This window comes from Hyla sarda, chromosome 1 (assembly GCF_029499605.1).
Source record: "Hyla sarda isolate aHylSar1 chromosome 1, aHylSar1.hap1, whole genome shotgun sequence".
NCBI classification, from domain to species: domain Eukaryota; kingdom Metazoa; phylum Chordata; class Amphibia; order Anura; family Hylidae; genus Hyla; species Hyla sarda.
The window spans coordinates 72,762,141-73,050,498 of NC_079189.1; the positions used below are offsets into that span (position 1 = coordinate 72,762,141).

A 288,358-nucleotide genomic window follows, 5' to 3' on the forward strand; every position below is an offset into this window, starting at 1 on the left:
GGATGCTTTTACCTTTCATTCTGATTCCGAGATATTTTTTTCGTGACATATTCTACTTTATGTTAGTGGTAAAATTTTGTCGATACTTGCATAATTTCTTGGCGAAAAATTCCAAAATTTGATGACAAAATTGAAAATTTCGAATTTTTTTTAACTTTGAAGCTCTCTGCTTATAAGGAAAATGAATATTCCAAATAAATTATATATTGATTCACATATACAATATGTCTACTTTATGTTTCCGTCATAAAGTTGACATGTTTTTACTTTTGAAAGACATCAGAGGGCTTCAAAGTATAGCAGCAATTTTCCGATTTTTCACAAAATTTTCAAAAGCGAAAATTTTCAGGCACTAGTTCTGTTTTGAAGTGGATTTGAAGGGCCTTCTTATTAGAAATACCCCACAAATGACCCCATTATAAGAACTGCACCCCTCAAAGTATTCAAAATGACATTCAAAAGGTTTGTTAACAGGTTTCACAGGAATAGCAGAAAATTGAAGGAGAAAATTCAAAATCTTCATTTTTTACACTCGAATGTTTTTGTAGACCCAGTTATTGAATTTTTACAAGGGGTAAAAGGAGAGAAAGCTTCCTAAAATGTGTAACCCAATTTCTCTCGAGTAAGAAAATACGTCATATGTGTATGTCATGTGTTCGGCGGGCACAGTAGAGGGCTCAAAAGGGAAGGAGCGACAGTGGGATTTTGGAGAGTGAGTTTTTCTGAAATGGTTTTTGGGGGGCATATCACATTTAGGAAGCTCCTATGGTGCCAGAACAGCAAAAAAAAAAAAACACATGGCATACTATTTTGGAAACTACACCCCTCAAGGCATGTAACAAGGGGTCCAGTGAGCCTTAACACCCCACAGGTGTTTGACGATTTTTCGTTAAAGTTGGATGTGAAAAAGAATTTTTTTTTTCACTAAAATGCTAGTTTTCCCTCAAATTTAGATTTTTTTTTACAAGGGATAATAGGACAAAATGACCCTCAACATTTGTAACCCCATCTCTTCTGTGTATGGAAATACCCCATGTTAGGATGTAAAATGCTCTGCGGGCAAACTACAATGCTCAGAAGAGTCACATTTAGCTTTTGAAAAGCAAAATTTGCTGAAATGGTTTTTGGGGGGCATGTCGCATTTAGGAAGCCTCTATGGTGCCAGGACAGCAAAAAAAAAAAAACTCACATGGCATACTATTTTTGAAAGTACACCCCTCAAGGCACGTAATAAGGGGTCCAGTGAGCCTTAACACCCCACAGGTGTTTGACGACTTTTCGTGAAAGTTGGATGTGTAAATGATTTTTTTTTCCACTAAAATGCTAGTTTTCCCTCAAAAAAATTTTTTTTACAAGGGGTAATAGGACAAAATGCCCCGCAAAATTTGAAACCCCATCTCTTCTGAGTATGGAAATACCCCATGTGTGGACGTCAAGTGCTCTGCTGGCGCACTACAATGCTCAGAAGAGGAGCGCCATTGAGCTTTTGGGAAAAAAAAAAATTGGAATGGAAGTCAGGGGCCATGTGTGTTTACAAAGCCCCCCGTGGTGCCAGAACAGTGGACCCCCCCCCCCACATGTGACCCTATTTTGGAAACTACACCCCTCACAGAATTTAATAAGGGGTGCAGTGAGTATTTACACCCCACTGGCGTTTGACAGATCTTTGGAACAGTGGGCTGTGCAAATGAAAAATTACATTTTTCATTTTCACGTACCACTGTTCCAAAAATCTGTCAGACACCTGTGGGGCGTAAATGATCACTGTACCCTTTATTACATTCCGTGAGGGGTGTAGTTTTCAAAATGGGGTCACATGTGGGTATTTATTTTTTTGCGTTTATGTCAGAACCTCTGTAAAATCGGCCACCTCTGTGCAAATCACCAATTTAGGCCTCAAATGTACATGGTGCACTCTCACTCCTGAGCCTTGTTGTGCGCCCGCAAAGCATTTTACGACCACATATGGGGTATTTCTGTACTCAGGAGAAATTGAGTTACAAATTTTGGGGGTCTTTTTTTCCTTTTAACGCTTGTGAAAATAAAAAGTATGGGGCAACACCAGCATGTTAGTGTAAAATGTTTTATTTTTTTACACTAACAAGCTGGTGTAGCCCCCAACTTTTCCTTTTCATAAGGGGTAAAAGGAAAAAAAGTCCCCCGAAATTTGTAGTGCAATTTCTCTTGAGTATGGAGATACCCCATACTGTTTCCTTAAAATACGACAGGGCTCTGAAGTGAGAGCGCAATGCGCATTTGAGAACTAAATTAGGGATTGCAAAGGGGTGGACATAGGGGTATTCTACACCAGTGATTCCCAAACAGGGTGCCTTCAGCTGTTGCTAAACTCCCAGCATGCCTGGACAGTCAGTGGCTGTCCAGAAATGCTGGGAGTTGTTGTTTTGCAACAGCTGGAGGCTTCGTTTTAGAAACACTGCCGTACAATACGTTTTTAATTTTTATTGGGGGGGACAGTGTAAGGGGGTGTATATGTTGTGTTTTACTCTTTATTATGTGTTAGTGTAGTGTAGTGTTTTTAGGGTACATTCGCACTGGCGGGTTACAGTGAGTTTCCCGCTAGGAGTTTGCGCTGCGGCAAAAAAATTGCCGCAGCCCAAACTTGAAGCAAGAAACTTACTGTAAACCTGCCCGGGTGAATGTACCCTGTACGTTCACCTGGGGGGGGGGGGGGGTGGGGGGGCTAACCTCCAGCTGTTTCAAAACTACAACTCCCAGCATGTACTGACAGACCGTGCATGCTGGGAATTATAGTTTTGCAACAGCTGGAGGCACACTGGTTGGAAAACCTTCAGTTAGGTTCTGTTATCTAACTCAGTATTTTCCAACCAGTGTGCCTCCAGCTGTTGCAAAACTACAACTCCCAGCATGTACTGATCACCAAAAGTCATGCTGGGAGATGTAGTTATGCAACAGCTGGAGGTACGCAACTACAACTCCCAGCATGCAGAGACAGCTGTTTGGGCATTCTGGGATTTGCAGTTTTGCAACATCTGGAGGGCTACAGTTTTAGAGACCACTGCATAGTGATCTCCAAACTGTAGTCCTTTAGCTGTTGCAAAACGACAAATCCCAGCATGCCCAAACAGCTGTCTGGGCATGCTGGGAGTTGTGGTTTTGCAACATCTGGAGAGCTACAGTTAGAGACCACTATCTAGTGGTCTCAGACTGTACCCTCCAGATGTCACTAGGCAACTCACCGGCTTCCATTGGATCCAGCCGCACGACGTCGCCGCCCGCTGATCTCCGTCGCCGCTAGCCGATCTCAGTCGCCCGTAGCCTCCGGATCGGTAAGTGGATCTTCGGCACTGGTCCCTGTCGGGTTTCCCCTTCCTGCCCCGCCTATTGTGGGTGGGCAGGACGGGGAAAACAAAAGTAAACCCCCCCGCCCCTGATCTGCTATTGGTGGTCGCGTCTAGACCACCAATAGCAGGGATAGGAGGGGTGACACCCCTGCCACCTCACTCCTATCCCTTCAGGGGGATTGTGGGTGTCATGGACACCCGTGATCCCCCTTCTATTCTGGGTCACCGGGTCACCATAGACCCGTAATGACCCTGAATCGCGCAAATCGCAAGTGTCAATTCACTTGTGATTTGCCGCGATCGCCGACATGGGGGGGTCTGATGACCCCCCTGGGCCTTTGCACGGGATGCCTGCTGAATGATTTCAGCAGGCATCCCGGTCCGATCCCCAACCGGTGCGCGGCGGGGGCTGGAATTGTCCATGGGTCCTTTAGTACCAGGGTGTCATGACGTACGCGTTATATATCAACTGGCTCCAGAAAGTTAAACAGATTTGTAAATTACTTCTATTAAAAAATCTTAATCCTTTCAGTACTTATGAGCTTCTGAAGTTAAGGTTGTTCTTTTCTGTCTAAATGCTCTCTGATGACACGTGTCTCGGGAACCGCCCAGTTTAGAAGAGGTTTGCTATGGGGATTTGCTTCTAAAATGGGCGGTTCCCGAGACACGTGTCATCAGAGAGCACTTAGACAGAAAAGAACAACCTTAGCTTAAGAAGCTCATAAGTACTGAAAGGATTAAGATTTTTTAATAGGAGTAATTTACAAATCTGTTTAACTTTCCCAGCCAGTTGATATACATTAAAAAAAAAGTTTTTTCCTGGATAACCCCTTTTAGGGGTTAAATGTTCTCTTTATATTTTTGAGCAGTGTAGATTAATACAAAAAGTGACCCATATACTTCCATGTATGGAAACATATATATATATATATATATATATATATATATATATATATATATATATATATATATATATTATCTATTAGGTAAGATCAATAGTCTCAGTTATCTTATATATAAAAAGAGAAGACCTGACTCACTGACTCATCAACGCCCAGCCTAAACCCTTGGACCTAGAAACCTGAATTTTTGCACAGGAATTGTTTTTAAGACGTAGACAAGGAATAAGAAAGGATTTTTTGAAATTCCACCCTTAAGGGGGTGAAAAAGGGTTATTGTTTTTTTTAAAGTCACATACAAGTCTATGGTAAATTTATGTTACTGCATAACTTCCAAACGGCTGGGGATTTTTTGATAATACTTGATCACGTATGTCCACTATTTTTCGATAATACTTGATCACATATGTCCACTTAAAAAATAGGATAGTTAATTTAACCCTTAACTACCCCCATTTGTGAGGGTCAGGGTTTTTGTTTAAAGTTCCATTTAAATCAATGGGAAATGTATGTTCCCACATTACTTCCGCACAGCTGGAGATATTTTAATACCTGGTACACATATTATCGGTCGGGATATGAGGTCGGGATAGGAGGTCGAGCTAGGGGGTCGAAATAGGAGGTAGAGATAGGAGGTCAAGATAGGAGGACAGGATATGAGGACGGGCTATGAGGACGGGATATGAGGACGGCATAGGAGGATAGGATAGGAGGTCAGGATAGGAGGTCGGGATAGGAGGTAGAGATAGGAGGACGGGATAGGAGGTCGGGATAGAAGGTCGGGTAGGAGGTCGGGATAGGAGGTTGAGATAGAAGGACGGGATGGTCGGGATAGGAGGTCGAGATAGGTCGGGATAGGAGGAAAGGATAGGAGGATGGGATAGGAGGACGGGATAGGAGGTCGAGATAGGAGGACGGGATAGGAGGTCGGGATAGGAGGTCGGGATAGGAGGACAGGATAGGAGGACAGGATAGGAGGTCGGGATAGGAGGTCGGGATAGGACGGGATAGGAGGACGGGATATGAGGTCAGAATAGAAGGTCTGGATAGGAGGTCGAGATAGGAGGACGGGATAGGAAGTCGGGATAGGAGGAAGGGATATGAGGACAGGATAGCAGGTCGGGATATTAGGACGGGATAGGAGGAAGGGATATGAGGACAGGATATGAAGACAGGATAGCAGGTCGGGATATTAGGACGGGATAGGATTTCGTGATGGGAGGTAGGGATAGGAGGACGGGATAGGAGGTCGAGATAGAAGGTCGAGATAGGAGGACGGGATAGGAGGACGGGATAGGAGTTCGGGATAGGAGGTCGAGATAGGAGGTCGAGATAGACGGTTGAGATAGGAGGACGGGATGGTCAGGATAGGAGGTCGAGATAGGAGGATGGGACAGGAGGTCGGGATAGGAGGTCTGGATACGAGGTTATAAAGACATAAAACAAAAGGATGTGCGCCGTAGTGTATTATCATCAGGTGAGAGGCACAACCGCACAATGTGAACTGTGCTCACCAGATGTAGTTGTACTCGATCCAAGTATAACAATGGATAAACTTGGTTAAAGGTTATGAAACCAAAGGTCTCTGCAGCCGCTCCAAGCTTACATAATCCACAATAGATAAACTTCTCCTCCAAATAACAGCAAGGTAAAATCAAGCGCTGAGACCAAGATAAAATTCAGGGTGTTTAATTACCCACAATGCAACGCGCTTCGCGGGAGTTCCGCTTCTTCAGGCATCAATGCCTGAAGAAACGGAACTCCCGCGATACGCGTTGCATTGTGGGTAATTAAACACACTGAATTTTATCTTGGTCTCAGCGCTAGATTTAACCTTGCTGTTATTTGGAGGAGAAGTATATCTATTGGGGATAGGAGGTTGGGATAGGAGGTCGGTATAGGAGGTCGGGATAGGAGGTAAAGATAGGAGGTCGAGATCGGAGGTCAAGATAGGAGGACGGGAAATGAGGTCGGGATAGGAGGTCGGGATAGGAGATCGGGATAGGAGATCGGGATAGGAGGTCGAGATAGGAGGTCAAGATAGGAGGACGGGATAGGAGGACGGGATATGAGGATGGGATATGAGGACTGTTGGCAGTATATAAGCAGGACGAGAAGGCGGGTTCCCCTGTGCGCAGACTCGGTAAAAGTCCTCAAAGGATGCCAATCTTCAATTCCATGAAAAAGCAGATGTAATGTTTCGGGTTGTTCGGATGCTCGTAGACTTTATCCAGAGCAGCCTCATTACTATAGGATCATAAAAAGTTAATCTATGTTACCCCAAATTTAACGCGAGCAAAGCCACGGGCAAAAGCTAGTAATTGTATAATTTCCAAAAATATGTAATAGACTGAGAGACGATACATGGCTACTTAGGTGCACAACATGCTTTCTCTTCTTCGTGGATCAAAGCTCGTTTTGTAACCTAATGAACATCTATAGGAATGTCGTAGGCGTTAAAGTCTATTGCAGGTTTATCTGTAACACATCGGACAGGACTTCTGTGATAAGTCTTACCACTCATTCAACAGGAGTCGTTGAGTTCATAACTTATTGTCAGAGATAAGTGTCTATTACACAAATCCATATGGAATTAGAGCAAAAGTTTCAACATGAAGAGAGACAGGTAGCCTTTTTGTTATCATATTAGGTCTCCAAGGTTTTTCTTACTATCAAACATTGGTTGTACAATATATATTCTAAAGTACAACAATTACATTGTCTCGTGCCATAAGTGAGGTAACATTTTTAGGTGCACCCTACAGATATTTATATATATGAACAAATCATCTTTAAACTGTGCCTGTTGTTTGCAAATATGTTTTATATCATGTAGATAAATAACATTAAATGTATATTTGTAATATACATGGGTTTAAAAATGTGTGTATATATATATATATATATATATATATATATATATATATATATGTGAAAAAATGCTGTCTTGTCCCTGCAGTTATTGTCTGTGACTCTGTGCAGAGACAAAAAACAGGAAAAGTGGGTGGGACAAGCAGGTCTCTGTACACTGGGGACAAGCAGGGCTCTGTGCTCTGAGGATAAGTAGGGCTCTGTACACTGGGGACAAGCAGGGCTTTGTACACTGAGGAGAAGCAGAGCTCTGTACACTGAGGACCAGCAGGGCTCTGTGCACTGCAGATATGCAGGGGTCTGTACACTGGAGACAAGCTGGGCTCTGTACACTGAGGACAACCAGAGCTCTGTACAGTGAGGACAGGCAGGGCTCTGTCCACTGAGGACAAGCAGGGCTCTGTACACAGAGGACAAGCAGGGCTCTGTGTACTGAGGATAAGCAGGGATCTGTACACTGAGGACAGGCAGGACTGTGTACACTGAGGACAAGCAGGGCTCTGTATGCTGAGGACAAGCCGGACTCTGTACATTAAGGACAAGCAGGGCTCTGAACACAAAGGACAAGCAGGGCTCTGTAAACTGAGGCCAAGCAGGGCTCTGTACACTGAGGACAAGCAGGGCTCTGTAAACTGAGGCAAGGAGGGCTATGTACACTGAGGACAAGCAGGGCTCTGTACACTTGTCCCATTGGGTTAATGTTAGAGATGAGCGAACTTTTCAAAAATTCGATTCGGCTGATTCGCCGAATTTTCCCGAAAAGTTTGTTTCGATCCGAATTTATTTACGGTTAATCGATGTTAAAAAAGGCTATTTCTAGCCTACATACAGCCTCTATAGAGGTATAGAACACTTTGCTGTGTCCTAAAACGCATATGGAGTGTGCTGGGGTAGTGAAATAATACTGTTGTTCAGAATAGCATGCAGATTACCAGCATCGCTCTTAGAATCACTGCCGCACAGCAGCACAATGACAGAGCCTGGTGGTGGCATCAGTGTCAGGAGACCATATAGTGACTGAATGACATAGCGTGGACATGTTGGCAGCAAGAGGAGACCATTTAGTGGCTGAATGGCACAGCGTGGTGTTGGCTGATGCACTAGTACACTACACACCAGTGCTTCACAATCCCCCCCAAAAAACAACACAATATATGAAATTTTTGACAAAGATTTCTCATTGGTAGCACCCGCTATCCAAAAATTAGAAATTTCCAGACCCAGGCCCCACCTCTGCGGCATCAGTAACCCATATATTGCTTGTAGGACACAGCCTGGAGTTGGCTGATGCACCAGTACACACCAGGGCTCTTCACAATCCCCCCTCCAAAATCAACACAATGAGAAATGTTTGTCAAAGATTTCTCATTGGTAGCACCCGCTATCCAAAAATTTTAAATTTCCAAAACCAGGCCCCACCCCTGTGGCCTCAGTATCCCATATATTGCCTGCATGACACAGCCTGGAGTTGGCTGATGCAAGAGTACACACGAGGGCTTCACAATTCCCCCCCCCCCAAAAACCAACACAATATATGACATTTTTGTCAAAGATTTCTCATTGGTAGCACCCGCTATCCAAAAATTTGACATTTCCAGACCCAGGCCCCACCTCTGCGGCATCAGGAACCCATATATTGCCTGAAGGACACAGCCTGGAGTTGGCTGATGCACCAGTACACACCCGAGCTTCACAATCCCCTCCAAAAAACAACATTTTAGAAATGTTTTAAAGAAATACCTTTGTGTAAGAACAAGCGCATATTCAACAGTTCACAAGACTCTATAATGCAGGACGGTGGACCACCCAAATACATTCTTCTCAAAAATAATAAACCACACAATGTTTGAAATTTTTTTACAAAAACGAATTCAATATGTGTGTAAGCGCATCTGTCTCCAAAAGATCAGATCACCAAAGGACTTTTTTCATCCAAAATGATGAAGCAGAGTTAGTCCCTGTCCGTATTTTTTTAAATTTTTTTTAATTTTCATTAAAAAATCACACGCAACAAGCGTTCCGTTGTGTAACGACTAGCATTCTGGAAAATTCAATTTTATTACTGATAAAATTATCAGTAAATAAAAAAAAAACACCAGCCAAGAGTGTTTAATTACCCCATACATTGCACCAGGAGCAGTCAAGAGTAGGCCTCAGCAGTACCCAAGAGGCTTTAATAACCCCCTACCTTTGCACGATCAATTGCGAGATCGAGCAATACCAGGTGTGTTATGCCCTCTGATTTCCGGGGCCGCAGGCACGCTCCACTAAACGGATTAGCGTGTCTCTATCTTTCATCGACCGGTGCTGGTAACCCGCTAACTCCCAGAAAGGTAAGCTGCCGCGAAGCAGGTGGTCTCCCCCGGGCTCCAGAATTTCCACTACTGCCACATCCCGCTGACTGCCAACCGTGCAGGGCAACCTGCAACTCTCTTCTCCCGATGATGAATCCCCTTCTCCTGAGATCGAGCAATAACAGGTGTGTTATGCCCTCAGATGTCCGGGGCCGCAGGCGCGCTCCACTGAACGGATTAGGGTGTGTCCATATTTTTTTGTAGCACCCGCAATCCAAAAATTTTAAATTCCCAGGCCCCACCTCTGCGGCATCAGGAACCCATTTATTGCCTGAAGGACAAAGCCTGGAGTTGGCTGATGCACAAGTACACACAGGGCTTCACAATCCGCCCCAAAATCAACAAAATTGTATACATTTTTTTTTTTAGTTTACAACTTTGTGTAAGCACAAGCGCATATCCAACATTTCAGAAGACTCTATAATGCAGGATGGTGGACCACCCAAAGACATTCTTCTCAAAAGTAATAAACCACACAATGTTTGAAATTTGGTTAAAAAAACATGTGTGTAAGTGCATCTGTCTCCAAAAAATCAGATGGCAAAAGGATTCTATTCGCCAAAAATGATTAAGCAGAGTTAATCCCTCTCCGTCTATTTATTTATTTTTTTCATTAAAAAATCACACGCAACAAGCGTTCCATTGTGTAACGGTTAGCATTCTGCAAAATTCTATTTTATTACTGATAAAATTACCAGTAAATTTAACAATAACACTACCCAAGAGTGTTTAATTACCCCATACATTGCACCAGGAGCAGTCAGGAGTAGGCCTCAGCAGTACCCAAGAGGCTTTAATAACCCCTTACCTTGCCCGATCAATTGCGAGATCGAGCAATAACAGGTGTGTTATGGCCTCAGATGTCCTGGGCCTCACTAGCGCTCCACTGAATGGATTAGCGCCTCTCTATCATTCAAGGACAGGTGCGTGTTGCACGCTGAAACCAGTTCGTGATAGGGATCTGTGATTGCAATTATTTAATCTTAAAACGAGGAATTACCAGTAAGTGAGGGTCATAAGCTGGCGTTTATTAAGTCCCTGCCCTTTGTACACACCGCCCGTCGCTGAGTTGGTTAGTGAGGTCCTCGGATCGCCCAGGCGGGGTAGGACAAGGCCCTGGCAGAGCGCCAAGAATTTAACGATCATTGTTGAAATTTGCATTAAGCGTGTATTTAGCTACAGCTAAACATCCAAAAATGTAAGGCCCAAGGCCAGAGGCACCATGGAGGCAAGTAGTTCCTGAAAGACACAGAATGAGTCTGGACGTGCATTTGCAGTACCCAAGAGGTTTTCATAACCCCTTACATTTAAAGATCAATGTTTACATTTGCATTAAGCATGTATTTAGCTACTGCTAAACTTAAAAAAATTATAGGCCCAAGGCCAGAAGCTTCGGTTTTCCCCATATTTGGAGCATAGTTGTCCCCCAGATTAGGCAGCATAGATGTCCCCCAGATTAGGACCATAGTTGTCCCCCCAGATTAGGCAGCATAGATGTCACCCAGATTAGGCAGCATAGATGTCCCCCAGAGTAGGCAGCATAGATGTCCCCCAGATTAGGAGCATACTTGTCCCCCAGGTTAGGCAGCATAGATGTCCCCCAGATTAGGCAGCATAGTTGTCCCTCAATCAGCACTGGCCGGTCAGAGCCAATTAAAGGGCCGTATGTGTCAAGCGGGCCATACAATCCCCAGGTCTGCCCCAGAGGGTTTCATAACCAACCACAATAGAGAAAATCTTGTTGTAGGAGCATGGTCAATCTACTCAGACCCATCTGTCATTGTTGGCTGGAAATCCTGGCTGATCCATCCCTGATTCAACTTGACAAACGTCAGTCTCTCCACATTTTTAGTGGACAGACGAGTTCGCCTTGGGGTGACTATGGCCCCGGCCGCACTAAACACCCGCTCTGATGGCACACTACTGGCTGGGCAGGACAGCTTTTCCAGGGCAAACTCCGCTAGTTGCGGCCATAAATCGAGTTTGGCTGCCCAGAAGTCCAGCGGATCTTCAACGGTTGTTGGCAGGGTCATGTCGAGGTAAGCCATCACCTGCTGGTTCAGGTCCTACTCCATGTCCACCTGCTGCTGATGAGTAGCTTCACTATGCGGCTGAAGGAAGCTACTCATCAGCGACTGTAGACTCAGGCTGCTGCTGATTGAGCCGGTACTGCTCCTGCTACCCCTCCCCAGCAGCCGTGGCAGTGGAAGGTGAGCGCAGAGGGCCCCCCGAGTCAGACCTGCGAGTGGATGGACCATGTGGCCGATAGGCATCGGCCAACCGACTACGTAGAAGCTCCCTGAAGTAGGTCAGTTTGTCCTCCCTCTCAGTGGGTGTAAAAAAGCCCCCATTCTGGGCCGGTAGCGAGGGTCTAATAAGGTGAAGATCCAGAAGTCATCGTGCTGATGAATTTTGACAATTCGGGGGTCACTACGCAAGCAACTCAGCATGCATCGTGCCATTTGTGACAGTGACTCACTGGGACTACCTGTCTCCATCTCCACTGCACACTGCCACGGTGTGTCTGGGTCCTCTGTCTCGCCTCCCTCGTAATAACCCTCCAGCTCCTCTGGCTGCTCCTGCTCCTCCTCTCCTGTCCAATGACCAGAAACACCGACCATCTCATCCACCGTAAACTGTGCTCCGCTCTGCCCCTCATCATCCTCCTCCAGTTCATCCCCCACAGGACTCATGTAGCCTTCTGATGTAGGCGCAACATCTCCATTGCCGTGACCAGCCATGTTTTCAATCATTTTTTGGAGTAAATGTAGGAGTGAAATTACGTCGTTCATGGCATAATTCGAGCGACTAACAAAAAATGTGGCTTCCTCAAAGGGCCTCAGCAAACGGCAGGTGTCACGTGTGAGCTGCCACTCGTTCACATTGAAGTTACACAGGGGAGTACTCCTATCTGCTTGTATCATCAAAAAATCCGTGATGGCTTTTCTTTGTTCGTATAGTCTGTCCAACATATCGAGGGTGGAATTCCAACGTGTGGCAACGTCACAAATGAGACTATGTTGTGGGATACCGTTCTGACGCTGCAGCTCAAGCAAAGTGTGCTTGGCGGTGTACGAGTGGCTGAAGTGCATGCACAGTTTCCTTGCCATTGTCAGGACGTCTTGCAAATGGGGTGAAGACTTGATGAACTTCTTGATAAGCAGATTCAACACGTGTGCCATGCAGGGCGAATGGTTCACACTTATTTGTCGCAGCGCGACCACAATGTTCTTCCCATTATAGGTCACCATGGTTCCCATTTCCAGATTTCGTGGAGTAAGCCATACTCGGATTTCTTTCCTAATGAACTTTAGCAGTTCCTCCCCTGTGTGACTCCATTCCCCAAGGCAAACCATGTGAAGGACAGCTTGACACCGCTGTGTCCTACACAAGTGGTACGATGAAGGGCCACCGAGATTTGGACGTGCAGTGGAGGCCAAGGACATGGGGGAGGAGCAGGAAGAGGCGCACACTGTAAAAGGACCAACTGCCTGGGTGCGAGAGCGTGGAGGAGGAAGCGGTGTGACCTGTCCAAGTTGCTGTTGTGGCTGTGCAGGAACAACATTTACCCAGTGGGCCGTAAAACACATGTATTATCCCTGCCCGTAGTAACAGCTCCACACGTCGGCGCTGCCGTGCATTTTTGAACACACCGACAGGCTCAAGGACTGGCGCACCTTCTCTTGTACAAACTTATGCAGGGCTGGTACTGCCTTCTTCGCAAAGAAATGACGGCTTGGGACTCTCCACCTTGGCTTGGAACAAGCCATCAATTCCCTGAAAGCTGCAGAGTCCACCAGTTGGAAAGGGAGGGACTGCAACACCAGCAACTTGGACAGGAGCACATTCAACTTCTGCGCCATTGGATGAGTGGGCGCATACTGTTGTCTCTTGGACATGGCTTAGCCGATCGATTGCTGGCGGAATGGCTGACAAAAAGCGGAAGAAGCAGGAGCGTCAGAAGGAGGGTTTGACACAATGCTCCCTTCGGCTGAGGTGGTGGAGCCTTGGCTGGATGACGGAGGGAGCGGATGGCCACTGGGTGATGCGGCAGGTTGGACCACTACATCAGAGCCACGGTTATCCCAGGCCGCTTTATGGTGGCGAATCATGTATTGACGTAGGGCCGTGGTGCCGAGATTGGGACCCTGGCCACACTTCATTTTCTGCCGACAGATTTTGCAAGTGACTACGCTAAGGTCCTCCGGATTCTTTATGAAAAACAACCACACCGCAGAGTAGCTGATTTTCCCACCCGCAGTCCGCACTATTTCACTGCTATTGGTGCCGTCTCCAGGAACCCCTGTTCCACTACCTCCCTGAATGGTAGCTTGCCGCGAAGCAGGCGGTCTCCCCCTGGCACGTTTGGCTCCTGAATTTCCACTACTGCCACCACCATGCTGATTGCCAACCGTGCTACCGCCTTGCTGCCTCATAGACAAAGAACAAATCTCTTCTACTGATGATGATGATGAAGCCCCGGCTTCTGCACCCGGCTCCCAATTGCTATCGGCTTCATCATCATATAAAGATGTGTGCACGTCACTGATGTCCTCCTCGTGTTCCACAACAGTGTCTGCCTCAGGACCCTGAACAATTGAAACACCGCCTCCCACGTCAAGCGACGCATGTCTCCTCACAATCTTGGCTGCCCATTAGCTGCTGAGTGTCCTCTTTTACATCGTCCTCACTAAATAGTGGAGCTGAACCCAAAGCATGAGAGACTTCTTTGGGAGAGTGAACAGCATAGGGCAAAGGCAATGGGATTACGGGGACTGCTCCCGGGCCATGCCAACTGAGGGTTGTGTCTGAGGAACCCACCGACTCTTGACTGGGGTTGTGAGATGTCGCTTGTGATGATGGGGATGAATGTGCAAACCAATTGATGAGGAGAGATGGGTCGACGACACGACCGCTGGGTGTTAACGGGAGCTCAGGCCTATTGCTGCGACTCCTGCTACCACTCGCCCCAAGTCTGCTGCCAACTTGCCTGACGTATGTAGGCCTCTGCCCCTTCTCTGTGCACGTCCTGGCACTTCCCTGCCTGACATACTTAGTTAGTTTATGAGGGTATAGAACAGCAGCATGCGATTACTTACGGCTGTCTTTTCAAAGTATATAGGCCCTAGACAGAATAACAGTTACTAAATAGTACACTCCTTTGTTGTATGTATGCCCTTTGCAATGATGAGCGCACTGGTATGCGTATTTCTACGCAGAAAAAAAACTTTTTTTTTTTTTTAAATACACCAGCAGGTGTATACTAATGTGTGGAATAGCACTGAATTTAGCACAGAGACAGAATAACAGGTAGTAAATAGTACACTACTTGGTTCTATGTATGCCCTTTGCAATGATGAGCGCACTGTTAAGCGTATTTATACGCAGAAAAAAACTATTTTTTTGTTGTATACACCAGCCGGTGTATACTAATGTGTGGAAAAACACTGAATTTAGCACAGAGACAGAAATACAGGTACTAAATAGTACACTACTTGGTTGTATGTAGGCCCTTTGCAATGATGAGCGCACTGTTAAGTGTATTTGTACGCAGGAAAAACTTTTTTTTTCTTTCATACACCGGCAGGTGTATAACGTGTGGTATAACACTGAATTTAGCACAGAGACAGAAAGAAAGGTGGTATATGGTACACTATTTGTTTGTATGTATTCCCTTTGCAATGATAATGCCACTGTTAAGCGTATTTGTACGCAGGAAAAATTTTTTTTTTTCTTTCATACACCGGCAGGTGTATAACGTGTGGTATAACACTGAATTTAGAGACAGAGTAACTGGTGAAAAATGGTAAAAAGGCACTAAAGTCTACACTAATATGACTTATTTCTGAACAGCAGCAGGACCCAACTGGGCAGCACCACAGAATTTTTTTTTTTTACAGGGATTAAACCCTAAATTGCACTCTGTCACACAATTGTGAGACTCAGATTTGTGGAGCAACAGAAAAACTCAATTGAGCTGAAAAAAGAGGAGATTAGATGCTCCATACAGGTAAAACAGCTGTGAGATCTATGACGCAGGTGACTGCTATGCAGCACCTCTATGCCTGCTATATGGAGTAAGGAGAATACGAGGTTTTGCTAGAATCGTTTTCGGTCAGAACTGCAGCAACACTGTGCCCTGTGTCTTTCCCTAATGCTGATGTCACCGCTGCATATATGCTGTATAACGCCGTTGTATGCGATCAGCACACAGACGTGCAGTCACTTCCTTTCCCCATCTCGTGCATAGGAGAAATGACCAGAGGGAAGATGGCCGCCGATTATATAGGGCTGTGACATCACAGGGGTCAGTGAACACTAATAGGCTGCATCTCACATGTAATTCAGGGTCAGCCCACCTACCTTCATTCCCTCACATGCCCCATGTACTCACATGTGGATCCGCCATCTTAAGTCTCCAATAGCCTGGAACGCTGTAAAATGGAGTTTAATGAAGCGATTCGCGCAATAGAATCGCGGCGATATTCATATTCGTTGCGAATTGAATTTTTCATGAAATTCGTAATGAATTTGGGTTCGTCAATTTCGATTCGCTCATCTCTAATTGTGATGCAGAAGTTTACCACAGTTAATTGAGTGCCTCAGTTGCCTGTTTTTCCTGCACCCATTACATATGTAGTTTTCTAATTGGCCACTAGAGCTATCACAGTAAGCTGGTGCACTCTGTTTTCTGTAGCTTACATTATAGCTTTGCTGTATAGACTGGAGGAGAATGAGCGGAGAGCTATAATGAAAGGTCTGATCTAGATAAGGTAGCAACATTATACACAGATATTACCAACTTCCCTGTCACTTTCTGGGCAAGGGTGCTGCAGTAAAGCACGTTCTGAAGTTTGTAATAATCTCTGAAATTTCTCAGTCAATTGAATCCTGTTCATTGCAGTTTCCGTACAGAGATGCTGTGCAGACAATACAGGATGGTAGTGTACATCTCTAAGGCTGGGTCCACACTACGTTTTGTCCCATACGGGAGCGCATACGGCAGGGGGGAGCTAAAAGCTCGCGCTCCCGTATGTTACCGTATGCGCTCCCGTATGTCATTCATTTCAATGAGCCGACCGGAGTGAAACGTTCGGTCCGGTCGGCTCATTTTTGCGCCGTATGCGCTTTTACAACCGGACCTAAAACTGTGGTCAACCACGGTTTTAGGTCCGGTTGTAAAAGCGCATACGGCGCAAAAATGAGCCGACCGGACCGAACGTTTCACTCCGGCCGGCTCATTGAAATGAATGACATACGGGAGCGCATACGGTAACATACGGGAGCGCGAGCTTTTAGCTCCCCCCTGCCGTATGCGCTCCCGTATGGGACAAAACGTAGTGTGGACCCAGCCTAATGTGGCTGCCCAAGGAACGTTTTAAAAATAATTATAACAAAAGACAGACAGATACAGGAAGAGAGTAAGTGTGTGGTGTAAGAATAACAAACAACCCACTATAGCACCCTCCCTAATAGTATTTAACCCATAAATGTGGCTCCAAAATTGAACATAAACAAAAAAAAGGAAAAGAAGCCCAAAGAGTCACTTGTACAAAGATAAAAATAAATAAATGTTATTGATATGCACTAAAATTAGATAAACACATTGTTTTCCTCTTTATGTGTGTATCTAATTTTAGTGCATATCAATACAATGTATTTATTTTTATCTTTGTACAAGTGACTCTTTGGGCTTATTTTGCTCTTTTTGTTTACGTTTTAAAAATAGCAATAGATAAAATAGTTTAAAAAAGGGCAAACGCATTATTTTGTTTTTATAGAATAAAACTAAAAATATGTTAAATACATTAAAGGGGTCATCAACTTTACAAAGACATAGTTGCTTTCTCCCAAAACAGTGGCACACTTGTCCTTAGGTTGTATGTCATATTACATCTTAGCTTCATTCACATCAAAGGAACTTAGCTGCACTACAACACACAAACTGAGGACAAGTGTGGTGCTGTTTCCAGAAAAAAGCAGCTATGTTTTCTTAATCCTGAATAAACCCTTAAAGGGGTACTCCGGCGCTTAGACATCTTATCCCCTATCCTATCCCTGCCGCTGGGGACCCCTGTGATCTTGCACGCCGCACCCCGATAAAATCAGTCCCCCTGTCAAGCCCCCTCCAATAGGCTTGCATTGAGGGCGCGGAGTGTGATGTCACATGGGGGCGGAGCCGTGACGTCACAATGCTCCGGCCCCGGGATCGACAGTAATCAGACCCAGAGCGAACACGCTCCGGGACTGATTTTATCTGGGTGTGGCGTGCAAGAACATGGGGGTCCCCAGCGGCGGGACCCCCGCGATCAGGCATCTTATCCCCTATTCTTTGAAGATGTGTAAGTGCCGGAGTACCCCTTTAAATACACAGATGAAATATACAGAACAATAAGCTTGAGCAACCAATGGCTTCACTTGAAAGCTATGTTATAAAGCAATAATAGCAGTCTGACTGACTATGTGTCATAATGAAGAGACTATGTATGCTATATAGAGATGTCGCTAATTGTTCGCCGGCGAACAGTTCCCGGCGAATTTAGCATGTTTGCGTTCACATCGCCGGGCGAACATATGTGAAGTTCGATCCGCCCCCTATACTTTAACATTGCAGTAAACTTTGACCCTGTGAGTCAGAGTCAGCAGACACATTACAGCCAATCAGCAGCAGTCCCTCCCTTCCAGACCCTCCTACCTCTTGCACGGACGCCATTTTAGCCTCATTCAGCATGCTGCAGGCTTAGGAAGTGGAGGGTCAGAGAAGCTGCTCCTGCTGTATAGGGAAAGCGATAGCTAGGTTGCTGCTAGGTGGTGTATTCAGGCTGAAAGATATCAGTCCTGGTTGGGAGGGAACCGCTGGTTAAAAGGGGTACTCCAGAATCAAACGTATGTTCCTTCAAGCAACTAACTACTACAGTATTCAAAGGGCTGAAAGATATCAGTCCGTGTGTCTTGCAACAGCTGGAGGCACCCTGGTTGGGAGGGAACCACTGGTTAAAAGGGGTACTCCCGTATAAAACTTAAGTTCCTTCAAGCAAATAACTACTACAGTATTCAAAGGGCTGAAATATATCAGTCCATGTGTTTTGAAACAGCTGGAGGCACCCTGGTTGGGGACCACTGCATAAAAGGGGAACTCCGCTGGCAAGCTTTTTTTCTTTAAATCAACTAACTACTACAGTATTCAAAGGGCTGAAATATATCAGTCCTTGTGTTTTGCAACAGCTGGAGGCACCCTGGTTGGGGACCACTGCTTAAAAGGGGAACTTCGCTGGCAAGCTTTTTTGCTCATTGTCACACTAGTGCAAATCACATTAGGTGTGACAGTTGTGCAAATAAAAAAAACTTTTTTGGCTGTTAAATAAAATCAGTCGTCACTGTCAGTTCACGTCACAGTTGCCATTTTTTTTTTTGCCTGCAGGGCAAATTGTGTCACCCTAGTGCAAATCACATTAGGTGTGACAGTTGTGCAAATAAAAAAGAAATAAATACCATTTTTGGCTGTTAAATAAAATCAGTCGTCACTGTCAATTCGCGTCATAGTTGCCATTTTTTTTTGCCTGCAGGGCAAATTGTGTCACCCTAGTGCAAATCACATTAGGTGTGACAGTTGTGCAAATTAAAAAAACAAAAATACCTTTTTTGGCTGTAAAATAAAATCAGTCGTCACTGTCAGTTCACGTCACAGTTGCCATTTTTTTTGCCTGCAGGGCAAATTGTGTCACCCTTGTGCAAATCACATTAGGTGTGACAGTTGTGCAAATAAAAAAAAAATACCTTTTTTGGCTGTTAAATAAAATAAGTTGTCACTGTCAGTTCACGTCACAGTTGTCATTTTTTTTGCCTGCAGGGCAAATTGTGTCACCCTAGTGCAAATCACATTAGGTGTGATAGTTGTGCAAATTAAAAAAAAAATACCTTTTTGGCTGTTAAATAAAATCAGTCGTCACTGTCAGTTCACGTCACAGTTGCAATTTTTTTTGCCTGCAGGGCAAATTGTGTCACCCTAGTGCAAATCACATTAGGTGTGACAGTTGTTCAAATAAAATAAAAAAAATACCTTTTTTGGCTGTTAAATAAAATCAGTCGTCACTGTCAGTTCACGTCACAGTTGCCAGTTTTTTTGCCTGCAGGGCAAATTGTGCCACCCTAGTGCAAATCACATTAGGTGTGACAGTTGTGCAAATTAAAAAAAAATACCTTTTTTGGCTGTTAAATAAAATCAGTCGTCACTGTCAGTTCACGTCACAGTTGCCAGTTTTTTTGCCTGCAGGGCAAATTGTGTCACCCTAGTGCAAATCACATTAGGTGTGATAGTTGTGCAAATTAAAAAACAAAAATACCTTTTTTGGCTGTTAAATAAAATCAGTCGTCACTGTCAGTTCACGTCACAATTGCAATTTTTTTTGCCTGCAGGGCAAATTGTGTCACCCTAGTGCAAATCACATTAGGTGTGACAGTTGTGCAAATTTGACCAAAAAAATGACAGGCAGAGGAAGGACACCCCGCAGGGGCCGTCGTGGTGCTGGGATTTCCTTTGGCCCTAGAATGGCCAGTGTCCAGAGGCCACGTACCCTGAACCCCCAAAGTTCTGAGGACTTAGTTGACTGGCTATCACATGACAATCAATCTACTACAGCTTCTGCTCGGAACATTGACGCACCGTCCTCCTCCTCTAGCTTAGCTTTGGGCACCTCTCATGCTACCACTTGCCCGCCTACCACCAACACTAGCACCACAGCAGCTTTACTTGATCCGTCAGAGGAGTTATTTACACATCAGTTTGAAGACATGAGTGATGCACAACCATTATTGCCAGAGGATGTAGTTAACAGGGATATGTCTCAGTCAGGCAGCATTACACACATGGACGTACGGTGTGATGATGATGTTGTACCTGCTGCTGCTTCCTTTCTTGAGGTGTCAGATAGCGGTGAAGGTGTTGATGATGACGATGTGTCCGTGGATGCCACGTGGGTGCCTGCTAGAAGAGAAGAAGAGGGGGAAAGTTCAGATGGGGAGAGAGAGAGGAGGAGGAGACAAGTTGGAAGCAGGGGGAGGTCGTTGCAAGGAGCTAGTGGCACAGTCAGACAGCATGTATCGGCACCCGGGGTCAGCCAGACGGGACGCCAATCAACGCATGCTGTTGCCACCACCAGAATGCCGTCATCGCAGAGCTCAGCAGTGTGGCATTTTTTTGTGTGTCTGCCTCTGACAACAGCGAGGCCATTTGCAACCTGTGCCAGAAGAAACTGAGTCGTGGGAAGTCCACCACCCACCTAGGCACAACTGCTTTGCGAAGGCACATGATGTCACATCACAAACGCCTATGGGATCAACACGTCAGTACAAGCAGCACACAAAGTCAAAGCCGCCATCCGCCTCCTGGTCCAGCATCTTCAGCCAGGTCAACCACTGCTGCCCTCCTTGCCCCCTCTCAACCATCCGCCTCTCCATCTCTCGCCTTGAGCAGTTCCTGCTCATCTTCCCACAGTCAGGTGTCTGTCAAGGAGATGTTTGAGCGCCAGAAGACAATGTCTCAAAGTCACCCCCTAGCCCGGCATCTGACAGCTGGCTTGTTGGAACTCCTAGCCCGCCAGCTTTTACCATACAAACTGGTGGAGTCTGAGGCCATTGGGACACCGCAGTGGAAGGTACCCGGCCGAAATTTTTTTGCACAAAAGGCAATCCCCAACCTTTACTCAATTGTGCAAAAGGAAATTATGGCATGTCTGGCACACAGTGTTGGGGCAAGGGTCCATCTGACCACTGATTCCTGGTCTGCAAAGCATGGTCAGGGCATATCACCTACACTGCGCATTGGGTAAACCTGGCGACGGCTGCCAAGCATGGAATGCGTGGCTCTTCAGAGGAGTTAGTGACACCGCCACGACTTACGGGCAGGCCTGCTGCTACCTCCTCTACTCCTCCTACTCCATCCTCTTCCATAACCTCCTTGGCCGAGTCCTCTTCCACTGCTGCATCTTGTTCCACATCACCGGCACCCCCCCAGCTCCCCAGGTGCTATTCCACATCCCAGATACGGCAGTGTCACGCTATCTTGGGGTTGACTTGCCTCAAAGCGGAGAGTCACTCCGCACCACCGTCCTGCATTATAGAGTCTTCTGGACTTTATGATAATTTAAACTTGAATTTTCAAGAGTACTAACCATTACACAAAGGAACGCTTGTTGCGTGTGATTTTTTAACTTAAATTTTCAAAAGTAAAATACAGAGAGGGAAGAACTCTGTTTCTTTATTTGATGAAAAATTTTATTTAGAAAATAATTTCTTTGTCTGATTCTCCGTCCTGCATTATAGAGTCTTCTAGACTCTTGGATATGTGCTTCTTCTTATATTTTAGCCATGTGTACATGCCTAATTTTTCTGGCCTCTGGTGTGGCACTTTTTCTGCTGCTGCAATTTTTCTGGCCGCTGCTTTCATCTTGATTTGATGAAAAATTTTATTTTGAAAAGGGTTTCTCTGTGATTTTCACCATCTGGCATCATAGAGTCTTCAACTTTTGGATATGCGCTTGTTCAGCCATGTGTACATGCCTAATTTTTCTGGCCTCTGGTGCTGCACTTTTTCTGCTGCTGTAATTTTTCTGGCTGCTGCTTTCATCTTGATTTGATGAAAAATTTTATTTGGAAAAGGATTTCCAAATAAAAATTTTCATCAAATCAAGATGCAAGCAGCGGCCAGAAAAATCGATAATTTGATAATATTTAGAAAATAATTTCTTTGTCTGTTTCTCCTTCCTGCATTATAGAGTCTTCTGGACTCTTGGATATGCGCTTGTTCTTATTTTTCAGCCATGTGTACCTGCCTAATTTTTCTGGCCTCTGGTGCTGCACTTTTTATGCTGCTGCAATTTTTCTGGGCGCTGCTACAGCTGCGGCTGCAACAATACCAAATTTTTGAGCCATGTGTACATGCCTAATTTTTCTGGTACTCTCTGCTGACATCTCTGTCCATTTTAGCAACCGTGCATATGTATGGTGTATGATGTATGGTAAGGGTAGCATGGTGGCTCAGAGGTTAGCACTGCTGACTTGCAGTGCTGGGGCTTAGGTTCAAATCCCACTATGTGCCGCCTCAAGGGGAGTTCTAACTATGTGCTGCCTAATATGGGGGAATCTTATGTGCTGCCTAAAGGGGAGCTCTAACTATGTGCTGCCTGACATGAGGGGAATCTATGTGCTGCCTAAAGGGGGGCTCTAACAATGTCCTGCTAAAATAGGGGGAATCTATGTGCTGCCTAAAGGGAGGCTCTAACTATGTGCTGCCTAATATTGGGGAATCTATGTGCTGTCTAAAGGGGGGGATCTAACTATGTGCTGCCTAAAGGGGGCTAAAGCATGTTATTCAAAACCATTTAGGAATGTTAGGTGATTTATGCCCTTTATGGATTAAAACCAGACTCTGCATTAACTATGTAATTTTCCATGGGAGTTTTGCCATGGATCCCCCTCCGGCACGCCACAGTCCAGGTGTTAGTCCCCTTGAAACAACTTTTAAATCACTACTGTGGGTTTTAAAATTCGCCTGCCCATTGAAGTCAATGGCGGTTCGCCCGATTCGCCGGTTCACAAACTTTTGCGGAAGTTCGCGTTCGCGGTTCGCGAACCAAAAATTTTATGTTCGCGACATCACTAATGCTATATAGGTAAAGTGAATCACAACATAAAAATTTACATAATTTATTGCAGTAACAAAATAACTTGCATTGAACCCTACAGGTCTGGATTAATCATAGTAAAAGTTATTCCTAGTCATAAATCCTACTAAAAAAAGATGCTCCACCCCAGGAAAAATGTTAATGAATATATGACCAAATTGCTACCTGTAGCCATGGGATAATTCTATTATTAACTTAACATAGATCCATAGTGTTAAATTTTTTATTAGTTTTTTTATGTTTTATTTAAACGTATCTTCTATCCTAAGGATAGGGGATAAGTGTCAGATTACAGAATTGTGGTGAACCAACGACTGGGACCCCCACGGCGATCTCCCGTACTACATCCCAGCTGTCCTCTTAAATGGAGCATTTTCACCACAGCGCAAAATCACAGGCCACATATCAACTGCAAAAAAGGTACAATTTAAGTAAAATCATTATTGACACTGCATGCTCTATACATGTCTATTGCTTTGGAATCCTCATAATAATTAAAGTGTAACACCCTCTCTTTGGGAAACTTTCTTTAACTCATCCAGACATTGCACAATATTCATTCTAATACAACACGGGGTAAAATGACCTGATTACATTGTCTTTTTTACAGGCTTTATGATGGGCGTGATAAGACTTCTTTATAATTATAGAGACATTTACCAGAACAGTCTAAAACCTGCTAAGCTGTGATGGCTCTTCCCTATATCTTAAACCTACAATAACGTTGTTAATGTGTAAGAGTAGGTAAACATTATATTCTCTCTTAGCTTAATGACACAGATGTTGTGACAGGTAACAGGCATGCACCACCCAGGAATCTTAAAGATCAAGTACATCCTCACTACTTGCATGGAAATTAAAGGGGTATTTCAGGAAAAAACTTTATTTTTATATATATATATATATATATATATATATATATATATATATATATATATCAACTGGCTCCAGAAAGTTAAACAGTACTTATGAGCTTCTGAAGTTAAGGTTGTTCTTTTCTGTCTAAATCCTTTCTGATGACACCTGTCTCGGGAAACGCCCAGTTTAGAAGAGGTTTGCTATGTGGATTTGCTTCTAAACTGGGCGTTTCCCGAGACAGGTGTCATTAGAGACGATTTAGACAGAAAAGAACAACCTTAACTTCAGAAGCTCATAAGTACTGAAAGGATTAAGATATTTTTTAATAGAAGTAATTTACAAATCTGTTTAACTTTCTGGAGCCAGTTGATATATATAAAAAACGTTGTTTTTTTTCCTGGAATACCCCTTTAAGGAGGTAAGTAGCAGTCAAGTGCTGCTAAGCAATCATTGGTAAAAAACATTTTTGGCCATGCACTCTTTGCAATGAAGTACCTCTCTCCTATCCAAGGTGAATAATTGCTTCAGTGTCTCAATGAGATGAGCTCTAGTAGGTAAAGTAGGGGACAGACATTCTCGAAGGAGCCCTAGCTTCGCAAGAGCGATTACGCAATGAGCTATATGGGGAGTCCACAGCAATTTTGTCAAGTTAGGTATGTAATCCCCGGATACTCTGGGTGCAGATGTGTAATGTCTGTCATGGTGGTGCAAATAATCGCAGCCAGACAGTTTTATGTACATAAAAACAAATCAATAAATTATCACAATAAAATAGCCACAGGGCCCTTATGGCTAACTTCAGGCTACACAATAAAACATTATAACACAATCTTACAAAAATAACTAAAATATAGGAATATATAGTGGGGATTACTGTTTCTATAGTATAAAGTGCATGATAGTGGCCTTCCAATAGCTTGAGAGGTCTTATATCACTTAGAATCAATAGGGCATTGATAGCCACTTATAGTCCTTGCGTATAAAATGGTCCTATTAAAATGTAGAGTCTTAAAACATGTTAGTTTTTTATGTCCAACCATGTTCTTTGTTACGTGGCAATACTGATACACAAATTCTTTCTCCGTCAAGATATTATTAGGTAGTAATATACTGCTCACTCCTCCACATGTATTAGAACAATACGTGAAAAGTCCAGCGGTGCAATGTACCTCTCCCCTATCCCACCGAAGGCTGAGGAAGTATTTGATCAAATACTTTCTCGCGCCCGAAGATACAGGGATCTTGGGGGAGATTTATCAAAACCTGTGCGGAGGAAGAGTGGTGCAGTTGCCCATAGCAACCAATCAGATTGCTTCTTTCATTTTCCACAGGCCTCTAAAGAGGCCTGTGGAAAATGAAAGAAGCAATCTGATTGGTTGCTATGGGCAACTGCACCACTCTTCCTCTGCACAGGTTTTGATAAATCTCCCCCCACTGTTACTATCCACTCCCGCTGTACTACAGAGGTCTGCGATTCACGAAACAGACGAGCATACAGCTCTCAGCATCTGCACGCATCCACAGCCAGACCAGCACATTGCCGGATCATCGCAGCCCGACACATCGGAGTTGTGCCGTCAACTCCAGGAGCTGCAGGAAACAGACCGCTACTACCCGGTCCTCCGTCTCCCGATGCGCAGCCTCGGTGGGATAGGTGAGAGGGGCATTGCGCTGTAGGACTTCTCACTCATTGTTCTAATAGGCTTGCCTTGAGGGGGCGCGACCATGACGTCACGAGGGGAAGAACTTTTATATTTTGTCCTGATACATATAACCATAGAATTCAAAGAGGGTGTACTTTCTTTTTCTTATGACATTAGTGCTGAAGCAGTAATGCATTGCATAGAAGGTGTTATCACTTGGGTCCACCCTCTGGGACCCCTGACAGTCCTGAAAATAAAGGGACTGCAGCAATGGTTTAGTACTGCTTATTCTTCTGATTTTCTCCTTGCACAGCAGAACTTCCTGCCACCCAGCTGTTCATTGAACTACAGTGGGCCCTATTGACTGGGAATGAGAAGAGGGACACCCACAAATCCTAAAATGATGGCATATACTGGAGATATGCTATCATTTTATATTGTAAATATCTCCTTAAAGGGGTACTCCGGTGGAAAACTTCTTTTTTTTAAATCAACTGGTGCCAGAAAGTTAAACTGATTTGTAAATGACTTCTATTTAAAAATCTTAATCCTTCCAGTAGTTATTAGCTGCTGAATACTACAGAGCAAATTCTTTACTTTTTGGAACACAATGCTCTCTGCTGAATCACGAGCACAGTGCTCTCTGCTGACACCTCTGTCCATTTTAGGAACTGTCCAGAGCAGCATATGTTTGCTATTGGGATTTTCTTCTACTCTGGACAGTTCTTAAAATTGACAGAGATGTCAGCAGAGAGCACTGTGGTCCAAAAAGAAAAGAATTTCCTCTGTAGTATTCAGAAGCTAATAAGTACTGGAAGGATTAAGATTTTTAAATTGAAGTAATTTACAAATCTGTTTAACTTTCTGGCACCAATTGATTTAAAAAAAAAAAAAGTTTTCCACCGGAGTACCCCTTTAACCCCTTAACCTCTTAAGGACCCAGGACGTATGGGTACGTCCTGGGTCCTGGTCCTGCGATATAACGCAGGGTCACACGGTGACCCCGCATCATATCGCGGCGGGCCCTGCGTCATAGTGAAGCCGGGACCCGCCTCTAATAGCGCGCGGCACTGATCGCTGTGCCGCGCGCTATTAACCCTTTAGCCACGCGCTCAAAGCTGAGCCGCACGGCTAAAAACGAAAGTGAAAGTTGCCGGTTAGCTCAGGGAGCTGTTCGGGATCGCCGGGGTATAATCGCGGCATCCCGAACAGCTGTAGCACAGGAGGAGGTCTTCTTACCTTCTCCTGCGCTGTCCGATCGCTGAATGAATGCTTCAAGTCTGAGATCCAGGCTTGACCATTCAATCGCCGAAAACACTGATTGATCCATTCCTATGGAGATGCATCAATCAGTGTAAAAGATCAGTAAATGCAATGTTATAGCCCCCCCCCCCCCCCTATAGGAGCTATAATATGGCATAAGAAAGTGTAAAAAAAATCATTAACCCTGTCAATTATCCCTTCCCCTAATAAAAGTTTGAATCACCCGGCATTTCCAAGAATAAACATTCTGAACATTATGTAAATAATAAAAATAAACATATGTGATATCGCCGCGTGCGGAAATGTCCGAATTATAAAAATATACCGCTTTTTAAACTGCTCGTTCAATGGCGTACGCGCAAAAAAAATCCAAAGTCCAAAATAGCGCATTTTTGATCACTTTTTATACCACAAAAAAGTGAATAAAAAGTGATCAAAAAGTCTGATCAGAACAAAAATGGTACTGCTAAAAACTTCAGATCACGGCGCAAAAAATTAGCACCCTGAACACAGAAAAATAAAAAAGTTATAGGGGTTAGAAGATGACCATTTTAAATGTATAAATTTTCCTGCATGTATTCATGATTTTTTTCTGAAGTGATACAAAATCAAACCTATATAAGTAGGGTATCATTTTAACCGTATGGACCTACAGAATAAAGAGAAGGTGTCATTTTTGCTGTAAAATGTACTACGTAGAAACGGAAGCCCCCAAAACTTACAAAATAGTGTTTTTTCATCAATTTTGTCGCACATTGATTTTTTTTCCCGTTTCACCGTAGATTTTTGGGTAAAATGACTAATGTCATTACAAAGTAGAATTAGTGAATTAGTACATTTTTAAGAGTTATGATTTTTTAAAGTTAAGGAGGAAAAATTGAAAATGAAAAAACGGAAAAAGCCCGGGTCCTTAAGGGGTTAAGGACACATGACGTACTGGAACGTTATGTGTCCGCTCCCGATCTATAACGCGGGGCCATGCCGCACGCTATTAACCCTTTAGACGCGGCGTTCAAAGTTGAACGCTGCGTCTAAAGTGAAAGTGAAACCATGACGGTTAGCTCAGTGGGCTGTTCGGGATCGCCGTGGCGAAATTGCGGCATCCCGAACAGCTTACAGGACAGCAGGAGGGCCCCTACCTGCCTCCTCGCTGTCTGATCGCCGAATGACAGCTCAGTGCCTGAGATCCAGGCATGAGCAGTCAAGCGGCAGAATCATCGATCACTGGTTTGTTATGAGAAACCAGTGATCAATGTGAAAGATCAGTGTGTGCAGTGTTATAGGTCCCTATGGGACCTATAACACTGCAAAAAAAAGTGAAAAAAAAAGTGAATAAAGATCATTTAACCCATCCCCTATTAAAAGTTTGAATCATCCCCCTTTTCCCATAAAAAAAAAAAACACAGTGTAAATAAAAATAGAAATAAACATATATGGTATCACCGCGTGCGGAAATGTCCGAATTATAAAAAATATATCGTTAATTATACCGCACGGTCAATGGCGTGCGCGCAAAAAAATTCCAAAGTCCAAAATAGTGCATTTTTGGTCACTTTTTATATCATGAATAAAGTCCTATCAATGCAAAAATGGTACCGTTAAAAACTTCAGATCACTGCGCAAAAAATGTGCCCTCATACCGCCCCATATGCGGAAAAATTTAAAAGTTATAGGGGTCAGAAGATGACAATTTTAAACGTATTAATTTTCCTGCATGGTTATACACCTCCCCTCCAGGTCTATCTGTATACTGCTGCTGTCTCAATGGGATCAGGATATATAAGTTATGATTTTTTCCAGAAGTACGACAAAATCAAACCTATATAAGTAGGGTATCATTTTAACCGTATGGACCTACAGAATAAATATCAGGTGTAATTTTTACCAAAAAATGTACTACGTAGAAACGGAAGCCCCCGAAATTTACAAAACTGCGTTTTTTTTTTTATTTTGTCTCACAATGATTTTTTTTTCACCGTAGTTTTTGGGCAAAATGACTGATGTTATTACAAAGTAGAATTGGTGGCGCAAAAAATAAGCAATCATATGGATTTTTACGTGCAAAATTGAAAGAGTTATGATTTTTTAAAGGCAAGGAGCAAAAAACAAAAACGGAAAAACCCCTGGTCCTTAAAACGTTTTTCTTTATATCAACTGGCTCCAGAAAGTTAAACTAATTTGTAAATTACTTCTATAAAAAAAATCTTAATCCTTTCAATAATTATCAGCTGCTGAAGTTGTGATGTTGTTTTCTGTCTGGCAACAGTGCTCTCTACTGACATCTCTGCTTGTCTTGGGAACTGCACAGCATAGAAGAGGTTTGCTATGGGGATTTACTTCTAAACTGGGCGTTTCCCAAGACATGTGTCAGAGAGCACTTAGACAGAAAAGAACAACTCAACTTCAGAAGCTCATAAGTACTGAAAGGACAAAGATTTTTTAATAGAAGTAATTTACAAATCTGTTTAACTTTCCAAAGCCAGTTGATATATAAAAAAAAAAGTTTTTTCCTGGATAACCCCTTTAAGGGGTTAAGATACAACTATAGCAAACAGGTATATAAATCAGAACACAGCATGTAATCCACACAGCAAACACTAGAACCAGTCATCCTGAAGTCAAACAATGCCAACTTGAATTGGTCGTCCAGGCAAATTAAAGAAATGGATCTCCATGGCCCAGCAGTGGCACACAAGCATAATGCGCAATACCATCCATCAGTAAGAGTGGTGTATAGTGGATGCCAGGAGAATACTACTTTCCAGAATCTTAAGCACATTGGGGGAGATTAATCAAAACCTGTCCAGAGGAAAAGTTGCCCATAGCAACCAATCAAATGGCTACTTTCATTTTGCAGAGGCCTTGTTATAAATGAAAGGGAGCTGATTGGTTGCTATGGGCAACTGGGCAACTTTCCTCTGCACAGGTTTTGATAAATCTCCCTCATTGTTTCCAATGAAGGGTAATGATATTTCACACAAGGCACGTTACTCCTCATTATAAACAGCACTTGGAAAAGGAAACTTCTCTGCCAAATTATGCTGACTAAGAATACGGGCGGGTGCATATTGCACATGCAATAACTTATTTGTAAAGGGACATTTAAAGCTAGATGTAATGGTCTGCTGACCAAACAAAAAAAAAAAAAAATTCCATATACAGTGATCCCTCAACTTACAATGGCCTCAACATACAATAGTTTCAACGTACAATGGCCTTTTTTGGACCATTGTAACTTGAAACCAGACCCAACATGCAATTCTACAGACAGTCCAGATCTGCAGAACGTGTCATTGGCTGGAAGAACCGACCAATCAGAATGGGCATTTCACTGGTAAAACACCTGTATTACTGAAGTGCATGCACTGACTGGTGTCTGGTAGCGCCCACTACAGTACAGGGAGGTACTACATGTTCTGTACTGCTCTTTACCTGTGCCAGGGTTAGCTGCTCCTTTGGACATCAGGTTGGGGCGGCTCCATTTTCCTTTTTTTAGGACATTGCGTGTTCTGTACAGGACCATGAAGAAGCTCCTGTCCCCTACATAGACCAGTGTTTCTCAAAGAGGGTGCCTCCAGCTGTTGCAAAACTACAACTCCCAGTGCATGCTGGTTGGGAAACACTGACATAGACAGTGATTTACAGCTCCCAGCAGATCTTTCTTACTTTTATATGTAGGGATTTGCTTTATCTGTATTAGTTATCTACTTATTTATCTTTAATCCTCACTTTTTTCCTATTTTTGATGACATTTTGGGGCTTTAGAACCAATTACCAGGTTTCCATAGAGTTATGGTTTCAACATACAATGGTTTCAACTTACAATGGTCGTCCTGGAACCAATTAATATCGTAACTTGAGGGACCACTGTATATGCATGTAAAAGTTTTAGTTTTTTAATTGTATCTTGCATCCAAGTTGGTAACCTATTACCCGCACCTCCACACAATCACCATAGTGTCATGAATTCCTATAGAGAATCATCTGGGTGCAGGGTTTTCTGCAGACGTATGTGTCCATTTAGGTACATTTTTTATGACAGGCTATCAAGTTTATACGTGAGGAGTAGCACAATTTCTGTCCATTATATAACTTGGCATGGCATATACATGGCATTTCTCAACAGTTTTGCCATCTGCTGTCTCCTATACATTAGACAACCGACCACCCAAATTTGCCAAAAAAGGAGGTTCCCTCACAGAAAAATGTATACAGAATGCTGTTTTAGTGTCAGCAAGCATGTACAGAACACAAATAACGATGAAAGAACCCAAAAGAATCACGTCTTTTATCAAGTCTTAAATTACTGATCCCAGAGGCATACCTTGTGCCCCCTGCACCCCTGGCAAGGTGCTGTATCGGCATATGGATATGTACACATATGGATTAAATACTGTAATGGTATAATACTCCCCCCCCCTAATTAAATACTATGACCCCCGCCCCCCTAAATTGATTAAATGCACTGACACTGCCCCCCCCCCCACACACATATGGATTAAACACTGTGCCCCCTTGCATGGATTAGATACTTTGCCCCCCATATGGATTTAATACTGTGCCCCCTATATAGTCTGGGGGGGGGGCACAGTATCTAATCCATATAGGGGAGCATAGTATCTCATTCTACTCCGTCTGGGGAGCAGAGTATCTAATTCATAAATAAGTGCACAATATCTAATCAATATGAGGGGGTAACAGAATATCTAATTCAAATAGAAGGGGCACAGTGTCTAATACATACATGGATCCATATGGAATAGATACTCTGCCCCCCCCCCCCCCCCCACACACACACACATATGGATTAAACACTGTGCCCCCTTGTATGGATTAGATACTTTGCCCCCCATATGGATTTAATACTGTGCCCCCTATATAGTCTGGGGGGGGGGGGGGGCACAGTATCTAATCCATATAGGGGAGCATAGTATCTCATTCTACTCCGTATGGGGAGCAGAGTATCTAATTCATAAATAAGTGCACAATATCTAATCAATATGAGGGGGTAACAGAATATCTAATTCAAATAGAAGGGGCACAGTGTCTAATACATACATGGATCCATATGGAATAGATACTCTGCCCACCCCACCCCCACTCACCCCCATATGGATTAAATACTGTGCCATGGCTGGACTGGGACCAAAAATAGGTCTGGGCATTTTAGAATAAGCAGACCATTTTTTTCTTGGGGGTCCATCTGCGGGGACCTCCATCAATTACCTTGGTTCAAGTGGCTCTCCAGCTGTTGCAAAGCTACAACTTCCCTCATGCTTAGAGAGCCACGGATTGGAGTACAGTTTCTCCTGAATAAAACCCTCCCACACACTGTACCCTTTGAGTATTACCTTGCCACACACTGGCACTGTACCCTGTGAATATAACCTGCCCCTCACTGTGCTGAATACCACCCCTGCACTGTTCTCCTCCAGACCCCTCTATCCTCCTCTAGGATTCTCTGTCACTCCAGACCCCAAGTCCTATCCACGCTCCCCTGCCCCCCTATCCTTGGTTTCCTTACCCCCCCATCCTCGGTCTCATCACCCCCCCCCCCCCATCCTTGGTCTCATCACCCCCCATCCTCGGTCTCCTCACACTTTGCCCCTATCTTCGGTCCCCTCACCCCCTTCCATCCTTGGTCTCCTCACAGCCCCCCCCCCCCATCCTTGGTCTCCTCACACCCCCCCCATCCCCATCCATAGTCTTCTCACAACCCACGCCCCCCCCCCCCCACAGTAGGCCTTGAGTGGGAAGAGATCAGATGGACTAGCCTTGCCTCCTGGTGCACATTAATGAGCTTTGGCACTGGTTTACCTTAAAGCAATTTTTGTAGGTAATAATGGCTGCATACAGTAAAACTCCCACTAACCCGTACATAAAAAATGTGAACGGAGTGGCAATTGTGGCAATTTTTCAGGATACAGAAATGGAGGAAAGTAGTAGAACCCCTACTACATAGAAATCAGTGGCAAAGCAAACACCAGTGGCAATGTTTCTATTACTTCCTACAAGCTCCTGTAACATTGCAAACGGGTTGTGAGACTGCAGAACCAGTTTTTTTCTTTAGCAGCTGCATTTCTGAATAATGTCTCCCTGTGCTCAGATGCCCCTAAGACTTTAGGTATGGCAGAGTAGGGAGATCCACCAATAATCGTGCAGGAAACACATATTTAATGTCGGAAGCAGAAATAAATGATTACACTTTAGGATTTTGCAGCATATAAAGGTTGTAGCACTTTCGGGATGAGTAAGTAACAACTCACCAACAAAGGTTACAGCAGGTAAGTGTTGTAGTACTTGAATGAAACGTGAGTAACATCTCACCAAGGTTAATGGCAGCAAATAAGGATTGTAGTACTTACAGAATTAGTGCCTTACAATTTGCCAAGGATAATTACAACTGGATGACTCAGAGAAACAACAACCATGTCAGGACCTCATTGTTACGCCGAGCGCTCCGGGCCCCCGCTCCTCCCCGGAGCGCTCGCTACACTCTCGTTACTGCAGCGCCCCGGTCGGATCCACTGACCGGGTGCGCTGCGATACTGCCTCCAGCCGGGATGCGATTCGCGATGCGGGTGGCGCCCGCTCGCGATGCGCACCCCGGCTCCCGTACCTGACTCGCTCTCCGTCGGTCCTGTCCCGGCGCGCGCGGCCCCGCTCCCTAGGGCACGCGCGCGCCGGGTCTCTGCGATTTAAAGGGCCACTGCGCCGCTGATTGGCGCAGTGGTTCTAATTAGTGTGTTCACCTGTGCACTCCATATATATACCTCACTTCCCCTGCACTCTCTCGCCGGATCTTGTTGCCCTTGTGCCTAGTGAAAGCGTTCCCTTGTGTGTTCCTAGCCTGTGTTCCAGACCTCCTGCCGTTGCCCCTGACTACGATCCTTGCTGCCTGCCCCGACCTTCTGCTACGTCCGACCTTGCTTCTGTCTACTCCCTTGTACCGCGCCTATCTTCAGCAGTCAGAGAGGTTGAGCCGTTGCTAGTGGATACGACCTGGTCTCTACCGCCGCAGCAAGACCATCCCGCTTTGCGGCGGGCTCTGGTGAATACCAGTAGTGACTTAGAACCGGTCCACTAGCACGGTCCACGCCAATCCCTCTCTGGCACAGAGGATCCACCTCCTGCCAGCCGGCATCGTGACACTCATATAACAGGACAGCACAATCCACAAAGCCACACAAGCAACCAAAAACAGTCCGTCCCCCCGACCCCCATCCTCAGTCTCCTCACACACCCCCATCCTCAGTCTCCTGTATCATCAGAAAATAACAGATTAGCTAAATCAGGTCTTAATTATAAATATATTTTGGGAAATGTTTCAATGTTTTATTTGTGACTTTCCATATAAAAATACTGAAGTATTACTATACTGGCTGACAATAGGCTGACACTTCCTGTTGCCTGCATCCTACATTACGTAATAGCATCCACAACGAGAGTCATCTCAATACAATAGTGTATGAGTACAGTAGTTAGTGATGACAAACAATACAACGTATGCGCAATCCGCAGGATAGGGGATAAGTGCTTGATTGCGGGGGGGGGGGGGGGGGGGTCCTAACGCTGGGACCCCCCATGATCTCCTGTATGGGGCCGTCCTAAATGGAGGGGGTGGCAATTCTAGGGCCCTGAGATTGATGGGGGTCCCAGAGGTCGGACCCCCGCAATCAGACACTTATCCCCTATCCTGTGGATAGGGGATAAGTTGTCTATGGCTGCAGTACTCGTATAACTGGTTCATAAAATCTTCTGTATGACAAACACTGCATTCCTTATCATGGAATTACTACAGGATTTAATCTTCCATAAAATTTTTTTTAGTTGTGCAAAAAGTTTAGCATGGGGACTATTAACTGATGGCACAAATACACTATTACAACCTTTTTTCTAATCCTATTGACAGGTCATTTAAATGCATTACTAACTCTCCAGGGGCGCAACAATGAACACAAAAGAAAGCTCCTCCTAAAATACAGAGATGTAGGTTGAAGATATGTGGCAAGTCAAGCTTTTGTAAATGCAGACACCAAAATAACCGAGTGGCAGTATATTTCTAGCTATCACTAGAATCATTACTTTACTACTGAAAATTTCCATATACACTTTTTACCATTGAAATAGCTCAAATCTGAAAATGATCAGCATTTCAAGCACCTAGCTGTAACCTGTGGCATATGGAAGGGGCTCCAGTGTTACAAAAAGCCAGATCGAAGGCAAATGTTTTAGCCACATAAAACCTCAGAAGTCAAATCAAGTCAGTACAGTAAGATTGTGCAATGCCTCCTGTTTGTTGACATGCTGGTTATCACCACTTAAGATGAACCCCCCCCCCCCCCCCCCAGGGAAACCTTAACTCCTTAAAGGGGTACTCCACCCCTAGACATCTCATCCCCTATCCAAAGGATAGGGGATCAGATGTCTGATCGCGGGGTCTTTTGGAAGACATCAGAGGGCTTCAAAGTTCAGCAGCAATTTTCAAATGTTTCAAGAAAAATTTTAAAATCTTAATTTTTCAGGGACCAGTTCAGTTTGAAGGGGATTTGAGGGACTTTCATGTTAGAAATACCCCATAAATGACCCCATTTTAGAAACTGCCCCCCCTCAAAGTACTCAAAATGACATTCATAAAGTTTGTTAATCCTTTAGGTGTTTCACAGGAATAGCAGCAAAGTAAAGGAGAAAATTCAAAATCTTCTTTTTTTTACACTTGCATGTTCTTGTATACCCTTTTTTGAATTTTTACAAGAGATAAAAAGAGAAAAAGCCCCCAAAATTTGTAAACCAATTTCTCTTGAGTAAGGAAATACCTCATATGTGTATGTAAAGTGTTCTGCTGGCGTACTACAAGGCTCAGAAGGGGAGGAGCGACAATGGTATTTTGGAGAGAGTGAATTTTACTGAAATGGTTTTTGGAGGACTTGTAGCATTTAGGAAGCCCATATGGTGCAAGAACAGCAAAAAAAAAAAAAAAAAAAAAAAAACACATGGCATATTATTTTGGAAACTACACCCCTCAAGGAAAAAGGGTTTAGTGAGCCGTAACACCCCACAGGTGTTTGACAAATTTTCGTTAAAGTTGGATGTGAAAATGAAATTTTTTTACCCACTAAAATCCATTAGGGGTGTAGTCTCCAAAATGGGGTCACATCTGGGTATTTATTTTTTTGCGTTTATGGCAGAACCGCTGTAAAATCGCCACCCCTGTGCAAATCACCAATTTAGGCCTCAAATGTACATAGTGCGCTCTCACTCCTGAGCCTTGTTGTGCATCTACAGAGCAATTTGCGTCCACATATGGGGTATTTCCGTACTTAAGAGAAATTCCGTTACAAATTTTGGGGGTCTTTTTTTTCCATTTACCTCTTGTGAAAATGAAAAGTATGGGGCAACACCAGCATGTTAGTGTAAAATAATACAGGCTGGTGTAGACCCCAACTTTTCCTTTATATATGGGGTAAAAGGAGAAAAAGCCCCCCAAATTTGTAACGCTATTGCTCCCGAGTACAGACATACCCCATATGTTTCGCAACATACAGTTAATACTGTTTCCTTGACAGGGCTCCAAAGTGAGAGAGCGTCATGTGCATTTGATGCCTAAATTAGGGATTTGCATAGGGGTGGACATAGGGGTATTCTACGCCAGTGATTCCCAAACAGGGTGCCTCCAGCTGTTGCTAAGCTCCTAGCATGTCTGGCCAGTCATTGGTTGTCCGGCAATGCTGGGAGTTGTTGTTTTGCAAAGGCTGGAGGCTCCGTTTTGGAAATACTGCCATACAAGACGTTTTTCATTTTTATTGGGGGAGGGGAGGGAAAGTGTAAGGGTGCGTATATGTAGTGTTTTACCCTTTATTTTGTGTTAGTGTAGTGTAATGTAGTGTTTTTAGGGTTCATTTTCCCCCGGCGGGGGTTTACGGTGAGTTTGAGCTGCGGCGGAAAATTTGCCGCAGCTCAAACTTGAAGCAGGAAGCTCACTGTAAACCCCCACACCACATGGGGTGAGGTGGGGGGGGAGGGACATACCTTCAGCTGTTGCAAAACTACAATTCCCAGCATGCACTGACAGACAGTGCATGCTGGGAGTAGTAGTTTTGCAACAGCTGGAGGTACACTGGTTGGAGAATCTTGAGTAAGATTCTGTTACCTAACTCAGTATTTTCCAACCAGTGTGCCTCCAGCTGTTGCAAAACTGCAACTCCCAGCATGTACTGATCGCCGAAGGGCATGCTGGGAGTTGTAGTTATGCAACAGCTGGAGGCACGCAACTACAACTCTCAGCATGCCGAGACAGCCATTTGCTGTTCATGCATGCTGGGAGTTATAGTTTTGCAAGATTTAGAGGGCCACGGTTTAGAGACCCCCGCACAGTGATCTCCAAACTGTACCCTAAATCTTGCAAAATTACAAATCCCAGAATGCCCAGACAGAAAACAGCTGTCAGGGCATGCTGGGAGTTGTAGTTTTGCAACATCTGGAGGGCTACAGTCTAGAGACCACTGTATAGGGGTCTCTAAACTGTGGCTCTCCAGATGTTGCTAGGCAACTTTACCGCACCAGGGAGCAGCACCTCATCACTGCCGTCGCATCAGGGAGAGGATCACCACCCGCCGCTTGCAGGACAGTTCCCCCGCTCTGCCCGGACTACCCTGGGTGGGCAGAGTGGGGGAACCAAACTTTGACCCTCCTCCCCCGATCTGCTATTGGTCAGTCGCTTCTGACCGATCAATAGCAGGGATAGGAGGGATGGTATCCCTGCCACCTCACTCCTATCCCTTCAGGGGGATCGAGACTGTCTTGAACAGCCCCGATCCTCCTTATTTTCCAGGTCACCGGGTCAACAGAGACCCGTATGACCCGGAATCGCTGCAGAACACCAGTCTGAATTGGTCTCAGGACCCCCCAGGCATTGGCAGGGGATGCCTGCTGAACGATTTCAGCAGGCATCCCATTCCATTCACTGCCTGGTTACCGGTGGTGAACGGAAATGCTGAGGGTGTACAGGTACGCCCTTGGTCCTTAAGTCCCAGGACGCGAGGGCTTACCTGTACGCCCTTGGTCCTGGTAGAGTTAAGGGGGTATTCCAGGGGGGAAAAAAATAAAAAAAAAAAATATATATATATATATATATATATATATATATATATATCAACTGGCTCCAGAAAGTTAAACAGATTTGTAAATTACTTCTATTAAAAAATCTTAATCCTTTCAGTACTTATGAGCTTCTGAAGTTAAGGTTGTTCTTTTCTGTCTAAGTGCTCTCTGATGACGCATGTCTCGGGAAACGCCCAGTTTAGAAGAGGTTTGCTATGGGGATTTGCTTCTAAACTGAGCATTTCCCGAGACACGTGTCATCAGAGAGCACTTAGACAGAAAAAAACAACCTTAACTTCAGAAGCTCATAAGTACTGAAAAGATTAAGATTTTTTAATAGAAGTAATTTACAAATCTGTTTAACTTTCTGGAGCCAGTTGATATATAAAAAAAGTTTTTTCCTGGATAACCCCTTTAAACTAAAGACCCCCCTAAAACTGTAACTTAAATAGGCTCCGTAGAGTTATTGTAACCAAATTAGTTAAAATCACAGCGTGACTCTAGAGTTACGCTGTGATTTTAATTAATTTGGTTACAATTACTCTACGGAGTCCAATAAAGTTACAGTTTTGGGGGGGGGTGTTTAGTTTAGGGTTCCCCTGAGGGGGTTCCCTTAGGTTCTTTTGCATATATTATTTACCCTGGGACCTCTGGGATGTTTTGTGTATTACATTAGTTATTGCTACTTGTCGCAAACTGAGAGGGATCGGATCCTTGAACTAAGAGGCCTTGGCTTATTTTTCTGGCAGATCGCGAGGTGTGTAGGCTAAGGTGTCAGCGCTGTTCAACATTGGGTGTCACAGTGGTTTGGAGACCAACAATAAACTGGGTTGACATCAATGGTGAACAGAGGCAAACCTCTGCATAAATAGGTCATCATATTAGAAGAAGGGCATGTTATGATCCATTCTGTATTGTGATTGAAATCGTATGTCACATACTAAGAATAATGCGTTGAACAGTGTCTACACAAACCATCATAAGGCAGTTGGACGACATTGGGCTACAAGTCAGACATCCAGCTTCAGGTGTTCTTTCTTCCTGTTCAGGCTATCATGGTGCAAAGAAAGATGGCAGTGGAGGCTGGAATGGAGGTTAAGCCTTTCAGTGATGAGTACTGTTTTGTCTCGGACGCAATGATAGCTGGAGGCCACAAGGGCAACACCATGACGAGGCCTTCACGAGGGAACATCATACCTTTCCTATTCCCAGGATAATGGTATGGGGTGACATAATGTACATAGTGTTGCAATTTCAGTGATAAAGATTGTAATATCAAAATTGTTTAGAATTCCCGTGTACATACTCCGTCTGGTGGTGTATACACAGAACTGTTCTTTCCTATAAGCAATGCGTCAAGAATATACCTTAATTTATATGTTCAAGGATCATACATAAATCTTGACCAACGTAAAGATATTGAAAAATAAATTAGAATTGTGAACGTATTTAGTCATTCTGTAGCCCATCTGTGCCAATTTCTATGAGATTTAGGGAAAAATTATCAAGTATGTTTCTTTTTAACACGCCTATCTATAGGCGGTTAGTGAAGCTGTCTGACATAAACACTTGGGATTTTATCGACCAAGATGCAACACGCAGCGAAACGCGTTCCATCTTGGTCAATAAAATCCTCTTTTATCCTCCATACCTTGTCGTGGTCGGTCAGCCACATTTAAGCCGGGTCCCTCCTTGAAGCCATCCTTGTCCATTGCATATACCAGTGATTGGAGGGCAGAAGACGACCTACTATTTGTATGCCATCATCATTGTTGTGTATGAAGCTACACAACCACCCAGAGTGAGCAGTCATTTGTTATCTACCTCACACTGGGGCTTAACAATATTATCCTATGGAGCACTTGTCTTTCTACTTCCAACATAAATACTTGGCCTCTGGCTTTTCACTAGTAGGGCTTGGGGGATCCAATCTAAAGGCTCTTATACACATTACAAAAAGTGGCTAAACTCACTGGTTTCAGGAGGACTGAAATGTGTGTGTATGTAGGGGGAGGGGGGTCTCCAAACTCTCCCGCTTGATGATGCCAAGTAAGAGAAGGATCCTACATGTTGGATTTTAACGCTTAAACCTTTCCTTCTTGTAAAGATAAGCCACCAGGGCCCTAGTAATGGCTTAGTCCTCCCTGAGACAAATGTTGATGTGTAAGGAGGGGTCTGTAAAGTTGCTGGCCTAACCAACACTGGGTCGAAAGCTCTTCCATGTGTATGGGTACCTACAGAAAAAGTTTTTTCAACTTGTGCCTTGCTGCCGCGAATGTCTAAAATGCATGTAAGGGAACTAGGAGGCTAAAGGTGTAAGATAGTAGAGTCAAGAATTTCCTATTTTGTATCTGCCCTGATGCTATATGTTCTCCAGCATGGCCTTAGTGACCCTCCAACTATTAATGTGTTACGCTGGCTGGCTCAAACCAGATCCAAGGACATGTTGTGTAGATAGTTGTTACAAAAGATACACTTGACGCTATGATCTTAAAATATATTGATTTCCTTTATCAAAAACCTGTGATGAGAGACTGAGCTGTGGATTCTCAGAACAGGCGGCTCAGGTTGCAACAGTTCCACCCTCATCTCCACATGGAAAGTCAGATGCACCTCCTCTCCAGCACAGTGCAGCTCTCCTATCAGTTTTTTATTATTGTGTAAGCCGGGCCCCTTTGTCATCAGCATGGGCATGATAACAGACTGAGCACCCACTCCCCTCCCTATCAGCTCCCAGATTGGAAAGTGCTGATTGTAAAGACTGTGGTCAGGGAGTCAGATAAGAAGGCAGTGCTAAGTCAGGAGGGGAGGGATGGCACTGTGTCACCTGGGTGTGTAGACACAGATATTACTCTGTATATAAGTGCTCAGAGCATCCTTCCTCTACACCTCTCCCTACCTGCCTCCTCTTCCACCAGAACATCAGGTGAGTCACATTCATATGGAGTTATTTCATTGTTAGTATCCTAAGTCACATCCACCATACTAGTAGTATACTTATACAGTCATTATTATTATTATTATTATTTATTGTACAGTAGCTTAGGCTGTTAAAATTATTAAGGTGCTCTTCAAACTTGCTGTAAAGTTGTGTATAACATTTCTGCTATATACTTTATGCATTTCCTATCTGTAACCTGTTGTAAAAGCATGTGTTAGAGCTGCAAGGTCTACTATACACTCTTCTGTGCTAAAACAGAATACCATGTGTGAATAAGACCTTGCGTAATGTTTTATTTAATGTGTTGTTTACTAATAAACTATACATAAAATGATAATGTTTATTATTATTATTAGTAGTAGTAGTAATAGCTATAGTAAATGTATTAGCTGTTGTAGTATTCTGTATTCTTCTGTTCCTTTTTATGCTGTATACAGATTTATCCTACAGTTAGGCTGGAGTCACACATGCTGTTTTATTAGTTTTATTAGCAATTTTAGATACAGCTGTATCAGAATAAGTATATGAAAACACACTGAAGACTGCCATTAAAACAGCGATTCCAGCCTTATGTGTTTTTATTTAGGTTTATATTTTCTTTTACCTGCATGTAGCAGAAGGCAATTTAAATTTTTCTCATACAATTCGGCTGGAGTCACACTTGAAGTTTTTGAAGTCAAGAACACACAGAAAGCGGTTTCAAAAGGAAGGAAATGTATACAGCAAAGACTTATCCAGTACTTGTTTTGTGTTCACTCCACTTCAAATGTGATTCCAGCCTTATGTATCTTTGTTTTTGTTTTTTTTGTTTAGATGACTTTTTTTCTTGCATGTCTACATGACTACATGTAGCAGGAAGGAACTTTCCTTTATGACATTTTTGATGCAGTTTTGGTGCAATTCTTTTTACAATGAGTAGTAATATAAGTAGCATATGTTGTGCCTAATGGCAAGCTTAGCTGTGGCACATTTCTATATACATAAAGGATACATATTCAATAAAGATAAACATTTAGATGTTTATATCAGAAGTTCTTATTTTCCATGCCAATCCAGCAAACCGTCTTATAATACCGTCCTCTTGTCCAAGAAAGTAGTCTCATATTCCACATTCCGGCTGCTCATCGGAGCACTTGACGAGAACACTGTTGATTTTGTTTACCTACAATGTGACTTCTGTTTGCTTACCGCATAGACTTGTGTTACTTTTATTATTGTACCACAACAGTGTATGCCCATAGTGTAGGTTAACCTGTAGCATATAAGGAATTGCTTCAAAGAAAAAAATAAATTAAAACTGTTAGCCTTAAAATATAGAATACAGTTGCTATTGTGTAATAGCATAATAGAAAATAGCTTTCACTAGAACGTTCCGTAGTGACACCTATACTCAAAGCAAAAGTAGAGCAATATTCCATATCAACCAATAAGGTTGCAACTTTGATGAAACCACTGGTGGTGCCCATTATTCTAAATCTAAAAGAAGCACCATTTTGTCTACATGCTTTTACATGTTGCATTATTGGAACTACAATATATAAAAGGGGTATTCCGGGCGAAAACATTTTATCCCCTATTCAAAGGATAGGGGATAAGATGTCTGATCACAGGGGGCCTGCTGCTGAGACCCCTCCGCCATCTCCCTGCAGCACCCGCATTCTATGTGGGTGCTGAATCTCCAGTAACGGAAACCTCCAGGTTTCCGGGACTGGGGACGTGACGTCACACCACGCCCCTTCCATTCATGTCTATGGGAGGGGGCGTTACGCCCCCTCCCATAGACATGAATGGAGGGGGCGGGACGTCACGTCCCCGGTCCCGGAAACCCGGAGGTTTCTGAAACTGGAGATTCAGCACCCACATAGAATGCGGGTGCTCCAGTGAGATCGCGGGGGGTCTCAGCAGTGGGCCCCCTGCGATCAGACATCTTATCCCCTATCCTTCGGATAGGGGCTAAAAAAAATTTGCCCGGAATACCCCTTTAATATGACCAAAAGTGTTACACATAAAATACAACCAGCAGTGGTTCAGATTTTCATTCATCCTATGAGCTGTTTAAAATATATTCATAGACTATGCGCTGGTATACGATGGGATAGAATTGTATTTAATCATTTAATAATTGCCTTCCAGTTGTCTACAGCTATAAACATGAAGGACAAGGTACATGGTAACCTATGGTGGAGGATATATATACGCAGGGTTATGCTTTTCACATTCTTTGGCTTTCTCCTGGGAGAATGGGCTTTATGATATTGCTGCATTTATTTGCATTGAATAAATATTTTAATAAATATTAGGTATTGTAAAAAAATGTATATATATTTGATATAGCTAAGTAATTGGTCACAGCTTATTATGTTAGGTGATGACGTTTTCTGCACACAAAAGTAGAATTAAAGTCCCATTTCATATACTTGTTTTGCCTATAGACTTCCATCAATTTGTTCCAAACAATAAGTAATAGTAAAAAATGAGAAAGCTTGGCCAAATCGGCACTCGCAGAGCTTTTCAGGGCCAAGCAGCACAAATCTGTATGGCTAATTTAAGATCATTGTTATTGGCTGCAAATCCCCTGTTTAGGCATCGAAACGTACAGATGATATTGATGATTTAATTGGCTGCTCAGAAAGATTCAATCAGCTGTTAAGCGCTTGCCTAGAGATCACTGGTCTATTTTACATGGGCCGATTATTGGAAATGACCAAAAACAAAAAAGTCCCTGGAGGTTACAGGGCAAAATAATCGATAACAACCTTTAAGGGGTTGCCCCCTCATGGGGAAAACCCTTACTAGAACCCCCCTTAAAAGATAACCTTTATCGGTTTACTTGTTAAAATATACCCCACACTTATTTAAAACTCCAGCGGTATGGATGGTTTGTATATAGTGGTAATGAACTTCCACTATACCAGGGATTATTGTGTGGTCCAGGTATAAACTGATTACTTTATTTTTAAAGGGGGTGCTATTGGGGGTGTAAAAATAAATGAAGTGGTACCAGCAGCTAAGGGGTGCTGAATTATAAGCACTCAGTAATCAGCTTATACCTGGACCACACAATAATCCCTGGTATAGTGGAAGTTCAATACCACTATATACAAACCATCCATACCGCTGGAGTTTTAAATAGGTGTGGGGTAAATTTTTACAAGTAAATCGATAAAGGTTATCTTTTAAGGGGGTTCTAGTAAGGGTTTTCCCCGCGAGGGGGCAACCCCTTAAAGGTTGTTGTTTATTATTAGAAATGGACCTTGTAAAAGGGCGTTTAGGCATGCTGAACCTTGGTCTCCAGAGAAGAGGGGTCTGAAAATGGTTTATAGCCCCAACAATAAAATAAATATGGACACTCGGCTAAACTGAGTATATATGTCTATGGAGACAAGGAAATTGTCAGCCAATAGGTATGCACTATAAATAAATATATATATATATATATATATATATATATATATATATATATATATATACTTTCTAATTCCCATGTGCCTTCTTTGCTTTGCCCTACCCTTAGTTGCACGCTCAGTATAGCTGTACATTACATATTTTTCTCTACTATGTATGCCAGCAAGGGAGATAGTGCAGCACATATATACTCTTAAAATATATAATAGAATTTTAACAACTTTGCTTTACAGGAAAAACATTCCCATGAGGCCAAGCCAATAGTTTACTGACAGATATCATATGTCTAGTAATAAGAGGAATCTTGGTATGATTGAAGTTCTAGATTATGCACTTTGGTCCTGACTGTTTCATATGGATGCCTTTATATTTTATTTCTACAAAGTTCCATGCATGTGCATAGGTTACTTAGTAGACAGTCCAGCCCTGGTATATTTACCTGTACCCTCATTTGAGTGGACTCTGTTGTTTGCATTATATCTATGACATAATGTCTCATCCTCCATACAAGTTCACGATTGTGTAAAATTGATTTATGTGTAATAAAGGTCATTATTCATAGCTTACCCAGCAGGTTAAGGAAGATAGTCTAGCTGGAGATTGCAGAGGTTGTAATTAAAACAATGGGAGGATAATGTTTGCATTCACTGATGTACAGTCTTTTGGCACAGTTTTTTGTGTGGTTCCTATGCTTACAATTGTATTTCACCTTGTAGCAGTTTACGCTTGGAGAGGCACATTAGTATAATGCAGACTTTATAGTTATTGTCAATATAAACTAGAGATGAGGGTCATGTATGTAACCAAGCATAGGTAGTGGCGTTCCATATGCTAACCATAGCTGCTTTCATGTGCAAATGTTTTTTTTACATTATAACTCGAAGCTGGTTAAGCGGCTCATAGACAATACAATAAAGTTGGTCAAACAGCCAATTTTGGAGATATTGACCAACCATGTAATGCGTCCACTGCTAGAGGAGTCTGATAGCAGATTTCTCCCCTCTCAATATTTTTGCTCGAACCAAGCGCGCATACAGGGATGGGGAGATATAGTTGCAGACCAGATAAATGTTCAGCTGACCAGTATGACCAGCTTTAAGGTGCCCATACATTTTTTCAAAAGTCATCTGAACCTGCCGACTTCTGGTCTACTGTCTAAAGTGCATGACAGCCTCCTAACTCTGCCCCCAAAAGATGATGTCATGGGAGACTTGGACACTTGGACATTCGGCTTTATCGGATGTGGATGGGTATTGGGAGATTGGAAAAGATAGCTGTCGGCCAAGGGAACAGCATTTAACAATGTATGACCACCTTTAGATGCTATAGACAGAATTGTTCCTATCCAATTTATGAAGAACAATTTCCTTTATCTGGGCCCCTTGAGTGCCCCCAAATGGTGCCTACCTGAATATAAGGGGGATTTATCAAAACCTGTTCAGAGTAAAAGTACACCAGTTGCCCATGGCAACAAATCACATTGCTTCTTTCATTTTTAAAAGAGCCTCTTAAAAATTGATGAAGCAACGTGATTGATTGCTATGGGCAACTGGTGTACTTTTCCTCTGCACAGATTTTGATAACTCTCCCCCAAAGTCCATTCTTTAAAAAGCCATTGGTTTAGGCTGTCAATCTGTAAATTAATCTTGGAGAACAATTTTCCAATCCAGCATTGACATCTCCGATCCATTGTCCTTATCTAGTCATGATCTTTTATGAGAAGAAAATCTATGGTTGTATTAAATAAATATCATAGCCTCATAGCCTCCAATTTCTTTACTTTGTCCCTTTGTCGGGATGGGTATATTGCACATGATTAGATGTTTGCTTTCTTTTACCTCTAAGCCTAACTACAGTCCTCACAAGCATTGTGGGTGCTTTCCTGCCATTAAAGGTGATGGGTCATCTCCTCATCTCCCACCTTATTGCTTAAGGATACTGAATGGTGAATGGGTTCTTTTGTAGAACATGGTGAAATGCTGGGACTAATCTGTGATGGAGACATATAATTGCAGGTGTCTTACTCATGTTCATGTTCTCTTTTCTCTTTGTTTGTAGACAATGGCTCCTTTCCCAGAATTTCAGAACCATATCCCAGAGGGTGTGGAAGATCTTCCAAAGTACTCCACTTCTACCCCTAATGGCAATGAAGATGCTCCCCCTGGTAAGCTTATCATTATCATATAATAATCACTTATTTTTTTAAATTAAACTCACCCATTGCATAATGTTTATGTGTTTTTCTTACCTTTACATTTTAGATATGATATTATAAAGTCCCAGAACTTCCTGTTACTTCATGTTTTTTTGCATTGCAGCATCATCTGGCTGTTATTTTCATTACGCAAGTTTGTCAGGCCCCAGAATTGTGTCACTCATAAGCCAATCACCTCTCTGTCCACTATTGTCAGTTGCCAAGTGTGCAGTTATGGGACAAATTATAATATGATCCCCTCAGGAAAAATCAAGGTGTCATTTAAAACTTAGCTTTTACTATAGCAGATTAAAATTCACCACAAATAATCAAACATGGATACCAAAAACAGAAACAAACTAGTGTAGATAAAACATAGAGCACAAATAGTCAATCCATATCTGTATGATCATCAGAAGCTCATATATTTCAGCCACATATCATGATCATCTCATACACTGGGGGTTAAAGAACTAATAATCACAAAAAAAATTCACTGTATCCCACAATACCATCACTGTATGCTGTAAATTCTCAAATGTCCATAGGTAATTACACAATTCTCCCAATCCCAACGTGTTTCTGCAAATGCTTGACACGCCTGCTTCCTCAGGGGAAACCCTCGGGAAACTGTATAAATGTAATCTAGCACAAATATAACCAGGGTTGAGAGTGTTATGATATTTCATGGACCCACAGTCCCATATCTGGTGTATACCCCACAGAGCATTTGTATGCATAAGAGATCATAGGTATAGCGTCCCCAAACTGGCTCCCAGAGGGCTGATATTACGTTCAAAGATGTTTCCAATGGATGATAATCTGTAAAAAATTAAAAGAAACACATATTCTTGCAGGCTTACCCCTCATTTGCACAGCTTGTTCTCGCGGGATAGCCCAATGTATATACTTACATTAGCCCTGGGGCCCTAAGTATGGATACTCCCTACAACAAAACACACCATAAACCAACTATGTTAGCTAACTCTCAGCATAAAAGCAGCTTAAATAGCAGTTTCAGAAGTTTTACTCACTGTTTAGTTCAAGATAACACGAACGCTGCAGTGGCAGAGTTCCCACAGAGTTGCTGGGATTGCGCGCCAGTGAGCACGCCAGTGTGTTAAAACTCATACGGCGCTTCCATATTCGCCCATAGCTATGCCCCCGATGATGCCCGATGGGGGCGGAGCCAAACCACAGAGTTTTCTCGCTCCGGCATTTAACTCTTTGGGGCGGCGGACGCTCTGAATGAAAGTAGACACAGAGGCATTTACTGAATTAAAGCCAGTGAAAACATGGGGATTGAGTACATTTACAAAGGAGTGAATTCAAATGCTATTACCAGTCCAGATTATACCTATTTAACCCATATGTGGTCCAATGTCGAATGTCAAATATATATATATAATTACTCCCCTGATTCTCTCCCCAATCAAAGGGCTGTCATATAGACATACTGTAAATGTCCTTACAATGTATCATAGTGTTTCCTATGGTGTACAAAAAAGTAAGTTTTTCCCTACCAGTGAGGAATCTTGGAATTAATAGGGTACAAAACATAAGAACCCTGTGCTGCAGAGGACAGTTTCTTAATAATGGATCCCTAGTCAGTAGTGTTGCTCACGAATATTCGCAATTCAAATATTCATATTCGCAAATTCACGAATATTATGAATTTCGCGATTAAAATTCGCTATTACGAATATTCGTCTTTTTTTCAAACTATTTTAGAGCTGTAGGGATCTCCTTCAACTTCAACATTGTAGGGATCTCCTTCAACTGATAAATGCAATGCTTGTATCATTTCATTAAAGACCCAGGGATGAGACTGTGAGGCGAAAGGCTTATGCTTGCGAATATTCGCATTGCGAATATTCGTGGAAATTCTGCCCTACTTATGCCTGTGAGCCAATGAGAGTTCTGCAAGCACAGTTGTCAGAGATTAGAAACATCCCTAGCAGTGTCCCTCGCGTGATGTTATAGCGCACATGTGCAGACGAGCGAAATTTCGCTATTAATTTCGCATTCGCAATAGCAAAATTTCTCAATTCAAAAAAACTTCACGAATATAACGAATATTCGAATTTCACGAGTATGGGACGAATATTTGTCCTCATATTCGCGAAATATCGCGAATTCGAATACGGCATATGCCGCTTATCACTACTAGTCAGGGACATGTATGCACATAGATTCCATCGACGTAGAAGCCCTCTATTCTTCTATACCGCATTACATAGGTCTAGAGGCAGTTTCACACTTTGTCAAGGGGTATTCATCATCAAGCCCACAACCAATTTGTCATCAAACTCCTCCGTTTTAAATGACACCTTGATTATAATTTTTCTGATGCTCAAAAAGGTGACCTTATCTGGCATGCGTATGGCCTAATAACCCTGTACACGCTGTTCATCAGTTATGGGACAATCAGACTTCTTGCAGGGTATTTATATTTAAAATGAATGCTAAAATAGTGCATCATGGGACCTAAATAAATTAAAGGAAAGAGATTTAAACATGTTTAAAGGGGTAGTCCACATGCAGTAAAAAGCAGAGGATCGGGGCAGGTAAGTATGACTTCTTTTTCATCCTGAGACAATTTAATTTTTTTTTCTAGGGATGGACAACCCCCTTTAAGCTTATACATTCAAGCTGTAAAGTCACAGATTTTTTACTGATGTCCAACAAACTAACCAGCAGTATAAAATGTAATGAATGGAATGTTCCTTTAAGATCGAATCCTTTAAATAGATGTAATAATTTCATTTCTATATTTTTTTATATAGAATATGGTGCAGAGTCAGTACCTCCATCTTACTCTACCCTGTCGCTATGCAAAGACAAAGATGAAGAAAAGGAAATTGACCCATGGGAGATGCCAGAACTGAAGAGCACTGGGCCAAAGTGGTCAGGTGCGTCTAATGTATAGTATACTGTATAATATATATATATATATATATATATATATATATATCAAATTTTTTTGCCTGTCTTAATATTTCATTTAAAAAAATTGTTTCACAGAAATGAACACAAAACAACGTATCCTCTCGGTTCTGAAGTCAATTGCAAGATTTGTCCTCTTGTTGGCGTTGTTATATTTCTTTGTTTGCTCCCTGGATGTGTTAAGCTCTGCCTTCCAACTGGTAGGAGGTAAGAAAATGTCTTCATACAGTCATTGGATGACTATTAAGACAACGAGCAATACTGATGAATACAAAGACATCATATTATTTTAGGTGTTAACTGTACATTAGGACATTAGATCTATTGGCTGTATTTGCTGCTAAGAGCTGCAGACACTGTTGGATAGATGTTTGGATATAAAAGATAACTGCACCGTTCCTGGAGTTGATGGTGGTGGCCAAACTTATAATCACCCCATTAACCCCCCCATGAAGAAGAGTACCAGGCTGTGGAAGTTAGGCAGCTCAGCCTCACCTCCTGGACACTTGGCAGAGAAATATAAAGGTGGTTTTATAAGATTGCCAACCACCATTAGCACCAGGAAAGCTACAGTTTGCCAACACAGCCGACATTACCTTTAAATAGTTTTGTTCTGATGTCAATAGTTCATAATGTATGTGAATATTATAAATATATATTATAAATGCCCCTTATTGTAGGATTATGCATGGTTATTTGACTTAAATGACTTGAATGAAATCAGCTGATTTGGATACATTGATTTCATTGGTTCTTGGAATTCGTAGGAACTTTAAACCATATTTTATTGAAGGATACACTTATTTCCTAGCATGCAAATAACTCAAAAGTTAGGAACACTATTTTATTTCAATATTATATTTATATGTTTTTAGTTATGGCTGAGTTCAAAAAGGGCTGTTTATTTGTAGTATATGTTGGCATACCAGCAGAAGGGTATGCCGATATATATTACACAAGGCCCATTCACTTTAATGGCCAAATGTAGTCTACTAATGACTATGCTCTCTCCCTTTCCTGAATATATAATTTTCAGGGACTCAAAAATGTTGGCTGCCACACTTCTTAAAATAAGAGTATATGTATACCACTGGTAGTACACTACTAATATACTACAGAAGTAGAGCCCTTATCTAATATGAACCTAGCCTAAGAGCAGAGTTCAACATGAGCATGTGTATTATAGTACGGTATGTACTCCCTTGGCTATAATTATTTATATACTTAACGTTATGTTACTTATTATATGAATTTTTTTGTATCTTCTGACATTTCTGAACTAACTTAAAATTAATTGATTACAGGAAAGGCAGCAGGAGATATTTTCAAGAACCACTCTGTACTGACCAATCCTGTTGCTGGACTGGTTATTGGAGTTCTGGTGACTGTCCTTGTCCAGAGCTCAAGTACATCATCATCTATTGTGGTCAGCATGGTGTCATCTGGACGTAAGTGTACCTTATACTATATACTGTAAAAATATTGCAGCCTTCTGCAATGTAAATATTTTTAGGTGCAAATTGGCCACAGTTCCATTTGCAAGAAAAACTAAATCCTTTAAAATGACTTGGATTTTTGCATCAATTACTAAAAAAAAAAGCTTAAAGAGGTACTCCTCTGCTCAGCGTTTGGAATAAACTGTTCCGAACGCTGGAGCTGGCGCCGGAAGCTGGTGACGTCATAGCCCTGCCCCTCAGGATGTCATGTCCCACCCCCTCAATGCAAGTCTATGGGAGGGGGTGTGACAGCCGCAGTGTGCATGCCCAAAGCTCCATTAATGAATGGAGCACTAAGCATGCGCACCGCTACGCCATTCAAACTTTTGGGCCCAGTTCCAGCAATTGGCCCCAGATCTTAGATCTCCTGCATATGACACTTATTGTCTATCCTGTGGGAATAAATTAATTTAACTCTGAAACCCCTTAATGGAGAAGTAATTGGCAGAGCAGGATTCACATGTCCTTTGCCCATTAAATGAAGGCACACAAAGCCTGGTTACTAACAAATATTGGAAATAATGGTTAGTGTGAACTGTGCCTAAATGCAAACAAATTTTAGACGATCTTACAAGATTACTAGATGTAACATCTTGGCATTGTTAGGTTGGAAGATGACACAACCTAAAATCTCCTAAATTATGATGTTTGCTCTTGTTCAGTGGCATATATATTGTGGTTGCCAACGGTGCAGTGCCATCAGCAAATCTAGAGCATAGAAGAATGGCAGTGCAGTAAGTGGGTATTGTTAATATGGACGTTTATAATGAATGTACTGAAAATCAAGAACAGCATTTGGGTTGTTCGGAAAATTGCAACATAATATTAATGTTGTTTGTCTGATTGTTTGTGTGTTGACAGTTCTTACGGTTAGGACAGCCATACCTATCATTATGGGAGCCAACATCGGCACATCAGTCACTAACACAATTGTGGCTCTGATGCAGTCTGGTGACCGGAATGAATTCAGAAGGTACAGTATTATTTATTATGTCAACTAAGAAAACGGGGAACCAGTGAAGCACATACAATTTTTTTTCCTGTTGTAGTTGAGATAGTTTTACCTGTTATGCACTTATATGTTAATTCAGCTCAATATCTTGAGTTTTTTAATAGTACATTTCCTTTGGAGAACTCATAGTTTGGATACAATTGACCATGGTATCAGACTGGGATGCCTAGGGCCCACCAGAAGAACTTACTCTGGCTGCCCACCCTAAACTTACATGCAAATATTACCGCTTTTCTCATTTTTAGATATTCAGGATGCAGCAAAAACATCACAAATTTGTGTAAACGTATAAAAATTCAAAGACATGTCTCTATGCTAATCAGGGGGGGGGGGGGGGGGCACTGAAGGAGACACATGTTCCCCTGTAGGCCAGTCTGAGTCTGACTTTAAAAAAATGTTTTTGTAGATTTCTGATTGAACCAGCGCACCCACCTCCTGATTTGCCGACTGGCACTTTACTCACTGATAATTGCCTATAAATCCAACAGAGGAAAAAATTGTGGGCCATGCTCCATCAGGAATGCTGTATTATATAGTATTTCTCCTAGGGAAAAATAATTATGTAAGATAATGCGGTATGGAGCACCATATAAATGCACATGAAGTGCCTACAGCTCCATAGGGCTGAGCAGTGACTCCATGTCACTCAAGACAGTGTCCATGACCATGACTCATCAACATAATAAATTTAAAGGGGTTAAACAGATTTATAAATTATTTCTATTAAAAAAAAACTTAACCCTTCCAGTACTTATCAGCTGCTGTATGCTACACAGGAAGTTATTTTCTTTTTAAATTTCCTTTCTGTCTGACCACAGTGCTCTCTGCTGACTCCTCTGTCTGCCTCAGGAACTGTCCAGATCAGGAGCATATCCCCATAGCAAACCTCTCCTGCTCTGGACAGTTCCTGACATGGACAGAGGTGTCAGCAGAGAGGACTGTGGTCAGACAGAAAAGAAATTCAAAACAAAAAGAGCTTCCTTTGGAGCAAACAAAGGAATTTTTAAGATTTTTAATAGAAGTAATTTACAAATCTGTTGGCACCAGTTGATATAGAAAAAATAGCTTTTCACCAGAGTACCCCTTTAAGTAAGAAACTTATGTCCAATGAGTGAAAGATAACATTTCTTCCTTACAGGGCATTCGCAGGAGCTACAGTCCATGACTTTTTCAACTGGCTGTCAGTGCTGATTCTGTTGCCGATTGAAATAGCGTCAGGGTATTTGTACCACCTCACCAACGTTATTGTCAAGTCTTTCAATATACAGTCTGGAGAGGATGCCCCAGATATGCTTAAAGTTATCACAGAGCCCCTCACTAAAGGAATTATTCAGGTATGTATATAAATCTGGTATCTGGGGATCATCTGGGGATCATCAGATAAACATAGAAGCATAAAATGTGTCAACAGACAAGAACCATTTGTCCCATCTAGTCTGCCCAATATTCTGTATACTACTAATAGTCCTTGTCCCTATCTTAAAGTCTTTCACTGTGTTTGCATTTACCACATCTACTGGAAGACTATTCCATACTTCCACTAACACGCTTGTTTCACTGAAGTTGTCTCATTCACTTGAAAGTATATCCCCACCATAAAGACATTTGCTACCAACAATTTAGTCTTAGAGTTGCCTGTCCATATTACCATATATACTCGAGTATAAGCCAAGTTTTTCAGCACGATTTTTCGTGCTGAAAACACCCGCCTCGGCTTATACTCGAGTGAACTCTCCATCGGTTGTCCGGGCATGCTGGGAGTTGTAGCTTTGAAACATCTGGAGGTCCGCAGGTTGAAGACCACTGAGGCCTTTGTCATCATCCAGACCCCCCCCCCCCTTTAGTTTGTACTCACCTCCCCTCGGTGGGAAGGAAGGGTGAGCTGGTCCGGGCCATCTGTGCTGCAGGGACCGTCCGGTGGGGAGGGATAGTCATTCCGGGCTGTCCATCTTCAACGGGGGGGCCTCTTCTTCTCGCTTCGGCCCCGGAATAGTGACATTGCCTTGACGACAACACACAAGGACGTTCATGCGCATTGACCCTGTGCGTCGTCGCCAGGGTCTGGGAGGATGACAGGGGGATGATGATAGGTGGTGATGATGAAGGGGGGGGGGGTGGGATCATGACAGGGGGATGATGACAGGCGGTGATGATGAAGGGGGGATGTGGGATGATGACAGGGGGATGATGACAGGCGGTGATGAGGAAGGGGGGTGTGGGATGATGACAGGGGGATGATGACAGGCGGTGATGATGAAGGGGGGTGTGGGATGATGACAGGGGGATGATGACAGGCGGTGATGATGAAGGGGGGATGATGACAGGGTAATGATGATGACAGGCGGTGATGATGAAGGGGGGATGATGACAGGGTGATAATGATGAGGGTGTTAGTTAAGGGGGTCTGGATGATGACAGGGGGGATGATGTATTTCACACCCTAGGCTTATAGTCGAGTCAATAAATTTTCCTGGGTTTTTGGGGTGAAATTAGTGGCCTCGGCTTATATTCGGGACGGCTTATAATCAAGTATATACGGTAGATAAAAATTGGCCAAAATGGCTGATCTGAACTATGTTACAAATTAAGTTTAAAAAAATCAGCAATTGATCATTAATCATTGGCCACTTTAGGCCTTTTTACCCCTTTTTAAATAGAAATGTGCTCCTTATCTTCCAGTTCAGCCTGGAATGTTAATGGAAGCATGATCTATTGTGATTTTTCCTGCCTTATGTGGCCAGCCGTACAGTGTACATGTCATTTAACACAAGTCAATATTTACATGTGTTTTTATAGGTACATCACATAAATGTGTATTTCTATTGCAGCTTGACAAGAATGTCATTCAGGGCATAGCCAATGGAGATCCAGCTGCTAGCAATAAGAGTCTGATCAAGAGAGAATGTGGATACAAGGTATAAAGACATTCTTGGATTGCAACATACAGCAAAGCATTCCACCTTTACTACTGGATTTGACAGGTTACAAAATAATGTGATCTACATTCAAGAACTCAAATCCTGAATATGGGTCTATTCGTATTCTGTAGTTTAGGGTGTCTATGATTTTATTATACATAGGTGAACCTGCAGTTTATGCTGTATTAGTGATATATTCTATCCTAGGAGCTTTGCTTCTACGGAAGAATATGGTGTCTCTTAACAGTGGCACATAAAGTTCCTATTGGGTCAGTAATACTTTATGAATCTGAGCTCATAACCTGTAATAAAATTCAGTTCCTGATGGTCCCCATCAATAGGTGACAATCATCTAGATGTACCCCATCAATAGGTGACAATCATCTAGATGTACCCCATCAATAGGTGACAATCATCTAGATGTACCCCATCAATAGGTGACAATCATCTAGATGTACCCCATCAATAGGTGACAATCATCTAGATGTACCCCATCAATAGGTGACAATCATCTAGATGTAAGATGTACCATCTACAAGTCATATAATACAATGTTACATCTACAATTCAGTATATTTTTTACCTTCTGTCATAATATATTGAACTGTATAATATATTGCTTCATCTAGTCTATGGGAGATATTTCCTGAACCATGAGGGAAAAAATAGCCAAGTAGAATTTTTTATTCAAGAAAATCTTATTTAATAAACGATATATTATCTATTTATCTATGTGTGTTCTTGCTTTTCTGCAGGAATGGATAAATGCTAGCGTTCCCGGTATAGAGAACTGTACCGACAACAGACTCTGCTGGACAGATGAGAATAATGTGACATGGACAGAGGTTTACGAGACTGTGAAAGTGACCTGTAAGTAATTCTGTCAATATAATTATGTTTGACTGCAGCAATTTTCCAATACATGTCTACTGCACTCTACAGTGTCCTTTATGTTCACAGACTATAGTGAATATCCAGGTTATGATAGTAAATCAATTTTAGTCAATACAACTTTGGATCATAAAAACAGACATGCACTTTTATTTTCATTTGCTCCAATAACAAAATAAAGAAACCTTGTAAATAGTCATGGTTATGTTAAACTATTATGTTACGTTCACAGCTTTGTGCCAACCCTTAGGCTAGGTTTCCACACAGGTTTTTGTTTGGCGTTTTTTGGGAAACTAGCACTGCAGTTTTTGAGCCAAAGTCAGAAGTGGATCCAGTAGGAAGGAGAAGTATAAATCCTTCTTTTATATTTCCAATTAAATATACTTCTGACTTTGGCTGAAAAACTGCAGAAAAACCTTTCCAAAAAAAACCTGAGTGGAAACATATCCCTAGAAATAGTCCATAGTTTAGACAATGTCAGTATAGCATCATGATAAACTAGAAGATGTTTGATAAAAAAAAAAAAAAAAATCCAATTTTGTCAATTGCTAATTATTACATACTGGAAATTCCTATAGTATATTTATTAAATTCCAAAGTATATAGGAACGTCCAATACAATATGGCTAGTTTGGTCTTTGTCGGCTACTTTTCTCAGAAAGTATACAGTGATCCCTCAACATACCAAATGAACCATCGTTAGTTGAAACCATCGTATGCTGAGGGATCCGTGCAATGATAAGTATAGGAAGTTATACTCACCTGTCCCCGCCACTCTGGACCATCACCGCTGCCCTGGATGTCGCCCTCCATCACTGTCGCCGCGTCCCCATGTGTCCTCGCCGCTCCGGACCGTCACTGCTGCCCGGGATCGTCGCTCTTCATCGTCATCATCACGTTGCTGTGCAAGCCGCTTCTATTGGATGATGGGACGGCGTGCGCAGTGACGTGATGATGACGAAGGAGAGTTATGGCCATGCAGGGGATCCCTAAGAGAATGGTCCGGAGTGCCGGGGACAAGTGAGTGATCATCACCGGAGCACATGGGGCACCTTAAACAGCTATCCTGCGGCAGCTGAAGCAGTCTGCGATGGCCCTGCCATACAACAGCATCGTATGTTGATGCTGCCTTCAACATGCAATGGCCTCTGAGAGGCCATTGTATGTTGAAATGATCATATGTCGGGGCCATCGTAGGTTGGGGGGTCACTGTATTCTCCTTCTGTGTTCTCTGACCTCCTTACTACCATATAATTCCCAGATCAAATAGCTTAGATAGAACATCCATCAGAGTTCTTCTTACTTTGAGAACACAAAATATTGGAAGCATCACAAGCCATTGTAGTAACTTCCTGTGTGTGTGTTCTCTTGCAGGCTCTCATATATTTGCATCCTCTAATCTCCCGGATCTAGCAGTGGGACTCATTTTGTTGGCGCTCTCATTGTTGGTGCTTTGTTTGTGTCTGATTTTGATTGTCAAGCTCCTAAACTCCATGCTGAAAGGGCAAGTGTCTGTTGTGATCAAGAAGGTCATCAATACCGGTAAATATCAGGGACACAACATTCATGATTTCTTCATAGAGATTAAAAAATTGTCCCGTCTGGTTTTGTGATTTTGACCTGTCCTCTCTTATTTTCCTACCCAAGACTTCCCCTTCCCATTCTCATGGTTGACTGGATACTTGGCAATGATTGTTGGTGCAGGAATGACATTCATTGTGCAGAGCAGCTCAGTCTTCACTTCTGCAATTACTCCCCTCATAGGTAAGGAGCACGTATGACTTTGGGATAACGTACCACATGGTTATATTGTTCCTGCTTTCTGTTAGAACTTGGCTCTTGTTTCTTGTAGGTATTGGAGTGATTAGTATAGAGCGTGCCTATCCCCTGACACTTGGGTCTAATATTGGAACCACTACAACTGCTCTGTTAGCAGCGCTGGCCAGTCCGGGGGACACCTTACAAAACTCTGTACAGGTATGTTTTAATGGCTACTTTATGTAAGCATTTCAGTGAAAAGTATGTGAAAGATTTTTTCATAATATACTTGAAAGGATATGATAAAGGATATGAAGCGCCTTATATCCATGTAGCAATACAGGCCCTGATTTATTATTGTAAACCCGACCTGTTTTGTTGCATTGCGCCAAAAAATTTTTCTGCAACAGAATTTGCACCAAAATTCAAAAACCCAACCAACTCTTTATTTAACTTAGAAAACCCAAAAAAGGGGTGTGTCAGACAGGAAAAGGGGGGCATAGTCTCAAAAAAAAGGGGCATCTTCCCAAAAAATTTTTGATCCCCAGAGAAAATGGGGTGGATTTAAGCTCTGGAAAACCCCCAGCTCAGAGCAGTTGTAAAAAAAAAAAATTTAATAAAACAGCTAAATGTAGGGAAAAGTGCAAAACGTAGGGAAACATTAGTTAATATCGTGTAAAAATACTTGTGGGGAAACAAAACCCACAAAGAAAACTACACTCCACTCTTAGTAAATCAGGGCCACTATCTCTCATTAAAAAAAAAAAGTGAAATAATGTCTAATTTAGCATGGTACGATTAGAGACTCAGAGGTCAGACCCCTGCCAAATATCAAGTGATGGTATATCCTAGTGATCCTACATCACTTAATTAACTCTTAAAAGAGTTTTCCAAGATAAAAAAAAAAGTTACAGCCTGCCAGGGGTGTAAAATACACTCACTTACCTTGCTATTTTGGCAGTTCCACTCAAGTGCACACCGTTGCGTTTGTTAACTTAACATGCCCTACTGGCGAGCTCTCCCAGCCCCTTTGATGACAAACTTAACCAAATGCAGCCTCGGTGGCTGCAATGTGTTCGAAATGATCAGGAGAACAGGGAGAGTGCATCACCTATTGATGTAAACAGAAGCACCAGGGTGACTGGAGTACCAGTGCTGGAATGGAAAAAAGTGACTGTAGTGTATTTTGTCATTTTACACTCTAATGCTGCAGCTTAGCGCTACTTCTGCAACCCTTGAGCATAGTGCAAAAACAAGAATTTTTTATCTTTATTTTATCTCCCTATTAGCTATCAGCCCATTTCTCTGAGCATGATATAGAGCTGACTAATTCCCTTTAACTATAGGCTCTTTACATGGGCCAACAGGGAAAAATAACAAGTGCCAATCTCTGTGATCACCACTCATCACGCAGTCAGGCCACATAAACAATTGCTGGATTGTTCAGCCCTTTAACTTCATCCTTGTTGACCACCCATTCCCTGATCGCTGACTATCTGAAACAGGCATTCCTAGAAACACTCATTTATCCATAAAAGGACCTTATAACCTTGAGGCTGGGTTCACACACAGTATTTTAATTTGTCTTTTTATCCAAAACCAAGAATGGGTCTAAAACAAAGCAAAAGGTGCAAATCTTTCCATCATAGTTTTCTCTGTATTGGTTCTACTGGTTTTGGCTAAACATACTGACCAGAATAATGTATGTGAACCCAGCATAAAGGTTCTCTAGAGTGTTTCAGTATTGATCCTCTTTAGCACTTACATGGATAAAGTGCCATCTGTAGATGCATTTAAAGTTGGCACATCTCATTTTGTGCTCTTGTATTAGGACTTACCCTATAACAGGGAAAGGCCTTTCTTATAAAATCTCCTGTAATATACAGCCATCATAAGCAAGAGTTGTTAGCATAAAGTATTTTTTCACTATATTATTAACATATTTTTTTTATATTTTGCAGATTGCACTTTGCCACTTTTTCTTCAACATATCAGGGATAATTATTTGGTATCCTATCCCATTCATGAGGATACCAATTAGATTAGCCAAAGGCTTGGGAGACAAGACAGCTAAATACCGATGGTTTGCAGTTGTCTATCTTATCTTGTGCTTCTTCTTGTTACCCTTGGCTGTCTTTGGCCTGTCCATTGCCGGTTGGCAGGTACTGGTGGGAGTCGCAGTCCCAATTGTGTTTGTAATTATTGTTGCAATCATTATCAGTGTTTTGCAAAAGAAATTCCCCAGAATATTACCAGATTTTCTAAAAACCTGGGACTTCCTGCCCAAATGGATGCACTCCCTAAAGCCTTGGGATGTCTGGATGTCCTCCCTCACTCTGTTTTGTGGCCGATACTGTTGCTGCTGTTGCAAAAAATGTAAATGCTGTAAGTGCTGCAAGGAAACGGAAGATGAAGAAGCATCAGTGGACAAGCCACAGGCTCTTGAGTGTCACGAAAATGTTGTTGATTTGACTGATGAGCTTCCATCTATTACTAACATAGATCAAGGAAAGACTACAAAACTGACCGCCTTGTAAGGCAAGTTAAGGTCATCTACTATAGAGACTTCACAAAATGGACCAAAATTTCTGCTCTTCAGTACTGTTCAAATGACTATAACATTTTTTGACTAAGTAGTAAAAAGATTTAAAATGACACATCTGTAGCTGAAATTATGAATTTGTCCATGAATTTCCAATCATTGGCAATATTGTAAGTGTAGAGTTATGATCTAAAGAGAGGTATTAAGTGCTGCTATAGACTATTAGGTGGATAGAATGAAAAAATACAGTTAAAGGGAACCTGTCATCACTTTTATGTTGCCTGAACCTCCAGTCATCAGGCCGGACCCAGGTGGCTTCTCTTCGCCCCACCAGCCTTGATTGTTGGTACCTCTTATTTTAAGTATAGGGTGAGGTCTATCAATCAGGGTTAGAAGTGCAGGCAGATGTCACCGGGGACCGCCCTGTTGACTCGTGGTTCAGCCAACATGAAAGTGATAGGTTCCCTTAAAGAAAAATATAAAGATTTTACATGAATGCATGTAAGTATAAAGATGTGAACTTTTAAATGGCAAATATAGTCTAATACAGTCTGTGCTCTGTACTGTGTACAAATTAATACAGATCTGTAGATGTTATTAAGCCAATGTATATAGTTAAAGAAAATGTATATTCTACTGTAAATAAATGTAACATTTTTACAATATTCTTAAACTTTTGACTATTGAGGCCAAGCCAGAAACCGTGTACACCCCTCACATTGTTCTGATATGCTGTGATATTTAACCCCTTAAGGACGCAGGACGTACTCAAACGGCCCCTTTTCCGAGTCCTTAAGGACTCAGGACGTTTGAGTACGTCCTGTCAAATCCCGGTCCCCCGCCGCTAGCCAGAGGGGAGCCGGTGCCCGATGCCTGCTGAAATTGTTCAGCAGGCATCGCGGCATATCGCCCAGGGGGATCATGATGACAATTCAGTCTAGCGATCTGCGGCAGATTCCGGGTCAATCGGGTCTCAAGTGACCCGGTGACCCAGAATTATAGGCTGTTCAGGGCCGTCTCTGACGGCCCCGAACAGCCAGAGCCAGCAGGGGTGAGGTGGCACTGGTGCCACCTCACGATCGCCCTGATTCGTCGGCCGGTTTACCGGCCGAACCAATCAGGGCACCTGCTGCGGGTGTCACTCCCGCAACCCGCTCTGCCCCTCTTCCGGAGCACGTGAGCGGGTGCGGGACGTGGACCCCAGGAGCTGGGGACCCTGATCCCCGGCATCAATGTTGGGATCGGGGCCCCAGGAGCGGCGGAGGTGAGTGACAGCCTCCTGCTGTTGCTTAGCAATAGCTCCCAGCATGCAAAAAGGGCATACTGGGAGCTGTAGTTATGCAACAGCAGGAGGCAGACCACCACAACTCCCAGCATTCCCTTATGGGCATGCTGGGACTTATAGTTTTGCAACAGCTGGAAGCACATTTTTTTCTATGGAAAAGTGTACCTTCAGCTGTTGTATAACTACAACTCCCAGCTTGCACAATCAGCTAAAGTGCATGCTGGGAGTTGTAGTGGTGCATCTGCCGGTTGCATAACTACAACTCTCAGCATGCCCGTTGGCTGTCGGTGACTGCTGAGAGTTGTAGTTTTGCAACAGCTGAAGGCACACTGGTTGTGAAACACTGAGTTAAGTAGCAAATCAGTGTGTCTCCAGCTGTTGCATAACTACAATCCCCAGCATCCCCAGCCAAAGTAGTATGCCTCCAGCTGTTGCATAACTACAAGACCCAGCATGCCCTTCCGCTGTCCGTACATGCTGGGGGTTGTAGCTTTTGCAACAGCTGAAGGCACACTGGTTGCAAAACACTGAGTTTGTTACCAAACTCGGTGTTTCACAACCAGTGTGCCTCTAGCTGTTGCAAAATTACAACTCCCAGCATGCACTGATAGACCGTACATGCTGGGAGTTGTAATTTTGCAACAGCTGGAGGTATTTCCCCTCCCCCCAATGTGAACGTACAGGGTACACTCACATGGGCGGAGGTTTACAGTAAATATCCGGCTGCAAGTTTGAGCTGCGGCAAATTTTCTGCCGCAGCTCAAACTGCCAGCGAAAAACTACTGTGAACCCCCGCCCGTGCGACTGTACCCTAAAAACACTACACTACACTAACACAAAATAAAATAAAAAGTAGATAACATTACATATACACATACCCCTACACAGCCCCCCTCCCCTCCCCAATAAAAATGAAAAACTTCTGGTACGCCACGGTTTCCAAAACGGAGCCTCCAGCTGTTGCAAAACAACAACTCCCAGTATTACCAGACAGCCACTGTCTGTCCAGGCATGCTGGGAGTTATACAACAGCTGGAGGCACCCTGTTTGGGAATCACTGGCGTAGAATACCCCTATGTCCACCCCTATGCAATCCCTAAATCAGGCCTCAAATGCGCATGGCGCTCTCACTTTGGAGCCCTGTCGTATTTCAAGGCAACAGTTTAGGGTCACATATGGGGTATCTCCGTACTCGGGAGAAATTGTGTTACAAATTTTGGGGGGTATTTTCTGCTTTTATCCTTTTTAAAAATGTAAAATTTTTGGGAAAAGAAGCATTTTAGGTAAAATTTTTTTTTTTTTTTACATATGCAAAAGTCGTGAAACACCTGTGGGGTATTAAGGTTCACTTTACCCCTTGTTACGTTCCCCGAGAGGTCTAGTTTCCAAAATAGTATGCCATGTGTTTTTTTTTTTTTTGCTGTCCAGGCACCATAGGGGCTTCATAAATGCGGTATGCCCCCAGAGCAAAATTTGCTTCCAAAAAGCCAAATATGACTCCTTCTCTTCTGAGACCTGTATTGCGCCAGCAGAGCACTTTTCACCCCCATATTGGGTGTTTTCTGAATCGGGAGAAATTGGGCTTCACTTTTGGGGGGTATTTTCTGCTATTACCCTTTTTAAAAATGTAATTTTTGGGGGAAAACAAGCATTTTAGGAAAAAAATATATATTTTTTTTACATATACAAAACCCGTGAAACCCCTGTGGGGTATTAAGGTTCACTTTACCCCTTGTTACGTTCCCCGAGGGGTCTAGTTTCCAAAATAGTATGCCATGTGTTTTTTTTAATGCTGTTCTGGCACCATAGGGACTTCCTAAATGCAGCATGCCCCCAGAGCAAAATTTGCTTTCAAAAAGCCAAATGTGACTCCTTCTCTTCTGAGACCTGTAGTGCGCCAGTAGAGGACTTTCACCCCCATATGGTCTGCTATTACCCTTTTTAAAAATGTAAAACTTTTGGGAAACCAAGCATTTCAGGAAAAAATTTTTTTTTTTTACATATGCAAAAGTCGTGAATCACTTGTGGGGTATTAAGGTTCACTTTACCCCTTGTTATGTTCCCCGAGGGGTCTAGTTTCCAAAATGGTATGCCATGTGTTTTTTTTTGCTGTTCTGGCACCATAGGGGCTTCCTAAAGGTGACATGCCCCCCAAAAACCATTTGTCGCTCCTTCCCTTCTGAGCCCTCTACTGCGCCCGCCGAACAATTAACATAGACATATGATGTATCTGCTTACTCGAGAAAAATTGGGTTTCAGATATAAGTAAAAATTTTCTCCTTTTTACCCCTTGCAAAAATTCAAAAATTGGGTCTACAAGAACATGCGAGTGTAAAAAATGAAGATTGGGAATTTTCACCTTCAATTTGCTGCTATTCCTGTGAAACACCTAAAGGGTTAAAAGCTGACTGAATGTCATTTTGAATACTTTGGGGGGTGGTGCAGTTTTTATAATGGGGTAATTTGTGGGGTATTTCTAATATGAAGACCCTTCAAATCCACTTCAAACCTGAACTGGTCCCTGAAAAAAAGCGAGTTTCAAAATTTTGTGAAAAATTGGAAAATTGCTGCTGAAATTTGAAGCCCTCTGGTGTCTTCCAAAAGTAAAAACTCATCAATTTTATGATGCAAACATAAAGTAGACATATTGGAAATGTGAATAAAAAAAAATTATTTGGAATATCCATTTTCCTTACAAGCAGAGAGCATCAAAGTTAGAAAAATGCAAAATTTTTAAATTTTTCTTAAAATTTTGGGATTTTTCACCAAGAAAGGATGCAAGTTACCACAAAATGTTACCACTATGTTAAAGTAGAATATGTCACGAAAAAACAATCTTGGAATCAGAATGATAAGTAAAAGCATTCCAGAGTTATTAATGTTTAAAGTGACAGTGGTCAGAATTGCAAAAAATGGCCGAGTCCTTAAGGTGAAAAAGAGCTCAGTCCTTAAGGGGTTAAATAAATATTCAGATTCAGACATGCTGTAATTCCTTGATTGTTTCAGTTTGTATTAAAGGGGGTTATCCAACATAAGGAGTTTTAGTAATTGGGTGTCATACAGTAATGGACATGCCAACCAAGAATCTGTGAAGAATTTCGGTACAACAGTTCCTTGTGCACAAACAGTCGCTTCCTCTGTCGCCACAGACATTTCAGCTCATAGTCACACTGGGCCCGGCCTAGACAGGTTGGTACCTTTTTCGCCAGAAGGTAATCCAACAGATCCCCCATGACTCCACTTTCGTCCTGAAGAGTCTTCCAGGTGTATAGGTCTTCTTGAACCTTTTCGGACCTGGGTTCCTGATGGCGGTCACAACATTTTGGTTCATGAACCATTGATATAATGGGGGCATTATTATCTGTGTAGACAGTAAATGGTGTGGCAGCCAAGTAATCTTTGAACTGTTCGGTCACTGCCCATACCAAAGTGAGAAGTTCTTATTTGAATGAGCTGTAGTTTGCATCGTTCTTCCCAGCTCCTCACAGTTTACGACTGGAATAGGCAACTACCCGCTCCTGTCCTTCCTGGACTTGGGACAGGACGGCTCCCAGACCCTCAAAACTGTCATCGGTATATAGCCGAAACAGCTGACTGTAGTATGGATATGCCAGGATGGGTGGTTCTGTCAGCAAATGTTGAAAAACTCAGAACGCTGTCTCTTGCTCTTTGGCCCATTCAACAGGTAATCTTCCATTGTAGTTCTACTTCGCCGTACCCCGTAAGAGAGCTGTGAGGGCTTCTGCAATCTGGGCAAAGTGGGGAATGAAGCGGCGGTAGTAGCCAGCAAATGCCAGGAAGCTCCTGACATCATTCACTGTGCGCGGGGTAGGCCAGTTCTTGACAACTTCCACCTTTTCAGGATTGGGCTGGACTCCCTCGGACCCCCTGACAACATGACCCAGGTAGTGTACCTGAGGTTTAAGCAAGTGACGCTTTGACGGCTTGATCTTCAGGCCATGCTTGATCAGAACTTGGAAGATGTCTGACAGATGACTGAGGTGCTCCTGGTAGGACTTGGAATACACAATGACATCGTCCAGGTGCAATAGGACCCTTTGAAAATTCAGATGGCCCAGGCATCTTTCCATCAAACGCTGGAATGTGGCAGGGGTATTACATAGCCCAAACGGCATACTTTTAAACTCGAACAGTCCAATGGGTGTCACGAAGGCGGTCTTCTCCTGATCTTTCACAGCCATGGGCACTTGCCAATATTCGCTGGTTAAGTCCAGGGTGGAGAAGTAAGCAGCAGACCCGAGGGCGACTCCTCGATCCTTGGCAGAGGATAAGCATCCTTATGTGTGAACTTTTTCAGCTTCCTGTAATCGACACAGAAGCGGATGTTTACGGCTTTTTTTTTTTTACCAGGACAAGCGGCGCCACCCAGGGACTCTGACTTTCTTGGATGACGTCTGCCTCTTTCATGTGGACCAGCATCTTCTTGACTGTCTGATACACGCCTGGGGCGACCGGGCGGTGTCTTTTCTTGATAGGAGGGATGTCGCCTGTGAGGATTCGGTGTTGGATCATGGACGCATGCCCGAAATCTGAGGGGTGTTTGCTAAAAGCTTCATGGTACCTTTTGGCGACATTGATGACTCCCTTGACTTGGTCCCTTGGGGTAGTATCGTCTCCAACTTGGAGTTGTGCCCACCAGGGATTGGGAGGACTTGGAATGGACCCTTTAGCCACTTGGGCTGCACACTGTCGGGCCACCATACATTCTGTTAAGATGTCCTAGACCCCTTATCTGTCACATTAGTTACAATCACTCCCTTCCTGCTAAGTACATGCTCCCCCCAACTGAATGGTTGGCTCCCAGTATCCATGTCTGGGGACTGGTTGCCCATTGCCAGCAACTACTCTGAAGTTAACATCCTCCGGTTCACACAATAAAACTAGCATCCCAATGCTGATAGAAAACATTCTTAGGTATAGCAGATACTTATGACCCTGTATCTATCAATGCATCCAATGGTACACCGTCTATAAAAAATTTTACATAGCGGCAGGAGGCGACATAAAGTGAGAGTCCTGACTGAGGTCTTTATGGGATTGGACCTGATGACTGTTTTACTGAGGGCCGGTCCGTGACCTCAGGGGAAAACACGTTTCAATCCCAGCACTGTGTTTACCAATGTCCTATAACATAGTAACATAGTTCATAAGGTTGAAAAAAGACCAAAGTCCATCAAGTTCAACCCATATACCTAATGAGTCCCTACTGAGTTGATCCAGAGGAAGGCAAAAAACCCTCATACTAGAGGTAAAATTCCTTCCGGACTCCAATATGGCAGTCAGAATAAATCCCTGTATCAACGTTCTATCCCTATAAATCTAAAATCCATAACCTGTAATGTTATTACTCTCCAAAAATTCATCCAGACCCCTTTTGAACTCTTTCACAGAGTTCACCATGACCACCTCCTCTGGCAGAGAATTCCACAATCTCACTGCTCTTACAGTAAAGAACCCCGTCTGTGCTGGTGTAGAAACCTTCTTTCCTCTAAACGTAGAGGATGCCCCCTTTTTAGAGATACAGTCCTGGGTATAAATAGATCATGGGAGAGATCTCTGTTCTGCCCCCTGATATAGTTATACAGAGTTATTAGGTCTTTTCACCCCCATATTGGGTGTTTTCTGAATCGGGAGAAATTGGGCTTCAAATTTTGGGGGGTATTTTCTGCTATTACCCTTTTTAAAAATGTAATTTTTGGGGGAAAACAAGCATTTTAGGAAAAAAATATATATTTTTTTTACATATCTGTTCTGCCCCCTGATATAGTTATACAGAGTTATTAGGTCTCCCCAAGCCTTCTTCTTTCTAAACTAAATAACCCTAATTCTGATAATCTTTCTGGGTACTGTAGTCCTCCCATTCCCCGTATTACTCTGGTTGCCCGTCTTTGAACCCTCTCCAGATCCACTATATCTTTCTTGTACACTAGTGCCCAGTACTGAACACAGTATTCCATGTGTGGTCTGACTAGTGATTTGTACAGTGGTAGAATTGTTTCCTTGTCGTGGGCATCTATGCCCCTATTGATGCACCCCATGATTTCATGTGCCTTGGCAGCAGCTGCCCGATACTGGTCACTACAGCTAAATTTACTATTAACTAAGAATCCTTTTCCTTGTCGGTTGTCCCAAGTGTTCTCCCATTTAATACATAATCCCAGCCCGGATTTTTCTTCCCCATGGGCATTACCTTACATTTATCAGTGTTGAACCTCATCTCCCACTTCCCAGCCCAATCCTCCAACCTATCCAGATCAATTTTTAACAGTGCACTGTCCTCCATAGTGTTTATTACAGTGGGTACAAAAGGGCCTTTAAGTCCCTGGGGGTCAACTAGGTAAAGGGTTGTGAGGGATGAAATTGCCGGGAGCAGGAGCAAGGGTAGGCGGTTCACGGTCAGGTGGAGCGGACCGGGTGGCAAGCTCCTTCACAGCCTTAGTCAGGCTGCGGTGAGTGGCAAAGCAGGAGACACAAGGGCGGGGGCTGGTGATGGTCGTGGTATAGGTCTGGCTACCGCCCCTAGTGGTTCTTGGACACATGGACAAGCTCCCTCTAACTCAGTCCCAGACTCAATAACTTGGATAGCCAGTCTCTTGAAAGCGGGGGAATGACATGTTGGGGCTTTGGACCGCTAACATTCTCAGCTGGGCTTTGACCCACTTATTATGAGCCCCATCAATACCTGATACAGTCCCTCAAAGGTCTGCTCTACAGTTGCCTTCTCGGAGGCTGGCCAGGTGATGACTTCCTCTAACGCTGGTCCTTGTAGTTGTCCTGTGAGCAATTGCTCCTGTTGATTAGGAGGGAAGACAAACAAACTCTGGATCCTTTCTTTGAAATCCCTCAGGGTGAAGGGGTCTCCATTGTAGGTAGGAGGACAGGGTTCCCCATGAATACCGATGCAGACGCTGGAACACCAGGGTTGTTGATGTGGACTGTAGGCAAAACTGGCAACATTCCAGACGCTGGGGCAGGTGATGATCCCTCTGCTGGAGATGGAGGGCCACTGTTGCCCGGTTAATCTGGAGAGCTGGGTTCTGACATCTGGTTGGATTTTGAGTGCACTGTCGCTTTAAGAAGAATAAGGTGCTTTTCCCTTTGAGAAAATTGGTGAAGTGCTGCAGCGGCTTGGAGTTGGCATTAGGTGCAGTATAGTTCCCCCACATCAGGTGCAGTATAGTTCCCCACATTAGATGCAGTATAGTTCCCCCACATTAGGTGCAGTATAGTTCCCCCACATTAGGTGCAGTATAGTTCCCCACATTAGGTGCAGAATAGTTCCCCCACATTAGGTGCAGTATAATTCCCCACATTAGGTGCAGTATAGTTCCCCACATTAGGTGCAGTATAGTTCCCCCACATTAGGTGCCATATAGTTCCCCACATTAGGTGCAGTATAGTTCCCCCACATTAGGTGCAGTATAGTTCTCCACATTAGGTTGGCAGTATAGTTCCCCACATTAGGTGCAGTATAGTTCCCCACATTAGGTAGTAGCAGGTTCCCCACATTAGGTAGTAGCAGGTTCCCCACATTAGGTAGTAGCAGGTTCCCCACATTAGGTAGAAGCAGGTTCCCTAAATTAGGTAGAAGCAGGTTCCCCACACACAGACAGACAGACACCCAGGAATGCACGCACACACACACACACACCCACACATACACACACAGACAGACACCCACACACACAGACAGACACCCACACACGCACACACACACATAGACACACTTACCTGTCCTGCGCTGACGTCCTCCTGTGCGGGTCTGTGGAGGTACGTCACATGCACGACGTCTCTCTTCAGACTCGGGCCGGCCAGCCAACCAGAGACACACAGGAGGGCGGGGTAAGTGAAACCTCCCTGTGTAATGAAGAAAACTGTGCCCTGAAGCGGAATGTGACCCTCCGCATAGGGACACAGTTGAGGGAGGGTAGTGGGAATGGAATGAGAGGGAGTGGCCTGCAAAGCAGAAAACTGTGTCCCTGTGCGGAGGGTCACAATCCACTACAGGGCACAGTTTTCTTCATTACACCGGCATTTAGCGCTGCTTGCCGGAAGCAGCGCTAAATGTCTGAAGAAGTTACCTGCCCGGTGCCCGGACTGCACGTCGGGCAATACAAATTACATATACCTGGTGCAAGCTGTGTCGGCCGCCCGGCGCCCCTGTTGCTATGGCGCCCTGTGCGGCCGCACAGCTCGCACACCCCTAAGGCCGGACCTGTTTGCAGGTACCGGGTAGTAATTTGTCTCGCGACCAGACTTGCGGACGCTAGTAGGTTAATGCTGATAGCTACTGGCACTGGAGAATTGATACTGGTGATCGTTGGTGTTTGCAGCGTTTGCGCTGCAGCGGGTGCTTGATAGAAGACAGATGAGCCAGGCGCAGCCGCCGGAACCTCTAATATGGCTGCGCCCAAGGAACTTCCTTTTTTGGTCCGGTCAGCAAAGTCTTCCCCTGTACAACACAGGGCGGCTCTTTGGTTCCTCCTCGCTGTGCTGAAGATGCGTCACCGCTGGGGACTGACGGGGAAGAGCTGCAATTAACCCTTTCAGGTACCGACTTTATACTCCACAATGGCAAACAACAGTCTTTCTTTCACCTCCCCCTCTATTTCACAAGTGCCGCAAGTAAAACACTTTTCATAGACAAGTTCCGTACACTTTCTGGCGCAAACTTTATTCGCATTGGCATGCGATTCTTTCAGAAAGTACTGGACACAGTTCAAATTAGGGGGGAGGACTTGTGGCATGAGGCACACACTCGTATCCTGTTCATGACACCAAAAGTTGTGGTATGGCCGGGTGTGAGGTGCAGGGCAGATGTAATTACCCTAGGGGCAGATGGCACTAACCCCTTGTGTTTGTGTCGCCAGGGCGTCATTTATCCTTAAACACCCGAAGGTATACTGCTGAATCCTGGTTCTAGGCACGAGGGCGATGAAGACACCGATGACAAGTTACGGACAACTGTAGCTATTCTGAGGGTAGACAGTCATTACATTATATGCAGTACAGCCAGGGCGCAAGGAGGAGACTAGTGAAACAGAGACCTCGCAGGTTTGCAGGGACTTCAAGCTGGACTGGAGAATTAAGTGCAGGCCACGCTGGGTAGATAGATGGCTTGACTTGACGGACTTGTGACTGACAGGACGGTGACTTTATCTTACTTGCACTTGCCTGGTGGCTGCAGGACTTGACTTGAGGCCTCCACTACTCTGGACACACGACCTCTGGACCTCAGCAGGAAGCAAGAGAGAAGCTAGCTCCACCCAGGGCTTATATGGGGGAAACAATCAGGGAGCCCATAGGTCACTCTGGGGGTCAGCTGGTCATTGGTACTTCCTGGGTAACAATCACATGGTACATTTTATTAAAGGTATAACACATCTTTTAATATCCAACATATATACAAATGGGGAAACAACTACAGGGGGCCATGGGACACTACTTGACAGGGCAGGAAAGGTGTATGTCAGAATGAGTGAGCAGCAAAACAGAGAGATCTTTGAGACAAAATCAAATGGTAGACACATAAAAAAAAGTGTGTAAAGAATCTCCATGACCTAGTGAGTAACATATATAGGCATATTTTTTTTCTGTGATATGGCAGGCACATTTTAATTCTCACTTTTTCCTTGTTGTGGTTGACATTTTGGGGGCTTCAAAATAAATTAGCAGTTTTTTCATAGAGTTATGGTATGAAGACATAGGATACATTCACACTACGTTTTAGCAATCCGGCTGCCAGATATTACAGGGAAATTTAAAAGCATCCCCCCGGACCCTCGCTGCATCCCATTCATTTGAATGAGCCGGCCAGAGTCATATAGTGGATCAGGTCGGCTCATTTTTTGATGTATCAGGTTTTGTTACTGGACCTGTGGTCTGTCGCGGCTTTTAGTCTGACAATGAAACTGACACTGCAAGATGAACCGACCGGAGTCACTACCTGATCGGCTCATTCAAATGAATGGGATGCGGTGAGGCCATTTTTTAAATTTCCCCGCTGTGGTGTGAATGTACCCAGGGCCGTTTTGAAGGAATTTGGGGGCCCCAAGCAAAATAGACATGGAGGCCCCCCCCCCCCCCCCACGCAAAGCCTACAGGAACCACAGCATAGCCATACAGTTTAAGTTTACCCACAATTTATATAAATAAAAAAGGAGATTAACATTGCAATTTCCATGCACATTAAATGCAATAGCAGTATTTGCACTGTGCAAATACTGCTGTTGCATTTAATGTGCATGAAATTTGAACATTTTCAAAAAATGAACATTTGCGAAAAACACCACTGTACCATGCAAATTGTGTGGTACAGTGGTGTTTTTTGCAAATGTTTAATGTATATTCGATACAATGTAGTACCCCCACATTAATCCCCTCCCCACAGTAGGCAGGTAGTACCCCTAGATTAACCCCCTCCCCCCAGCAGGCAGGTAGTACCCCCAGATTAACCCCCGTAGGCATGTAGCACCCCCACATTAACCCCCTCCCCCCAGTAGGCAGGTAGTACCCCCCGCACCCCAGGTGGGGGTTCATCTGGGGGTGCTACCTTCCTACTGGGGGGAAGAGGGGGTTAATCTGGGGGTACTACCTTCCTACAGGGTGGGGGAGTGGGGGTTAATCTGGGGGTACTACCTTCCTACTGGTTGGGAGGGGGTTAATCTGGGGGTTACTACCTATCTACTGGGGGGCCCCAGATTACCCCCTCCCCCCAGTAGGCAGGTAGTACCCCCAGATTAAACCCCCCCCAGTAGGCCACCAGTACCCCCAGATTAACCCCCCCCCCCAGTATGCAGGTAGTACCCCCTGTACCCCAGAGGGGGTTCATCTGGGGGTGTTACCTTCCTACTGGAGGGGAGGGGTTAGTCTGGGGGTACTACCTGACTACTGGGGGGCCCAGATTAACTCCCTCCTCACCCAGTAGGAAGGTAGTACCCCAGATTAACCCCCCCCCCAGTAGGCAGGTAGTACCCCCTGTACCCCAGAGAGGGTTCATCTGGGGGTGTTACCTTCCTACTGGAGGGGAGGGGTTAGTCTGGGGGTACTACCTGACTACTGGGGGGCCCATATTAACTCCCTCCTCACCCAGTAGGAAGGTAGTACCCCAGATTAACCCCCCCCCCAGTAGGCAGGTAGTACCCCCTGTACCACAGGAGGGGGTTCATCTGGGGGTGCTACCTTCCTACTGGGGGGGAGGGGGTTAATCTGGGGGTACTACCTGACTACTGGGGGGGGGCCCAGATTAACCCCCCTCCCCCCAGTAGGCAGGTAGTACCCCCAGATTAACCCCCTCCTCCCCCAGTAGGAAGGTAGTACCCCAGATTAATCCCCTTCCCCCCAATAGGCAGGTTGTACCCCAGACTAAACCCCTCCCCTCCCCCCAGACCCAGTAGGCAAGTAGTTAGGGGTACTCACCCCAGTCAGAGTCACTGAAATGTAACTGACGCCACACGACGCGCACAGTCACGTGACACGTCACATCACGCTCTACGGCCGGCGTTAGGATGCCCTGGGACTCAGCGTGACGTCATGTGACGCACGAACATATGAAGTCCGGACCAGAGGTGAGCTGGGGCGGGGCACAAAAGGAGCCGGAGGCAGCGACTTCAGTCTCTGCCTCCCGCTCCAGACAAGCTCTAGCACTGCTGGCCCGGCAGGCCGACAGGGCGAGCTGCCTGCTGAACGGGATAGGGAAGGAGGACAGGCAAACACAGGCTCTGCTTTGGGGCCCCGGGCCAGCTCGGGGCCCCAAGCAATTGCTTGGTTTGCCTGTCCTCTTCCGACGGGCCTGAATGTACCCTTACACTGTTTGTTCTGGAACCAATTAATATTGTAACTCGAGGGAATACTGTGCATGATCTTGGTACTGACGTGGATAAACTGCACATAGGAAAAATGTAATCTCTAATGGCTTGTTCCAAGTATAATAAATTTGTGGGAATAGAGTTTTACAATATGGATTCAAAGTTCACCTTCAGCTTCAGTCATACAGTTCACTGCGGACGTACAGCACCTGAGGTGATGGCTAATGTGTGACAAATACAGGCGGTGGTATGATCAATAGTTAAAGGACTGCTAGTAACTGGATTTAGCCTGTCTGTAAAATGCAGGAATTATTGTGTTGTCTTAAAGGGAAAGTGTTTTCTGAAAATTATAGTTTGAATCAAGTTTTTAAATGTAAACATATTTTTTAAAGAATTTTAAGAGTTTTTTTTAAATTTTCCATCTTAATATTTATATTTAAAAATTATCCTGAAAAATTGCATTTTCATTCTGACCACTAGGCCTAAAACTAAGCTGAGCTGAGACTTCCTATTGTATCTGTGATGATAAGAAGGAGGAGGCTAAAAAGTAACCTGTACACTATTACAGTAAAAATTGATACTAATAGATAGAGAAGACAATAGATGAAACTCACAGCTCAGCCTCCCACTCCCTGTAAAATGACAAAGAGGTCAAAGAGCATGCTTACAAACCTGTCCCATACAAAGAATAGATAGGATCTGGAGATGTTCATTGTGTTTATTTCTCTAAAGCTTGCTATAAAACATATAACTCAAATCTGCTATTTTTCAAAATTAGAAAAAAAAAAAGAACATGTCAGTATCTGTCTCGAATCAGTAAAAAAAAAAAAAAATGTGATACATTCCCTTTAAAGGGGTACTCCAATACTCCCCAAAGAATAGGGGATAAAATGTCTTTTCGCAGGGGTCCTGCCGACGGGGACCTCCACGATCTCCCTGCTGCATCCGGCATTCGTTTAGAGCATTTGGTGCAGCGCTGGAGGCTCGTGACGTCACGGCCCACTTGTGACTTCATGGCCATGCCCCGTCAATGCAAGTCTATGGGAGGGGGCGTGACAGCCATCACGTTCCCTCCCAAAGACTTGCATTGGGGGGGGGGGGCATTGCCATGACATCACGAGTGGGGCCTTGACCATGACGTCACCAGCCTCCGCCCTGCATTGCCAGTCATCCGGCAAAGAGTGAAGTTCACTCCATGCACCGGATGTCTGGGGTGCCGCAGCTGAGATCGCGGGGGGGTCCCTAGCGGCGGGACTCCTGCGATCAGACATCTTATCCCAATCCTTTGGATATGTGATAAGATGTCTAGGGGGGGAGTGCCCTTTTAAGGTGCCTGGGTATTCTGTTGTAAATGCTTTTAGTAGGATATAACTATAGGACGCCGACCGATTTGTAGAATGAGCCGGAAGAAGTGTGCGCTCAGTGTAGCCTCTCCGGGTTCAGCTCGCTCACATAGACACAGAGTGGGGGGGGGGGAAGAGCCCCCTCTGTGATCCTTCTAGTGATTGTCAGTGTCTAAACACTCAGACCTCAACCGATTTTCATGTCTCTAGGAAATGTGAACATTTATATAATGACAAGTACCCTTTGAACTATACAACTGTTTAAAACTGATTGTCCTAGAAAGCATCTAGGTATATAAAATAATAGTAACCTGATCTGTATCAACCAGTGCCAGGCTGCTGCTGCCAAGGCAAATATGATCATAGGGTGTAAAAAAAAAAATGACAAACATGATATTTTGAGTACCAGATTTAGTAGAGCAGTGGAGATTCAGTGGTGTTATTATTTAAAGTGAATATGTAACCTATTTTTTACTGAAACATGTTATTATTGTCATCTTCTTTTATGTTATGATTGTAATTTTTTTTTTATAACATTAGAAAAGGGCAACTAGCTGAGCAGTTTTAACAGCATTTAGTGATATGTTTTACAGCAAGCCCCATTGACATAGAGACAATGACCATCTCCAGAAACTATTCTTTCTATAGGGAAAATTTGTGAGCATGCTCTGTGACCTGTGTAGAGGTTTTTCTATAGGGAGGGAGTGTCTGAGCCCCTATTGCTATTTACAGGTGTCACCTTTCGTTGTAATTCTGAATTGAATTCTTTCCAAAATGTCAGTATTATTTTATAAAATAGATAAATCTTGAAAAATATGTTTAACATATAAACTTGATTTAACCCCTCAACGACCAGGGACGTAAATGTACGTCCTGGTTTGGCGGGACTTCCCTCACCAGGATGTATATTTATGTCCTGTGTATGACCGCGAGCATCAGAACGGTGCACGCGTCATACGCGGCAGGTCCCGGCTGCTAGCAGCAGCCGGGGACCCGCCCGTAATGTCCGACATCCGTGATCGCGCGGATGTCTGCCATTAACCCCTCAGATGCCGTGATCAATACAGATCACGGCATCTGCAGCATTGCGGTACTTTGAATGGATGATTGGATCGGCCGCAGCGCTGCCGCGGCGATCCGATCATCCAGCATGGTGGCCGGAGGTCCCCTCACCTGTCTCCAGCCACCTCCCAGGGTCTTCTGCTCTGGTCTGAGATCGAGCAGACCAGAGCAGAAGATCACTGATAGCACTGAACAATATTAGCAATCAAAGGATTGCTAAAGATAGTCCCTTATGGGGACATAAAAAGTTGAAAAAAAAAGTTGAAAAATGTAAAAAAAAAAAAAAGGAAAAAAAAAAAGTGAAAAATCCCCTCCCCCAATAAAAATTAAAATTGTCAGTTTTCCACATTTTACCCCCAAAAAGCGTAATTTTTTTTATAAACATATTTGGTATGGCCGCGTGTCTAAATGTCCGAACTATCAAAATATAATGTTAATGATCCCGTATGGTGAATGGCGTAAACTTAAAAAATAAAAAAAGGCCAAAAATGCTTCTTTTTTGTCACATTTTATTAAAAAAAATTTATAAAAAATGATCTAAAAGTTTTATATATGCAAATGTGGTATCTAAAAAAAAAGTACAGATGACGGCGCAAAAAATGAGCCCCCATACTGCCCTATATGCGGAAAAATTAAAAAGTAATAGGTGGTCAAAATAGGGCGATTTTAGATTACTGATTTTGTACAAAAAGTTTTAGATTTTTTTAAGCAGTACAAAAATATAAAAGTATCTAGCCATGGGTATCATTTTAATCGTATTGACCCACAGAATAAAGAACACATATTATCTTTACCATAAATTGTACAGTGTGAAAACGAAGCCCTCCAAAATGTGCAAAATTTTGGTTTCCATTTAAATTTCCTCCCTCTAAAATTCTGTTCATATATTTGATCATACAACAACATTTCCCAATATATGGTTACTGAAGTGGCTTCATAAATAGGAATTACTCCTTCTGTTTCCACCGCATTTATGCTACTAGCACATTCAAGGACACGGAAATTATTTTACTGACATCTAGTGGTGGAGCTTCAATAATCAAAAAACTAGGTGCTTTCTATTATTTTATGTATCTGCAGTCCTGTGGGATGGCTTGGTATCTGCATTTACATAAATTAATCAACTGGCCTAATTTGCATATGACTGAATTGGAACAACTAGCACAATGACATTATTTATAGGTGCGGGCAGTAGCATAGCATGGAAGGGAGACACAGTGGCAAATGCCTGGGGCACAACATTTTAGGGACACAGAGTATGATGATCAGATGTTCTGCCGGTCTTCTTAATATGGCAAGTATTGTGCCCCCTAACCTGGCCTAGTAAATGTAAAATTTCATTAAAAAGCATTTGTTATTTGACTCACTTATAACTTGTTATATCATATCCATAATATGTTTTGTGTGCACAATGATAACAACACAGTTTATAACACATTTAAAATTGTATGTGAACATGCTTTGTACAGATGAAAGGCCCGGAGGGCTTTGGGGCTGCAATTAGAGATGAGCGAATTTACAGTAAATTCGATTTGTCACAAACTTCTCGGCTCGGCAGTTGATGACTTATCCTGCATAAATTAGTTCAGCTTTCAGGTGCTCTGGTGGGCTGGAAAAGGTGGATACAGTCCTAGGAAAGAGTCTCCTAGGACTGTATCCGCCTTTTCCAGCCTACGGGAGCACCTGAAAACTAAACTCATTTATGCAGGATAAGCCATCAACTGCCGAGCCGAGAAGTTCGTGATGAATCGAATTTACTGTAAATTCGCTCATCTCTAGGAGCACTGTACATGGTATTCATGAGGGTACTGTGGGTGAGTTGGAAGCATTGGTTCATATGCTATAAGGTCCCCAGGATGACTCACAATTACCCAAAATTTCCCATATACCCCAAAACACTGTGCTCATTCTTTATTATTACATGTGGTTAACCCCTTAACGGCGAACACCGTAAATGTATGGCGCTGCGTTCCTTGATCACCATGTCTCCGGATGCGGTCAATTCTGACCAGTGAATCACGGCTTTTCTGGGCTGATCGGTTCTCTGGTGACCCGATAGCCCAGAAAATTGGGATGATCGGAGCTGTCAGAGACATAAACGCAAAAGAAAAATCACCCAAATGTGACCCCATTTTGGAAACTACACCCCTCACGGAATGTAACAAGGGGTACAGTGAGCCTTAAAGGGGTACTCCGGTGCTTAGACATCTTATTCCCTATCCAAAGGATAGGGGATAAGATGCCTGATCGCAGGAATCCCGCCGCTGGGGACCACCGTGATCTTGCACGCGGCACCCCGTTTGTAATCAGTCCCCAGAGCGTGTTCACTCCAGGTCCGATTACCGGCAACCACAGGGCCGACGGTGTGTGACATCACGCCTCCGCCCCCGTGTGATGTCAAGCTCTGCCCCTCAATGCAAGCCTACAGGAGGAGGCGTGATAGCTGTCATGCCCCCTCCCGTAGGCTTGTATTGAAGGGCGTATGTCACGATGCCGGCTGGCAGGTAGTGGACCCTCTGTGCCAGAGAGGGATTGGCGTGGACCGTGCTAGTGGACCGGTTCTAAGCCACTACTGGTTTTCACCAGAGCCCGCCGCAAAGCGGGATGGTCTTGCTGCGGCGGTAGTGACCAGGTCGTATCCACTAGCAACGGCTCACCTCTCTGGCTGCTGAAGATAGGCGCGGTACAAGGGAGTAGGCAGAAGCAAGGTCGGACGTAGCAGAAGGTCGGGGCAGGCAGCAAGGATCGTAGTCAGGGGCAACGGCAGAAGGTCTGGAAACACTGGCAAGGGACACACAAGGAACGCTTTCACTGGCACTAAGGCAACAAGATCCGGCAAGGGAGTGCAAGGGAAGTGAGGTAATATAGGGAGTGCACAGGTGATAACTCTAATTGGAACCACTGCGCCAATCAGCGGCGCAGTGGCCCTTTAAATCGCAGAGACCCGGCGCGCGCGCGCCCTAGGGAGCGGGGCCGCGCGCGCCGGGACAGAACAGACGGGGAGCGAGTCAGGTAGGAGAGCCGGGGTGCGCATCGCGAGCGGGCGCTACCCGCATCGCGAATCGCATCCCGGCTAGCAGCAGGATCGCAGCGCCCCGGGTCAGAGGACGTGACCGGGGCGCTGCAGCGGAGGAGGTGAAGCGAGCGCTCCGGGGAGGAGCGGGAACCCGGAGCGCTCGGCGTAACAGTACCCCCCCCCTTGGGTCTCCCCCTCTTCTTGGAGCCTGAGAACCTGAGGAGCAGACTTTTGTCAAGGATGTTGTCCTCAGGTTCCCAGGATCTCTCTTCAGGACCACAACCCTCCCAATCTACTAAAAAAAAATTTTTTCCTCTGACCTTTTTGGCAGCCAAAATCTCCTTGACCGAGAAGACGTCCGAGGAGCCGGAAACAGGAGTGGGAGGAACAGATTTGGGAGAAAAACGGTTGAGGATGAGTGGTTTGAGAAGAGAGACGTGAAAGGCATTAGGGATACGAAGAGAAGGAGGAAGAAGAAGTTTATAAGAGACAGGATTAATTTGACACAGAATTTTGAAAGGACCAAGATAGCGTGGTCCCAACTTGTAGCTAGGGACACGGAAGCGGACATATTTAGCGGAGAGCCATACCTTGTCTCCAGGGGAAAAAACGGGGGGAGCTCTTCTTTTCTTATCCGCGAACCTCTTCATGCGTGAAGAAGCCTGTAAGAGAGAATTTTGGGTCTCTCTCCATATAATGGAAAGGTCACGAGAAATTTCATCCACAGCGGGCAGACCAGAGGGCAAGGGGGTAGGGAGGGGGGGAAGAGGGTGACGGCCGTACACCACGAAAAATGGGGATTTGGAGGAAGATTCAGAGACCCTGAAGTTATACGAGAATTCGGCCCATGGAAGGAGATCTGCCCAGTCATCCTGGCGGGAGGAAACAAAATGTCGCAAATAATCACCCAGGATCTGGTTAATTCTTTCTACTTGTCCATTGGACTGGGGATGATATGCAGAGGAAAAATTTAATTTAATCTTGAGTTGTTTACAGAGAGCTCTCCAGAATTTAGACACGAATTGGACCCCTCTATCCGAGACAATCTGCGTAGGCAACCCGTGAAGACGAAAAATGTGTACAAAAAATTGTTTAGCCAACTGAGGCGCAGAAGGAAGACCAGGAAGAGGAATGAAATGTGCCATTTTGGAGAATCGATCAACGACCACCCAAATAACGGTGTTGCCACGGGAAGGGGGTAAATCAGTAATAAAATCCATACCAATCAGAGACCAAGGCTGTTCGGGGACAGGCAGAGGATGAAGAAAACCAGCGGGCTTCTGGCGAGGAGTCTTATCCCGGGCACAGATAGTGCAGGCTCGCACAAAGTCCCCAACATCCGTCTCCAGAGTTGGCCACCAATAGAAGCGGGAGATGAGTTGCACAGATTTCTTGATGCCCGCATGACCTGCGAGATGGGAGGAGTGACCCCATTTGAGGATTCCGAGGCGTTGGCGTGGAGAAACAAAGGTCTTTCCTGGAGGAGTCTGTCTGATGGAGGCAGGAGAAGTGGAGATCAGGCAGTCAGGTGGAATGATGTGTTGCGGAGGGAGATCAACTTCTGAGGCATCCGAGGAACGAGAGAGAGCATCGGCTCTAATGTTCTTATCGGCAGGACGAAAGTGAATCTCAAAATTAAATCGGGCAAAGAACAGAGACCACCGGGCCTGGCGAGGATTCAGCCGTTGGGCCGACTGGAGGTAGGAGAGGTTCTTGTGGTCGGTGTAGATAATAACAGGAAATCTTGATCCCTCCAGCAGATGCCTCCATTCCTCAAGTGCTAATTTAATGGCTAGAAGTTCTCGATCCCCGATGGAGTAGTTCCTCTCCGCTGGAGAGAAGGTCCTAGAGAAAAAACCACAAGTGACAGCATGCCCGGAAGGATTTTTTTGTAGAAGAACAGCTCCAGCTCCTACTGAGGAGGCATCAACCTCCAATAGGAAGGGTTTGGAAGGGTCAGGTCTGGAGAGCACGGGAGCCGAAGAAAAGGCAGACTTGAGTTGTTTAAAGGAGTCTTCTGCTTGAGGAGGCCAGGACTTGGGATCAGCATTTTTCTTGGTTAAAGCCACGATAGGAGCCACAATGGTAGAAAAATGTGGAATAAATTGCCTGTAATAATTGGCGAACCCCAAAAAGCGTTGGATAGCACGGAGTCCGGAGGGGCGTGGCCAATTTAAGACGGCAGAGAGTTTGTCTGGATCCATCTGTAGTCCCTGGCCAGAGACCAAATATCCTAGAAAAGGAAGAGATTGGCATTCAAACAGACATTTCTCAATTTTGGCATAGAGTTGGTTGTCACGAAGTCTCTGAAGAACCATACGGACATGCCGGCGGTGTTCCTCTAGATTGGCAGAAAAAATTAGGATATCGTCCAGATATACCACAACACAGGAGTATAATAGATCACGAAAAATTTCATTGACAAAGTCTTGGAAGACGGCAGGGGCATTGCACAGTCCAAAGGGCATGACCAGATACTCAAAGTGTCCATCTCTGGTGTTAAATGCCGTTTTCCACTCGTCCCCCTCTCTGATGCGGATGAGGTTATAGGCGCCTCTTAAGTCCAATTTAGTGAAGATGTGGGCACCTTGGAGGCGATCAAAGAGTTCAGAGATGAGGGGTAAGGGGTAGCGGTTCTTAACCGTGATTTTATTAAGACCGCGGTAGTCAATGCAGGGACGTAGGGAGCCATCTTTTTTGGAGACAAAGAAAAATCCGGCTCCGGCAGGAGAGGAGGATTTACGGATAAAGCCCCTTTTTAGATTCTCCTGGACGTATTCGGACATGGCAAGAGTCTCTGGGGCAGAGAGAGGATAAATTCTGCCCCGGGGTGGAGTAGTACCCGGGAGGAGGTCGATAGGGCAATCATAAGGCCTGTGAGGAGGTAGAGTCTCAGCTTGTTTTTTGCAGAAAACATCCGCGAAGTCCATATAGGCCTTGGGGAGACCGGTTACTGGAGGAACCACAGAGTTACGGCAAGGGTTACTGGGAACCGGTTTTAGACAGTTCTTGGAACAAGAGGACCCCCAACTCTTGATCTCCCCAGTGGACCAATCCAGGGTTGGGGAATGAAGTTGAAGCCAGGGAAGTCCAAGGAGAATCTCCGAGGTGCAATTGGGGAGGACCAAAAGTTCAATCCTCTCATGATGAGATCCGATGCTCATAAGAAGGGGCTCCGTGCGGAAACGTATGGTACAGTCCAATCTTTCATTATTTACACAATTGATGTAGAGGGGTCTGGCGAGACTGGTCACTGGGATGTTGAACCTGTTGACGAGAGAGGCCAAAATAAAATTTCCTGCAGAACCAGAGTCCAAGAAGGCCACTGTAGCGAAGGAGAAGGCAGAAGCAGACATCCGCACAGGCACAGTAAGACGTGGAGAAGCAGAGTAGACATCAAGGACTGTCTCACCTTTGTGCGGAGTCAGCGTACGTCTTTCCAGGCGGGGAGGACGGATAGGACAATCCCTCAGGAAGTGTTCGGTACTAGCACAGTACAGGCAGAGGTTCTCCATACGGCGTCGTGTCCTCTCTTGAGGTGTCAGGCGAGACCGGTCGACCTGCATAGCCTCCACGGCGGGAGGCACAGGAACAGATTGCAGGGGACCAGAGGAGAGAGGAGCCGAGGAGACGAAACGCCTCGTGCGAACAGAGTCCATATCTTGGCGGAGTTCCTGACGCCTTTCAGAAAAACGCATGTCAATGCGAGTGGCTAGGTGAATAAGTTCATGTAGATTAGCAGGAATTTCTCGTGCGGCCAGAACATCTTTAATGTTGCTGGATAGGCCTTTTTTGAAGGTCGCGCAGAGGGCCTCATTATTCCAGGACAATTCAGAAGCAAGTGTACGGAATTGTACGGCATACTCGCCAACGGAAGAATTACCCTGGACCAGGTTCAACAGGGCAGTCTCAGCAGAAGAGGCTCGGGCAGGTTCCTCAAAGACACTTCGGATTTCCGAGAAGAAGGAGTGTACTGAGGCAGTGACGGGGTCATTGCGGTCCCAGAGCGGTGTGGCCCATGACAGGGCTTTTCCGGACAGAAGACTGACTACGAAAGCCACCTTAGACCTTTCAGTGGGAAACAGGTCCGACATCATCTCCAGATGCAGGGAACATTGGGAAAGGAAGCCACGGCAAAACTTAGAGTCCCCATCAAACTTATCCGGCAAGGATAAGCGTATCCCAGGAGCGGCCACTCGCTGCGGAGGAGGTGCAGGAGCTGGCGGAGGAGATGACTGCTGAAGCTGTGGTAGCAACTGTTGTAGCATAACGGTCAGTTGAGACAGCTGTTGGCCTTGTTGCGCAATCTGTTGTGACTGCTGGGCGACCACCGTGGTGAGGTCAGCGACAACTGGCAGAGGAACTTCAGCGGGATCCATGGCCGGATCTACTGTCACGATGCCGGCTGGCAGGTAGTGGACCCTCTGTGCCAGAGAGGGATTGGCGTGGACCGTGCTAGTGGACCGGTTCTAAGCCACTACTGGTTTTCACCAGAGCCCGCCGCAAAGCGGGATGGTCTTGCTGCGGCGGTAGTGACCAGGTCGTATCCACTAGCAACGGCTCACCTCTCTGGCTGCTGAAGATAGGCGCGGTACAAGGGAGTAGGCAGAAGCAAGGTCGGACGTAGCAGAAGGTCGGGGCAGGCAGCAAGGATCGTAGTCAGGGGCAACGGCAGAAGGTCTGGAAACACTGGCAAGGGACACACAAGGAACGCTTTCACTGGCACTAAGGCAACAAGATCCGGCAAGGGAGTGCAAGGGAAGTGAGGTAATATAGGGAGTGCACAGGTGATAACTCTAATTGGAACCACTGCGCCAATCAGCGGCGCAGTGGCCCTTTAAATCGCAGAGACCCGGCGCGCGCGCGCCCTAGGGAGCGGGGCCGCGCGCGCCGGGACAGAACAGACGGGGAGCGAGTCAGGTAGGAGAGCCGGGGTGCGCATCGCGAGCGGGCGCTACCCGCATCGCGAATCGCATCCCGGCTAGCAGCAGGATCGCAGCGCCCCGGGTCAGAGGACGTGACCGGGGCGCTGCAGCGGAGGAGGTGAAGCGAGCGCTCCGGGGAGGAGCGGGAACCCGGAGCGCTCGGCGTAACAGCGTAGTGTGACATCCCACGGGGGCGGAGGCGTGATGTCACACGCCGTCGGCCCTGTGGTCGCCGGTAATCAGACCCGGAGCGAACGCGCTACGGGGACTGATTACAAACGGGGTGCCGCGTGTAAGATCACGGGGGTCCCCAGCGGTGGGACTCCTGCGATCAGGCATCTTATCCCCTATCCTTTGGATAGGGGATAAGATGTCTAAGCACCAGAGTATCCCTTTAACACCCCATAGGTGTTAGACAAATTTTCGTTAAAGTTGGACTTGAAGATAAAAAATCTGATTTTTTCACTAAAATGCTGGTGTTACCCCAAAGTTTTTATTTTCACAAGGGGTAATAGGAGAAAAAACTGTAACACCATTTTTTCTGAGTATGGAAATACCCCATATGTAGATGTAAAGTGCTCTGTGGGTGCACTACAGGGCTCAGAAGAGAAGGAGTGCCATTGGGATTTTTGAGAGAGAATTTGGCTGGAATTGTATGCCATGTGTGTTTACAAAGCCCCCATAGTGCCAGAACAGCGGAACCCCCTCACATGCGACCCCATTTTGGAAACTACACCCCTCATGTAATGTAATAAGAGGTACAGTGAGCATTTACACCCCACAGGTGTCTGACAGATTTTTGGAACAGTGGTCCGTGAAAATGAAAAATGTAATTTTTCATTTGCACAGCCCACTGTTCAAAAAAATCTGTCGAACACCAGTGGGGTATAAATGCTAAATGCACCCCTTCTTAAATTTTGTGAGGGGTGTAGATTCAAAAATAAGGTCACATGGGGGGGGTCCACTGTTCTGGTAGCACGGGGGGCTTTGGAAACACACAAGGCCCCCAACTTCTATTCCAACCAAATTCTCTTTCCAAAAGCCCAATGATGCTCCTTCTCTTCTGAGCATTGTAGTTCGCCCGCAGAGCACTTTACATCCACATGTGGGGTAATTCCATACTCAGAAGAAATTGTGTTATAAATTTTGGGGGGCTTTTTCTCCTATTACCCCTTGTAAAAATGAAAAATTTGGGATAACACTAGCATTTTAGTGAAAAAAATGAGAGAAATTAGAGAAAATTTGTCACCTGTGGGGTGTTAAGGCTCACTATACCCCTTGTTAGATTCCTTGAGGGGTGTAGCTTCCACAATAGAGTGCCATTTTTTTTCTCGCTGTTCTGGCACCATAGGGGCTTCCTAAATGAGACATGCCCCCCAACAACCATTTCAGCAAAATTCGCTCTCCAAAATCCCATTATCTCTCCTACCCTTCTGAGCCCTCTAGTGCACCCACAGAACACTTTACAATTTCCTTACTCGAGAGAAATGGGGTTGCAAATTTTGGGGGACATTTTTACCTATTACCCCTTGTGAAAATGAAAAATTTGGGGTTGCACCAGCATTTTTGTCCCCAAAAATTTTTTGGGGACTATAGTGAAAATTCGTCAAACACCTATGGAGTGTTACGGCTCACTTTACCCCTTGTTACTTGCCTTGAGGGGTGTAGTTTGCCAAATAGTGTGCCATGTAGTTTTTTGTTTTTTTTTGCTGTTCTGGCATCATGGAAGCTTCCTAAATGAGACATGCCCCCAAAAACCATTTCAGCAAAATTCGCTCTCCAAAATCCCATTGGCGCTCCTTCCCTTCTGAGCCCTCTACTGCGCCCGCCGAACACTTTACATCCACATAAGAGGTATTTCCTTACTTGAGAGAAATAGGGTTACAAATTTTGGGGGACAGTTTTACCTATTACCCCTTGTAAAATAAGAAAAAATGGGTTTACATGAACATGTTAGTGTAAAAAATAAAGATTTAGAATGTTCTCCTCCACTTTGCTGCTATTCCTGTGAAACACCTAAAGGGTTAACAAACTTTCTGAATGTCATTTTGAATACTTTAAGGGGTGCAGTTTTCATAATGGGGTCCATTATAGGGTATTTCTTACATAAAGATCCTCAAATTCACTTTGAAACTGAACTGGTCCCTGAAAAATTCCGATTTTGAAATTTTCATGAAAAAAAATTGCTAAACTAAAAAGCCCTATAATGTCTTCAAAAAGTAAAAACATGTCAACTTTATGATGCACACACAAACTAGACATATTGTACATGTGAATCAACATATCATTTATCAAAGTTTGAAAAATGCCAAATTTTTCATGAAATCTTAGATTTTTTCACCAGGAAATGATGCAAGTATCGACAAAAATTTACCACTAACATAAAGTAGAATATGTCACGAAAAAACTCAGAAACAAATTCATAAGTTAAAGCATCCCAGAGTCATTAATGCTTAAAGGGGTACTCCGCCCCTAGACATCTTATCCCCTATCCAAAGGATAGGGGAGAAGATGTCAGATCGCCGCGGTGCCGCTGCTGGGGAGTCCCGGGATCCCCGCTGCGGCACCACGCTATCATTACAGCACAGAGCGCGTTCGCTCTGTGCGTAATGATGGGCAATACATCATGGCTCCACCCCTCGTGACATCACGGCCCGTCCCCTTAATGCAAGTCTATGGCAGGGGGCGTGACGACCGCCGCGCGTCCTCCCATAGACTTGTATTGAAAGGGACGGGCTGTGATGTCACGAGGGGCAGAGCCGTGACGTAACGATGCTCCGGCCCCTGTATTGCGCGTCATTACATGCAGAATGGACTCGCTCTGTGCAGTAATGATAGCGCAGTGCAGCAGCGGGGATCCCGGGGCTCCCCAGCAGCAGCACCGCGGCGATCTGACATCTTATCCCCTATCCTTTGGATAGGGGATAAGATGTTTAGGGGCGGAGTACACCTTTAAAGTGACAGTGGTCAAAATTGCAAAAAACGGCTGCATTCTTAAGGGGTTATAATAAGTGCAATCTATCTCAGGTCTGACATGATACTCTTGTATTGCACTCAGCCACCTGGTCTTTATTAGTATTGTCTGATAGACACTTGTGTATGGAGTACACGCGTGTATAGGATCTGATAGATGCACTATATATTTAAAACCTAATTTTCTCTGCCCCCCTTTCATTGTTTAGCATTTCTATCAGAACATCCCTTAGGGGCACCTCACTGCTAAAGTGGTACTAGGGAGTGCATTTTTTGCCTGATAGGGGAAATGCCTTTGATGCCTAAAAGGGGAACTCCGGTGGAAACAAGTGGAATAAATGTTTTCAAATCAACTGGTGGCAAAAAAGTTAAACAGGTTTGTAAATTATTTCTATTTCAAAATCTGAAGCCTTCCAGTACTTACCAGCTGCTGTATACTACAGAAAATATTGTGCAGTTCTTTCCAGTCTGACCACAGTGCTCTCTGATGATACCTCTGTCTGTGTCAGGAACTGTCCAGAGCAGGGGGGGTTTGCTATGGGGATTTGCTCCTACTCTGGACAGTTCCTGACATGGTCAGAGGTGTCCGCAGAGAGCACTGTGGTCAGACTGGAGAGAACTTTACAAATGTCTCTGCAGTATCTCTGTAGCATACAGCAGCTGATAAGTACTGGAAGGGTTAAGATTTTTAATTGGAAGTAATTTTCAAATCTGTTTAACTTTTTGGTACCAGTTGATTTGAAAACACCCCCCCCCCCGGTACTTGAAAGGGGTACACCGGTACTTCTGACCACAGTGCTCTCTGCTGCTACCGTCCAGAATAGAAGCAAATCCCCATAACAAACCTATCATGCTCTGGACAGTTCCTGACACAGACAGAGGTTTCAGCGGAGAGCAATGTGGTCAGACTGGAAAGAACTACACAACTTCCTCAGAGTGCCCCTTAATGGACATACACGTTGTTATGTTAAACCTGAACAAAAAAGGCTGGCAGCTATAAATCAGAATGATTTTTCCAGTTTGTTGTTGACGATATTATGATCAATGTCAAATCTGGGGAGTTCCCTGCCTTGAGCTATTGCTGTCTATAAGTATGTTGATTTTTTGTTGATGGATTATGGTATGCAATACTTATTGATATTTCCTTTATTTCTTTTTAATTACATGTTATAGAAATAAGTTATGTAAACTGATTAAATAAGGATGTATATGATTAACCTGACATAGCAGCTAGAAATGCAGAAATGCAGAGGCCATAAACATTCAATATACCATCTATGTTAATTGATTTGCACTAATATACATGTTTGTTTTAACAAAACTTTACCAAATAATTTTAAAGGGAATTATACAGCAGGATGACCTGCACTAACCTGAATAAAATGTTGTTTACCTTGTCTAGCCATTCCTGAGATATGCTTATCGTTGCTAATATGTAAAAGTTTCCTCGTGTGCAATAGAGGGCTCTTCTGCAATGTTCTTCCCATCCCTCTTCATCAGTACGGTCCCTTAAAGTCCCTTAAAGTGGTATTCCAGCCTTAGACATCATATCCTCTATCCAAAGGATAGAGAATAAGATGTCTGATCGCAGGGGTCCTGCCGCTGGGACCCCCCGCGATCTCCGTGCAGCCCCCGACTTTCTGTTCCAGGCGCTGCTCCCAAGACGTGATGTCACTGTCACGCCCCCTCACCGTGACATCATGCCCCCTCGATTCATGCTCTTTCTTACTTTTATATGGAAGGACTTGCTTTATCTGTATTAGTTACCTACTTATTTTTCTTTAATTCTCACAGTTTTCCTATTTTTTGGATGACATTTTGGGGCTTCAGAACCAATTACCAGGTTTCCATAGAGTTATGGTCTCAACATACAATGGACATCCTGGAACCAATGAATAATGTAACTTGAGGGACCTCTGTATTCATAGTCTGTTCACTCTCATGTTATAGGGACGTGAGAGTCTATGCACCCGATGGGTGTAGTGAGTCATGAGAGTGAAGAGGTTATGAATACTGATGAAGGGCCAGGAGATATATGACCACAGGGAATGGGAAGAACATTGATGAAGTATTTGGAGCCCACCTTCATTGTGCACAAGGAGGCATTCAACATTTAGCAATGATAATGATATCTCGAGAATGGCTGAACCCATTTGGACTGTTTTAATCAGGATCATCTGCACAATAAACCTGTATAAATATACAGTTTTAGGTTAGTGTGGGTGATCCTGCTGTCATATTCTCTTAAAAACCCCAAGATCATCTGATATCAGCAAGGAAAGTTTCACCTGATACATAATATCAGTATGTGGTATGTAGTATACAGAAATCTTGAGCTGCTGCTGTTATCTAGCGCCACTCAGAGTTAGGGTCTATTCACACAGCGGAATTCCGCCGCAAATTAAAGCCCATAGACTTCTATGCAATTCCACACTCCCATTCACACTAATTATTATTATTATTTATTAGTTCGACCGCATGCAATGGGGCTACCTTGCACAAGTGCTTACTAAATTCGGCCTTGCGGAAACCTTTGGAAAGGCAGTTATGGCCCTGTATACTAATCCCTCAGCGAATGTTCGTATTTCTGGCACACTATCTGAGCCATTTCAAATCTATAATGGCACGAGATAAGGGTGACCCCTGTCCCCTTTAATATTCACTTTGGTTATGGAACCACTTGCCCAGAATGGGCCTCATTTACTAAGCTGAAACCGACAGGTTTTTGTCTGGTTATTTTGGCGCAGAGTGTCTGAGACATGTCTGCGCCAGTCTGCGCCAGTTTGCGCCTGAAAAATCTAACAAACCCGACATTGCACTGCGAAAAGCCGGAAAGGGACGTGGTCGGCCCAAAAAGGGACGTGGTTTCACAACCCGTCCGATTTACTATTGAATTCACAGAAAATCCTGTGGGTAAATGGCTGGAAATATCCACCTAGAAAAAGCTGGTCAGAAAATGTTCCCGACTTTTCCCAATAGTAAATAGAGAGGAATCCTGCAAGTCTGAAAACTACTTTTCCCACTAGTAAAAACCCAAAACTCTTGTAAATGAGGCCTAATATCCTTTCTTCCAATGAAGTCTCAGGGGTATTAAAGGAGTAGTCCGGCACGCACTTTTCTATTTTTATACCGTCCGGGCTGCAAAATAAAAGAAAACAAACTTTCTCTTACCTGCCAACGAGCCCCCGGAGCTCCGGTACACTCCGGTACAGGTGTTCGGTCCCCTGGCTGTATTCTTCTTACTTCCTGTTAGCCCGGCACATCACACGGAGCTTCAGCCTATCACCGGCCACAGCGATGTCCCGCCTCGGCCGGTGATAGGCTGAAGCTCCGTGTGACGTGCCGGGCCAACAGGAAGTAAGAAGAATACAGCCCGGGGACCGAACACCTGTACCGGAGTGTACCGGAGCTCCGGTACACTCCTTTAATCGGCTAATCGGCTCTAAAGAGCATTGCATCGGACTCTTACCGATGATATTATATTATCTCTTACTTCACCTAACTCATCCTTGTCCGGTGCATCTAGAATCCTTCAGAGGCCACTATAAAATTAACCCTTCCAAATCCCTTATTTTAAGCACTGGAATCCCATACGACCTCAAAAAACAACTTCAAAAAGCATACCCATACAAATGGACAGATGGCCAAATCCTGTATTTACATCACCCACGTCCAAATTAAGTTTGGTTAATTACTCTGCTTTAAACACCGTACTGTTACGAGACATCACTAAATATTCTAAATTTCCTGTTTCTTGGATTGGCCAAATTGCCATCACTAAAATGATAATATTGCCCAAAGTCCTTTTTTTTATTGTTTTCGCAATTTACCTATCCCTGCCCCTAAATATAGGATTTAAGCTTTACAACACCTCTTTATGCAGTTTATTTGGAAAACCAAAAGTCACCAAGATGTGTCTTAACTTTTTTCTTTTTTAATTCCTTTTGAATGTTTCTATGATTTATGTATGTAATATAAAATAATTCTTCAAAATAAAGAGTTAAAAAAAAATTAAAAATTATTATTTATTAGTTTTATTTTTCATATATAAAAAAACAAAAAACAGAACAAAATCAATAAATAATAATAAAACACACCCACCCACCCTGTTTGGAGAGGGGGGAAAAAAAAATATATAAGCATCACAAAGAATAACGAATATATTGAGGAAACATTGGCATATCTTAAGGGATGGGCACAACTGCATCTCTGAGTTTGAGAACCCACCCCTGATGTCGTATAGAAGGGGGTACAATCTTAAGGATAAGCTTGTCAAGAGTGACATAGCTTTAGTAAAATCTCAACAAACCTATTTTTCTGGGGCTAGCAAAGGCTCTTTCCCGTGTCGATCTTGCATTAACTGCTCATACATGCAGAAAGGCAACGAGTTTGTGCATCCCGAGACGGGCAAGATATACAAATTGAAACATTATATGACGTGTACAATGGATCATATAACATATGTTCTCTGGTGCCCCTGCCATCTTTTGTATGTAGGGGAAACTACTTTGGATGCAAAAACGAGGATTAATCAACATAGGTATACAATACGTAAGGGACGCACAGACTTACCAGTACCTAAACATTTCCTTGAAGCAGGACATTCCGAGAAGGAACTAAAGTTTATGTTGATAGACCACATCCCCAGACCCAAGAGGGGAGGCAATAGAACTGCTATTCTCAAAAAAGAGAGCTTTGGTGGATGTATGAACTTAAATCATTAAAGCCCAAAGGGTTGAATGTGGATTTCAAAATCACCCATGATATATGCAATACATGAACCCTGTTACATCGATTCTGTGTTATGCTGAGGCTTGATAATGGCTAGGTGAGCTAGCCGAAACGTCGCCATTTTCACGTTTGTGTGAATAAAGACCACCTTTTTTGCAACATATGGGAGTGCGGTTGCCGTTCGTTTTCTATGTGGAGGGATTCGGAACCAGGATCTATAGCAACTGGACGCACCCTATCACTGCTGCATTGAACCTAGGAGTGCTGCTCTCTTGGAGTTTTCTATATATATATATATATATATATATATATATATATATATATATATATAAATAATAATAAAGTTAATAAATAAATATAAATAAGTACATAAATAAAAATTAAAAAGAGGCTTGGTGATAATTATAATCTCTTAAGTCATTTGCAACCTTTCACGGCCGGTTTTAGACTAAGTGTGGCCCTGGGCAAAAATAAAAAATGGGGCCCCCAGATTGCGTAACCAAAGATCACTATGTTGCGCTTCCTGAATTGTGCTGCATCTCAGCTAATGTGAGTAAATGAGATTGCGTTGCAAACCCCAAATGGCTGTTGCTACAACATGAGAAACTTAATAATTCCATCCTGGATGAATTTGTGGCTGCGGTAATTTGGGAGTCACAACGTGACCCCATTTAGTGCAAATCAGCTCAGCTCCCCTCCCCCCCCCTTTGCAAGAATGAAGTGCATGGACAGCTGTGGAGCAACAGTGGGGTAGCCCTTGGAGGGTGTATGGTAGTGGTAGTATGGTATAGGTATATAAGGGGTTAATGTTAACCCTAGAGTTCGTGACGCCAGGCTGAGGGCTGGTATGCTGAATCAGTGTTCCGGCCTATCGCCGCCCTTCCCAGTAACGATAGGTGCATAAAATAACTGAAGGTCCACAAGGAGATTTGAACTTGAATAACTTTTACTGAAGTGCTTGCAATAACCACGGCACAGTAACAGTCTCATACAAACAGTCCTTAGGTTGCTTAGTGACTGGCAGTAGTTGCGGACCTTGAGCTAGACATAAAGTCTCTGAATTTAGGAAGAGATTTGCAGATCCATCCGGATTTAAGGGAGTTATTAGGTCCGGTGATGCTGCAGAGTGTTTGGAAAGTGATACACTCTATCATTAGATTGTTCAGCCGTTGCCGCAAGGCTCAGGCCTAACTCAATGCGATTACTACTGTACAGGTCTTGCTTGCTTGACAGCCCACGAGGTAAGAGAGAGAAACATTGCTGCCGCTCCCTTATATGGGCAGGGGGCGTGGCGAATCTGATTGATCCGAACGTTCGCCATTCACCATTACATGGTGTGATGGGATTGCTTACGTCACAGGGCCTCCAAAGGTCCTTAAGCTAAATACCATAGAGTTCACCTCGTCACATGACCCGTGGGTCCTGCAACGCTAATGGAAACAAGTAATTAACCATTTATTTACACATGTTATTCTATTTACATTAACCTATGAATAGATTAGAGATCTATACACTAGAATAGAGGCAACTAGGGGTAGACTGGCTAACAGGGATCCTAAGTCCTAGGGACTCTGGCTATGGGGACCCATAAATAAAGAAGTATCGTATAGAATGCGGTACTGGGACACCACAACAGCAACTTGTAAGGAAACATGTAGAGAAACCTAGCGCAAAAATTGAATCATAAAATGTATGGTCACAGGAAACCACAGGGTCACAGGAAACCAAAAGGTCACAGAAAGCCATACATTTTATGATGCCGTTTTAAGGGTTTAATAAACCACCTAAAGAGCAAGAACTGATTTGTGCTGGATTTCTCTACGTGACCTCATTTACTTACATTAGCTGAGAGTCAGCATGATTCATGGAGAACAACATGGCGACCTTTGACTGTGCGACCCATTTTTGCCATGTAGCCATAACCTAATACTGTCACCTTGTTCTTTATACAGTAATAATCCCCACACACATATAAACAGTGATCTTCTCAATGCTACCTATCAGTAATAGCGCCTACATACACTATAAGGCTATGTTCACACGACAGAATGTCCACACGGAGAATCTCTGTGCAGATATTCCACAAACTGTGGGGCATCGGCATAATGTGCCGGCTCTAGCACCGCACAGCAATTTACCGCCTCATAGACGGCTATGCATTCTGTGCTGTCTCCGCACAAAGAATAAATATGTTAATTCTTTGTGCAGACACAGAAAATGGAAATTCCACCGTGCACACAGTGTGGCAGAATCCTGTTGAATTCAACGGCCCACATATACTATAACAGTGATCTTCTCAGTGCTGTCTGTCAGTAATAGTGCCCACATACACTATAACAGTGATCTTCTCAATGCTGTCTGTCAGTAATATCGCCCACATATATTATAACAGTGATCTTCTCAGTGCTGCCTGTCAGTAATAGTGCCCACATATTCTATAACAGTGATCTTCTCAGTGCTGGCTGTCAGTAATAGTGCCCACATATACTATCACAGTGATCTTCTCAGTGCTGTCTGTCAGTAATAGCACCCACATATACTATCACAGTGATCTTCTTAGTGCTGCCTGTCAGTAATAGTGCCCACATATTCTATAACAGCGATCTTCTCAGTGCTGCCTGTCAGTAATAGTGCCTACATATTCTATAACAGTGATCTTCTCAGTGCTGCCTGTCAGTAATAGTGCCTACATATTCTATAACAGTGATCTTCTCAGAGCTGCCTGTCAGTAATAGTGCCTACATATTCTATAACAATGATCTTCTCAGTGCTGGCTGTCAGTAATTGTGCCCACATATACTATCACAGTGATCTTCTCAGTGCTGTCTGTCAGTAATAGCACCCACATATACTATCACAGTGATCTTCTTAGTGCTGCCTGTCAGTAATAGTGCCCACATATTCTATAACAGCGATCTTCTCAGTGCTGCCTGTCAGTAATAGTGCCTACATATTCTATAACAGTGATCTTCTCAGTGCTGCCTGTCAGTAATAGTGCCTACATATTCTATAACAGTTATCTTCTCAGAGCTGCCTGTCAGTAATAGTGCCTACATATTCTATAACAATGATCTTCTCAGTGCTGCCTGTCAGTAATAGTGCCTACATATTCTATAACAGTGATCTTCTCAGAGCTGCCTGTCAGTAATAGTGCCTACATATTCTATAACAATGATCTTCTCAGTGCTGCCTGTCAGTAATAGTGCCTACATATTCTATAACAATGATCTTCTCAGTGCTGTCTGTCAGTAATAGCACCCACATATACTATCACAGTGATCTTCTCAGTGCTGCCTGTCAGTAATAACACTCATTTTATTCTTCACACAGTAATAGTTTTCTTCTCAATGCCCACACTGTACAAATGCCCCTTTTGTGCCCCTTACTGTGTAATAATGCCCACCTTCATGCTCCTTACTGTGCTACAGATCACGGCCATCATGCAGCCCTGAATATGGAAAAATGAGAAAGTTACAGGGTCAGAATAGGGCAATTTGAAACAAACATATTTTGTTAAAAAGTCAAAGTTTTTGAAAAGCAGTTGAAGCGTGTAACATTGGGATCATTTACATCATATTGACCTACAGAATAAAGAGATCCTGTCAGTTTTACCATAAAGTGCACTGCATAAGCACTTAAATCCTCCAAAATTTGCCAAATTGCGATCTTCTTTTCAATTTCCCACAAAATAATATTATTTTGGTTGCGCCATACATTTTATGGTAAAATGAAAGGTGTCATTACAAAATACAATTGAGTGCCTAAAAACAAGCCCCATATGGGTCTGTGGATGGAAAAATATGAGTTATGGCAAAATCAGAATAAGCTGTGTCCTCAAGGGGTTAAAATCAAAGGGTTAAAATCCTAACTCACCCCCCCCCCCCTCTGTGCTATCAGTTTTTTAATTTCATCAGTCAAATTGTACCAAGACACAAATGTGGGAGTCTTATCTGACAACCATAATATCCAACATAATCGAATTAAGATGGCACTCACCAGGATCGATGCAAGAACGGTGACATTATTAACAGCAATGCATTTGACAGACAGACAGACAGCATCGGGATGAGGGATGCCAAGAGTGTGATAGCTATTTCGTGAGTGGTCTGAAGAAGTGCATCTAGCGCACAAAATAGCTATCACACTTTTGGCGTCCCTCATCACGATGATGTCTGTCTGCTGAATGCATTGTTGTTGTTAATAAAGTCACCGTTCTTGTACCGATCCTGGTGAGTGCCATAATCATTCTATTATGCTGGATATTATGGATGTTTTTTCTGATTGAGCACCCCGGAGGACTTGAACTTTTACAGGTGTCTGTCACAGATGTGTGGGATTTAAGTGTATGCATCACAGTGTTGCTGTGCCGAATGCTTTGTCTTTTGTGGTTTTATCTGACAACCAAATTCTCAAAATGATAATTTTGCACAAGTAAATACTTTAAAGAGTATATCATCTGAAGCCATACAAGGCGTGACATCATCTGAAGCCATACAAGGGAGAACTTCCTCCCTCACACTGCTATCCACAGCCCAGAGCAGTTTAGTGTGACATTAGCTATGATTGGATAAGGCTGCACACACCCCCCTCAGCACTCCAGACTGCATTTCCTAATTTTGGACTTCTGCCAGGTCAGCAGCAGTCCAAAGTCTGTGCAAGAGAGGCGGAAATGTGCTCTGGACAAATAGGGAGACACCAAGTGGCAGCTTTTTTAAACACAAATAAGAACTGTTTTTTTTTTTTTTTTTTAAACAAAGTACATTAGAAAGATTTTTTATTTATCATAAGGAGTGCAATAGCAAACATTTGTTTTAATGATAGTGCCCATTTAAGCAAAACACTATCATGCACTTTATCTATTTTCCCTCCAAGAATAGTTTGAGCAAATGAAAGCTCAATGGGGGAGATTTATCAAAACCTAGGTAGGGAAAGAGTGGTGCAGTTGCCCATAGCAACCAATCACATGGCTTCTTTCATTTTTAACAGGTCTTTTTAAAAATGAAAGAAGAAATCTGATTGATTGTTGTGGGCAACTGCACCACTCTTCCTCTACACAGGTTTTGATAAATCTCCCCCAATGTCTCTAGGAAAAAAAACTATTTCCTGTAGATATCATAAAATTTCTTTCCAAAATTTCCCGATTTCCTCACACTCCCATTTTATAAGCTCTACATCTGCATCTTCACATGGGCACCTCAGACAGTGAGCATGATCTCTGTATGCACATTTTTAAGATCCTTGGGGGAGTAATATAGTTTATGAATAAAATTGAACTAAATCCTAAAGTTTGAATTTACTGAGAAGGATTTTATATTTTTAATTATGTAATCCCATTCTATTTAATCTGACCAATTTCTTTCTCCCACTTCTTTCTGCAACTGACCTTCCTAGCTTTACCGGTTTCCTCCCTCAGAAAATCATCTTTATGTACCATGGCTTTCTTATTTCTTTGCCAGTTACCTCAAGTAGTGATCGATTTTGAGTGTGTAGATCAGCCCATTTTAACTATGTAAATCAAAACATATGAAATTCAGATAACCCATATTTCCTCTTAAGTTCAGTAAAGCAAATAAGTTTCCCCTCCCTATATAATTGTTGAATAGTTTTAATGTTACATGCTGTTCAAAATCCTTCCTGTCCAGTATAAAATTCTTTTAAATTTGAATTGTGCCAAATCGGTGTAAATGGTAAACCATTTTAAGCCGCACAAATGTGTTTAACTGTTGTCCATGTCTTATTTATCAATTCACCATACGTGAAGGAATTACAAAACTTTTTGGAAAGCTGACCAGCTTCCAAAATTAAAAAAAATATTTATTTAGTGATTTAATTTGTGTATTTCGAATACAGCACCCAATAATACGTGATTTCTCCTCTTGCCTAATCATGTCTAGTTATCTAGACAGAAAATATAATCTAAAATTGGGGGGGGCCAAACTCTCATCTTTATTGGCCAGTGAAAATATGAATACTTTAATCTTGCGCGTTTGTGCCCCCAAATAAATGTATTCAGTAACCCTTCAAATTTTCAAAACCAAGTGTAATCCATATAGGTGATGTGTTAATTATAAACAGAACCTGTGGTAGTATAACCATTTTAATAATTTATATTTTATCTATCTTTGTAAGAGGGATCTTCTCCCAGATCTCAATATTCCTTTTTACTTTTTTTTACCAAAGGAGCCAAATTACATTTCGTAAACTCCCTTGGGTTCTTAGATATGCTAATACCTAAGTATGATAAGGGTTCACCTCATTTTATTATTTGTAGAAAAATTTCAAAATGTATGTTATAAAAGGCATAAGGAATGACTTATTCCAATTTACTTCAAGGTCGGACAGTCTACCAAACTGATTTATTCTCACCATTAACTTAGGGAGTCCTACCTCAGGTTCTTTTAAGAATGCAGTCCTCCATGCAAGTTTTCCTTCATAAGTGCAATGTCATACAATTGACATGACATATGAAAAATATAATACAAGGTAAAACCCAAACTGGTATCAACCTAGTAAGGGTGAACCAATCCCCATACAAGATGACCAGAAACTCAGGTTTATAGAGGTGGGGAATTTCTAAACATGGTACACTCATCAATAACATCCATCTAACATATTAAGATAAAAGGAGATCCAAGAAAGGGAGATGAATCGCACTGCCACAAGAAGTATATATGGGAAAATTTATTGCACACAAAGGATCCATGCAACGCATTACGAAGCCATTCTGGCTTTTTCGTCAGGCGCCTGACGAAAAAGCCAGAACGGCTTTGAAACGCATTGCGTGGATCCTTTGTGTGCAATAAATTTACCCATATATACTTCTTGTGGCAGCGCGATTCATCTCCCTTTCTTGGATCTCCTTTTATCTACATTTGCGTCTGGACGCCGGGAGCCGCAGCAGCCGCAATTACAGGATTCCTGATCAAGCACATTGAGTGTTGTGCCTGCATTCGCACAACTTGCATAGGTGAGTGCGTTTTGATTGGGCTCTTCACTATCTCATCCATCAGGTTTCATCCAGGGGCGCGCACCCTGTTCTCTTTTGTATTATCTAACATATTAAGGCCCATCGTGGGGGGCACAAGAGTGGTATAGTGGTGTGCCATGCGCTCCCCTAATAGCAACCATCCATTTTCCTAGGTCCCTTAACTCTACTTACATTCTCATATTACAAGCAAACATTCCTCCATGTTCATCAATCCATGAACTGGTATCCAGTGTCACAGTCCTTATCTTCCGTTTCACCAAATACTTATGTAAATACTTGCATGTGTCTTCTCCTGGCATCTTCACAGCTTAGCAGTCCTTTCATCCCTGCCTTTGTGCATGAAGCTAGTCCATACAATGAGAGCAAACAGGGATCAGAGTCTCTCAACTATTTTCTTTGTATTGAAATATCCTGTGTATTTGTATTTCCAGAGGGTAACAAAGAACAGCTGTATGAGAATTTCTATCCCGTAAAATAACAAGAGGTGTGAGTGACTATGAATGTCCAATCAGTTCCTAATCTCAAAGTGAAAAAAATACTATTTAATCATATTATAGAATATATTTTTCTATCCTTAATCCTTAAAACCATACATCCAGACCCTCACCACCTCCTGCCACCTTAACTTTAAAAACATTTCTCAAATTCGCTCGTTCCTCCACTTCTACTCAACTAAACTATTGGTACATGCCCTTGTCACCTCACGCTTGCATTACTGCAACACCCTCCTCTGTGGCCTTTCATCAAACCCCTTCTAATCCATCCTTAACTACTACTGCCCGACTAATCCACCTTGCCTCTTGCTTCTCCTCTGCCTCTCCCCTGTGCCAATTGGTTTTCTGGTTGCCCATTGCCTAATGAATTCAGTTTAATCTGTTAACCATGACATTTGAGGCCATCCACAACCTGTCCCCTCCATCTCTGACCTGATCTGCTGATACCGCTTCTCCGGTTTTCTCAAGACCTGTGCTTTCACCTCATCTGCACCTCTCACAAATGTTTCCAAGACTTCTCCCGTCCTTCCCCCATACACTCACTACCCTACCAAGACCTTCAAAAGCAACCTGAAAACTATAACAACAACCTACAATAACCCTGCTACCATTGCACTGGGCATGGCAACTTTCCTAACTTTTCATAGAAGACCAGGTGTCCCCCTCACCTACTGTCTCCTTCCCTTCCCGGCAGGGCCCTCTACCGCTCCATATCAGTTTGCAATTTTATCTGTATCACGTTTATTGTACCTGCATATATGTAATGTATTTTAACTCCTTATGAAATGTAAAGTCCATTGGAACATAGGGCGCTATATAAATAAATAATAATTATAACCAATACTGTCATCTTTTTCTCTACTAGTTCTCAGCTTCCAGCCACATATTGAATCAATTGCCATCCATTCCACTGTTATTACCATAGTCAACATAGGTTTACGATGAGTTTATTTATACATCTACATCCATTAAAAAGATACTAATGTATGAACATGTCTTACTGTCCTCATTATAATGTCTATGTTAGATCCCAGGAGGTCCCATTATTTCACCTTAAACCATCAAATAATGGCCACGACAAGATTTAAAACCTGCTTTATTGTCAATTTGTCATATATATCTAGAAAATTGCCTGCAATTTTTCTTTGTCATTTTCCTCCTAAATTAAACGGAAATGCTCCTTCATATATTTAAATTCATAGAAATGATGAACTAGAAGCGCTGCACCTTACATTGTCCTCCAAGAGTTGATTCAGAAGGACATACAGTATATAACCTTGCCAATTACTTATCCATAAGGCCACTGAATGTACACATGGCATCTCTACAGTAAGGAAACACCCATATAAAATAAAAACAGTTTAGCAGATGGTGATTCAATTTTAGACACAAGCAGTGAGGGAATGGAATACATGTCACGCCATGTCACCAAGGTGGCGGCCATCTTGAATGTCATTATCTTAGATTAACCTTCAGATTTCAAAATTAAAGCAAGGTGTGGTACATCGTATTGTAGAGAATTTTACAATAAAAACATTGGTATCCTTAATATTAAAGTAACTTCATACATTCTCATATTAAAGCAGACCCCACTACCTACAGTGCAGTTGCCAACTTCTTACCAAATTCCAAAAAATAGAGCTTTCTTCATTCAACATTAACAGCAGACTACTAAGCAAGGTTGTTAGCTAAAGACGTGTTTCCTTCATGTTGTCACTTGAAGTACCCACCTCGTTACGGACATGTTGGGAGAGGCTATCTTGATTTGCAGTTCTCCAAAAGCAGATAAGTCATAGGCATCCAATTTTGTTGCCATATGTTCTCCTGAGTTGTTAAACTTAAAGGAGGTGTCGTTTAGCAAAATATTTGTTTTGGTGAAATTCTCTACCAGTTTTATCAATGGAATCAAAGATGGCAGCATTTAAGATGGTGAGACGACCTGACAGCACATCTTGTGTCACAAATTGGATCACATCTGCAAAACCATTCTCATTGTACCTTTGATACACTGTATTTTGGTCTGTATCAGTATTTGTAAGCTAAAACCAGCAGTGGCTTAAAATACAGATGACATTCTTTCCATTATTTTTTTTGCATTTTTTCCCACTTGTTCTTGTCCTGGATTTGGCTCACAAATGCTGACCAAAACTTTGCTTTATGACAATGGTCCTAGATGACAGGAAATCAGCACTATATGTCATCACTTTATGGCCATCCTTGTTCATTGTATGTCATCTGGTCAGGCCTAAGTTTCTGGTCTCTGAATGGGGTGGTACAAAACTGTTGCCAACAGAAGCTTCTGTTTGCTCAGGTCTCAGGTCAGTAGCATTGGGATTGTCTTCTGGGGGTGGAGAAGTATGTACATTGTGAACTCTTCTAGACTGTAGAAGATTATCTGCAAAAAAATAAAAAGTGAAATATATATAATCACACACATAATTATACTAAACCTTCTGGGAATATGTACAGGGCTATGGTTATTTATGTGTAGTAACAAAAAAAAGAGTCTAGAATTTCCTATTGCTGGTGCATTAAAAAAGCTGCTAAAGGGAGTGTTTACTGTCTACTTGATAGCTGAAAAATGGTAGTTCGGTGGGGTCTGACCATTGGGACCCCCCTAATCACGTAAAACAGTGGATCTTAATCCACAAAGTGAATGTGTCTGCGTTCACTGAGTCACAGAAGTCTACAGACTGCCAAAAGCAGGTGACGCCGGCACGTCGGGACGTCCAAATGGAGCATACACATTATCAGGGGGCTGGCTTGTCAGGGAAGACAAGAATTAGCTAAACCCCTGAGATCAGCTGTTGTCTTGAGCCGAACGGGATCGCGAGAAGGGCTCGAGACCACAGTCATCAATACCGCCGCGAATGCTTAAAGGGGTATTCCGGGCAAAAACATTTTATCCCCTATCCAAAGAATAGGGGATAAGATGTCTGATGGCGGAGGCCTGCTGCTGAGACCCCCCCGCAATCTCCCTGCAGCACCCGCATTCTATGCGGGTGCTGCATCTCCAGTTTCGGAAACCTCCGGGTTTCCGGGACTGGGGACGTGATGTCACGCCACGCCCCCTCCATTCATGTGTATGGGAGGGGGAGTGACGGCCATCACGCCCCCTCCCATAGACATGAATGGAGGGGGAGTGGCGTGACGTCCCGTCCCCAGTCCCGGAAACCCGAAACTGGAGATGCAGCACCTGCATAGAATGCGGGTGCTGCAGGGAGATTGCGGGGGGTCTCCGCAGCAGGCCCCCCGCGATCAGACATCTATTCTCCTATCCTTTGGATAGGGGATAAAAATGTTTTTGCCCAGAATACCCCTTTAACCTGGAGGGAACAGAGAAAGATGAAAAATGGACCATCAGTGGCAGACCCATTAATCAAGTAAATGCATAAACTCATGTAACTTTGGGCACATAGTTAAAAGTCAATAAATCCTGGTATACCCCTTTAAACAGTGTTCTCATGTTTTCTGGAAGGTTAATGTAAATGTGTTAGAGAAATACACACAGGACTTGTGCTGCAACCAGAAATATTAAAAAAATTATGTTTGATGTAATATCAAGTATACACAGTTCGTAGATAGCCAGCACGGCACTGCTTCCCCATTTAAGTATAGAACAGTGATGAAATGGCAGACTTGGACTAGGAATGCTGGAGGTGGTGCTCTGATTGACAATAGTGCATGGAGACGTTTCAAAGAAGCAGGAAAATAATCGGCAACTCACCGCAACCAGCTGAATAAATCTTCTTTTATTTCATACTCACAAATATGTTACATGGGAAGAGGGTAGTGGGGGGACACAGGATGGCGACCAAGCTCCGTTTCGCACGGTGATCGCGCTTCCTCCGGCCATGGCCGGAGGAAGCACGATCACAGTGTGAAACGGAGCTTGGTCGCCATCCTGTGTCCCCCCACTACCCTCTTCCCATGTAACATATTTGTGAGTATGAAATAAAAGAAGATTTATTCAGCTGGTTGCGGTGAGTTGCCGATTATTTTCCTGCTTCTTTGAAACGTAATATCAAGTATGGCTGCTGTCTATTGCTGTCCATTTACATGTCACCTGAGTGTTACCTTACATAAACCTAATCATTATATTTATGCACCTATAGAGGACAGGTGCAGGCAGCTGATTTGACTTAGAATACTATGATGGGTTCAGTATGACAGTGACCTCTTGCTTTATCCTTGTTATCTCTACTTCTTTCAAGCTGTCAGGGTGATCGCCGAATACTATGAAGATGTAGTTTGTCAGTCGTCAACACTGATAAAAGTGCAAACAAGACAGAGACTAAAATCCTGACAGAAGACGAATGTATCCATAGCAAATATTTATTTCTGTAATTCTGCATCTAGTGCTATCTAGGCCAAATGATGATGGGCTGGGAAAATAAGATGGATCATTTGCTTCAACGTACATCCCCAATCATTGCCCAGTGTAAACATGGCCAGCGATCACACAACAAATAACAAGGAATTTTTAAGTGGGCAAAAAAATGATTGTTTCTTGGCAGAACATATTGAAGCCGATTTACTAAGAGTGGAGTTTTCTTTGTGGGTTATGATTCCCGACAGGTATTTTCCCATGGTATTTACTAATGTTTCCCTACGTTTTGCACTTTTCCCTACAATTTGCTTTTCTTACAACTGCTCTGAGCTGTGGGGTTTTTCAGAGCTCAAATCCACCACTTATGTGGGCACATTAGTAAATATGTTGGGATTTTCAAAACTGTTGGGACCACGCCCTCTTTCTTCCAAGGCCATGCCCCCTTTTCCGCGTTTTCCTTGTAAAATGAAATGTTTTGGTTTTTTTTGGTCGCAAATTCTGTTGCACAAAACATGCAACACAATTTGGTGCAAAATCTGAGAAAAAAAGAGTCGGGGTCACGTTAGTTAATAACCCGCATTGTGTAAACAGTGAGTGTGCTGCCAACAATAATGTAAAGTGGTTTGTAAGAATCAATGTACAGAAGATCGTTTGTACAAACCTTTTATAATTATTTACTTGCTATGCTGTCGATAGGGGATAAGATGTCTGATCGCAGTTGTCCTGCCGCTGGGGACCCCCACTATCTCGGCTGCGGCACCCCAGATATACTGTGCATGGATGACTGGCGATGCAGGGCGGAGGCTCATGACGTCACCGTCACTCCCCGCTCGTGACATCACAGTCATGCCCCCTCAATGCAAATCTATGGGAGGGGGCCGTGACATTACCAATGGGGCGTGGCTGTGACACCATGAGCCTCTGCCGCTGCACCCGATGCTGTAAACGAATGCTGGGTGCAGCAGGGACCCCACAATCAGACATCTTATCCCTTATCCTCTGGATAGGGGATAAGATGTCTAGGGGTGGAGTTCCCCTTTAATGGCGGTCATTTTGCAAGAGTTAAAAAGGACTCAGTCTATGTATGACATACTGAATTTACTTTAGCAGTAGGACGTAAAAGGACAAGGTTAAAAGCTATTCGCCTATGAATTCCTACAGTGCTGTAAGGCAGAAGAGAAAGCCTTCATAGATCTGAAAGGACAGTGATGCCTAAGCAATCTGCTACCAATTACTTACTGGTTGGACACCAGTACCGTAGTGGCTGAAATTAGCATAGGGTGCAAGTCTAAGGGTATGTTCACACTGAGGGTTTGGAGAGGAATTTCAGCAAGTAATTCTGCTGGCTTATTCCTCTCCAATTCATTCAGCAGTGCCATACCCCATAGTCTGTAGTTAACTTTCCTCTTCTCAGTTCACACTGAGGAAATTCCGCTAGCGGAATTCTGTCACAGAATTCCGTTCCGCATGAAGAATGAACATGTTCTTTCTTCATGCGGAATTCGGCTCGTAACTCCATAGAAGTAAATGTAAAAAATGTTGGCAGTCTGCCACGCTTCCGCGCGGAATTTTCGTGTTATTGTGTGTCCTATCCCCTTTCATTTCAGTGCGAATTCCGCGCAAATTCCGCGCGGAAAAAAAACGGCATTTTGGAGCAGATTTTGTAAGCAAACATTCTGCTCACACCTTAACCAGTGTGAACATACCCTTAAGGCTGGGTTCACACTACGGAATTTCCAAGCAGAATTCTGTTCCACTCGGAAATTCCAGTTCAGCAGAGTATCATTGCTGGCAATGGGATTCCGTTGCACAGTGCACACTGCAAAGTTTTTCAGGCAGGCTTTCCGCTAGGAAAATACACTTGAAAAATTCTGCCAGAACATTCCATTTATCAAGGAAGATGTAGGTGGATGATTTCACATTCTCGATTGACCTTTAATTTGTGTGGTGGTAAAGTGTACATGCGCCATATTTATGAAATGGATGCATGATATGTGATAGATATGGTGCTAGGACACTTTTTTTTTTAAACTACCGTATTTTTCGCCGTATAAGACGCACTTTTTCTTGGGGGGAAAAAGTCGGTGCGTCTTATACGGCGAATACACCCCTATCGCGAGGTCCCTGCGGCCATTCACGGCTGGGACCCGCGGCTAATACAGGACATAACCGATCGCGGTGATGCCCTGTATTAACCCTTCAGACGCGGCGATCAAATCTGACCGCCGCGTCTGAAGGGAAAATGACACTAACCCGGCTGTTCAGTCGGGCTGTTCGGGACCGCCGCGATTTCACTGCGGCGGTCCCGAACAGCCCGACTGAATAGCCGGGTTAGTGCTTACAGGACACCGGGAGGGACCCTACCTGCCTCCTCAGTGTCTTCTCCGTTCAGGGATCCACTGTATGGGCGGCGCTCTCCTTCCTCGTCATCACAGAGAGCGAGGATACCCGGCCGGCAGCAGAGACGTTCCGGAGCGACGGGGACACGGCGACAGCGATGGAGCGACATCCAGGGCAGCGGTGACGGGTCCGGAGCGGCGGGGACACATGAGTATTACCTCCTCCTGCAGTGGTCTTCAATCTGCGGACCTCCAGATGTTGCAAAACTACAACTCCCAGCATGCCCGGACAGCCAACGGCTGTCCGGGCATGCTGGGAGTTGTAGTTTTGCAACATCTGGAGGTCCGCAGGTTGAAGACCACTAATGGGTTAAAAATCTTTATTTTTTTAGATTTTGCCCCTAAAAATTGGGTGCGTCTTATACGCCGGTGCGTCCTATAGGACGAAAAATACGGTACTCTTTGTGCAACTTTTTCAGCAACTTTTAACATGTTGCGTCAAAATGTCCACCGCCAGTTTTGTTAGCCGGGTAGGGAACATTTGTGACAAATTGAGGGCTGCCTGACAATTTGTGTTACAAATCGTACAAGATGAATTTATGACCGCTGCAAAAAGGTAAAGGGGTTATTAAGCTGGAGAAGGGTTAGAAGTATGTCATTGTGTAGTAAATAAAAAATAGACCTCTGCACACCTCCAATGGTCCCGTGGTGCCTCTGGTGTCCTGGTCCGGTCCTTGATGCGGTCTTCTTCCTGCTTGGGCACGACACATCACACTGCTACTTAGCTAATCACTGGCTTCAGCAATGTCCTGCCTCGGCCAGTGATTGGCTGAGCAGCAGTGTGGCATATCAGGCCCGGCCACCAGGACAAAGCCTGGGCCCAATGAATCACATTGCATTAGCTGAGCTGAGCCTGATGTGTTTGGCTCCAGAAGCTGAAAAATGATTGCAATGGGGACCAGAGCAGCACACCAGAGGCACTGCGGGAGTGATGGAGGCGAGTAGAGGTTTATTTTTTGTGTATACTACACATTGGCCATTCTCCTAACTGCCCCCCCCCCCTTTTTGCTGGATAACCCCTTTAAGCAGACTATGGCATAGCTACACAATTAAAAAAAAAAGCTTCTAAAGCGCAATTAAATGTCTCTAAATAGTGACTGTGACGAATCATGTCATAAACAATGTTTTTTAGATCTCTGATTATTTTTTGTTTACTTTCAGCGTCTCAAATGTTAGGCTGGGTTCACACCATATTTGTGTGTTTCATGGGATACGTTGGCAACTTTTTAAAATGGGATGCCGACATATACGTGCATTATAAGAAAAGAGAACGCTCCATAGCGGAAGACCGCCCTGGTGAGAGTAACAATTGTTTGAAGAAACCCTTACCACAGGCGGTTGTGTGAGCTCACACACAACAATGGTCAGCGTGAGTGAGTATAAGGCCCGGTCTGCAGCCTCCCAACCAAACCAGCAGTAGTAAGTGAAGACTTCCAGAGGACGGTGGGTTACCGCGGCGCTGACCAGTGATGAGTATCCCTGGTCAGCACCGTGGTAACCCACTGTCCTCTGGAAGTCTTCACCTACTAATATACGAGCATTGACAGACACAGGCCCCATAGACTTTAATAGACTAAATATAGTCACTCAGGTAATTTTCTGATCATATATGGGTTTTCACTTGGAACCTAAAGTGTGGTTTGCTGTGCTTTTGGGTCTGAATAAAATATGCATATGGAAAATGACCCAGATGTAGTCACTAGCTGGATGTTTAGGCCATTAAAGTCTATAGGGGGCCTGTCTGCCCATGCACATTTACATTCGCACCCCATTTTACCAGATTACCAACCTTTACATGCCACATAATCGGGTGCTCACACAACTGTACTGCTTCTTAAGGCATAGTTATCAGAGATGTCCCTTGTATCAAACCCTGCACCTTTGTGCTCAGGAAGGAAACAATGAAGGTCCCCATTCAATGACAGCAAACAGAGGACCACAAGGATTTGATACACAAACTATATTATTATCAAATAAGGTATGGCTAATCTGAGAACCGCTACCATACGGTCAGTATAAACACCAACACCGAAAAAAGGACCATACTGATAAATCGTGAAAACAAGGAACAAAGTCTTTATTGATATATATATCAAAATCTAAAAACATGTATTAAAAAACACATATGTAAAAAATGGGTACAATGGAAAATCTCACCTCCTTATCCAGAAAGCGTTTTCGCTGCAATGGCTTCGTCAAGGGGCGTGACGCCCCCTGACGAAGCCATTGCAGCGAAAACGCGTTCGGGGTAAGGAGGTGAGAGGCGCTCCTCATGTGCATGGGTCATGTATATTTTTTTATGCTGGTGATACATATTGTCATGGGTCATATATATTTTCTTATGGGGTTGTAAGATCCAGTGATGTTCCTGTACTTTTATGCTGGTGATATATACCGTTATATGCCATGCCTTATCACTATCTATGATCCATACCTAGCTTAGAAATATCCTTATATGGATTCTTTCTCCATTACTAGTTGATTGTTATTTTCCTTTTAGCGCCACCATCTTCTTCTCTTCTGCCTGATTTTCCATTGTACCCATTCTTTACATATGTGTTTTTTAATACATGTTTTTAGATTTTGTTATATATCAATAAAGACTTTGTTCCTTGTTTTCACTATTTATCAGTATGGTCCTTTTTTCGGTGTTGGCGACACAAACTATATTGTAAACTTTTCAATAGAAAATAAATAAGCCCTATGAAGTTTATAGTTTTCCCTGTTAAATGTGAAAAAAAAAACATTCTAGCTTAGGTTTCTTTCACACTGCTGTATGAACGCGGCAGTGCACGGCTGTCAGGGAAACGGAAAAATAGCGGGAGAAAATATCATCATGCAATGTCTTTTTCTCCCACTACTCCCGGTAAAAAACAAACAGCGCCCGACGGACTACATAACAGTAAATATGACCTGTCGGGCCCCATTGTTGCCCATTGAGCCCCGTCCTGATAACGGACGTTAAAAGGGTACTCCGGTGGTAATCATTTTTTTTTTTTAAATCAACTGGTGCCAGAAAGTTAAACAGATTTGTAAATGACTTCTATTAAAAAAATCTTTACCCTTCCAGTACTTTTTAGCAGCTGTATGCTGCAGAAGAAATTCTATACTTTTTGAATTTCTTTTTTGTCTTGTCCACAGTGCTCTCTGCTGACACATGTTAACCCTTGTCAGGAACTGTCCAGAAAAGCATAGGTTTGCGATGGGGATTTTCTCTTGCTCTGGACAGTTCCTTATACGGGCAGCAAGTGTCAGCAGAGAGCACTGTGGACAAGACAAAAAAGAAATTCAAAAAGTAGAATTTCCTCTGTAGCATACAGCTGCTAAAAAGTAGTGGAAGGGTAAAATTTTTTAATAGAAGTCATTTACAAATCTGTTTAACTTTCTGGCACCAGTTGATTTAAAGAAAAAAGTTTTCCACCGGCGTACCCCTTTAAAGGCATAAAAGAAAAAAAAAGAACCTAACGGCCGTTCCCTGACTGGACAGTGTGAAAGGGGCCGTAATCTGGTCTAAGTCTTTCATAATTCATCAAATTCATTCCTGAATCTTAGCAATTGCTTGTGCAATGAATATTATAGCTGGCTGGCCTAGGTTTAACTATTTCATAGGGCCTCACCTTGCAGAGTATATACGCACTGTAATAAAAAGGTAGCCAATATGACCGACACAAGTACACGAACCTGGAAAAGAAGAGTTGTACAGCTTGTAAAATAGCTTTTGCCAATTCTTAATAATTCATAATTATTTGAAATGACAGTAGTTCTAAACATTACCAGAGAGGAATTCAGTATGAAATGGCAAGCGTCAGTCAGCTGCAGGTAAAGCAGCACCAATGTGCAAGGATTAATGCTATCATCAATGCTTTCATTCTGACATCTGCAAAAAAATAAATAAATAGATTAGTTTATTGATTCACGTATTACCAATACCAAATTCAACAAGACAAAGCCAATCCTTAAAGGGGTGGATTTAAAGGGTACTCCGGTGAAAAACTTTTTTTTTATCAACTCGTGCCAGAAAGTTAAACAGATTTGTAAATTACTTCTATTAAAAAAATCTTAATCCTTCCTGTACTTATTAGCTGCTGAATACTACAGCGGAAATTATTTTCTTTTTGGAACACAGAGCTCTCTGCTGACATCACGAGCACAGTGCTCTCTGCTGACATCTCTGTCCATTTTATGAACTGTCCAGAACAGCATATGTTTGCAATGGGGATTTCTTTTTACCCTGGACAGTTCCTTTACCCTGGACAGATCTCATGATTGGTATTGTTTCTGTCTGAGTTAAGTAAAAGTAGAGGTTCATTGTTATTCATACATTAGTGTCTTTATTATTTCCACCACTGTGCATATGAGGCTATATTACTGTAGGGCAGTGGTTTCCAACCTGCGGACCTCCAGATGTTGCAAAACTACAAATCCCAGCATGCCCGGACAGCCGTTGGCTGTCCGGGCATGCTGGGAATTGTAGTTTTGCAACATCTGGAGGTCCGCAGGTTGGAGACCACTGCTGTAGGGGGTTGAGGGTGGGTTGCAGGTTTATTTGTCCTTCATCCTCCAGTTTATATATTTTGCATGTACTATTAGTAAGGGTGTGAAATATCTTTATTAGTGTTGCTCGCGAATATTCGCAACTCAAATTTTATTCACGAATATCGTATTTTCGTGAATTTGCGAATATATATAGCACTATATATTCGAAATTATGAATATTCGCTTTTTTTTTTCATAGTACTCATCACAATGATCATCCTTCTCTGCTTCCAGCTTGTGTAGTCTGTGTGAGACCGCCGAATATTCGCATATGCAAATACAGTGACCCCCCCCCCCCCGACATGCGATGGCCCCGACATATGATCAAATCGACATACGATGCTTTTATATGTCGGGGCCATCGCATTAACTGCTATCCGACAGCGCAAAATGCTTAAGCTGCTGTCGGATAGCAGTTTAAGCATCCCGGACAGGTTCACTTACCTATCCCCGCTGCACCGGGTCCACTTCGCGATCCTCCGGCGTCTTCTGCATCTTCTCCAGGGTCCGGGCCTCGCTTTCCGGCGTCGTTATTATGTCGCTGGGCACGGCGTCCCGGCACCGCAACGTAATAACGTCACCAGAAAGCGAGGCCCGGACAACGGAGAAGATGCGGAAGAAGCCGGAGGATTCCGAAGAAGATGCCGGAGCAGCGGCACAGCATCGGGAGCCCCTGGGACAGCATCGGGAGCGGTGAGGACGCGGTCCGGAGAGGCGGGGATAGGTGAGTATTAAATGCACTTTTTACATTGCACGAATCCCTCAGCATACGATGGATTCGACAAACAATGGGTCGTTTGGAACGAATTACCATCGTATGTTGAGGGACCACTGTATTCGCGAATATTGATCTCTCCCTTCTGCTGCTTCTATCAAGTAACACTGGTATACTTGCTATAAAGTTCATTAATTTTCACATATGCGAATTTTCGCATATGCGAAAAAAAAACGTGAATATTACGATTATGCTAATTTTGCGAATATATGACGAATATTTGTCCATATATTCGGGAAATATCGCGAATTTGAATATTGCCTATGCCGCTCAACACCAATCTTTATTGCTTTTCTTTTGTTTCATTTGTTCAGATTATTTTGAAGCAATTTTTTGTACCCTGATATATATATTTTAATGGTGCCCGTTTGTTTTTGTATACACTTGTTCGGTAGTTCCGTTCCAGGCTCTTTGGTAAGATGCTAGGCACCATGCCAGAAACCTGTCGGACCGCATGAAAGTCCATGTGGTCCCTCGGGTACTGTTTGTGTCCGTCTGTGGGTGTCTTATTTATTGTTCTGCTTCAATGATGGAACATAGTAAAAGAACATACAAAGCAAGTGTGAACCCAGCCGAATACTAAAACTAAGTTACAAAATAATAATAATGAGAATAAAAAACGAAAGCACTGGAAGTGGTGGTACATCACGTGCATCAGAACATATGGGAATTGCACCTTTCATAGAGTTGGATCGCCAGAGAATTGTTGTTAAGATGAACAGATGACTCAATATTAAGGAGCCTCAACAAATACTCCGGTATGGCGATTCCTTCTTGCGCCAGCTGAGCTAGATTGAAAAAACCCTAAAAAAGATATAAAGAACAATGTCAACAAGGAAGTGTCCGTGTACAAAACATACAAGATCAGGAAGGTGTGTGAAGATTGTGCAATATGCTATTGTGTAAATTTCCATAGATATTGCTGCCAAAAATAAATCAGACGTATTTGTTTACCTGAGATTCGCCTTGTATTGCTGCCCGTGTGTACATCGTCATTGAAAGTTCCAGGTCTTTCTGCTGATTTTTGCCACCATAATAATACATATCACCCATCTTCAATAAAGCTATAAAAGAGATATGCTATTACTATTACATATTATACCAACTGTACTGGTTTACATGTGTGTATAATGGATGCGTATATGTGTCAGTATTACAGGTGCAAGACCTCACCTGACCTGACCATTGGTTTGATGGCCTGAACTCAAGGCTGGTGCAAGGATTTTTGCCACCCTAGGCAAAAGCTAATTTTGCCGCCCCTTGACCCTGCCCATTAGTTCCGCCCTTTGACACACCCACACCTTACTACTGGTGTGACACACTGTAACAAACATCCTCCTCATGTCACCTTACTACTGTGGTGACACACTGTAACAAACCTCCTCCTCATATCATAACCTTACTACTGGGGTGACACACTGTAACAAACCTCCTCCTCATATCATAACCTTACTACTGGGGTGACACACTGTAACAAACCTTCTCCTCATGTAATTACCTTACTACTGGGGTGACACACTGTAACAAACCTACTCATGTAATTACCTTACTACTGGGTTGACACTGTAACAAACCTCCTCATATTGTAACCTTACTACTGGGGTGACACACTGTAACAAACCTCCTCATTTAACTACCTTACTACTGGGGTGGCACACTGTAACAAACCTACTCATGTAATTACCTTCCTACTGGGGTGACACACTGTAACAAACCTCCTTCCCATGTAATTACCTTACTACTGGGGTGACACTGTAACAAACCCCCTCCTCATGTAATCACCTTACTATTGTGGTGACACACTGTAACAAACCTCCTTGTCATGTAATTACCTTACTACTGGGGTGACACACTGTAACAAACCTCCTCCTCATATCATAACCTTACTACTGAGGTGACCCACTGTAAAAAACCTCCTCCTCATGTAATTTGCTTACTACTGGGGAGACACACTGTAAACAACCTTCTCATGTAATCTCCTTACTACTGGGGTGACACACTGTAACAAACCCACTCCTCATGTAATCACCTTACTACTGGGGTGACACAATGTAACAAACCTCCTTCTCATGTAATCACCTTACTACTGGGGTGACACAATGTAACAAACCTCCTCCTCATGTACTCTCCTTACTACTGGGGTGACACAATGTAACAAACCCACTCCTCATGTAATCACCTTACTACTGGGGTGACACACTGTAACAAACCTTCTCATGTAATTACCTTACTACTGGGGTGACACACTGTAACAAACCTCCTCCTTATGTAATTACCTTACTATTGGGGTGACACAGTGGTGCTGGCTGGGTGGGTGTTTCACATTCTAGCTGGCTACTAACTTCCTTGCAGCGTGCAGAGTGGAGCCCCGATCAAGAGGGTGCTCTAGGCGGCTGCCTATTTTGCCTATTGGCAGAACAGGCCCTGCCTGAACTAACACGTCTCAGTTCAGACCCGCACTCAGGCCAGGCCTTGTGGCCGTAATACGAACGACTATACACAGTCATAATACGCCCTGTTTGAAGGCCATAGGCTAGGCTTCCGCTTTTTTTTAAATGCCAACATAAAAAGGCCACAAATGCTGCACAGAGTTTTTATTTTATTTTCTTTTATGAAAAAACACTGCATCTAGAGGTTAGCCGCAACACCAAACCCACTAGGTGTTTTTCCCTTTGTCGTTTTTGCACACATCTTTGGTGTTTTCTCCGGTTTTGGGCTCAGTGGCAGTTTTCCAAAATGATAGCATGTTGAGACTATGGCATTTTTTATTTTATTTTATTTTTTGGACAAGATTTTGCTGCTTCTCTCCTATAGAAGTCTATGGGAGCAAAAAGCATAATAAATAAACACCATGTGGGTTTAGCATTGGCATTTTTCTGCCATCCCCCCCCACCACCACTTTCTTCTATTGAAATCCTTGAGTCACATGATAAAAGAATCACATGACTTGTCATGATAAAAAATGCAGGGTAACAAAATGCCCAAAAAAGCATCAGTATTTCTAGGCCAGATACTGCCGTGCCATGTGAAACCAGTATTATTTTGATCCTCAAAAGTAATTGAAAACAAAATACTTTGCTTTAAACAGTGTTTCCCAAACAGTGTGTCTCCAGCTGTTGCAAAACTACAACTCCCAGCATGCCCGGACAGCCTTTGGCTGTCCGGGCATGCTGGGAGTTATAGTTTTGCAACAGCTGGAGACACACTGTTTTGGGAAACACAATATCATGCCAATGACTTCATTGGATGATTAATACATAGCGCCATCTCCTGGCTAATAGACAGTGTTGCACTGCATGGCAAGAAAAAAATGTATTTTCTGTTACTGTTCCAGATAAAAAATATATACCATCGAGACGTACCATAACTAGAAGGATTGTGCTGATGTACAGACAAGTTATAATACCTCCAAATGCAAATATCTCCAAAGGAGGTTGTCGACAATGCCTAAAAAAAAACACAAAAACTATTTGTTACCTTATAAATTAAAGGAGAACACGTATATTTCTATCAAAGTTGACACAAAGAAATAATATTCTATTTTGTATTTAAAGTGGTACTCCGGTGGAAAACTTTTTTTTTTTTTTATCAACTGGTGCCAGAAATTTAAACAGATTTGTAAATTATTTCTATTAAAAAATCTTAATCCTTCCAGTACTTATTAGCTGCTGAATACTACAGAGGAAATTCTTTTCTTTTTGGAACACAGTGCTGAATCACGAGCAAAGAGCTCTCTGCTGACATCATGACCACAGTGCTCTCTGCTGACATCTCTGTCCATTTTAGGAACTGTCCAGAGCAGCATTTGTTTGCTATGGGGATTTTCTCCTACTCTGGATAGTTCGTAAAATGGACAGAGATGTCAGCAGAGAGCACTGTGCTCGTGATGTCAGCAGAGAGCTCTGTGTTCCAAAAAGAAAAGAATTTTCCTCTGTAGTATTCAGCAGCTAATAAGTACTGGAAGGATTAAGATTATTATTATTATTATTATTTTTTATTTTTTTTTAAAGAAGCAATTTACTAATCTGTTGAACTTTCTGGCACCAGTTGATTAAAAAACTAAATAAATAAATAAATAAAAAAATAAAAAATAAAATAAAAAAAGGTTTCCACCAGAGTACCCCTTCAAATGTTGTAAAGAAATAAACGTAACCACAAGCAGCATGAAACAGAGACAGGGTGCGGGATCACGACATACGAGGGGAATTTATCATGAAATTTAGACGGCTTTATTCGTCTAAATGTGTCGCATGAAAAGTCGCAGGCTGGTCCCGTGCGACTTTTCATGCGACATTTCGTTTAAACCGTTTCATTTTTATGACTACTAAATGATCTAATGGAGATCTCTTTGTGCAGTGGTCACTTATTTATCGTGTGCGACTTTTCTGCGAAATGTCGCAGAAAAGTAGTGCGGACCAGATTTAGGCCATATCACAGGGAAATTCTACCCTGTCCTATATGTCTCTATGCGACAATTGTACAGGGGAAACTCGAAAAATTAGAATATCGCGCAAAGTTCATTTATTTCAGTAATGCAACTTAAAAGGTGAAACTAATATATGAGAGCGACTCATTACATGTAAAGCGAGATAGTCCAAGCCGTGATTTGTCATAATTGTGATGATTATGGCAGAGGCTGGGTTCACACCACCTTTTTGCAGTACAGTTCACGTATACGTTTTCAATCTGAAAACCGCACGGAACCGTATGGAAAACCGTATACATTGACTCTCCATTGAAAACCGTATGCTAAAAGATGCATCAGGTTGTGTCTGTTTTGTGTCCTGTACGGTTTTGTCAGTTTTTTTCCCGTACCCAAAAAAGTAGTCTACCACGGTTTTTGGTCCGGGTGAAAAACTGTATTAAACTGTATACGTTTTTTTTTTTTTTAACATGGGAGTCAATGGGAACCGTACAGAACTGTATGTGCGTACGGTTCCATACGGTTTTCACCACACAGTTTTTGACTTTGTTTTGACAGTTTTTTTTCTTGGAATTTCAATCAAACAAGTGAAACTTTATTCAAAATGGAGGGAAAAGTTAACCCCTTCAGGACCAAGCCCATTTTGGCCTTAAGGACCGGAGCGTTTTTTGCACATCTGACCACTGTCATTTTAAACATTAATAACTCTGGAATGCTTTTAGTTATCATTCTGATTCCGAGACTGTTTTTTCGTGACATATTCTACTTTAACATAGTGGTAAATTTTTGTGGTAACTTGCATCCTTTCTTGGTGAAAAATCCGTAAATTTGATGAAAAATTTGAAAATTTTGCATTTTTCTAACTTTGAAGCTTTCTGCTTGTAAGGAAAATGGATATTACGAAAAAAAATGTTTTTGGTTCACATATACAATATGTCTACTTTATGTTGGCATCATAAAATTGACAAGTTTTTACTTTTGGAAGACACCAGAGGGCTTCAAAGTTCAGCAGCAATTTTCAAATTTTTCACAAAATTTTCAAACTCGATATTTTTCAGGAACCAGTTCAGGTTTGAAGTGGATTTGAAGGGTCTTCATATTAGAAATACCCCATAAATGACCCCATTATAAAAACTACACCCCCCAAAGTATTAAAAATGACATTCAGTCAACGATTTAACCCTTTAGGTGTTTCAAAGGAATAGCAGCAAAGTGAAGGAGAAAATTCAAAATCTTCATTTTTCACACTCACATGTTCTTGTAGACCCAATTTTTGAATTTTTAGGGGTAAAAGGAGAACATTTTTACTTGTATTTGTAGCCCAATTTCTCTCGAGTAAGGACATACCTCATATGTCTATGTAAAGTGTTCGGCGGGCGCAGTAGAGGGCTCAGAAGCGAAGGAGCGACAAGGGGATTTTGGAGAGTACATTTTTCTGAAATGGTTTTTGGGGGGCATGTTGCATTTAGGAAGCCCCTATGGTGCCAGAACAGCAAAAAAAAAAAAAACACATGGCATACCATTTTGGAAACTAGACCCCTTGGGGAATGTAACATGGGATAAAGTGAGCCTTTATACCCCACAGGTGTTTCACGACTTTTGCAAATGTAAAAAAAAAAAAAAAAAATTTTACCTAAAATGCTTGTTTTCCCAAAAATTTTTATTTTTTAAAAAGGGTAATAGCAGAAAATACCCCAAACAATTTGAAGCCCAATTTCTCCCGATTCAGAAAACATGCCATATGGGGGTGAAAAGTGCTCTGCTGGCGCACTACAGGTCTCAGAAGAGAAGGAGTCACATTTGGCTTTTTGAAAGCAAATTTTGCTCTGGGGGCATGCCGCATTTAGGAAGCCCCTATGGTGCCAGGACAGCAAAAAAAAAAACACATGACATACTATTTTGGAAACTAGACCCCTTGGGCAACGTAACAAGGGGTTAAGTGAACCTTTACACCCCACAGGTGTTTCACAACTTTTGCATATGTAAAAAATGTTTTAATTTTTTTTACCTAAAATGTTTGTTTTCCCAAAAATGTTACATTTTTAAAAAGGGTAAGACCCGATTGACCCGGAATCGCCGCAGATCGCTGGACTGAATTGTCCAGCGATCTGCAGCCATCGCCGACATGGGGGGGGGCATAATGACCCCCCTGGGCGATATGCCGGGATGCCTGCTGAAAGATTTCAGCAGACATACGGCTCCGGTCCCCAACCGGCTAGCGGTGGGGACCGGAATTCCCACGGGCGTATGGATACGCCCTCAGTCCTTAAGGACTCGCAATGTTCTGAAGAGGTTAAAAACGTATACGTTTTTTTCTTACAAAACGGATGCAACCAGACATAATTTTGCAAACCATACACGGTTTTTAACTGTATACGGGTTGACATTTGTACACGTTTTGATACAGCTTAGTCCTGTTTTGAGGAATCCGTTTTTCATCAAAAACCTGATACGGGAACTGTATTGCAAAAACGTTGTGTTAATGCAGCCTTACAGCTTATGAAAACCCCAAAGCCCCCACAATAACTATGATTTGGGGAGCCATGTCATCTGCTGGTGTTGGTCCAGGGTCAACGCATCCGTCTACCAGGAGATTTAGGAGCACTTCATGCTTCCTTTTCTTTTAAGTTGCATTAAAGGGGTACTCCCCTAGATAACAATTTTTTTTTTAAATCAACTGGTGCCAGAAAGTTAAACAGATTTGTAAATGACTTCTATTAAAAAAAATCTTAATCCTTCCAGTACTTATTAGCTGCTGAATACTACAGAAGAAATACTTTTATTTTTGGAACACAGAGCTCTCTGCTGTCTGCTCACGAGCACAGTGCTCTCTGCTGACATCTCTGTCCATTTTAAGAACTGTCCCGAGAAAATCCTCATAGCAAACATATGCTGCTCTGGTCAGTTCCTAAAATGGACAGAGATGTCAGCAGAGAGCACTGTGCTCGTGAGCAGACAGCAGAGAGCTCTGTGTTCCAAAAATAAATATATTAATAAATAAAGAATTTCCTCTGTAGTATTCAGCAGCTAATAACTACTGGAAGGATTAAAACATTTTAATTTAAGTAATTTACAAATCTGTTTAACTTCCTAGCACCAGTTGATTAAAAAAACAGTTTTCCACCGGAGTACCCCTTTAATAAGGCACAGGCTCTCCCAAGCAAGAGGAACTCTTTGTAATCAGTGTCCAATTTAGGCTAGGTTCACACAGACGTTGTGCTCTGCTAAAAGGAACTCCATTGTTGAACATGTTTAAGTTTTGGGAGTTTAGCGAAAAAAGAAAAAAAATGTCCTATTTTTTTCTCCGCTCAAATCCTCTATAATACCAGACACCTGATGGACCCCATTCAAGTCAATGGGATCCGCAGGGATCAAGCGGTGTCTGTTGTGCAAAGGGTTCGTTTGGCTTTCTTGTTTACTTACCCTGAGGATTTACTCCTCCGGCTTTCCTGATAATGTTCCAAACCCAGTAGCCAATTGTTAAAGCTGTAGTGTGTTCAGAACGTCATCAGGAGACCCAGGAGAGCACATCATCAGTACATTCTATTCTCTTAGTTTTAATACTTTTATATTATTGTACTGCTTAAAAAAAATCTCAAACTTTTTGTACAAAATCATGTTTAAAATCGCCCTATTTTGACCACCTATAACTTTTTCATTTTTCCATATATGGGGCGGTATGAGGGCTCATTTTTTGCACCATGATCTGTAATTTTTATCGATACTACATTTGCATATATGAAACTTTTAAATCACTTTTTATGAATTTTTTTTTTTTTTACAAAAAGCAGCAATTTTGGACTTTATTTTTATTTTTTACGTTTACGCCGTTCACCGTACGGGATCATTAACAATATATTTTGATAGTTCGGACATTTACGCACGCGGCGATACCAAATATGTTTATAAAAACAGAGCAGGATAGGTTTGCTATGGGGATTTGCTCCTGCTCTGGACAGTTCCTGACATGGACAGAGGTGTCAGCAGAGAGCACTGCGGTCAGACAGAAAAGAAATTCAAAAAGAAAAGAACTTGCTGTGGAGCATACAGCAGCTGATAAGTACTGGAAGAATTAAGATTTTTAAATAGAAGTTATTTAGAAATCTGTTCAACTTTTTGGCACCAGTTGATTTAAAAAAAAAAATGTTTTCCACCAGAGTACCCCTTTAATATAGGATGCTCTCTATGAACTCAGAATTCCCTTATGCAGTATATATATATATATATATATATATATATATATATATATATATATAAAATGTTGTTATTATAAATTGGATAACAGCTTATTTCTAGCTCCACTTTTAATACATTTATTTATCATGTGTTCGACATGTTCCATCGGATGCCACATTATGGAGGCAGGGCCCAAAGTAGACATTCTATGAAGAGGCATGAAGATGTAATTTCATGCTCTATGGTTGACAGTAGAGATGAGCGAACTTACAGTAAATTCGATTCGTCACGAACTTCTCGGCTCGGCGGTTGCTGCCTTTTCCTGCATAAATTAGTTCAGCTTTCAGGTTCTCCGGTGGGCTGGAAAAGGTGGATACAGTCCTAGGAGACTCTTTCCTAGGAATGTATCCACCTTTTCCAGCCCACCGGAGAACCGGAAAGCTGAACTAATTTATGCAGGAAAAGTCATCAACTGCCGAGCCGAGAAGTTCGTGACGAATCGAATTTACTGTAAGTTCGCTCATCTCTAGTTGACAGCCAAAGGTTGCTGGTAGTTGTAGTTTCCCAGCTAGAGAGGCACAAGTTGGAGGTCCCTGATCTACGCTGATGCTGCTCAGACTGCACGGAGTCATCTGTATAGTTATGGTTCTTCTAATTATTTTGCAGCTATGGTCCTGAGCTTGGAGGAACAATCTATATTACAAGGCTCCATAACCTACAAAATCTTTTTAATGTAGTTGCCCAGAATTAGCTGCTTTTGTTCACAAACAGTATCACACCTGTCCATGGGTTGTGTTTAGTATTGTAGCTCAGATTCCCTGATGAAAACAGGACTTAGCTGCAATACCACTCGCAACCACTGGTCGAATGTGGCACTGTTTCTAAAAGAAAGCAGCTATGTTCTTATTTTTAAACTTGGGATTATTCAGGTGTGATAGCAGAAGGATGCTTAGTCAGAAAAACAAAGATACATACTAAATGTTCTTCACAAAGGAATGCCACATTTGTCTGTGACATCTCCACTCCGGCTTCTGCAGTCAAGATGAAATTAAGAAAAGCCTCATATCTGCAAGAAATCAAGAGAAAGATAAGAACTTCGCAACATATCTGGTTTAAAGGGGTATTCAACTGGCTCCGGAAAGTTAAACAGATTTGTAAATTACTTCTATTAAAAAATCTTAATCCTTCCAATAGTTATTAGCTTCTGAAGTTGAGTTGTTTTCTGTCTAACTGTTCTCTGATGACTCACGTCCCGGGAGCTATGCAGTTCCTATGGGGATATTCTCCCATCATGCACAGCTCCCGGGACGTGACATCATCATTGAGCAGTTAGACAGAAAACTTCAGAAGCTAATAACTATTGGAAGGATTAAGATTTTTTTATAGAAGTAATTTACAAATCTGTTTAACTTTCCGGAGCCAGTTGATATATATAAAAAAAGGTTTTGCCTGGAATACCCCTTTAAGTTATAACCCTAGATTATTTATTTAAAGGAGTCATTGTCAATTCAAAATAACCCATTTGTATTTAATTTATTTAAAGGGGTACTCCGCTGCTCAGTGTTTGGAACAAACTGTTCCGAAGGCTGGAGGTGGGAGCTCGGGAAGTCATAGCCCCGCCCCCTTATTCCGTCACGCCCCACCTCCTCAATGCAAGTCTATGGGAGGGGGCGTGACGGCTGTCACACCCCCTCCCATAGACTAGCATTGAGGGGGCGGGGCATGACAGCATGATGGGGCGGGGCTATTACGTCACGAGCTCCCGGCCCCGGCTCCAGCGTTCGGAACAGTTTGTTCCAAACGCTGAACAGCGGAGTACCCCTTTAAACCTCTGCTCATCCTGGCATTAGGAGTAGAGATGAGCGAACTTACAGTAAATTCGAATTCGTCACGAACTTCTCGGCTCGGCAGTTAATGACTTTTCCTGCATAAATTAGTTCAGCCTTCAGGTGCTCTGGTGGGCTGGAAAAGGTGGATACATTCCTAGGAAAGAGTCTCCTAGGAATGTATCCACCTTTTCCAGCCCACCGGAGCACCGGAAAGCTGAACTAATTTATGCAGGAAAAGTCATCAACTGCCGAGCCAAGAAGTTCGTGACGAATCGAATTTACTGTAAGTTCGCTCATCTCTAGTTAGGAGTCTAGTGGGCAGCCATATTTTCAGGCGATTACGGAATAAACTCATCCTGCTCCATTCCTCCAGCTATATAACATGTTACCTATAGATAGTAAATCATGTTCAATATGACAGATGCCATTAACAAAAAACAAACAAGGAATGACATAGGAACAGAAGTTATGTTTCCCCCAAAAAACAGCACCTCTCTTCTTTATATACGATGTCTGGCATTAAATGTGAACCCCACTGAAGTGATTTATCTTCTTAAAACACGTTTCCAGCTTAATAAATGAATTGTACAGGGCAGGAGGATGTGTAATGGCATGAGGCACAGAATTAAAGGGGTATTCCAGGAAAAAACTTTTTTATATATATCAACTGGCTCCAGAAAGTTAAACAGATTTGTAAATTACTTCTATTAAAAAAAAATCTTAATCCTTTCAGTACTTATGAGCTGATGAAGTGGAGTTGTTCTTTTCTGTCTAAGTGCTCTCTGATGACACGTGTCTCGGGAACCGCCCAGTTTAGAAGCAAATCCCCATAGCAAACCTCTTCTACTCTGTGCAGTTCCCGAGACAAGCAGAGATGTCAGCAGAGAGCACTGTTGCCAGACAGAAAACAACAACTCAACTTCAGCAGCTGATAATTATTGAAAGGATTAAGATTTTTTTAATAGAAATAATTTACAAATCTGTTTCACTTTCTGGAGCCAGTTGATATAAAAAAAAAAGTTTTTTCCTGGAATACCCCTTTAAATTGATATGGTCGGCTGATCCTTGTGGTTCTAATCTCCTCACTAGAGAGAGCTTAGTTGTGTCACAGCATCCCAGAGGGGGATATATCCATGGTTGTCTCCCATGGGTTATGCCTTGAGAAATATACAATAAAAAGTCCTTGTTCTCTTTACAATGATCTGCTACACAGATTACAAAGTGCAGCTTGGCAGCTACTTATCCAAGTATTAAAGAGGTATTCCAGGAAAAAACTTTTTTTTTATATCAACTGGCTCCAGAAAGTTAAGCAGATTTGTAAATTACTTCTATTAAAAAAAATCTTAATCCTTTCAATAATTATCAGCTGCTGAAGTTGAGTTGTTATTTTCTGTCTGGCAACAGTGCTCTCTGCTGACATCTCTGCTTGTCTCGGGAACTGCAGAGAGTAGAAGAGGTTTGCTATGGGGATTTGCTTGTAAACTGGGCGGTTCCCGAGACAGATGTCATCAGAGAGCACTTAGACAGAAAAGAACAACTCAACTTCATCAGCTCATAAGTACTGAAAGGATTAAGATTTTTTAATAGAAGTAATTTACAAATCTGTTTAACTTTCTGGAGCCAGTTTAAATATATAAAAAAGTTTTTACCTGGAATACCCCTCCAAAAAGTGCAAAAACATAAAAAATACAGTTCAGAGCATTGAAATGCATCAAATACTTGACATTAGCATGGATGGGACAGGAATTATCAGAATCCCAGCCCCAGATAGCGCTCTGAGACACTAGAGATGGTAGAAAAAAAAAAAACTAAAAAAAAAATTAACCTCAATAAGCTGGCGATGTTACTATGTCGCTCCTGGCGGAAGTGTTCTGGTAAAGTCAGTGTAAACTGTGCACAGGAGACTGCAGCTGATCACTGGCCTTAGAGGTCAAGTGCTTGTGACCACAGAGGCCAGTGACCGGCTACAGCAGCGTCCTGTACAGTGCCGTCACCAGAGCGCTCCTACTGATGACTCTGGATAGGCAGCAGTGCTGGACCAGGTGGAAGGGTTACCATATTTTTTGTTTTCATTCATATTACCATCTACTTGCTCTGGCCAATTTTTTTTAGTAGCCAGAAAAGAACCATTTGGATTGCCCTCTGCCATGTGAACTGGCTTTGAGTGGGTTAAATAATTTTTTTTTTTTAAAATCCTATAATCTGACTTACAGAGCACCATCCAGATACGCATTTACAGCTTTCCGAATGATGAGTCCAATGTTTCCATTCTGTTCCGCAACAAACTTTGCTAACCTAACAAGAAATAAATTGTAAAGTTTCATATTAGACTGTTGTATCCAATGAATAAATTAATAATCTTTGACAATCTTTAGGGTAGGGTCACATGTTCTGTATTTTGCTGCCTACTTGCCGTTGCATATTTTCCTACCTGCTACGTATTTTCCCACTCATTGAAGTCAATGGGTAGGAAATTCAGCAGTAGAAAATCTGCAGCAAAATACGAACGTGTGAACGTACCCTTGTGATGCAATTATTACTGAATCAGGAAGGCTTAGGCTGGATATACTGTAAAAGGTCTGTTCCAGTTAGGCTTTGTTCAGACGGCAGAATTTCAGTACGAAATTCAACGGAAGAATTCAGTCGAAATTTACTGTGCATTCACTTCAATTGGATACCGTAGTCCCATTAACCCTTCCAGGACGAAGTGCATACAGGTACGCCCTTGCGTCCTGGTACTTAAGGACCGAGGGCGTGCCTGTACGCCCTGGTCTAGTTACCGAGGTTTATATCGTTCTCATGAGCGGAGAGCGTTCAAACTCAGTGGGTCCCGGTTGCTATGAGCAGCCAGGACCCACGGTTTATGCCGGGCAACCCCCGATCGGGCCTATGCCCAGCATTAACCCTTTAGACGCCGTGATCAAAGTTAATTGCAGCGTCTAAAGTGCAGGGTAAACGGTGCCGGTAGTTCAGAGATGCTGATCGGGACATACACGGCAAAATCGCGGTTCCCAATCAAGTCCATAACTGTGCGTTTAATACCATAAAAGTCATAAAAGATCAAAAAGTCCCATTAAAATAAAACTACAGATCATGGCGCAAAAAATTTGCCCCCATAGAGCCCCGTATATGGAAAAATAAAAAAGTTATAGGGGTCAGAAGATGACAATTTAAAATATGCTAATTTTGGTGCATGTAGTTATAATTTTTTTAAGTAGTAAAATAAAACCTATATAAATTAGGTATCCTTGTGACCGTATGGACCTACAGAATAAAGGTAAGGTGTCATTTTCACTGAAAATTGCTCTGTGTATTAACAGAAGCCCCCAAATTTCACCCCTCCCTCAAATATATATTTTTTGATTTTGCGGTAGATTTTGTAATTAAATGACTGATGTCATTACAGAGTACAATTGGTGATGCAAAAAACAAGCCCTCATATGAGTCTGTAGGTGCAAAATTGAAAGCGTTTTAAAAACCAAAAAATGGCCTGGTCCTTAAAGGGGCACTTCCGTGGAAAACTTTTTTTCTTTTAAATCAACTGGTGCCAGAAAGTTAAACAGATTTATAAATCACTTCTATGAAAAAATCTTAATCCTTCCAATACATTTTATGGGCTGTATACTACAGAGAAATCCAAAAAAGAAATGCATTTCCTCTGATGTCATGACCACAGTGCTCTCTGCTGACCTCTGCTGTCATTTTAGGAACTGTCCAGAGCAGGAGAAAATCCCCATGGCAAACATATGCTGCTCTGGACAGTTCCTAAAATGACAGCAGAGGTCAGCAGAGAGCACTGTGGTCATGACATCAGAGGAAATGTATTTCTTTTTTTCACGGGAGTACCCCTTTAAGGGGTTAACGCAGCAGAATTTCCGCGACGGGCATCCAGCTGAGAAAATGTTACTTTCCGCATTCCACCAAAATACAAGACCAGAATTCTGCGGCAGGATCCCATTGAAGTCAATGGGGCTTGAATTCCAGCAGAATTCTGTGTTCTAAGACCAAAGAAATTCTGCTGCAATTTTGCTTTGCTGAACAGAATTTGTGCAGAATTCCGCCTTGTGAGCATAGTCTTATACTGATGAATGTTTGCAACTAGATGTAAATATTCTCTGTTCGGTTTACTGATCGGGGTTACTCCAGCCTTCTTCTGGATCAACACTGCAGTATAATAGGATGAACTGGTTGGACGTATGCATCTTTGGAGTTTCAGACGATATTACTATGGTTGCTGACGATTCCTTTTAGAGATGAGTGAACTTACAGTAAATTTGATTCGTCACAAACTTCTCGGCTTGGCAGTTGATGACTTTTCCTGCATAAATTAGTTCAGCTTTCAGGTGCTCCCGTGGGCTGGAAAAGGTGGATACAGTCCTAGGAGACTCTTTCCTAGGACTGTATCCACCTTTTCCAGCCCACCGGAGCACCTGAAAGCTGAACACATTTATGCAGGAAAAGTCATCAACTGCCGAGCCGAGAAGTTTGTGACGAATCGAATTTACTGTAAGTTCGCTCATTTCTAATTCCTTTATATCATTGATTGCAGTGTTAAAGCAGTACATTAGAGATGACCGTACTTACAGTATTGCGGTACTTGGATCTCTCTGGACACCTTCCAATATTCCAGTGATTAAATATTGGGCCACATTGATCGAAGCTTCAATATGGCCGCCTTCAGAAGCTTTTAACATGAATTCATAGGCTTGAGTCTGAAAGAGAACACAAAGGAATTATTTTTGTATTTTGACTTGGGCTATAGGGTCAACATGAATGTACAGCTACTATCTAGAGACCTATCTGTTGAAAAACTACAACTCCCAGCATGCCCGGACAGCCAAAGGCTGTCCGGGCATGCTGGGAGTTGTAGTTTTGCAAACAGCTGGAGGCACCCTGATTGGGAAACACTGATCTAGAACGATGGACTATTTTCAGTCAAATATTTTCGTCTAGCACACTATTTTACAGTTTCTATAGACATAACAATTTACATTAAAAATGTCAATTTCTATGTGAATACATTGTATTTTGTATCTCACCCCAATTCTCAGTCACAATTCACAATTCTCTCACAAGCCTCTTTTGCAGTCTTTTTAATGGGACTGTCCAACCAAAATGTTGACTGTTGCAACTATACAGGGTCTGGTGTTAAAGGGGAACTCCACTGGAAAACATTATTTTTTTAAATCAACTGGTGCCAGAAAGTTAAACAGATTTGTAAATTACTTAAAAAATTCAAAAATCTTAATCCTTCCAGTACTTATCAGCTGCTGTTATGATCCACAGGAAGTTCTTTTCTTTTTGAATTTCCTTTCTGTCTGTGCTCTCAGCTGACACCACTGTCCATTTTAGGAACTGTCCAGAGCAGTATAGGTTTTCTATGGGGATTTGCTCCTACTCTGGACAGTTCCTATAATGGACAGAGGTGTCATCAGAGAGCACTGTGGTCAGGCAGAAAGGAAATTCAAAAAGAAAAGAACTTCCTGTGGATCAAACAGCAGCTCATAAGTACTGGAAGGATTACCATTCTTTTGTAGAAGTAATTTACAAATCTGAAAAAACTATGTAGGTGTGTGCAGCTCACAACTATTACGCACCGAGGTCAAACTGGGCAAGCAACTATACCTTAATTGCTATCGTTACACTTTTCCAACAGAATTCACACACCACTTTATACTTAGTACTGCTCTCTAGGCGAACCGATCCATTGAATCCATTTATGCTTTTTATTATTATCTATCAATGTGTTAAGGGGTGGGATTTGTGCCTATATAAAACAACTGATGATTTATGGCAACTATCATGACTACTGAGGAAAGGGTTACATTATACAACCCTGAAACGCGTCTAGTCGTTATCTACTGGCATAGTAGTACTTGAACTGTGCCTAAATTTTATGGCCAGTTACCTTTTATGAACTGTACCATCATTAGCGCTCTTACTCTGCTACCTACCCGGTTCAGCAGTTCAGATCCATTCCGGTGTAACCATCCTGGTGCAGCCATCCCGGCTCTGACGTCAGACGTCGGCACCACGAGGTGAACATCCAGTCCTCCAGTACATGGTCCTGTCTACCAACTAGCAAAGCGGTGAGGAACACCAACTCCAGCACACGCCAGCGCCAGCAGTCCCCGGACACCACTCCGATCTTCGGCGCCTGCCAGCGCCTCAGCCGACAGCGACTGCCACCACGCTCAGATCCTACTGGACCAGGCTCACAATTGGAAGCACCGCACAGAGAACTGTGCACACCACGGACACTCAGCCATTGCGGGAGCAATACTCATCGCCTGAGTTACCATTTACAGACCGGTAACAATTTCTAATATTACAGACTGTTTGCTACTGTATCTAAAAGGGACATATCTACCCTAAATATCTAGAAGAGCAACTCTTTAATATATATTTGTATGGTACAGATCTTACTCTGCTATTTTATTTTATTATCCTATGCCAAGTTTATAGTTTTAATTACTATTGCCTAAATACATTGTTAGGTTGCCTTTTAATATGTATGTTCTTCTCACAAGGGCCCTGTGAGAAGTGTCGATCTTATCTATATTTTATAATAAATGATAATTATTATTGAAGCACGATCCACGTATATCCATTTTTATTTACTCACCTAGAAGGTCCGGGCTACATTGTATTTTTTAATTTACAAATCTGTGTAACTTTCTGGCACCAGTTCATTTAAAAAAAAATATGTATGTTTTCCAGTGGAGTACCCCTTTAAGTTTACACTTTCCAGGACGCAAACGAAAATGGTAAATGTTTCGGCATACAGAAGTAATAGTAGAATTTAAATCTTTTTCTAATCTGAGTCTATGTAGAATAAAAGGTGTGAAGTCATACTTACTTCATTGGCACCAACCTCCCCGGGGTAGGTGCCGTATAGATGCATCACTCCAAGGTTAAATGCTGCATCTGCATTCCCCTTGTCATAGGCTTTGCTCCAATATTTCACAGCTCTGACATAGTCTTTCCGGAAATTATGGTAATACCAACCCAAGCCATTCAGAGCTTCAACTTGTCCCTGGGCGCAAGGAGAAAAACAATAAACTATTGTTAAAAAAAAAAAATAAAATAAAATATATATATATATATATATATATATATATATATAGATATAGATATATATATATATATATATATATATATATATATATATATACACACACACACACACTAGCTGAGTACCCGGCGTTGCCCGGTTTTTCCTTCCTAATCCTTGTTGGGGAGGAAAATAAACAAAGGAGGAAGCTTTTGACTTCATATGCAGTCCTCATATATTGTTGTCATATCCCGACCTCCTATCACGTCCTCATATATTGTTGTCATATCCCGACCTCCTATCACGTCCTCATATATTGTTGTCATATCCCGACCTCCTATCCCGTCTTCCTATCTCGACCTCCTGTCCCGAACTCCTATCCCGTCCTCGTATCCCGTCCTGCTATCCCGACCTCCTATCCCGTCCTCCTATCCCGTCCTCCTATCCCGTCCTGCTATCCCGACCTCCTATCCCGACCTCCTATCCCGACCTCCTATCCCGAGCTCCTATCCCGAGCTCCTATCCCGTCCTCCTATCCAGTCCTCCTTTCCCGTCCTCCTATCCCGTCCTCCTATCCCGTCCTCCTATCCCGTCCTCCTATCCCGTCCTCCTATCCCGACCTCCTATACCAACCTCCCATCCCGTCCTCCTATCCCGACTCTTAATATGTGTACCAGGTATTGAAATATCTCCAGCCGTACGGAAATTATATGGGAAAATACATTTCCCATTGATTTGCATGGGACTTTAAACAAAAACCCCGACCCTCACAAATGGGGGTAGTAAAGGGTTAAATTAACTATCCTATATTTTAAGTGGACATATAAGTAACATGTGACCAAGTATTATCGAAATATCTCCAGCCGTTTGGAAGTTATGCAGGAACATATATTTCCCATTGACTTGCATGGGACTTTAAATATAAACCATGCCCCTGGCAAATGGGGGTGAGTAAGGGTTAAATCACCTATCCTATGTTTGTTGTTGACATATAAGTAACATGTGTGCCAAGTTTCATGTTAATATCTTTGAAAGTTTTTGTGGAACATACATACATACACACACGTTGAGTTTTATATCAATACTAGCTGAGTACTAGTGTTGAGCGGCATAGGCCATATTCGAATTCGCGATATTTCGCAAATATATGGCCGAATATTCGTCATATATTCGCTAAATTCGCATATTCGTAATATCCGCGTTTTATTTGCGCATATGCGAAAATTCACACAAACAAAAATCCGCATATGCAAAAAATTCGCATATGCGAAAGTTAGCATAAACGAAAATTAGCAAATGCGAAAATTAACATAAGCTAATTTTCACATATGCGAAAATTCATACGCCAGTCTCACACAGTAGTATTTGAGCCTTCTTTACACCACACAAGCTGGAAGCAGACGGGTGATCACTGTGATGTGTACTGTGAAAAAAATATATATATATTCGTAATTGCGAATATATAGTGCTATATTCGCGAATATTCACGAATTTGCGAATATGCGATATTCGCGAATAAAATTTGCATTGCGAATATTCGCCAGCAACACTACTGAGTACCCGGCGTTGCCCGGTTTTTCCTTCCTAATCCTTGTTGGGGAGGAAAATATACAAAGGAGGAAGCTTTTGACTTCATATCCCGTCCTCATATATTGTCATATCCCAACCCCATATCCCGACCTCCTATCCCATCATCATATCCCATCCTCCTATCCCGTCCTCCTATCCCGTCCTCCTATCCCGTCCTCCTATCCTGTCCTCCTTACCCGTCCTCCTTACCCGTCCTCCTTACCCGTCCTCCTTACCCGTCCTCCTTACCCGTCCTCCTTACCCGTCCTCCTATCCCGTCCTCCTATCCCGTCCTCCTATCCCGTCCTCCTATCCCGTCCTCCTATCCCGTCCTCCTATCCCGTCCTCCTTTCCCATCCTCCTTTCCCGTCCTCCTTTCCCGTCCTCATATCTCGACCTCCTTTCCTGTCCTCCTTTCCCGTCCTCCTTTCCCGTCCATCTATCCCGTCCTCCTATCCAGTCCATCTATCCCGTCCTCCTATCCCGTCCTCCTATCCCGACCTCCTATCCCGTCCTCCTATCCCGACCTCCTATCCCGACCTCCTATCCCGTCCTCCTATCCTGACCCGTAATATGTGTACCAGTTATTGAAATATCTCCAGCCGTACGGAAGTTATATGGGAACATACATTTCCCATTGATTTGCATGGGACTTTAAACAAAAACCCTGAGTTTTCATGTTAATATCTTTAGCCGTTTGGACGTGATGCTGGAACATACACACATACATACACACATACATACATACACACACACACACACATACATACATACACACATACATACACACATACATACACACATACATACACACATACATACACACACACACACACACACACACACACACACATACATACACACATACATACATACATACACACACACACACACATACATACACACATACATACATACACACACACACGTTGAGTTTTAAATATATCAATATATATAAAACTCAACGTGTGTGTGTATGTATATATGTATATGTATGTGTGTATGTATGTGTGTATGTTCCAGCATCACGTCCAAACGGCTAAAGATATTAACATGAAACTTGGCACACATGTTACTTATATGTCAACAACAAACATAGGATAGGTGATTTAACTCTTACTCACCCCTATTTGCCAGGGGCGGGGTTTATGTTTAAAGTCCCATGCAAGTCAATGGGAAATATATGTTACTGCATAACTTCCAAACGGCTGGAGATATTTCGATAATACTTGGTCACATGTTACTTATATGTCCACTTAAAATATAGGATAGTTAATTTAACCCTTAACTACCCCCCATTTGTAAGGGTCGGGGTTTTTGTTTAAAGTCCCATGCAAATCAATGGGAAATGTATGTTCCCACATAACTTCCGTACGGCTGGAGATATTTCAATACATGGTGCACATATTACGGGTCGGGATAGGAGGTCGGGATAGGAGGTCGTGATAGGAGGTCGTGATAGGAGGACGTCATAGGAGGACGGGATAGAAGGACGGGAAAGGAGGACGGGAAAGGTGAACGGGAAAGGTGAACGGGAAAGGAGGTCGAGATATGAGGACGGGAAAGGAGGACGGGAAAGGAGGACGGGATAGGAGGACGGGATAGGAGGACGGGATAGGAGGACGGGAAAGGAGGACGGGATAGGAGGACGGGAAAGGAGGTCGAGATAGGAGGACGGGAAAGGAGGTCGAGATAGGAGGACGGGAAAGGAGGTCGAGATAGGAGGACGGGAAAGAAGGACCGGAAAGGAGGTCGAGATATGAGGACGGGAAAGGAGGACGGGATAGGAGGACGGGATAGAAGGACGGGATAGGAGGTCGGGATAGGATGTCGGGATAGGATGACGGGATAGGATGACGGGGTAGGAGGTCGGGATATGACAACAATATATGAGGACGGGATATGAAGTCAAAAGCTTCCTCCTTTGTTTATTTTCCTCCCCAACAAGGATTAGGAATGAAAAACCGCTTACCCCAGTTGGTAGGATAAACCTGATTAAAATAATAGTAACACCACAACTATTATACCTCTTGCAAAATACGCCTATTTGGTTGCCAACCGTATTGTTTAAGCGTATCGACTCCCAATTAAGGGAGTTGATTTGGAATGGCAGAAAGCCAAAACTAAAATTGTTAAACCTGCAACGTCCAAAGCACGAGGGGGTCTTGCTCTCTCAAATCCCTGGGCTTATTTCCTGGCTGCTCAATGCAAACATTTCGAATACTGGGATAGGTACAATCCCAATAGCAGTTCATTCTTGATTTTATCCAGGTTCTTGTCAACTAGGAATATATTAGGCTATCTGGAGAATGGAACTGGAATAAACACCAAACCCCTTCTCCCTACTATTTTTTTAATGGATAAGACCTGGTGTAAAGTCAAACAGATCTGTGAGATAGCAAAGATACATCAATATACCCCTTTATGGGGAAAGAGTAAACTTATGGAGTTGGGAAAATTACAGGCGTTTGATAAGTGGAAACAGGCAGGCGTGCTATGAGTATCAGATTTATATTATAAAGGTGTTGTAAAATCCTTTCAACAGCTTAGAGAGGACTTCCAGTTGCCTCAGGCTTTCCACTATCAATACCTTCAAATACAGTATGCATTACATGCCCAAAATAAACAGATACCCTTAGAAATTAAGACTGAGCCTATCCTAGATTTAATTGTGGGTAGAGATGGTGCCAACGGGGTGATATCAAAGATATATCAAAGTCTGATGGTACACACTCTTCAGGTGTATAGTGTCCCTGCTTTTTCTAAATGGCAAATAAGTTTAGGCTTGGATCAAGCCGCATGGAGATCGGTTTTGGATTCTGTAACTTTACAGTCGTTAGGAGAGGGCCCTCGGCTATCTCAGTTATATATCCTATATAGAGCCTATCAAACCCCCTACATGGTAGCTAAATATGGTGCAGGTTTAGATTCCAAATGTCCGCGTTGCCTTGCTAGTGACGCAGACATTAAGCATATGTTTTGGAATTGCCCCGTGATACAGAGTTATTGGAGGCTAATATTGGAACTTATTGAGCAAAAAACTAAAGTTAGATATAAAAATCTGTGTCTTGGGTTGTGTTGATATCTGTGGGCCAGGCCAATTTATGCAAATAATTCTAAGCAGATTGTTATTTAACGCTAGAGTTCTTATAGCTAGGAACTGGAAAGAAGCAAAAGCTCCAACTATAGAGGAATTCAGATTAAAAATGGAGAGAGTTATATCCTGGGATCGGGCAATTTATCTTAAGGGAGGATGTAGTGATCTGTTTTCTCAAATCTGGTCAGGCTGGCTTAATGATGCCTAATATCTGGGTTTTTTTTTGTTTTTTTTTTTCCGTGGCACTGGGTGGAAGGGGTGGGGGAGTGACGTATGGAGTGGGTATGTACATAGGTAACTATTAGACAGGCATCCTTGGGGTTCTATAATGTTAATGAGTAATATAAAGAGGTATAGGATAATAAATAGAACCCTAAATTGTATATGTGGGGTGAAAGTTTCCCCCTCCCCCCTTTTTTTGTATAACTGTTTGTAATTTTGTTTGTTCTGTTTTGTGATAAAAATAAAAAATGTTGTATTAAAAAAAAAAGGAAGGAAAAACCGAGTACTTAGCTAGTAGATATATAAAACTCAACGTGTGTGTGTATGTATGTGCCACAAAAACTTCCAAACGGCTAAAGATATTAAAATGAAACTTGGCACACATGTTACTTATATGTCAGCAACAAACATAGGATAGGTGATTTAACCCTTACTCACCCCCATTTGCCAGGGGCGGGGTTTCTGTTTAAAGTCCCATATAAGTCTATGGGAAATATATGTTACTGCATAACTTCCAAACGGCTGGAGATATTCCGATAATACTTGGTTACATGTTACTTATATGTCCACTTAAAATATAGGATAGTTAATTTAATCCTTAACTACCCCCATTTGTGAGGGTCGGGGTTTTTGTTTAACGTCCCATACAAATCAATGGGAAATGTATGTTCTCACATAACTTCTGTATGGCTGGAGATATTTCAATACCTGGTACACATATTACAGGTCGAGATATGAGGACGGGATGGTAGGTCGAGATAGGAGGTCGAGATAGGAGGTCAAGATAGGAGGTCAAGATAGGAGGACGGGATGGTCGGGATAGGAGGACGGGATATGAGGACGGGATAGGAGGTCGGGATAGGAGGTCGGGATAGGAGGTCGGGATAGGAGGTCGGGATAGGAGGTCGGGATAGGAGGTCGGGATAGGAGGACGGGATAGGAGGACGGGATAGGAGGTAGAGATAGGAGGACGGGATAGGAGAACTGGTAGGAGGTCAAGATAGGAGGTCGAGATAGGAGGACGGGATAGGAGGTCGAGATAGGAGGACGGGTTAGGAGGTCGGGATAGGAGATCGAGATAGGAGGACGGGATAGGAGGACGGGATAGGAGGACGAGATAGGAGGTGGAGATAGGAGGTGGAGATAGGAGGTGGAGATAGGAGGTGGAGATAGGAGGTGGAGATAGGAGGTGGAGATAGGAGGACGGGATAGGAGGACGGGAGAGGAGGTTGAGATATTAGGACGGGATAGGAGGTCGCGATAGGAGGACGGGATAGAAGGACGGGATAGGAGGACAGGATAGGAGGTCGGGATAGGAGGTCGAGATAGGAGGACGGGATAGGAGGTCGGGGTATGAGGACGGGATATGGGGTTGGGATATGACAACAATATATGGGGATGGGATATGAAGTCAAAAGCTTCTTCCTTTGTTGATTTTCCTCCCCAACAAGGATGAGGAAGGAAAAACCGGGCAACGCCGGGTACTCAGCTAGTATATAGATATACATATATAATGTAACTTTTCACTGCCACTTAGTCTAGCCCCGATTTCCTTCTATTCAGAACCAAGAATTTTACAAATGCCAACAACGAGGAAGAAATGGTCTTCCTTATTAAGTCTGAAACAATGCATTAATAGGTTATAGGTAAGAAACTAAAAGACAAACATTAGAAAAAACTAACATTGAGGGCTAAGCCTTAACCCTTTAGTGACCAAGCCAATTTGGGCTTTAAAGCGTTACTGTAGTTCGAAACATCTTTTGTTAATTTAATACTTCCCTAAAAACTAAGCATTTTCCTAAGTTACTTCATAAAAAATGTTATTGCTAAAGATGTGAAATAAATGTTTAAAAATATGGCCACTAGGGGTCTCTGTCTCTTTAATTTTGAAAACGAACCCTGGTATCTAGGGCTCTTTAGTCCTGACAACTACCAAGAAAAGGACCGAAATTTTTAAGGGAGGGGGAGTGGGGGTGTGGTTTTCTTCTCCGTGCGCTATTAACCCTTTAGATGCGGCTTTCAAAGTTGATCACCGCGTTTAAAGTGAATGTAAACTACTCGCGGCTAGCTCAGTGGGCTGTTCGGCACAGTCACGCCGAAATCATGACGTTCCGAATAGCTGGAGCAGACAAAAAGGACCCCTACCTTCCTCCTTTGTGTCCGATAGCCGAATGACTGCTCCGTGCCTGAGATCCAGGCATGGGAAGTCAAGCGGCAAAATCATTGATCAATGTTATCCTATGTGATAACAATGATCAATGTAAAAGATCAGTGTGTGCAGTGTTATAGCCCCTATGGGAAAAAAAAAGTGGGGAAAAAAAAGTTAACAAAGATCATTTAACCATTTAATCATTTTAAAAAAAAAAAACAGTGTAAATAAAAATAAACATATGTGATATTTCTGCGTGCGGAAATGTCTGAATCATAAAAATATATCATTAATTAAACCGCACGGTCAATGGCGTACACGCAAAAAAATTCCAAAGTCCAAATAGCGTATTTTTGGTCACTTTTTATATCATGAACAAATAAATAAAAAGCGATCGAAAAGTCCGATCAATACAAAAATGGTACCGCTAAAAACTTCAGATCACGGTGCAAAAAAATATGAGCCCTCTTAGTGCCCTGTATGCGGATGAAAAAAAAAGTTAAAGGGGTCAGAAGATGACAATTTTTAACGTATTAATTTTCGTGCATGTAGTTATGATTTTTTCCAGAAGTACGACAAAATTAATCCTATACAAGTAGGGTATCATTTTAATAGTATGGACCTACAGAATAAAGAGAAGGTATAATTTTTACTGAAAAATGTACTGCACAGAAACGGAAAACCCAAAAAATTACAAAATGGCGTTTTTCTTCAATTTTGTCGCAGAATTATTATTTTTTTCATTTCACCCTAGATTTTTGGGTAAAATGATTGATGTCATTACAAAGTAGAATTGGTGGCACAAAAAATAAGCCATCATATGGATTTTTGAGTGCCAAATTGAAAGAATTATTATTTTATAAAGGTAAGGAGGAAAAAAATGAAAATGCAAAAAGGAAAAACCCTGAGTCCTTAAGGGGTTAATGGCACAATTTTGGGGTTCATATAACTTTTTGAATAAATTTTATAAAAATTTTTTTTAGGTAGTCTTTATTTCTATTTACACCATTGACCATGCTCTCAAAATACCTACATAATTTTATTATCTTGGTCAATACCATTTCAGCAATGCTAAATATATACAGTATATATATATATTTATTTATGAACATTTTTACGTTTTTGCAGTTTGCCACAATAGAACACTCTCTATTAAAAAAGGGGCTCTATATCCTAAGACCCATATCCTTTTTTGTATTTTTTTTTTTTTACAAGACTGGATGAGGGCTTGTTTTTTGTGGAAAGATTTGTAATTTTTTATTAGTATAATTTTTGGGTACATATGACTTTTTAATTGCTATATTTTCTGTTTATTGGCAGACGGCTAACAAAATACTACCCTTTTACAGCGTTCACAATGAGGGGTAAATAACGATACATTTTTAGAGTTTGAGTGGTTTATGGTCATTTGGGTGTATAGGGTTTTTTTTTTTTCATTATTTTAAAAATTATTTCTACATGTACTGTATATCCTTTTGGGTTGGTTGAGTGGTGGAATCCTTTCGTATTATTTCAGGAGAAGTATCATGGGGAAAAATGTATCCCTTATACAAAGGATAGGGAATAAGTGTTGGATCGCAAGGGGTCTGACCACTGGGACCTGCCATGATCTCCTGTATGGGGCCCCGGCTCTCTCCAGGGGTGGTGTGTCACTGCCTTCGTGCAAAGTGGGGGACATGCCCCTCCATATATCACTATGTATTTCTGTATGGGGGAGCTGAAGATAGGCGAAAAGGCTATCATGCAGGGAGTGTGATGCACCACTCCTGGGGACCACCGTACAGGAGATTGTGGGGGGTTCCAGCAGTCGGACTCCCTGCGATCTTAAACTTATCCTTTGGATAGGGGATACGTTTTTTTCCCATGATATATCTCCTTTAATAACTGGTGCCACTAGGGGACTTTCCCAAGTCATCTAACGATCGCTTATATAATACACTGTACTACTTCAGCATTATGCTTACAGACAATAAATACAGCCATGTATACAGGCACTTACATGGTAGGCCTGGGGACTTCAGAAGACCCCTGGTTGACATAAAAAAAATCAGCATCCAGGAATCATGTTGCTCAGCTGTCGATGAGTTGACAGAGCCCCACAGTTCAGTTAAATTCTGTGGTCATGATTTAACTGTAGCATGGAAGGGGTTAAACTGCCAGAAACGGAGCCTGCACCATGTAAAAGACAATCTCCAATGCGGCCTATTGTAGGTACTCGTTGTGCTGCTGACAGACTTTGCTTATGTGCATCATGCCTCGAGGAACCCATACACAAAAGAAAAATGTATCTAAACCCACTCATCTTGGCGGTAGCGGCCAACTCTCAAATGTGTGTGGCGGCCGCCCAAATCCCCCCGACAGAGGAAGTTGGGGAGAGAAGAATCAGGCATACTGAATTTGAACTGCACAGTCCTTTTGTTCTCTGAGAACAATCACCGTTGATAATATATAAATGCTCAGCCAAGCCAAATGTTCATGTATGGAGGGATCGGCAGAGACAACTGCCATCCTGAGCAAACATAAGGCCGACAGGGATTTAAATGAACTGGTGCCAGAAAGTTACACAGATTTGTAAATTACTTTACAGATTTGTAAATGAAAAAAATCTTAATCCTTCCAGGACTTATCAGCTGCTGTATACTACAGAGGAAGTTGTGTAGTTCTTTCCAATCTGACCACAGTGCTCTCTGCTGCCACCTATGTCCATGTCAGGATCTGTCCATAGCAGAAGTAAATCCCTATAGTAACCCTCTCCTGCTCTGTAAAGTTCCTGACAAGGACAGAGGTGGCAGCAGAGAGCACTGTGGTCTGATTGTAAAAAAAATATCATACAGCAGCTGATAAGAACTTGAATATTTTTAAATAGACATCTTTTACAGTGATGTATAACTTTCTGGCACCAGTTTATTTAACATTTTTCCCCTGGAGTACCCCTCTAAAGGGGTAGTCCGGCCCTAATACATCTTATCCCCTATCCAAAGGATAGGGGATAAGATGTCTGATCGCGTGGGTCCCGCTTCTGGGGACCCCCGCGATCTGTCATTGTGCACCACCTTTTCGCCCCCTCAATGCAAGTCTAATGGAGATGTCCGCCACCAGACATCTTATCCCCTATCCTATTGGGGATAAGGGGATAAGATGTATTAGGGCCGGAGTACCCCTTTAAAGCTTTCTATCTTTCTATACACATTATGGGCAGGATTTATCAAAATAATAAATTTCCCTCTACAACTTTTTATCGTACAAAGAATAAAATTCTTTCTATTTGTCATTATCACCTTTGCGGCAGATTTCTTCATTAGTTTCAAGGCCAGTTTCTCGTTCTTAGGAACACCATCCCCCTAAAAAACAACAGGGAAACTTGAAAACACATTATTATTATTAAAACCAGTTTTTTAGTCTCACTGCTCTTAAAGAATCCCCATCTGTGATGATGGTGAAAACTGCCTTCCTTTAGACATAGAGGCCTAGATGGTTACAGGCCTAGAAATATAAAGATCACTAGAAGATCTCTGTACTGTCCATTATATACATGTACATTGTGGGAAAAAAAATTCCAAATTAAATAACCCCAAAGATTGATAACCTGTCCTGGTACTGTAATCCTCCCATTTCCTTCTGATCACGCTCCTCTGCACCCTCTACAGTCCAACCATAGACTTTCCCAAGATCCCTCAGTTGTGTCATATTGCCCGTGTCTGTGTTATCACCTTATAGAGCTTAGGATCATTGGTGGATTGACTACTCTGTAATCTTCAGAAGAAGAGGACCCATTACTGTGATACCCCACTAGTAACAGTCACCACCAAATCAGATATACCATTTAGAACCCCCTTTGTTTCCTAACCCATTTCTATGTTTTTTAGCCTAGTCCTAGACATTATTATTTTGGGCACCAATTGCCTTTGAAAAGTCAAGAACGATAACATCTAAAGCTTTATTCATGTACTTAACACTATGTAAGTAAGGCCAAAAAATATTACAGAATGGTAATAATGGCAAATCTTCAATCACCAGCCACATGTAGACTATGTAGACAAGGGATTCTTATGTACAGATGCAATCCTGTCTATGTCTATTGGGAGAAGCACCAAAAACACTGCAATTTTCTGATCGCTTTCTTCTGTATTTGACTATGGATTTTGACTAGCTGACCTTCCTGTTCAACCCATTTATAACTCAACCACAACTGATCTACCACTAAATGTATTAAAGGTGTACTCCGGTGGAAAACTTTATTTATTTATTTTAAATCAACTGGTGCCAGAAAGTTAAACAGATTAGTAAATTACTTCTATTAAAAAATCTTAATCCTTCCAGTACTTATTAGCTACTGAATACTACAGAGGAAATTATTTTCTTTTTAGAACACAGAGCTCTCTGCTGACATCACGAGCACAGTGCTCTCTGTTGACATCTCTGTCCATTTTAAGAACTGTCCAGAGTAGGAGAAAATCCCCATAGCAAACATATGCTGCTTTGGTCAGTTGCTAAAATGGACAGAGATGTCAGCAGAGAGCACTGTGCTCGTGATGTCAGCAGAAAGCTCTGTGTTCCATAAAGAAAAGAGTTTCCTCTGTAGTATTCAGCAGCTAATAAGTACTGGAAGGATTAAGATGTTTTAATAGAAGTAATTTACAAATCTGTTTACGGTAACTTTCTGGCACCAGTTGATTTAAAAAAATAAAAATAAATAAAATAGGTTTCCATCGGAGTACCCCTTTAACTCTACACACATTGGCCCTCATTTACTAAGAAAATCGGGTTGTAAGTCTATGTTGCTTTTTTACCCGACTGCTTTTTTCCCCTGGTATTTATTATTATGTCGCACGTGGGTTTTGTAGGTTTTGGTTTCCAACTCCTCTGAGCTGTCGGGAAAAAATCCACAACAATTCAACAAATTCGGGTTGGAAACTTTAATAAATACGTGGGAAAGCTCAGAAATGTCGGGTTACGCCCCTTTTTCGGGTTTGGGAGAATCCACATCGGGTCCGTCGGGAAAAAATGTCGCATAGTGTCGCAGACTGGCGCACGAGGTCTGCGACATGGCGCAGACAAAGATGCGCCAAAAAAACCCGACAAAAGAGGTCGGGTTTAGAATAGTAAATGAGGGCCATTGTGGATCATTAATCCCATTTTGGATTAAAAGCCTTCTACATGGTGCTCCTCCATCTCCTCTTCTTTTCTGGAATGTTTACTGACTAGATATAAGTCTGGGCCCCTTGTAATTCGGAAGACCCCCTCTTCATTTGACCTCAGACTGCCTTGTGACTTTACTGCGTTTGACCTCAGACACTAAATTCTCTGTTCAGACTAACTCTGTTTGTATGGATTTGATCCAGCATCCCCATAAATAAAGTAAAGGGAAAAGAGGGTGCTAGGATTCAAATGTGCAGTGCAATGTAGTTGTTTCTTTAGGTAACTCAGAACCAGGTTAGTTCCAGTAAGACACGATACCTTAAATAACAGGACAGCATAGTCATACATCAACACTGGTTCTTCATTCTCCAGGGCTCCTCGCTCATACCACTCCATGGCTGCTCTGGTGTTCTTGGTAACACCTTGCTGACCCCAAAAAAGCATCTGTGCCAGTCTGTGCTAAATGACAAAGCATAGGCACAATTACCTTCCCCTTTTACAGCTGGTAGAACGCTTAGGGTCTATTCACACGGCAGAATTTCCGCTTGCGGAAATTCAGAAGTGTGATGAATGGGAGTGCGGAATCCCATAGAAGTCTATGGGCTTTCATTTGAGGCGGAATTCCGCAAGCGGAAATTCTGCCATGTGAATAGACCCTTAGGCTAGGTTCACACTCCAGAATTTTTCCTGGCCGGGGATTCCAGGTGCGGTTGGAGATTTAGTCGGTGCTAGGACCCCACGTGCATTGCCATCCCCATAGATAGAAATGTATTCTAGGCAGATTCCACCAAAAGAATGAGCAAGATCAACAACAATGAGCAAGAGAACGTCTGCTGCTGAAATTCTATAGTGTGTATTGCTAAAAATGGGATCTGCTGCATCAGAATTTCAAAGTAGAATTCCACTCGGAAATTCAGTAGTGTAAACCTAGGCTTAGAGTATCTTTATAATGCCAAAAGCACATCAAAATCAGCATGGAATCCGCCATGTATATTTTTGGTACAGTTTTTGATGTTTTTTTGTTTTGTTTTCAGGGTAGCTTTAATTTAAAGGGGTAGTCCAGTCGTGAAAAACGTATCCCCTATCCTAAGGATAGGGGATAAGTTTGAGATTGTCTATGTAGCCACCTGCACCATCTGCAAGATACAGTATGTAGGTTGTTCTAGCAATTCTCTAAAAATGAGGTTTAGAAAACATGTCTCAGATGCTAAAAGCAATATCACAGGTATGTCGATGTTATCCCGTCACTTTAGGGAGACACATGGAGGAGATGTGACGGGTCTACGAGTATCTGGGGTAGAAAGGGTTACTTTGGGTCCGAGGGGGGGAGATCTTAGGAATAAACTTTATAACAGGGAGGCATATTGGATATTCCTCCTTGGTACGAGGCATCCCCTCGGTTTAAATAAAAGATTAGATTTAGCTCTCACTTGCCCTTAGACCCCAAATAGATAGTCATGTTTAAATGTATTATTAACATAACTAAGAATGATACATATACAAACTAATATCTAAAAATAAATAAACATAAAATAAAAAACAAAAAATATGATACTCAAGTTACTGTTCTTGCAGATGAGTGCTTTTACCTGGCTTTTCTCAATGCAAGTTATGAATCTATGATGTAAATGTTTACACTGTTTTTTAGAATAATTCTATTGTAACAACAAATGTTTTGGGCGCACCCAGGTGTGAACTTGTTCCAAAAAATTGGTGTTTCCCAACCCGATACTCCAGCGCCATGTCTTGTATGAGAACGATTTTATGATGTGTATGGTCATGTGACCGCTATCTTGTGTATTTTAAGACGTTCATTGGGGTTACTTGTTACCTACGAGTAAGCACTCCGGTGCGAAACGCGTCAGGCTTCTGTATACTGCGTTATGCTGAAATAAAGTTCTGAGTTTTTACCTGCATACTACAGTTCTGTGCCGGACTATCTTCTTTGCTGCTAATTGTGTGAGCCGGAGGCGGTACCGGCGTGTCCGCAGCACGGACTTAGGAGCAGCTGCGGGTGTGGTGAGCGGCAATCCATTGTTGTGCATATATATATATATACACACACACACACAGTCATGGCCGTAAATGTTGGCACCCCGGAAATTTTTCAAGAAAATTAAGTTTTTCTCACAGAAAAGGATTGCAGTAACATGTTCTGCTATACAGATGTTTATTCCCTCTGTGTGTATTGGAACTAAACCAAAAAAGGGAGGAAAAAAAGCAAATTGGACATAATGTCACCAAACTCCAAAAATGGGCTGAATAATATTATTGGCACCCTTTCAATTGTGAAAAAATAAGATTGTTTCAAGCATGTGGTGCTCTTTTAAACTCAACTGGGGCACGTAATAGGTGTGGGCAATATAAAAATCACACCTGAAAGCAGATAAAAAGGAGAGAAGTTCACTTAGTCTTTGCATTGTGTGTCTGTGTGTGCCACACTAAGCATGGACAACAGAAAGAGGAGAAGAGAACTGTCTGAGGACATGAGAACCAAAATTGTGGAAAAATATCAACAATCTCAAGGTTACAAGTCCATCTCCAGAGATCTAGATTTGCCTTTGTTCACAGTGTGCAACATGATCAAGAAGTTTGCAACCCATGGCACTGTAGCTAATCTCCCTCCGTGTGGACGGAAGAGAAAAATTTATGAAAGGTGTCAACGCAGGATAGTCCGGATGGTGGATAAGCAGCTCCAAACAAGTTCCAAAGATATTCAAGCTGTCCTGCAGGCTCAGGGAGCATCAGTGTCAGCGCGAACTATCCGTCAACATTTAAATGAAATGAAACGCTATGGCAGGAGACCCAGGAGGACCCCACTGCTGACACAAAGACATAAAAAAGCAAGACTACATTTTGCCAAAATGAACTTGAGTAAGCCAAAATCCTTCTAGGAAAACGTCTTATGGACAGATGAGACCAAGATAGAGCTTTTTGGTAAAACACATCATTCTACTGTTTACCGAAAATGGAATGAGGCTTACAAAGAAAAAACACAGTACCTACAGTGGAATATGGTGGAGGTTCAAGGATGTTTTGGGGTTGTTTTGCTGCCTCTGTTACTGGGTGCCTTGAATGTGTGCAAGGGATCCTGAAATCTGAGGATTACCAACGGATTTTGGGTCGCACTATACAGTCCATTGTCAGAAAGCTGGGTTTGCGTCCGAGATCTTGGGTCTTCCAGCAGGACAATGACCCCAAATATATGTCAAAAAGCACAAGAAATGGATGGCAATAAAGGGCTGGAGAGTTCTGAAGTGGCAGCAATGAGTCCAGATCTAAATCCCATTGAACACCTGTGGAGAAATCTTAAAATTGCTGTTGGAAAAAGGTGCCTTCCAATAAGAGAGACCGGGAGCAGTTTGCAAAGGAAGATTGGTCCAACATTCTGTCTGAGGGGTGTAAGAAGCTTATTGATTGTTATAGGAAGCGACTGATTTCAGTTATTTTTTCCAAAGGGTGTGTAACCAAATATTAAAGTTAGGGGTGCTAATAATTTTGTCCAGCCCATTTTTGGAGTTTGGTGTGACATTATGTCCAATTTGCTTTTTTTTTCTCCCTTTTTTGGTTTAGTTACAATACACACAAAGGGAATAAACCTGTGTATAGCAAAACATGTGTTACTGCAATCCTTTTATGTGAGAAATACTTCCTTTTGTAGAAAAATTTCAGGGGTGCCAACATTTACGGCCATGACTGTATACATATATTTCCCTGGGGTACCCCCTTAAAGGAAAACTTTAAGCCTGTTCACTCACACTAAACCCAATACACTGTTTTTTAGTGTGGGCGAACTGGAGTCCAACCAGGGGTCACTTACTTAAATATGTCCAGTAGGTCCTAAAATATGTCCCCCAGAATTATAGAAACATGTCCCCTCTGCTGAATTCCGTGGGGGTGCTTCACCGGCTCAATTTACATATTCATTATCTGTGACTCCACTTCACTAGGTCCTACTGGATATGTTTAAGTAAGTGACCCCTCATTGGACTCCAGTTCACCAACACTATAACCCAGTGTATTGGGTTTAGTGTGGGTGAAAAGGCTTTTCTTTACATGTTTACACATTTCGCTCTCAAAATGATTCTCTTTTTTGAAGTAACATATGATATTACCATACAATCGTTTCCTTTGTTATTTACATACAATGCTTGGGCTGCGTAACATCCATGTGTTGTTCCCTAGTAAACAGATATGTTGGCTGGCCCCACTATGACTTTAGAATAGAAAAGATCATCGTTGAGTGTAAAAGTCTATGTTACCTGGGCATACACGTCTCCTCTCTCTGCGTTCTGTTTAAGCCATAAAAATAGGTCATCATTTTCTCTAGTCTGCTCTTTTAATATGTCTTCATCCATTAATCTTATGGTTTCTACATATGCCTACAAGAAATGATATAGGAAAGTATTAGCCAAGACTTTAACATGGACTGACTGAGAAAAGTTTGTTTCTAAATTACACAGTACAGAGTGGTACATAGCTGTCATGCCCCCTCCCATAAACATCAATGGAGGAGGCATGGTATGATGTCACGAGCATGGAAGCCCCAGGCCAGGGACCATCCCGGGGGGTCCAAGCGACCAGACCCCTTGCAATCAGATATGTTATCCCCTATGCTTTAGATAAGGGATAACATGTCTAGGGGCGGCATACCCCTTTAAGGGCCCCAATATATTCAATAACCAGAAATAAAAAAAATACAATTATGTTAGCCATGGCTGTGTTATTTTTGCAAAAATGCCCCCCCCCCCCCAAAAAAAAAAAAAACACAAATGCTGCGAAGTGGTATTTTTTTTGTATGAAAAAAATGCAGCGCCCAGATATTAGATGAAAGCCAAAAAGGAATTATGAAGCGTCAAACTTGCTTGGCATCTTTTCCTTTGGCGTTTTTTTTCTCGTCTTCATGCTCAGAAACCAGAAGTTTTCGGGACTGGAGATGTAACATGCCACGCCCCCTTATGACATCACGTCACGCTTCCTCCATTCATGTAACGGCCATCACACCCCCTCCCATAGACATGAAGAGAGGGGGCGTGATGTTACGAGGGGGGCGTGACATTATGTCACATCTCCAGTCCCTCCAGTTTCTGAGCCTGGAGACACAGCTCAGCACATAATGCGGGTGCTGCAGGGAGATCGCGGAGGGGTCCCAGTGGCAGCCCCCCCCCCCCCCCCCCCGCGATCAGACATCTTACCCCCTATCTTTTGGATAGGGGATAAAATGTCTAAAGCCGGAATACCCCTTTAATATTAGTGCTGGATAATTTTATTCCTTACACTGAGGGAATGTTCCTGTGATTGATTTTTCTGTCTACAAAATCTGTTGTGGAATCTAAGACATTCCATAGAATGTTTGCTGTGGAATCTGTGTATATTCAGCTAAGGTTTTTACAGGGATTGGCGATAAAGGATCCGAATGGCATTCAGGCTACCTGATGGTAGAATGCATAGGTTCGATATCAAAGCAGTAACATGACGGAAAAAATCTGCACCCTACTTCACAGTGTGACCTATGGCACAGATGTCCATTGAAAACAATTGCAAGTGATATCCAAGTGTCTTGGAATCCACATGAATTTAATTTTTTTGGGGGGGGGGAAACAAGGTATCATCTGACATTAAACTTTGATAATCCAAAGCAACGCTTATAAATTCTTATGGGAAATTTAAACACATACTAGTCCTGCTGTGTCCATGCATCATCTCCTATGTCATGGACACACTTCCTTGATTGACAGTTGTAAATGCAGGGCTCATAGCTGTAGGAAAAATTCTCCCACTATCAGCTTGTGTATCGCTACTGTCAGTGAGGACAAGCTGGGAGCTGTAGTTTTGCTAATGCTAGGGGAGATGTGAGCAGACAGCATACTGAGGGAGGGGGCGGAGACCTGCACAGTGAGGCCACGCCCCCTCCATTTGAGAGGAATTCAATCTAGTGAGCTAAATTAAAAGTGTAATAAAAATTAATAAAGGTGCTAGACACATAAAAATTAGATGTACATGGTCAGGAGTAGGTACTGAGTGATATATTTAAAAAAAAAATTGTTGGATCTGATGGGTACGCTTTAAAGTATACCTGTCCATAAAAATGTAGTTTTTTTTAGTTTTTACATATCCTAGGGACATGTGTTGGGGTCTGAGTGTTTGGACCCAGACTGATCAATGAACAAGCAGAGAAAGAAGGGAGCTCTGTGCTATGAGACATAGACGTTTCCATAGACATACATTATGAGTCCGTCCGTCCGTGAGCATGGACTTCTTTCGCTTCTTCATCATGATTGGTCAGGATCTTAACACTCGGACCCCAACTGATCAAAAAATGTTCATGTCTTTTCATGGCAGTACCCACTTAATAAATGAATTCAGCAATAATTCTAAAACGTACTTGTGCGTTATGTGTTTTATTTTAACAGGTTCCCTAATATTGCATTTTGTATTGTATTTAGAGATGAGCGAACTTACAGTAAATTCGATTCGTCACAAACTTCTCGGCTCGGCAGTTGATGACTTATCCTGCATAAATTAGTTCAGCTTTCAGGTGCTCCGGTGGGCTGGAAAAGGTGGATACAGTCCTAGGAAAGAGTCTCCTAGGACTGTATCCACCTTTTCCAGCCCACCGGAGCACCGGAAGGCTGAATTAATTTATGCAGGAAAAGTTATAAACTGCCGAGCTGAGAAGTTCGTGACGAATCGAATTTACTGTAAGTTCGCTCATCTCTAATTGTATTATATATAGTAAAAAGATGCACAGATTACATATCATTTTAATTAAGAGAAATAAAGTTACGTGTTCTGCATTTCTTGCTAATCGATCCTTTGGAGTCTTTTTTGCAACGTTCATATAGTAAAAGAAGGCAACGTCTAGATCCAAACTATGATTGTCAATTCCTTGCAGGTGCTTATATCCAAGCTTCAGGATAGCAAGCCTATCATTTCCTTGTGCTCCAACCAGGTTGTAAAGCAGAGCCTAGAAACAAAGGGAGGTAAACAAAAAGAAGTGAAAGATCATCGAGTACATCCCAACTATGAATTGTTCATTCACACCACGGTTTATGTATACAGTGACCGTATACAGTTTTATATTATAAACTCCTTATAAGATTAGTAATGTACCCGGCAGTATCCGCCTGTCCAGATGGAGTGCTCAAGCTTGTGCAACCATGGACTCCTTCCCTTTCAATGTTGCTTTAGCTAATATACAGAGATGCAGCTGATAGCTATCCATATAAGGGATAACTACACCATCAGGAAGTTAAAATCTTGGCTTTTATTGTCGTTTACATGGCCAGATACAGCCCACGAGGTGACAGTCTGTTTTGTGCGGCTCCCCTCACTTCCTCAAGTGATTTGAGAAAGTGCAGGGAGCCGCACAAAACAGACTGTCGTCTCATGTGTTGTATCTGGGAATGTAAATTACAATAAATGCCAACATTTTATCCACCTGATGGTAGGTGCCATTATGTTAGAATCTATTTTGGATATTTATATTATAAAACTATTAAAAAAAAGCGTATTTCCATAGAAACTTTATTTAAAAAGTAAGTTTTGTACGGTTTGGCATATTTGTGGTTCAGTCAGTTTTTTTTGCCTAACAAAAACTGTGTCCTACCACTGTTTTGTCTACTGTTTCAAAGCTGTATCTTCACTTTATATAGTATTGTAGTCAATGAGAACAGAAAAAAAACAAATGTGTATACAGTTTCAGCTCATACGATTTTAGTACTCCTAAACTGTATGCATAAACTATGGTGTAAATGCACCTTTGATTCTTGATGAACTTAAATGATAGAAACTGTTAGGCCAGTTTCACATGAATATGATATGGATGCATTTTTGTCCATATATCACGGAAGGAATAACTACATACTGAAAGCATTATCGATCCCTATGAGCCTTTAAGATCAGGTGAGTAAAATCATACTTTGGGCATAAACACTTGTCTGAAACTGGCTGTACAAAAATTGTTCACTTGATGGTACCCACCTCAGCTGGATCAGCAGGCACACCAAGCCCAATTTCATACATTATACTGAGCAGGTAAGATGCTTTATGGTATCTGGTGCAGCTGGAATCCAACAAGTTAGGGACAGCATCTCTGAGGTGTAGAAAACTATATGACAAATTCTTCATAGTTTCCTCAAATAAATGTTTTCCAAACTGCAAAACTGGGTCATTAAAAAAATCTAAAAACAGAATAAATATATAAATAATAAATAAGAAAGTCTGATCTGACAATAAGCATGTATCATTTGCTTGCACACAAAATTACTTTAAAGGGGATATCCAACATAAGGGGACTATAGTAATTACCTGCCAGATAGTAATGGGCATGCTGAGGAAGGATCCATGCTTGTTTTGGGGCTAAATTACTTTGTTGTGAGTCCTCCATTCAGGGCCGGCCTTAGGTGCTCAGGCGCCCTGTGCAAGCTAACCTTGTGGATCCGAGCATTGGGCCCCCCGCTATCTCCTGCACAGGGTCCCAGCAGTCGGCTGGAAGGGGGGCATGCCGTACCCCGCACGGAGCGCCGGCCGACACGGCCCTCCATGTACCCCATAGAGATACATGGAGGGGGTGTGCCGGCTGTGGCTTCCTGCGGGGTACAGACGTCAGCTTCCAGCAAACTGCCGGGGCCTGTGAAGGAGATTGTGGGGGGGGGGGGGATGGGGGGTACTGAATATAATACTGCCACACACTGTACCCTAAAGAAAATACTGCTATACACTGTACCCACTAAATATAATACTGCCACACACTGTACCCTGAATATAATACTGCCACACACTGTACCCCCTGAATATAATTCTGACATATATGCATACACATCATATACACATATACACCCCCTCTTATCCTGTGTCCTCATCACCCCCAAAACCCCTGCCAAACCTCTCCTCATCACTACTATTACCCCCCCTTTCCTCATTACCCCCATAACCCCCCCTGCACCTCTCATCCACTCCATAACCCCCCTGCACCTCTCATCACCCCCATAACCCCCCTGCACCTCTCATTCCCCCCCTGCACCTCTCATCACCCCCATAACCCCCCCCCCGCACCTCTAATCACCCCCCGCACCTCTCATCACCCCCATAACCCCCCCCCCCCGCACCTCTCATCCCCCCCATATCCCCCCGCACCTCTCATCACCCCCATAACCCCCCCCCCCCGCACCTCTTATCACCCCCATCACCCCCCGCACCTCTCATCACCCCCATCACCCCCCCCCCCGCACCTCTCATCACTCCCCCATCACTCATCACCCCCCCACACCTCTCATCACCCTCCTAACCCCCCCTGCACCTCTTATCACCTCCACAACCAATGCGCCCCCCCCCCCGCAAGTTTACTTACCCTGCCGGGGATTGATGCATCGTCGTGAGGCGGCTGCTCCTGTCACTGCACGGGGGAGGATGAAGAAGATCGCGCAGGATGTAGGCAGGGACAGGTCAGGTGATTGGAGTAGACGTGCGTGCCTGCGCGGGGCACGTGACGTCTCTACTCCAATCAGCCCTTGGCCTGTACGGCCCTGCAGTGATTCTTAAGGGGCCCTAGAAGTAGAAGTAGAAATGTGCGGGCGGTGGCAGGCCCCCCGAACTATGAGACAAGCCAGTTAATAAAAAAATTTAAAAAAGCGAGCTGTGTCGGCCACCGGGTGCCCCAGTTGCTATGGCGCCCTGTGCGGCCGCACAGCTCGCACACCCCTAAGGCCGGCCCTGCCTCCATTACACTGCTTCATTCTTTTGGTGAAATGGCTATTTCTTTATGGAGTTCCTTCCTTTCATCTACAAGTCCCAGGTTCCCTTGTTTGTTAGTGTGAGGTACTTTTGTCCCTCCCACACCTTAGCCACCCCACCAATTGCAGCACAGCTGAGCTGCCTTGCATGCTGTTCTGTGTTTTAACTACAATTTTCTGCAGACCTTTGTCGAATGATCTCCCTCCCACACAGTGGTTGCTCCACCCACTGAAGGACAAACAGTCTGCCTTTCAACACCTGGGAAAAGCTGAGACAACACTCCTTTTCTATACTGCTAAAAATGAACATCCGGAGCAAAGATCACATAAGATTGCGAGACCAGCCATCAAACACAGGTACAGACACTATATTATGAACTACACACACTTTACAGCCCATGTAGCACAGTCAGTGAAGTAAAATAAAATCCTGGAATAGCCCTATAATGGCTTGTTGTTATTATTACATGCTTTATACAGATCATTTTGCTATTTAAAGTTGCTTCATCTGCCTGCAGTAACACACTTTTTGGCACTTCCCCCAGCTAAAAACATCCAAAGACCAATACAACAGTGCCCTTTAGGCTATGTTTATGTGACAGAATTTCCGTGCAGAATTCCGCAGAAGATTTCCTCAGCCAAAATTTAAAGCACATTGGGGGAGATTTATCAAAGGATTTAGACTGGTTTTTCCTGTCTAAATTTGTCGCACAGAAAGTCGCAGTCTAAATATGTGTGACTTTTCTGCAACTTTTGCTCTAGAGGATTTTTAGAACATGATGCATGCAAGTCTATTTTAGACAGAAATGCATAGGAAAATGCATTGGTGCTGAATTTATCAAGTGCGACTTTTGTGCGACAAGTCGCATCTGCCCAAAATACGCTGAAATGTCAGACCATGTTGGAGCAGGTCTAAATGCAGTTTAAGCTGTAGACCCTGAAGTCTGAGCACAGAATTTATCAAGGGCTGTGAGACCTTTGATAAATTAGGAACACAATAGACAGGAGACTACCACATACGCTGGTCTATAAGCATACCCAGAATAGACTAGATTAGTAAATGTCCCCCATGATGTTTAAGTGGTTTCGGCTGTCCAATTCCAACAGTGGAATTTTCGAGGCAGACTGACCTATTTTTAAAGTTTACAGTATTGCGTACGGATTTCCCATAGCACTCAGTGAGGATTTGAATTTTGGCAGAATTCTGTGTTGTGAGCACACAGAAATTCTGTTGATATTCCGCCAATATCTCAATGGAATTCCGTAATTCCATTCAGCAAGCTGTGCTAAACAGAATTTGTGTGGAATTGCGGATTTTCCACCATTTGAACATAGCCTAAATCTAAATTATTAAAACAGCAAATTATAATATGAACCTATGCAACAGGGTTTGTCATGCTGGGCCTTTAAACAACATGGCCGGCATTTATCATTGTAGGTGTAAGTGAAGCATTTATCATTGTAGGTGTAAGTGAAGCATTTATCATTGTAGGTGTAAGTGAAGCATTTATCATTGTAGGTGTAAGTGAAGCATTTTTCTACACTTTTTTTGTGTGCTGGTAATGTGTAGGACCACCACATTTATTGAATGGTCACAGAGCATTTGATACATTTTGTACAGGTACACATTTTCTGAAATTTCTCTCTTTACCTACACCATAAAGATAAGTTAAGTCTGGGCTGGTGTCGTTTTAGAGACTTTTCAGTGACTTTGCGCCTTTTTTGCGCCATTTCACAAAAAGGCACAGTTCACAAAACCCGTCCATATCTTGTGTATTGCCAAAATCAGTGGATTGCAACTCAAAATCAGCAGAAATGTGTAAACTAAAAGGTGAAAATAAACCCAGCTTGCGCCTTTTTTTGCGCCTTTTCTAGACACAAAAAACAGTCTAAAGACAATGATAAAGGTCATCCCATGTATGCTCTGCAGTGACTCAAGGGCTCCGGCTTCGGCTAGAAATCTTTGTCTTGCAAATGTATTAACAGAGCAGTCTTCTGTCCCATCACAAAAAATGAGTTTCTACTAACAAAACCTTGTACTGCTCCAGGCCATAAGTAATAACATGGAAAGAGGTTTATACATCAAACCTTTAGTCACTGTATAGTTGGGCTCAATGTGGCTTATCGTACAAAATTACTGGGAAAAATGCCAAAGGAATTAAATGCTGCAAACTACAGCCATAAGCAGCCACATAGAATGTGTGTGACCTTCACATATCCATTGTGGTGAGATATAAATCTTCTCCACCGACCTATCCTTATTCCTAATTATCACTATAAAATGATTTGTATTTAGTTTTATTTGATTTGTAGAAAGAGGTCCAGTCTATGAATAGTACCTGCTGCTGGCCAAATAGGGGCAGTAATGGCAGGTCTCCATTGGCATCATGTAAGCATGCTGCACTATTTTGTCTGGTACCTGAGATAGAACCACCCAATGCAGATGTGAACCCATCCTTAACTGGTAGAAATAGAACCACACTCTTTATACTGTTTCTTATACATTATGTCTGTCTTAGGGTAGGCCCATTACCTACAAGAAGCAGCAGAGCTCAAGATCATCCTTTAAATGGGCACTGTCAGATTCAAAAACTTTTTATATGTTGTACGTTTTGGCAAAACATTAACCTTTCTAATATACATCATCAAAAAAATGTATCTCCTGTTCATAAAAATCATGGCTTATAAAAAAAAAAAAAAAAGACCCCTAGGGGGCCCCGTGCCACCCAGAACATAATCCTGTCAGGCTGCAGTATCATATTTGTCCCAGCTGAATCACAGGCATGGACAGAGTCCAGGAAGGGAGGGCACTCCTCTGTGCTCACTTCTGTCTATCAGACTGCAGCATGAAAACAGAGAGGAGGGGATTACAAAGCAGCCTGCAGTGAGTGGATAAAAAGACCAGGAACTGCCCAGCAGACTCAGGGAGGAAGTGAACGATGAGTGAGGGCAGGTTTAGGGCTTACCTCGGACATACCCCTTCCTAAGCAGTAGATGTCAGAATGAGTAAACAGCAGAATAGAGGGGTTTGTGAGTTATATACAGAAGCTAGATACAAAAAAATACTAAAAGTAGCATATAGAAGCATCATCTTTTCTGTGATATGACAGACACTTTAAAGTGCACTGATAATTGATCATGTATGGACAAATGTGGTGTCATGAACTCATGAAATCCACCATATAGTTTTTCATACAGTAATATCTGCTACAGGACAGGGATGAGGCTAAGATATTAATGCAAACTTACCCCAGGAAATCCCATCACTGGTGTTCAGCAACCCAAACAAATTGTTGTATTTATTTTTATCCTCTCGTGTCCAAGGAACCATCCTACTAGTTGGTCTACCTTCATATTTTAGATACAAGTCTTTGTAATAATTCTGTGCTTGACCTGCAATGAATTACAATGGTTACAACTTTACAATGACAAGGTCCATTTGTTGTATACTATACCATAGATCAGCGTTTCCCAACCAGTGTGCTGCCAGCGGTTGCAAAACTACAATTCCCAGCATGCTGGAAGTTGTATTTTTTCAACAGCTGGAGACGCAATGGTTGGGAAACTGGGAAACAAAGCTATAGTTACTTATTGTCCTTCACATGCTGATAATGTGCTCAGTGGTCCAATCATTTTTATTTTTATTTTTTATAAGGATTTCTTATTTATGATATTTCTTAATATTTTACTCACATTTCTAGTTCCCTCGACAATAGATTGATCACTGAGCAGTGACATAGCCCCCCCCCTCCCCCGACCCCCTGCTGCTGCCCCCAGTGATCAGATTTAATCTGTCAGTAAGTGATCAATTCCCCTGCGGCGCCGCCACAGGGAGTGTACAGCATTACATGGTGCCCAATGAAATCACTGGGCTGTGTGGTTACACAGATCAGGATAGTGTAATGTTAGGGGCCTGGGCACGACCTTTCTCCTGGTGCTGGGGCCCGTTACATCACAGTGCCACTCAGCCTATTACCAGCCGAGATGGAACATCGCTGCAGCCAGGGCAGGTTGGCGCGTCGGGTGAGAAGAAAAACTAGGCCAAAGGACGGGAGACTGAATCCTGCAGCAACATGGGAGCAGCGAAAGGTAAGTCAAAAGTTTATTACTTTTATTCCGCCATCCCGGGCATATAGGAGAAATAAACATTGTTGCTGGATTTCCCCTTTAACTTGAAACACTCAAGCATATCAGAGCAATTCAAAGTGCCTGCACCAGTTTTATGCTACCCACAGTTTGGGCAGCATAAAGCTAATGACACGTGCCCTTTACATAAAAAATAGAAAAGATAAAGAAAACTGACTTCTGACTTCTAAATTAAAGGGGTACTCCGCCCCTGGCATCTTATCCCCTATCCAAAGGATAGGGGATAAGATGTTAGATCGCCACGGTCCCGCTGCTGGGGACCCCGGGGATCCCCGCTGCGGCACCGCGCGATCATTACTGCACAGAGCGAGTTCGCTCTGTGCGTAATGACGGGCGATTCAGGGGCCGGAGCAGCGTGATGTCATGGCTCCGCCCCTCATGACATCACGGCCCATCCCCTTAATGCAAGTCTATGGCAGGGGGCGTGCCGACCACCACGCCCCCTCTCATAGACTTATATTGATGGGGGCGGGCCGTGACTTCACGAGGGGCGGAGCCGTGACGTAACGATGCACCGGCCCCTGTATTGCCCGTCATTACGTGCAGAGCGATCTCGCTCTGTGCAGTAATGATAGCGGGGTGCCACAGCGGGGATCCCGGGGCTCCACAGCAGCGGGACCCCGGCGATCTGACAGGGATAAGATGTCTAGGGGCGGAGTACCCCTTTAAAACATGTATGCATTTTGCAATATAAAAAATATATCAGATTAGCAAAATGCTAACATAGGTGCCAAAAAAAAACAAATAGTATGAAAAATATTTCGGATCATGAAGGCTAAAAATAGGTCCTAGGGTGGATAAACTTGTACATAATATACTGCACATATAAAGAAGAGTACATATGTATATTATTAATTCCTTGTACTTACACTTAGTCTCCAGGTCATGTTTATCCTGTAGAATACTGGTATGTAGTCGCACTATCTGCCTGACGTGCATACATCTGCTATAGTAATCGTGTATCTGATGGTAAATCTTATCATCCGGTAAAGGGTTGGATATCTGCAATGATACAAGTATTACATATTTTCTTCTCAGTAACCCTCCCCAATGATATAAGTCTGCTCAGTAAGAAGTCAGTATCACCATATTGCCTACTTTTTCACAGTTTTACAACTATACTACAAATGCTTTCACTGTGAATTTACCGTTAATAGAGTTTGCTTTCTAAGTGAAGCAGTTCTTGAAACTATTTTAGGGAAATATTTTTAGAGCTGTTTTACTATTGCATTAGGATGCATAAGCTGTCACCTCTCCTGACATGTTTGTTTTGGTAGGTCTATAAAATAACAATTTTGCACCATCTTTTTTAAGAAATCTGGATTATGTTGTTCCTTTTCTGTGTGATTCCTCTTAGAAGAGTAGGGACAGATTAAGAAAGCTGGGTTACTTTTCAGTAGAATGTTTCCACACAGTCTATACATTGTCAGCATAGATTTGACAGTATAAAGCTATGGTTACACTTGCATTGTATGTTGAACACTAACTGTGCCCTAGGATCAAATTGAGATACAATGGGTTCTATTTTGATGGAAAGACTAGCATTACATGCAGCACTACTCGGAACTTCTGTTGTATCTGTCAGACTTGGGATGGAGCATCAGCTGCAAATGTGATCATCTAAAAAGCTTTAGAAAATGTAAAGCCTCATTCACATGGGGCATGGCGACACCCAATTGACAATCTAGTTATATATGTCCAGAAGGAATAAGAGAGAAAAAGCACTAGAGTACTATCTATGAGTGTTCCATTGAAGGGAGAGGTCAACTGATGGAACCCCCTCAATCTCCAGAATGGGACCCCGGCTGTAAGAGAGAGAGCGCATTCTGCAGTTGACTCGTGCCCCATTCATCTCTATACCTGGGTGCAGCACATGGACAGTTCTGGTGCTTCCATACAGATGAATGGAGCACAAGAATAAAAGTAGTTATTAAAACATCTTTAATGGACTGGGATAAGCGAAGAATCTATTTTACATTGATGATGCATCTGCGGCAAAAACAAGCTTTATAATGTAGAGGTGGCATATACAATGTCTGTATTCTGGGAAGGAAGAGAGAATGAAAGCAGCCACACAGCCTGTCCCAATGACAAAATACATAGAATTTAATAGGATAAAGAGCAAATCTGGTAAGCGAAATATATTAGGGAAATGCTAATAAGGTAATTTTTTACTATTAGTGGGGCATCATTGGTTTCACAAGCATTGACAGCTCTGTGTCCATTGTTACCAGCCAGGTTTAGTAGATCCTGCCAGCACAGCATCAATTACTGTCAGCATATGGCACATATAATATATTTATATATACCTGATCCATCTGAAGAGCCTTGAGCCGATAATACTTCACAGGTCCAAAGAAGCCATCGATTCCGACCACATACTTGCTGCCTCCGAGGGCCATGTATCCATTAGTATCATCGAAATAGATGTTCTCGTCCAAGCTTTAAAGAAAAGTGTAATGTCATCCATCCAATGAAAACACTTAATAGACATTAAATAAAAACAAAATGTGCAAGTTAAATAACGCTGCTCTCATACGTCTCTTTACAGATATAATACTCACAAGCTGCAAAGATGTGTTGACACTGTCAACCGTTTTTACAGGACTCATGATCATAGGGCTATGTTCACACTGGAATCTGTTTTCACATAATCCAGGATGAGTATGACGATTTATTACAGTCTGCCATCTCTCACTGACATATTATGGGGTCTGTCAGATTGATTTCTGAATACTGAACATTAAAATCCATATCTAAGCCTTGTCCATGATAACCTAGGACATCCAAAACATTCCTAGAAACTTCTATTTTGGGGTACATTTGCATATGTGAACAGAATTCAGCCTTTTTCAGAACTTTTTACAGTAAGCATAGCTATTTCCATCACAAACAATGGAAGATTCGACAGAACAGCCCCCAGTGGCATATGAAGTGTCCCTAAAGGCTGCCATACACATAAGATGGCTGTTGGCTGACAGCTATCTCTCCCTATTTCCCTGGCCAAAGTGTTTGCGTTCTCTCTAAGAACAAAAGGATCGGGCAGTTGAACCTTTTTTCTCCTAGATCATCTTCGGGAAGAATCAGAAGGCCTCTGTACTCATGAGACAACAACAAAAAAATCCAGGACTACCCCTGAGTGTAAAAGGGGTCTATTGGGTACTGTTGAGATGCCTCGTACAGCAGGTCATGCAACATATTACGGCTTCACGTATGAATGGAAGCCACAAAGCAGATGTGAACATATTATCAGGCCATAGCATTATCCAAGGAAGGGTTACTGAGCAGAGCTAGATTTGTACTGCCAGGGATAATGCCACACAACAGCCTTTTGTGTGCAATGTAAATAATAGTCGTGTTTGTCCTAGTAAGTACAGTGGAAGATTTAAGTAACCGTGACCAAACTGGGAAAAAGTGGTTTAGGGAGTTTTGCTATGCACTTTAACCCCTTAAGGACGCAGCCCTTTTTCACCTTAAGGACTGAGCCCTTTTTCGCAATTCTGACCACCGTCACTTTACGAATTAATAGCGCGAAAGCGCTTTTACCGAATATTCTGTTTCTGAGAATGTTTTTTCGTGACATATTCTACTTTATTTTGGTGGTAAATTTTCGGCATTAATTGCATCCTTTTTTGGTGAAAAATCCCAAAATTTCATGAACATTTTTAAAATTTAGCATTTTTCTAACTTTGAAGCTCTCTACTTGTAAGGAAAATGGATATTCCAAATAAATTATATTTTTCTTCACAAACACAATATGTCCACTTTATGTTGGCATCATAAAATGAACATTTTTTTATTGCTTTTTGAAAAAATTAGAGAGCTTCAAAGTAGAGCAGCAATTTTCAAAAATGTCATGAAAATTGCTAAATCTGAAGGGACAGATGTTACAGAACTACAACTCCCAGCATGCCTGGGCAGTCGAGGCATGCTGAGAGTTGTAGTTTGGCAACATCCGGAGGGCTACCGTTTGGGCACCACTGTAACAGTGGTCTCCAAACGGTGACCCTCCAGATGTTGCATAACTACAACTCCCAGGATGCCCAGAGAGCCTTTGGCTGTCTGGGCATGCTGGGAGTTGCAGTTTGGCCTTCCTAGTGGTTGCCACAGTAAAGATCGTTTTGCTTTCACTTTCAATTCCCCCCCCCCCCAACCCCCTGTCCTGCGCTGTCATTGGTCAGAACTCCGTTCTGCTAATGGCAGGGGATAGGAGGAGATCGCAGCTTTGCAACCTCACTCCTATCACTTAGGCTGATCGGGGCTGTTGCTGACAGCTCCGATCAGTCCTATTTTCCAGGTGATCGGGTCACCAGAGACCCGATCGGGCCGGAATTGGAGAAAATCGCATGTCTGAATTGAGGGGGGGGGGGGTCTCAGGACCCCCCTGGGCAATGTGCCGGGGTGCCTGCTGAATGATTTCAGCAGGCATCCGGCTCCGGTCCCCACCTTAAGGACTTGGAATGCAGGGCGTATCCATACGCCCTGTGTCCTGAAGAGGTTAAACCATGGTTTGGTACATATTTATGCTGACTGTGTTTTCTTTATTAAATTTTTTTGAAATATGTTTTGAAAAAATTTAGGACTATGGATGGAGTGATAAACTGAAGAAATACACCATGGGGCTCGCCACTAAGGCAGCATTTCTGAAAACATCTATGTGCAAACAGATAAAAGGCAGGTAGGAACAAAGGTAAGTATTCAACTGGTACATTTTTTCTATGCACAAGTTTTGATAAATGTTCCCCATTGTGTAAATCTAAGTACAACCTACCTTTGTACTATATTTCATCCTGTAGTTTTTTTCTATTTTTCATTTTGTATTTACATTCCTAATGCTTTTGTTGTGGCACACTGCTATTCTAAAAAAAAGGTAACTTTCAACATGCCCTAAAATGCACCATTCCACATGCATTTTGTAAATGGTAAAGATTCCAGAACATTTCATACTTAATTCTACTCAATGGGGGACACACAGTTCACAGGACACACATGTGTTATGATGCAGGTTTTATACTGTTTGTTTTACCTTTGTTAGCAGAATTTAAAAAATATATATTTTACTTACCTGTAAGATTGACTGTCATAACTTTCTAATTCTTGTCCAATAAAGGTGTTTAATATAATCTGCACAGAACAGAATATTCAGGAATAAATACATAATCCTAAATCATAATAATGATAATGACAGTGTGATGTCCCATTAAGGGATATAGTCCCGTACAGTACTTCCGCCCTGTCAAGTTTAGTCCCTCTGTGTCCTAAGGGCTCTCCTGCAGTGTCTCCTCCATAGTAATCTATATCTAATGTATAGTGTTGAGTGTGTTATTTATAAAGGACCTTTAAGGACCTTTGAATTAGTAACATGATAATGTGTTCACATGATGGGTTTGTTACCCAGAGTGCACCAGCTAACCAGGTGACCTGCAGCTTGACCTATAGTCTTCTGGCTCAGCCCCCCTTTATAAGGGGGCAGCCATTTCAATCTCTCTCTTCTACCACTCTTAGATCCTGAGGCACAGTAAAGACCAGATGTCTCAGAGCTAGTGTCCAGCACATCTGGAGGCCTCAAGCCTAACCAACAGCCACATGCCGGTAAGTCAACACATCTATGACTGCTGTCACTACCTACAGTCAAGTCTATTATAGTCAGCGTGGCTGTCCTAAAGTCTGTCAAAGTCACTACAATTCCCAGAAAGCTGCGAGGTCCTTCTGCGTTACCGGACTCCTCTCTATGGAATCCTGGCCTAGCTGTAAAGACTATTTCCATCTGTCTACCTCAGTAAAGCTACCATTAACCCTAACCTGGTCTTGGACTATTATTGCCCTGCCTAACCTTGGGATAGCGGTGCTACCATTCGGGTGGTTACCAGGAAAACCATGCCCTGGCATCAGGAACATTCAGGGGTTAATAACACCTTGCCCCTGGGCTACAACATCTACCCCATTCAACTTCACACCACGAGACACCACAACAGTATATTGAATTTACTATGTATAGTCAGAGATATTTATGCGTTATATTTTTCATACATTTTTAAAGAGAACTTGGAAGGTCCCCAGGGCCTCTCACAGTGGCAAAAGGAATTGAGAAGAAGAGTGCTCTGATGAGGAGAGTGCCATGTGCGAAGAAGAATATGCACAGTAGATTTCTGATGTCACCTTTTGTTAAGCTTTTTTTTTTCCTTTCCCACTGCAAGCACACCTCTTGTCTTATTAATTACAACCCTCATGTCAATTATCAGAAAGGAAGCCTCAGTAATAAAGACCCATATTGACTACATGTTCAGCTTCACATGGTCTGCACGTGTTCATGAGCCCTTCCTTTTTTTTATTTTTTTTTGGCTTTATGTTACTAAATGTTCTTTATACTAGCAGCAGACATATCATTGGGGCAAACTGTATACTTACAAGGTGTCCCAATAGGGGAGGGTGGCCTCTACCAACGGTCACCATGCACATTTGAAAATACTCAGTTGAAACCACCGATTTCAGCATGACGAGCCAACTGTCTAGTGTGTATGGGGGCCTCTCTTTTCCGACAGATGACATTGGATGAGACAAGGATCGGGCATGTTGAATTTCAATTGCCCCATCCTTTTGTTTGGCTGACAGCTATAGCATGTGTATGGCCACAAGCAGCGTACAAGTCTCTAATAAATTTCATGTAAAGGCCTGAGCTAATATACAGTGGGGATCAAAAGTTTGGGCACCCCAGGTAAAAATTTGTATTAATGTGAATACAGAAGCCAAGGAAAGAAGGAAAAATCTCCAAAAGGCATCAAATTACAGATTAGACATTCTTATAATATGTTAACAAAAGTTAGATTTTGTTTCCATCATTTACACTCAAAATAACAGAAAACAAAAAAAATGGCATCTGCAAAAGTTTAGGCACCCTGCAGAATTTATAGCATGCACTGCCCCCTTTGCAAAGCTGAGACCTGCCAGTTTCATGGATTGTTCTAAATCATCATCTGGGAAGACCAGGTGATGTCAATCTCAAAGGGTTTAAATGCCCAGACTCATCTGACCTTGCCCCAACAATCAGCACCATGGGTTCTTCTAAGCAGTTGTCTAGAAATCTGAAACTGAAAATAGTTGACGCTCACAAAGCTAGAGAAGGCTATAAGAAGATAGCAAAACGTTTTCAGATGTCAATATCCTCTGTTCGGAATGTAATTAAGAAATGGCAGTCATCAGGAACAGTGGAAGTTAAAGCAAGATCTGGAAGACCAAGAAAAATATCAGACAGAACAGATTGCAGGATTGTGAGAAAAAGAATTCAAAACCCACGTTTGACAGCACAATCCCTTCAGAAAGATCTGGCAGACACTGGAGTTGTGGTACACGATTCCACTATAAAGAGATACTTGTACAAATATGGTCTTCATGGAAGAGTCATGAGAAGAAAACCTCTTCTACGTCCTCACCACAAAAATCATCGTTTGAACTGTGCAAATGAACATATAGACAAGCCTGATGCATTTTGGAAAAAAGTTCTGTGAACCGATTTGGTTAAAATGGAACTTTTTGGCCGGAATGAGCAAAGGTACATTTGGAGAAGAAGGGGAACAGAATTTAATGAAAAGAACCTCTGTCCCACTGTTAAGCATGGGGTGGATCAATCATGCTTTGGGGTTGTATTGCAGCCAGTGGCACAGGGAACATCTCACGAGTAGAAGGAAAAATCGATTCAATAAAATGTAAGCAAATTTTGGATGCTAACTTGATGCCATCTGTGAAAAAGCTAAAGTTAAAGAGAGGATGGCTTCTACAAATGGATAATGATCCTAAACACACCTCGAAATCCACGGGGGATTACATCAAGAGGCGTAAACTGAAGGTTTAGCCATGGCCTTCACAATCTCCTGACCTTAACATAATTGAAAATATTATGGATAGACCTTAAAAGAGCAGTGTGTGACGGACAGCCCAGAAATCTCAAAGAACTAGAAGACTTTTGTAAGGAAGAATGGGCGAAGATACCTCAAACAGGAATTGAAAGACTCTTGGCTGGCTACAAAAAGTGTTTACAAGCTGTGATACTTGCCAAAGGAGGCAGTACAAGATATCAACTCTGCAGGGTGCCCAAACATTTGCAGACACCATTTTTTTTCTGCTATTTTGAAAGTGTAAATGATGGAAATAAAATCTAACTTTTGTTGACATATAAGAATGTCTAATCTGTAATTTGATGCCTTTTGGAGATTTTTTCCATCTTTCCTTGGCTTCTTTATGCACATTAATACAAATTTTTACCTGGGGTGCCCAAACTTTTGATCCCCACTGTATAGCATAGCCTTAACTTACTGATAATTGTGTTGGAAATATAAGGGAGGACACCAAGGAGACCATTCACTGTTCATTTTTTTTGTGTCCCTGCATTACATATTTATATATGAAAGTCAATTTCATTTGAGGAAATAAACACCTTATTTTACTTATGGTAATACCGTTCCAAACAATAGCTGTGTAATCCTGGTACCTGGCACTGCAGAGCAGACTTACCATTTTTCTTAAAATTGTAATGTCTAGCCGGACCCACTGATACAGTGGTAGATAGAACTGTGAAACCATTGCGATATCATCCCCTGCAGTGAGTTGCACCTGAACATGGACTTGGCCTGATAACAGAAACATGAAAATATTGACCATAAATAACTTGCAATGACTGTAAATTGTGTGGTAAATCAAGTGCAAGTGGTTTAGCAAAAATCATATATTTTGTTTTTAAAGTAATGTATTTATTAAAGTGTTTTCTATACAGGATAACCAAGTGTTAATTTCATTGTACAGGCTGTTATAGACATAGGGGGGCATTTACTAAAGGGTTTAGTCATTTTTTTCTGACTATTTTTGGCGCAAAATTGTCGCAATTGCGCCTACCCTATAAATTGTGCGACTTTCCCTAGCAAGAGCTAGAAAGTCAAATTTTTTTTTCCCGCTTAATTTACGCAAGTTTTCAGTTTTGACTTGCAGTGGTCAGGAATTTATTAACTGAGACAGTCGCAGTTGCGCAATAAACTGTCGCAACGGCCGTAAAAATTGACTAAATTTACTCCAGCTCCAACATGGAGCAGGAAAAGCTGCTGCCGCCCGGGCTCCGACATACTTTCTCCCCGCTACCCTCACTGCGCTACCGGGACACTGCAGTCACTACAGTGATTTACATCCCACCCCTCTCACCTGCCAGCGCCACACAACTCCCATCTGTCTGCTGTTGCAAGACTACAAGTCCCAGCATGGCCTTACAGTGAGGACACGCTGGGAGTTGTAGTCTTGGAGCAGCGGGAGCTGAGCGGCGCGGGCGGGAGACAAGGGGGGGGGGGGGGTAGCGGGGAGGCCGTATGAGGAGCCCGGGCGGGAGACAAGGGGGGTAGCGGGGAGACCGTATGAGGAGCCGGGGCGGCTGCACTGTAATGTCAGCCCGGGCTCCTGCCCTGAGAGCCATAGGCTTTGGCTGTCAGGGCATGCTGGGTGTTGTAGTTTTGCAACAGCTGGAGGGCCACAGTTTGCAGACCACTGGTGTGTGGTCTGTAAACTGTAGTCCTCCAGCTGTTGCAAAACTAAACAGCTGAAGGGGACCGGCGAAGAAGTTCACTTACCCTTCCGAGGCTCCAGCGACGATCGCTGACGGAGATCGTCGCGCGGCACTGTCGCGCGGCAGTGTCGTGCAGCGCTGGATCCTACGGAAGCCGGTAAGTTGCGCAAGCTTCCCAACCAGGGTGCCTCCAAATGTTGCAAGACTACAACTCCCAGCATGCCTGGACACCCTTTGGCTGTCCGGGCATGCTGGGAGTTGTAGTTTTGCAACAGCTGGAGGCACCCTTGCTGGGAAACACTGGCCTAAAACAGTGTTTCCCAACCAGGGTGCCTCCAGATGTTGCAAGACTACAACTCCCAGCATGCCTGGACAGCCATTGGCTGTCCGGGCATGCTGGGAGTTGTAGTTTTGCAACAGCTGGAGGCACCCTTGTTGGGAAACACTGGCCTAAAACAGTGTTTCCCAACCAGGGTGCCTCCAGATGTTGCAAGACTACAACTCCCAGCATGCCTGGACAGCCATTGGCTGTCCAGGCATGCTGGGAGTTGTAGTTTTGCAACAGCTGGAGGGCCACAGTTTGCAGACCCCTGGTTTGTGGTCTGTAAACTGTAGTCCTCCAGCTGTTGCAAAACTAAACAGCTGAAGGGGACCGGCGAAGAGGTTCACTTACCCTTCCGAGGCTCCAGCGACGATCGCTGTCGGAGATCGTCGCGCGGCACTGTCGCGCGGCACTGTCGCGCGGCACTGTCGCGCGGCACTGTCGCGCAGCGCTGGATCCTACGGAAGCCGGTAAGTTGCGCAGGCTTCCCAACCAGGGTGCCTCCAGTTGTTGCAAGACTACAACTCCCAGCATGCCTGGACAGCCTTTGACTGTCCAGGCATGCTGGGGCTTGTAGTTTTGCAACATCTGGAGGCACCTTGGTTGGGAAACACTGTTTTATTCCAGTGTTTCCCAGCCAGGTTGCCTCCAGATGTTGCAAAACTACAACTCCCAGCATGCCTAGACAGCCTTTGACTGTCCAGGCATGCTGGGACTTGTAGTTTTGCAACATCTGGAGGCACCCTGGTTGGGAAACACTGTTTTAGGCCAGTGTTTCCCAGCCAGGTTGCCTCCAGATGTTGCAAAACTACAACTCCCAGCATGCCTAGACAGCCTTTGACTGTCCAGGCATGCTGGGACTTGTAGTTTTGCAACATCTGGAGGCACCCTGGTTGGGAAACACTGTTTTAGGCCAGTGTTTCCCAGCCAGGTTGCCTCCAGATGTTGCAAAACTACAACTCCCAGCATGCCTAGACAGCCTTTGACTGTCCAGGCATGCTGGGACTTGTAGTTTTGCAACATCCGGAGGCACCTTGGTTGGGAAACACTGTTTTATTCCAGTGTTTCCCAGCCAGGTTGCCTCCAGATGTTGCAAAACTACAACTCCCAGCATGCCTAGACAGCCTTTGACTGTCCAGGCATGCTGGGACTTGTAGTTTTGCAACATCTGGAGGCACCCTGGTTGGGAAACACTGTTTTAGGCCAGTGTTTCCCAGCCAGGTTGCCTCCAGATGTTGCAAAACTACAACTCCCAGCATGCCTAGACAGCCTTTGACTGTCCAGGCATGCTGGGACTTGTAGTTTTGCAACATCTGGAGGCACCCTGGTTGGGAAACACTGTTTTAGGCCAGTGTTTCCCAGCCAGGTTGCCTCCAGATGTTGCAAAACTACAACTCCCAGCATGCCTAGACAGCCTTTGACTGTCCAGGCATGCTGGGGCTTGTAGTTTTGCAACATCTGGAGGCACCCTGGTTGGGAAACACTGGCCTAAAACAGTGTTTCCCAACCAGGGTGCCTCCAGATGTTGCAAAACTACAAGTCCCAGGTTGGGAAACACTGTGCCCGGCCTCCGCCCCACCTTACTGTAAGGGCATGCTGGGAGTTGTAGTCCTGCAGCTGGGGGCAGGGGACAAGCTTGTCACTTGCCCACACATCTCCTGCACCACACAACTACAAATCCCAGCATGTCCTTACTGTAAGGGCATGCTGGCAGTTGTAGTCGTGCGGGGCGGGAGATGTGTGAGCAGGTGATAATAAATGTACTAACCCATTTTTTTTGTTTTCTTCTCATTTCAGATCAGTGTATCCTGTGGACTCCTTCGGATTCGGTGGACTACTTCGATGACCAGCGTTTTTCTTTGTTTGATTTTAATAAAATGGTTAACGAGGGCTTGTGGGGGAGTGTTTTTTGTAATAAAAATTTTTTAAAACCTGTTGTGTTTTTTTCTTACTTTACTAGACAGGCTTAGTAGTGGAAGCTGTCTTATAGACAGAGTCCATTACTAACCTGGGCTTAGCGCTAGCCACAAAAACAGCTAGCGCTAACCCCCTATTATTACCCCGGTACCCAACGCCACAGGGGTGCCGGGAAGAGCCGGTACCAACAGGCCTGGAGCGTCAAAAATGGCGCTCCTGGGCCTAGGCGGTAACAGGCTGGCGTTATTTAGGCTGGGGAGGGCCAGTAACAATGGTCCTCGCCCACCCTGGGAACGTCAGGCTGTTACTGTTTGGTTGGTATTTGGCTGAGAATGAAAATAGGGGGGACCCTATGCGTTTTTTTTTTTTAAATAAATAATTAAATATATTAAAAAAACGCATAGGGTCCCCCTATTTTTATTCTCAACCAAATACCAACCAAACAGTAAGAGCCTGACGTTACCAGGGTGGGCGAGGACCATTGTTACTGGCCCTCCCCAACCTAAATAACGCCAGCCTGTTACCGCCTAGGCCCAGGAGCGCCATTTTTGACGCTCCGGGCCTGTTGGTACCGGCTCTTCCCGGCACCCCTGTGGTGTTGGGTACCGGGGTAATAATTGGGGGTTAGCGCTAGCTGTTTTTGTGGCTAACGCTAAGCCCGGTTTAGTAATGGACTCAGTCTATAAGACAGCTTCCACTACTAAGCCTGTCTAGTAAAGTAAAATAAAAATAAAACACAACAGGTTTTAAAAAAAATTTATTACAAAAAACACTCCCCCACAAGCCCTCGTTAACCATTTTATTAACATCAAGCAAAGAAAAACGCTGGTCATCGAAGTAGTCCACCGAATCCGAAGGAGTCCACAGGATACACAGATCTGTAGAAGAAGTAACCAAAAAAAAAAAAAGTGTAAGTACATTTAGGGAGAAAAAAACTGTGTTAAAAAAATGTAATAAACACACACACACACACACTAAACGCCGTTTACCACTTCTGAGCCATGACTACAATTTACAGTGATCCCTCAACTTACAATGGCCTCAACATACAATAGTTTCAACATACAATGGTCTTTTCTGGACCATCGTAAGTTGAAACCAGACTCAACATACAATGCTACAGACAGTCCAGATCTGTAAAACGTGTCAATGGCTGGAAGAACCAACCAATCAAAATGGGCATTCACTGGTAAAACCCCTGTATTACTGAAGTGTATGCACTGACTGGTATTACATGTTCTGTACACTTTACCTGTATCAGGGTTAGCTGCTCTTTTGGACACCAGGTGAGGGCAACTCCATTACTTGTTTTGGACATTGCCTGTACTGTACAGGACCCCTGAAGAAGCTCCTGTCCTCTACATAGACCAGTGTTTGCCAAGCAGGGTGGCCCCATTTTTTGCAAAACTACAACTCCCAGCATGCCCGGACAGCCTTTGGCTGTCCAGGCATGCTGGGAGTTATAGTTTTGCAACAGCTGGAGGCTCCCTGCTTGGGAAACACTGACATAGACAGTGATTTACAGCTCCCAGCAGATCTGTATTACTTTTATATGTAAGGATTTGCTTTATCTATATCAGTTATCTACTTATTTTTCTTTGTCACTTTTTCCTATTTTGGATGACATTTTGGTGCCTTTAGAACCAATTACCCTGTTTCCATAGAGTTATGGTCTCAACATACAATGGTTTCAACTTACAATGGTTTTCCTGGAACCAATTAATATTGTAACTTGAGGGACCACTGTAGTTATTGAATTATTTAGATGTGGTGAAAAAGCTAAAAAAAACTCAAAAACAAAAGATCCAGAAGGAAACCAGCAGCCAAACCTATTCAGACAGCAGGAAAAAGGAACAGACTATTTTTTCTACTACATGAAGTAAATTTCCCACTTTTGCCTATGTGTGCCAAATTTATTAATGCCGTGCAACAATTTAGTAGATTTGTCGCACATAGTCAAAAATGAAGTAGAAAAAAACAGGGTAAAAACCAGACTACATAGTAAAAGATTAGTAAATGCCCCCCATAGTGACTACGATTTTGTACAATTTTTCTTGTAGACCATTTTAATTTTTTTTTGGCTTGAATTTTTAGTCTTACAAAGAGACTTGATTTTGCAATCTTCTGATCTCTTAACCCCTTAAGGACCGGAGGTTTTTCCGTTTTTGCATTTTCGTTTTTTGCTCCTTGCCTTTAAAAAATCATAACTCTTTCAAATTTACACCTAAAAATCCATATGATGGCTTATTTTTTGCGCCACCAATTCTACTTTGTAATGACGTCAGTCATTTTGCCCAAAAATCTATGGTGAAGCGGGAAAAAAAATCATTGTGCGGCAAAATTGAAAAAAAAAACGCTGTTTTGTAACTTTTGGGGGCTTCCGTTTCTACGTAGTACATTTTTCGGTAAAAATGACACCTGATCTGTATTCTGTAGGTCTATACGATTAAAATGATACCCTACTTATATAGGTTTGATTTTGTCGGACTTCTGGAAAAAATCATAACTACATGCAGGAAAATTAATACGTTTAAAATTGTCATCTTCTGACCCCTATAACTTTTTATTTTTCCGTGTATGGGGCGGTATGAGGGCTCATTTTTTGCGCCGTGATCTGAAGTTTTTAACGGTACCACTTTTGCATTGATAGGACTTATTGATCACTTTTTATTCATTTTTAAATGATATAAAAAGTGACCAAAAATGCACTATTTTGGACTTTGGAATTTTTTTGCGCGCATGCCATTGACCGAGCGGTTTAATTAATGATATATTTTTATAATTCGGACATTTCCGCACGCGGTGATACCACATATGTTTATTTTTATTTACACTGTGTTTTTTTTTTTATTGGGAAAGGGGGGTGATTCAAACTTTTAATAGGGGAGGAGTTAAATGATATTTATTCACTTTTTTTTTTTCCCTTTTTTATTGCAGTGTTATAGGTCCCATAGGGACCTATAACACTGCACACACTGATCTTCTATGTTGATCACTGGTTTCTCATAAGAAACCAGTGATCGCGGGCGTCGGCCATTGCCGGCGGGTCCCTGGCTGCAATCAGCAGCCGGGATCAGCCGCGCATGACACAGGCATCGCTCCGATGCCCGCGGTTATGCTTAGGACGTAAATGTACGTCCTGGTGCGTTAAGTACCACCTCACCAGGACGTACATTTACGTCCTGCGTCCTTAAGTGGTTAAGGACCCAGGGCGTATCCATACGCCCTGCCGTTTTCCGGTCTCTGCCGCGCGCCGGGCAGAGATCGGAACCGGATGCCTGCTGAAATGCTTCAGCATGCATCCAGGGCAAATGCCGAGGGGGCCCTTGCGATCTGCGGGGATAACGGGCTGATCGGGTCTCTGGGACCCGACCGCCCGGTAATTTCGCATGATCCCGGCTGTCACAGACAGCCAGGACCATGCTGAAGTATAGGAGCGAGGTGGCAAGCCTGCCACCTCCTCCTATTCCCTGCGATCCGTCGGTTAGTTAACCGACCAATCGCAGGGGGGGGGGTTACTTCCTCCCGTCCTGCCCGGCCCCTGGAAGTCCGGAGAGGACAGGAGGAAGACCGGAGGACGCAGCAGGGGACGGGGGAGTGCTGGGGCCTGGGCCCGGTGCTTACCGAGTCGTCCCTGAAGACCAGAATCCCGGCGATGAAGACGGCGGCGACAGGTGAGTTGATCTTCAGCCGCGGTCGGGCCATTTACAGCAATGCACGTCGCTGTAAAGCGACATGCATTGCTGTAATGGGACCCTGTAAACTACAACTCCCAGCATGCCCAGACAGCCCTTGGCGTCTGGGCATGCTGGGAGTTGCAGTTTTGCAACATCTGGAGGTCCACAGTTTTGGGACCACTGTGCCCTTCCAGATGTTGCAAAACTACACATCCTCAGCATGCCCTTACTGTCCAGGCATGCTGGGAGTTGTAGTTCTGTAACATCTGGCCCTTCAGATGTTGCAGAACTACAACTCCCAGCATGCCTGGACAGTAAGGGCATACTGGGAGTTGTAGTTTTGCAACATCTGGAAGGGCACAGATTGGGAACCACTGTATTAGTGGTCTGCAAACTGTAGTCCTCCAGGTGTTGCAAAACTACAACTCCAAGCATGCTGGGAGTTGTAGTTCGGCAACATCTGGCTCTAAAGATGTTGCCGAACTACTACTTCCAGCATGCCTGAGAATGTTTGGGAGTAGCGGTTTTTCAACAACTGGAGGCAAACTGGTTGGGAAACATTGTCTGTTTCCTAACTCAGTGTTTCCCAACCCGTGTGCCTCCAGCTGTTGCAAAACTATAACTACCAGCATGCACTGATAGACTGTGCATGCTGGGAGTTGTAGTTTTGCAACAGCTGGAGGTCCACCCCCCCACCTGTGAATGTACAGGGTACATTCACATGGGCAGAGGCTTACAGTGAGTATCAGGCTGCAAGTTTGCGATGCAGCAAATTTTGCGCGGCAGCTCAAACTCGCAGCGGGAAACTGGCTGTAACCCCCCTCCCATGTGACTGTACCCTAAAAACACTACACTACACTACACTAACACAAAATAAAATAAAATGTAAAAAACACTACATATACACATACCCCTACACAGCCCCCCTCCCCAATAAAAATGAAAAACGTCTGGTACGCCACTGTTTCCAAAATGGAGCCTCCAGCTGTTGCAAAACAACAACTCCCAGTATTGCTGGACAGTCGTTGACTGTCCAGGCATGCTGGGAGTTTTGCAACAGCTGGAGGCACCCTGTTTGGGAATCACTAGCGTAGAATACCCCTATGTCCACCCCTATGCAAATCCCTAATTCAGGCCTCAAATGCGCATGGCGCTCTCACTTTGGAGCCCTGTCGTATTTCAAGGCAACAGTTTAGGGCCACATATGGGGTATCACCGTACTCGGGAGAAATTGCCTAACAAATTTTGGGGGGCTTTTTCTCCTTTCACCTCTTATGAAAAGGTGAAGTTGGGGTCTACACCAGCATGTTAGTGTAAAAAAATAAATTGTTTACACTAACACGCTGGTGTTGCCCTATACTTTTCATTTTGACAAGAGGTAAAAGGGAAAAAAGCCCCCCAAAATGTGTAATGCAATTTCTCCCGACTACGGAGATACCCCATATGTGGGCGCAAAGTGCTCTGGGGTCGCACAACAAGGCCGAGAAGGGAGAGAGCGCCATGTACATTTGAGGTGATTTGCCCAGGGGTGGCTGATTGTTACAGCGGTTTTGACAAACGCAAAAAAAAAAAAAAAAAACCACATGTGACCCCATTTCGCAAACTACACCCCTCACGGAATGTAATGAGGGGTGCAGTGATCTGACAGATCTTTGGAACAGTGGGCTGTGCAAATTAAAAATTTCGTACAGCCCACTGTTCCAAAGATCTGACAGACACCAGTGGGGGTAAATGCTCACTGTACCCCTTGTTACGTTCCTCAAGGGGTCTCGTTTCCAAAATGGTATGCCATGTGGTTTTTTTTTGCTTTTCTGGCCCCATAGGGGCTTCCTAAATGCGACATGCCCCCGAGCAAAATTTGCTCTCAAAAAGCCAAATATGACTCCTTCTCTTCTGAGCATTGTAGTTCGCCCGTAGTGCACTTCAGGTCAACTTATGGGGTACCTCCATACTAAGAAGAGATGGGGTTTCAAATTTTGGGGGTATTTTTTGCTATTAACCCTTGCAAAAATGTGAAATTTGGGGGGAAACACCCATTTTAGTGAATTTTTTTTTCTTTTTTACGTATGCAAAAGTCGTGAAACCCCTGTGGGGTATTAAGGCTCACTTTATTCCTTGTTACGTTCCTCAAGGGGTCTAGTTTCCAAAATGGTATGCCATGTGGGTTTTTTTTTGCTCTCCTGGCACCATAGGGGCTTCCTAAATGCGACATGCCCCCGAGCAAAATTTGCTCTCAAAAAGCCAAATATGACTCCTTCTCTTCTGAGCATTGTAGTTCGCCTGTAGTGCACTACAGGCCAACTTATGGGGTACCTTCATACTCAGAAGAGATGGGGTTACAAATTTTGGGGGGTATTTTCTGCTATTAACCCTTGCAAAAATGTGAAATTTGGGGGGAAACACACATTTTAGTGAAAATTTTATTTTTTTAAATATGCAAAAGTCGTGAAACACATGTGGGGTATTAAGGCTCACTTAATTCCTTGTTACGTTCCTCAAGGGGTCTTGTTTCCAAAATGGTATTGCATGTGTTTTTTTTTTGCTGCTCTGGCACCATAGGGGCTTCCTAAATGCAACATGCCCCCCAAAAACCAGTTCAGAAAAACGTACTCTCCAAAATCCCCTTGTCGCTCCTTCGCTTCTGAGCCCTCTACTGCGCCCTCCGAACACTTTACATAGACATATGAGGTATCTGCTTACTCGAGAGAAATTGGGCTACAAATATAAGTATACATTTTCTCCTTTTACCCCTCGTAAAAATTAAAAAATTGAGTTTACAAGAACATGCGAGTGTAAAAAATGAAGATTGTGAATTTTCTCCTTCACTTTCCTGCTATTCCTGTGAAACACCTAAAGGGTTAAAAGGCTGACCGAATATCATTTTGAACACTTTGGGGAGTGCAGTTTTTATAATGGGGTAATTTGTGGGGTATTTCTAAGATGAAGACAATCAGTCTAATTTTGGTAAACCAAAACAATGGATTGGTGTTAAATTTCAACAAATAATTGTTTTGGTTAAAGGGGTTATCCAGGAATTGGAAAATTGCTGCTGAACTTTGAAGCCCTATGTCTTCCAAAAGTAAAAACTTGTCAATTTTATGATGCAAACATAAAGTAGGCATATTGTATATGTGAAAAAAATAAAAATATTTTGAATATCCATTTTCCTTACAAGAAGAGAGCTTCAAAGTTAGAAAAATGCAAAATTTTAAAATTTTTCATAAAATTTTCTAATTTTTCACCAAGAAAGGATGCAAGTTACAATTTTTTTTTACCACTATGTTAAAGTAGAATATGTCCCGAAAAAACAATCTCGGGATCAGAATGATAACTAAAAGCATTCCAGAGTTATTAATGTTTAAAGTGACAGTGGTCAGATGTTCAAAAATGGCCGGGTCCTAAGTTGTAAAATGGCTGGGTCCTTAAGAGGTTAATATCTCCTGTCTAACTCAATATAATATATCTACCAATAGTGTTCTTTCAGGTTTACATACCTTTATTAGTCAGGAATACAAGTGGTGTTGCATACATTTTGTTTGTGTCCACGTGATGAAATATTCCACACTCTTTACTAGTACAATAATCTAGCAAATATATCCAGATAGAGATAGTAAACCTAAAACAGATACAACAAGGTTTAGTAAGACCGTCGGGCAGGTAAGGATATTTAAAAGTTGGAGGTGGAAGTGATGATGAGGGAAGAAAGAAGAAAACACAGGAAGTTGATGATAAGGCTATGTGAATGGGTTACTTGATGCTGATAGCTTTAGGCTGATGTTTGGCGACAACTACTGCATATCTATAGCATACTAACATAACACTTACTGAGGTAGCTATTGTGTGGCTGCAGTGGTGTAGACCACCTAATGGTACATTGGTGAAAAACAAAACAAGGTACTTGAGAAAACAAATGTGTTCTGTCAAAGAGATGATGGTAACTCACATGGGATAGTGCTTGACAAATTGTCGTCTCCTTATCTCTAGATCTCTGTTTGTAAATGGTTCAAAGATTTTGGTAAGACCACTGTGTTCATTACTTGATGCAAGTGGAAATGAAAGGACCGTGACTGCGCCTAAAAGGTTAACATTAACATCATGGATATCAAAGAGTAAAGGCACAATATAGGTTTCAAATGTAGAAAAAAAAAAAACAGTATATATACGGTATGTAGACTTGAAATTATTGAAGTTTTTATATTATATTTGAGCAAAGGCACCAATGCAAACAGAATACCGGTACAAAGATACACAATCCAGCTAGAATTGGGAGTTACACTGGCCTACAGAAGAACCCTCTGATGATATGGTCCATGGGCGTTAACACAACAGACAACCTACTTGCAGATCAGATGTTCAACTTGCTTAGTATTTTATGACTTTTTGGGGTTATTTGTAAGAGTTTATGATGCACTTTAAAGTAATCTCACTTGTTCTGGATACTTTACAATGGCCCTTTGGTATGTAAGGTCCAAAATGTTAAACAAGAACCATTTATCATGCAAGGGAGCTGAAACCCAATACGATTTCTTTCTCGGTAACTCTATAGACTTTTTTGCTCTGTAACTCTATAGACACTCTCAGAACTACAGCTCCTGCATGAAAGGCTTATGACTACGACAAGCTTCCATGCATAAGCCATATAGTAAGTGGATCCCAAGTAACAACTTATACAAGTGATGCATATATGAGCCTGAAGTTTAATCTAAGCCTGCCTGTTATAGTCTGATTCCTCATTTTTGTCTAATGTGTTTGGGCACCTTAAGGGCACTTTCCAAAAAATATGTCAGTCTGTCTCAGTTTTCCTCTGGATTACAAGTTAGACAGGTATTGTATATGTCTGGCAATCCAGCACTGTCCCAGATGGGTATGGATAAAAACACCAGATGCCAAAAGCTAGATCTTTCGCATGAGAAATCCCATCTATTGTCCCATGGGGCACAGTGTCACACCTTTGGACCATACTACATATTTATTTACATCTGGCGTGTATTTACTTTATCAAAAAGCCTACATGCAGTGTTTTTGATCCAGCATCTGCAGGCCAGATATGCCAGATGTATAGGAAGAAGGCCTTAAACACCAAAAGGGAAACTGATCCCACAACTGATCCTATTGTTCTCAATGAGATTGTTCATCGTATCCAATGCATCATTTTTCTCCTACAGCTTTTTCCTATCCAGCACAAAAAAATTCTAGTAAAAAAAAAAAAATGGTAAAGAAGACTGATGCATTTCGCATCAATTGTGGTTAGCTTTTGCATAAAAAAAACTCATGTGGATGACCTCATGTTGGTGTGAATAGAGCCTTTATTAGTTTTCAGATCAGTGAATGTTAAAAACAAATGTTTTTTTGTCTTCTTATAGAATGTGTAAACCCACAGAATATTGGGGGAGATTTATCAAAACCTGTGCAGAAGAAAACTTGCCCAGTTCCCAACAGCAACCAATCAGATTGTTTCTTTCATTTTGCAGAGGCCTTGTTAAAAACCAATGAAGCGATCTGATTGGTTGCTATGAGCAACTGGGCAACTTTTCCTCTGGACAGGTTTTGATAAATCTTCCCCACCGAGGGACATTTATCACTGTGTGTCTTTAGAAAGTGTGTTTTAAGTCGCTAAAAACATATTTATAATAATATGACATGGAGGTTGATAAATTTGGCGCACACAAGTAAAAAACCATGAATCACTTCAGAATAACATAGTATAATTCCTCCTCTGTTATTTTTTTGCAAATTTTTACCCCATTGTGTAAACAAAAGTGTGTCTTTTTTTTTTTTAAGTTGTCCACTGACAGTTTTGTAAGCCAGGTCTGGTCTGATGTAGATTTGCGACAAATTGAGGGCTATGCGACAAACTTGCAACTCTTTAAAAAAAAAACAAAAAAAAAAAAAAAACTTGCACTTCATAAATAAGCAGCCACTGCAAAACGAAAAACCAAGAGTGTGTACTAAAGTCATTTTAGTCAAAATCGCTTGCAACAGAGACATTTCTGCAACTTTTCTACACCAAAAAAGGCTCTAAACCTGTTGATAAATCCCCCATAGTTTTTGTTAGTTTAAAAATATGTTATTATTTACACAGCTTGTTTTAGGATTACACTTCTGTTTGATGAAACAAATTATAGTTATTGTACAGGCCAATAAGAATTAGTGCACAAGAAGTGGCTTGTTCGCACTGGACACATTAGTTGGGCGTTCTGAGAGGGAAACAGTTAAAAGGGGTACTCCACTGCCCCAGTGATTGGAACATTTTGTTCCGAACACTTGGAGCGGGTGGCCCGCTCCCATAGACTTCCATTCAGGGGGCGTGGCGTGACATCACAAGGAGTGTGGCCATGACATCACGACCCCCGCCGCCCGCACCCGCGTGGTTGAACAAGGATATGTAAACAGTTTTATCAGTTTTTGCTAACTTAACTGGAAGAAGCAATTAACAAACTGTGGTTAGAGGATTCTAGTCTGAACATTGATGGGATCTTGCTTACACTACTATTCGGAAATGAGTTAAAAATAGGTCTATTTTGTCAGTACACCCACCTTTTTATTTGATTATTCATGTTTTAAGAGGCTGTCCCACAAAAACTGTTAAATTACTGTTAGAACGTGCAAAACGTAAAACTTGACATTCTTAGTCGGAATAATTAAAAAAAAAAAAAATTAGCTGGTACATACTTGTTATGGTGCCCCTGGTTGTTAAAGGGGATAGGCCTCAAATATAAGAACTGTGTCGGGGATAGGCCTTCAATGTAAGAACTGTGTCGGGGATAGGCCTCAAATATAAGATCTGTGTCGGGGATAGTCCTCAAATATAAGATCTGTGTCAGGGACAGGCCTTAAATGTAAGATCTATGTCGGGATAGGCCTTAAATGTAAGATCTATGTTGGGGACAGGCCTAAAATGTGAGATTTCTGTCGGGGACAGACCTTAAGTGTAAGATCTATGTCGGGATAGGCCTTAAATGTAAGATCTGTGTCGAGAACAGGCCTAAAATGTAAGATCTATGTTGGGGACAGGCCTAAAATGTGAGATTTCTGTCGGGGACAGGCCTAAAATGTAAGATCTATGTCAGGATAGGCCTTAAATGTAAGATCTGTGTCGGGGACAGGCCTAAAATATAAGATTTATGTCAGGGACAGGCCTTAAATGTAAGATCTATGTCAGGGTAGGCCTTAAATGTAAGATCTGTGTCGGGGACAGGCCTAAGATGTAAGATCTGTGTTGGGGACAGGCCTAAAATGTAAGATCTATTTTGGGGATGGGTCTTAAATGTAAGATCCTTGTCGAGGATGGGCCTTAAATGTAAGATCTGTGTCGGAGACAGGCCTTAAATGTAAGATCTGTGCCGGAGACAGGCCTTAAATGTAAGATATTTTCTGGGGATAAGCCTTAAATGTAAGATATGTGTTGGGGACAGGCCTTAAATGTAAGATCCATGTCGGGGATACGGGTTAAATGTAAGATCTGTGTTGGAGACAAGCTTTAAAAGGGGTTCTCCGGGGCTTAGACATCTTATCCCCTATCCAAAGGATGCGTGACGTCACATGCCGTCGGCCCTGTGGTCGCCGGTAATCAGACCCGGAGCGAACACGCTCCAGGGACTGATTACAAACGGGGTGCCACGTGCAAGATCACGAGGGTCCCCAGCGGCGGGACTCCCGCGATCAGGCATCTTAGGGGATAAGATGTCTAAGCACCAGAGTACTCCTTTAAATATAAGATCTGAGTCGGGGATAGGCCTTAAATGTAAGATCCGTGTCGAGGTGCCTTCATTTTGAAATCAAACAGGTTCTGGTGTTTAGGTCCCAACCAGTCACACATTGATAGCCTGCACTAGGTACATGTAATTCCAAATGGGGCACTTGGAAAGTGCAACTACTTTCTGTAGACAGAATAAATCGACTGCAGATACCAGAATTTTCTATTTAATTGAACCCTTTTATTCCTTGAGGTCCCAGAGTTTGAACCCTCAAAGAATGTAATCTTGGTTAACTGTTGTAACATAATAAGAGGGAGTTTCCTTCTAAAAGTAGTAAATGATTGTTTAGCCAGCAACATTTCAGTCAATATTGGCCATTATAGATTTTTGTTTAAAGACTGGTTATACATGATCAATGACAAATGGGCAAAGGATGAACGATCTTTCTGGAAATGTTCTGGCAACATTCTGAGAATTTGCTTTCTTGAAAGATTATTAGTGAAAGAAAGATCTTTCCGGAACGAAAGATGTTTTGTCTGACTAACACAGCTGACTTCTTTCCAGACAATCAGTCTAATTTTGGTAAACCAAAACAATGGATTGGTGTTAAATTTCAACAAATAATTGTTTTGGTTAAAGGGGTTATCCAGGAATAGAAAAAAGGAGATAACATCTTTCAAAAACAGCTCCACGTCTGTACCCAGGTTGTATGTGGTATTACAGATTGGCTCCATTCACTTCAATGGAACTGAGCTGCAGAACCACACCAAATCTGGGGACAGGCAGGGAGTGTTTTTTAAAAAGAAATTAGCTCTGTTTTCTATTCCTGGATAACCCCTTTAAAATTGGCTATTTTCATCAACTTTAATCTAACTTTAGGAATGCTAACAGAGGTTTTCTACATGCACAACAAAATAGATGCAGAGTTACTCTTAGTTACCCCTAAGGCACCATACACAAAATTTTTGCCTAATGAATATTGGAGAGTGCATATCAACTGCCTGTTTCTTTAATTCTCAGAGAGGAGTATGGCATTGGCTTACCCCCTCTCTATACAGAACACATGAAAACTTGGCCAAGTGTTCATGTCTATGGGGGTATTAGGAGAAATTGCTGTCAGCTGAACAAACATTCAGCAGGCAGCTATCACATGTGTATGGTACCTTTACATATGTTGAGGATAGATGAAGGACCCCATGTACATAAGCCTGTCAACAGATCCAGTCAATATAAATCCAATATCTACAGACAGCTTAACAACGCATGCTTTCCTATCATTGAATGGATAGTTTTAGACAATGAAGACATTTTTTCTTAAATTAAACATTGAAAGTCTATGCACAATTGCAAATAATAGACTAATAACAAGCAATGTTTCTAATTTCAATAGATCTACCTGATTCCATAGGACACACAAATTTGTCTTTCAACTGCAAATGCTCATACAACCATGACGTGCACATGTGATGATCCTTGTAAGGTCTTTGGTGAGGAGGAGTAATGTCCAACACTGCGTATGTTTTAGCTGCTGCGTAGAACAATGTTTCATTGTGTCTGACTTCTGTTCCTACTTTCAGATTGTGTACAACCCAGGCTCTAACTACCGCATAGTATATATCTATAGAGTTCTTCATAAAGAAATCTTCCCTGTAGACTATGCTGCTTGGAAGCTTCAATTTGGCTGACCGTCTCCGTATCTGTTGGAGATGTCTTTCATTTTTCCAACGTTTTTTAAACACTACGATCCCCGTTCTAAATTCAGAGGAAGCCACTACATCTAGATGCACCGTGCAAGGACTGGTGCACAGATATTCCACAGAAATGTTTGCGTTGGCAAGTGTTTTTGGCAAATCCTCAATAGCTACATAGTCTTTGTTATTCAAGTATTGTTCGGGTTGTTTGGTTACAGATGCTGTCTCCTTCGTTGAGCATAATAGTGGAACCTGTAGAAAGAGGAAATCATTAATCTTTAGGACATTACTTTGAAGGATTTTCATGTAATATACAGCATTGGTGAACAGGATATACAGTGTTGTTCTATACGCATGTCACACCTTGGCAGAAAGTAGACTCTTGACAGAGTGAATTACTTGTAATGTATTCCATCAAAACTTTTACAGAAATTGTGATTTTGTATATTAAAAGGTGTTGTACATCATTAGTAAAACAAGTCTTTTTTCTTCCAAAAACAGCGCCTCACCAATCCAAAGGTTGTGTATGGTAATGCAGTTCAGTCTTATATACTTCAATAGTTCTGAGCTGCAAAACCAGACACATACGCTGGATAAGTGTTGGCATATGATGTATTACCAGTACTCACCTCCGCTGGGCCATTTGGGGAGATGTATCAAAACCTGTGAAAAGTGGAGCAGTTGTCTATAGCAGGGGTCCTCAAATTACGGCCCGCGGGCCACATGCGGCCCGCGGAGCGCATTTACCCGGCCCGCTGGGTGTTTTTGCCTTAGGACATCCCTGTGTTCCGAAAGATGCTTTCGGAACACAAGGATGCCTCTGTAAAGTCCCTGCGGCCCGCGTTTACTTTTAAAACGTGGGGACCGCCAGGAGTAGGCACACGCAGCGAAGTCACTGACGTACCATGCGTGCGCCCATGGCAACAGAGCGCGGAGCAGCGGAGAAGAAGAGAAGAAGCAAGGACGCGTGCGCTGGTAGTAGGTAAGTGTTTACCAGTGACGCGTCCCTTCGGTGTTCTGACCACCGATCCTCCGGTCCTGCTATGGCCGGATCAGTGGTCGGAACATTGAAATGGGGCAGTACACAGGCATACAGCCTCCAGCCATACTGTATCGCTGGAGGCTATATGCCTGTGGGGGAACTGCCAACATAATTTGGGGGACTATACTGCCAGCCTAATGTGAGGGAACTATACTGCCAACGTAATTTGGGGGACTATACTGCCAACGTAATTTGGGGGACTATACTGCCAGCCTAATGTGGGGGAACATACTGCCAGCCTAATGTGGGGGAACATACTGCACCTAATGTGGGGGAACATACTGCACCTAATGTGGGGGAACATACTGCCAGCCTAATGTGGGGGAACAATACTGCCAGCCTAATGTGGGGGAACTATACTGCACCTAATGTGGGGGAACATACTGCACCTAATGTGGGGGAACATACTGCACCTAATGTGGGGGAACATACTGCACCTAATGTGGGGGAACATACTGCACCTAATGTGGGGGAACATACTGCCAGCCTAATGTGGGGGAACATACTGCCAGCCTAATGTGGGGGAACATACTGCCAGCCTAATGTGGGGGAACATACTGCCAGCCTAATGTGGGGGACTATACTGCACCTAATGTGGGGGAACATACTGCACCTAATGTGGGGGACTATACTGCCAGCCTAATGTGGGGGGAACTATACTGTCAGCCTAATGTGGGGGACTATATTGCACCTAATGTGGGGGAACTATACTGCCAGCCTAATGTGGGGGACTATATTGCACCTAATGTGGGGGAACTATACTGCACATAATGTGGGGGACTATACTGCACCTAATGTAGGGGAACTATACTGCCAGCCTAATGTGGGGGACTATATTGCACCTAATGTGGGGGAACTATACTGCCAGCCTAATGTGGGGGACTATATTGCACCTAATGTGGGGGGACTATACTGCCAACGTAATGTGGGGGACTATATTGCACCTAATGTCGGGGAACATACTGCCAATGTAATGTGGGAGACTATATTGCACCTAATGGGGGGAACTATACTGCCAGCCTAATGTGGGGGACTATATTGCACCTAATGTGGGGGAACATGCTGCAAGCCTAATGTGGGGGACTATATTTCACCTAATGTGGGGGAACTATACTGCACCTAATGTGGGGGAACTACAACCTAACGTGGGTTAACTATACTGCACCAAATGTGGGGGGGGGAGGAACTACAACCTAATGTAGGGGAACTACTACCTAATGTGGGGGGAACTATACTGCCAACCTAATGTGGGGGAAGTATACTGCACCTAATGTGGGGGAACTGTACTGCACCTAATGTGGGGGAATTGTACGGCACCTAATGTGGGGGAACTGTACGGCCAACCCTAATGAGGGGGTACTGTACTGCCAACCCTAATGTGGGGGAACTACAACCTAATTTGGGGGATCTATACTGCCAACCTAATGTGGGGGGAACTGTGCTGTGTACTTAAAGTGGTAGTCCACTAATAAGATATATAAGTGTGCATAGGAATTTATTCATGTTTTGTTATCTATAGTCCGGCCCCTGGTCTAGAGTAACCAATGTTTCTTTTATTTTTAATTCTTTGCAATAAAAGAAGCAATCTGATTGATTGTTATTGCCAATTGTTTCCCCTTTTTATTTGCACAGGTTTTGATAAATCTCTCCCAAAGTCTCTACTCTGCCTCCCCTGATTTTCAGTTCCACCACACCTTATACATAGTGGCCATTTTTTTTTTCAAAACCACCCACCTATAAGACTGCTTTTCAATCAGATTTTGGGTGGTCATCTTAAAGAGGTTTCACTGTATAACCTTTGAAAATCAAGGCAGGCAGATGAGAAGTGTATAGACACTTTTTTTGGTCAATTTTGGTCAATTACTTCTGAAAAACTCTCAACTTTCTGTATAGATGTACACGTGTATACAAACACCGCTACTAGATGTATACACTGCCTCCAATAATTCACTAAGACCATATGACTCCCAGCAAAATAACACATTTTAGGCCTGTTTCGCACACAGCATTTTGCAGACACACATAGACAGCTTGGAACTTTTGTTGCCTTTTTTTGGGGGGGGGGGGGGGGGTAATTAGGAAATATTCTGGACCAGAGATTCAGAGGGCAGCCAGCGCCACTTTGACAGCGCAGACATTACCGTCAGCATAGACAGCAATGTATTCCACGCGGTATTTTGACAAAAGAATGACTGAGTTTTCAGTAGCAAAAAGCTCCACTGCTGAATTTCCATTGTGTGCACTGTGCAGCAGAATCTCAATGACAACAATGAATTTCAGAGCGGAATTTCAAAATTGAATTAGCCTTAGTAGGGGAGTGCCAGCAGTCATGACCCAGCAACTATACATTTAGCCCCTATTCTGTAGATGGGAGATAAATGTAACCCTTTACAGACAAGAGAGCCTCTCTAGCTTACATGATCCCACTTCACACATTGGACAGGTGTAAGTCATGACTACATTAATGAATATAAAACAAGTACAAGTCTATTGCAATTTTGCTACTTTAATGGTTTATTCCATACAATAATTCCACTACATGGCACAATGAAGATAAAGTCATATTTACGCCATGTTCATACTTAGATAAAGTCATACTTAGGCCATGCTTACACAGCAAAAAACTATTGTGGAATGTCTGCCCTGAAAATCCAGATGGACATTCCACCATTTGAATGTCCGGTTGAGCACTTGGACCGCTCAGAAATGTGCTGTCTCATAGATGGCAATGCATTTTAAAGCAGAATCCACAGAAAGAATATGTGGTGTCCCAGCACCAAGGGCTGTCCTGTGGGCCGTGGATTTCCTCGGGCATGCCTGTGGCACATGTGTTGGGCCCACTACACTGACTGTTCGTTCTATTTAATATGTTTGAGCACTTTATCATATATTGTATAATGTTTCCCATATGCACTGTAAAATATATTATTTGTGTGTTATACCTTTAAGAGCAGAGGAGCATTGCAATCCATGTGACCTTGCCTGCCCAAATGCAACCTCTAAATTCTATAGTATATTGGGGGAGATTTATCAAAACCTGTACAAAGGAAAAGTTGCCCAGTTGCCCATAGCAACCAATCAGATCGCTTCTTTCATTTTTAACAAGGCCTCTGCAAAATGAAAGAAGTGATCTGATTGGTTGCTAGGGGCAACTGGGCAACTTTTCCTCTGGACAGGTTCTGATAAATTTCCCCCATAGTGTAGTGGGGGAGGAGTTGCCCCAGTTCCTGTCAGAGCTCATGCTGAGCACAAGTGTGGTAAAGGAGTGAAGTTGTGTGGAGAAGCTCTGAGGTAACTCCAAGAACAAATCTCTTCTCAAATCCTATCCAGCCATTCTGCAACTGATTCCCCGTACAGTGGAAAGTCAAGCTCTGGCAGAGAAAGTTGGGGGACCTTGTCAGAACCCTAGCCGACCTGGAGAATCTTCAGTCTCATATCAAGTCAGTATTAATGAATTGGGTGAAAAGCCCTATAAGTCCCAGCAAGGCAACAGGGCACCCAAAGGGTTACACTGACTCCCCTCCATTCTGCCCCATACTGTCTGCATGTAATAACATCTACATCCTGCTCAGTAAAAGACAGTTATCCGTAACCTGACTTTGGTATGTTTCTTTACTCCCCATGTCTGCCCAGGAGAAGCTGTCTCCAACCTCGGACCGTGTATAGGCTAACGGTGCCCTGGCGTCACAAAGTGATCAGGGATTTCTTGCACCCCTGTGTCACCACAAATCGACTGCACTCATCTTAAAGCACCATTGAAGTTATTTTATCTGCAAGAAACTGTGCTAAACATGTTCTTGTTCATAAAGAATACTGCATAGCAAGCAATTTGGTTCATGACAATTTTGGTGTCTGTTTTTTTTTTTATCTGGTGTTTCTTTATTAGACTTTTCTATAGGATTTAAAAGAAAGAAGAAAAAAAAGAGAGTAAACCCCACTAAAAATGCTTACAATCAAAATACATGGTGGTGTTTTCTGCATCAAAAACTGTGGAAATGAATTCAGCAATATAGGGACTAGAATTGAGAGACATGAAACGAAATGTCCTGCATGGAATTATTATGACACGCAGATTTTATGGGCTTTGTCCCTGATTAAGTGAATCCTTTGAGTGTATTGTAGAGCTATTATGAAGAAGGTAGTAAATATGCAGTCTTTCATGGATTTCATGCAGAGGTCTAATTGAAGACTTGTAATAACAGGGATCTGCATTCTCATTGCTTGAAGGATTAGCAAGAAAGATCTGGGAAAATGTGTCCTGAACACAATCCGAGACTCAAATATTTGCTGGAACATCAAATGAGTTTATTGATATGATGTATAAATATATAACTATATATATATATATATATATATATATATATATATATATATATATACACACACACACACATATGTATCGGATGCAAAACCATTACATCATATTTCTTTTAAATTGATGAACCTAAAATATATCATAAAAAAAAAAAATGATGTAAGCTTTTCTGCTTACATGATCTATGGCACTGGTTTTTACCACCTGTTGTTCTATATCATCCAGCATGCTGGGAGTTGTAGTTTCACAACAGCTGGTGAAACTGAAGCTTATGTACTGTACTACTTACCTATGCCTTTAAGCAGTGTTTCTTAACCAGGATGCCTCCAGCTGTTGCAAAACTTCCAATCACAGCATGCCCGCACAGCCTTCGGTTATCTGGGCATGCTGGGAGTTGTAGTTTTGCAACAGCTGGAGGCCCCCTGATTAGGAAACACTATTTTAAAGGTCTTGGTGGAATGACAAAACATTCTGAGATCATCATTTATCATCCTAAAGTAGAATTCTGTTCAACTATTAATATATCAGACAATGATTTCCTACATTGTAGCAAAATATATTATGATGTGATATAATATAATGCCATATCCTCACATAACAGATATACATGTAATGCCAAGGTGTGCAGAATACCCAGTGATCAATGATCTCAACCACAGAACAGGGTGTTACATATGTAGGAAACATGAGTCATATAGACACTGAATACAATAAAAAAAAGAAAAAAAAAGACTAAAGTCAATGAGATAAAACAGCAGAGATCATTTACAGCTCTGTGAACGAGTGCAATGTGTTACTGGAGATACAGAAGGCTAGGCAATGGGCATTATATGCCAGCCCACATAGTGCCCACACAGTAATAAAGGATGATTAGAGGAATGTTAGAGCCTGGCAATTCTCACCATGCAGAGCAGCAGCAGAAAGGGGGCACCTGGCATGTGTCTTCTGCAGAGCATTCTTCTTCCCTGTCTTCTTCTTCTTCTTGTACTGCGGGGTGGGGCTGCCAGGTGGAAGCACAGGAAAACTTGTGTACATGGGCAGGTGCTGCACTGATCCTCCCCTCCGGACGTGCCCCCTCCCTCTCAGGTAATCTCTTTAGATCCACGTCTGTGTTAGTGATTTATTTTTAGAGCACTGTTATACGGTAGGAAGGAGATTTGGACACAGACATATTAGGCTGCACTCACATCACGATTTTGCAATACGGTTTTGTATCAGTCCTCACCCCCCCCCCCCAAAAAAAAAAACAGGAAACAAAAAACTGATAAAACTGTTTACAAAATTGGGTATTATAAAAACCGTTGACTACAGTTTTGAGCACGAAAAAATAAAGAGAACGTACCTGTACAAAAACTTACATAACCGGATACATCTAGTTCTGCATGTTTTTGTATGGGTGGTCAATGAATACAGTTTGCTATACAGTTGCATACCGTATAGCAAAAACGTGATTACTTCACAATAATGAACACAAAGGGGGAGATCTATCACTGTGTGTTTATCGAAACACGTTTTAAAAATTAACTTACCAGGCTCAAGTTACATGTGCGCATGCCTAATTTATCAAAAGTCGCATGCAGTGTATTAAATTTGGCGCACGTGCACATGAGTGGGATTTTTGCTTCTGAAAAGTTGTAAGCAAGTTTTGTATGGGTACGCTCACACTATGTTTCTGACCCCCCCCCCCCCCCGTTAATATACATATGCTGTTACCAGAAACAGCCGACCCCATTCACTTTTATAGCCGAACAGAGTTACCTAGCAATGCCTTATGGGATGTATGTGCTCTTTCAAAAGCACAACAGTAATCGTTATGAGTCCATTTAAAGGAAATTTGTCATCAGAATCACCCGCACTAAACCTGCTACACGGGCTTGTAGTGCGGGTGATCCTGAATAAAACGTTTCTTACCTCATTAAAAACTGTGCAGCGGTTCACCAGATATCTTCATTTTTAGTTATATGGTATTCCCAGGCTTGGGACTCAGTGGGAGGTCCGCAGCATCAGCACGGACTCACTTATGTCATTTTCGCCGGGCGGAGCGGCTGCCCGGCTCATGAATATTCATGGCTGCCTCATCGCAGTCTTCCTCCTGGTGTAGGTCACGTGGGTAGCGCCGCAGATGCGCCACGCGCCGTACACCCGGAAGCGCCATTCTCCTGCATATCTATCTATGCAGGAGAATGCCGCTTCCGGGTGTACGGCGCATGGTGCATGCGCAGCGCTACCCACGTGACCTACACCAGGAGGAAGACTGCGATGAGGCAGCCATGAATATTCATGAGCCGGGCAGCCGCTCCACGTGGTGAAAATGACGTAAGCGAGTCCGTGCTGGTGCTGCGGACCTCCCACTTAGTCCCAAGCCTGGGAATACCATATAACTAAAAATGAAGATATCTGGCGAACCGCTGCACAGTTTTTAATGAGGTAAGAAGCGTTTTAATCAGGATCACCCGCACTACAAGCCTGTGTAACAGGATTAGTGCGGGTGATTCTGATGACAGATTTTCTTTAAAATAGTGAATACGTCCTGTACGGAATCATTTGCTGCTTCTGTTAACAGGACACTATAGATCAGCGGACAGGAACAGAGGACTCAGTGGTCGTGAACAGAAAACACTATAGATCCGTGGTCGGGAACAGAGGATACTATAGATCAGTAGTCATGTACAGAACTCCAAAGATCTGAAATCAAGAACTAATAAACATAAAGTTCAAAACACCAGACAGGAAAACAGATAAGTCACCAGACTTTAGGAACCGACAGGAATATAGCATAATCCCCCAGAACATCCAGAGACACAAAGTCCCCATGGTCCTGAAACAGGGATCTATCGCTAATCAGGAATATTCGCATTCCCTATGCAAACCTCCAGTAGACACAAAGTGCCCATGGACAGGCAATAGGAATGCCAGATACATTTATAGAACACTGTTCACACTGAACACAAGACAGGAATAATCGCAATCCCTTCAGAACACCTCCAGTAGACTTGCAGCGGTAACAGGGATGCCAGATAGGACACTGTTCACACTGGACACACAAACTGGACACTCCACTCCATTAAAGGAGAAGCCATAATAATAAATCCAAATAGACTACTGGCTAGCGGCACCCTCCATCGTGTGGTCAGGATGCTGGCCCAGTAGGAAAACAGAAATATAAAACACAGAACTTCACATAAACAGATACAAGAAAAAACACAGTGTGAACAGGCACATAGCAGAAAGGATAAACAAATCCTAAAACCGACTAAACAAACACAGCTTAAAATCCACTAAGAGCATTCCACCTAACATGGCTAAAACCAAAAAATAGAAAGTGCATGCTAAAACAAAGATAGTAGATAAAACCTCAAATAAGAAGTGTTTCACCCAAAGCCTCCATTAGCAGCATGACAGTAGCAAGATGTAATGAAGTCAAAATGAAGTCAGGACAGACAACATAGCTGTGTGTGAACACAGACCAGGACAGACATGACAGGTTATTTATGAATAATGGTCTTGGCAAGATCATTTTTGTTGTTTGTCTAGATGCGGGTTTTTTTGGCGGTGTTCCGCCAAATTTATGAAATTGTCACAGTGGCCATGAAAAATTGCACGCAGATCCACATATCCACTCCCAGATCGTTTTCTACCGCCACTTTCAGATCATGTCTACCCTGCTTCTGAGGAGCTTGTCTGTCTGTGTGTTTGGCTTTATTTGTTTTAGTTAAAATTTTAAGGCAAATTAATGTCTAAAAAAAAGGTCTGCAAAGAGAGTCTCCCTCACAACATAGTAGTGTTTTACCTTGCCACAGGCCAGGAAAAAAAAATATTTTGTGATCGAGAGACGGAGGTTTTAGTTGAACAGATATGTATATATATATATATATATATATATATATATATATATATATATATATATATATATATATATATATACATATATTTTTACTTTCAGCTTTTTTAAATTTTGTTATCATCACTTGGGCTCATGAACTTTTACTTAGGCACATGAAATTGTGAAATGTTGGCCATCTTTGTTGGCAAGATATGCACAAAAATCAAAAACACGCAATTCATAAATTTGTGACCACTGCATCCATCACTTCAAAAAATGGTCTAGCAACACAAAAAGTTCAAATTGACTGATTTTACAACTTAAGGAAAAAAACACAAGAAAACCCACAAATAGCACACAAAAAACTGCAATGTGCAAAATGTAGACAAAAAAAGCACAAGAACACAATGATAAATAACCCCTTATATATCTGAGATAATGCTTGCTAATTGTTTTATTTATTATGTCTTATATGCTAGACACACTAAACATATGTTAAAGGGAATGTGTCATCTGACTATGACCTTTTGTTTAACCCCAGCCCATTTTCACCTTAAGGACCTGAGCATTATTTGCACATCTGGTCACTTTAAGCATTAATAACTCTGGGATGCTTTTACTTCTCATTCTGATTCTGAGATAGTTGTTTCATGACATATTCTACTTTATATTAGTGGTAAATATTCGTTGATACTTGCATCATTTCTTGGTGAAAAATTCCAAAATTTGATGAAAACTTTGAAAATTTAGCATTTTTTAAACTTAATAGTTTAAAAATTAAAGCATAACAGATCTACGCCATGAAAATTGACTATTAGAAACACCAGAAATAAGCGCACCCAACCATGCATAGGTACTGAAACAATACTTTATTAAGCAAATATACTCCAAATGACATACATTTAAAAACATATAAAAATATTCCAAAGTGATAAGATAATAGCAAAGGTAATGTAGGAACTAACTGACAAGGGGATAATATGCACTTAGCATACAGCCTAATAGGAGGTATAAATATACTCAATATACATCAAAATGGTTATGGGGACCATAGTGGTTATAGTGCATCAAAGGTAAGTAACGTGGCACAGTGCATGGAACATATAGACCTCACAGATCCAAAAGAAGGCTCAAAGTGTAAAGAAATATGCATCAACAGATCACAACATCATTATCACAATGGAGAGGAATAGACGTGCGAGCCTCCACCACCCAACGTTTTGCTCAAGGCGTTTCGCTCAACGTTTCGCATCATTTTTTTACTTTGAAACTTTCTGCTTATAAGGAAAATGGACATCCCAAATAAATTATTTATTTATTCACATATACAATATGTCTACTTTATGTTTGCATCATAAAGTTGACATGTTTTTACTTTTGGAAGACATCAGAGGGCTTCAAAGTTCAGCAGCAATTATCCAATTTTTCACAAAATTTTCAAAATTGGAATTTTTCAGGGACAGTTCAGTTTTGAAGTGGATTTGAAGGGCCTTCATATTAGAAATACCCAATAAATTACCCCATTATAAAAATTGCACCCCTCATAGTATTCAAAGTGACATTAAATAAGTGTGTTAACCCTTTAGGTGTTTCATAGGAATAGTAGCAAAGTGTTCTGGCATGTTCTTGTAGACCCAGTTTTTGAAATTTTACAAGGGGTATAAGGAGAGAAATCCCCCTAAAATTTGTAACCCAATTTCTCTTGAGTAAGGACATAGCTCATTTATGGATGTCAAGTGCTCTGCGTGTGCACTACAAGGCTCAGAAGGGACAATGGGATTTTGGAGAGTGAGTTTTTCTGAAATGGTTTTTGGGGGGCATGTCACATTTAGGAAGCCACTATGGTGCCAGAACAGCAAAAAAATAAAATAAAATTGCGTGGCATACTATTTTGGAAACTACACCCTCAAGGAACATAACAAGGGGTACAGTGAGCCTTTACACACCACAGGTGTTTGTCGACTTTTTGTTAAAGTTGGATGTGTAAATGAAATTTTTTTTTCACAAAAATGTTGTCTTTTCCCCAAATTTTTAATTTTTACAATGGTAATAGGAGAAAATGCCCCCCAAAATTTGTAACCCTATCTCTTCTGAGTATGAAAATACCCCATGTGTGGACGCCATGTGCACTGCGGGCATACTACAATGCTCAGAAGAGAAGGAGTCACATTTGGCTTTTAGAAAGCAAATTTTGCTGAAATGGTTTTTGGGGGACATGCCACATTTAGGAAGCCCCTATGGTGCCAGAACAGCAAAAAAAAGCCCCACATGGCACACTATTTGGAAAACAATACCCCTCAAAGAATGTAACAAGGGGTACAGTGAGCCTTAACACCCAACAGATGTTTGACAAATTTCCGCTAAAATTGGAAGTGAAAATGAAAAATTAGATTTTTTTGACTAAAATGCTGGTGTTACCCCAAATTTTTCATTTTTACAACGGGTAATAGGAGAAAATGCCTCCCAAAATTTCTTCTGAGTATGTAAATACCCCATACGTGGATGTAAAGTGCTCTGCGGGTGAACTACAATGCTCAGAAGAGAAGGAGCACCATTGGGCTTTTGGAGAGAGAATTTGTTTGGAATGGAAATCGGGGGCCATGTGCGTTTACAAAGCCCCCCATGGTGCCAGAACAGTGGACCCCCCCCCACATGTGACCCCATTTTGGAAACTACACCCCTCACGGAATGTAATAAGGGGTGCTGTGAGCATTTACATCCCACTGGCGTTTGACAGATCTTTGGAACAATGGGCTGTGCAAATGAAAAATGTATGCCCGCAGAGCATTTTACGTCCACATAAGGGGTATTTCCGTACTCATGAGAAATTGCGTTGAAAATTTTGGGGGTCATTTTTTCCTTTTACCTTTTGTGAAAATGAAAAGTATGGGGAAACACCAGCATGTTAGTGTAACAAATTCAAGTTTATTTACAATAACATGCTGGAGTAGACCCCAACTTTTCCATTTCATAAAGGGTGAAAGGAGAAAAAGCCTCCAAAATTTGTTAGGCAATTTCTCCCGAGTACGGAGATACCCCATATGTGGCCCTAAACTGTTGCCTTGAAATACGACAGGGCTCCGAAGTGAGAGAGCACCATGCGCATTTGAGGCCTAAATTAGGGATTTGCAAAAGGACGGACCAGGATGCAAGAATTAGACTTGCCTCCGATACCAAAATTAGCCTACGGCAGTGTTTCAGAAGCAGGGTGCCTCCAGCTGTTGCAAAACTCCCAGCATGCCTAGACATGCCTGCAACAGCTGGAGGCTCCGCTTTGGAAACAGCGCCGTACCAGACGTTTTTCATTCAAACTTGCAGTGAGAAACTCACTGTAAACCCCCGCCCATGTGAATGTACCCTGTACATTCACATGGGGGGGAGGGGGGGCAGGGCCTGACCGACCGACACACACTAACAGACACACACTACAGACAGATACACTTACAGACAGACTCACATGGCCGTCTGTGGTTTCTTCTTTCCTGTGGCCACCGGGACTGACATGTCATTTCTTTACTGTGACGTCCCCTGTCAGCCCTGGCTGCAGGCTCACTAATTTAAAGGCCGAGATGCTGCTTTAGAACAGTGAGCTGCAGCCAGAGCTGATGCAAGGATTTTTGCAACCCTAGGTGAAAACTCATTTTGCCCCAACCCTTGGGGGTCTGGATTTTGGTCTAAAAAATATTGCCATACCGTGACTAAATAACACCAAAATACCAGAACAGAACAATACCGCCATACCGTGATTGAATAGCACTACCATCCTAGAACAAAACAATACCCCATACCATGACTAAATAACACTGCCATACCAGAATAATACCACCATACCGTAACCAAATAAAAATGGCATACCAGAACAGAAACATACTGTGACTAATTAACACTGCCATACCAAAACAGAACAATATCGCCATACCGTGACTAAATAACAATGCCATACCAAAACACAACAATACTCCTATACCTTGACTAACACTGCAATAACACATACAGTGACTGAAGATGCAGGAGATATTTCTCACAACGTGTACGGTATGTAAATATATATATATATATATATATATATATATATATATATATATATATATCTCTACAGGGTGGGGCATTTATATGGATACACCTTAATAAAATGGGAATGGTTGGTGATATTAACTTCCTGTTTGTGGCACAATAGTATATGTGAGGGGGGGGGACTTTTCAAGATGGGTGGTGACCATGGCGGCCATTTTGAAGTCGGACATTTTGAATCCAACTTTTGTTTTTTCAATAGGAAGAGGGTCATGTGACACATCAAACTTATTGGGAATTTCACAAGAAAAACAATGATGTGCTTGGTTTTAACGTAACTTTATTCTTTCATGAGTTATTTAAAAATTTCTGACCACTTATGAAATGTGTTCAATGTGCTGCCCATTGTGTTGGATTGTCAATGGAACCCTCTTCTCCCACTCTTCACACACTGATAGCAACACCACAGGAGAAATGCTAGCACAGGCTTCCAGTATCCGTAGTTTCAGGTGCTGCACATCTCGTATCTTCACAGCAAAGACAATTGCCTTCAGATGACCCCAAAGATAAAAGTCTAAGGGGGTCTGATCGGGAGACCTTGGGGGCCAATCAATTGGCCCACGACGACCAATCCACTTTCCAGGAAACTGTTCATCTAGGAATGCTCGGACCTGACACCCATAATGTGGTGGTGCACCATCTTGTTGGAAAAACTCAGGGAACGTGCCAGCTTCAGTGCATAAAGAGGGAAACACATCATCATGTAGCAATTTTGCATACCCATTGGCCTACATGATGATGTGTTTCCCTATTTATGCACTGAAGCTGGCACGTCCCCTGAGTTTTTCCAGCAAGATGGTGCACCATCACATTATGGGTGTCAGGTCTCAGCATTCCTAGATGAACAGTTTCCTGGAAAGTGGATTGGTCGTCGTGGGCCAGTTGAATGGCCCCCAAGGTCTCCCGATCTGACCCCCTTAAACTTTTATCTTTGGGGTCCTCTGAAGGCAATTGTCTATGCTGTGAAGAGTGGGAGAAGAGAGTTGCATTGACAATCCAACACAATGGGCAGCACATTGAACACATTTTATAAGGGGTCAGAAACTTGTAAATAACTCATGAAAGAATAAAGTTATGTTAAAACCAAGCACATCATTGGTTTCCTTGTGAAATTCCCAATAAGTTTGATGTGTCCCATGACCCTCTTCCTATTGAAAAAACAAAAGTTGGATTCAATATGGTTGACTTTAAAATGGCCGCCATGGTTACCACACATGTTGAAAAGTTTCCCCCCTCACATGTACTAATGTGCCAGGAAGTTAATATTTATATGGCCCACCCTGTGTGTATATATATATATATATATATATATATATATATATACACACAGTGAATAGTGGAAGTATTCGGCCCCATTGAACTTTTTGACCTTTTGCCACATTTCAGGCTTCAAACATAAAGATATAAAACTGTAATTTTTTGTGAAGAAGAATTAACGACAAGTGGGACACAATCGTGAAGTGGAACGAAATGTATTGGATATTTCAAACTTTTTTAACAAATAAAAAACTGAAAAATTGTGCGTGCAAAATTATTCAGCCTCCTTAACCTGTTAAGGACCAAGGACGTACCAGTACGTCCTGAGTCCTTTCCCTTTCTATAATGCGGGGCCACGACATGGCCCCGCGTCATAGCGGGTCGGGCCCAGCCTCTAACAACGGCCGGGACCTGTGGCTAATAGCGCACGGCAATGATTGCGGTGCCACGAGCTATTAACCCTTTAGACGCAGCGTTCAAAGTTGAACGCCGCGTCTAAAGTGAAAGTAAAACATTGCTCAGGGAGCTGTTCAGGATCGCCGCGGCAAAATCGTGGCATCCCGAACAGCTGTAGGACACGAGGAGGGTCTCCTTCCTTGCCTCCTGTTGTCCGATCGCCGAATGACTGCTCAGTGCTTAAGATCCAGGCATGAGCAGGCAAGCGGCAGAATCATTGATCAGTTGTTTCCTATGAGAAGCCAGTGATCAATGTAAAAGATCAGTGTGTGCAGTGTTATAGCTCCTATGGGAGCTATAACACTGCCAAAAAAAGTGAAAAAAACCCTGTGTAAATAAAAATAAACATATGTGGTATTGCCACTTGCAGAAATGTCTGAATTATAAAAATATATTGTTAATTAAACCGCACGGTCAATGGCGTACGCGCCAACAAAAATTTATATCATGAAAAAATGAATAAAAAGCGATCAACAAGTCCGATCAATACAAAAAGGGTACCGCTAAAAACTTCAGATCACGGCGCAAAAAAATTAGTCCTTATTCTGCCCCATACGCGGTAAAATAAAAAAGTTATAGGGGTCAGAAAATTAAAATTTTTAACGTATATATTTTCCTGCATGTAGTTATGATTTTTTTCAGAAATACGACAAAATCAAATCTATATAAGTAGGGTATCATTTTAATCGTATGGACCTACAGAATAAAGAGAATGTGTCATTTTTACCGAAAAAATGTACAGGGTAGAAACAGAAGCCCCCAAAAGTTACAAAATGGCGGGGTTTCTTTTTCACTTTTGTCTCACAATGGTTTTTTTTTCCGTTTCGCCGTAGATTTTTGGGTAAAATGACTGATGTCATTACAAAGTAAAATTGGTGGCGCAAAAAATAAGCCATCATATGGATTTTTAGGTGCAAAATTGAAAGGGTTATGATTTTTTAAAGGTAAGGAGGAAAAACGAAAGTGCAAAAACGGAAAACCCCCTGGTCCTTAAGGGATTAAGTTAATACTTTGTAGCGCCACCTTTTGCTGCGATTACGGCTGTAAGTCGCTTGGGATATGTCTCTATCAGTTTTGCACATCGAAAGACTGAAATTTTTGCCCATTCCTCCTTGCAAAACAGCTGGAGCTCAGTGAGGTTGGATGGAGAGCGTTTGTGAACAGCAGTTTTCAGTTCTTTCAACAGATTCTCGATTGGATTCAGGTCTGGACTATGACTTGGCCATTCTAACACCAGGATGTTTATTTGTGAACCATTCCATTGTAGATTTTGCTTTATGTTTTGGATCATTGTCTTGTTGGAAGACAAATCTCCGTCAAATCTCAGGTCTTTTGCAGACTCCATCAGGTTTTCTTCCAGAATGGTCCTGTATTTGGCTCCATCCATCTTCCCATCAATTTTAACCATCTTCCCTGTCCCTGCTGAAGAAAAGCAGGCCCAAACCATGATGCTGCCACCACCATGTTTGACAGTGGGGATGGTGTGTTCAGGGTGATGAGCTGTGTTGCTTTTACGCCAAACATAACGTTTTGCATTGTTGCCAAAAAGTTTGATTTTGGTTTCATCTGACCCGAGCACCTTCTTCCACATGTTTGGTGTCTCCCAGGTGGCTTGTGGCAAACTTTAAACGACACTTTTTATGGATATCTTTAAGAAATGGCTTTCTTCTTACCACTCTTCCATAAAGGCCAGATTTGTGCAGTATACGACTGATTGTTGTCCTATGGACAGAGTCTCCCACCTCAGCTGTAGATCTCTGCAGTTCATCCAGAGTGATCATGGGCCTCTTGGCTGCATCTCTGATCAGTCTTCTCCTTGTATGAGCTAAAAGTTTAGAGGGACGGCCAGGTCTTCGTAGATTTGCAGTGGTCTGATACTCCTTCCATTTCAATATTATAGCTTGCTCCTACAGTGCTCCTTGGGATGTTAAAAGCTTGGGAAATCTTTTTGTATCCAAATCTGGCTTTAAACTTCTCCACAACAGTATCTCGGACCTGTCTGGTGTGTTCCTTGTTCTTCATGATGCTCTCTGCGCTTTAAACAGACCTCTGAGACTATCACAGTGCAGGTGCATTTATACGGAGATTTGATTACACACAGGTGGATTCTATTCATCATCATTAGTCATTTAGGTCAACATTGGAACATTCAGAGATCCTCACTGAACTTCTGGAGTTTGCTGCACTGAAAGTAAAGGGGCTGAATAATTTTGCACGCCCAATTTTTAAGTTTTTTATTTGTTAACAAAGTTTCAAATATCCCAAAAATGTTGTTCCGCTTCATGATTGTGTCCCACTTGTTGATTCTTCACAAAAAATTACAGTTTTATATCTTTATGTTTGAAGCCTGAAATATGGCAAAAGGTCGAAAAGTTCAAGGGGGACGAATACTTTCACTATGAACTGTATATACCATGCACATATCAGCGTTTCAGCGTTTCCCAACCAGGGTGCCTCCTTCTGTTGCAAAACTACAACTCCCAGCATGCCCAATTGCAGTTTTGCAACTGCTGGAGGTACCCTAGGAAACACTGGTATGTGTATATATATATATATATATATATATATATATATATTTACAAATATATTCCTCCCCCCAACCCCTCACATACAGGGCCGTTGACTTACAGGGAGCTGTCTTGCCTGGAGGAAGCCTTGCGTGCGGAAACACAATGGTGGGACGGAACTGTAGGGAGGTGGCGGGACAGTGTTTACTGTGCACCACTAAAATGGTGCAAGGAGGGGGTTTGGGGATTGTACACGGTATTAAGACTGTAGTGCGGGGGTGGGTGTGTGTGGGGGGGGGGAATGCCTGCACGCCGCTTACACTGTGGGACTGTGCGGGGGGATATTTGCTTACACTGTGGGACTGGGCAGGGACCACTGTGGTCACTGCTGGAGATAATGGAGCGCTCCGCGTCCCATGCTGCTGGAGATAATGGAGCGCTCCGTGTCTATGACAGAGTGAGTGGTGGGCGGGCCTGTGACCGCACTCCGGGAGTGGTGGGAGATGGGTCATTCCTAGTGTGGTGGTCCCCAAAGTCAGAGTAACTACGCTCAGGTAGGGTCCCCCAGGTGGGACAGCCCCTTGTCGTCTCTTCTCTACTCTAATTCTATAATGTTGATATATGTACATATTTCATAATAACATATATTTAATATAATGTATAGTACTTACCTTGTTTAGCGTCGCAGGACCTTCGGTCATGTGACCATGTTAATATCCTCTATGGTATGTTGGAGGACCTTTGGAGGTCCTTGGGTCACGTGTTACCCATGATCCTTTGAAATTGTGATTGACACAAGTATTGGACCAATTAGCACTAGTCCAGCCCCTGCCCATATAAGGGAGCTGTAGCCAATTATCGCTCACTTGGGTTGCTGCGCTAGTGGAATGCTGGACTAGCAGGATGGATCTGCGCAACTTGCAAAGACAAACTAGGCCTGAAAACCTACCGGCCTCAGCGGAACTTAAACCGTGAGTTCTAAACTACCCCCGCTAAAGCTAGCGTGACTACTGGACCGCAACTAAATCCCCTAAATCCAGTGGAACAGCGCCTAAAGACTCTAAACTGCTAAAGTCCCAACCTTTGTTAATCTCCAAAGAAAGCTTGCATGTGAGGCAACTGTTCCGGTTATGAAGCTTGCTTAAAATCTTCAGTAAAAGTTACAACTGTTTCATCAAACTCTCCGGTTGTGGACATTCCCTTATTATCTACCTCCCTATCGCTCTTGGGAAGGGTGGCGGTAGGACAAGCATTACACCCTTGCGTCAAGAATAGCAAGGGTTAACAAGCACCCTTTAGTCACCGCACAGCTACACTCCCCATACCCTACTCCCCCAGGCTATCACATAGCTTTTTGGCGTCCCACGAACAGGATACGGGTGTGTGCCTACAGCTGTTGCCAGTAAGTAAAGTGTACTCCCCCTTATGTAAAAGACTGTATTAATGTGTTTTACGAGGCACCATCCAAGAGTACGGAATTGTGTGAATGGTGCCGCATGCAGAGAGCACATGCGAATAGTAAGGGGGGAGGCAAAAATGTATTTGCTGCGACAATGTGAAAAGTGAGAAGTGAATGTATTCTACGATTCTCTGGTCCGGTCAGCGATGCAACCCGCTGCCGGAAAAGCGCGCAAAGAAAGACCGCACTGCGCCATGACCCGCCCCTGGGCGTGGCTACCAAGTAAATGTGTCGCAGCCGAAAGGGAACTTAAATTCACTGCTGTTGTTTCGGGAGGGACCGGAAGTCGGGGCTGCACCGATGATGTCCTTCCAGCCGGCCGCCATTTTGGAGAAACCCAATATAAAAGGAGCCCTGCACAGCTACCTCTTCAGTCTGCACAAAGGAGAGCCGGAAGGTACAGAAATGGCGGAGAGCAGCGTTCCATGTGGCGTGCGCACCAAAATGGCACCGGAACAAAAGAAAGTTGCGGTGGTCGCAGCCCAACTGTTCCACGATCTTGCCGATCATCTGCAGTGGTTATCACTGGATGAAGAGGGGGCCTGCAATCTTCCCCCTATGATGACGACGACTAGAGTTGAGCGAACTTTTCAAAAATTCGATTTGTCCGATTCGCCAAATTTTCCGGAAAAGTTTGTTTCGATCCAAATTTTTTCACGGCAAATCTATATTAAAAAAGGCTATTTCTAGCCTACATACAGCCTCTTTGCTGTGTTCTAAAACGCATATGGAGTGTGCTGGGTTAGTGAAATAATACTGTTATTCAGAATAACATGCAGATTACCGGCCTCGCTCTTAGAATCACTGCCGCACAGCAGCACAATGACAGAGCCTGGTGGTGGCATCAGTGTCAGGAGACCATATAGTGACTGAATGACACAGCGTGGAGGTGTTGGCAGCATGAGGAGACCATTTAGTGGCTGAATGGCACAGCGTTGAGGTGTTGGCAGCATGAGGACACCATATAGTGGCTGAATGACACAGCTTGGATGAGGCTGAAGCATGAGGACACCATACAGTGACTGAATGACACAGCTTGAATGAGGCTGAAGCATGAGGACACCATATAGTGGTTCAATGACACAGAATGGAGGTGTTGGCAGCATGAGGACACCATATAGTGGCTGAATGGCACAGTGTGGAGGTGTTGGCAGCATGAGGACACCATATAGTGGCTGAATTACACAGCTTGGATGAGGCTGAAGCATGAGGACACCATATAGTGGCAGAATGACACAGCATGGAGGTGTTGTCAGCATGAGGACACCATATAGTGGCTGAATGACACAGCTTGGATGAGGCTGAAGCATGAGGACACCATATAGTGGCTGAATGGCACAGTGTGGAGGTGTTGGCAGCATGAGGACACCATATAGTGGCAGAGTGACACAGCACGGAGGTGTTGTAAGCATGAGGACACCATATAGTGGCTGAATGGCACAGTGTGGAGGTGTTGGCAGCATGAGGAGACCATATAGTGGCTTAATGACACAGCATGGACATGTTGGAAGCATGAGGACACCATATAGTGGCTGAATGACACAGCATGGACATGTTGGCAGCATGAGGACACCATATAGTGGCTGAATGACACAGCATGGAGGTGTTGGCAGCATGAGGACACCATATAGTGGCAGAATGACACAGCATGGAGGTGTTGTCAGCATGAGGAGACCATATAGTGGCTTAATGACACAGCATGGACATGTTGGCAGCATGAGGACACCATATAGTGGCTGAATGACACAGCATGGACATGTCAGCATGAGGACACCATATAGTGGCTGAATGACACAGCTTGGATGAGGCTGAAGCATGAGGACACCATATAGTGGCTGAATGACACAGCATGAAGGTGTTGGCAGCATGAGGAGACCATATAGTGGATGAATGGCACAGCCCGGAGTTGCCAGCAGCATGAGTAGGCACTAGGCCTTCACAATCCCTAAGATTAAAAGATGAAGCGAAAGAAATTTAAACCGAAGATTTTGGATAGCGGGTGCTACCTATGAGAAAATTTGAAATTACCAGACCCAGGCCCCACAGCGGCATCAGTAACCCATATATTGCCTGAATGACACAGCCTGGAGTTGGCTGATGCACGAGTACACACCAGGGCTTCACAATCCCTCCCAAAAAACACGACAATTTTAGAAATGTTTTTAAAAGATTTTGGATAGCGGGTGCTACCTATGAGAAAATTTAAAATTACCAGACCCATGCCTCACAGCGGCATCAGTAACCCATATGTTGCCTGAATGACACAGCCTGGAGTTGGCTGATGCACAAGTTCACACCAGGGCTTCACAATCCCCCCAAAAATACACCACCATTTTAGAAATTTTTGAAAAAGATTTTGAATAGCGGGTGCTACCCATGAGAAAATTTGAAATTAACAGACCCAGGCCCAGCAGCGCCATAATTTTTTTATTTGAAATTTAAAACAACCTTTGCGTGTCCCGGACCCCAGCGTGTGGGTACGAAGGACCAAATCCAACAAGCCCCCACAGGGCTCATGTGGCCGTGAGATTTAGGCGAAATGCCTCCATCGCCCTGACCGGTCATTGTTTCCAAGACTTCTCGCCAAGGCAAACCATGTGAAGAACAGCGTGACACCGCCGTTACCTGCACACTTGGAAGGGCCACTGAGACTTGTCCGGGCAGTGGAGGCTTAAGACACAGAGGAGGATGTGGAGGCGGAGTAGCACACTGTCGCAGGACCAACGGGCTGACAGAGTGTAGCAGGAAGCAGCATTGAGTACACACCAGGGCTTCACAATCCCTCAAAAAAAACACAACAATTGTAGAAATTTATGAAGAAGACTTATGGATAGCGGGTGCTACCTATGAGAAAATTTGAAATTCCCAGACCCAGGCCCAGCAGCGCAATCAGTAAACCATATATTGCCTGAATGACACAGGCTGGAGTTGGCTGATGCATGAGTACGCACCAAAGCTTCACAATCCCTAATAAAAAAGACAAACAGTTTTGATGAAAAATTTTAACGAAAATTTAGGACAGCGAGTGCTCTCTATATATTACCAGAATGACGCAGCCTGGAGTTGGCTGCAGCATGAGGAGACCATTGAAATGTGTGATTTTTTTTTTTTAAATTTAAATCAAAATTTGTGTCCCGGACCCAGCCGTGTGGGTACAAAGGACCTAATCTCACAAGCACCCACAGGGCTAATGTGGCCGTAAGATGTAGGCGCAACGTCTCCATAGCCCTGACCGGCCATTTTTGGTTTCTGTACCTTTGTTTAAGAACAAGCGCATATCCAAGAGTCCAGAAGACTCTATAATGCAGGATGGTGGACCACCAAAAGACATTCTTCTATAAAATAATTTTTTATGAAATAAGGAAGCAGAGTTCATCCCTCTGCGTATTTTTTTTGAAAATTTTACTTAAAAAATCACACGCAACAATCGGTCAATGGTGTAATGGTTATTATTGTGGAAAATTCAAGTTTATTACTATGATAATTATCAGAAAATTTGAAAAAAACACTACCCAAGAGTGTTTAATAACCCGATACATTGCACCATAAATGTTGAAATTATAATTAAGCATGTATGTATGTATTTCAAAAATCCTAAAATTAAAGGCCCAAGCCCAGAAGCATCAGGGAGTCAAGTACTTCCTGAAAGACACAGGAGCAGTCAGGAGTAGGCATCAGAAGTACCCAAGAGGCTTTAATAACCCCTTACATTGCACGATCACTCGCGAGATCGAGCAATAACAGGTGTGTTATGCCCTCAGATGTCCGGGGCTGCACGCGCGCTACACTGAACGGACCAGTGTGTGTCTATCTTTCACCGACAGGTGCGGGTAATCCCCTTCGTGATAGGGATCAGGGATTGCAATTATTTGCCAGGAAAGAAGAATCACAACTAAGCGCCGGTCATAAGCTCGGGTTCATTAAGTCCCTGCCCTTTGTACACACCGCATGTCTCTACTACCGATTGGATGGTTTAGTGAGGTCCTCGGATCGGCCCTGGCGGGGTAGGAAAAAGGCCCTAGCAGAGAATTTAAAGATAATTGTTGAAATTAGCATTAAGCATGTATTAGCTACTGCTAAACTTCCAAAAATTTAAGGCCCAAGGCCTGAGGCATCAGGGAGGCAATTATTTCCTGAAAGACACAGAATGAGTCAGGAGCAGTCATTCGCAGTACCCAAGAGGGTTTCATAACCAACCCCTTACATTTAAAAGTCAATGTTGAAATTTGCATTAAGCATGTATTTAGCTACTGCTAAACATCCAAAAATTGAAGGCCCAAGGCCTGAGGGCAGGGAGGCAAGTAGTTCCTGAAAGCCACAGAATGAGTCAGGAGTAGGCAATCGCAGTACCCAAGAGGGTTTCATAACCCCTTACATTTAAAGATCAATGTTGACATTTGCATTAAGCATATATTTAGCTACTGCTAAACATCCAAAAATTAAAGGCCCAAGGCCAGAAGCATCAGTGAGGCAAGTAGTTCCTGAAAGACACAGGATGAGCCAGGAGCAGGCAATCGCAGTACCAAAGAGGGTTCCATAACCCTAATTGATAACCCAAGAGGGTTTCATAACCAACCATAATTGGGAAATGTTGGTGTAGCAGCTTGGTCAATCTACTCTGAGGCATCTGGCATTGGTGGCTGGAAATCCTGGCTGATCCATCCCTGATTCATCTTGACAAACGTCAGTCTCTCCACCTTTTTGGTGGACAGACGAGTTTGCCTTGGGGTGACTATGGCCCCGGCCGCACTAAACACCCGCTCTGATGGCACACTACTGGCCGAGCAGGACAGCTTTTCCAGGGCAACTACTGCTAGTTGTGGCCATAAATCAAGTTTGGCTGCCCATAAGTCCAGCGGATGTTCAATGGTTGTTGGCATGGCCATGTCAAGGTATGCCACCACCTGCTGGGTCAAGTCCTGCTCCATGTCTACCTGCTGCTGATGAGTTGCTTCACTATGAGAGTCAAAAAAGCTACTCATCAGCGACTGTAGACTCAGGCTGCTGCTGATTGAGCTGGTACTGCTCCTCCCACCCCTCTCCTCCCCAGCAGCCATGGCAGTGGAAGGTGAGCGCAGAGGGCCCCCCAAGTCAGACCTGCGAGTGGATGGACCATGTGGCCGATAGGCATCAGCCAACTGACTACATAGAATGTCTCTGTAGTAGGTCAGTTTTTCCTCCCTCTCAGTGGGTGTAAAAAAGGCCCCCATTTTGGGACGGTAGCGAGGGTCTAATAAGGTGGAGATCCAGAAGTCATCCCGCTGACGAATTTTGACAATTCGGGGGTCACTACGCAAGCAACTGAGCATGCATCGTGCCATTTGCTCCAGTGACTAGGAGGGACTACCTGCCTCCATCTCCACTGCATACTGCCACGGTGTGTCTGGGTCCTCTGTCTCAACTTCCTCATAACCCTCCAGCTCCTCTGGCTGCTCCTGCTCCTCCTGTCCTGTCCGAAGACTAGAAACCCCGGCCATCTCATCCAACCTAAACTGTGCTCCGCTCTGCCCCTCCTCATCCTCCTACTCCAGTTCAGCCCCCACAGGGCTCATGTAGCCTTGAGATATAGGCGCAATGTCTCCATTGCCGTGACCAGCCATGGTTTCAATCATTTGTTGTAGGAAATGTAGGAGTGGAATTACGTCGTTCATGACGTAATCCAGGCGACTCACAAATAATGTGGCTTCCTCAAAGGGCCTCAGCAAACTGCAGGTGTCCCGTATGAGCTGCCACTGGTTAACATTGAAGTTACACAGGGGAGTACTCCTATCTGCTTGGATCATTAAGAAATCGGTGATGGCTTTTCTTTGTTCGTATAGTCTGTCCAACATATGGAGGGTGGAATTCCAACGTGTGGCAACGTCACAAATAAGACTATGTTGTGGGATACCGTTCTGACGCTGCAGCTCAAGGAAGGTGTGCTTGGCGGTGTACGAGTGGCTGAAGTGCATGCACAGTTTCCTTGCCATTTTCAGGATGTTTTGCAAATGGGGTGAAGACTTGAGGAAGTGCTTGACAACCAGATTCAACACGTGTGCCATGCAGGGCGCATGTTTCACACTTCCTTGTCGCAGCACAGACACGATGTTCTTCTCGTTGCCTGTCACCATGGTTCCCATTTCCAGATTTTGTGGAGTAAGCCATACTCGGATTTCTTTACGAATGAACTTTAGCAGTTCCTCCCCTGTGTGACTCCGTTCGCCAAGGCAAACCATGTGAAGAACAGCTTGACACCGCGTGCCCTACACACATGGTACGATGAATGGCCACCGAGATTTGGACGTGCAGTGGAGGCCGAGGACACGGTGGAGCATGAGGAGGTGGCGTCGCACACTGTAACAGGACCAACTGCCTGGGAGCAAGAGCGTGGAGGAGGAAGTGGTGTGACCTGTCCAAGTTGCTGTTGTGGCTGTGCAGGAACAACATTTACCCAGTGAGCCGTAAAAGACAAGTATTGTCCCTGCCCGTAGTTACAGCTCCACATGTCGGCGCTGCCGTGCACTTTTGAACACACCGACAGGCTCAAGGACTGGCCCACCTTCTCTTGTACAAACTTATGCAGGGCTGGTACTGCATTCTTCGCAAAGAAATGACGGCTTGGGACTCTCCACCTCGGCTCGGCACAAGCCATCAATTCTCTGAAAGGTGCAGAGTCCACCACTTGAAAAGGGAGGGACTGCAACACCAGCAACTTGGACAGGAGCACATTCAACTTCTGCGCTGTTGGATGAGTGGGCGCATACTGTTGTCTTTTGGACATGGTTTCGCCGATGGACTGTTGGCGGAATGGCTGACTAAAAGCGGGAGAAGCAGGAGCGACAGAAGGAGGGTTTGACACACAGCTCTCTTCGGCTGAGGTGGTGGAGCCTTGGCTGGATGAAGGGGGGAGCGGATGGCCACTGGGTGATGCAGCAGGCTGGACCACTACCTCGGAGCCACGGTTCTCCCAGGCCGCTTTATGGTGGCGAAGCATGTGTTGACGCAGGGCCGTGGTACCAACATTGGGACCCTGGCCACACTTCACCTTCTGCCGACAGATCTTGCACGTGGCTACGTGAACCTCCTCCGGATGCCTTATGAAAAACTTCCACACCGCCGAGTAGCTGATTTTCCGACCCGCAGTCTGCACTAATTGACTGCTACTGGCGCCATCTCCAGGAACCCCTGTTCCACTACCTCCTGGAAAGGTAGGCTGCCGCGAAGCAGGTGGTCTCCCCCGGGCACGTTTGGCCCCCGAATTTCCACTACTGCCACCACGCTGACTGCCAACCGTGCTACCGCCTTGCTGCCTCAAGGGCAACCTGCAACTCTCTTCTCCTGATGATGATGAAGCCCCTTCTGCACCCGGCTCCCAATTGCAATCGGCTTCATCATCATCAACAGTTGTGTGCACGTCACTGATGTCCTCCTCAGGTTCCCCAACAATGTCTGCTTCAGGACCCTGAACACTTGCAACACCGCCTCCCACGTCACTCTCCGCATCACTACTTGGCTGCCTAGCAGAGCAAGCGGCGCATGTCTCCTCCCCTGCTTGGCTGTCCAGTAGCTGCTGACTGTCCTCTATTGGATCGTCCTCAGTAAATAGTGGAGCTGAACCCACAGCATAAGATACTTCTTTAGGAGAGGGAACAGCATAGGACAAAGGCAATGGGAGGACACGGACTGCTCCCGGGCCATGCCAACTGAGGGTTGTGTCTGAGGAACCCACCGACTGTTGACTGGGGGTGTCAGATGTCACTAGTGATGATGTGGATGAGCGTGTTAACCAATCAACGACGGCAGATGGGTTGCTGGTGGAGACACGACAGCTGGCTGATAACGGGACCTCAGGCCTCTCGCTGCGACTCCTGCTGCCACTCGCCCCAAGTCTGCTTCCAACTCTGCCTGTAGTATTTAGGCCTCTGCCACTCCTCTGTGCATGTCCTGGCACTTCTCTGCCTGACATACTTAGTGCGTTTATGAGGGTATTACAATACACTACACTACTCTTTAAACAGTATTTGTCTAGAACAGCAGCAGGTGATTACTTACGGCTGTCCTTGAACAGTATGTAAGCCCTTGACAGATTAACAGGTACTAAATGGTACAATACTTGGATGTACCTTTGCGGTATGCACTGATGAGGGCAGTAATATGCCTAACTATTAGCAGAAAAGACTCTGTATTTTTGTAAAACACCAGCCGGTGGATACTATTGTTTGGACTTTGACGGTTTGGAGCACCTTGACAGATTTACAGGTTCTAAATGGTACAATACTTGGATGTACCTATGCAGTATGCACTGATGAGGGCAGTAATATGCCTTACTATTAGCAGAAAAAACTCTGTATTTTTGTAAAACACCAGCCGGTGGATACTATTGTTTGGACTTTGACGGTTTGGAGCACCTTGACAGATTTACAGGTTCTAAATGGTACAATACTTGGATGTACCTATGCAGTATGCACTGATGAGGGCAGTAATATGCCTTACTATTAGCAGAAAAAACTCTGTATTTTTGTAAAACACCAGCCGGTGGATACTATTGTTTGGACTTTGACAGTATGGAGCACCTTGACAGCTTAACAGGTACTAAATGGTACAATACTTGGATGTACATATGCGGTATGCACTGATGAGGGCCTATTAGCAGAAAAAACTCTGTATTTTTGTAAAACACCAGCCGGTGGATACTATTGTTTAGACTTTGACGGTTTGGAGCATCTTGACAGCTACTAAATGGTACAATACTTGGATGTACCTATGCGGTATGCACTGATGAGGGCAGTAATATGCCTAACTATTAGCAGAAAAAACTCTGTATTTTTGTAATACACCAGCCGGTGGATACTATTGTTTGGACTTTGACGGTATGGAGCACCTTCACAGCTTAACAGGTACTAGATAGTACAATACTTGGATGTACGTATGCGGTATGCACTGATGAGGGCCTATTAGCAGAAAAAACTCTGTATTTTTGTAAAACACCAGCCGGTGGATACTATTGTTTGGACTTTGATGGTATGGAGCACCTTGACAGTTTAACAGGTACTAAATGGTACAATACTTGGATGTACCTATGCGGTATGCACTGATGAGGGCCTATTAGCAGAAAAAACTCTGTATTTTTGTAAAACACCAGCCGGTGGATACTGTTGTATGGACTTTGACGGTATGGAGCACCTTGACAGTTTAACAGGTACTAAATGGTACAATACTTGGATGTACGTATGCGGTATGCACTGATGAGGGCCTATTAGCAGAAAAAACTCAGTATTTTTGTAAAACACCAGCCGGTGGATTCTATTGTTTGGACTTTGATGGTATGGAGCACCTTGACAGTTTAACAGGTACTAAATGGTACAATACTTGGATGTACGTATGCGGTATGCACTGATGAGGGCCTATTAGCAGAAAAAACTCTGTATTTTTGTAAAACACCAGCCGGTGGATACTGTTGTATGGACTTTGACGGTATGGAGCACCTTGACAGCTTAACAGGTACTAAATGGTACAATACTTGGATGTAGGTATGTGGTATGCACTGATGAGGGCAGTAATATGCCTATTAGCAGAAAAAACTCTGTATTTTTGTAAAACACCAGCCGGTGGATACTATTGTTTGGACTTTGACGGTATGGAGCACCTTGACAGCTTAACCTCTTCAGGACACAGGGCGTATGGATACGCCCTGCATTCCGAGTCCTTAAGGATCGAGGGCGTATCCATACGCCCGTGGGAAATCCGGTCCCCACCGCTAGCTGGTTGGGGACCGGAGCCGGATGCCTGCTTGAAATCATTCAGCAGGCACCCCGGCACATCGCCCAGGGGGGTCCTGGCCCCCCCATGTCGGCGATCGGAGAAAATCGCATGTCAATTCAGACATGCGATTTTCTCCAATTCCGGGCTGATCGGATCTCTGGTGACCCGATCACCCGGAAAATAGGGCTGATCGGAGTTGTCAGCAACAGCCCCGATCAGCCTAAGGGATAGGAGTGAGGTCGCAGAGCTGCGATCTCCTCCTATCCCCTGCCATTAGTCAGAACAGAGTTCTAACCAATGGCAGCGCAGGACAGGGGGTTGCCATGGCAACCCCCCGTTCTGCCCGCCCCTGGATGTCGAGGGGATCTGGGAAGAAGATGGAGGCCGTACCTGCAGGAGAAGATGCCTGGGGACCCCGGATCTTCGCTGGAGCCTGCTGGATACTTGCTCAGGTAGGGAATCGACGGTGGGGGGGAGAAATGAAAGTGAAAGTAAAACGATCTTTACTGTGGCAACCACTAGGAAGGCCAAACTGCAACTCCCAGCATGCCAAGACAGCCAAAGGCTGTCTGGGCATGCTGGGAGTTGTAGTTTTGCAACATCTGGAGGGTCACAGTTTGGAGACCACTGTTACAGTGGTGCCCAATAGTGTTGAGCGGCATAGGCCATATTCGAATTCGCGAATATTCGCGAATATATGGACGAATATTCGTCATATATTCGCGAATATTCGCATATTCGTTATATTCTCGTTTTATTTTCGCATATGCGAACATTCGCATATGCGAAAATTAACATAAGTGAATATTGGCATTTACAAAATTAACAAACGCGAAAATTCGCATATGCGAAAAGTAGCATATGCAAATTTTCGTATATGCAAATTTTCGCACGCCAGTCTCACACAGTAGTATTACAGCCTTCTTTACACCACACAAGCTGGAAGCAGAGAGGGGTGATCACTGTGATGTGAACTGTGAAGAAAAAAAAAAAAAAAAAAAACGAATATTCGTAATTACGAATATATAGCGCTATATTCGCGAAATTCGCGAATTCGCGAATATGCGATATTCGCGAATAATATTCGAATTGCGAATATTCGAGAGCAACACTAGTGCCCAAACGGTAGCCCTCCAGATGTTGCCAAACTACAACTCTCAGCATGCCTCGACTGCCCAGGCATGCTGGGAGTTGTAGTTCTGTAACATCTGTCCCTTCAGATTTAGCAATTTTCATGACATTTTTGAAAATTGCTGCTCTACTTTGAAGCCCTCTAATTTTTAAATGCACTACAGTCCACTGAACAATCACGTATTTCTGAACAGCTGCAGGACCCAACAGTGCAGCATCACAAAAAAAAAAAAATCCAGGGATTAAACCCTAAATTGCACTTTGTCACACAATTCCGAGCAGCAGAAGTTTTGTGGAGCAAACAAAAATAAACTCAATTGGGCTGAACAATGAGGAGATAAGATGCTTCAGAAAGTTCAGGCAGCTTGGAGATCTGTATGAGGCAGCTGACAATTATCTGCTACTCTCTGCTGCAATGCTCAATAACGTGAATAGGAGGTTTAGCTATCAATGATCCTTCTCAGTGTAACAGCACAGCACTCTGCACTCTGCACTGCCTTTCCCTAATGCTGATGTGACTAGCAGTTGCAGTGTAACGCTGTGGTATGAGCTATTCACACACACGCAGTCCCGTCCTCTCCATCTGAGTGCATAGATTAAATGAAGAGAGGCAAGATGGCCACCGATTATATAGGGGCTGTGACATCACAGGGGTCAGTGAACACTGATAGGCTGCATCTCACATGTGATTCAGGGTCAGCCCGCCTACCTTCATTCCCACCGCTGTTTCCCGCCCTCCCATAATCCCCTGCCCCATGTACTCACATGTGGATCCGCCATCTTAGGTCTCCAATAGCCTGGGACGCTGTAAAATGGAGTTTAAAGGGAACCAATCATCAGATTTTACCCTATATAACGCTTGGCAAAGCGTTATATAGGGTAAAATCTTTATTTTCACCATTCCCGGGGGATGCTCCTGCCCCCAGGGATGGTGAAGATATGAAGTTATAAACTAGTCACCGCCGCCGCCGTAAGTAGTCACCTGGGCGGGGAGCTCTTCTCATCTACTCCCGTTCTTCGGCCGGCAGCGACGCCCCCTCCGCTTGATTGATGGGCCGCGTCATTGTTCCGCTCACTGAACAGACGGAGCAGAGTGATGATGCGGCCCATCAAGCGGAGGGGGCGTCGCTCCAGGCCGAAGAACGGGAGTAGATGAGAAGAGCTCCCCGCCCAGGTGACTACTTACGGCGGCGTCGACTAGTTTATAACTTCATATCTTCACCATCCCTGGGGGCAGGAACGTCCCCCGGGAATGGTGAAAATAAAAATTTTACCCTATATAACGCTTTGCCAAGCATTATATAGGGTAAAATCTGATGATTGGTTCCCTTTAATGAAGCGATTCGTGCGATAGAATCGCGGCGATATTCGTATTCATTGCGAATCGAATTTTTCATGAAATTCGTAACGAATTCGGGTTTGTCAACTTCGATTCGCTCATCTCTAACGACGACTGGCCGGATACCCCTCCAGGGGAAGTCGCTGAGAAATCTGGAGCACCCTCACCGGTGAGATTGTCCCCTCATCACCGGACATGGGGTTCGTGGGCGGAGATCCCAACTGAGGAATCCTCTGTAAGTACACCATCAGAGGCTGCCTTTTCTTTCTACACCAGCCCGAGCCAGAAATATCCCTGTCCACTTTGCACAGTGCACGACCATGCTCACCAAAATTGCCCCAATGGGGACGAACCTGATTTGATCCAGTACATGCACGATGTTCTTCAACCCCTGCCTGGGAAGCCTCTTTCACTGGTCCCTAAGGCACAGAGGGTAAGGGCTCGCCAGAGGCCGAAATAGTCGACTTGATGGAAAAGTTAAAAGCCCGACAGAGAGAACTTTATGCTCCTAAACATGTTCATCTGCCTCATGACGAGAGGATCCGCTATTAAGAAAACACCAAAGAGCTGGAGGCACTCTTCATCCGCATGTGGGATCATCCCCGAGAAGGGGAGAAGCCCTTGGAACGTCGTAGAGCAACCGTGGCCAAGATCGACAAGGTCAGAGTTTAAGGTACCCTCATTGATTGCCACACCGGCTATACCATCCTCGTAAACCGGCGAGCTGTACAGAGGTCATATCTCCACAAAAAGTTCCATTCCCTGGAGGTGGGTGAGATAGTGGAGTACACCCCCGTCCAGGGCCTGCGAGGAGAGTGGGCTGCTGCAGTCACCAGACCAGCTGCTCCAACTCAGCTTCCGTTCAAGTACTTTCCTTCTAATGATTGGGAAGCGGACCCCTTCCAGCTGAGGTCAAAATGGCCTGCTACTGATGCCTCCACCTATGAACCGGAGGAGGAATCACTACAGCAGCAGTCACTTCCTTCTACCTTCAGCAAAGTACCCAGGCCTACTACTATTAAGGAGCTTTGGCCTACCCAGCGGGTACCAACCAATGTACCTAGGCCTACTCCCGATGCGGAGGTTTGGCCTGCCCACCAGGTACCAACTAAAGTGCTGCAGCCCACTCCCGATGAGGAGGTGGGGCCGAATCAACCACCACCAACTGTTAGTCTCAATCCTACAGTGTCACACTCTATCCTTACTAATGTGGTGTGGGAGAGCCACATTAACTCTTTGCCTGCTCGTGATCCTGAGAGGGGCAGAGGCTCTAGACGAGGAGCAGGACGTCATCGCCAGAGTTTCGTCTGAACTGTGACACTATTCTTGTCTTAAAGTTTTTTTTGTCTTCACAGACTTTCTGCAACGTTTAAGAAATGTGCCTAGCAGGACTATGCTAAGACTGTTCAAGTTGAAACCGTAACCGTCAAGCTTTTGTGCCTGGTCTTTAGACCAAGAGACTCCTAGCGGTAGGAGATTCGTAAGTGTGTGCCCGGCTACTAGCTCTAGCCGTGAAATTTGGACTTTTAGTGCAGGTGGACTGCTGATCCTTGCACGTCTGTTTACATGTATATACCTCAATAGTAACGCGACATTCTTCGCAAAAAATTGCACTTATCAGGTGAATGCACCTGAACCCTGTTGGAGTGTTTTAATAAATATTTGTGCTAAGGTAACTCAATGTAAATGGTTATTGTACATGGAAAAATTAGCCTTGTACATGTGTACATAAAAAAAATTTAATAATAGGTGTTGTAGTAGTTGCTAGTAGGTGGCTTTCTCAGCTCCTCTGAGGATAACATTTTTGTCACCCATCACTAACACCGTCTCAAATGTCTACTCAGGGAAAACTACCCCTAAGATATCAAGACTGACCTCTCACATAGTACTACACACATAGTACCTCAAAATAATCACTTAAGTGTACTTACCTCACTTAAATTTAGTAGACCAAACAACAACAACAAAAAATATCTCACACTCAAGTAAATATTTTGGGAATTGTAGCTAATGTCATTTTCCAATTCCTGCCACTGTTATGTACACTAACTCTTCTCTCTCCTATATGTGCGAGATGCCCTGCCTGGACAGTAGGTGATCTTGCAAGCTAAAAATAATACACACAATAAAAAGGTAACCTAGGTAAGGTTTATCTGTTGTGTTCTAGTGATACGAGCGTGTAGCCAATGGACCCTAGTAGCCAGTTTATTGCTAGAAAGCCTCAGACAAGCCAGTAAAGTTCTCAGTGTACTAAACAGATAACTAAAATGGCAAAAATGTATAGTGAGATTCAAAATGTCTAAGCTTTAAAAATGTTAAGTAGGATGTATCTCATGTGAATACTATCATCCTGTTACTAAATTCATGAGCCTAACAATACTGTTCATGAGTTTACCCAAGCAAATGTATGTACCTCAGAAAAAGTTAAGTAGCTTTATAAGGTTATTAGCCGACCTTCACTTCATCCCTCTGTCTTAGCGGACAGACGTTGAGGCCGACTTATTTTAAGTAAGGGGGTTTGTGGTGTCCCGGTACCGTATTGCATAACATTCCTAGTGTGATGGTCCCCAAAGTCAGAGTAACTACGCTCAGGTAGGGTCCCCCAGGTGGGACAGCCCCTAGTCATCTCTTCTCTACTCTAATTCTATAATGTTGATATATGTATATATTTCATTATAACGTTTATTTAATATAATGTATAGCACTTACCTTGTTTAGCGTCGCAGGACCTTCGGTCATGTGACCATGTTAATATCCTCTATGGTATGTTGGAGGACCTTTGGAGGTCCTTGGGTCACGTGTTACCCATTATCCTTTGTAATGGTGATTGACACAAGTATTGGACCAATTAGCACTAGTCCAGCCCCTGCCCATATAAGGGAGATGTAGCCAATTATCTCTCTCTTGGGTTGCTGCTCTCTTGGATGCCGGACTAGCAGGACGGATCTGCGCAACTTGCAAAGACACGCTAGGCCTGAAAACCTACCGGCCTCAGCGGAACTTAAACTGTGAGTTCTAAACTACCCCCGTTAAAGCTAGCGTGACAACTGGACCGCAACTAAATCCCCTAAATCCTGTGGAACAGTGCATATTAACCTAAAGACTCTAAACTGCTAAAGTCCCAACCTTTGTCAATCTCCAAAGAAAGCTGGCATGTATAGCAACTGTTCCGGTTATGAAGCTTCCGTAAAATCTTCCGTTCAAGTTACAACTGTTTCAGCAAACTCTCTGGTTGTGGACATTCCATTATTATCTACCTCCCTATCGCTCTTGGGAAGGGTGGCGGTAGGACAAGCATTACTAAGGAGCCCCCACCCTGGTGTCACGAATAGCAAGGGTTAACAAGCACCCTTTAGACACCGCACAGCTACACTCCCCATACCCTACTTCCCTAGGCTATCACACACATTAATCCTTCCACCATCTTCCACCAGGTATCTAAAAATTAACCATTTGACGCCCATAGACTACCAAAAATCCTTACAATAAACTCTCCCCCTTACTGCCCTCACAGATGTCCTAGATCACCATAGATGCTGGCATTATTGCTTTACTAACGTGTTTCCCGCTGGTGAACTCAAGGAGTTGAACCTGTATACTACAGTTTACTTCAGTCTGACACTTGATGCAAAACATACCCCCTTACCTTTAAAAGAAGGATCTACTCAGGGCTCAAATCCCGGAGAAAAAAGTGTGGGAAGATTTTCACTCAAGGGCTGATCCTTCCTGCTAATGGAAACTGTGTTTCTGCTGTGGAAAAAGTGCCGGGACTCCGTTCCCATGCATTCCTGCAGGACTTGATCTACTACATTCCCTACTGCAGAATAGCAATGGGGTGTCCCGGTACAGGACCTGGTCCTGTCCCTGTCTAAAGTCCCCTCAGCCAGAGTCCCTTTATTCCCATAGGGCTCTCCTACAGGGCTTGCCCCTGTTCGCCTGATATAGATTATATATTGTTTAATATATAAAGATAATATTAATGTATAGGAGATATATATGTATAGGACCTTTCCCGGGTCACGTGATGTACAGTTGTAATGTACTATTGTTCAAGGATCTTCCAGGCTCATGTGATGTACCCAGAGTTCACTGGGTTTAGGACTTACAGGTTTGCGGACCAATGAGCTTTGTCCAGCCCCTTATTATATAAGCCACTAAATTCTCTCTCTCATCTCCTGGACACTAAAGAAGCACAAACATCTCAGCAGAAATCTCAATTCATCTAGGCCAAAGCCTAAGAACCTGCAGCCACTAAACCGTGAGTTACAAAGCTCAATCTATCAAATCCTGTGTGACTGCTACCAGCTAAAATATTATAATTAGTAGCACAGTGGCCTGCATCAAAGCTCATTGCTTCAAAGACCCAGCAAAACCTGTGAGGAGCCTGCATTCCGGTTATCTCTTAAGAGACTGTTATGTATGAAGACTGTTGCATAAAATCTTCAAGTAAAGCTCTTCAGTTTATTCATAAAGTCTGCTGTGGACATTCCGTTATTTTCCCAGCCGTTTCTGGGACGGTTGGCGGTAGGACCATTAACACTAAGCAAACCTCACCCTGGCGTCACAACATCTAAGGGTTAATACCACCAGACCCTGCACTTACAACACCGCAACACCGCAGACCCCACAACTCTCCTGGTTCACCACAGCAACATGCCTTCAAGTTAGTTAAGAAAGCAATACAGTGTTTAACAAATGTGGAATCTGCGCTTAAAACCCTGTTATGATGGTACTACCTGCCAGTTAGGTTGGCTTAGGCCTACCCAGGCCCCTGCACCTATGTTGGCACAGATGCGGTCTCGCTGGATCCCAGTATTCCTGCCTCCGTCCCCTCTGCTCCCATATGCCCGCACACTATGCATTCACATGGGCAAAGGGGGTTTCATGAATCTTCCCACGGTGGGTGGGCAAATGGAAGCAGAGGGGACGGAGGCAGGGATGCTGGCCGCAGGCTGTCTGGACATGCTGGGAGTTGTAGCTTGGCAACAGTTGGAGGGACGCTGGTTGGCAAACACTGGAATAGACCCTCAGGGAGTAATATATCAACTGGTGTGCACATGAAAAATTTGTGTGTGCAGTGTTTCTATTTTGCGCATTGATTTATAATCAACTTTTCTAGCTGTGTGCTTCAAGAGGGCGTGGTAAGGAGATGCATTGGTTGGTGTGCATTGAATTTTTGGTGTGCAGTAGGCCACTAACAGTCACTGCCAATCTCCTGTGCCCGCGCAATCATCATGACGTACCTGTATGCCATGGAGCCTTTATGCAAGGCAATCTATAATGTACAGGTACACCATGCTGTCTGACCCCAGATGGATCCACTTATGGCAGCTAGCATCGAAAATAATATTTAGGATATGTTCTAAATTTTTTGTTTATCTTCTGCATCTAGAAAACAAAACAAAGGAAAAACCCAGAGCAGGAGGATTACCTGCACAATGGACACCAACATAGCCTGACGTACCCCATTGACTTTAATGGTGTCCGCTGGTTTTCTTGCTTGGTTGTCCGCTGGGTTTCTGGCTTGGTTGCCAAACTACAACTCCCAAACTACAACTGTTTGGCAACAGTTGAAGGAATGCTGGTTGGAAAACACTGGAATAGACCCTCAGAGAGTAATATATGAACTGGCATGCACCTGCAAAATTTGAGTGCGCAGTGTTTTTATTTTGGGCATTGACTTATAATCAAATTTTGTGCTGTTTTTATGCTCTCTGCGCTGGTTTTGTAATTTTTCTTGCTGTGTGCTTCAAAAAGGCAAGGTAGGTGGATGCGTAGTTGATGTGCATTAAATATTTTTTGCGCAGTTGTATTCCAACGACTGGCTGGCACGGGGATGTGTGAACTTTTCACCCTTTTTTGCACTATTCAGGGGCTTTCTGTCATTTGCGCAAATGTATGAAGTGAGGCGCACAACAACTGGGAAAACCACACCTAACAGGTTTCGCATTGTGAAAAAATCTGCTGTAATAATAAATTTCCCCCATTATTCACATATTTTGACTCCCTTTTTTTTTTTACTTGAAAGCTAAATAGCAGGCATGAAGAGAGAGACGTTCTTTATGTTATGCCTTCAGGCTCCGTTCACATGGGCAGATTTTGTGCAGATTTCCTGCAATGTATTTGCTCCAGAAAAACCGCAACAGATTTTTCAACCATTACCTTTAGGCTACGTTTCCACACAGGTTTTTTTCCAGCGTTTTTTGGAAAACTGCCACTGCATTTTTTGAGCCAAAGTCAGAAGTGGAGTGAAAAGAAATAGGAACTATAAAGGAAGGACTTATACTTCTTCCTACTGGATCCATGTCTAACTTTGGCTCAACAGCTGCACTGGCAGTTTTCCAAAAAATGCCAGAAAAAAACCTGTGTGGAAATCTAGCCTAAGTGGGTCTGCTAGAAAAACTGCAAATCTGCGACTATTACAGTAAATATGCTACAGAAAATCCACACAAAATTCACCCATGGTTTATTCACATGTACAGTATCCTGCACATATATGCAGCAGCAGTAAATATGCGCAGCATAGTGTATGTGTGAATAGACCCTAAGGGTACGTTCACACTGTGGAATCTCCGCTCGCAGAATTCCGCAAGCAGAGATTCCATCTGGCGGCAGTAGGACCGCGTGGCACTGCACCGTCACCATTGACAGTTATGCAGTGCTCGCGGACTTCCACGCAAAGAATGAACATGTTCTTTCTTTGCACTGAACAATTTCAGTGGTGAATTGCCCACCACTGAAATTCCTCAGTGTGAACAGGTCTCACAGAAGACCCATTTAGACTGATGTTCACCGCTCGTAATTCCGATCGCAGAAGGAGGTGTCTTTTCTTTGCAGATGTTTGTCGCAGGGACTTTTTGTGCACATATCTTGCGACTTTTTGGGTAGAGCAAGTTTGAAAGTGCTCTAGTTTAGAAGACTTTGGGTTTGGACTTTTGCAGTTGATAACAATATATTAAGTGCGACTTTTGATCTCAGGTGCATTACGTTGGGGCACAGTGGTCCTCCTGGGCGCACAGCCATGTGAAGCCAGACCACACTTGGGAAAAAAATGACGTGCCACAGACATAAAAGCCTTCACTCAGGGAGGTTGCCATCATTCAAAGTGAAGATTTATTTTGCACTGCAGTTATCAAAAGCTGTGCGACTGACCAACCACCCAAAAAGAAAATGACGGAACAAAATAACTTATGTTATTATCATGCCGAGTTCCTGGCCCTGCTAATAGTATCCATTGGCATCCTGACGAAAATGGGATGCTGACGTATACTCACCCCATTTACAACTATGGCTGAACGGAGTCACCCCTAGTGACTAAGTTTGGGACATATCTGATATTTGAAGCGGACTCATAACTGGTGTATGACAGCATCCAGTTTTTGGCGGGATACAAATGGATACGGCCAATAGGGGAAGGAATGCAGTGTCATTGTACCCTCATTAACACTACTTTTCTGTAAGTTCCCCCTTTGTGTGCCGTCTCCATAGGCTGCATTCACATCACAATTTCTCCATTTGATTTCACACGATTTTTGTTCAGACCCAAACAAATCTGATTTCAGACCCGAACAAAAATCGTGTGAAATCGGATGCGGATCAAATCGGATGTGTGTAATGGATCCAATTTTTTTTATGGAGGTCAATGGATCCGACTTTATATCCGACTTTAAGTTATAAAATCGTGTACTCAAGTCGGATGGAGAAATCGTGATGTGAACATAGCCTTAGCAGATGCACACAATTTTAACCTGTTATGGACCCAGGATGTACCGACACGTCCTGAGTCCGCTCCCAATCTATACCGCGGGGCCACAGCGGGTCGTAGCGGGTTGGGCCCAGCCTCTAACAAAAGCCAGGACCTGTGGCTAATAGCGTGCGGCACTGATCGCGGTGCCGCCCAGCTATTAATCCTTTAGATGCGGCGTTGAATGCCGCGTCTAAAGTGAAAGTAAAACAATGCCGGTTAGCTCAGGGGGCTGTTCGGCATGTCCGCGGCTAAATCGCGGCATCCCAAACAGCTGAGACACAGCAGGAGGGTCCCTTACCCTGCCTCCTGGTGTCGGCGAATGACTGCTCAGTGCCTGAGATTCAGGCATGAGCAGCCAAGCGGCAGAATCATCGATGAGTGGTTTCCTATGAAAAACCAGTGGTCAATGTAAAAGATCAGTGTGCGCAGTGTTATAGTCCCCTATGGGAGCTATAACACTGCAAAAAAAAGTGGGAAAAAAAAAGTGAAAAAAGATCATTTAACCCCTTCCCTAATAAAAGTTTGAATCACCCCTCTTTTCCCATTTAAAAAAAAAAAGTGTAAATAAAAATAAACATATGTGGTATCGCCCCGTGCGGAAATGTCCGAATTATTAAAATATATCATTAATTAAACTGCACGGTCAATGGCGTACACGCAAAAAAATTCTAAAGTCCAAAATAGTGTATGTTTGGTCACTTTTTACATTATGAAAAAAATGACTAAAAAGCAATCAATAAGTCCGTTCAATACAAAAATGATACCGCTAAAAACTTCAGATCACGGTGCAAAAAATTAGCCCTCATACCGCTAGATACACGGAAAAATAAAAAAGTTATAGGGGTCAGAAGATGACAATTTTAAGTGTATAAATTTTCCTGCAAGTAGTTATGATTTTTTCCAGAAGTACGACAAAATCAAACCTATATAAGTAGGGGATCATTTTAACCGTATGGACCTACAGAATAAAGAGAAGGTGTCATTTTTACCGAAAAATATACTGTGTAGAAACCGAAGCCCCCAAATTAACAAACTGCCGTTTAAAAAATTTTTTTGTCTCACAATGATTTTTTTTCCCCATTTCGCTGTAGATTTTTGGGTAAAATGACTGATGTCATTACAAAGAAGAATTGGTGGCGCAAAAAATAAGCCATCATATGGATTTGTAGGTGCAAAATTGAAAGAGTTATGATTTTTTAAAGGTAAGGAGGAAAAACGAAAGTGCAAAAACGGAAAACCCTGGGTCCTTAAGGGGTTAAAGGATCCCCCCCCCCCAGTATGTATATGTCAGGTGGAGCAGCACTCCATACCAACCAATCAGCGTGCAGTTTTCACTTTACTAATATTTAAAAAATAAAATAAAAAAAAAGCCCTCTGAAAAAATGAGCAGCAGTACGCTTGGTTGCTATGGGCAACTGTCATTAAGTCAGGTGTATGGGCACGTGGTGAGCTCCTTTTCAACCATAACAAACATCCGTGTCCTGGCGTGAAATGACAGCGCAGAAGAACCAGCCAATTGGAAGACGCGTTAAAGCGCCGTCCAATCACAGTTATCGTTAGATTCACACAGTTTCCGGGTCCCAGATCACGTGGTATTTAGACCTTGCAGTGAGCGGCAATCATGGGCAAGAGCGGCAGGATGGTGCTGATATTTGGGGGGTTCATGGCAGCGGTGGTAGCCGCTCTGTACCCCATATACTACCGCCCGATGACGCACATAGACGAGTACAGTGAGTGGCAGCTGTGCAGTGCGGGGATCACGTGACCGCTGGGTTCTGTACCTGCGGGGACCTTGAGTGACTGGGAAGCGTCAGGGCTTCGGTCTGTGGAGTGCGAGCTCTGCTGCCAAGGCCTTAGAATTAGTAGATATCAGTTTACCATGTCCTTACCATGTACTGGTTATTATATATTACATTTCATATATATCAGAAATGTCTGCGTTATAGGGGGAAACAAAACAAAAATTGCAACTTTTTGGGTGTTTTGCACGTGTACTTTTATATTAAAAAATACATATTGTGGAATATTTATCAAAACTTGTGCAGAGGAATACATGACCAGTATCCTATGGCAACCAATCACATTGCTTCTTTCATTTTTGAAAGGGCCTCTCAAAAATGAAGGAAGTGATCTGATTGGTTGTTATGGGCAACTGGTCAACTTTTCCTCTACACAGGTTTTGATAAATCTCCCCCATTATCGTTATTCTGTAGATCCATATGATTACGACGATAAGCAGTTTATATAGGTTTGGTTTTATTTTACTACTGCTAACCTTAAAAATAGGGATTGACCGATATTGATGTTTTTTTGGGGCCGATACCGATAATCTGTGAACTTTAGGGCCGATAGCCGATAATTTATACCGGAATATCAGTATAAGTTATCAGCTACTTCTCCTTCCCCACCCCACCCACCAAAGCGCTTTAACCCCTTAGGGCCTATTTTCACCTTAAGGACGGCGTTTTTCCGTTTTTGCATCTTTATTTTTTCCTCATCACCTTCTAAAAATCATAACGCTTTCAATTTTGCACATAAAATTCCATAATACGCTATTTTGGAATTTTTTTGCGCGTACGCCATTGACCGTGCAATTTAATTAACGATATATTTTTACAGTTCGGACATTTCCGCACGCGGCGATACCACATATGTTTATTTTTTATTTTTTTTATGGGAAAAGGGGGTGATTCAAACTTTCCTTAGGAAGGGGTTAAATGACCTTTTTGTTAACTTTTTTTTTTTCACTTTGTTTTTGCAGTGTTATAGCTCCCATAGGGACCTATAGCACAGCACACACTGATCTCTTATGCTGATCCCTGCAAAGCCATAGCTTTGCACAGATCAGTCAGATAGGGGCTCGATTGCTCAAGCCTGTAGCTCAGGCTTGGAGTAATCAAACCCTGATCGGACGCCGCGGAGACAGGTAAGGAGACCTCCGCCTGCGTCCCAGGTGATCGGAACATCGCGATTTTATCGCGATGTCCCGATCAGCCCGACTGAGCTGCCGGGAATTGTTTACTTTCACACGCGGCGGTCAACTTTGACCGCCACGTCTGAAGGGTTAATAGCATGTGGCACAACGATCAGTGCTGCACGCTGTTAGCCCAGGGTCCCGGCTATGAAAAGCAGCCGGGACCGACCCGGTGTGATGCGGGGTCACGGCCGTTTTAAACACCGGTACCGGGCTCTGGGCCTACAGGTACGCCCTAAGTCCTTAAGGATCGGGGATGCAGGGCGTACGCCCTGCATCCCCAAGAGGTAAAATCAATGAACTGCAGCGGCTTTTGTGGGGCCAGAGACCGCTGCTGCTACCTGCTACTCTCCCCCCTGCCTGTCCTGGGGTCCTGAGTCCAACCACCGTCGCTGCCCAATTGCCTCCCCGATTTTATAATTGCCTGGCGTCCGCGCTATTCCTGGCTCCGGCGGCGTCCTGAGCTGTCACTGTGCGCACTGACGGTGACGTCGCGTTGAGGGCGTCACTCGTCATTGAGCAGCACACAGCAATTTTGCAGGACGCCACAGGAGCCAGAAGTAACGCGGACCCTGGGAACAGGTCATTATAAAACCGGGGATGGGGGAGGCAATGGTGCGGCGGCAGCGGTGGTCTCTGGCCGGGGCGGGGCATTATCGGCAAGGTAATTGCCGATACCGATAATGTCCAAAATCGTGAATATCGGCCGATAATATCGGCCAAACCGATAATCGGTCGATCCCTACTTAACACTTAAAGGTGTACTCCTCCAGTGGAAAACTTTTTTTTTTTTTTTTTTTTAAATCAATATGCCAAAAAGTTACAGATTTGTAAATTATTTCTATTAAAAAGTCTTAATCCTTCCATTACTACTTAGCTGCTTAATACTACAGAGGGAATTATTTTCTTTTTGGAATCTTTATCTGTCTGTCCACAGTGCTTTCTGTTGACACCTCTGTCCATTTTAGGAACTGTCCTGAGCTGCATATGTTTGCTATGGGGATTTTCTCCTGCTCTGGACAGTTCCTGACACGGACAGAGGTGTCAGCAGAGAGCACCAGAAAAAGAAATCCAAAAAGAAAATAATTTCCTATGTAATATACAGCAGCTTATAAGTACTGGAAGGATTAAGATTTGTTAATAAAAGTAATTTACAAATCTGTTTAACTTTCTGGCATCAGTTGATTTAAGAAAAAAAAAAAGTTTTCCACCTGAGTACCCCTTAAATTTTTATTCTTTGCACCTTAACCTCAGGATTCAGTCCATTTTGACCTTAACCCCTTAAGGACCAAGGACGTACCGGTACGTCCTTGGTCCTGCTCTTCTGATATAACGCGGGGTTGCACAGTAACCCCGCGTCATATCATGGCGGGCCCGGCGTCATAGTGAAGCCGGGACCCGCCTCTAATAGCGCGCAGCGCCGATCGCGGCGCCGCGCGCTATTAACCCTTTACCCGCGCGCTCAAAGCTGAGCCGCGCGGCTAAAAGTGAAAGTGAAAGTTCCCGGCTAGCTCAGTCGGGCTGTTCGGGATAGCTAATCGCGGCATCCCGAACAGCTGACAGGACAGCGGGAGGGCCCCTACCTGCCTCCTCGCTGTCCGATCGCCGAATGACTGCTCAGTGCCTGAGATCCAGGCATGAGCAGTCATCCGGCAGAATCGTTGATCACTGGTTTCTTATGAGAAACCAGTGATCAACATAGAAGATCAGTGTGTGCAGTGTTATAGGTCCCTATGGGACCTATAACACTGCAAAAAAAAAGTGAAAAAAAAAAAAGTGAATAAAGATCATTTAACTCCTCCCCTATTAAAAGTTTGAATCACCCCCCTTTTCCAATAAAAAAAAAACACAGTGTAGATAAAAATAAAAATAAACATATGTGGTATCACCGCGTGCGGAAATGTCTGAATTATAAAAATATATCATTAATTAAACCGCTCGGTCAATGGCGTGCGCGCAAAAAAATTCCAAAGTCCAAAATAGTGCATTTTTGGTCACTTTTTATATCATTTAAAAATGAATAAAAAGTGATCAATAAGTCCTATCAATGCAAAAATGGTACCGTTAAAAACTTCAGATCACGGCGCAAAAAATGAGCGCTCATACCGCCCCATACACGGAAAAATAAAAAAGTTATAGGGGTCAGAAGATGACAATTTTAAACGTATTAATTTTCCTGCATGTAGTTATGATTTTTTCCAGAAGTCCGACAAAATCAAACCTATATAAGGAGGGTATCATTTTAATCGTATGGACCTACAGAATACATATCAGGTGTCATTTTTTACCGAAAAATGTACTACGTAGAAACGGAAGCCCCCAAAAGTTACAAAACTGCGTTTTTTTTTCAATTTTGTCGCACAATGATTTTTTTTCCCGCTTCACCATAGATTTTTGGGCAAAATGACTGACGTCATTACAAAGTAGAATTGGTGGCGCAAAAAATAAGCCATCATATGGATTTTTAGGTGTAAATTTGAAAGATTTATGATTTTTTAAAGGCAAGGAGCAAAAAACGAAAATGCAAAAACGGAAAAACCTCCGGTCCTTAAGGGGTTAAGGACAAAGCCAGTTTCATTTTTGCATTTTTTCCCCCCTCCTTTCCTTCTAAAATTCTTCTTTTATTCAGCAGCCAGGAACCGCAGCTAATGCCGGACACTGACATTGCGGTGTCAAATGTGCTGGAAATACACTCCCAACAGCTGAGCAGAGCTGATCAGGATCATCACAGGGAAATCCCGATGTCCCGATCAGCTGAGAGGACGGTGGGAGGGCCCTTACCTGCCAACTCACCATCCGATGGGTTCTTCAAGGCTCCATTCAGCCTAAGCAGGCTGGAGTAATGGCGTACCGATAACACTGATCAATGCTAACATTGTATGAACAGTGTATGCAATCAAGTGTATAAGGACTAAAAAATAGTGATAAAAAAAAAGTGATTTAACCCTTTCCTTAACCTTCTTAGCGGTTATCCTGAGCGTGACTCTGGGTTCATTTTCCCTGCCAGGAGCGGTAACCCCGAGTCACGCTCGAGGTAGCATTGCAGAGTTGCCGGGGTACAATATATTGCAAAAGCAATCGAATCGTGATTTTTGCTTTTTGCGATACGGCCCCCCAGGAAAACATGCGATTATCTGCTCTGGTCGGCTCCCGTGGCGGGGGCCGGCCAGAGCAGGTAAAGACAAATCTAGATACTAAGTCAGTGTTTCCCAACCAGGGTGCCTCCAGCTGTTCAAAACTACAACTCTCAGCATGCCTGAACAGCCAAAGGCTGTCCGGGCATGCTGGGAGGAGTAGTTTCACAACAGCTGGAGGCACCCTGCTAGAAAAAACACTGAGCTAAGTGTAAAAGACTCACCTACTCCCGTTCCCTGCAGATGCCGTTCCCCTCCGTGCGGCCTGGGGTGTCCTCTCTTCATTATTCACTTTGTAGGACCTTTTCAGCCAATCACTGGCCGCAGTGGTGTCACATGTCAAGCCAGTGATTGGCTGAAGGGGAAAGGACTTGTTCGGCAGCAAATACACTAGGTTTGAAATCTGCCCGGCAAACCTAGTGTGTGTGTTGCTGCCGAATGAGAAGGGGGATGAATGTGACAAAGGGGGGGAGGGGACATGGAGGGAGGAAGAATGTGACAGGGTTGGGAAGAATGTGACAAGGGGGAAGAATGTTACAGGGGGGAATGTGACAAAGGGGAAGAATGTGACAAGGGGGGGGGGATGTGACAAGGGGGGGATGTGACAAGGGGGAAGAATGTGACATGGGGGGGATGTTACAGGGGGAATGGGACAAGGGGGGGGGGGGAATGTGACATGGAGGGGGAAGAATGTGACAAGGGGGATGTGAAATGGGCGGTGGGAATAAAATGGGTAGGTACAATACATAATGCCAAATTTCCATGCAAAAAATTGTACCACTTTTGGTACAAATTTCCTGACATAATCATAACGCCAGGGAGGTTAATAAATGAAAATATGTAAACAAAAATAATCATAAACGTGGTATTGCCACATGCGTAAATGTTCGCGCTATAAAAAATATAACATTAATTAAACAGCACAGTTAATGGCGAATGTGTAAAAAAAAAATAAAAAAAAATAAAAATAAATATATATAAAAAAAAACTAAAGTCCAGAATTGCGTATTTTTTTAATTTATAAAAAATTCAAAAAGTCCCATCAAAGCAAAAAATGGTAACGATAAAAACTACAGACCATGGCGCAAAAAAATGAGCCCTCATATAGTTCCATTTACGGAAAAATAAAAAAGTTATAGGGGTCAGAAGCGGACATTTTTTAAACATACGAATTTTCGTACAAAAAGTTAAAAATTTTTTTTTTAAAAGAAGTAAAACAAAATCAAACCTATATAAGTAGGGTATCATTTAATCATATAGACCTACAGAATAAATATAAGGTATAATTTTTCCCGAAAAGTGCACGGAGTATAATCGGAAGCCCTCAAAATTTACAAAATTGTGGTTTTTTTTTTTTACCATATTACGGTTTTAGGTCCGGTTACAAACCGGATACGGGTCAAAAATGAGCTGGCCGGAGTCACTGTCAAGTACCGTAAATGGATTTCAGCGCCTGTCCGGCTGGGGTACAGGAGCGCCTGGTTTTCCCCTCCTCCAGCTGGATGAGCAACCTTAGGCTGAAAACTAGGTGTGAATGCAGCCTTACTCACCAGCACCAGTCATTTTCACTTATAGATCCCATGATCAACTTTGATAGTGGGATCTAAAGGTTTTTATGGTGTACAGCGATCACCGAATTCAGGTATTAGTCGTGAATCTTGGCTGCTGTTAAATAGGTCATTTCGCATTAATACTTTTCCACCCATGGCGTAAATATGTCATATGGTGGGAATGGATTTAAAAAAAAAATAAACCCATGCTCATATGGTGTTTTTAGACCAAAAATGCTGTGGCCAGATATTACCTGTGAATCAATAGGAAAGTATATGATGTCATTCCTACTCTCTACTCTACTGACTTGTAATGAGGAAAAACGCACGGGATAAAATGTATATATCTCTTGATGTGTGTCTGGTCTGGGCCGCCAAAATTAAATTTCTGTTTGATATTCATCGCTATTTAATTGTGTATTTTTTTTTTTTTAATATTCAACTCTGCTATATTTTTAGTAGACATTGGGGCTGCACGATTTATCAACCCTAACCTCTCCACTTATGTGAGGGTGGAATTATTGTCAGACGTCCCATGCAAGTCTGTAGGACTTCTGGCACATGCAGAGATGACCCGGGAGTTTTAAAACTCCTGCTGACTGTCCAGCAGGCAGGTCCAGAAAATTAGTTAGTGTGGGGGGCTGGGCTATGAGGACCAGAGTGTCATTGTTGCTTTTCTCCCACAAGGTTTAGATAGGAATACTGGGCTGGCTGGGATTCCACTTGGCTTTTTTTCAGGAAAAGACCCACACAGAATTTTTTCTTTTGCCTTTTATAGGCTCAGGGCTAGTTTTCTAAAATCCCATGAGGGTATGGCGTTTTTTGAAGAAATCTTGGTGTTTTTCCTCCTTTTAGGGTACGTTCACACATGTAGTATTCTTCTGATTTTATTACCTATTGACTTCAATGGGTAGGAAAATCAGCAGCAAACGAGGCACATGCAAACATTTCTTTAGACTTCTGTGGCGGGGAAAGAACGCAATGTGGATTTCATTTGACATTTCTTCTGGACACCCTGTAATCCTATGCTCTAACATCCCTATGCCTTTTTTTTTTTTTCCTAGAGCAAGAACAAGCAGTTAACCGAGCAGGAGTCATTCAGGAAAATGTGCAGCCTCCAGGTATATACATATCACATAATGGAGTAGCTTTCCATATCTCCCAGGATAAGCAATGAGTGTCTAACTTTTGGGGGTCTGACCGCTGAGACACCCCCTCCCATATAATCTTCAGAATGGGGCCGCAGCTTTCCATATATAGTACTGTATTGTGTAAATCATCCCCAGCACAGTGCCAGCTTTGTCAGTACTTAGGGTAACCCTTTTCTTGCTGTCCTGCTGTGTTACATAGCACTAACCCAGTGTATCAGTAGCCCATTCGCCCTCCCACATACCTTCTATAGTTTTGTACTGTGTGAACTCATGAGCCCAGCACTTCACAAGCCTGTTCAGTGTACTTTCACCAGTACTGTGTCGTGTCATAGCAGAGAGGAGTATATGATAGTTTGGACTGTGCAGTGATTGGCTAGAGAAGTAAGAAGTTCCCAAATTTAGCAAACTTTTCTTAAATAATTTCAGGCCACAAATAAAATTTTGGGGGGTTTGTCATAGAATTTGTGCTAAAATGAAGGATGTCTTCACAATGTACAATTGGTCATGCACCAAACAATTCCTCCTATGGCTATTAGAATGAGAGGAGGTTAAATAAAAAATGCAAAAACTAAAATTTGCCTCATCCAAATGGGCTAAATATGTAGCTATTCATTTCTAATCCTTTCACTGGGCAGTCTAGAAGAAAAAAACATGGCCAGATGGTGCTGGCCAATCACCGCTCATATCACTGGCCGGAGGACAAAGCAGAGATGCGGAGCGCTGCAGAGTGGCGATCGCATCTCAGGAATATAAAGGATGATTGCAACGTGTGTCAAAAGTGACACCTGCTGTGATCTGTCACTTACTGCTGGTACTGCTGCTCCCAACATGGCACTAATGGACAGATCGCAGCAGGTGTCACTCCTGACATCTGTTGCAATCGTCCTTTATAATCTGTAGAAGCTGGCGGCATGACCGCACCTCTCTGCTCCCCTGCCCGGCACTATTCCGTTGTTATATGACGTTCTCTTCAAATCACAAATTCATATGCCGCTGAGAGCTGTGATTGGCTGGCACAATCCGGCCAATCACAACTCTTAGCGCCAATATGAATCTGATGTGAAGAGAACTTCATATCACAGCGGAGTACATTTCAGAGCAGGGATTGCAGAGAAGTGTGGTGTGCTGCCCACTTCTACAGATTATAAAGGACACCCTCTGTAATTTGTCTTAGTGCAGGTACTACAGCTCCCAGCATGGAACAGTCTGTTCCATGCTGGGAGTAGTAGTAGTACTTAAATGTCAAAAATTGAGAGAATAAAGTTAAAGTAGTAAAAATCACACACTTTATAAAACACATTATTAAAATACATTATTAAAGGGGTACTCCGGTGAAAACCTTTTTTTATTTTTAATCAACTGGTGGCATAAAGTTAAACATATTTGTAAATTACTTTGATTAAAAAATCTTAATCCTTCCATTACTTATTAGCTGCTGAATACTACAGAGGAAATTCTTTTCTTTTTGGAATGCTCTCTGATCACGACCACAGTTCTCTCTGCGGACGTTATTATAATAATATTAACGCTTTATTTATTGTTTTCCTTAGTGGGATTTGAACCAAGGTCCCCAGCACTGCAAGGCGGCAGTGCTAACCACTTAGCCACCATGCTGCCCTTAACATACATCTGCTATGCATCTGCTATGCATCTGCTATGCATGGTTGCTAAAATGGACAGAGATGTCAGCAGAGAGCACTGTGCTCATGATGTCATCAGTGTTCCAAAAAGAAAGGAATTTCCTCTGTAGCATTCAGCAGCTAATGGAAGGATTAAGATTTTTTTAATAGAAGTAATTTACAAATATGTTTAACTTTCTGCCACCAGTTGATTTAAAAGAAAAAAGGTTCTCACCGGAGTACCCCTTTAACCCCTTAAGGACCAATGCAAATAAACCTGTACGCCCCTGAAAGACCAGGCCTGTTTTTTCAAATCGGGGATGTCTGTCTTTATTAGAGAATAACTCTGGTAACGTTTTGCCAATCACGATAATTCTGACATTGTTTTTTTGTCACAAGTCGTCCTTCATGTACATAGTAAAAGTAAGCCAATATAATTTGTATTTCTTTTTACAATGCAAAAAATCATGAAATTTTTACAAAAAATTAGATTTTTTGCTATTTTAACACTAATTGGTTGCATATATTTATACTTACTGACCAAATAGTTTATGAAACTTATACTTTCAGATGTCTACTTTATTTTGACGTTATTTTTTAGTTTTTAATTAACATTTTAAATTAGTTAGAACCCTAACAATTTAACTTGAAATTTTGAAAATTTAAAAAGTACATATTTTTTATGTGCTATGCAAGGTTTGCAGAAATTAAAAGGTAGTAGAACATAGGAACACCCCCCCCCCCCCCCCCAATGACCCCATTTTAAAAACTAGACCCCTCAAGGTATTCGCTAGGGGGTACAGTGAGTATTTTAACACCATTGTTTTTTGGCAGGAATTATTACAAAGTCAGTGTTAAAAATTCGAAAATTGCAATTTTTCACAAATGCATCATTTGGGGGGCATATTTTTTGTACATCACTTCTGATATTGAAAGAAATGCACCCTATATTTTATTTAGCTGCTTGTCCCATGTTCGGAAATACCCCCGCTTTGGCCATATATGGTTCCTTGGCCGCGTGGTAGGACTCGGAAGGAGAGGAGCGCCATTTGGCTTTCAGGGCAAAACAGTTCCCCTCACAAGTGACCCCATTTATATACCGCACCCCTACAAGTTATTGGCTGGACCAGGGACCACTCTGATTGGTCCTTGGTTGGCTGGCAGTATAACACGTCTGTCTGTGACAGTTAAGGCTCCTGATGGATATATCCGCCATGTTGTGGGAATAAGCACCCGCTCATGGCGAATATATCCATTACTGCTGCGGCTGGGTAGCTCAGTGTGTCCGCTCATGACTGCTGGCGGAAAATCCGCCGCTATGAGTGGACGCACAAAGCTACCCAGCCGCAGCAGCGAGCTCATTACCGTGACTGCTGCATAATGTGTAGGATCACGTGGCGGACATCCGCAGCATATTACATCCTGCGGATGTCCGCCAATGCGATCCTACACATTATGCTTTTTTTTTTTTTTTTTTTTTTTTATTAGATTCATTTAATAAATGTATTTTTAATATATATATATATATATATATATATATATATATATATATATATATATATTTATTTTTACACTTTTATTACATTTTTATTTATTTTTACACTTTTATTTTTATTTATTTATTTTTACACTTTTTAATGCTTTGGAATACTTAGTATTCCAAAGCATTGCAGTTATATGCTGCCTGCCAGTTTTCACTAGCAGGCAGCATATTTCACTAGCAGGCAATACCCAGGGCAGACCTGGGGGTCTTTATAGGACCCCCGGCTGCACAGGTATGCAGCAGCACCCCACGATGCTCCGGGGTGCTGCAGGAGAGACAGAGGGAGCCCCCTCCCTCTGTCAGAACTCCTTACAGCGCGCAGTCACTTCTGACCGCGGCTGTAAGGGTTAAACTGCCGGTAGTGAAGTGGACTTCACTCCCGGCAGTGCGGCAGGCCCCGGCCAGCCGCGTATTACACGCAGCCCCCCGCGATCGCGATGCGGGGTGCTGCAGAGGAGACAGAGGGAGCTCCCTCCCTCTGTCATAACACTTACAGACCGCGGTCACTTCCGACCGCGGCTGTAAGGGTTAAAACTGCCGGGACCGAAGTTTACTTCGGTCCTGGCAGTGCAGCAGTGTCCCGGCTGTGTGTTACAGCCGAGTCCCTGCCGCGATCTCGTGGGTGCACTGGGCAGCACCCACGAGAAGAATGGACGAGTATAGACGTCCAGGTGCGGGAAAGGCCGCCAACCTGGACGTCTATACTCGTCCATGGTCTTTATCGGGTTAATACAAAGTTTTACAAAATTATTTAAAAAAATTGACAATTACATGGCCCTTTTATCCATTTTTAAAGGGGTTATTCAGGAAAAACTTATATATATATATAAGTTTTTCCTGAATAACCCCTTTAAAAATGGATAAAAGGGCCATGTAATTGTCAATTTTTTTTAAATAATTTTGTAAAACTTTGTATTAAAGGGGTACTCCGGTGAAAACCTTTTTTCTTTTAAATCAACTGGTGGCAGAAAGTTAAACATATTTGTAAATTACTTCTATTAAAAAAATCTTAATCCTTCCAGTACTTATGAGCTTTCTGTCTAAGTGCTCTCTGATGACACGTGTCTCGGGAACCGCCCAGTTTAGAAGAGGTTTGCTATGGGGTTTTGCTTTTAACCTCTTCAGGACATAGGGCGTATGGATACGCCCTGAATCCCGAGTCCTTAAGGACCGAGGGCGTATCCATACGCCCGTGGGAATTCCGGCCCCCACCGCTAGCCGGTTGGGGACCGGAGCCGGATGCCTGCTGAAATCGTTCAGCAGGCATCCCGGCATATCGCCCAGGGGGGTCATTATGCCCCCCCATGTCGGCGATCGCCGCAGATCGCTGGACAATTCAGTCCAGCGATCTGCGGCGATTCCGGGTCAATCGGGTCTCCAGTGACCCAGAATTACTGGCTGTTCGGGTCCGTCTCTGACGGCCCCGAACAGCCAGAGCCTGCAGGGGTGAGGTGGCACCGGTGCCACCTCACGATCGCCCTGATTCGTCTGCCGGATTACCGGCCGACCAATCAGGGCGCCTGCTGTGGGTGTCACTCCCGCGCCCGCTCCGCCCCTCTTCTGGAGGACGTGAGCGGGTGCGGGACGTGCACCCCGGGTGCTGGGGACCCCGATCCCCGGCGCCCCTGTTGGGATCGGGGCCCCAGGAGCAGCTGCGGCGGCGGGACTGACCTGCAGCGTCTGGATCGTTGGAGGTGAGTGACAGCCTCCTGCTGTTGCTTAGCAACAGCTCCCAGCATGCAAAAAGGGCATGCTGGGAGCTGTAGTTATGCAACAGCAGGAGGCAGACCACCACAACTCCCAGCATTCCCTTATGGGCATGCTGGGACTTATGGTTTTGCAACAGCTGGAGGCACATTCTTTCTATGGAAAAGTGTACCTTCAGCTGTTGTCTAACTACAACTCCCAGCTTGCACAAACAGCTAAAGTGCATGCTGGGAGTTGTAGTTGTGCATCTGCTGGTTGCATAACTACAACTCCCAGCATGCCCGTTGGCTGTCGGTGACTGCTGAGAGTTGTAGTTTTGCAACAGCTGAAGGCACACTGGTTGTGAAACTCAGAATTTTTTTTTACCTAACTCAGTGTTTCACGACCGGTGTGCCTCCAGCTGTTGCAAACTACAACTCTCAGCAGTCACCGTACACCATGCACCGTACATGCTGGGAGTTGTAGTTTTGCAACAGCTGGAGGCACACTGGTTGTGAAACACTGAGTTAGGTCACAAACTCAGTGATACATAACCAGTGTGCCTACAGTTGTTGCAAAACTGCAACTCTCAGAAGTCACCGACAGCCAACGGGCATGCTGGGAGTTGTAGTTATGCAACAGCTGGATGTCCCCCCCCCCCCCCCCCCCCCCCAATGTGAACGTACAGGGTACACTCACATGGGCGGAGGATTACAGTAAGTATCAGGCTGCAAATTTGAGCTGCCGCAAACTTTCTGCTGCAGCTCAAATTGCCAGCGAGAAACTACTGTGAACCCCCACCCGTGCGACTGTACCCTAAAAACACTACACTAACACAAAAAATAAAATAAAAAGTAAAAAACACTACGTATACACATACCCCTACACAGCCCCCCTCCCCTCCCCAATAAAAATGAAAAACGTCTGGTACGCCACTGTTTCCAGAACGGAGCCTCCAGCTGTTGCAAAACAACTCCCAGTATTGTCGGACAGCCGTTGACTGTCAAGGCATGCTGGGAGTTTTGCAACAGCTGGAGGCACCCTGTTTGGGAATCACTGGCGTAGAATACCCCTATGTCCACCCCTATGCAATCCCTAATTTAGGCCTCAAATGCGCATGGCGCTCTCACTTTGGAGCCCTGTCGTATTTCAAGGCAACAGTTTAGGGTCACATATGGGGTATCGCCGTACTCGGGAGAAATTGTGTTACAAATTTTGGGGGGTATTTTCTGCTTTTACCCTTTTTAAAAATGTAAAATTTTTGGGAAAACAAGCATTTTAGGTAAAAAAAAAAGTAGGGTTAGGGTTTACATATGCAAAAGTCGTGAAACAGCTGTGGGCTATTATGGTTCACTTAACCCCTTGTTACGTTCACCGAGGGGTCTAGTTTCCAAAATGGTATGCCATGTGGGGGTTTTTTTGCTATCCTGGCACCATAGGGGCTTCCTAAATGCGGCATGCCCCCAGAGAAAAATTTGCGTTCAAAAAGCCAAATGTGACTCCTTCTCTTCTGATACCTGTAGTGCGCCAGCAGAGCACTTTTCACCCCCATATGGGGTGTTTTCTGAATCGGGAGAAATTGGGCTTCAAATTTTTAGGGGTATTTTCTGCTATTACCCTTTTTAAAAATAAAAAAATTTTGGGAAAACAAGCATTTTAGGTAAAAATTTTTTTTTTTTTTTTACATTTGCAAAAGTCGTGAAACACCTGTGGAGTATTAAGGTTCACTTTATCCCATGTTACATTCCCCGAGGGGTCTAGTTTCCAAAATGGTATGCCATGTGTTTTTTTTTTTTGCTGTTCTGGCACCATAAGGGCTTCCTAAAGGTAACATGCCCCCCAAAAACCATTTCAGAAAAACATACTCTCCAAAATCCCCTTGTTGCTCCTTCCCTTCTGAGCCCTCTACTGCGCCCGCCGAACACTTTACATGGACATATGAGCTATGTCCTTACTCGAGAGAAATTGGGCTACAAATACAAGTAAAAATTTTGTCCTTTTACCCCTTGTAAAAATTCAAAAATTGGGTCTACAAGAACATGTGAGTGTAAAAAATGAAGATTGTGAATTTTCTCCTTCACTTTGCTGCTATTCGTGTGAAACACCTAAAGGGTTAAAACGCTGACTGAATGTCATTTTGAATACTTTGGGGGGTGTAGTTTTTATAATGGGGTCATTTATGGGGTATTTCTAATATGAAGACCCTTCAAATCCACTTCAAACCTGAACTGGTCCATGAAAAATACTGAGTTTGAAAATTTTGTGAAAAATCGGAAAATTGCTGCTGACCGTTGAAGCCCTCTGGTGTCTTCCAAAAGTAAAAACACGTCAATTTTATGATGCAAACATAAAGTAGACATATTGTATATGTGAACCAAAAAAAATGTATTCGTAATATCCATTTTCCTTACAAGCAGAGAGCTTCAAAGTTAGAAAAATGCTAAATTTTCTAATTTTTCATCAAATTTACGGATTTTTCACCAAGAAAGGATGCAAGTATCGACAAAAATTTACCACTATGTTAAAGTAGAATATGTCACGAAAAAACAATCTCTGAATCAGAATGATAACTAAAAGCATTCCAGAGTTATTAATGTTTAAAGTGACAGTGGTCAGATGTGCAAAAAACGCTCCGGTCCTTAAGGCCAAAATGGGCTCCGTCCTGAAGGGGTTAAACTGGGCGGTTCCCGAGACAAGTGTCATCAGAGAGCAAGACAGAAAAGAACAACTCAACTTCAGAAGCTCATAAGTAACTTTCTGGAGCCAGTTGATATTTAAAAAAAAGTTTTTTCCCGGATAACCCCTTTATATTAGCCGGCTACATTTTTATGTCCCTGCCCGCTCACATAAATTGGTCCCTGATCTAAAATTAATACAAATTTTGTTCAAAAAAATATGAATTTCGTTCCCCTAATTTTTTTTCATCCATACAGTTTTTTTGTTTGTTTTTTAACACCAGATTGTAAATAGATAATGAGTAATCTGTCCCCTTTGTTTTGTTTTATCCCTATTTTAGGTTTGAAGGTGTGGAGCGACCCTTTCTCTAAGAAGTAAAATTGAACTTAATCAAGTATTCCACCTGTAAGGAGCTGTTGCCTTCATGGATTTTGTACATATGTAATAAACTTTAGAATTTTTGGCTTATTTAATGAAACATTTGAATATAACAATGGGTCACCATAACTATTTTTTTCTTAAATAAATAAATAGTATGGGGAGATATATTACTGTGTGTTTTAGCCACACACATTTTTGAAACTAAGAGGCTCAAGTGACGTGTAATTTCTCAAAAGTCTTGTGTGTTGTGATAAATTTGGCGCACATGCATGGGATTTTTGCTTCTGTTAAGTTGTTGTAAGCAAGATTTGTACCTGCAAGGTTTGCCTGTATTGGTTTGCGACATTTGGAGCCCCCTGTGACAAAGTTTGGAACATTTTGGAGAAAATTTTCACATGAGAAATCACAACCATTGCAAAGTCGTTTAAGTAAGCAAGTTTGGCAAAAAAAAAAAACTATAGGACAAAAGTCTGAGTTGCAAAACCATTGATGCACCGCATTTCCACACTTTTTTTTTAATTTTTTTTTTACACACTAAAAAATCCTTAATAAATAGGCTATCCTCTGTATTGCAGACCTTTTCAATCCTTTACACCCCTGCACTTAGTTCAGTATAGGGACAGCTGCCATTTAAGGCGGATCATCCAAGTAGTCTGCACTGATGCCTATCCCCAAAGCTATAGCACAAGTTTTTATGTAATGTTCACACTGCTGCTGTGTTCCATTAAAGGGCACTCCGTCCCTCACTCCGGTGGAGAGATGGGAGTTGAGCAGAAAAAAAAAAATACTGCATGGCTGATCCTTTTTTTTTTTTTTTCTCGCTCAACTACTGATAGAGCCTAAAGTTTTTTTTTTGTTAAAAAAAAAAAAAAAAAAAGTACAGACATGGACAAAATTTTTGGTACCCCTTTCTTATAAAAGACAGAAAACCCCACAATGCATCCTGAAACTGACAAATGTAATAATGAATAAAAATTAACTGTTAAAAAAATGAGACATTTCCTTTTGAATTGTGGTTAACAGAATCATTTTGAAAAACAATATAATGAAACTGGCCTGGACAAAAATACTGGTACCTTTTTAAAATTATCCGTTTATTTACAGTTTTTTTTTTTTTATTGGGAAAAGGGGGGTGATTCATACTTTTATTAGGGAAGGGGTTAAATGATGTTTATTAACTTTTATTTTTTCACTTTTTTTTTTGCGATGTTATAGCTCCCATAGGGGTCTATAACACTGCACACACTGATCTTTTAAATTGACCAATGGTTTCTCATAGGAAACCATTGATCAATGATTCTGCCCCTTGACTGCTCATGCCTGGATCTCAGGCACTGAGCAGTCATTCGGAGATCGGACAGTGAGGAGGCAGGTAGGGAACCTCCTGCTGTCCTGTAAGCTGTTCGGGATGCCGCGATTTCATCATGGTGATCTCGAACAGCCCCCTGAGCTAACCGGCAATGGTTTACTTTCACTTTACTAGTGCCGCGTGCTATTAGCCACGAGTCCCGGACGTTGCTAGGTGCCGGGCTTGACCCGCTATGACACGTGGCCTCACGTTATAGACAGGGAGTGGGCTCTGTCCCCAACAGGAGAGATATATATACAACAACTGCAGGATATAGCTTTAAACTGTAACTCAGATGTTGGTCAGGTATCAGGATACCTGTTTAACCCCATAATGACCACGGATGTAAATGAACCTCCTGGTTTGGCGGTACTCAGCCCCTAGACATCTTATCCCTTATCCAAAGAATAAGATGTCTGATCGCTGGGGACACTCGCGATCTCGGCTGTGGCACCCCAGACATCTGGTGCATGGAGCGAACTTCGCTCTGTGCCTGATGACTGGCGATGTGGAGGCTCGTGATGTCATGGCCTCAATGCAAGTCTAGGGGAGGGGGCGTCACGGCTGTCATTCCCCCTTCCATAGATTTGCATTGAGGAGGCATGACCATGACGTCATGAGCCCCCGGCAATGCACCCGACGCTCTAAACGAATGTACAGCAGAGAGATCTCAGGGGTCCCCAGTGGTCGGACCCCCTTGATCAGACATCTTATCCCCTATACTCTGGATAGGGGATGAGATGACTAGGGGCATATACCCCTTTAAACAGGTATCCTGCTGCCTTACCAACATTGGAGTTATGCTTTAAGGGCCTTATAATCCCAGCTGTACAAAGGTGCTGTATGATGTTTACATACACTGTACACTGTGGACATAGACCTTCTATAGGATTCCTGGAGAGATACCCACATCAGGTGCATATGAATCTGTGTGTAAACAGCCAGCACCCCAAGATTTTCACTCCAGAACTACAAAAAATAAGATGTAACATACAATGGCTCTGATTTACTATTGGGTTCCTGACTGGTGTTTATCAGGTTGTGCACCAAAATGTGTCATGTAAACTAACAATGTTCGTAGTAGCAGAGTCCGTATTTACTCGGTCAGAATTGTCTGTTGTACTGCGCCAAGATTTAGCATGTCTGCTGTACACCAAAATTGTAAATACTGTAGGGGGGGTCAAAAGTTACTTCAGCACCGAATGCACCTACAGTGGGGTTCAAAAGTTTGGGCACCTCAGGTAAAAATTTGTATTAATGTGCATAAAGGAAAGATGGAAAAATCTCCAAAAGGCATCAGACTACAGATTACAGGTGTGTGCTCCAATTTTTCTTCTCTCCTGCACATTTGAAGATTACTGTGGTTGCTATATGTGAGCACTACGCTGTACCCTGCTTCACGTTTCATCCCCCCCCACCACCACCATATAGGCACCTATGTTGGCTATATCCACTTACCTTCCTTGCCTGCAGTGCCCAGTTGCTTCTTTTGTCAAGTTGTTTGTATAAAGCCTAAAGATATGTTTTGCCATAAGACGTGGCGAGTGCTTTCATTCATACCTTCCACATGTACTTTCTAAGTGGGGAAGGAAATTCAACTAAACAGAAACCCCAACAATAATAGTCTGGTCCCTTATTGTGTACTAACTTGTCATAAGAGGAAGAAAACAATGAGCTGCTTTGCATTTTCTTCTTCCCACAATTCCTAGTAGAATGCTAAAGGTTCTCCACACACCATGCTTTCTTCAAGGGGGAACCGATAACTTCTGACCTAATGGAGAGAAAAATACAAGTGCATTACTTGTAGCCTCCACTAGGTGACAGTATAATCTTGGTCTATGTTGGCTAAGTGGTTCATATCCTGTGTTTGAATACTAAACACTTTATACAGTTTTATCACTCTGCATTAACAAATGTATAAAAAAATAATTTTAAAAGAGCATTTTTCTTTAGTTTTAAAAAGCTGTTACACCATAACTGATCCAGTCCGAATTTACCCTAAATTTGGATGTAGAGGGCTGTAATGCATATAGGACATCCAGAGATCTATGGAACCAATCTTTGATCACTGCAATGTTTTATGGTGACCTTCCATCAGTTCAGGGAGTGAAAAGGGAAAAGAAGCAGCATTCACAGCTTTTAGCTTTCCTTTAGTTTCTTTTGACCTTGGAGTACTTCATATAATGGCAAAGTGTGGTGCACATAACATTATAAAGAGCTATTTTGTGGGTACAGACCAGCACTGCTGAAAGGGATTGTAAAAGATCTTTGCTAATTTATTGAAAAGGAAGAACTAAATTGTTGTATTGACATAAGTATTCAGACCCTTTACTCAGTACTTATTTGAAGCCCCTTTGGCAGTGATTACAGCCTCCAGTCTTTTGGGTATAATGCTACAAGGTTTGCACACCTGAATATGGGGATTCTCTGCCATTCTTTTCTGTCGATCCTCTCAAGCTCTGTCAGGTTTAATGGGGACCTTGGTGAAAGCCTTTTTCAGGTCTCTCCAAAGATATTCAAGTCGAGTTACTCAAGGACATTAACCCCTTAAGGACTCAGCCCATTTTGGCCTTAAGGACTCAGACAATTTAATTTTTACGTTTTCATTTTTTCCTCCTCGCCTTCTAAAAATCATAAGTCTTTTATATTTTCATCCACAGACTAGTATGAGGGCTTGTTTTTTGCGCGACCAGTTGTCCTTTGTAATGACTTCACTCATTATATCATAAAATGTATGGCGCAACCAAAAAACACTATTTTTGTGGGGAAATTAAAACGAAAAACGCAATTTTGCTAATTTTGGAAGGTTTCGTTACAATTTATGGTAAAAATGACTTGTGTTCTTTATTCTGGGTCAATACGATTAAAATGATACCCATTATTACATACTTTTATATTATTGTTGCGCTTAAAAAAAATCACAAACTTTTTAACCAAATTAGTACGTTTATAATCCCTTTTTATTTTTCCGTATAAGCGGCCGTATGGGGGCTCATTTTTTGCGCCATGATCTGTACTTTTTTTTTTATACCACATTTGCATATAAAAAACTTTTAATTAATTTTTTATTTTTTTTAAAATAAAATGTATTAAAAAAGTAGCAATTTTGGACTTTTTTTTTTCGTTCACGCCGTTCACCGTACGGGATCATTAACATTTTATTTTAATAGTTCGGACATTTACGCACGCGGCGATACCAAATATGTCTATAAAATTTATTTTTTACGCTTTTTGGGGGTAAAATAGGAAAAAACGGACGTTTTACTTTTTTATTGGGGGAGGGGATTTTTCACTTTTTTTTTACTTTTACATTTTTTGAAATTTTTTTTTACACTTCAATAGTCCCCATAGGGGACTGTTCATAGCAATACCATGATTGCTAATACTGATCTGTTCTATGTATAGGACATAGAACAGATCAGTGTTATCGGCGATCTTCTGCTCTGGTCTGCTTGATCACAGACCAGAGCAGGAGACGCCGGACGGAGGAAGGAGAGGGGACCTCCGTGCGGCGTTCTGAATGATCGGATCCCCGCAGCAGCGCTGCGGGCGATCCGATCATTCATTCAAATCGCGCACTGCCGCAGATGCCGGGATCTGTATAGATCCCGCCACCTGAGGGGTTAATGGCGGCCATTGCTGGCGGGTCCCTGGCTGCGATCAGCAGCCGGGATCAGCCGCGCATGACACGGGCATCGCTCCGATGCCCGCGGTTATGCACAGGACATAAATGTACGTCCTGTTGCGTTAAGTACCACCGCACCAGGACGTACATTTACGTCCTGCGTCCTTAAGGGGTTAAAGGGGTACTCCGGTGGAAAACTTTTTTTTTTTTTTTTTTTAATCAACGGGTGCCAGAGAGTTAAACAGATTTGTAAATCACTTCTATAAAAAAAATCGTAATCCTTCCACTACTTATTAGCTGCTGCTGAATACTATAGAGGAAATTCTTTTCTTTTTGGAACACAGTGCTCTCTGCTGACATCTCTGTCCATTTTAGGAACTGTCCAGCGCAGCATATGTTTTCTATGGGGATTTTCTCCTACTCTGGACAGTTCTTAAAATGGACAGAGGTGTCAGCAGAGAGCACTGTAGTCCTGATATGAGCACAGAGCTCTGTGTTCCAAAAAGAAAATAATTTCCTCTGTAGTATTCAACAGCTAATAAGAACTGGAAGGAATAAGATTTTTTAATAGAAGTCATTTACAAATCTGTTTAGCTTTCTGGCACCAGTTGATTTAAAAAAATATAAAAATTAAAAAGTTTTCCACCGGAGTACCCCTTAAGGACCCATGACGTACGTGTACGTCATGGAGAATTCTAGCCGCCGCCGCGCACCGGGTGGGGATCGGACCGAAATGCCTGCTGAAATCATTCAGCTGGCATCCCGTGCAAACGCCCAGGGAGGTCATCAGACCCCCCCCCCATGTTGGCGATTGCGGCAAATCGCAAGTGAATCCACACTTGCGATTACGGGTCTATAGTGACCCGGAATATAAGGGGGATTGCGGTTGTCTAAGACACCCATGATCCCCCTGAAGGCATAGGAGGGAGGTGGCAGGGGTGCCACCCTTCCTATCCCTGCTATTGGTGGTCTAGACGTGACCACCAATAGCAGATCGGGGGCGGGGGGGGGTTAACTTTCGTTTTCCCCGTCCTGCCCACCCACAATAGGCGGGGCAGGACGGGGAAACGACGGGGATCGGCGCCGAAGATCCACTTACCGATCCTGCGGGCGGCGATGACGTGCGGCTGGATCCGACGTGAGTTGCCTAGCAACATCTAGAGGGTACAGTTTGAGACCATTATACAGTGGTCTCTAACTGTAGCCCTCCAGATGTTGCAAAAATACAACTACAATTCCCAGCATAACCCTTTAGGTGTTTCACAGGAATAGCAGCAAAGTGAAGGAGAAAATTCAAAATCTTCATTTTTTACACTCACATGTTCTTGTAGACCCAGTTTTTGAATTTTGAAATACCTCATATGTGTATGTCAAGTGTTCGTCGGGCGCAGTAGAGGGCTCAGAAGTTAAGGAGCAACAATGGGATTTTGGAGAGTGAATTTTGCTGAAATGGTTTTTGGGGGGCATGTCACATTTAGGAAGCCCCTATGGTGCCAGAACAGCAGAAAACCCCACATGGCATACCATTTTGGAAACTAAACCCCTCAAGGCACGTAACAAGGGGTCCAGTGAGCCTTAACACCACCTCACAGGTGTTTTACGACTTTTTGTTAAAGTTGGATGTGTAAATGAAGAAAAAAAATTTTTTTTTACTAAAATACTGTTTTTTCCCTAAATTGCACATTTGGGATAATAGGAGAAAATGACCCCCAAAATTTATAACCCTATTTCTTCTGAGTATGGAAATACCCCATGTGTGGACGTCAAGTGCTCTGCTGGCGAACTACAATGCTCAGAAGAGAAGGAGCGCCATTGAGCTTTTGGAAAGAGAATTCGTTTGGAATGGAAGTCTGGGGCCATATGCATTTACAAAGCCCCCCGTGGTGCCAGAACAGTGGACCCCGCCCCACATGTGACCCCATTTTGGAAACTACACCCCTAACAGAATTTAATAAGGGGTGCAGTGAGTGTTTACACCACACTGGCGTGTGACATATCTTTGGAACAGTGGGCTGTGCAAATGAAAAATTAACATTTTCATTTTCACAGACCACTGTTCCAAAAATCTGTCAGACACCTGTGGGGTGTAAATGCTCACTGTACCCCTTATTACATTACGTGAGGGGTGTAGTTACCAAAATGGGGTCAAATGTGGGGGAAGTCCATTGTTCTGGCACGATGGGGGCTTTGTAAACACAAATTTTCTCTTCAAAATCCCAATGGCGCTCCTTCTCTTCTGAGCATTGTAGTGCGCCAGCAGAGCACTTTACATCCACATATGGGGTATGTTCTTACTGGGGTTACAAATTTTTTTTTTTTCCTTATACTGCTTATGAAAATATAAAGTATGGGGCAACACCAGCATGTTAGTGTAAAAAAATTTAAAAATTTACACTAACAGGCTGGTGTAGCCCCCAACTTTTCCTTTTCATAAGGGGTAAAAGGAGAAAAAGCCCCCCAAAATTTGTAGTGCAATTTCCCCCGAGTATGGAAATACCCCATATGTGGCAGTAAACTGTTTCCTTGAAATACGACAGGGCTCCGAAGTGAGAGAGCGCCATGCGCATTTGAGGACTAAATTAGGGATTGCATAGGGGTGGACATAGGGGTATTCTACGCCAGTGATTCCTAAACAGCTGTTGCTAAACTCCCAGCATGCCTGGACAGTCATTGGCTGTCCAGAAATGCTGGGAGTTGTTGTTTTACGCTGCCTATTCCTTGCTCACTATACACACAGGGCTTTCCTGCGGCAGCCCTATGTGTGTAGTGAGTTTTGGAGGTGGAGCCGTGCGTCACAGTCACGCCGGCACACGGCTCCGCCTCCAAAACTCACTGCACACCTAGGGCTGTCGCCGGAAAGCCCTGTATATATAGTGAGTAAGGAATATGCAGCGTATTTCTCGCTGCTGCCGTAAATTTTGAGCAGCATGAAATACGCTGCGTATACACCAGGTGGGAACGCACCCTTAAGTGGTAAAAACTGCTTTTACCTGTGTGATTCAGAGACAGTTTTTTCGAGACATATTGTACTTTATATTAGTGGTAAATTTTAGTTGATACATGAAGCGATTTTTGTGAATAACTCTAAAATATTGTGAAAATTTTGGAAAATTTTCATTTCTCTATGTTTGAAACTCTCTACTTGGAAGTGAAATAGTTATGCCAAATAAATTTAGTTATTAATTCACATCCACAACATGTCTACTTTATGTTGGCATAATTTGTTAAACATTCTTTTACTTTTTTACAACATTAGAAGGCTTATATTATTATGAGAATTTTTTTCAAATTTTCTACAAAAGTTCAAAATCAATTTTTTGGGGGGAACAATAAAATGTTGAATATACAAGTATGTGTGTGTGTATATATATATATATATATATATATATATATATATATATATATATAGCTTTATAGATAAATATATATATATAAAATATACATATATATACTCACACATATATATGTATATATAAGTGAATATATGTATCTATACGTGTATATATATTTTATTTTATCTCCACCTAGTGTCTAGTGCACAAAACATGCAGTAACAGGTTTAGGACACTAGGGGAAGCTGTTGTACAACTAAACAACTCCTTTACCAAAAAAGTGAAAGTGAAACTAAAGCATGCCGGCGGGCACAGCGTCGGCAGCTCGTGATGGCTAAGGGACACTGGGGGAAGGGGGACAGGTAAGGGATACTGGGGTCTCCTAGCAGAGCAGTGTATCCCCCTAGATCGCTGTGAGGGGGGGGGGGGGGGATGAAACCTCCCTAGGTCCCGAGGCAAGATGCATGGCTATCAGTGATAGCCACCATCTTACCAGGCGTGGCAGGATGCCACGAGTAGCGACCAGTATCTGCATGACGTACATGTACATAATAGGTCGGGAAGGGGTTAACTGCACCTGTTTGAACTGGTTACCTGTAGAAAAGACACCTGTTCACACACTATATCCAACAGACTCCAACCTCTCCACAATGGCCAAGACCAGAGAGCTGTGTAAGGACATTAGGGATAAAATTGTAGACCTGCACAAGGCTGGGATGGGCTACAGGACAATAGGCAAGCAGCTTGGTGAGAAGGCAACAACTTTTGACTTAATTATTAGAAAATGGAAGAAGTTCAAGATGACGGTCAATCTCCCTCGGTCGGGGGCTCCATGCAAGATCTCACCTCGTGGGGCATCAATGATCATGAGGAAGGTGAGGAATCAGCCCAGAACTACATGGCAGGACCTGGTCAATGACCTGAAGAGAGCTGGGACCACATCTCCAAGAAAACCATTAGTAACACACTACGCCATCATGGATTAAAATCCTGCACCGCACGCAAGGTCCCCCTTCTAAAGCCAGCACATGTCCAGGCCCATCTGAAAATCGGATGATCCAGAGGAGGAATGGGAGAAGGTCATGTGGTTTGATAAGAGAAATATAGAGCTACATGTATCATTATTTGTGTGTGGTAGAATCAGTTTACCCCCTTTTGCCAAATTCTAATTTATGCACAGATGCGCTAAATTTATCACTCATGCACAATGAGTTTAATAAATGACGGACAAATATAGTAATCTCCTCATACCTCCACTCTTTGAAAAATGGAATCAATGATTTAGAGCATCTTGCTACGTGCTGTCCAAGATGGCTTATATTATCGTAAAAAAAATATGGTCATTGCGCAATATTTTAGCGTGTAAATGAAATGTATGCAGTTAATAAATTTGTGCGTACTAAATATGTCACTCCAAGGTACCCCGAAACCTACACATCTGGATGAAATGCTCCACCAGAATGTACGCAAAAAAAGACGGAAAAAAACAGCTTGCGCAAAATTTTGCATAAAAATTTTAAGGGGTATTCCAGGCAAAACCTTTTTTTATATATATCAACTTGCTCCGGAAAGTTAAACAGATTTGTAAATTACTTCTATTAAAAAATCTTAATCCTTCCAATAGTTATTAGCTTCTGAAGTTTTCTGTCTAACTACTCAATGATGATGTCACGTCCCGGGAGCTGTGCATGATGGGAGAATATCCCCATAGGAACTGCAAAGCTGCCAGGACGTGAGTCATCAGAGAGCAGTTAGACAGAAAACAACAACTCAACTTCAGAAGCTAATAACTATTGGAAGTATTAAGATTTTTTAATAGAAGTAATTTACAAATCTGTTTAACTTTCCGGAGCCAGTTGATATATAAAAAAAAGTTTTGGCCTGGAATACCCCTTTAACCCCTTAACAGCCACGAACGTAAATGTACATCCTGGTGCAGAGGCGCACCAGGTTGTACATTTACGTCTTGTGCATGACTTTGAGCATCGGAACGATGCTCACATGATGCACTGCAGGCTGATAGCAGCCGGGAACCCACTGATAATGGTGGACATCATCGATCACACTGATGTCCACCATTAACCCCTCAGATGCCATGATCAATACAGATTACGGCATCTGCGGCAAAGCGCGTGTTTAAGTGGATGATCGGATCGCCCGTGGCACTCGAGTGTCATTGAGTTTTTTGTCACATTTTATTAAAAATAATAATAATAATAATAAAGAGTGATTTACAAGTTTCATGTACGCAAATGTGATATCAATAAAAAGTACAGATCACTGCTCAAAAAATTAGAAATAAAAAAGTTATAGGTGGTCAAAATAGGGCAATTTTAAACATACTGATTTTGTAAAAAAAAGTTTGATATTTTTTAAAAGCAGTACAATAATGGAAAAGTACATAAAGATGGATATCATTTAAATTGTATTGACCCATAGAATAAATAAAACGTAATTTTTACCATGAAGTGTACAGTGTGAAAACCAAACCCTCCAAAATTAGCAAAATTGTTTTCATTTAAATTTCCTCACAAAAAAAATGTTTTGGGTCCGCTGTACTTTTTATGGTAAAATGAGAGGTGTCATTACAAAGTACAATTGGTCACGCAAAAAACAAGCCCTCATATGGGTCACAAAAATAAAATTGGCCTGGTACTTAAGGTCAAAATGGGCTTGGTCCTTAAGAGGTTAATGGCAGACATCACTGCCATCCCTGATGGTTGCTATTACCGGCAGGTCCCAGGCTGCCGACAGCAGTCGGGACCTGCCGTGCATGATGCAATCACCGGTCTGGTGCTCGCATCATGTACATGACTCAAATGTGCGACATGGTGCGTTAAGTCCCACCGCACCATGATGTACATTTACGTCCATTGTCGTTAAGGGGTAAAAAAAAAAAAAAAAAAACTTCACATACATGGTATAGCCATGTGTGAAAATGTCTGAACGGTTGAAACACATTTTTTATGATCCTGAACGGTGTAAATGATAAAAAATAAGTCAAAAATTGCTGATTTTTGGTCATATCACAGCCCATAATAAAAAGAGATCAAAAAGTCAAATGTGCATAAAAGTGAAACTGATACAATCAGATCACTGTACAAAAAAGGGGCCTTATACCGAAAAAATAGAAAATTGATGGGGGATCAGATTAGAGCAATTTTAAACATACTTATTCTGTTAAAGGACATTTTCAGCAAAAGACAACTTATGCCCTATCCACAGGATAGGGGATAAGTGTCTGATCGCGGGGGGTCCGACCGCTGGGACCCCTCCGCAATCTCCTGCACTCTGCGGCGGCTCTCCCGTGCAGGAGGCATGCTGGCTGCAGCATGACGTCGCGGCTGACACGCCTCCTCCATGTATCTCTATAGGAGAGGCGGGGAGGCAGCGTTTGTGCCTCTCCGCCTCTCCCATAGAACCGTATGGGGAGGGGGCGTAGCTACGCGCATTAGGCGCTCACATACAGCGGCAATGCAGGGGCCCCGTTTGGGAGATCTTGGGTGGGTTCCAGTGGTTGGACACCCCCGTGATCAGACACTTAGTAGTACAATATTAAAAAAGCTGTGACCATGGGTATCATTTTAATAATATTGACTTACACAATTGAGAGAACATGTACATTTACCATAAAGTGCACTCCATAAAAACAAAATCCCTCCAAAAGTTGCAAAATTGCACTTTTCTTCTCAGTTTCCCCACAAAATAATAATTTTTTGGTTGCACCATATATTTTATGGTAAAATTAATAGTGTCATTACAAAGTACTATTGGTTGGGCAAAAATAAGCTCTCATTATGGGTCTGTGGATGGAAAAATAAAAGAGTTATGTCTCTTACAAGATGTGAAGGGAAAAAACAAAACCGTAAAAAAAGGAAACTTGCTTTGTCCTTAAGGGGTTAATTAACTCACACTAAATATGATGGCTTAAACTTCTCTTTAGTGCGGGTGTGTGATTTTAGCTGGTATTGATGATGTTACTACTCACAACAGTTTTCCAGGTTTGCGTTGGTCAGTCTGGAGCCCAGGCAACTCTGTCTGATGTTAACTTTTGAAAGGAACTGCTCACCGTCTCTCCGCAGTGTGTTAACCCTTTTGCAATGTATACACCTCCAGCCACGCCTCCATTTAAGAAACAGGCAAATGGGATGTGCAGCCATCAGGAAGAAAACGTGTCTGTCCATTCATGTACTCGAATGTGTCCTGTCTATCCGGTAATGGACGTTTCTTACTTGTTCCTCAATATCACATTATTATTATGATTCACCTAATATAAATGTATTTTACTATGAGAAAAGCTCCTAGATTTATTGAATTTTGAGTCCCACCTATGGTTGTTGCCTCTGCAGGACCTTACCAAATGGTTTTTTGGCCCTATACAGTGTGTGTAAAACAAAGCAGGAGAGCGCTCCATAGCGCATAACCACCAGCAGATAATCCACAGGGTGAGTGATAAGCTCTTGCCGTAGGTGATTGTGTGGACTCACACACAACAATGGTCAGCGTGGGTGAGAATGGAAGTCCCGTCTGCAGCCTTCTCCGACCAAATGAGCAATTTCATACAGCGACTTTGTGGGATAGGGCAGGATCCAAGTGGCGCTGACCAGGACAGGCCCAAGAGATGAGGTAGGAACGGTTTATTCAGGGCTCAAGTCCTGCAGGAACTCATGGGAAAGGAGTTCCTGCACTTTTTCCACAGCAGGAACGCAGTTCCCATTAGCAGGAGTCCTGCAGGACCAGCCCTTAAAGGGGTACTCTGCCCCTAGACATCTTATCCCCTATCCAAAAGATAAGGGGATAAGATGTCAAATCACGGAAGTTCTGCTGTTGGGGACTCCTGCAATCTCAGCTGCGGCACCCCAGACATCCGGTGCACAGAGCTAACATCGCTCCGTGCTGGATGACTGGTGATGCGGGGCAGAGGCTTGTGACATCACAGTAATGCCCCCTCAAAGCAAGTCTATGGCAGGGAGCGTGACAGCCATCACGCCCCCTCCCATAGACTTGGATTGTAGGGCCCTGAACGTAACGTCACGAGCCTCGGGTGCTGCACCCAATGCTCTAAACGAACGCCAGGTGCAGCAGGGAGAATGCGGGGGTCCCCAGTGGCAGATGTCTAGTACCCCTTTAAGTGGAAATCTTGGGTTAGTTCCCACACTTTTTTTCCCAGGACTTGACCCCTGGGTTTATTCAATATAATGACCTATACAATCTGTGGACTGGACATTCCTGTCGTGGAAATATTTTCTGGTTTGTCACATTGCCTTCATGGTGAGTGTAATGTTGTGCAGTGTGGTTTGTTGTTATTGGCTATTGGCAGAGCTGCAGATGTGTTGGTGGTCAGTGACATACAAGCCTCAGTATACAATGTTGTAGCCTGGATCACCATATTGTAACTTGGCCACTGTGGGAGTGCCTTTGATACAGTGGCTGTAGGTGTGACACCCGATACTGTATATGTGGGAGTGGCTACTGTAACCCCTCCCTCCTTGTTGTGTACATAAATAAAGCGAACACTGACCTCCCCAGAGGATTCTTTCTATACTGGAGGAGAAATCAGTTGCTGGATCACTGACTCTGTCTGTCTGTGTTTTTCCAACTATTGCGAATTCGCTATCCTGGCAGACACCACTGAGCCCGAATTATTACAAGTCTGGATATTCTACAACAATTCTCCACCCCTGCCTTAAAGGAAGAATTCAGGAATAGCTGATCCAATGTTGTTATACCTAGTGCAAAGTCTGAGTTTTCCCTGTAGTACTTTTTTAAGAGAATGACACCATGTTCATATGTTACACGCTGCGCTATAGCTGTAGATTTGCATGCAGTCACATGAACAGTAGCAGCCTGCGCATACATTTGTCCTGGCCCGAACTATGTAGGATTGCCAGTGTTGGCATGCCTCTATACCACACTACTTGATGCTATGAATTACCTTGCACTTTCTTGTTTACTTTCATTGGCAGGCTACATTTTACAGTTACGTCTATGAGTATTCTCTCGTGAGCGCCAGAGTCTTTTGGAGCCAAATGTCATTTTGGCAGCTGAATGCTCTTTCACAATCCAGGTTTGCTAAATCTCAGTGGAACCAGAGGAATGTTGTTTCTAGTTCAGAATATTTTCTTATCTTTCATTCATTGTTATGTTTTAAGGGAAAAAAATGTACTTTCCGAGCTGGATGAACTAATGAAATGCACACTTTCCTGCCCTTGCCATGTCACCTGCTCATTATTAGCTGTCTTTATAGGACACCATAATTTTTTTTTTATTCTTGCTTTGTACTTATTATGGTACAAAGGGATCATTCCCCATATATATATATATATATATATATATATATATATATATATATATATATATATATATGTATATTTATTTTTATATAAATGTTGCTCAGTTCTTCTTCTGCAGACTGCATGTTTTCCTATATAGTGCAGTCTGTCCTGTCCTGTTCATTGTAAACTCATCAGTAGAGCTAAGAGACAGCTTGGTCTCCAGCTCCTCTTTCCTGAACCAACTTTTAAGTTGATTTATGGCAATATACAATTGTAGGAGATAAAAAGACTCCTGCACTCACCGAAAGATAAAGGTCTCACAGCTCCAACTTGGATCATTCCATAGACGGTTTCATAGGCGGTTTCGCGCAGTTTCGCGCCGGCAGTCGCCTCTGAACACCCCCTGCCAGACCTGCCGTGACGGCAGGTCTGGCGGGGAGTGTTCAGAGGCGACTGCCGGTGGTTTCGCGCAGTATAATGTGCTTCTTCTGGCCTCCTAGGGAGGCCAGAAGAAGCACATCATACTGCGTGAAACCGCCGGCAGTCGCCTCTGAGCACCCCACGGCAGAGCTGCCGTTCGGTCCATGGAAAGATCCAAGTTGGAGCTGTGAGACCTTTATCTTTCGGTGAGTGCAGGAGTCTTTTAATCTCCTACTATTGTATATTTCCTAAAGTTGTATCCTTGGGATTTATCCTAGCACCTCCGAGAGTCTCAAGATTCTGATAGCCTGCATTATTGACCCGTGTCTTTCCAGCTGTGGTTCACTGGATCGTAGGTGGCAGTGCTGCTCCGTGCCTCTACTTGGGTTTAAGTTGATTTATGATCAGATGAAAGGTCAACTAGTATGTTGTCATAGCATGTCGCATGCAAATGATTATCTGTGACAAGTTTGCTCCCAGACGAGGATAAACTAGCGCTAGTAAACCTTCTTTGTCACTATGGGATTTCTGTCAGCAAAACTGAGGTGTAGAGTCTTGTGAATGTGATGGTCGCAACCATCTCAAGGGATTTGATCTGGGCTACTTGAATCACGATTTTCAATCTAGAGTAGCCTAATATTGGTGATGGCTGCAGACAATGGTTGTAGACAGGAAGAAACCATGGACGAAATGTTGCTGGTTCTGGGCACCCATCTGGCTTTCATTTGCAGAATGGACAAAAGAAGTCCGTAAAAGTCTTATTTATTGAGTGGATATCAGCTACAAACAATACAAGGAGTTTAGTGCAGAATTCTTCATGCTACACTTTTCAATAGCTGCAACCTCCCACTTTAATAGTAGCTATGTCTGTTAAAGCTCTTAGGGTCCGTTCACATCAAGATTTTGCTATATGGTTCCTGCATTGGAAACTGTATGAAGCACAGAATTGCATAAATTTTTTCAGTTTTTGATAGATAAGTTCTCCAAAGCAAAAACTGATTCAAAACAGTATGGCAAAATTGTGATGTGAATGCAGCCTTACACACGCAACATAACTGGCTTTTGTATAAAATCAGACACATACAGGAACAGTGTACGGCTGGGTTCACACTATATTTTTGCAAAAAATTTGTTGAAAAACGGATTTCTCAAAACCTGATGTATCAAAACATGTGTAAAAATTTTAACTCGTATACGGTTGAAAACCAGATTGAAACAAATTGAAACCGTATATGTTTTTAACTTTTCACTCCATCTATATATATATATATATATATATATATATATATATAGTATATATATATATATATATATATATACATATATAACTCAGTCTAAATATGTGGCACTTTTTTTGCGACTTTTGCTTTAGAGGATTTTTACAACATGATGCATTCTTGCCTATTTTAGACGGAAAAATGCATTGGTGCTGAATTTATCAAAAGCGACTTTTCAGCAACAAGTCGCATCGGCTGAAAATACGCTGAAATGCCAGACCATGTTGGAGCAGGTTTAAATACAGTCTAAAGCATAGATCACAAAGTCTATGCACAGAATATATCAAGAGCTGTGCAACTTCTGATAAATTTGGCGCACAATAGACCGGCCTTGCCCTCTGTAGTTTGGTCTATATTGATGCGGGACATACCGTATATACTCGAGTATAAGCCGACCCGAGTATAAGCCGAGACCCCTAATTTCAACCCAAAATCCCAGGAAAAGTTATTGACTCGAGTATAAGCCTAGGGTGGGAAATACCTCATCCCCCCCTGTCATCATCCAGACCCGTCATTAACATCCTCATCATCATCCCCTTGTCATCATCCCACACATCCCCCCTTCATCATCCTCTTATCATCCCACTCATCCCCCCTTCATCATCCCCTTATCATCCCACACATCCCCCCTTCATCATCCCCTTGTCATCATCCCACACATCCCCCCTTCATCATCCCCTTATCATCCCGCAAATCCCCCCTTCATCATCCCCTTATCATCCCACACATCCCCCCTTCATCATCCCCTTGTCATCATCCCACACATCCCCCCTTCATCATCCCCTTATCATCCCACACCCCCCCCTTCATCATCCCCACCCCCCTTCATCATCCCCACACCCCCCCTTCATCATCCTCTTCTCATCATTCGCCCTCAGTGGTCTTCAACCTGCGGACCTCCAGAGGTTTCAAAACTACAACTCCCAGCAAGCCCGGGCAGCCATCGGCTGTCCGGGCTTGCTGGGAGTTGTAGTTTTGAAACCTCCGCTCCGGAGGTCCGCAGGTTGAAGACCACTGCGGCCTTCAACATCATCCAGCCCCCTCTCACCCCCTTTAGTTCTGAGTACTCACCTCCGCTCGGCGCTGGTCCGGTCCTGCAGGGCTGTCCGGTGAGGAGGTGGTCCGGGCTGCTATCTTCACCGGGGGCGCCTCTTCTCCGCGCTTCCGGCCCGGAATAGAGGCGTTGCCTTGACAATGACGCAGAATTACGTTGGCAATGAACGCACCTCTGCGTCGTTGTCACGGCAACGTGACTATTCTGAGGCCGGGCCCGAAGCGCTTAGAAGAGGCCTCCCCGGTGAAGATAGCAGCCCGGAACACTATCCCACCGGACCACCTCCTCACCGGACAGTCCTGCAGGACCGGACCAGCGCCGAGCGGAGGTGAGTACTCAGAACTAAAGGGGGTGAGAGGGGGCTGGATGATGTTGAAGGCCGCAGTGGTCTTCAACCTGCGGACCTCCGGAGGTTTCAAAACTACAACTCCCAGCAAGCCCGGACAGCCGATGGCTGCCCGGGCTTGCTGGGAGTTGTAGTTTTGAAACCTCTGGAGGTCCGCAGGTTGAAGACCACTGCGGGTGGGGGAGTTCACTCGAGTATAAGCCGAGGGGGGTGTTTTCAGCACGAAAAATCGTGCTGAAAAACTCGGCCTATACTCGAGTATATACGGTAGACAACTTTGATAAATCTCCCCTGATGTATGTGTGTATGTGTGTGTGTATGTTCCAGCATCACGTCCAAACCACTAAAGATATTAACATGAAACTTGGCACACTTGTTACTTATATGTCAACAACAAACATAGGATAGGTAATTTAACCCTTCCCCACCCCCACTTGCCAGGGTCGGGATTTTATTTAAAGTCCCATACAAGTCTATGGAAAATTTGTGTTACTGCATATTTTCCAAACAGCTGGAGCTATTTTGATAATACTTGGTCACATGTTACTTATATGTCAAATAAAAATATATAATAGTTAAATTAACCCCTAACCTGCCCCCATATGTGAAGGATGGGGTTTTTGTTTTAAGTCCCATGCAAGTATATAGGACTTCTGGTGCCTTCCTCCACAAGTTCCGCTCTGCATTTCCTAGTGAATGTGTCAGTCCAGCTGGTAAGCCACACCCCATCATACAAAGACACACCCACCTTTTAAGCCACACCCCTTTTATTTTCAGCTTACAACATCTTTACCACAATGCAGCCCCATATGAGGACGGGATATGAGGATTAGAAATGAGGATTAGCTATGGGGACGGGATATGAGGTCGGGATATGGGGACGAGATATTAGGTCGGGATATGAGAACAAAATATGAGGACAGGATATGAGGTTGGAATATGAGGAGGGGATATGAGGTCAGGATTTTGGGACGGGATAGGAGGACAAAAGCTTCCTCCTTTGTTGCTTTTCCCCCACAAAGATAAGGTAGGAAAAAACGGGCAACACCGGGTACTCATCTAGTTATGAATAAAGTTTCACTTGTTTGACTGAAATTCCAAGAAACATTTTTTGGGTGTGCACTGCACATGTGTAAAGTCAAAAATCGTATGGTGCAAACCGGACCGAACCGTACACACATACGGTCCTGTACGGTTCCCATTGACTCCCATGTTAAAAAAAAATATACATGGTTTCTATACGTTTTTTTTACCCGGACCAAAAACATTGGTAGGCTACGGTTTTGGGTATGGGAAAAAACTGACAAAATCGTACAAGATGCAAAACGGACACAACCGAATACATCTTTCGGCATACGGTTTTCAATGGAGAGTAAATGTATACGGTTTTCAATAGGTTCCATACAGTTTTCAAATTTAAAACTTATACGGGAACTGTTTTGCAAAAACGTTGTGTGAACCCAGCCTACATTAGTCTATGGGCACTATATTAGAGATCTTCACATGAATATGAACTTAAACCTTTAACACAAGTGCATGAGCCCTCATATCTACAATGAGCCACAAGTGTTACCCAACCATCTGTAAGACTAATCTAATAGTACACAGGTAGCTGTTAGGGTATACCTAAGTATGCCCCACAACAAAGAATTTTGCCAAATGGTCAGACAGCCCTGGGGTCCTTAAAATGATCAGCTCATACAAGGTATGGACCCAATCCCTGTGAGGCAGCAAAAGTGTGCCCCTTATCCTCTCTCTTTTAATGCTTCTGCATTGATCATGGCATTCAAGATCAACAGTGTTCCACCTGTTGCCCTGCTCCAAATGGCTGGGGCACACTAGCAATGCCCGTATGATCAACATGACCAATATGATCTTTAAGATACGGCAGCTGCTTGCCGCTCATGATAAGCAAACTAGTCATTGGTCCTCAAGGGGTTTTTAATGGCAGTACTTTATGTATTTTTCTAATACAATTAATGAAGTGTTTCTTATTTCACATTGCTGATCCCTTTTTTCCATTGTATTTATTGCTGGTATGTATCACTGAAGCAAGACTACTTTATTCTTTGACAGATCCTAGGAGATTTTATGCTAATCCAAGTGACATAATATTTTCCACATATTTCATAGAAAAAAAGAACTTCTGAAAATTAAATGCATTCCACCAGCAAATCAGGAGAATTATCATCCAGAACTGTGAGGTTTAACCTTCAAGCTGCCAGCGAGGTACAAGTTCACACCACAATCATGGACAGGCTGGCATAATATAGGATCCTCTGATGGGCACGTCTGACTTTATCTGTGGCACAAGGTACAATAGAGGGTCCAAAAGATCCAGCAGAAGACAACTCCATTTCGTGCTGACTTCGAAGCCAGATGCTTATACTATCATCTATTTATGATTGGATGATTCTCAAATAATCAATACATATCATGTATTTATAATTTTATTTTGTTAGAAATTATCTTCTTTAAAGACTATGGAAACTTTGCAATTATTTTTTATTGTTGATTTGTTTCCTGATTTCCAAAAATTTCTTTCTGCATTGTCTTCATTAAAAGTTTTATACCATTCAGCTACTAAAAAGATAAATCCATCATAGTCTGACAAACCTTCTGCTCTCTCAGTATTAACATAACTAAAAGAGGCGAGTTGTGGAGCAACTTAGATAGTAAACAGAAGTAAGAGAAACCTTGGAGGACATCTCACACCGGCTGGAGAATGGAGAGTCTAAAGGTGGGAATCAAATAGGCATAGAGAGAAAAACTGAGAGAAGCCAAAGAAAGCAACATTTTTAATAAAGACCTATGAAGAAAATATTTTTGAACCATAAAAATTACAAACCAAGAATTTAATAAATTGCTTTTCAAAGGTGTCCATGGCCTTAAAAAAGAAGCATTCATGTCCAGAATGTAATAATAAAATCTGGATCACATATTTCTAGTTTAATTGTACCGCACGTTCTCTTTGACCATGGAGCTGGCTCGTTTCCTGTCAGGAATGCTGTTATTAAACAGATAACTATGTTGGCCGGCAGCGTCCATTCTTGTGTGATGGGCTCATGTTTGTTCCACATAAAAATGTAAATTTAAAGCACATGAAATAAACCTTGAATTTAGCTGTAAATATCTTAGGAAATGAATTCATCAGCGTGCAGTTCCGACAGGCCATGGAAAATGCCCTAGAGATTGTCTGATGATACGGGAGTCGGTCACTACTAGAGAAATGGGTCTGTAAGATGCACAGCTCAACCACCGTTAACATCAACATAAAAGACAACATACAATCAGCAAGAGATGGCTGTGTTCATTTTACTATATTTTCCTATATAAATGCCTATAAATAAATTTTCAATTCATAAACTGTAGTTAAATTACACATTTTGCTTGAGCTGTTTCAGAATCCATATCCTGTATATAACTAGCAGGAACCAAAGAAACATTCATTAAATTATTAGGTTACAACCCCCCAGAACTAGAGTTGACGTATAAAAAATGGGTGGGGTGCTCCTTTTCTTCTTCTTCAGTCTTGGGATAACTAAATCCCCATACCCCCAATAAGTGCTGTCATAACAAGGGAGCAATATTCCCACCTGGAAGGATTTGGTAAAGTGTGAGGGTTCATGACCATAAACATATACACACCTGCATAATGCAGGAATTCAGTGATCCCTCAACTTACAATGGCCTCAACATACAATAGTTTCAACATACAATGGTCTTTTCTGGACCATTGTAACTTGAAACCAGACTCAACATACAATGCTACAGACAGTCCAGATCTGTGAGACATGTCAATGGACGGAAGAACTGACCAATCAGAATGGACATTTTACTGGTAAAACCCCTGTATTCCGAAAGTGCATGCACTGACTGATGTCTGGTAGCACCCCCTACAGTACAGGGAGGTATTACATGTTCTGTACACTTTACCTGTGCCAGGGTTACCTGTTCCTTTGGACACCAGTTAAGGGCGACTCCATGTTACTTTTTTTTAGGACATTGCGTGTACTGTACAGGATCCTGAAGAAGCTCCTGTCCTCTACATAGACCAGTGTTTCCCAAGCCGGGTGCCCCCAGCTGTTGCAAAACTACAACTCCCAGCATGCCCGGACAGCCTTTGGCTGTCCGGGCATGCTGGGAGTTGTAGTTTAGCAACAGCTGGAGGCTCCCTGCTTGGGAAACGCTGACATAGACTGTGATTACAGCTCCCAGCAGATCTTTCTTACTTTTATATATAAGAACTTGCTTTATCTATATTAGTTATCTACTTATTTTTCTTTAATCCTCACTTTTTCCTATTTTTGGATGACATTTTGGTGCCTTTAGAACCAATTACCAGGTTTCCATAGAGTTCTGGTCTCAACATACAATGGTTTCAACATACAATGGTCGTCCTGGAGCCAATTAATATTGTAACTTGAGGGACCACTGTACAAACGCAAATAAATGAGAAAATAACTCGATTTACACATATGAGGATGAATTCCCCCATGTTTGTTTCTTCTGTAGGTGCTTGAACTAAATTTCCGCTCTCTTACACCATCTTGCCATAAAGCACAAAATGTAAATGCTGCTAAGCTCATTGCATAACTGTGCATGATACTTAGAACTGAATATCGGAAAAATGGAGCTGCATCCTTTATAAATATATATAATAAGAGTTTAATCAGCACAAAAGTTTGGATCTATTTTTGTAAAAAAAAAAAAAAAATGGTGTTTGAGGATTAACATTCATTTTGGGGAGTGAACGTTGTGGACAGCTGTAGGTCCCGAAGGTGCCCTGCTTGAAGTTCTGTGCTAGGGTATTTTTTCTAAATGGTCGCCATAAGTCCAGCTAAACACAAATACAGCTTTCTCTGAGCTTGTGAGTCCAGTGGGCGGTCCTATACAGTGATTGACAGCTATGTTTGTATGGTCATACAAGAAAAGATTTCAATCCACCTACTATAACATAACTTTAAAGAAAGACTAAAAGGGGGGAGATTTATCAAAACCTGTGCAGAGGAAAACTTGCCCAGTTGCCCATAGCAACCAATCAGATTGCTTCTTTCATTTTTCACAGGCCTTCATAAAAATGAAAGCAGCAAGCTGATTGGTTGCTATGGGCAACTGGGCAAGTTTTCCTCTGCACAGGTTTTGATAAATTCTTAGGATTATCTGTTACTAGTCCCATTAAACAAAAGTATAGCTAGCCACTTCCAAGCTCAAAATGGCTGCCCCCTTGGACAATAGATATCATTCAGCTTTACAGAAAATAGATAAGAGTGTGCCACATTTTTACTGCAATCCCCTTCCTGTCCATTTGAGGGTAGTATTAGCTACTTTTATGGCAAAATCCCATCCTCGGTATTCGTAAGTCATTTCTGTAAAACTGTAGAAACGATTATTGGCATTAACACCCCACAATTCCCCCAGGCAAGGCAAGCACATTTTACATTGCAAACCGCATAATAGTATCTTATTATTTACTGGTTAAATCAAGACAATGTTATTTCCAGCTCTGCCAGTTCTGCCCTAAATGTTTTTTCCTGGATTCCTACAGAAACTTGTGACTTTTATAAGAAATGTCTCTTGTACTTGGAACCTGACTTGCCATGGACAGTGATATATAAAGTCTGAAAATATGGAACCAAAATTAATTTTGCAGTAACTAATAAGTTCCATAGCTCCGAATGGAAAATTTAGAGTAACAAAATCCATGGGATGGTCATATACACAAAGATTTACTAAGCTCAGTACGCCAGAATAAATAGTTTGAAAAAAAAAATGAATAAATAAATAATATTATATTTAAAAACTTTTTGCACCTTCTTCTAAAAGGGGAGCGAACTGGAGAAAAAGGGATTAGGCTGAGTGGGAAGAGGCATGGCTTTAAATGCCAGTAAAATGATGCATAATATTGGCATAATGTCACGGATGGGATTTATGATTGATCATTTAGGGGATAGGGGATAAGATGTTAGATCGCGGGGGTCCCACAGCGGATCTCCGTGGCGATGGCCAGAACATGGAAGCTTGCAGCTTCCGCGTTCATGACATCATGCCACGCCCATACATAGCCGCCACGCCTCCTCGCATAGACGTGAATGGAGGAGGCGTGTCGGCTTGCATCGCCAGTCATCGGGCACGGAGCAGAGTTCACTCTGTGTGCCGAATGACGGGGTTCCGCAACAGAGATCGTGGGGGTCCCCAGCAGTGGGACCCCCGCAATCTAACAACTTATCCCTTATCCTTTGGATAGGGGATACAATGTTTTCAGCAGAGTACCCCTTTAAGTTCTACCACAAAAATAGACACACTCTGAGGCCACATAGGGGGTGGTTTGATTTTAAACTGAAATGGGTTATCCAGGGGAATGAGTTAACTTACTATTGTCCCCAACCTGCTCACTAAAATAATAAACACTTTAACGCTCCTTCCGCTGTTCCCTTGTAGCAACGGTATCAGGGCGCCCCGGCAATGGCCAGTGACACAGCTTTCCCCCGCACTACAGAGCATAGCGTCTGACAGGGAACTGACAGTGCTGCCCGCCAATCTCTGGCTGAGGTGGGACACTTCAAAAATATGGCACATCTTTAGACTACCTGGTCTTAATTTACACTAAAGCTGGGTTCACACCATCAGGTGCCTCCATCACTGATTCAGTCAAAATTACGGGATAAGATATAGCAGCATAAATTGCCGGATGACATTACGGAAAGTTAAAATCAAAGGGATCTTTTGGGAATCATTAATAAATCCCAACATCATACTCAACACTCTTTTGTGCACTCTTGAGAGCATTGAACAAGACCCCAGCTGATTGGACCATAAATATGCCTAAATAATGCCTAAATAATAAATAAATTACTGGATAAAATAGAGCAGCATACTGCACGATTTTATCTGGTAAATTGCTGGACGACATTACGGAAGGTTAAAGTCAAAGGGATCCTTCGGGAGCCATTGTGTAAACCAAAACATTAGTATTTAACAGAATGAGTAAATCTGCCATACTATGTTTACTATTCAGATTGCAACTACTCAACTTGTAGACTTGTTCTTATGGATAAAATTAGGTAATAAGAATGTAAAATTGTAAAGTGCTGCGGAATCTGGCACTATATAAATAAATATTATTATTACATCTAAAAGGAGGGGGGAAAATAATGAAGTAAATTAGAAAGGTTAATGTTTTGCCAAGATGTAGAACATATAAAAAGCCAAATGCCAGGAAATGTAATTTACCCCTACCACCCCTAACTCTGATTAAGCATCCCTAAACCCGAAACAGTCTCTGTGTCAGAGTCTCTGTGTTTTTTGTTCGTTTTACTGGATTATGGAATTTGAATAAAAATATTTTCCCCAAAAAATTGATGCCCTGCTTTCCCTCTACCCCTCCTCTCGGTACTAGAGAGCGCAAATGATTTTTTACTTGGACCTTGGATTATAGTCTACCAGATATATAGCCTATAAATATAACCTTCTAAACAATGAATATATCCTGACCACCTAGAATGATGTAAACATATATTATTGTTGTACATTCTGAATGAATACAATAAAATGCATTCAAGTTTTACAACACTAACAGCCTTATAGACCACCACATAGATTTTCCAACTTAGATTTTGGGAAAAATGTTGTAATAAAACAGCGACCATGTGGTCAGGACCCCCATGGCAGGTGAGTCTCTATGTAATAACTTGTAATATTAGAGCAGACATTGTATTCCACATCAGTTTGTAGTATTTGACTTGCACTGGAGGGGGGGGGGGGGGGTAGTCATTCCGGTTTAAGGATAAGTTTTTCAGTGTTTTAGGGTCTGGAATCCTTTAGAACACTGACAGTTTTACAGTTTGGCCTCGGCAGCTTCAGTCTCATAATGTGAATGTCAAGAAATAAACGTTCCTTCAGGATCACGGCAATGTCTTCATCCCTGCCAACACATGAATCAAAGCTTTTATGTCATTTACCCTCCCCCGAAGTGTTTTATTGACCCAGGTGACTTTTTTTTCCTTGAGAGATGGAGGGCTTGTGCTGCCTTCTTCTTAGTCATTCCTATATTACGGTACCCAACTTTAAATTGCACATTTTTATTAGGAACATTTTAAAATATGTTCCCTTAGCTAATGTCAAATATGTGAATACAGACAACCCACAGTGCAAAAACAACTGATCTGGGTTCTGAATAGTGAGTTATATAGAAATGTATAATAAAGCTTAAGTCTACTTGTAAAATCACTTTTCTTTAGTGTAATAAAATACATTTTTTTCCAGTCAGATCCTCCTTTTTGCCAGTGTGAAGGCCTCCTTTTACCCCATTGACTTCCTTTGCCATTGAAGAAACTATCCACTGTGTCTGGAGTCTAGCTTGGCAGGACATCTGAGATTGGCATTGTAAAGAGAGCCATATCTCAGCTTCTCTGCCATTCACTGTTTGTGCGATTCGATTGGCTATTGCATAATAGATGATAATAGGGTAAACAAGCCATGAGCAATACATTGGGCCTCATTTACCAAGAGTGTTGGGTTTTTACTAGTGTGAAATGTTGTTTCAGACTTGTAGGATTCCTCTCTATTTACTATGGGGATCACAGATTTACAAGTCAGAAACATTTTCTGACCAACTATATCTAGGTGGAAATTTCCAGCCATTTATTCACAGGATTTTCTGTGAATTCAATAGTAAATAGGTCGAGTTGTGAAACCACACCCCTTTTCGGGCCACTCCTGCCCCCTTTAAGGCAGAACATTCCCCTTTTCGGCTTTTCACATTGCAATGTTGGGTTTGTCAGATTTTCCTGGTGCAGACATGTCCCAGACACTATGCACCAAAATAACTTGGAATAACCTGACAATGACTGGTTTGGCGGTTTGTGCTTAGTAAGTGAGGGCTATTGGCTCCATAAGATGTCAGTCATAGGGAACTGGAGAAAGTACCCCTGGTTATCACACAATCTATTGGCTTAGGTATTGTTTACTGGAATGTGCATGTAATAGGCTGGCATAATGACACCTTGGACTGATTATAACACGTGATTGGTTGATGGATTGACATCTCAGCATTCAGGCCTTTCATAGGGTTTAAGGTAGCTAGCCACCTCCTGTGACATCACTAACAGAGGCTTTAAACAACTCATTTTTGCACAGCCATTAGCCCAGACCTCTGAGGAAGCTCTACAGGGTGAAACATGTCAGGAGAGCTAGTTGATTTGGTGTTTTAATCATTGTTGCTGGAGGGTGGCTTTGTTCATATCCCTCTGTCAATATAGGTGTTTTAATATTGCACTTCATATATTTTCTTTTCATTTTAATTTGTATATACCAATAAAAGTTATGTTTTAGTTGGGGGCTATAAGGAGGGTTTTTGCCCTTTGATTTTAGATTTTCATTTTAGATTTTAAGTGTTTGTACATGGTATATTTTATGTATATTTTAAGCATAACATGTTAGGATGGTATTATCATGTTTTGGTTTCGGCCACAGTTATTGATGGTGACCTGGAACCACTTTTATCCTGCATATATCACTGCAGTTGTAACTATTATTTGACATGTCTGATGAAGAGCCCGGTCTGGAGTGGAAACGCTCATATGTGTTTAGCATTGCATTATCTTTATAATATGGTCCCATTGTGTGTGCACTTTGGACTTTGAGAATTCCTTTCTTGTTTGGAGAAGCCCCTGTGGAGAAGCCCCAATTTTTTGCAATTTTGCCCAACAAATACTTCTAGTGATGGTGGATGTAATCATAAACCGGAGGGGTCCTGTGGCTACTGAGCAATATATGATTTAGATACGAGGCAAGGAGTTGTGCACTGAGCGCAACACAGTCCGGTAAGGGGCCATCTTACCGGCTAATTTTTTCCTATTTTCCTGGGGATTTTCACGAGGTGCGTACCACCCTGTTTGCTTTATTGTTGTTTTTTTGCCCTTTGGGCATTTATGATTTTGGAAATGTTATACCCTTGGCCCTGACATGGTCTGCTTTGTGGATTTGTTCTATTTTCCAAAGGCTTTCCCTTTGCCATTTTCTTTGAAAACTGACACTGAAGTTTTTGAGCCAAAGCTAGAAGAAAGGAGAAATGTATTACTTTTGAATACACCTCTGGCTTTGGCTACAAAACCGGAGTGGTAATTTTCCCCAAAACTGCCAAGGGAAAACCCAGATTTAGGGTGGTACCAAGACAGGCAGAAAGAAGTTGAAGCTGCTATAATATAAAACCAAATCCTATACTGGATCGGCACCTGCATCGGGTATGCAGGTGCCGATCCAGTATAGGATTTGGTTTTATATTATAGCAGCTTCAACTTATTTCATACCAATCACCCCAAAATGACAGTCCTGGTTCAGTCTGACAAGCTTATTTAAATGTCACACCATCCTTGTGTGGGTAGGAGCTAGGTAGGGAAATACAACATATACTTCATACTAAACAAAGACATTTTAATAGTACAGCAGGTTCATTTTCATTCTAGTGAAATGACTAAATTGATATGAACTGAGTAATACTGTGTGATGGAGACCCCTATACTTTACCAGGCCAGGGGGCATCAGCATATTATCATACTTCCAGTAGCGTCAGCACAATCGGGAACGGTCATATAATACCTACATTCTTGCACCGTAGCTTTGTAAGAGACACACTGCTACATGATCTTCCCCTTGACTCTTGCGTTTTGATCTAGTTTATTTTTATTGAAGATAAGAAAATTGCAGTTTTTGGTTTCCTGCCCAGGCACCACATGAGGTAGGCTAATGTCAATCTGTGTGTTATTTCTGGACGCAGCTTCTCAGTAGGAAATTCAAATGTGATTTTTCTTATAATGAATCTTCTACTATTTTACATTCAGGCCAGATTACACCCCTCTCAATGCCAAAATGGATGCAGTAGTCAGTGCGCCTTCCTTTGCCTCAGATTGCTCCATATGGCTGTACACAGAAGGCCAATGGGGAGATTTATCAATGTGTGTTGAGCTGCATACATTTTTAAAACTAACTTACGAGGCTCAAATTTGATAACATGTGTTGGATTTTTCTTTCTGTGAAGTTTTGTAAGTAAAAAGATTGCTAGTATCAGTTTGTGACATTTGGAGCCCTCTGTGACAAAATTTGTGACATTTGAAAAATGACAAATGACAAATTCACAACCACTGCAAAGTCAAAGGGCAAGATCGTTCAAGTAAGCAAAAATCACTTCAGGACAAAAGGTCTCACAAAAAGTTACAAAACCATTGATGTGCCAACTTTGTGTCTTTATTGTACTCCAAAAGACGTGTAAAATGCTTGATAAATTCTCCTCATTGTGTTCATATTACACTCCTGTAGGGTCTCTACGTGCTGGGCTGCAGGGTCCATTTACACAGCAATGCTCCCTCTTTAATAAGTAGCTATGACTAGCATATTAGCATATTAGATTGCACGGGACCTACACTCATTGACAATAAAAATAATACAAATTAGATTACTGCAAAACTAGGCAAGCAATTATGTCTCAGACAGCTATGTTAATGAGTACAGGTGTGGTCTGATTAGACAATTGGTCTTGCCACAAGACCAATTTCCTATAAAAACAAAAAGGATCTCAGAGGATACTTTTGGGTAGTGTACCACTTGGTTAGAGATTGATGACTGCTAGACATGCCTCTACATCACACCCAAAGACATTTTACTCAGTTGATTGATCAGGGGAATGCTTCAGAACAAAAACACAGGATCATCCGGGACTGGAGGGACTGACAACCAGGTCAATAGCAAGGAATTTCATTTGGACCAGCATGCAACATACGTTTCACAGCATGAACTGCTGCTTCATCAGGCATAACAGGTAGGGGACCAGGTACCATTAAAAAGTCAAAAGATTAACCCTTTCAAGGGAATCTGAATTTTTTACATACAATAGAGAAATATATCAAATAGAGTAAATACATAAAAAACATGTATAAAATATATATATAGATAAAGCATACATGAAAAAAATATATCTATACATCTGTACACAAGGGGCTACTATTATACAGTCACATATTTCTATATAGATACAAAAAGCGTGTATATCCATAAATATTCAAACGTATTAAAAGAGAATATAATTTTTATTTTTATTTGATATTTTCTATTGTCTCATTTAAGCCTTGAGGGAACAAAGTACCCAACTTATATATCCAGAATGATTCCCTATAGATTAATCTTTGATATCTATTAGTCCAATATATAGGGATCACCTCAATAATGATTAAATACAAGGACGCCATGTTGTTTGTTTCCTCTATTCCAACATAGATACTGAACTTAGTTTACAATCCATTCAGGATTATCTGCAATCTGCAAATTGACCCTTCTATGAACTGTAATTCAATCACTTTTCTTATTAGACTTAATACGATTTATTTTAGAGCATGTTTTTTCTTTTAATAGCACAGTTTTCGAACAGAGGCTGTGCCATGGGGACTCGTTTTGCCCACAGTTATGCAAATTGGTATATGGGGCGATTCCAGTCCCAGTATATGGCACAGCTCCGCTAGTTTCATGTAATATTTTTCAGGCGTTTTATAGATGATTTATTTATGATTTGGTTGGACATGTTACAAGAAACTGAAATCTTTGTTAAAAAGTTAAATCACAACAACTAGGGTTTAAGTACTATGCACTTTTCTTATTCATCTCTTGAGTTTTTGGATTTAACCCCTTAAGGACACATGACGTACTGGAACGTCATGTGTCCACTCCCGATCTATAACGCGGGGCCACGGCGTGGCCCCGCGTTATAGCGGTTCGGGCCCGGCCTCTAACAACGGCCGGGACCCGTGGCTAATAGCGCGCGGCATTGATCGCTGTGCCGCGCGCTATTAACCCTTTAGACGCGGCGTTCAAAGTTGAACGCCGCGTCTAAAGTGAAACCGAAAGCATGCCGGCTAGCTCAGTGGGCTGTTCGGGATAGCCGCGGTGAAATCGCGGCATCCCGAACAGCTGACAGGACAGCGGGAGGGCCCCTACCTGCCTCCTCGCTGTCCGATCGCCGAATGACTGCTCAGTGCCTGAGATCCAGGCATGAGCAGTCATGCGGCAGAATCATCGATCACTGGTTTCTTATGAGAAACCAGTGATCAATGTAAAAGATCAGTGTATGCAGTGTTATAGGTCCCTATGGGACCTATAACACTGCAAAAAAAAAGTGCAAAAAAAAAGTGAACAAACATCATTTAACCCCTTCCCTATTAAAAGTTTGAATCACCCCCCTTTTCCCATAAAAGAAAAAACACAGTGTAAATAAAAATAAAAATAAACATAAATGGTATCGCCGCGTGCGGAAATGTCCGAATTATAAAAATATATCGTTAATTAAACCGCACGGTCAATGGCGTGCGCGCAAAAAAATTCCAAAGTCCAAAATAGTGCATTTTTGGTCACTTTTTATATCATGAAAAAATGAATAAAAAGCGATCAATAAGTCCTATCAATGCAAAAATGGTACCGTTAAAAACTTCAGATCACGGCGCAAAAAATGAGCCCTCATACCGCCCCATACACGGAAAAATAAAAAAGTTATAGGGGTCAGAAGATGACAATTTTAAACGTATAAATTTTTCTGCATGAAGTTATGATTTTTTCCAGAAGTGCGACAAATTCAAACCTGTATAAGTAGGGTATCATTTTAATCGTATGGATCTACAGAATAAAGATAAGGGGTCATTTTTACCGAAAAATGTACTACGTAGAAACGGAAGCCCCCAAAAGTTACAAAATGGCGTTTTTTTTTTTCAATTTTGTCTCACAATGATTTTTTTTCCCGTTTCACCGTAGATTTTTGGGCACAATGACTGACGTCATTACAAAGTAGAATTGGTGGTGCAAAAAATAAGCCATCATATGGATTTTTAGGTGCAAAATTGAAAGAGTTATGATTTTTTAAAGGCAAGGAGCAAAAAACGAAAATGCAAAAACGGAAAAAACCCCGGTCCTTAAGGGGTTAAAGATTACTTAGTCTAATACAGGTCGCATATGCACTCACATAAACTCAAGAAATGAATCACAAAAGTGCATAGTGAAACTTAAATCCCAGTTGATTTGAACACAGGGCCGGACTGGGGATAAAAAAACAGCCCTGGAAATAACTCCATACCAGCCCCACATACATGACAGAAGCCTGGTAAATCAAATACCAGGCTTTCACTACACAGGTTCTAAGCACTGGGAAGCCAGGGGAAGCCTGGCATTTTATTTGTCAAGCTTCCATCCCGTCATGTTGCCGACTTGATGCTGTACCCTGCCAACTTTACAGTCTTGCAGCCATGGGTGTAACTAGTATCATATGGGCCCCAGGGAAGATTTTCCAACTTTACCCCCCTCAATACAATCTCGCCAAATGATAACAACACTAACACCCCCCACCCCAACCCATTGGTGCCATGCACAATAACAGCAAGTTCCTCATTATTCCCCAGCCAGTAATGTAAATTAGCTCCAGGTTAACCTTTCCCCCAGTAGGCAGGTAGTCCCGTCAGATTAGCCCCCCCCCCCCCAGTAGACAGGTCCCTTCTGGTCAGCACAGATGAAATACATGCACAGATGCACACTGCTAGTTTTGTGTTTTACCAGTAAGGTACCAATAATACCGCCACACCATTACAACTATTACCACCTGACTAATATCGCCATATTGTTTCTAAATAAAATTGACTATACAAAAGTCCAATATTCCCACATACGTTCACCAAATAGAGAAAGATACCAGCTGTACACAGGATCTGTATACCATATAAGTGATTATATACAGGACTATATAGAGGTAGATACCAGATATACACAGGATCTGTATACCATATAAGTGATTATATACAGGATTATATAGAGGTAGTTACCAGCTGTACACAGGATCTGTATACCATATAAGTGATTATATACAGGATTATATAGAGGTAGATACCAGCTGTACACAGGATCTGTATACCATATAAGTGATTATAGTTACATCTAGGGACTCACAGGTGACGTATAAAATTATTGGCACTCTTTCAAAATTGGGGAAAAATAAGATTGTCTCAAGCATGTGATGCTCCTTTAAACCCTTAACGACGCAGGACGTATATTTACGTCCTGCGCCAACTCCCGCGATATGAAGTGGGGTCGCGCCGCGATCCCGCATCATACCGCGTCGGTCCCGGCGCTCATCAACGGCCGGGACCCGTGACTAATACCACACATCGCCTATCTTCTAAAGTGAAAGTATCCCGGCTAGTCAGTCGGGCTGTTCGGGACCGCCGCGGTGAAATCGCGGCATCCCGAACAGCTTACAGGACACCAGGAGGGCCCTTACCTGCCTCCTCGGTGTCCGATCGACGAATGACTGCTCCGTGCCTGAGATCCAGGCAGGAGCAGTCAAGCGCCGATAACACTGATCACAGGCGTGTTAATACACGCCAGTGATGAGCATGAAAGATCAGTGTGTGCAGTGTTATAGGTCCCTATGGGACCTATAACAATGCAAAAAAAAGTAAAAAAAAAGCGTTCATAAAGGTCATTTAACCCCTTCCCTAATAAAAGTTTGAATCACCCCCCTTTTCCCATAAAAAAATAAAACTGTGTAAATAAAAAAAAAAATAAACATATGTGGTATCGCCACATGCGTAAATGTCCGAACTATAAAAATATATAATTAATTAAACCGCACGGTGAATGGCGTACGCACAAAAAAATTCCAAAGTCCAAAAAAGCATATTTTTGGTCACTTTTTATACCATAAAAAAATGAATAAAAAGTGATCAAAAAGTCTGATCAAAGTCCGAGGAAAAAATTAAAGTGCAAAAACTGAAAAACACTGAGTTCTTAAGGGGTTAAACTCACCTGGGGCAAGTAATAGGTGTGGGCAATATAAAAATCACACCTGAACGCAGATAAAAAGGGGTGAAGTTCACTTAGTATTTAAATTGTGTGTCTGTGTGTGCCACACTAAGCATGGAAAACAGAAAGAGGAGAAGAGAACTGTCTGAGGACTTGAGAACAAAATTGTGGAAAAATATCAACAATCTCAAGGTTAAAAGTCCATCCCCAGAGATCTAGATTTGCCTTTGTCCACAGTGCACAACATTATCAAGAAGTTTGCAACCAATGGCACTGTAGCTAATCTCCCTGGGCGTGGACGAAAGAGACGAAAAATTTATGAAAGGTGTCAACGCAGGATAGTCTGGATGGTGGATAAGCAGCCCCAAACAAGTTTCAAAGATATTCAAGCTGCCCTGCAGGCTCAGGGAGCATCAGTGTCAGTGCAAACTATCCTTCGACATTTAAATTAAATGAAACGCTATGGCAGGAGACCCAGGAGGACCCCACTGCTGACACAGAGACATAAAAAAGCAAGACTACATTTTCCAAAATAAACTTGAGTAAGCCAAAATCCTTCTGAGAAAACATCTTATGGACAGAAGAGATCAAGATAAAGCTTTTTGGTAAAACACATCATGCTACTGCTAACGAAAAATGGAATGAGGCCTACAAAGAAAAGAACACAGTACCTACAGTAAAATATGGTGGAGGTTCAATGTTATTTTAGGGTTGTTTTGCTGCCTCTGGCACTGGGTGCCTTGAATGTGTGCAAGGCATAATGAAATCTGAGGATTACCAATGGATTTTGGGTTGCACTGTACAGCCCAGTGTCAGAAAGCTGGGTTTGTGTCCGAGATCTTGGGTCTTTCAGCAGGACAATGACCCCAAAGATACGTCAAAAAGCACCCAGAAATGGATGGCAAAAAAGTGCTGGAGAGTTCTGAAGTGGCCAGCAATAAGTCCAGATCCAAATCCCATCGAACACCTGTGGAGAGATCTTAAAATTGTTGTTCGGAAAAGGCGCCTTCCAATAAGAGAGACCTGGAACAGTTTGCAAAGGAAGAGTGGTCCAACATTCCGGCTGAGAGGTGTAAGAAGCTTATTGATGGTTATAGGAAGCGACTGATTCCAGTTATTTTTTCCAAAGGGTTTGCAACCAAATATTAAGTTAAAGGGGTTCTCCGGTGCTTAGACATCTTATCCCCTATCCAAAGGATAGGGGATAAGATGCCTGATCGAGGGAATCCCGCCGCTGGGGACCCCCCGTGATCTTGCACGCAGCACCCCGTTTGTAATCAGTCCCCGGAGCGTGTTCGCTTCGGGACTAATTACCGGCGACTACAGGGCGGGCGGCGTGTGATGTCACGCCCCCGCCCCCGTGTGATGTCCGCCCCTCAATGCAAGCCTACGGGAGGGGGCGTGACAGCTATCATGCCCCCTCCCGTAGGCTTGCATTGAGGGGCGGAGCGTGACATCACACGGGGCGGGGGCGTGACGTCACACGCCGCCCGCCCTGTAGTCGCCGGTAATCAGTCCCGGAGCGTACACGCTCCGGGGACTGATTACAAACAGGGTGTTGCGTGCAAGATCACGGGGGGTCCCCAGCGGCGAGACTCCCTCAATCAGGCATCTTATCTCCTATCCTTTGGATAGGGGGATAAGATGTCTAAGCACCGTAGAACCCCTTTAAGGGTGACAATAATTTTGTCCAGACCCTTTTTGGAGTTTGGTGTGACATTACGTCCAATTTGCTTTTTTTCCTCCCTTTTTTTGTTTAGTTCCAATACACACAAAGGTTATAAACATGTGTACAGCAAAGCATGTGTTACTGCAATCCTATTCTGTGAGAAATACTTCATTTTCTAGAAAAATTTCAGGGGTGCCAACATTTACGGCCATGACTGTACCTCCTGGTGACTGCTTCAGTCTTGCCTTGCCTTGCTTTGGAAAGACACACTGCCCCAACTGCTGGGAGCCATCACATATGACAGTAAGTCACCCCTAGTAGTGAAGCAGGAACAACACTATACTGTACATGATAGAGGGTTTTCTGGGGCCAAGCAATTGATGAAATATTAGGTTACTTGCAATGTCAAATAGGACAAGTTCCTGAACATGGGGTAAGCAAAAGAAAACACTTGTTATTTGGGCCCTGTCCTGTATGTTTTTTTTTATTTTGTATTTACTCACTATACTTTTTACCATATGGGGATGCCAACAGATGGTACCACATAGGTCACCACCTTGCTAAGACAAAGTGAGTGCACAGATATTAAAATGTTAAAGGGGTACTCAGGGGAAAAATATTTTCTAATCAAATTGTGTCAGAAAATTAAACAGATTTGTAGACTGGAAAGAACTATGCAACATCCTGTGAAGCATACGGCAGCTGATAAGTACTAGAAGGATTAAGATCTTTAATAGAAGTAATTAACAAATTTGTTTAACTTTCTGGCACCAGTTGAAAACATTTGTTTTCTACAGGAGTACACCCATAAAGTTGATAGAAGATACACAAAAGCAGGTGTGAGTAGGAAGTAAGTATACGGCCAATTTTGCACACCACAATGGCGAGTTGAAGAATATACAATTGCGTTTGTAAAGAATCAGTTCTAGGAAATATTCACAGGGCAGCTTCTATATAAAACCACATCACAGTATCATGTGAAAACTTTATACATGCGACTTTCAACGCTGCAGTTTTCCTCATTGAGGTCAATGGGTTAAAAATGCTGCAAAATCACAATGAGCCCCGGAAACCACAGAGTTTTCAAATGCAAAATGCCAACAAAAAAATCACAGCAACAGATGGAGTATGAACTTGTTATATGGCTGACACACCTGATTGTATTGATTTCTATGTAAGAAACTGCCCAGTTATGCTGTAATTGTGGATGGGTTATTTCTGAGCACTTGTCTGGTTTAGAAAACCCATTTTCAAATATCCTATTAGGACCTTCAGAGTTAATATTAGGAAGATGGGTTTCTCATACAGGCCTCTGTGATTTAGTCAGAGCAATACAATGAGCATCCCTCTAAGCCCATTAATATAAATGGGAACAATTTTATACTTACTTGCTGCAAGGGGACAACATGCTTGCATCTGGGTTCACCTATATGAGTAGAAAATCGAAAGAACAACATCATGGTACCCCATGTAAATCCTGTCATTGTTGCACCATAGACCACATAGGGAAAACGCACAGCCCTGATAGATATGGTATGCTCCAGTATGAAAAAAATGCAACAAAATCAAACAATAATCACATAAATAATAATCTTTATTTATAAAGCACTTTATAGTTAGGGAAGTAAAGTGACAAACTATCAAAACAAGGGAAAATGAAAAAAAGGACAGAGAGGTCCCTGCCTATTGGAGTGGGAGAAGTGATGAAGTACATGGGGCAAGATCTATCAAAACCTGTGCAGACGAAAAGTTGACCAATCAGATTGCTTCTTTTCTTTTTCAGAGGCCTTGTTAAAAATGAAAGAAATTATCTGATTGGTTGCTATGGGCAACTGGTCAACTTTTTCCTCTCCATTTCCCCATGGTGCTTATTAGTCCAGCAGACTAGCCCCCATTTGGCCTATCTTTCACTGTGTGATTCCAGCGTCTACAGTGACCCCCCCCCCCGACCTACGATGGCCCCGACATACGATCATTTCAACATATGATGGCCTCTCAGAGGCCATTGCATGTTGAAGGCAGCATCAACATACGATGCTTTTGTATGTCGGGGCCATCACATAAACGGCTATCCGGCAGTGCAGACTGCATCAGCTGGGACATCCCAGGGACAGGACGGGGACACCCCGAGGACGCGGCGACAGCAATGGAGGGCGACATCCAGGGCAGCGGTGATGGTCCAAAGCGGCAGGGACAGGTGAGTATAACTTCCTATACTTATCATTGCACAGATCCCTCAACATACGATGGTTTCAACTAACGATGGTTCATTTGGAATGAATTACCATCGTATAAAAATACTGTGGGAAATTTATCAAAACCTGTGCAGAGGAAAAGTGGGGCAGTTGCCCATAGCAACCAATCAGATCGCTTCTTTCATTTCTCAGAGGCCTTTTTTTGAAAAATGGAGCAATTTGATTAGTTGCTATGGACAACTGTTCCACTTTCCCTCTGCACAAGTTTTGATAAATGTCCCCCCTTTAGCAGCTATGGTCTGCAAGGGTTTTCGAATATTGCTGCATCTCACACAGCTTTCCCTAGAAGGGATATATGGTTCCTGAAACCTGGAAGATACCTATTACATTGGTCCCTAAAGTTACAATACTAATTGGTTCCAGGACGACCATTGTATGTTGAAACCATTGTATGTTGAGACCATAACTCATTGAGGATAAAAAAAAAAAAAGTAGATAACTAATATAGACAAAGCAAATCCTTACATATAATAGTAAGAAATATCTGCTGGGAGCAGTAATCACTGTCTATGTAGAGAACAGGAACTTCTTCAGGGTCCTGTACAGTACACACAATTCCTAAAAAAGTTAAATGGAGCCGAACTGGTGGCCAAAGGAGCAGCTAACCCTGGCACCGGTATAGAGTAGTACAGAACATGTAGGGGGCGCTACCAGACAAGAATTCAGTGCATACGCTTCACTAATACAGGGGTTTTACCAGTGAGATGCTTATTCTTATTGGTCAGTTCTTCCAGTCATTGACACATTTCACAGATCTGGACTGTCCATAGCATTGTATGTTGAGTCTGGTTTCAAGTTACAATGGTCCAGAAAAGACCATTGTATGTGGAAACTATTGTATGTTGAGGCCATTGTAAGTTGAGGGATCACTGTATACATATATAGAGTTCCTAATTGCTAGCAGTACTAATGCAGGCCCTGACCACGACACTCCCACCTGTGGGCAAGACATACTTGTCTTTGTACTACTCACCTTGTTGCCACCACACATGCTTGACACCTTTTAAACCAAATCAATGAATCTTGGTCTCATCGGACCCCAGGTCATTGTTCCAGCAATCCATGTCTTTAGTCTGCTTGTCTTCAGCAAACTGCCTGTGGGCTTTCTTGTGCTTCATCTTTAGAAGAGGCTTCCAAACATATTATATATAACATAGTGTAACATAGTTTGTTAGGTTGAAAAAAAGACAAGAGTCTATCGAGTCCAACCTAAGATCCTGTAGTGATCCAGAGGAAGGCAAAACCCCGCCATGAGGCTGATGCCAATTGCCCCATGACAGAGGAAAAATGTATTCCCGACTCCAATATAGCGATTAGAATAAATCCCTGGATCAACAATCTATCCACATAGATCTAGTATTCATAACCTGTAATGTTATATTTTTCCAGAAAAACATCCAGGCCCCCCTTGAGCTTGTTTAGACATCACAACATCATGGGGCAGAGAGATCCACAGTCTCACTGCTCTTACAGTAAAGAATCTCTGTCTGTGATAATGGTGAAACCTTCTTTCCTCTAAACGTAGAGGATGCCCCCTTGTCATGGTTACTGGCCTAGGTATAAGAAGATCACTAGAAAGATCTCTGTACTGCCCATTCATATATTTGTACACTGTGATCAAATCGCCCCTAAGATGTCTCTTCTCCAAACTAAATAACCCAAAGCTTGATAACCTGTCTTGGTCCTGTAATCCTCCTATACCATTCATTACCTTGGTCACCCTCCTCTGCACCCTCTCAAGTTTAGCCATGTCCCGGGCCGGCCCTACCATGGGACCCGGTGGGACCATTGGTCTCAGGCGGTACTTTTCACAGGCGGCACTGTGCTGCCCCCTTTTTTATGTGCCTCCTAGGTTCATGGTAGGGCTGGCCCTGCCGCTGTGCTGCCGCTGCTCACTGTTCTAAAGCATGCAAGTGACGTCCCTCCTCAGACCCGTGCAGGAGGACGTCAGTGATGTCACTCGTCAGGCCGCCGATAAAAGAGAGGTGCTGCGCAGGCCAGGGAAGTGGGGGAGATTTATCAAAACCTGCCAAGAGGAAAAGTTGCTGAGTTGCCCATAGCAACCAATCAGATTGCTTCTTTCATTTTTGAAAAGGTCGCTGAGAAATGAAAGAAGCGCTCTGATTGGTTGCTGTGGGCAAATCAGCAACTTTTTTGATAAATCTCCCCTAGTGTGTGTCTATGTGTGTGTATATCTGTGTGTCAGGGATGAGATTATGCTACCTAATGTGGGTAATCTATGCTACCTAATGTGAGGAAACTATGCTACCTAATGCGGGGAAACTGCTACCTAATGTGGGGAATCTATGCTACCTAATGTGGGGAAACTACTACCTAATGTGGGGTATCTATGCTACCTAATGTGGGAAAACTATGCTACCTAATGTGGGGAATTTATGCTGCCTAATGTGGGGGAACTGCTCACCTAATGCTGCTGATTAATGTGAGCTGCAGTGCAATTTTATGCCATAGTATATTTACCGTATTTATCGGGGTATACCACGCACCGGCCTATAACACGCACCATCATTTTACCACGGATATTTGGGTAAAAAAAGTTTTTTACCCAAATATCCATGAAAAAATGAGGGTGCGTGTGTGCGCGTGTATACCCCGATATACCCCCAGGAAAGGCAAGGGGAGAGAGGCCGTCGCTGCCCGCTTCTCTCCCCCTGCCTTTCCTGGGGTCTAGAGCGCTGCTGTCGGCCCTTCTCACCCCCTGGTTATCGGCGCCGCTGCCCGTTCTGTCCCCCTGACTATTGGTGCCGGCGCCGATAGCCAGGGGGAGAGAAGCGGCGCCGACAGCCAGGGGGAGAGAAGGGGCAGCGGCACCCATTGCCGGCGCCGCTGCCCCGTTGCCTCCCCCCATCCCCGGTGGCATAATTACCTGAGTCCGGTCCGCGCTGCTCCAGGCCTCCGTCGTGCGTCCCCAGCGTCGTTGCTATGCACGGCGCGGCGCTCTGACGTCATGCGCCGCGCCGTTCAGCGCATAGCAATGACGCCGGGGACGCACGACGGAGGCCTGGAGCAGCGGAGCAGCGCGGACCGGACTCAGGTAATTATGCCACCGGGGATGGGGGAGGCAACGGGGCAGCGGCGCCGGCAATGGGTGCCGCTGCCCCTTCTCTCCCCCTGGCTGTCAGCGCCGCTTCTCTCTCCCTGGCTATCGGCGCCGGCACCGATAGTCAGGGGGACAGAACGGGCAGCGGCGCCGATAACCAGGGGGTGAAAAGGGCCGACAGCAGCGCTCTAGACCCCAGGAAAGGCAGGGGGAGAGAAGCGGGCAGCGACGGCCTCTCTCCCCCTGCCTTTCCTGTGGGTGTATCGGCGTATAACACGCACACAGACTTTAGGCTAAAAATTTTAGCCTAAAAAGTGCATGTTATACGCCGATAAATACGGTATTTTATATTTCCTTTAGGAGGGGGGGGGGGGGGGGGGGGATAGCATTTCACTCTTGGACCCAGGCAGCACATTGCTTGGGCCATCCCTGGCCATGTCCTTCTTTTATACAGGTGCCCAAAAGTGATCACAATACTCTATATGTGGTCTTAACCTTACATTTATATACATTAAACCTCATCTGCCATGTCTGTGCCCAAGCCTCCAATTCCCCAGATCCCTCTGTAATATTATGTTATCATCCTCTGTGGTGATCACCCTATCCAGTTTAGTGACATCAGCAAATATAGAAATCCTACTTTGTAATCCCTCTACAAGGTCACTAATAAATATTGAAAATAAGTGGACCCAGTACTGACCCCTGAGGTCCCCACTAATAAATGTCACCCAACCAGAGTAAGTTCCATTGATACTCACCCTCTGCTTCCTATCACTGAGCCACTTGCTAACCCATTTACATATATGTTCTAAACTTTCGTGTGACACAGTATAAAATGCCTTAGAAAAGTCCAGATATACAACATCCACAGCTTCACCCCGGTCCAATCTATAACTGACCTCCTCATAGACGCTGATCAGATTAGTCTGATAGGATCAATTTTGTATTAACCCATGTTGGTGCTGTGTGTTATTTTATATATTATTATACATATATACAGTATGTATGTGTATGTATATATATATATGTGTGTAATATATATATATATATATATATATATATATACTAAAACAAAGCAATGGTGCAGCACTCCAATTCCGGTAAAAAAAGATTTGTGTATTTATTCACCACATCTCAAAAATACAGCAACGTTTCAGCTCAACAATAGAGCCTTTCTCAAGCTTAGTGACAACTGCTAGGTAAGGGGTTTTTATACCCAATCAAGTGTATACAATCAACAAATAATTAAAACAATCCAAAGTGTATAATCCATAATCAATACAGTGCAGTACATTAAAAAAGTGCTCATTCAAAGTATCACAAAGAGTACTATTACAGTACATAAAGTGCTAGATGATTAAAAACGTATACATAGATAAAAATGCTTGAAACTCTAGACTCGTAGTTAATAACATAATTAATAATATGCAAAACATCTGTAGTAAACATGATTATACATCATAGTCGCATGGAAGAACTCACCCGCTCTGTATGTCTAATGGCGCTAACGGCTTGTGGTGTTCGGCTGTGCGCATGCGCAAACCTCCTGACGCGGCCGGCTCGTACTAACTCGCCGGACGCATGCGTCAGAAACCAAAACAAACGAGTCATGTGCCGAAGCACATGACTTGTATGTCAGCTGACCCGTTACCTCGGATACCTCCGACGCTGACAAGCTGTCACAGATGTCCGGAACGGGAAATTTATAATGGGTACATAAAATAACATGTGGTGGATGTGGCATTACAGGTATGAGGCATCACTAGTGCGTGATATTAACAAGATAATACTTGAATATAACTAATACTAAATAGTGCATTACAAGACACCTGTGCAAGATACTCAAAATTAAATACATAAAAATTCTGTGAAAATACATTATAGTGTTATTTTGTGTAATTATATAGAGATTCAATTAAATTCAGAAAGTACACCATCCATATAAAGGGTCATAAAGGAAGAGGACACCAAGGGATGGTCAGGGATCCTCTGGGTCAAAACTAATGAAAAAAAATATAATAAAAAAATAATAAATAAAGTAAATGTATAAAGAAATAAAATAAACAAATAAATATAGAAATAAATATAAACACCATCAACAAATTAATAATTAAACAAAAGTAAAGTAAAAAAAAGAAATAAATAATGAGATAAGGTACATGTTGTGGTCACATGATCTCCAGCTGAAGGCAAAGGGACTGGTGTGTGTGTCACTTAACTCCCTGGTTTGTAGGGTACTGGTTGAGCCACCTCATAAGAAGCCCCACCAACACCACCAGAAGTCTCTCCGGTGCAGAGGGAACAAAGGTCCCCTACCCCCAGAGCAACTCCACCTACAGCCAAAACGGGAGTGTGCCTGCTATTCCAGCAGCACCTGCTAGGACACATATAACACACCATCCCTCATGCATGCCAACCTGTTCTAGGGTAGACCACCGAAATATAATAAATAAAATAAAGAAATATAAAAAATAAATGTAACCAAACAAATATGTTTGACCCAGACGCCTGCACCAACCACAAGTCTGACCTACAACCATGACCACCCGTGGATGTGTACTTCTGAAGAAGAGATAATTAATCTACTTTAAAGCCTAAATATAGTGCCACAACCATCATTGTTAGTGTACTATTTTTATTAAAATAAGTGAAACAGAATAAACAAATACAAATATTCAGAGCGTGTGATGTTCTTCCTGCGTCTTGTTCAAATGTTGTAACAATCTGAAAGCATAAACAAATAAACAAATGTTAATAAAGGCATAGCAATAGTCACATAATATGCCTAGAATAGAGGTAAATATGATCCTGGGCTCTCAAGACATGCAAAAAGTTCCTAGATAGTGTTAAACTCAGCATTCATACCATGTGGACGTAAAGAATTTAACCTGTGTATCCACCAAAGTTCCTTCTTTCTAAGTAAAGCCAGTCTGTCACCACCCCGACTAGGGATGGGGACATGATCAATGGCCATAAAGCGAAGATCTTTCTCATCATGTTGCATCTCACTAAAGTGTTTAGATACCGGTAGGTCCATTTTCTTACGTCTAATGCAGTACCTATGATTGTTAATCCTCGTTTTGAGGCTCCAAGTGGTTTGTCCGACATACAAAAGTTGACATGGACACATTAGTACATAAATGACCCATGTAGAATCACACGTCAAGAAGTGTCTAAGTGGATAAATATAATTTGTTTGGGGATGTTTGAAATTAGAGCCCTTCATCATTTGTGTACAATTTATGCATGAAAGACAGGGGTATGAGCCCAACCTCCTACTGGTGAGGAATGTTTGTCCCCCCGCCTTCTTTTTCAATACTGTTGTGTTTACCAATTTGTCCTTTAGGCTAGTTGACCTCCTATAAGACATCAATGGGTTAGACTTGAATTCTTGAATGTTGGCAAAACTATTTTGTAAAATATACCAGTGTCTATTGATTATTCGTGAAATAGCTCCACTGCGTACATTGTAATTAGATGTAAATGGAATCCTCTTTTCTATAATTCTCGGTTTGGGTCTGAGTGTAGTCTCCCTATCAAGGGTCTCAACCCTCTCTCTGTGCTTAGAAATGACTGATGTAGGGTACCCCCGCTCTCGGAAGTTATTAGTCATATTATCCAAAGTGGTTCGCAGTGCCGTATCATTATCAACAATCCTCCTTGCCCTCAGCATCTGACTGTATGGTAGGGATTCTATCATACGTCTAGGATGACAGCTGCGAAAATGTAAGAGTGTATTTTTGTCAGTTGGTTTAGTGTATAAACATGTCCCCAACTTGTTACCATCTCTATGAACCATCACATCAAGAAAGCTAATGCTTTCCCTGGAATGAGTCATAGTAAATTTGATGTTAGTATCAATATTGTTTAAAAATTGGAAAAAATCAAAAAGTTCAGACTCTGAGCCAGACCACAGGAGGAAGATGTCGTCGATAAAACGCCACCACCCCAGACAATGTCTGAAGTGGTGGCATGAATAGACGACATCCTCCTCCATGTTCGCAACGTATAGGTTCGCATACATGGGCACCACATTGGTGCCCATGGCGGTACCCACACGCTGCAGAAAGAACTGGCCATCAAAAAGAAAATAATTGTTGGTAAGAATGAGGAACAGCAGCTGCAACACAAAGTCTTGAGCTGCCAGGGAAAGTACTGATTTCGCCAAGACCCTCTGTATTGCTGCCATACCCTTATCGTGACTGATAGAAGTGTATAAACTCGTGATGTCAAAGGACACCAGAAACACATCTTCTGGAATCCTGACATCACGAATTTTCAACAGGAAATCGCTAGTGTCCCTAATGTAAGATCTAGACTCAAAGACAAAAGGCCTCAAAATTCTATCCAGGAAAATAGACGCATTACTCAAGATACCGTTTCGCCCAGATACTATGGGCCTACCAGGTGGGCACTCCAGCGATTTATGGATCTTGGGCAATGCATATATGGTAGGTGTTACTGGATGTTGTATTATCAGGAAATCTCTTAAACTGTCGTCAATCAATTGATTTGTATGTGCTTCCTCTACTACTCTCAACAACTTACTCCTAATCAAATGTTTGGGATCACTGTCTAATCTCTGGTATGTTGTAGTGTCATTTAATTGTCTGTACAATTCCTTGTTGTATTCAGCTGTGTCCATCACCACGACCCCACCACCCTTATCCGCAGGTTTGATGGTGAGGTCGTGGTCACGGACAAGCTGATCCAATGCTTCTTTCTCTACTTGTGTGAGATTATGTTGTCTACACCCCTCTGTCTCAAATTCTAATTTAAGCTGTTCCAGGTCATGTTTAACCATCGCCATATACGTATCGAGTGGGTGTGAAACTATCCCTGGATTAAATGTAATTTTGTTAAATAATCCAAAATTTTTTAGACACAACTCATGTCCACTATTAACATCATTAGAAACTTGAATGTCATCACTATGCGTATTAAACCAGATTTTCAATTTTATCCTTCTAAAAAAGGCCTGTAAATCACATTCAATAGAGAACCAGTCAGGATCTGATACTAAGCAATAGGATAAACCCTTAGATAACAAGGATACTTGGGCATCAGTTAAGGTATGAGAGGAGATATTTACCACAGTTTGTAAGGTATTTAAGTCCTTTTCCGAGAGGGTTGAGTCCGTTGTTGTATCTTGGGTTGCCGTTGATTTCTTGTTTTTCCGGGACCTGTTGCGTTTCCTTCCTCCCCTTCTGGTTGGTTTCCTGTGGGGGTACTGGGAGGATGATCCCCCCTCAAGTCTTTTAATAAAAAAGAAGAAGCATCAGGATCAACATTAGCTTGGACATAGTTATTATTTTTCCCTTTCTTGTTCATAGCACCAGATTTATTGGTATAATTGTAGTCAAATTGATTCCATGTGTATACCCGACCAGCTGTATAATCACCAAGGTCTCTATACCACTTCTTTTTCTTGATATCCATTGTGTCATTCTTAAATTTATCAAGGAAACCTTTAGTTTTCTCCATGTACTTATTGAAATCATCAGTAGATAGCATGGTACTTAAGTTTGCTTCCAATTCAACAAATTTTTCTCTAACCGTCAACAGTTCTTGTTGTAAAAAATCCAGACTTAGTAAAATGATATCGAGAGCATATCTGTCTGATATACTCTCAAACTTTTTCCTAAAGTCCACATTTTCAGTATGTACCGTAGGTCTCAATCTCGATCTCATCCCTCTAGGGATCCTCTTACATTTGTAATATTCCCCCAACGTAGTTAGATGCAAATCCAAAATGATGGCATGTTTAGACTCATATTCATACTTGCGTACCCATTATAAATTTCCCGTTCCGGACATCTGTGACAGCTTGTCAGCGTCGGAGGTATCCGAGGTAACGGGTCAGCTGACATACAAGTCATGTGCTTCGGCACATGACTTGTTTGTTTTGGTTTCTGACGCATGCGTCCGGCGAGTTAGTACGAGCCGGCCGCGTCAGGAGGTTTGCGCATGCGCACAGCCGAACACCACAAGCCGTCAGCGCCATTAGACATACAGAGCGGGTGAGTTCTTCCATGCGACTATGATGTATAATCATGTTTACTACAGATGTTTTGCATATTATTAATTATGTTATTAACTACGAGTCTAGAGTTTCAAGCATTTTTATCTATGTATACGTTTTTAATCATCTAGCACTTTATGTACTGTAATAGTACTCTTTGTGATACTTTGAGCACTTTTTTAATGCACTGCACTGTATTGATTATGGATTATACACTTTGGATTGTTTTAATTATTTGTTGATTGTATACACTTGATTGGGTATAAAAACCCCTTACCTAGCAGTTGTCACTAAGCTTGAGAAAGGCTCTATTGTTGAGCTGAAACGTTGCTGTATTTTTGAGATGTGGTGAATAAATACACAAATCTTTTTTTACCGGAATTGGAGTGCTGCACCATTGCTTTGTTTTAGTATCTGGTTGGCCTTGATCGGGCCTGGGTTGCTTGGCACCCACTATATATTTTTTTGAGTTGTGCTGCAATATCTTTTGTATTTATATATATATATATATATATATATATATATATATATATATATATATAGCTCCTCAGAGCCAGCAGATGGCCCTGACCACGACACTCCCACCACCATGCTTGGCTGTGGATAAGACATACTTGTCTTTGCTCTCCTCACCTTGTTGTCATCACACACGCTTGACACCATCTGAACCATCTTGGTCTCATCGGACCCCAGGTCATTGTACCAGTAATCTATGTCCTTAGTCTGCTTGTCTTCAGTAAACTGTCTGTGGGCTTTCTTGTGCTTCATCTTTAGAAGAGGCTTCTAAACAAAGAATTAAGCTGTATTTCTGGGCTTACATCTATGTACCAATATGGTGGTGTTTTTGGTGTCTGGTTACATTTTTTGATGTCTGGATATGTTTTGATGCAAACTTAATAAAATAAGATATTGTACAGTAGTACAATCATGCAGACCAATGTCTATTTGACAAGGACAACCTCTGGGTATGATGCTAAGCATGCACGCTCAATTTCCTTGGTTGACCATGGAGAGGCCTTTTCTTAGTGAAACCTGTCCTTTGAAACTGCTGTATGTTCTTGCCCACTGTACTGAAGCTCAGTTTTAGGGTATCAGCAATCTTCTTATCGCCTGGGCCATCTTAATGTAGAGCAACAGTTCTTTTCTTTCAGCTCCTTCAAGAGATCTTTGCCATTAGGTGCCATTTTGAACTTCCAGTGAGCAATATTAGAGAGTGCGAGAGACTACAAGACACCTGCTTACCATTAACACCTGAGACCTTCAGGTCCATATGCATATGAATGAAAAAACACCCGAACCTATAGTACCTGAATAGATGTCAGTGACCAGTGATAGCCCCAAAACATACCATACATATATAAAAAGCTTTCAATGCATAAATAGTAATAAATAGTAATAAAAATATGATTATATCCACAAATTAACCCCATTAGGGACTCAGACTATTTTCACCTTAAAGGGGTTCTCCGGTGCTTAGACATCTTATCCCCTATCCAAAGGATAGGGGATAAGATGCCTGATCGCGGGAGTCCCGCCGCTGGGGATCCCCGGGATCTTGCACGCGGCACCCCGTTTGTAATCAGTCCCCGGAGCGTGTTCGCTCCGAGTCTGATTACCGACGACCACAAGGCCGGCGGTGTGTGACGTCACGCCTCCGCCCCCCCCTGTGACGTCACACGTCACAGCTATCACGCCCCCTCCCATCGGCTTGCATTGAGGGGCGGAGCATGACATCACACGGGGGCGGAGGCGTGACGTCACACGCCGCCGGCCTTGTGGTAGTCGGACTTATTACAAACGGGGTGCCGCGTGCAAGATCCCGGGGGTCCCCAGCGGTGGGACTCCCGCGATCAGGCATCTTATCCCCTATCCTTTGGATAGGGGATAAGATGTCTAAGCACCGGAGAACCCTCAGCGTTTTTCCGTTTTTGCATTTTCATTTTTTCCTCATCACCTTCTAAAAATCATAACGCTTTCAATTTTGCATATAAAATTCCATATGATGGCTTATTTTTTGCACCACCAATTCTACTTTGCAGTGACATTAGTTATTTTACCAAAAAAATCCACGGCGAAACAGAAAAAAAATTAATTGTGTGACAAAATTGAAGAAAAAATTTCATTTTGTAACTTTTGGGGGCTTCCGTTTCTACGCAGTGCATTTTTTGGTAAAAATAACAGCTTATCTTTATTCTGTAAGTCCATACAGTTAAAATGATACCCTACTTATATAGGTTGGATATTGTCGTACTTTGGAAAAAAATCATAACTACATGCAGGAAAATTTCTATGTTAAAAATTCTCATCTTCTAACCCCTATAACTTTTTTATTTTTTCGCATACGGGCCGGTATGAGGACTCATTTTTTTGCGCCGTGTTTTGAAGTTTTTATCGATACCATTTTTGTATTGATCAGATTTTTTGATCGCTTTTTATTCATTTTTTCATGATATAAAAAGTGACCAAAAATACGCTATTTCGGACTTTGGAATTTTTTGGCGCGTACGCCATTGACCGTGCGATTTAATTAACGATATATTTTTATAGATACCACATATGTTTATTTTTATTTTTTATTTATTTATTTTTTATGGGAAAAGGGGGGTGATTCAAACTTTTATTAGGGAAGGGGTTAAATGACCTTTGTTAACTTTTATTTTCACTTTTTTTTTGCAGTGTTATAGCTCCCATAGGGACCTATAACACTGCACACACTGATCTCTTATGCTGATCCCTGCAAAACCATAGCTTTGCACGGATCAGTGAGATAGGGGCTCGATTGCTCAAGCCTGTAGCTCAGGCGTGGAGCAATCAAACCCCGATCGGACGCCACGGAGACAGGTAAGGAGACCTCCGCCTGCATCCCAGCTGATCGGAACATCGCGATTTTATCGCGATGTCCCGATCAGCCCCACTGAGCTGCCGGGAAGCGTTTACTTTCACTTTCAGACGAGGCGGTCAACTGTTAGCCCAGGGTCCCGGATATGACTAGAAGCCGGGACCGACCAGCGTGACCCCGTTTTAAACACCGGGATCGGGCTCAGGGCGTACAGGTACGCCCTGAGTCGTTAAGGATCGGGGATGCAGGGCGTATGCATACGCCCTGCGTCCCCAAGAGGTTAATAATAAATAAGTTGACATATCCAATATAATCCATAATAAGTGTAGTATCTAGATACCAAAACCTAAAGAAAATGACCCAGGTTGGTTGGGGGTCAATAGACAAAATTTACCTAGCCCCAAGGCCGAAGCCCGCACTTAATACTGGAAGGGAATTTTCCCTCATTAACCCTGCATATACCTGTCAGGGGTTATTTTAATTTTACACTGGGAAGTTTTTAATATATACCAATAAAGGTTATTTTTTAAGGGTTGAGCAATATAGTATCTAGATACACACTAAAACCCGAGCTCTGGCATAAAATTGAATCAAGTATAAGGATGGCTTCAGGCAGCTTGCCCCACGTGTTCTGCCACCCGCTCAGGAGACTCCTGAGGAAGCAGCCGTAGCGGGTGGCTGAACGCGTAGAGCAAGCTGCCCCCTAACTCTTGGTGAAACCATCCTTATACTTGATTCCTTTCTATGCCAGAGCTCGGGTTTTAGCGTGTATCTAGATGGTACATAGTGGTATTATCATTATTGTTGTGGACATATTGGACACGTGTACTTATTTATTATTAATTTGTGGATATAATCATATTTTTATTATTACTTATTGCTATTTATGCACTGAAAGCTTTTTATATATGTATGGTATGTTTTGGGGCTATCACTGGCCACTGACATCTATTCAGGTACTATAGGTTCGGGTGTTTTTTCATTCATATGCATATGGGACTGTCTTCACCTCTGTATGCTATTGAGCATGAGTTAGGGGGTTGAGGTAGGATTACATTCCTATGCTCTGTATACTCACATGTGTTTTTAAGTGTTTTTAATGGTGGTTTTCCCCCCTTTCTTCTTTGGTTTATGTCAGTAAAAGTGTATTCATAATCACATTTACATGTGTTTGTGTGCATTACTTATGGTTTCCAGCTTTTTTCTTGTTGTTGATTTCTAGTTTTTTGGCACCCACATTGATTACAGTTGCGGTGCCCATCTTTCCTTGTTTATAAATACTTAATTCCCTTCCAGACACATGATGTGCATGTACGTCATAGGCCAGGTGGGAAAGTATAGAGCAGGTTTAAGAGCTAAGCCCACGCCATACATGGTAGATTTAAGGCCACAGTAAATGGTCAAAATGTTGCATCTGGTAAACAAACCATTTTTGGGATCTACAATTTGTGGTGCTGTAGCACCCCTAGTCTTGGCCTCAGTGAGGGTCCCATCTCCCATTCTCTATTATCTGGTATGTCTTATTGTCATGTCACAGAAGGTTATATTCTTGCTCCATAGTAGTCGGCTTTCCTTTCTACAGTTGCCTAACATGCTATCTTCTCAGATATATCTCAGAACTTATACATGGATCAATGCTTGACCTTCAAAATGACATTCTTCTATTAATGTACATTCAGTAAACCAGTAATAATATAGGGAATATTGGTCCATTGCAATGTTTGTTATCTTTAATATTCTTGTTCTTCTATCTCCCGAACATAACACTCCCTGATATGAGAGATCTCAGGGCAGATAACTTAACTCTTTACTTTCTATTCACACTTAATTCGCCCTTATTTAACTGTGACTCATTTCTCAGATTCACTTTTTTATTCCATAAATTTCAACCAATCACAACACTCGGCTTATCTTTGTGTAGTTTGAATACATGTAAAGCACAAACCACAAATGACTATATATGGAAAGATGATATTGTGCCACTTCTGATATTAAATTGTATAAGTGCAAAAATTAAGGGGGCAAGCAGGTGCATTCACTTCAAAGGCAAGAACTTCTGTAAAAGAAATGTCAGTAAATTAAAGGAACACTAACTTAATTTACATATCTCCTTATCATGATTATCAAATTGTCTTCTACCTCCCGCATACTGCGAGGCATCTTTATGCAACAGAAACATTTTTAATAGTGTAGTGGTCTCCAAACTGTGGACCTCCAGATGTTGCACAACTCCCAACATAAAACATCTGAAGGTCCATAGTTTGGAGACCACTGGACTAAAACAATGCATTCGGAGGCCAGACAAAAGGATAGGGGATAAGATGTCTGATTGTGGGGGTCCTGTCGCTGGGGACCCATGCGATCTCCCTGCCGCACCCGACGTTCATTTAAAGCATCGGGTGCAGCGCCGGAGGCTCGTGATGTCACACACCCTCCCATAGACTTGCATTGAGCATGTGTGGCCGTGACATCACGAGCGGGGCGTGAACGTGTCGTCATGAGCCTCCGCTCCGCATCCCCATTCATCCAGCACTGAGCGAAGTTTGCTTCGTACATCGGATGCCTGGGGTGCCAGAGTCGAGATCGCGAGGGTCCCCAGCGGCGGGAGTCCTGCAATCAGACATCTTATAGGGAATAAAGAATGCAAGGAAGAAGCGGCACTCCAGGGATTGTAATCCAAGAAATAATTTATTCACCCATCAGTGAGATGCAACATTTTGATCCACAATCTGTATCTTTATCAAGCATGGGAATAAGATGTCTAGGGGTGGAGTACCACTTTAAAGAAAAAAGTCTAGGAAAATATTCACTATATTTATTAACATCATGCGCCAAAGTTTAACAAATTTTTTTGACCGTTCCGTTATTTTGGGGGATTGTTCTGAAATGTGCACATGGTTTTAGATGTTTTTCACAATCCGAGTGATGACATTTTTTCACCATGTTTTTTATGTATGTTTTTTGTCTGTGATTCTTCACTTTCAGTAGGGATTTTAAAAACTATGGAAGTTTTTTCCCATATGTGAAAACACATTAATACATATAAAGGATAAAAAGAAAAAAAAAACAATGAAAATAAAGAATAATTAGCCTCTTAGGGCCCATTCACACAGCGGGAATAGCCACCCAGAAAAGTTCCAGGTGGACATTCTGTGCACGGCAGACGCCGACTGACTGATATCCACTCAGATATGTACCATGGGCAGCAATGCATGTCTGTATAGATTCCTCTGAAAGAATTAACATGTTCATTCTTTCAGCGGACTCCAGAATTTGAATTTCTGCAGCTGAATTTTCCACTGTGGAAATTCTGCTGTGTGCGCAGTGCAGCAAAATCCTATTGAAAACAATGGGAGTCGGCTGCTGCAGAGTTTCATAGGGTTGTCAGAACGGAGAGCCACTGTAGTGCTATTAAAGGGGTACTCCGCCCCTAGACATCTTATCCCCTATCTGATCTCTGCTGCAGCACCCCAGTCAACTGGTGCACGGAGCGAACTTCACTCTGTTCCGGAGGACTGGCACCGGAGGCTTGTGATGTCATTGCCATGCCCCCCTCATGACGTCATGCCCTCCCTCTCAATGCAAGTCTATGGGAGGGGGTATAACACCCACCACGCCCCCCCCCCCCCCATAGACTTGCATTGAGGGGACATGACATCATGAGAAGGTGTGGCCGCGATGTCATGAGCCTCCGGTGCTGCAGCCAGCATTCTAAATGAATGCCAGGTGCTGCAGGGAAATTGCAGGGGGTCCCAGTGGCGGGACCCCTGCGATCAGACATCTTATTCCTTACCCTTTGGTATCTTTGCAGCACTGAAACCCTGACATATCCAACCACAGCAGTATGGATATTGTATAGTTACTTAGAGGGAGATTTGTCCTTGAGTTTACCCCTTTTTCTTGTGTATTTTTTTGCACAAAAATTTACGCAGTTACTTTCATTGCGTCTTTTTTGTGCGTCTTTTTTGATAGAGCAAAAAGCAAGTAATTTTGTTGTGTATTGTGGAATGCATTCTACAATGGGAACTAATTTATCATGTGTGTTTTTTTGTTTAGACAAATTTTTTTGCGCAAATACGTTCTTTTAATGCAAAAATACACCACCAAAATGGACACGTAGGAAATTTTTCTACCGAGACAGCCGGGGGATGCAGGAACCGTCCCTCAATACTGCTAAACTACAACTACTCCCATCATGGGACAGAGTCTGTCCCATGATGGGAGTAGTTGTAGTACCACAG

The 288,358-nt window shown here is 42.9% G+C and overlaps 2 protein-coding genes and 1 long non-coding RNA gene across 8 annotated transcripts; 2 read left to right on the plus strand and 1 right to left on the minus strand.

Moving 5' to 3' along the window:
- Window positions 1-23,414: 23,414 nt before the first annotated feature.
- On the plus strand, window positions 23,415-60,761 carry SLC34A2 (solute carrier family 34 member 2). 3 transcript variants are annotated; one of them, XM_056551612.1, is made up of 13 exons: window positions 23,415-23,549; window positions 46,398-46,503; window positions 49,320-49,445; window positions 49,558-49,686; window positions 50,784-50,927; window positions 51,837-51,948; window positions 53,126-53,321; window positions 54,816-54,902; window positions 55,661-55,775; window positions 57,171-57,338; window positions 57,444-57,560; window positions 57,649-57,773; window positions 59,516-60,761. In XM_056551612.1, the coding sequence occupies exons 2-13, from the start codon at window positions 46,401-46,403 to the stop codon at window positions 60,089-60,091; spliced, it is 1,998 nt and encodes a 665-aa protein (XP_056407587.1). In that variant the 5' UTR covers window positions 23,415-23,549; window positions 46,398-46,400; the 3' UTR covers window positions 60,092-60,761. The 3 variants fall into 3 exon arrangements, with proteins under 3 accessions (XP_056407587.1, XP_056407583.1, XP_056407585.1); XM_056551608.1 differs by lacking the exon at window positions 23,415-23,549 and adding an exon at window positions 29,484-29,613; XM_056551610.1 differs by lacking the exon at window positions 23,415-23,549 and adding an exon at window positions 40,809-40,919.
- Window positions 60,762-99,801: 39,040 nt separating this feature from the next.
- On the minus strand, window positions 99,802-219,509 carry SEL1L3 (SEL1L family member 3). Of its 4 annotated transcripts, none has more exons than XM_056555929.1 (25): window positions 219,449-219,509; window positions 185,424-185,655; window positions 178,870-179,416; window positions 173,720-173,849; window positions 173,271-173,392; window positions 162,828-162,943; window positions 159,385-159,443; window positions 156,629-156,761; window positions 155,189-155,321; window positions 153,423-153,566; window positions 148,423-148,622; window positions 147,227-147,406; window positions 144,702-144,821; window positions 140,758-140,898; window positions 138,579-138,641; window positions 128,069-128,245; window positions 125,794-125,921; window positions 123,421-123,504; window positions 120,356-120,446; window positions 114,144-114,228; window positions 111,736-111,845; window positions 111,458-111,585; window positions 109,245-109,347; window positions 109,088-109,151; window positions 99,802-101,136 (listed from the first exon to the last, which is right to left on the minus strand). In XM_056555929.1, exons 2-25 carry the CDS (start codon window positions 185,475-185,477, stop codon window positions 100,973-100,975), a joined length of 3,276 nt encoding a protein of 1,091 aa, XP_056411904.1. In that variant the 5' UTR covers window positions 185,478-185,655; window positions 219,449-219,509; the 3' UTR covers window positions 99,802-100,972. The 4 variants fall into 4 exon arrangements, with proteins under 4 accessions (XP_056411904.1, XP_056411894.1, XP_056411921.1 ...); XM_056555919.1 differs by having other exon boundaries at window positions 219,363-219,505; XM_056555946.1 differs by lacking the exons at window positions 185,424-185,655; window positions 219,449-219,509 and adding an exon at window positions 197,307-197,407.
- LOC130355604 (uncharacterized) lies at window positions 219,505-234,853 on the plus strand. The gene is made up of 3 exons (XR_008888594.1): window positions 219,505-219,644; window positions 226,775-226,831; window positions 234,726-234,853. It is a non-coding gene; the product is annotated as an uncharacterized LOC130355604 (long non-coding RNA).
- Window positions 234,854-288,358: the final 53,505 nt, after the last annotated feature.

Coding starts and splice junctions, on each gene's coding strand:
- SLC34A2 (XM_056551608.1), top strand. CDS start 29,557: ATGGATCTCCATGGCCCAGCAGTGGCACACAAGCATAATGCGCAATAC. Junction 29,614..46,397: donor ATGCGCAATACCATCCATCA/GTAAGAGTGGTG, acceptor CTTTGTTTGTAG/ACAATGGCTCCTTTCCCAGA. Junction 46,504..49,319: donor CAATGAAGATGCTCCCCCTG/GTAAGCTTATCA, acceptor TTTTTTATATAG/AATATGGTGCAGAGTCAGTA.
- SEL1L3 (XM_056555929.1), bottom strand. CDS start 185,477: ATGCTCTGCAGAAGACACATGCCAGGTGCCCCCTTTCTGCTGCTGCTC. Junction 153,567..155,188: donor ACATGACCTGGAGACTAAGT/GTAAGTACAAGG, acceptor AATTCATTGCAG/GTCAAGCACAGAATTATTAC. Junction 148,623..153,422: donor CAGTGATGGGATTTCCTGGG/GTAAGTTTGCAT, acceptor TTCTGTTTTTAG/ATTTTTTTAATGACCCAGTT.